At 35.6% G+C, this 288,358-nt stretch overlaps 2 protein-coding genes and 1 pseudogene across 11 annotated transcripts; 1 reads left to right on the top strand and 2 right to left on the bottom strand.

Moving 5' to 3' along the window:
- Window positions 1–50,485: 50,485 nt before the first annotated feature.
- Window positions 50,486–258,878, bottom strand: PHF14 (PHD finger protein 14). 10 transcript variants are annotated; one of them, XR_009352854.1, is made up of 20 exons: window positions 258,371–258,874; window positions 257,755–257,865; window positions 248,053–248,840; window positions 240,006–240,150; window positions 221,145–221,304; window positions 215,673–215,784; window positions 212,653–212,790; window positions 201,451–201,597; window positions 200,538–200,808; window positions 200,116–200,222; window positions 198,403–198,498; window positions 196,292–196,395; window positions 194,215–194,346; window positions 181,539–181,707; window positions 162,535–162,585; window positions 162,291–162,412; window positions 118,839–118,868; window positions 117,994–118,111; window positions 92,380–92,461; window positions 50,486–50,686 (listed from the first exon to the last, which is right to left on the bottom strand). XR_009352854.1 is itself a non-coding variant. In XM_059171238.1 (19 exons), coding segments are annotated over exons 1-19 (2,877 nt in total). In that variant the 5' UTR covers window positions 258,372–258,872; the 3' UTR covers window positions 50,486–50,611. The 10 variants fall into 10 exon arrangements, 8 of the variants coding, with proteins under 8 accessions (XP_059027221.1, XP_059027222.1, XP_059027218.1 ...); XR_009352855.1 differs by lacking the exon at window positions 118,839–118,868 and having other exon boundaries at window positions 258,371–258,871; XM_059171238.1 differs by lacking the exon at window positions 92,380–92,461 and having other exon boundaries at window positions 258,371–258,872.
- Window positions 258,879–261,063: 2,185 nt separating this feature from the next.
- On the bottom strand, window positions 261,064–261,859 carry LOC131830187 (small ribosomal subunit protein uS3-like; annotated as a pseudogene).
- Window positions 261,860–278,110: 16,251 nt separating this feature from the next.
- Window positions 278,111–285,122, top strand: NDUFA4 (NDUFA4 mitochondrial complex associated). Its single transcript, XM_059171234.1, has 4 exons — window positions 278,111–278,283; window positions 279,219–279,307; window positions 280,773–280,833; window positions 284,906–285,122. Exons 1-4 carry the CDS (start codon window positions 278,242–278,244, stop codon window positions 284,960–284,962), a joined length of 249 nt encoding a protein of 82 aa, XP_059027217.1. The 5' UTR covers window positions 278,111–278,241; the 3' UTR covers window positions 284,963–285,122.
- The last annotated feature ends 3,236 nt before the right edge of the window (window positions 285,123–288,358 follow it).

Here is a 288,358-nt window from a genome sequence, read left to right as displayed (position 1 = left end):
ATAAACCAGTACTATAAGCAACTGTGCAAACCACATAAAATAGCTGCAACATTTTTCTTTCTTTAAATCTACAGACTGTCTTCCTATAGCCACTGTCAACAATGTTGATAAACTTAGCTTTCCCTAGTTGTCCAGGCTCATTTGAGTCTACCTTCTTGTCCTTCATAAACAATGTTTTCTTCTATATTTTCTTTCTTTGCCCCTTTCTTCTAAACATCCCCAATGCTTAACATGCCAGTTTTTGAATTTGGTGTTTGGCTTGTTAGAAAGGTTATATCAAATAAACTTAGACTCTGGCCCCTTCCAATGATCCTCCAACACTCAATATCTAAAATATTTTTTCCACTTTTTTCTTATTAATTTCTCAGAAAGACACCCTGCAGGAAAATTTTAAGTCTGTAAAAAAAAAAGTAAGTGACATCAGCTGAGAACAATAGTACTGACTATCCTTGAAATGGGCTGTCAGTATCTGAGTTGCATTTACAATGGCAACAGCATATGTTGTATTAGTTTTTTTTTTTAAGATTTTATTTATTTATTTGTCAGAGAGAGAGTGAACGCAGGCAGACAGAGTGGCAGGCAGAGACAGAGAGAGAAGCAGGCTCCCTGCTGAGCAAGGAGCCCCATGTGAGACTTGATCCCAGGATGCTGGGATCATGACCTGAGCCGAAGGTGGGCGCTTAACCAACAGAGCCACCCAGGCGTCCCTGTTGTATTGGTTTTAATGGATAATACCAATCAGGGGAAAAGAATGTGGAGAAGTTAGATGTTAGTTCCATGCATAAAGAGATAAAAATTTTAGAAGGATATATGTAATACATAATGAGGAAGGGCTAGGCAGTACTATTAGGACATTTTACCATCTTAAAATCAGGGAGAAATTTAGAATGGACAATATGTTGTAAGAGATTCTGCTCTATAATAAAAGCAGAATGAATTACATCAACAGAATGACACAGATGTGATTCAGAAAGCAAAAGATGTCTTTGTCTCAGGGGCTCTATAGTTAAGGTATAGGGTTTTTTGTTTTGTTTTGTTTTGTTTTTTAATTTTGAAATCTGGTATGGTTTTACTGTTTTGTTTTGTTTTTTAATTTTATTTATTTTTTTTTCAGTGTTCCAAGATTCATTGTTTATGCACCGCACTCAGAGCTCCATGCAATATGTGCCCTCCTTAATACCCACCACCAGGCTCATCCAACCCCACCATTCTCCCCTCCAAACCCTCAGTTTGTTTCTCAGAGTCCACAGTCTCTCATACTTCGTCTCCCCCTCTGATTTCCCCCAATTCACTTTTCCTTCCCTTCTCCTAATGTCCTCTGTGTTATTCCTTATGCTCCAAGTAAGAGAAACCATACGATAATTGACTTTCTCTGCTTGACTTATTTCACTCAGCATAATCTCTTCCAGTCCCATCCATGTTGATACAAAAGTTGGGTATTCATCATTTCTGAGGGAGGCATGACACTCCATTGTATATATGGACCATATCTTCTTTATCCATTTATCTATTGAAGGGCATCTTGGCTCTTTCCACAGTTTGACGATTGTGGCCATTGTTGCTATGAATATTGGGATACAAATGGCCCCTCTTTTCACTACATCAGTATCTTTGGGGGTAAATACCCAGTAGTGCAATTGCAGCGTCATAGGGTAGCTCTATAAAACTTCTTAAGGAATCTCCACACTGTTCTCCAAAGTGGCTGCACCAACTTGCATTTCACAACAGTGTAAGAGGATTCCCCTTTCTCCACATCCTCGCTAACACTTATTGTTCACAGTCTTGTTAATTTTGGCCATTCTAACTGGTGGAAGGTGGTATCTCAAAGTGGTTTTGATTTGAATCTCCCTGATAGCTATAGTATAGTTTCTGATGAGAATAGTGACTGAAATACTATGGGAAGAAAAAGATTGTGTATATTAAAAGGAAACCTTTGAGCTCATGAGTTCAAGAGCATCTGCTTGGTCCTGCTTGTCAGTTCTCCCACAAACCTGATCTACCAGATTGGAAGTAAATCAAATATTCATAGCTCCATGATGCCTCCCAGACTGTCTTCTGCCATCAGTACATGAAGAAATCCTATAGGAGGAAGCATCAGAGCTTCTACATGTGATCATATTTTGTTCTTTTATAAGTAGATCAGCCATGTTACTTATTATCCAAATGAAGATTTTTTTTTTTTAAGATTTTATTTATTTGAGAGAGCATGCACTAGCAAGGGGAGGGGCAGAGGGAAACTCAAGTTCTACAGAAGTTTTCCACATGTATATCTGTTTCCTGCATTTTTCCATCTAGGCAGTATATTTCAGAAAATATTATCCTTAATGTGAAGAAAATGATTGCTCTTGTGCCTGCTAAGAGGTAATATGGGGCATAGGCCTGACCCTGTAGTAAACTGGCATTCAGCAGGCTTTCCCTGGCTCCGTGAGAGACTGGTGCTCTGTACCTCAGCTCTTCCTGGTATCCAGGTACTGCTAGAACACATTGTCTCCTACCCTGTAAGGCCAACTGACCTCTGATTCACCCACTGGCAGCCGCTCAGTCCTAGCTGCAGGCTGGTCGCACTGAATGGGGGGCTTCCTTGGCCTCCCAGGCCCCAGGGCTGAGAGACCAACCTAAAAGCAGAGTGGGAGCCAGCATCCAAAGGACAATGTGGAGGGAGGAGGGGGATTACTTGGGCTGGTGCCTCCAGGGTCCTCTCCACAGCTCTGCCCCAAGGTCTGAGTCGGTGCTCCTGCCTCTGGCTGCCTCCTGCCTGGCCATGCGGTCCTCTGGCCTGGTTCTCTGGCCTCGCAGAGGTTCTGGGAGCTACCTACAAGCCTTTAATGAGTCCCGTTCTGCAATTCTGTGATTCTGCAGAATTCTGCAATTCTGTGAGGGACAGTTTTGTGATCTGCCACTAAGGACCTTAATTAAATCAACTTTTATGTCTGAAATATATTTCAGTATATTTTATGTTTAAAATATATTTCTTCCCTTCTTGTCTTTGAGTAATTGATTCACTGGGTATGAAACGCTAGCTTCAAGTATTTTTTCCTTCAGACTTTTTTTAGGATTCCATTTTCTTCTTGTGACTTATATCCCTGCTTCTCATTCCCCGGTAAATCTGTTTCTTCTCTCTGGAAGTTTTACCAGTCTTTTCCTATCCTAAGTGTTCAGAAATGTGCCTTCCATTTACCTAGTGTCACTTGATGTTTTTCCTTTGCCCTACTTAGCACTCAGGGAGGCCATTCACTCTGACATTAAGTGCAGAGAAATTCTGCTCTGCTCTCCTTGGCAGGTTGCCTTCCATCTGTTCTCTCTGGTGTCTTCTGTCTCCTCCTTGACCGGTACCAGAACTTCCTCACCTATCCTACATCTTTTACAAAGTTCTTTCATACTCTTTATGACTTTATTTCATCGCTGCAGATCATGCCCTGTTGGTGTGTCGCCCAGACTTCCATGTGCGTACAAATCACCTGGGGGTCTTAGTGTCTGTGAAGATTCTGATTCCTCTCGGGTGGTGGTGCCCAAGCGTCCGCATTGCTGAAGAGCTGGCAGAGATGCCAGGACTGTTGGTCTGCAGCTCCTGCTTGTGTAGCAAGGTCCCAAGCAACCTGGGAGGCAGTGCAGGTACTGGAATGAATGGCACTGGGAGTGGGCCATCAGCCAGCCTGGGGAGCTCCCTCCCCCACTCACTATCCATATGACCTTGGGAAAACTGAGCTCATCTCTTTGAGAATCAGCTTTTCCCCCTACGAAATAAAGCTACTTGTCCCCACAATTCAGATTCCCTGCCATGACTAAGTGTGATATTTAGCCTGCACACACAGTGAGGGGCAGGAAGTAGACCAAGGACAACCCTGGGCTTCTGCTCTCAGGGGTAGACTTTCATCATACCAGACAGAAAGTGGCCTGGCAGCCAGGGCTGTGCCCAGTGGGGAGGGATCTATTCTCAGCTTGACCTCAGCCATGGAGTTGTTCTTTGAGTTGAAGGGATTGGAACAAAACCCCTACACCTGTTTCATCCCCACCCATAGGATAGGAACAAGCACACTCAATTTCAATAAAGGGTCAGCCACACAGATACAGTAAATCATTCTGTGATTAATGGAGTATATTGAAAGAACAGATTTCTGTTTAAAACATAAAGGCAATACTTCAAGTGGAAATTGTGAAAAGTCATGGACAGAACAGTGAAGATAAGGGCCTAGTGTTTGGAGGCAAATCTTGCCCTAAAACCGTTTGACAGTTATGGCTGTTCTGAGCAGAGGGAATGAAACAGGAAGAAAGGAAGTCGACATTAAGTAGATACTTCATGTCAGCCATTTTGCAGATATTATCCTGGGGTCCACTCTGATAATGTGGGGTCCACCAAGCTGACTTCAGCTCCCCAGTCTTAGTTACAGGGCCTCAAAAAGCAAACAAAGTAGCAAAACAAGCAAACAAGCAGCCTCAAAACAGCTAAATGAGAGGATAAATTGGCCCAGAAAGATGTTTTAAAATGTTTTCCAGTATTAATAATTGAATTACAGATTTATGTTTGGTTATAATCTTGCTATCGATAAGCAAACGTTTGGTTACAATTTTGCTGTTAGGAGGCCAATTTGTATTTGTTCAATCAAACACAGAAAGAACAGCAAAGCAAAATATCACTAGACTCTTGAAAGAATGGGTGACAGTTTTCCTAAGAATAAATTTTATCCTTATTAATTCTCCTTAAGTTTATCAGAAAATTGCTTAGTGGGGCACCTGACTGACTCAGTCAATTAACCATCTGACTCTTAATTTCGGCTCAGGTCAGGATCTTGGGATCCTGAGCTGGAACTGCAAGTGGCATGGAGCCTGCTTGGGGTTCTCTTTCTCCCTCTCCCCCTCTCCTGCAGTGTGTGTGTGTGTGTGTGTGTGTGTGTTCTCTCTCATGTGTGGTCTCTCTCAAAACAAACAAAAAAGAAGTAAAATTGCTTCGTATTTTATTAGCCATGTCAGTATTTTTCCAAAGGGAATCATGAATTGCATTGCATTAAAAAATTCTGTTCTGGGGGGGCTTGGGGAAATTTTTTTTTTTGGCTAAGGATTTTCACCAGTTTCCTTAATGTAGAAAAAGGAAGAAATCTGAAAGTGGACTCCACACAATGTAAGGCACAGTTTGCAGTAAAATAGTTAAAAGAACTTTTCCCCAAGAATTGCTTTAAGTCATTTTCTCTTGGTGGGAAGGGTTTAGGAGAGTACATCTATCAGTCAGGGTTCAACTTGTCAGAGAAAATTGTGATTTTATGATTTATAATAATAAATCTATAGTTGGTCTTATTCCGAGGTTCCTGGCTCATAGCTCCTCAAACCCTTGAAATTTCCTATCAGAGAATGATCAGAGATGTCTTTTGTTATGTTAATGAGGTAACTTATGGACCCCACCTGAGGACTTGGGCTTGTTGGTAGGAGAACCAACCTTTTGATTAAAGAGCTAGGACGTGCCAGGGCACCTGGGTGGCTCTGTCGATTAAGCGGCTACCTTCTACTCAGGTCACAATCCAGAGTGCTGGGATCAAGTCCTGCGACTGAGTCCTGCATCCAGCTTGATGCTCAGCAGAGAGTCTGTTTCTCCCTCTGCCCCTCCCCCAACTTGTGCATGTACCTGTGTGCTTTCTCTCTCTCTCTCTCAAATAAGTAAGTAAATAACATTTTTTAAAAGAGAAAAGGAGCTGGAACTTCCAGGCCCACCCAGAGATGAGAGAGGAGCTAGAGGCTGATTGAGTTCAATCCTCAGTGGTCAGTGGTTTAATCAATTATGTCTATGTAATGGAGCATCTGTAAAACTCCATAAGGATGGAGTTTAGAGAGTTTCTGGTTTGGTGAATGCAGGGAGGTACTGGAGAGGGCATGAACACTCTCTGCCCTTTCCCCATGCAACTCTTTCATCTGGCTGCTCCTGAGTTTTATCCTTCTGTAATAAACACAAATGATCTGGTAAGTAAAATGTTTCTGTGAGTTCTCTAGTGAGCTGCTCTAGTAAATTAATGGAACCCAAGGAGGGAGTCATGGGAACCTCTGATTTCTAGCCAGTTGGTCAGAAGCACAGGTAACAGCAGCCTGGGTTTGTGACTGGCATCTGAAGTGGGAAGGGCGGTGCATTCTTCTTGGATTGAACCCTGAAACTATAGAATCTGATGCTCTTCCAGGTGTCAGATAGAGTCAGAATTGAACTGAACTTTTCAGACATCCTGCTGGCATCCAAAAATGGCTTGGTATGTGTGAGAAGTCCCAGCCATACATTGGAATTTGGTCCAGGAACCCATAGGAAGGTGAAAGGAGTATGTGGCACCTCGTAACGTGTCTTCAGTAGGGCAGTTTCTATCCAGGTAGGCTACCAGCTCCATCAGAGCATATGTGAGATGTCCAGCACTTAAAGTGAACTCAGATCTACATTTTGTTCTTTATTTCCTGTATACTACTCTTCCAGCACTTAAAGTGAACTCAGATCTACATTTTGTTCTTTATTTCCTGTATACTACTCTCTACTCTTATTCCTTTCCTTCCTCCCCTTAAGAGCTAGGCTTATTTAGCATAGTATTTCAGGACTGAAGAGGTTCTCCCTAGTCCCAACAACCTTTGTAACCTACTAGCATTTACCTCAAAGATATTTAAAATAATACAAAGCACTATAAAACAAAACAAAAGACAAAGTCCTAAATTCCTCTTTTCAGGGGGGCACCTGGCTGGCTCAGCATAGGACTCTTGGTCTAAGTATTGTGAGTTCAAGCCCCATGTTGGGTATAAAGATTACTTAAAAATAAAATCTTTAAGAATAAATAAATAAATTCCTCATTTAGAAATCAGATTAGAATGCAAGTAACTAGGACCAAGACCACACCATGTTGATGACTTTTTTTCACCAAGCAAATATTTCAGATCTTTTTAATTTGAGAAGGGCTCAAACAAACAAACAAAGCAAAAACAAAAAACCACTACCAATAACAAAAGCAAAACACAACAACAACAAAACATGTACCTGAATTTATAGGGTTAAAGAGGAATGACTTATAATTGGTCCTGGTTATAAACTACACTTGCTTATAGAACTTCTCTAAACTCCAGTTTCCTGCAAAATGGAGCTAAGAATATCGTTCACTAGGCTGAAAAATGATTCAGAGCTTATCCTGGAGCCTTGGATACAATGTTGTATCAGTTAGCTATTGATATATAACAAAGATGTCCCAAATTCAGTGCAATGACAGAAGTGAGCTTCATTCTCATCCACATAAGTCTAGATCTGACTAAGGAGATAACTTCAGGCCGCCATTGTGCAGGGAAGCTGAGCACATGTCTCAGGCTTTGATGCACATGTCTTCCTTTTCTTGGCACCAGTGCCCCCCTGCCCAAGGTGTGTTCTGATGACAATGACAGAAGCACAGTCACTCAAGTAGGATTCAAGCATTTGCTTATGTAATCTTCACTAACATCCTATTGGCTAAAGTAAATCACATGGCCAAGCTCGGCACCAAGAAGCTGTGGGAGGCAAGGGAAAAGTGTTTTTCTTTCTTTCTTTCTTTCTTTTTTTTGTTTATAGTCAACTTTCTGTTTATATTAATTTATATCCTTCCCATATGAAAAGCACATTCATCCCTATCCCAAGACCCAGAAGTGTCCTCTAATCACAGCATCAGATTCAAAGTCCATAGACTTGTGACTTACATCAGATCTAAAAATAGCTTTTCATGTTCCAGAGGTCTTTTCATTAAATCCGCCCAGTGCACATCCAACATACAAACGCAGAACACAGAAGGGAGAAGTAATAACTCCCTTTAGAAAATTAACAGTTTTCCCACACTGATTCCTGCCTGAGGAAAGCAGGTCCCAAGAACTTTTTATCCCTCAACTGATTTCAGTCTTTTAGCTCAGGCCAGCAGTGCTTTTCAAAAACATTCTAAGTTCCAAACATTGTAGCACCAAAATATATGACACCCGTAATTCTTTTGGAGACATGCCTCGCTCTGTCTCTCGAGACCAATTACAGATAGTTTGGCATTTTTAGGCATCTATAGACCAAAATCTTAATCTCTGTAGGAACTCTTTTGTCCATGTAAGAGGATCTAGTACACACCTTAATCATTTCAGTCAGGAGTCTCAGCAAAGGGCCATACAACCACAGTCTTCAATTCATCTTTACCCTGAGGCAATAGCTTACTGGCAGTACCCTGAATTTGTTCTTTTCCTTGACACTATGTCATCATGGCTGTATGGTTTTGATGAGAAATGGTTTCATTTTCTACTTCCACTCCCACTGACATGTATTTTTTTTTAAATGTATTTATTAAACAGAACCTGATTTTTCTATGTGAGTAAGGGATGATCACCCATACCATCATTCTTCAAAAAGTATTTGGAAGTGCATGGAGCCCTTCAGATGCAGACTTTGGTTCTATAAATGAATTGTCAGATTATGATTCCCTCTGATAACACAGGGAGTTTGCAAAGAATCCAAGAGATTCAGCAACAGGAGCAAAATTAATGATCGCACTTCAAGCACATGATGAGTTCTTGGTGCCAGTCTTCGCAGTGCAATGAGAGACCTAATAAAGAGTTTCAGAAGATATTCATGGACTAATTCACTGTAATAGAGTGAGCATTATTGATGAATGAAAACAACCACCAGTTATTATACCTGGAACCTTGGTGTGAGGAGAGCAATTAGCAGCCACTCAATTAAAAAATCTGAAGGAAATGAATGTTCATAATGGATGCCATACAATTATGTGAAACTACATCTTCTCACAGTATCAGTAGGGACTAGAAAATTATTTGGCGTCATCAGCAGGCCTTTCTGGATTGACATATAGAACTGTGAATTAAAAAGTTAAATAGAACTACCTGGAATCATGCTTTTGAGCCCCTCTTTGCCATTCCTGGCCCACAAAAGTGGCTTCTGATTTCCTCTCGAGTGTGATGAAAAGTCTAATCATAGGTACTCCACACACTAGCCCCATACCACTACAGGCCATTCCCTGAATACATTTTTGATTCTTTCTCAATTCCCTGTGGACTCCTTTAGCCCTTCATTATCTCTGACCTGGATATGACTGTTGCACTATTCCATAGGCCTTAGTTCCTATTCCCTTGTCTTTCAAAGTCTTGTTTCAGTGCCATCTCCTCCCTAAGCCCTTTCCTAATTACATTGTTCACAATTATCACCATTACACAGTGCTCTATTTATCCCTCATTTGGGGATAATTACCATGTAATGCATTTTACTACAGTCTGATATATTGAAGTCTGTTGCCCATATTGGACAATAAGCTGCCTGAGGTAGCATATGGGCTTTCTTCCATTTTTTCCTTTACACATGATCTCATTGTTCTAAACTCTATTCTAGGCAAAACTACTAACATTTGAATCATTTTCAAAATGATCCTAACTTACGCATATACTCAGGCCCAAGTTAGACAAATATACCTATCAACCTGTTGACCTGAGGCCTTTATTTTCCTGATCCATAGTTCTACCATCAATCCTATTATCTTTAAGCCCTTCAGAACAATCTTCCTATATAATTTCAAGCCAAATACTCCAATTAGAATACTGCTAGCAACAGTAGTCAAATGGACTCTGAAGTATGCACTAGATTATTATGAAAATACATAACTATGGATATGCTCATATGTGTCTATGTAGGTAGAAGATTTTTCAAAAATTCTAAGGCTCGCTACAGATGGCTGACAAATATATCTGAGTAGAAAAAGCATAAAAACTTATTTATGAAACTAATTAAAGAAAAGCTATTCCTGAATGCTTATTTGACTGCTGTATGGCATCTTGTACATATTTTTTATGAAGCCAAAGATGGTAAGATGGGCTTGGAAACCACCAAATGTAGGTATTAACTGAGCATGCATTTTCTTTGTAAAGCTCAGGTAAGATGAACAAAACGTCTTCTAAAAAAAAAAAAATTGCATGTGAAAACTGAAGTTGGAGGCTCCAGTTTATTACTCCATATTTTCTATCTGACCACCCAAAAATGCAAGCACAACTTAATAGTTGAACAGAATTTTCAAGATGTTATTTGTGGTGATCTCAGCTGGGGAGGTGAGAAAAGGTGGGATCCGTCTAGTCATGGTGAAGAATCCTCTAAAGAATTGATGTAATTGTCTCCCCAAAGACAGAAAGCGAAAACCATATCAGACATATTTAGTTCTGGATATTGAGTTCATTTTTGTTTAAAATTTATGGTGAATTTGAGATATGTTTGAAATGATGAGCACAACCTAGCCATAAAAAATGATGGGTACAAGGGGCCTAAATCTTACTGCACTTGATCCTCCTGAGTAAGAGCAATCAGTTAAGCCCCTACTTGTGTAAGTAGTTCTTCAAGGTGCATGAATCTCTAAGGGAAGACCTCACATCTCCAATATTCTGAAGCTGGAAGGGGTAGCCTTTCAGGCCACGGAATGATTTCTTTTTTTTTTTTTTAAAGGTTTTATTTATTTATTTGACAGAGAGGAATCACAAGTAGATGGAGAGGCAGGCAGAGAGAGAGAGAGAGGGAAGCAGGCTCCCTGCTGAGCAGAAAGCCCGATGCGGGACTCGATCCCAGGACCCTGAGATCATGACCCCAGCTGAAGACAGCGGCTTAACCCACTGAGCCACCCAGGCGCCCCCCACGGAATGATTTCAATTGCATATAACAACTGACGTGCTATACGCCCATGCCTAGAAGTCCAGCTCTGCTGTTCTGTGCCCTTCTGTTTGCTTCATGAATAGAGTCCTGGGAAGGAGTACTACCATTACACAGTCTCGGTTATGGAGGTGCTGTTAAGCCTGCATCCTTCACCAGTCTCATGACCTTTAGTGAAAAATTTCCCAGATGTAACAGGAGTCAGGGTACTGGGTGAGGGTGGACAGTTGCTGCCAAAATTTCCACTTGGTCCCTTGCTGCTTAGCAAGTAAGTCTCTATGCCTTTTTCATTTTTTTGAGTGCCTGGAGTTGGATACCCAGTTCTAATGTTAGATCTGAGTTAGGGAAAAGCCACGGGAAACTTTCTGGCTAGCTTAAAGAAGATATTCCTAACAATAATGATCTTAATGAAGGTGGTATAGGTGTATGTTGTCAGTTGGTATAACTGCAAATTTTAAATCCATTTTCCCTTTTGTTGTTGTTCAAGTGTCTCTCCTTGCTTTTAAGTTAATAATCTGACATATTCCTTTATATCTCTGCTTTGTATTCATTTTATCATAAATTTCTCCCAGAGAAACCTACCCAGTGCCTGAATGATTCTAAATCCTGGTGCAATATCCCAAATTCCTTGATACATTAACAATTTGTTGTTGTTGCTTTTTATTCCTACTGTTTATTCCTCAGGACTGGGGACTGTCGTTTTCCCTTTCTTTGATCATTCTAAAGCACCTCCCTGTTCGGTAGTGTTCTCCATCCACCCCTCATCCAAAGGATAGAACTATCAAATGGGTTCCTTATGTGCATTCTGTCCACACCCATACTACCTCCAAACCCTACTGATTCTACTTCAGGAAAATATCAATTTCCCCTCCCTCATGGCCACCACTCCACACTTTTCCATATTCCCTGACTCCTCCGCCTAACTCTCCTCACTAATTCCAACAGAATTGTTTCAATCCATATGCCGCCCACCATTGGCATTGTTAAAATACAGACATAATTATGTTATTCTACAATTTTAAGGCTTTTGGTTTTCCCCTTTCTTCAAAACAAAATTGAGAATATTTTGTATAGTAGGAAAAGCTATTCATAACTTGACTCTATCTTTCCAGCATTTCTTTCCATTTTCCTGCATGTGCCTTTATCTCTAGTCACCTGTACTTGCTCCCAGTTTCCAAAAATAACTTGCTTTTGTTCAAGCTGTCCCGACTTCTGAAATACCCTATGGCTACTCAAAGCACCTCCAATCCCTAGATGTATGTATTGAATTAATATCCACCCTTCTAGACCCTCCTATCACAGGATAAATGTTTTCCCAGGAAGCATTCACAGTGTACTTTGCATTCTCTTTGTTGTGTGTTAGGGTCTTGCAATTAATTTGAGGTACAATGTATTCTAAATACAAACTTGTGTTAGTGCAATATAAAGTGACTATTGTTTAATCAAATTTTGGATTCCCTGTACTAGGTAAATAGCATAAGAATGGGACCAAAATATTTCTAAAGACCCCTTTATGGACAAATTTTTATTCAGTTAGTCTGTGTTTTAAGAACTTGATGTACCGGGGCATTAAGAACTTGATGTACCAGGGCACCTGGGTGGCTCAGTGGGTTAAGCCGCTGCCTTCAGCTCAGGTCATGATCTCGGGGTCCTGGGATGGAGCCCTGCTCAGCAGGGGGCCTGCTTTCCCCTCTCTCTCTCTCTGCCTGCCTCTCTGCCTACTTGTGATCTCTCTCTCTCTCTCTGTCAAATAAATGAGTAAAATCTTTAAAAAAAGAAAAATTTGATGTACCACGTGGTTTTGTTTTTGTTTTGTTTTAAACAAAGAGAGAGAGAGACAGAGAGCATATGGGTAGGAGGGGCAGAGGGAGAGGTAGAGAATCTCAAGCAGACTCCATGTTGAGCATGGAGCCTGATGCAGGGCTCAATTTCATGACCATGAGACCATGACCTGAGCCATAACCAAGACCCAGATGCTTTTTTTTTTCTTTTTTCTTTTTTCTTTTTTTTTTTTATGAGAGATAGAGAGAGTACAAGGAGGGGGAGTGGCAGAGGGAGAGCAAGAAGTGGGCTCCCTGCTGAGGAGCTCAATCCCATGACCCTGGGAAGTGAGGCTTGATTTCATGACCCTGGGCTCAGGACCTGGGCTGGAGGCAATCACTTAACTGACTGAGCCATCCAGGTGCCTCCATGAGCCAGACACTTAACAGACTGTTCCACCCCTGTGCTCTCAAGTGTTTTGTAGTAGGCCGAGAATACACATACACATACTCTATCCTTATGAGGTTAACATTCTGAGGAGGGGTTTTGAGGTGGAGGCAATTAAAAAAGTAATCACGATATCAGGTAATGAGAGAGATTTTTTAAAAGAATTGAACAGTGTAATAGGAGAGTGATAGAACATCCAGCAAAGGGTTTTTGAGTGCTAACATAGAAGAAGAGACATGAATCAAGTGAAAGCTCTCACCTAAGCTCCAGGGAAGCATAAGTGCAAAGGCCCTGTGGCAGGAATGGGCTTCCTGTGTTCAGGTACAAATCAGCAGACCTATGCATATGGAGTGAAGTGAGTGAGGGGGGAGTGAAGTTGGAAGTTGGAAAGTTTACCTTTCCAAAGGTAAACTGGAGTATCCATAGTGATTCCCAAGAAGAGCACCTTCCAGTGTTTAGTTCTTTTTCTGCGTCAGAGGCTCATGGACCAACTAGGCCTCTGGAATGAGGGGTGGGGGAAGTAAACAGAACCTCTGCCAGCCTTCCCATTTGACTGGAGCTTGCCAATAGCTACGCTGGATTATTTTGGAGCCTAAAACAGTGTTCTAAAATGCTATCATGTTGGGGTCACCTGGAAAGCTTGTTAAAAATATAAATTTCCATGTTCCTCAGCATTCACAAATACAAAATATATAGTTTATGAGAGCCTACTATGCGTATCTGGTGGAAGAAGGCAATATTTTCATTCTCATCTTCTGTTGGTACAAATAAGAAGCCCTCCAAGGTACCATGACTATACATTAGAAGTTGCCAATGGCAGCTGTTTTCTTAGTGATGACAGAATTTATTTCCTATGCTTTTAAGTATGTTAAGGGCTCTTATAATAATTACCTCTTAGAAGTGGCTTTGTTCAAAAGTTTCCAACCATATGTATTTGTGTACCTATTTTCTATTTTGCCCAAATCTCATGGAACTCTGTCTTTTCTGGGTCCAGCTGGCCCAGAGATAAGGAGGTGTTTGGAAGACTGGTGTGATGGGACCCAGTGCTGAGGTCAAGTGAAAAGGGCAGTGTTTCCCTGAGATGCAAGACTCTTTTTTGTTACAGTTGCCTTCCTCTTGTCATCTGCATCTGTTAGAGTGGTCAACCCCAGTGACAGACAAGAAGTAAATCTGAGAGTAACAGATCTGTTCTTGAGCAACTGATCTTGCATAACAGGACTGCCGCAAGCTGTCAGTTCTGTATGTCCCCAGGCTCCAGACCTTTGCACACTCTCCCACGCTGCAAGCCTGCTGACCTGTTAGCCTATACATAAAAGAATAATGCTAGCTTGCTATCTGGCTCAGGGTTTTCCATGAAATGCCACAATTTGAGACAGGGAATTGATGTTTCAAATGCATTTCTTTTCCTAACTTCTTGAGGTGAATCTGGTTGGCTAAGTGGGAAATACTAGTTTTTTAAGCTTGAAAGTGTAGTTAGAAATATAGGTGCCACCCTGCCACAAGTGCCATGATGACATGAAATGGCAAATTTTGATTAAGAACAAAAATGATGGAAAATCTTTACCACAGAAGGAGTGGTCACATTTGTTTCCCATGTGAATGGTCCAGCAATTTCAAAATCTGAGATACTCCAACTCGTTAACCCATGACCAGTAAGATCTCACATGTTCATCTAATCAGAAAATGGCCTTTGGGCTTTTTCCTGTGGCTTTGCTTATTTGCTTTTGTTTATATGTAATGATGAAATAATTTTTGATTCATTCCACTCTGGGACAGTTTCATAAGGTGTTAAGACAATGATTTGCTTTCAAAGTCAGTGTAGTTATCCGAGAACAATGAAGAAATTATCTGTCACAATTTCAAGCATTGATATTCCATAAACCTAATTTTAAATATTTGTTTTTTTTTATCAATTCCTTTCTCTTTATTAAAACATATTTATTTGTCGGAATAAAACTAATAAGGATACTTTTATTTACAAGACATATGACAAAATAGAAAAAAAAAACAACTCTTTAGTAGATCAGTTTATCCAATGACATTTTTTGTCCCTTTCCTTGAGGCTATAACCACCCAGATAAACATATGAGGGAGAGGTTTGGGTCTAGGCATTCACTCACTCTTCCCTTAAAACCCATTTGTTTGCAGAGACTATATTTTAACACATCTGTCTTTTTAAAAATGGAGGCTTTTTTTCTGTTTGTTTGGGTTTTTTTAAGATTTTATTCATTTATTTGTGAGAGAGAGAGAGAGAGGTGGGGGGGGCAGGCAGAAGGAGAAACAGGCTTCTCATTGAGCAAGGAGGCCAACACGGATCGTGACTCAGGCTGAAGGCAGACTCTTAACCAACTGAGCCACCCAGCTATCCCGGAATTTTATTAATTTGGTTGAGCTTTATGGCACCAAAGACAGAAGGAAGATAAAACATCTATACAGGATGCTGTAAAAAAAGAAACAAAATGAAAATACTTAAGGGGAAGGGTACTCTGCCATGGCCAGTAGCACCAGAGACATTAAAGTGTAAATTTGAATGTCTTTCTTGATTTCATGCTAGTGCATATGCAAAACTTACGTGGGGAAAACGGGAACACCTTCTAGAAATTAAGAAAGAGTTCACATTCTAAAGGGCCCTAAATATCAAAAATATCAGAAAAAAAAATTGTTAAGTAGCTCCCCGGCCCCACCTTAATTTATTCAGGATACATCTATTCCAAGAGCCCCAGTGATGCCTAAAACCATAGATATTTAAAAAACCTTATATAGGCCATGTGATTTTCCTGAATATACATACCTATGTATACTTTACCTATGGTAAAGTTGCATTGACAAATTAGGCATGGCAAGAAATTAACAAGAATAACTAATAACAAAATAGAAGTTATAACAATACACTCTGATAAAAGTTATGTGACAGTTCTCTCTCAAAATATTATACTGTGTTCACCCTCCTTTTTGTGATGATGTGAGGTGATAAAATGCCGATGTGGTGACACAAAGTGAGATGAATCATGTAGGCATTGTGACATAGCATTGGGCTACTGCTAACCTTCTATGTCAGAAGGAGGGTCATCTGCTTCCAGAACATGGTTGACCAAGGGTACCTGAAGCCACGTAAAGGAGGGACCACTGTGCTACTGTCTACAATTTTGGGGCTCTTTATTTTTAATTCCATTATTTTAGTTGAACATAATCCTAGATTTACCTGCCATATTCCTTTTGCTCTCCCTTTGTACTATTGCTAAAGTAAATCTGGGTAGTGTTCATTAAAACAGGCAGACAAACAAAAATAACTAAAGAATATATCCATATTTACTCTGTTCAGTTTAATCTGCAGGATCTATGTATCTTTCAGTATGTAAGCAACATACATAGGTCTGTTGCTTTTCCATGTGGCTTACTCACTGTGGTATATTTAAAAGTAAATGGAATTGACAAGTGTGCAAGAGGTTAGAAGGAAAAATCTAATTGTCTTTAAGAATGTCAAGAGCTGGGAAAATTGGACAGCCACATGCAGAAAAATGAAATTGGACCATTTCCTTACACCACACACAAAAATAGACTCAAAATGGATGAAGGATCTCAATGTACGAAAGGAATCCATCAAAATCCTTGAGGAGAACACGGGCAGCAACCTCTTCGACCTCTGCCGCAGCAACATCTTCCTAGGAACAACGCAAAAGGCAAGGGAAGCAAGGGAAAAAATGAACTACTGGGATTTCATCAAGATCAAAAGCTTTTGCACAGCAAAGGAAACAGTTAATAAAATCAAAAGACAACTGACAGAATGGGAGAAGATATTTGCAAACGACATATCAGATAAAGGACTAGTGTCCAGAATCTATAAAGAACTTAGCAAACGCAACACCCAAAGAACAAATAATCCAATCAAGAAATGGGCAGAAGACATGAACAGACATTTCTGCAAAGAAGATATCCAGATGGCGAACAGACACATGAAAAAGTGCTCCATATCACTCGGCATCAGGGAAATACAAATCAAAACCACAATGAGATATCACCTCACACCAGTCAGAATGGCTAAAATCAACAAGTCAGGAAATGACAGATGCTGGCGAGGATGCGGAGAAAGGGGAACCCTCCTACACTGTTGGTGGGAATGCAAGCTGGTGCAGCCACTCTGGAAAACAGCATGGAGGTTCCTCAAAATGTTGAAAATAGAACTGCCCTATGACCCAGCAATTGCACTATTGGGTATTTACCCTAAAGATACAAATGTAGTGATCCAAAGGGACACATGCACCCGAATGTTTATAGCAGCAATGTCCACAATAGCCAAACTATGGAAAGAACCTAGATGTCCATCAACAGATGAATGGATCAAGAAGATGTGGTATATATACACAATGGAATACTATGCAGCCATCAAAAGAAATGAAATCTTGCCATTTGCAACAACATGGATGGAACTAGAGCGTATCATGCTTAGCGAAATAAGTCAAGCAGAGAAAGACAACTATCATATGATCTCCCTGATTAGAGGAAGTGGTGATGCAACATGGAGGCTTAAGTGGGTAGAAGAAGAATAAATGAAACAAGATGGGATTGGGAGGGAGACAAACCATAAGTGACTCTTAATCTCACAAAACAAACTGAGGGTTGCCGGGGGGGAGGGGGTTTGGGAGAAGGGGGTGGGATTATGGACATTGGGGAGGGTATGTGATTTGGTGAGTGCTATGAAGTGTGTAAACCTGGTGATTCACAGACCTGTACCCCTGGGGATAAAAATATATGTTTATAAAAAATAAAAAATAAAAAATAAAAAAAAAAAAAAAGAATGTCAAGAGCTGCCTTGCTTATTTGATAGCTGCTACCTCTTTCTTCAAAATTTCCCCAGTTTTTATAAGCAATTCAAATCTGTTTCTTGTACAACATTCAGAAGGAACATTTTTTCTCAAAGAACACATTCAGAAGAAATACTTGAGGACCCTGATTTTTATTGCGATGTTAATTGGAGAAACAGAGAGCCTCTCAAGAATGAAAGGATGAATTTCATAAATGGACAGTCACAAAATTCTGTCATGTTTTATGTTCCCCCAAGACTGTTGTTCTCACTGTTCGCTTGTTATTTTACAACATTGTACAGTTTGTCCTCAGAAAAGCTCAGGATGATGTGTAAATCTAAAGGACAGATTCCCTCAGCTGCTCAGAAGCTGAAGCGGGCAAGTGTTTTCCAGTTACAAACATCTGTGTGTGGGTGTTTCCTGTGGTGAGTCTACTTTGGATCCACTCCATTGCAGTTAACTTGCTCTATTATAATTTGTGTGTCCTATATTTACTTCTTTAACTAGATTATGAACTCTAAGAATATGCATTTTCATCTTTAGAGCCCCAGTGTCTAGCAGGACCTGATACGTAGAAAGTGCTTGACGATGGAGCAGAACGTGGTCAGCGTCGTAAAATGGACATTCAAGCAGGAAAGTTCAGTTTAGCCAGTTATGAATAGGCTTCATACACAGATTTTCTTTACAAGTAATAACAAACCGTGGGTGACGTCTCAGGGTGTGGTGGCCTCTCAGGTCAAATTCCTACTGAGAATTGAAGACCCTCTTCCCTTCAAACAAACTGGCTCCCCTCACTTGCAAGCTTTACAAGGGAAAGAAAATTAAGGACCCCAACCCCCAACTTCTTGGGAGTCCACTGTTGCTGAAATAGCTATGAGTTTGTTCCAGCCGGCATTGTCAGTAGCCTCACACCTAAACAGAGTCACAGAGAGTAATAGAAAGTAAATAGTGCATTCGTCTTCGTCGATGACTGTCGTCAGTGATTTTTTTCCTACCATTTCTAGATGATTTTTTGTAATTTTGCACAATCATTTTTATTCAATTTCTCTTTCCCCCATTTCTTGACATACTTTGCAGTTGCTAGAAGTCATACTGAAAGAAGAAGAGGAAAAACTCCATTGGGGAGGGATGTGTAAACACAAGATCACGCAACGAGGATGCACCTGGATTAGTCATTTGGGTCCCCCACCTATCTTGAGGCAGGCTATGTTCACAAAAATCCTGAAAGCCAATTATACTCCCCCCTCCCTTTTTTTTAAGTATATTTTAAGTTTTCATTAGTACAAGATCCTAGTGATTGAGATACATCTATATCTAGATAGATAGATATATCTATATATTTTTTTAAACCTTGTACAACAGTACCTAACTTTGACCCCTCAGGCACATTTTCCAGAAGAATGATTTTTCAGAGTTTTCATTCCTTTGCAGAAATGTTCTAGGCATTTACATATGCATACTTGTTCTTCAGGTGGAATCATGCTCCACACACTGGTCTACAGCTGGCTTTTTCAAGGCACACTACTCATTTGATGCTGAGTAATATTTCATCGTGAAGTTGCACTATGATTTGTTTAATCAAATCCCTTATTGACCAACATTTAGATCACTTCCAATGTTTTACCTCTGAAGGGTGCTTCTGTGATTATCCTTCCATCTATCTTGGAATATTTGTATGGATATATGTCTAGGGAAATTTCCTTAGTAGTGAAATTACAGGATCAAAGGAAATTTCATATTTTAAATTTTGCTAGGTATCTAAACTGCCTCCCAAAAGTGTCCCGAGTGACTTTGCCACCAACAAGCTACGTGAACATACCTACCACCCTGTCTCATCAAGCTTCCTTCCTTTGTTTATTCACTTACGGTAAAATTGACCTATAATGTTATATTAGTTTCAGGATTACAATAAATGATTTGGTATTTGTATCGCTGCAAAATGATCACCACAGTAAGTCTAGTTAACATCTCCCGCCTACAGAGTTACAATTCTTTTTCTTGTGGTGAGAACTTTTAGGATCTGTCTTAATAACTTTCAAATATACAATACAGTATTAACTATAGTTATTATGCTGTACATCATATGCCCAGGATTTATTTATAATTGGAAGTTTATACTTTTTGACCCCCTTCACCCATTTTGCCCTCCCCCTTCCTCGGCCTTTGGCAACTTCTCTGTATTTGGTTTTGTTTGTTTTTGGAGTCCACATATACATGATCATGAGTACATCTATTTGTCTTTTTCCATCTGAGGTATTTTATTTAGTACCCATCCATGTCATAAGTAGTTCCTCAAAAAAGAAATCCCAGGTGCATTTTATCATTAGCTCCAAATCATTTAAAATATTATAATGACAGATAATTTGTAAAACTATAGTAATAGCAGGAGAGACAGAAGATAAAGCTTAGTCTTCACACATGCTATATGACTGTAGTTTGTGTTACTTTTATTAACATTAGTTTTGTAACAACAAAAGTCAAACACATGCTATAGCACAATGTAGAAGGATAGGAACATAATCAATGTATGTATAAATTCCAATTTGCTCTGTCTCTGGGTCTCCTGCTTGCTGAGATAAAGGAGGCAGGTTGTTGGCTTCAGCCAGAAAAAAAAACAAAGCCTATTACCCACAATTCCTTGCAACTTCTCTGCTCGATGATGTACCAATGACAATACAATAAATCTGCTTGTTCATGAGAGCCTGATGTAGCCCAGTTAGGAAGGTAGCACTCAGCAGCCTGTATCATCATATATCACCTGGAGGTGCTGCTGGCCATGCTCTCAAGAGTGACACTCTTTGATTTTTCTCCTTTTTGTCACTGACTCCTCCAGACATCACTGTCTCATTGAATGTAGCTGATTCCTAGCCATATTTCCCCTCTTCTTGCCGCCTCTTATTATTTCTACTGAGATAAATCTTCACACTTCGGTAGAAAGGGTTGAATATACAGCCTCTTCCCCTTGCAGTTATCAATACTTGCACGAAGATAAGCCAACCAACAAAGGGTGAATGAGAGCAAAGGGACTGGCTCTTACCATGATTATATTTCATAGTTGAGGGGTATCTACACTTGATGTTGTAATCCATAAAAATAGCACAGATTTAGGAAGATCTGATCACAAGATGGGCACCATCACAACACAACACATGTAACGGGCTAAGGGTACTGAACCACAAGACCCAACGAGGTATACTCCAGAATCCAGCATTGCTTATTTGCAACCCAAATCTCACAGATCTTGCCCATGTGAGGGAACAAATGGGACTCATGCTATCTACGTTAACGCTAACTTCAGTGGCACTAACTCTGTCTTCTTAGGCAGTCCGCTATAAAGTCTGGCCTAATTTCCATGGAATCACTCTGCATACACAACTACATACTTTCCCATCCCAGTCGAGTTATGCTGCAGCATCTGTCATGAGTACTCTGGTCTGCTCTAGCCTCTTCCTTTTTAACTCCTACCTGCAAAGGCACTCACAGATGCTGTCCTTATTAGCCATGCTTGCTATGAGAACTTGAACGTGCCTGTCAAGGGAGCAGTCTCCTGATCTCTCCTAACTTCAGAGAGCTAGTGTGGTCGCGTGTTCCTGAGGAAGTAGAAGAATGGTCTTCTCCCCAAGACTGTCCTGCCCTTCAGCACCTGACTACCAGAGCAGCTCTGCCCCTTGCCTCCCGTCCCCTCACAGAAACAGCTCCATGAATGTTAGCCTCTAGCCCCTCTTCACAGGGCTCAACAGAAATCTCTAGACCTGGGCCACCAGGAGCAGTAGCCCTGGCTTGGACGCCTGTATTCCTGTTTTTAACTTCTCTGAAGTGTGCTTCCACTCCTGCCTATCAGCTCCTGCACGCCGTCTGTGCAGAGAGGCAACACAAAAATGACAGTTTACATAACGCCTGGGGCACACGGGAGACACATCTGTTCTGATCTAAGAGACTGTTCGGGACTTTGAAAAGGACTGAGGTGGTGTCCTCCCAACCCCCCCGCCCCCAGCATAAACACGGAGCCTCCGGTAGGGGGCAGGGTTGCACAGACGCTCGTGGCTTGGGCCGGGAGCTCAGGGCCGATTCCCTTAGAGCTGCAGGAGCCGCCCACCTAGCCCCTGGGCTCGGGGCTGCCCAGCTGCTCCTCGGCGCCCAGCCTGGCGCCCCCGCCCCACCTGGCGTGCCGCCCCCAATTGTCTCAGCGTTCGGCGGTTGGGCGGTAGGACCTGTGGCCAACCCAATTTTGCTAACACCACGGGTCCCCTCCCACGTCCCCTCAGAGCTGGCCTGTTGGGGTCCCACTAACACCGCAGGGAGCAAGCACAGCCCACAACAGGCAGAGTCGGTGCGGACAACTGTCCTGGACGAAACAGCGACTCAGACACAACAACAGGGCCTATGCGACACGCTCCGGACCGTGGGCTAAAGTGCCAGGGGCTGGTGAAGGGGGTGGCGGGTGGACCACTGCGCTGCACGGCGCCCCAGGACTTCTTCATAGTCCCTACCTTCCAGAGCAGGAGTCACAACCGACTTTCTTAGCCTCCAGAAACAGACACAGAGAAGCAGACAGAATGAGGAGACAGAGGAATGTATCCCAAATGAAAGGAGAGGACAAGACCCCAGCCAGAGATCTGGGCGAAATAGATAGCGTAACATGCCTGCTGGAGAATGTAAAACAATGACTGAATGATGTTCACTGGACTTGAAAGACAGTGGAAGACCTCAGTGAGACCCTTAGCACAGAGATGAGGACAAGCATAGCCGAGACAGAGGGCTCCGCTCCTGCACACAGAGGCCTAGGGGCCCCAATCCTTCTATTTCATCAGCCCTCCTCTTAAGTTGCTGGGTTTTTTCACACATTTTCTAATGCAATTCCATGTCCCCCAAAGAAGTTACATGCATAGCTGCATTTTATAAACCACGTGAAAGGCACATTTATATAATTAAAGTCATCACTAACTGTACCGCCGGATTTGCCTTCTAGAAAAGGTCCTTGGTTTTTTTAAAGTCACAAAGGTGTATATTCCCAATGTCACAATTTTTAACACATTTGAGCGTTCCACGTTCCTGCCAGGAATGTTCCACATCAGCTCAGTAGGGAGGACAGTTACTATCTAGTCTGACGTACAAAGTCTCCATGATCTGTCCCTTCCTCTTTTTCCAACTCTGGCTTCACACCCTTTATAGCCACTCACCAGTCATACCGAACGACTTTCAATTTCCCAATCAAGTTTTATTTTCATGCCTATAACCTTTGCTCCCAGTATGATTCAACCTCAAATACGTTCCTCTCCACCTACTTGTCTCAAAACCCAGGTCAGACATCAGTGCATTAATGAAGATTTTTCTCTCTCCTCTATCTCCTCCCTCACTACCCTGAAAGAGTTGATTGCTTTCTCCACTGACCCAACACCATACTCCATATAAAATTCTTCCATATCACCACAATATTTTATTTTACAAAACTTGCTAAACATAAGGGCAGAGTTGTTTCATCAGCACTTTCCTCAGTGTCTGGCACTCAGTAAGTTTGATGAACTCATCTCTTAAAATCAAAAGGTGTTGGCACATCTTTGCAGGCATGTGGAAATCCTAGTAATCAACCATTCTTTCCCCCCAAATGCTTAATTTAACTCTGTTTAGCTTAAGATAACTTTTTGTTTATAGGAAATGTTCCAATTGAATGACAAAATGAATAATACTACACTGAGGAAAAAATGAGGAAGAAAAGACAGGCAGAGCCATAACATGGGCTATAGCTCCTGGTGCCCACATCACATCCTCTTAGCCCACCTTTCGTTGCAGCTGGACTGGACAGATGTTCAGTGAGCCTCTCTGCATTCTTGCCCAGGACCTTCTCTGAGAGGCATAAGAACAGCTAGAAGCAGAGAGGAGTTAATGCCCTCAGTCCCAAGATGAGTTGGCAGATGAATGCTTCAGATGCCTGTCTCTCAGGTGGGCAATCCCTGAAGCGTCTTAGGTGCTTCTCAGTAGTCCTGCCTGAATCGAACCCCATTCCTGACAGTCACAATGTCAGTAACTCATGTGCCCCTTAGCCTTCCCTTCTACCTTTTTGTCTTCCTGCTCCCTCACTTCTTCTTCCAGAAACTACTTACACAAAAGTCTTGATCTCTGGCTCTGCTTTCAAGGAACCTAAACCAAGCCATGGAACCTTGTCCTGGACAATTCACGTCCTTTCTCAAACATTATGCATGAGAAGATGTACCAGCCTAGATTGGAAAAAACGTAGGACACATAACAATTAAAGACACCGTTGTTTCTGGGTTAGATGCTAGTTCGGACAAGCTACGTATAAAAGACATTTTTGAGACAGTTATAGACTGTGAATATAGTTTAGGACTTGAGATAAAAATACACTGAAGTAGAAAAATTAGACGTTGTTAACTAGAGGAGCGGATTTCAAAACAAAATTTTGTGTATCCTTAAGATACACAAAAGTTGAAAAATGATCCAGAAAGATATATACTAAGGCACTGACTGCTTGTTCAGTCTCTAGGTATTTGCAATATAATCATTTTGTTCGTTTAGTTTTGCTTGTATTTTTTAAAATATTCTACCATACACAGCCTGCTTCTGTATTTAAAAGACCGTTTTTAAAACGCTAATGCTACGTCCAACTTTGAACCCGTTATTTTGTTATTCTAGGGCAGTTTCTATACAGTTCAGTGATGAATGAGTGTGAGAAACAAAGAAAAATGTAAATGGACCAAGGAGGGTCCCATAATGCACTGCGGCAGGATAAGGCTCTACAAGCCGTGACCCCCGGCTCCCGTGCAGACAGGATCCCATAAATATCAGAGTCCTATTCTGTGTGAATTATAGTCACTCCTCCCTGTAAACTCATTCACGTGTACTCATTAAAATACTCAGAAAACACAGACACATTCCTCAGCCCAGATGGAGGAAGATGCTTGTTTTAAACTGTACTTTATAATTTATGATTGTGGGGATTAGGAGCCAGCCTTCCTGCTTACTAACTGCACCTGATGTGACTCGGCAGGAAACCTCCAACGCAGCACGCACAAGCCCCGTAAGCTGGTGATCCTCCTATATACTTAATCTTTTCCCAACCAATCCCCCTCAAAGAAAATAAATATTTGTAGATTAAAGGAGAACTGCCTTCTCATCCTTTACAGCTGCTGGCATGCAAGCTGTTAAGCACCGAGTGTTTAATTAATGGATAGATACCATTAGAGAGACAGCTGGACCTGCATTCAGATGAGCTGGGATTCAAGGTGCCAGGAGATAAAGATCTGAAAGTGGAAAGCCGAGCTGCAGTTGGGTTCATTTATAAAAGAGGCTGTTAAAGGTCAACTGTGTTTCCTTGTGCTAGAGATAAAGAGATGCTATTAAAAACAATTGGAAAGTAATTCATAAGGGAGCAGTAAGTCACTCATGTTAAATTAATTTGTCTTTCTGATAGCATGGCACTCATGATGGGAAAGTAAATTTACCTAAAATCAAGATCTTTCGAAAACAGTCATTGATCATGCCTTCCACGCAAAGCCATTGGCATACACGCCGGGTGCCGGGCCCACTGGTCCTGCCTGATCACAATGTCCCCTTCATTCACTGCAGCCCTACCTGGTGAGAGACTTTACCATTTTCCCTTAAAAGGGTAGCAAGTGCAGCAGCATTTCTGTGGACACCCACTGAGGTGCCTGAGCCTGCTGACATCTTTCTATCTCCTCTCATGAACTAACAGCCAAGCACCAGGACAACCCAACATGCACACGATCCCAGTGTCCTGACGTTCAGCAACATGTCAGAACATTCTAGCCTACTGTGCTCCACTTACGACCTCTCCTCCTCTCTGTCCTCACTCCAACATACTGCATGTTCAAAGGTATACGTGCCAGGATGAAAATTGCTAATTTATCCAGAGACTGTATCTGTAATCATGACTGGCAGTTTATTTAACTGCACATAGAAACCAGATATGTTTTCTTTGTGTTCTTCTCAGGGTAAATCCTTTCGTTCAAGTGCTACACTCTATTCCTCTTCTCCCCAGCTCTCCCTCCCACCCCACCCCCCAACCAAGCACATCCCTAACATCAGCTTGTGGTGTGACAAAGGGTAGATGTTTTCAGCGTGGAAAGGCCAGCTTGCTGAAGCACACCTTCATCTTTCTCTGGGCAAGGTGGGAGGTGTGCCTTCCTGCCTCCAGGCATGGGGATAAGAAGGAACAAATGCCCACCATCAGACTGGGATCATGGGTGGACAACCGGGTCTCCTCAGCTTCTCCCCTTCTTGTTGCCAGTGGAAAACTGCCAGTTGTTCTCTTGGTTTTGGAAACTGATTGGGGTCTTTGTTCATTTCCTGAAATGATGGGAATGATGAGCAATTGCCTGCAAAGGTCTGTTGGTGAGCATGCATTTTGAGGCACACACTCATTACAGCCCAGCTCGGCGGGCGGCTCACCAGTGCCCAGTGTCAGTCAGGAGTGTCAGCCAAGGAGAGATGAAGAGGGTCAGAGGCAGTTAATATCACACTTTTACTGCTGCTGATCACCTGCAGTTTTTAATAACAACTTTGCAATTCAGATTTTGCACTAAAAAGGGTTTCCAGATCAGTTATCACAAGTTTTTTTTTTTTTTTCCCTAAGCCTGTCACCTTTGAAAAATGAGAGACACATACGTGTTCAGCATTAACCACACCACGATGATTGCACCTTTCTCGTGTTCAGACTTGACACACATGATCTTCATAGGATGTATTTTAGGCCACAGCCAGTGGGCACAACTCCAGAAACGGAAGAGGCCGAGTCAGGAAGACTCTTCTCCTCCTAGCAACAGAAGCTAAGAAGAAACAGCGCATCACAGAACGAGCCGGGAATAACAGCAGCAGCCCAGAACCAACACTTAGAGAGTAGCTGCTGTGTGTCCTGTACCCTAGCATACATGATCTCACTTAATTTCTGAAACCATGCTGGGAGAGGGGAATTTATGTTTTCATTCTCCAGTATGCAAAGAATTTCAGTAAAGCTAACTGAATAATCCGGAAGATTGAATGCCTGGTGACTCGAAGAGATAGCCTGCGCGCATGCTGCCTGCTCTGTGCTAGGTACGTGAAACCATCTCTCATGACTCAGAGTTGAACAATGAAACCAATTCAGGAAAGAAAGGTCTTGGGCACATTCTCATTTGCTCTGCCCAGCCTGCTCCCATCATAATGTGGAGTCAGCAGCTACAGCCTCCAGGGAAGGCTTCTTTCACTGTATCTAACCATCTCATTAAATGAGAACCGCTTTCTCCTTACAGACCCTCAAGCCCTTTGTCCACAGGCCAGTCTCTAGGACACTTTCTACCTTCCTGACTGTAATTGTTTGCGGCTGGACATGTGAAACAGTAGTAATAATTTTTAAAAGTTTGTAAATTTTTGTGTGTGTGTGCCAGACACTTTACATTTTAACTTGTCTCTCCTAACAATTCGGCAATATGGGTATGATTACTATCTCCATTTTGCAGAGGTGGAGAGTGAAATCCAGATGGTTAGGCATCTTGCCTAGATATCTGGAAAGTTGCAAAATTGAGATTTGGTTTTATTTCAATTAGCTATTGCCACCAAAAAAAAAAAAAAAAAAAAAAAAAAAAAAAAAAAAAAAGCAGTCATGGATTGTCCTGGATCTGAGAGTCACTTACATGTTGGCTGGCCAAGGCCAGGCTCAGCTGGGTAGCTCTGATCTTGGCTGAGATCACTCATGTAGTTGGGTCAGCTCAGCACATACAGCCTAGACTGGCTGGGTGGCTATGCCCCGTGTGTCTCTGGGGACCTCAGGGACTGGCTTGGGCATGTCCTTCTCATGGAACAACTAAAGAGCAAGGCACAGATGGAAATTAAAGAGGCCTCCTAAGGCTTGGGCTCAGAATCCACATACTGCTGTCTTCACCTCATCCAAACATTGCCAAGGAATGAAAAATGTAGTCTGTCTTTCATGAGAACTTCACAGTGGAAGACAAAAATGAAGATTCTGGAAGAAGTGAAGAATAGGAGCAATGCCACAATGTCCCCCATGATCCCATCTCCTTCTTTAGGATGTTACATCCATGCTGGGGAATTTCAGGTCCTGGTGGTAGCTGACATGATGAGAAATTAAGCTCTGAGATTGTCAGCGCCCACATTCCCCAGAGAGAGGAAGCAGTTGGTCTGCATTGGTATGTGGAGTCATGAGACAGAAAGTCCCAGGGATGCTCATAACCCGAAGACCAGGTCTCTTCAAGCCTCAGCTGTGTTCCTGCCTTTCCTGTCATTTGGTGGCTCAAGCCTGCTTCTGAGGTTCTCACCCCAAGGACGTCTAATTTAGGTTTATTTTCTGCCAAATGTTCCTGAAAATGTTCTAAGCAATATAACATCCTGTGAGTAAAACTCAGTCAAGCAATCTGCAGTAATTCATGCTGAGACATTGAGCATTCAACATATTTTATGCATCTACTATTTTCAGTGGATTATGTTAAAAACTGAGGATCAAAAAGAACGGTTAGGATTGAATTCCTGTCCTCAAAGAACACATCACTTAGAGGAGGACACAGCACATACATAGCTTGTGGTGCTAGGAGACGAGAGCAGTTTGCTCCTAAAGGAAAACACAGGGGAAGAGGGGATTAAACTGTGATTTAGGCAAAAAATGGGAATGCCTCAGAGGGACCCATGTGTTCCATCAAGTCCTGGGAGATTTGGAGTATTTCTGCAATCCGAGAAGAGAAAAGAGGTGGCAGTGAGGGGCGTGCTTGGGGTAGGGAGATAGGAAGCAAGGACAATGAGCAAAGTCATTGAGGTTTAAAACTACATGATATCAGATAAAGGGATCAGAATCGCCTGGTGAGTGATAAGAAATCTTTTAAGTGTAACGTTGCAAAGAAGAATTTGTCGGAGTGCCTCTAAGGGTTATGCAAGAGATTGCAGCATGTTTGGCTGGCTAACGTGTTCTGCCCTACTTAACAGGCATTATGTCCCCAAAGTGCCATGAGGTATAGAAAGGGGCCCTTGAGACTCTCCTACTCCTTTCATCCTGATACTGTTCTTGGGAAGCAACCTTTTCATCGTGATTTGGTTTCCCACATAAGCTGTCCTCTAGGGAGGAGAATGAGCTCACCCACAGTATTATCCTAATCCACTTGACAGTTACATTTCTTAGCATAGATGTTTAAACTGACAGCCTAGTTTATAAAACAAACTCAAGGGAGTTGAGTGTTTAGTCAGGACTCTTTAGACTCTTTATTTTACAGAAACCCAACATAAGCTAAACAAAAAGAGCTTCCTGGAGGATTGTCTGTCAGTTCTGCTCGCAGGGGTGGGGGGACCTGCAGGTACCAGAGCTGCCGCCAGAGGGCCTTCAGAACATGGCAGCTGGAAGCCCGCGTTCTGCTGTCATCCTTGTTTGGAGATTTACTCCACCTAGAAAGACGCTGGCCGCTCTGACACTGGCTTGCTCAGCAGCAAGGAGAAGAAAGGAATTATTTTGCTCGTTCCAGCAGAGATGTGGTTATATGTTCACTGGTGAGGGATGCCAAAGGAGTGAGATGGAATGGTGGGTCCAGTTCTGGATCATGTGGTTAGAGGCAGATGAGAATACTGTTCCAGAATTTAAGGAGTGGAGGGGTGAGTGTTTTCCCGAACAGCAAAATCATTATTTCTACCTTTGCTTATCATGAACCAATTAGGCCGTATGCCCGGTGGTCGCCAGGCTAATAGATGAAACTGAGTCTGAACCTGAAAAGCACAAGATGAGACAGGGACTGTTCCCCTTTCCGAAGGACGGAGCAGCCTAACAACGTTTAGTCTGGTCTTGCTTTTCTTGAGTCATGATTTGAAATGATACGGGTTGAGTAAGCTTTCAGACAGGTCATAAATTAAGTCTGCAAAGGTCAACCCTGTGGGTAGGATGCTAAATTTATACTGAGGTGGAAAGATCCGGATAAGCATCAGATGGCAAAAGAGAGTGGGTGTGATTTTATCTCCTTTGCTCCCTTGGGGAGGCACTCATGTGTCTTATGATACTGACACAGAAGATTTGGAATCAGCAGCCTTCCAGAGGCCCAGGGAAAGGTGGAAAGGGGAAGAACGTGGCCAGATCCCAGCCCAGGCAGCTTCCCTTAGACCCACCCCTACCTGAGAAACTCAGCATTGCTTTCAAAACAGCACAGGAACCTTTGGTACTCACAGATACAAAGGGTCAGCACTTTTTTTGTGTGATTTCTTTCAGCCTTATTGAAACCAAGGACAGCTCTCGCAGGTCAAAAACAGCCCATTAATACACTTGATAAGTTGAGAATAGTTAAAAGCATGGCTAATAATACAGAGTTTTGAAAGGGGGGCACGAAATACAAAGAGAAAAGCAGTGGACATCGGGAGACCAAATCCCTGATGCTCATTCTTTGTGTCTTGGGCAAGACGCGTCCTCTTTGATGCTGTTTCTTCATCTTTGAAAAGCACCAGTTGGACCAATTAATCTCTGAGAATCTTTACACATTGGAAAATGTGCCATTTCACTGGAATTCCCAATTCCTAACCTTTTCTGGGATTGATGTGTTCTCAGTGTTCTTTGTTATTAGTGAGGATGATAGGAACATTGGTGGGGGAGCAGTGTCTATATAATGAACCATCCTTAGTAATTAATTTATACAACACAGAAGAGCATTTAGAACCTGGCATTTGGAATGCACAGATCTATGTTCAAATCATGCCTCTTCCCCACTGCCTGGTATGAGGGACATTGTGAACAAAGAATCACTAAAACTTGGCTCCTACCTTTCTGGTATAGGACATTCAGTAATGGCTCCTTGACTTTGAGTTTGGGAGAGGTAGGAAGGTGGGCTTGAAGAGTCTGGTTTTAGATATTAAGAGAAAGTGTGCAGGAAGTGGAGAGAGAAGTGAGAATGGAGGCCAACAGCTACAGATTTTTTTTTTTTTAAAGATTTTATTTATTTATTTGACAGAGAGAGATTACAAGTAGGCAGAGAGGCAGGGAGAGAGAGAGAGGAGGAAGCAGGCTCCCCGCTGAGCAGAGAGGCCGATGCGGGACTTGATCCCAGGATCCTGAGATCATGACCCGAGCCGAAGGCAGCGGCTTAACCCACTGAGCCACCCAGGCGCCCCAACAGCTACAGATTTTTAAATTGGAAAACAGTTGGTATCTTTTTTCCTTTCAACAATGAGGGCTACAAGCCAAAAAAAAAAAAAAAAAAAAAAAAAATTCTGGCTCAGACATGTAGATTAACAATGACCTTACAAATGGTGTTTTATAAGGGATAAGTGAAGGCGGACATTGGGGGACAAATACAGCTCGAATGGTCTGTATTTTGACCATTTCAAATGGTTGACACAGAGCATACGAGGCGGACAGCTGGATGAGGCTGCCATGTCTTCCTTTCTCTTGTCACCTGGTGTGATGAGAGAAATTCCATTCAACTCCAACCTGACTTTATTTTAGTTACCTGACACTCCTTATGTTGGTTATATTGTTGTCTTTTGTGAATGAAAGAAAAAGTTCTTTTCAGGTACCTGTCTTCCTATAGAAGGTAGGGCAGAGCCTGTGGCCTGCGGGCAACTAAAACTGGGCTTGAATCCTAACAGACGGTGATTCATTCCAATTGTATCTGCGACCTTCACGGAGGTGGATTGACAAGTGCCCATCAGTAGATGCCCATCATTGATCTCTAGTAGCCAACCCAGTGAAATACTATGCAGGTATAAAAAACGAATGAGTAGGCTCTTGTATAGTAGAATAGAAAGGTCATCAAGGTATCTTGTTATGTGAAAGGGGTAAGATGTAAAACATTTTTTTTTTCAAGATTTTATTTGTTCAAGAGAGAGATAGCAAGAAAGAGCATGAGCAGTGGGGAGACGAAGAAGCAGGCTCCCCACCGAGCAGGGAGTCTGACGTGGGGCTCGATCCCAGGATCCTGGAATCAGGACCTGAGCCAAAGGCAGATGCTTAACCAAACGAGCAACCCAGGTGCTTCAAAACAGTTTAAATAGTATGCTACCTCTGGGCTAGGAAGGAAAGAAAAGAGTATGTTTACATATATCATTGTTACATACTTTTGTGTAGTATGTATAAAGAAACACTGGGAAGATAGCCAAGAAAATATTAAAATAGGTCACTATAAGACAGAAGGGAGAGGGCATGGAGCATTGTGTACAGAAATGACATGGGAATGAGACTGTCAATGTGCATCTTTTATATTCATATTTATATTTACATTTACATTATTTTGATTGCTAAACAATAGGAATACATTGCCTATTGTAAAAGCTTCAAATTCAAATGAAATTTCAAATGTATATTTTTTAGTTAAGGTAATACTAGTTGTACTTGAAAATAAATCACAAAATTCAAAAGCTTAATACAATGTATGTTTATTTCTCACTCACATGAAGTCCAGAAGCAAATAGTCAGTCATTCAGGACCCCCACTGCTTTCAAAATAGGTCTCCTTCCTTCAGTATATCTCCGAGTTCTCAGCCTCCAGCTGACAGAGCTGGCGGTGCAAGGGCGGCATGGCCCTAAAAGTGAGTCACTTCTACCCACATCGCTTGGCCAGAATGCAACCATAAGGCTACGCCTAACTGTGAAGGACGCTGGAACACATTCTAGCTGTGCCCGGAGAAGGAGATGAATTTGATGAACTGGTAGTGTCTCTGCCACCAGCAGAAAGACCCAACAAAAGAGAATTCTGGTGAATTTTATTTCTCTGTTGAGTATATAAAATTAAAGTTATTTCTATAGCATTATTTTGAAATTGTGCATTAGGGTAACTGTTCTTGCTAGACAGCTTTGTCGACGTTGATGAAATAGGAACATTCACTAATCTGATCCGTTTATCAAATGCCTTACTCTCAGACTGAAGGCAGCCATTGGCAGATCTGTCATTAGAGCAAATCTGACGGTCCACCGAACAGTAGGACTCTGTTCAGAACCCTCTCTTTTTTTTACTTCAAGCACGATGAAGACCCCTGCTCTGTTTATGAACCCCAGGAGATAAGGAGATCATATACTTTGAAATCCCTCCAAAGTGGGTGCTGCTAGTTCCAACAGGTTGTCCAGGAGGGAGGTCATGTTCACTTACCAGGGTAAGGAAATTCAGACAGAGCAAACAAGATGACAGTGTTTCCCGTGGTGCACTCTGCATTGTTTAGAAACATCTTTCCAGGGTTGTCTGCTGATAGCCTCTCATTGCCTCTGAGCTATTTTACAATTGATGGCAAGGCAAATCCTACATGTCTGCAGACATGCAAATGAATTGTTTGGCGGAAGGACCGCTCTCTTTGTGGAAAAGACACGTATGGATCCACTTACAAATTCAGTTCAGTATTCCTGCCTGGTAAATGTGTCTGTTCTTTGGCTTCTCCTTTAAACCGGTTTTAACATCTGCCTGGTTCCTTTGTTAACAGTTCAGTTAAATAAAATCTTTAATGTGTGTTCTTTTTAACTGCATGAGAGTTACAATTTTATCCTCTTTTGAAACGAATCCTTTAACAGCCGTAATTGTTCAGAACTAAGGAACTGTACTTCTGGCTCTTGTCAAGCTTTGCTTGCTTTCTTTGGTTTATTTACTTGTTTTGTTTTTTGTTACACCTATCAGCATTGCCAGAAAAACTGTTATGTTGTATGGCATAAAAATTAGGCAGGGAAATGATTTTACTCTCTTGCACTTCCTCCCCGCCCCAACCCCAACTGTTAGGCTGCTAATGCCAGCATAATATCATCAGAAAGCCTCTTCTGATGACATTTCAAACTCCCACAGAAAACGCTGTGGATTTTCTGAGAAAGCCTTATTTGCAAGATTTGTTCAACAAAGAGGTTGGGTAAGCACTTTGGATTAAACCTTCAAAGCAGCAGGCCTTTGGTTACTTTTCCCGATTAACCTGGGAATACTTTGAAACTCTCTTCTTTATTATACTCTGTTTTTTGAAACCATCCATTTTCATAACGAGAAAATTTTTGTAAATACACTTTTTGGCATTTCCTTTTAATTAGTGAAACCTTTATTTTTGCACAAAGATTTCCATATATCACCTTCATCTGCAAAGAATACTTAGTGTGAAGTATTAAAGAATTAGAAGGTTAATGGAAATTACATTTTTTCTACTGATAACATATCAAAATCTGTTGGTCTATCCATTAATATCTAGCTGCTTAGCCTCCAGGAAGCTCAGGGCCAAATTTGGGACTCAACTTTAATAACTCTCAGTAGGGCTTACCTGTCTGCATTTTGCCTTTTCCAGTCTTGACTTTGGTTCCTTATTTATTTTTTACTTGTTACTGATTTTACTTATTTTATTTTATACGGGTGCATTATAAATGCCTCTATATTCAATCTTATAAGAGTAATTCCTGGAGAAATTAGTTTTGCTTGTCATTGTTCTTTCCTAGTGTATTTCATTCAGAGATGAGGAGGCACTTGGATATTTTACTTCTCTACTCCACATGCTATGTAACGATTGTATACAATTCAGGAACAGACAAAGTTATAGTAAGGTCAGTTAGTATGTTTCAGTTCCTAGAATGATTCACATCGTTTAAATGATGTTGTATTTTCAATCTCTAGAATATTTCTTAGCTATATCATTATTTATTAGAAAAGTACTTGCTGACCATCAGAATCTCATCCAACTTTATATAAACAGTTCATGAACTAGAAAATGGCTTGCCATTATGCCTAGAGTTTAAGAATTCAACTTGAACAGGCTTACAAGGGATTTAAGCTACATCTCAATCATGCTGGGAGGAGCACCTGGATGGCTCAGTGGGTTAAGCCTCTGCCTTTGCTTCAGGTCATGATCCCAGAGTCCTGGGATCAAGCCCCGAATCTGGTTCTCTGCTCAGCAGGGAGTCTGCCTCTCCTCTCTCTCTCTACCTGCCTCTCTGCCTACTTGTGATCTGTCAAATAAATAAATAAAATCTTTAAAAATAAATAAATAAAGTCTTATTATAGGTCCCCTATTTCCTTTTTGGTAAAGCATTTACTTTGGAAAACTTGAGATTGTGAATCCATTCTCTGCCTCTTTGAGATGTGTCTTCTGCAACCCAGAATATCTTTCTTGAGGACCTGAGAGCCACCTCTCTGAAATGTAACCATTGAGGTAGGGACTTGTCTCCATTTTCCTTGGGAAGTAATGAGCCCGACTTCAATAAGCACCAGTTAGCAGGCACAGATCTCTAATGGCATTGGCCAGCCTCCCCCCACAGTGTCCTTCAGTGCTTTTCCTTTAGCACACCCAGCATTTAAAAGGCATCCTTTTTGTGTCAGTGGAATGTAATCAGTTTATACTGGGCTCTCTGTCCCCTACTGCCATAGCCTGAATAAAATGTGTCTTGCCACCTTTGACAAATGTCTGACTCTTTTCTTTGACAGGGGCAACTTTCAAGTTTATCTTCCACTATCACCCAGAGGCATTGGAATCATTTCACTTTCCATTCTAACACATCTAGTCTAGCAAAAGCTGAGCTTCAATCCGCATTTTTGCATTACACGTTTGTAGAATAGCTTGGGTGTTTCTCCTTTTACATAATAGACATGTTCCTAAAGAAAGGTAATTGTTTCAAAATAAATTAATAAAACTTAAACTATGAGGGGACTTTGATATTGAAAAGAAGCACAGGCAGAGAAGTACATCTGGCTTATAGGTCTGGCTCTAACATAGACTAGTCCAATGGTTAGTAGGCAGAAATGAACGCTCTTGGTGATGAAGTATGATTACCGTTAGACAATTTTGGAAAATTGGAAAATTTCAATTTCAATAAAATTCAAACAAATTTGGGGAAAAAAACAAAAAAACACCACAAGTCTCAGCCTTGCTGAACCAAAGAAACTAATCTGGGCTAAGTAACACACCATTACTCCCCACTCTCAGCCCTTCAGTGGGAGTTCACTCTTTTCCCTTGAGGGAGTCAGGCAAATTCTGAGTAGAGAAATAATCCACTCATCCAGTTCGGGCCCAGGCTAGAAGAATTGATTCACAATGAAAAAGACCTGATGCTATATCGTGTTTGCCAAGCAAAGGTTTTAGGATATTTATTTGAGCCCTTTAGTTAAAGAATCTCTTTGAAGTCGTGTTGGATCTAGAAGTGGTGACAGCATGTGTTCCCTCTGGCCTCCTCCACAGATGCCCACAATCAACCAAAGAGCAGGGGCTACCTCTTGTAGTTTCTTGCAAGGAGTGGATCACTTTCTCGCACACAGCTCTTTTCTGACCCTATTGAGCCAGCTCCTCCTATGCATGGAGCCTGCACCTCCTCCCAGCTTGTCAAAGGGTGAATGAGCTTCATGGATCATGATGCACTAAGCCAGGAGGAAGAAGACATTGCACAGGTGTTGAATGAATACAGAGCAAGAGGGTTTGCAGGTTCTGGTGTTTTGTTTTGTTTCTTAAGGGAAGCTCACAGCTTCTTTTATGTTTTATATGATAAACTACGGACAAGAAGAGCTGAGATTTCCCTTTGACATTTTGTCCGTTCAATGAACTACAGAAAATGCAAACCTTTCCAAGCCAGAGAATTATATCTTCCTTGTGTGTGCTTAGAATATTTAAAGACCAATCTTTATCTAACATTTTTGTCCTCAAAGTTTTGGAAATAATATTCCTCTTAATTTCATTCTTTTAAAAATTAATTGTTTCCAATTTTGTAAGTGTTTTATATCAAAAATTATTTCCCTATTTTTATATTCACTTTAGTATTCCAAAGTAATCATTTCTCTCATTGCAATATCATTATATAGTATCCTTCAAAATATGATTCTTGGGAAAAATAATATTCCAAAGCTACAAGTTCTAAAATGAAATTAAATTCTACATAGATTTTTGCTTCTCTTTTATATTTTGTTATTTTCCCTTGAGATTTAAACCTACTTTTCAATAAAATGGTTTCTTCTCATATGGACAACTTCACTTATATTTTTAAGCCATTAGTGGTTTGTTTCTAGATTCTTCACCTTAACATTGTTCTTACTACATTAAGAAGTTTCAGGTCTTGCTCTTGAGTGTTGGTCATTGAGTTGTAGATTTTGGGCTAGAATCTTGCACCTCAACGACCTTCTCATTCAAGGTCTCTGTAGACGGTCATACTCATCATGCTTTGAGATTCCATCACCATGGGTAGTTTCTCTGAGCCACTTGGCTAACCTTACTAGCTTTCATTTTCATTTCTTACTAGATGATATTATCTTATAAGCTTATTTAGGAGTGAAAGATTTTCATGAAATTATAAAAGATGAAGAGACTCCATAAATTTGGAACTATTTGAGAAAAAGTTTAGTATCTACTTCATACTAGAACACTCTAATGTCCACTACTTATTTAATCATTATGTGGTAGTTAAAACCTAGCGCTCTTGGTCCAGGAGAAATGCCTCCTTCCAATGGCCCTAGGTGTTACTCTCTTTGTAGCCTATCACTCCCTGCCCTCAGCTGTTTAGACACAGGAAAACATGTGCCTCAAGAAGTAGGCCAATTGGATTACCTCATTTGAGACTTTAGAGTTAGTTCATGGACACTGCTAGAGTTGGAACATCAGGAGCCTGTGTTGTGGCTCATTTAGACCCAATGCTGATGAGGAATCAAAAAGAGAGTTTTTACAGGGAGGAAGGATGGGAGGGGAAAGAGAGAAAAGGGAAGGGAACTGATTTTAGGTAAGAATAGAGGGGAAACTCTGGAAAGGTATGTTGCCAATCAGCTCCCCTGATTCTTGAAGATTTTCTAGTTCCCCATTCCAGCCTAAGATTTTCAGGTATTTGGATTCTGTGAGACATCCCTGTGCTCACACATGACATCTCCCTTTACGTAAATAGGCTTGAGTGGACTGTCAGTACTTACAAACAAGCTATATATGACTAAGTAATTTCCGAACAATTGTGTGAAAATTATATTTAAAAATTAGGACAGAATTTTGTTTAAAAAGTAGTGGATTGAACTCGTGTTTCTCTCTGCTGCCTCTCTGAGACCCAGTAAAACTGAAATAAAAAGATTAAAAGGACTTGAAATCCCAGGGACAAGGAGAAGAATAAAGTCATATTTTAGAACAGTGGAAGGAGTATGATGAATGGTCCCCCTCTTAGCTCAGCAGAGAAGGTGAGAGCCAGGTGCCTCAGAATCAGACTAGTATGTGTCTCCAACCCCCCACCCCAACCCCAAGAAATTGAACCAGCAGACATGGTGGGAGACTGAAGTGAAGAATAAAGCTGAAAAAGAACACAAATGAGAAACAGATATCTAGGTCCACTTCCCTAGTCTACACAAGTGAGTGTCCTTCCAGCTAAAGAAGGGACAGCCATCCCCTACTGAAAGACCAGAGGGTCTCCAGACAGACAGCAAGTCCTGCTACAAACAGAGGAGGGAGGCTCCCTACTGATCACAAGGAGATTGAGTGAGTTTACAAACGGGGCCATGAGACTCTCTAGTCCCACTAGAGCCCTGGCTCTCTCACTCTTTACTCACCCTTGGCATACTGTCCTGAGACGCATAGTTTCAAGAAGGAGGCTGTGGCATTCTTCCTGGAAGAAATGGTCAGACATATACACACACAGGCACACACAATCAGAGGTGTGCTGGCCTTTGGCAGATTTTCTTGTCAATGTATCAGTGCTTCCTGGGGTGAAGCTCACCAGCTTAGGACCTGCCCCATGTACGAGGCACACACAGTGCCCATTTTTTAAGGGTGAGTGGCCTGTCAAGAATTTCCAGACAGTTGAGGAAAGGCTTCAACATGAAAAGGGAGGAAAAGAGGGAAAGGGATATTTGGGTGAACAAAGGGGAAAAAGAGGCAATGCAGGATAGCTTTAGCTAAATGCAGGTCTAGAGGTATGGCTATCTGTAAGGAAGTGAGAATTGCCCAGAGCAGGACATAGGAGAACAGAGACAAAAGCCTCATTACATAAAGAGGTGAATTTGGGAGCTCCTGGATGATTCAGTCAGCTGGGCAGTCAGCTCTTGATTTCGGCTTAGGTCCTGATCTCAGAATCCTAGGATTGAGCCTGGTGTCCAGCTCCACACTCAGCATGGAATCTGCTGGAGGATTCTCTCTCTCTCTTCTCCCTCTGCCCCTCCCCCAACTCATGCGTGTGTGTGTGTGTGTGTGTGTGTGTGTGTGCACTCTCTCTAAAATAAATAAATCTTTAAAAAAAGTGAATTTAAAGACATCAGTTTTGTGATGTGGCCTCAGATAAGGGAAGATAGGGGGCTATATATAACAAAAGGAGGCTAGTGATCCAGAAAGCAGGATGTAGAAGGATATTTAATGATAGAAAAAGAAAGTTTGGTTATTGTAATAGAAGAAAAGCAATGAGGGACATTAAAAAAAAAATAGTTGTAAACAACCCACCCAATGGAAAGATGGGGAAAAGATCTGAACAAGAACTTCAGTAGAGATTATATACAGGTGAAAACAGGCACAAGAAAAAGTATTCAACATCATTAGCCATTAGGGAAGCACAAAGTAAAGCCACAGTGAGATGCCCATTTGAATGGCTAAATAATCAAAACAAAACAAAACACACACCAAGTGCTGGTGAGAATGGGGGCAACTTACATTGCTGGTGGGAATGTAAAATGTTGCAGTCACTTTGGCAAACATTTTGGTAGCATAGAACACACTTAAATAAATATACGCCTACCACACGACCCAGCAACGTCACTTCAAGGCATCTACTCAAGAGAAATAAAAGTCATATTTTTCACAAAGACACAGATTTTTTTTTTAAAAGATTTTATTTATTTATTTGACAGAGAGAAATCACAAGTAGATGGAGAGGCAGGCAGAGAGAGAGAGAGGGAAGCAGGCTCTCCGCTGAGCAGAGAGCCCGATGCGGGACTCGATCCTAGGACTCTGAGATCATGACCTGAGCCGAAGGCAGCGGCTTAACCCACTGAGCCACCCAGGCGCCCCAAGACACAGATGTTTACAGAAACTTTATTCATAATTGCCCAAACCTGGAAAGTACTCAGATTTCTCTCAAATGGTGAGTGGATTATATAAACTGTGGTACGTCCATACAATGAACACTCCTCAACAATAAAAAGGAATTAACTCCTGATACATGAAACAACATGAATGAACTGTTTTAAGTGAAAGAAACCCCACCCCCAAAACTGCATGCCGTAGCATTCCATTTTTATGATATTCTGGAAAAGGCAAAACTATATGGACAGGAAATAGATTAGTGGTTGCCAGAGGTTGGTGTTGGGGAGCAGACATTGGCAGTGGCTATAAAGGGGCATAAGGTAATTCAGGGATATGCCAGAACTGTTTTCTACCTTAATTATGATGCTGCTTACAAGACTCTATGGTATGTCAAAACACCAAGAAGTGCACATTAAAAGTGTGAATTTTACTGTATGTAAATCATAACTTTTAAAAAAATGGAGGAAAAACGAATGAGGTTTCTGGCTTGAGTGACAATTGGAGAAGGCATTGCTAAGTTCAATAGGAAATCCTGGCTGGGCAGCAGACAAGCCCGAAAGGATATAAAGGCAGATTCTGCCCTGGCAAATAGAGCTTGAGGCAGCAGAAATCCTGACAGATATTATGATCAAGGTGGTGGGGCGTTTTATTGCTGGTCAGTATTCCATTGTGTGAATATATGAGTTTATTTTCACGTTTATCAGCTAAAGGACATTGGAGTTGTTTCCAGATTCAGGCTATTGTGATCTCTACACACATTTGCACGGCTACTGAAGGATCTGAGCAGAAGAGTCAGGGATCTACGTTCCTAAACTGCAAATCTGATCATGTTATTCCCCTGATTAAAATTCTTCACTGGTTCCTTATTGCCTACAGCAGTGATTCTGCGCTGTGACCGCACATCTGTATCACCTGGAGTGCTTCAAGATGCTGAATGTTTGGCCTACCCCCACAGACTCTGGCTTAATTGAGCATTGGATGAGGCTCAAGTGTCAGTTTTTTAAAAAAGATCTTTATGTGATTTTATGTATCGAGGCTTAAATCTTTTTCAATTGAACTAATTGAGATATAATGCATGTAACCTACAAATTATCCATTTAAAGTTTACAATTAGGTCATTTTTAGCATATCCCATCATTGATTTTTTAAAAATAGGTTTATATCTATCACACAGTTTGCCATTTTATTTACTTATTTATAAAAAGATTTTATTTATTTCAGAGTGAGTGAGAGAGAGAGCGAGCATGCGTGAGCGGGAAGGAGAGAGGGAGAGGGAGGAGCAGACTCCCTGCTGAGCAGGGACCCCCATGTGGGACCTTATCCTAGGACCCTGGAATCACGACCTGAGCTGAAGGCAGACACTTAACCGACTGAGCCATCCAGGCACCCGCCATTTTAAAAAATATATATTTTTAAAAGATTTTATTTTTATGTAATCTCTACATCCAAAATGGGGCTCAAACTCATAACCCTGAGATCAAGAGTCACATGGTCTACTAACAGGGCCATCCAGGAGCCCCTAAAATTTGCTATTTTCATGTGTATAATTCAGTGGCATTAATTACATTCACAATATTATACAGCCATCACCACTGTTTCCTCTTCCTATTTGATTTTAATACCTGTCCTGTTCTGAGGAACTAAATCCAGGTGCCTTAGGAAACTCCCAAAACCTTTCATAAGAATACCTCATCCTTTCTTCCTGGATGCAGTCCCTATCACTTCCTGCCCTGTTTTTGCTTGGATCCAGACATGCTGATTCATCTTCAACATTTGAAAACTCATTATCTTTACATATTCCTATTTCATCTCTCTGAAACATTATTCCCACTATGGCTTGTGATAAAATCCATGCCTTCAAAGCCAGACTCGGGAATTATTTTTGTGAAGTGTTTTTTTTTCCTACCTCTGGGATTTTTAGCTGGTCCCCTCTGTTATCTATAGCACTTTTCATGACCCTCTGTTGAAACACTTACTCATGGCAATTTTCTGTGTCTGCTTTTGTCTTTCCCACTAGAGTGTCTCCTTCTCTTCCTCTTTCTCTCAAGTGGTGAGCACTCTAATGGTGGAGCTACAATGTGAACACAGAAATCCATGAGGCAGTTCTTGAAGAACTGGCAAGAAGAGCCACAGAGGGGCACCTGAGTGGCTCAGCGGGTTAAAGCCTCTGCCTTTGGCTCAGGTCTTGATCCTAGGGTCCTGGGATCGAGCCCTGCATTGGGCTCTCTGCTCAGCAGGGAGCCTGCTTCCTCCACTCTCTCTCTCTGCCTGCCTCTCTGCCTACTTGTGATCTTGGTCTGTCAAATAAATAAATAAAGTCTTAAAAAAAAAAAAAAAAGAAGAGCCACAGAGCGTGATACAAGTGAGAAGTAAAGTTTTGTTGGCTTTAAGGCACTGAGATTTCAGAGACTGTTTGTTTCCACAGCATAGCATAGCCTAGCCTGACTAATACATTCAGGAATAATTAAATCATCATAGTCACTAGCTGTTCTCTTGTGGTGTAAGTAAATGGAGAATGTGGAACTCCATGGGAAAGAGATCTTGGGTTTGAGGCAGGTAGGAGAGCTTGATTTTAGAGAATCTAGGAAAAATACAGGTATAAGGAAAGGTCTTGAGCAAAAATGGTTCCCCAGGGAAGATTGATCTGGGCTGCTGGGATGAGGGAAGAAGGAGCTAACATATTGGTTGTATCTAACAGCACTGAAAGCAAACGGGCTATTAAAACATTTTACATCGACTGTTCCAGACTTTCAGAATTAGACATAACCAAATGTAAAATTTCAAATCCCAAATCAATACTTGCCAAAAAGATACAGTGCAAAAAAAGAGAGAGAGAATCGTAACCCTGAACAGATGTTCCATTTGTTAATTTGATTTTTACTAACAAGATAAATTTTTGAAGGCATTGCTGAATGTACCAGTTTTGTCCCTTGTTAGTATAGTCAGAAGGATGTCTCGGTTCAACAGTGCTCTGGAGGTTGAAATGTGTTCTCCTTTATGATTTGCATCTCTGATTAGTTCTATTTTTCTGCCTAAGGGGCAAAAATGCAAATGTGAATTGAGATTCTGTGTAATTTCTGCTTCTTACATCATCACCATTTTAAAAAGAATTCAGACCAATTATTTTCTTTTGAGAATGTGTGGCCTGAGGTGCACAAGGCAGAATTTACTGTTCTCCAATCTTCCATAATCATATTAACCTACAGTCTCACATGATTAAAAAACAAAACAAAATGTACATCTGTCATAGAAAAACATGTGTAAATTAAACATATCCAGAAGTAAATTGTTGAAAGGAGAATAGATGTTCAAAGGCATAATAGTCTGGGATCTGCTTTAAAATAATTAGGCAAAAGAGAAAGAAGAAAAAATTTATCAAGCGAGCATGGGAAAATCCCAAGAACTGTTGAATCTCAGTTAGGAGTAGATGGAGATTCATTGCAATCCTCTCCCTACTTTTGCGTATGTTGGATATTGTGGATGATAATAAATAATAGAGGGGTAGAAAACCTACAGATAAAACGCCTTCAAATATTTGCATAAATTTAAGGGCACAATTTACACAATTAGGTTCCTTAATCAGAATTACATTGTGTTATATCAAAAAATAATGATATTTTGCAAACAATAGTTTTGATTATTTCTTCAGTCCTCTTTCACTATGTTGCTCACCATGGAGCGTAGAATGACAGATTCCTGCAATGATTATTACCTCTTCCTGATGCTATGTAATAAGCTGCTTTTCTCACTGCCCTGAAATCTGAATATTCTGAAAGTGTTCACCTGTCTTTAGAAGTAACGATGATCTTGTGTCACCTTTAGAATTAGACACAATGTTAAAAATGACAATTGGAACTGGCATGCAGGAAGGTCCACATTACCATCTTCAAACTTACACATACAACATCTGATTCAATTACTGTTTTGTAAAACCCTATCTATTGTCTGTGGCTTGAATCATGGATTTGAAAATAGGGATTTTTATTTTACTCCCATGACAGTATCAATAAAGGTAGAGTAGATCTTATTGTCTAGAGAGATATTTAACATGCTGTAGGTATAAATGAAAGATAAACCAAGAGACGAAAGTGAACCTTTCAGACATTAATGTGATGTTGGCTGTGTTATTATGAGCCTAATGATATCAAGTGCACACAAGAACACATAGGTGTCCTGCTGGGAAACCAATGATCTAGCTTTCATCTTGACTGCAGGCAAAGAATATCTCATTAAAGCTATAAATTTCAGGAGTCTGTTCCCAAATTTAAAACCCTTAAGGAAAATGGTTTTTCATGGTTCAGCAGTTTTAAAGGGTTGTACTTACTTGGCTTTGTAACAAGGAAATTAATAGTTTTTCTTAAACAAATCAGAATTATGCCGTAGTTGCATGTGTTTTCACGCCGTAACCATTAGCACTTAACTTGCTCTCTAGATAACAAACCAGGGGCTCCACATTGAATTCACCATGGGGAAACATTTATTACCTGCTATGTTTATTCAGGATAGTCTGGGATGGGGAAGAAATTTGCTCAATCATGGCTAGGTAAAAATTGTTTTCTTAAGGTGATGTGAAATGGAGTAGGTTTCTAATCAACCTTCACTATTCAGAGTGAATCTTATTTAGCCTACTATGAGGAGGAGTAAGTCGCTCTAGCCCCACGCAGTGTCTGCAACCAACCGACTGAAATGCGGCCAGGCCTCGGGGACCCAAGGGATTAGGAAATAAATGTCAGCGCAATGAACTGAACTGACTTCTTTATCTCAGTGGACTTCGTAATAAATCTTCTATAGCCATGTAAGAGGTGCACTTGTAAGAAACATTCCCCTGTTTTTGTTTTATATGCATTTAACTTAAAGAGCAACCATTTGTTGTATCTGGGGGAAACAAGACAAATAACAACAGAGCTAAGAGAGTACAGAAATGTCAAATGCCTCTAATGGTTTAAGCTCAAAGGAAAGTCATTAGTGATTTACAGAAAGAGTATACAAAACAAGAGAAGCAATCAGAATGAAGTTATAATTTTCTTTAAAAAAAAAAAGTTAGAGAAGCAAAACTACCTAGACTCACCTTATTTCATCAGGATGATCAGAAAGTTACAAATAAAAAACTCTTACACCCTGGAAAGAGCCTGTCCTGCGAGGCATGTGTCGAAGTGAAACTCGGAGATGTTCGTGGACACTTGAAACTCAAAACATATAAAGTTGGAGCGACTGGGTGCACATCTTGCTTCCCCCCTCACTCAAGCTTTCTAATCCCAAGTGAAAAGGATAGAGATTAGCCAGAAGATACCATTGTGATTTAAGAATTTTAGGTTGTGTGTACATGTACTTTCAACTGCAAAGGTTATTCAAAACAAATAATTAAACCAGAACATGGAGTCATTAAAAAGCTTTTACTACATTAAGTGTTTTCGAATAAGGCATTATACTGTTTATTGGATGTTGAATTTCTTGAATTTTTTTGGTATGTTTAATTTCTTTTTAAATTTTCATCAGCATCTTTGGTACATAGTGATTATTCCCACCCCTTACACTGTTACAAATATATTGCACAATATATCCAATTTCCCTGAAAGAAAATCAAGGGGGTTTGTGAACCATATACCCTACAGCTTAGTGTGACAAATGGTTTCTGAAAAGAGTAACCATCATGAAATACAACTTTTACTTAAAAAGAAAAAAAATACCTCCAGTTTTTGGCTAATTATGAATAAAGTTGTTTAAAATATTCATGTAACAAATGTGAACCATGTATGTAACTATATGCAATTCATGTAATTTATATGTAATTCATGAAAACAAATATTTGTGTGGGCATATATTTTTATTTCTCTTCTGTGAAAATCTATAGTGGCGGTACGGGGTTACATGTTAAGGGTATGTTTAACCTCATACAAAACTTCCAAACTCCTTTTCAAGGTGTACTGTTTTACACTCACCCTGATAATCAGGTGGACTTCAGCTGTCAGTCAACTTCTTTCCATGGCTACATCATTACTTTCTCAATAGGCTCATCCTGAAGGGATGGAGCTATGTATGGATTCCATAACATTACCGTTTATTCCTGAAAGGAGATTTGGTTACCATTGCTGAATGCGGACTTGCCAACAGTTGCAGCCTACCCTCAACTTCTCATGCAGTATCTCATTAGTTTTCTACTGCATAACAATGACCACAAAATTAGCAGCTTATGACAACACACATTTATTATTTCACCATTTCTACTGCGCATGAGCCTGAACATGGGTTAGTTGAGTCCTCTGTGTAAGTTCCAGTTGCTTCATGACCTCACCAGCATTTCATCATCAGACTTGAAAAGAGCCCAGGATTATCCAGTAGAAATACAAAGGAAACCACATAGACAACAACATTAAAACAGTGGAAATAGTTGAACTTTATTTAAAAAATTTTTTTTAAAGATTTCGTGTATTTGTCAAAGAGAGAGCAAGTGCTCAAACTGGGGGAGTGGCAGGCAGAGGGAAAAAGAGGCATCCTGCTGAGCAAGGAGCTGTTTGTGGATTCGATCCCAGAACCTATAAGCAGGTGACTGAGTCACCCAGGCATCCCTTAAGTTTATTTTAATAGTAGACTTTAGTTAGCCAAATCTACTTAAATTTATTGTCATTTCAGCATTTAGTCAGAATAAAATTAATGAGATACTTTATCCTTCTTTCATACTAAGTTACCAAAATCTCGCTTGTATTCTTACAGCACAGCTTCATTCAGACTAGTCATATTTCAAGTGCTTAATAGCCACATGTGGTTAGTAGTTGCTGTATTGGGTAACATTAATCATACATATTTTAGTGGGTATACAGTGGTAATTGTGGTTTTAATGTACATTTTCCTGGCAACTAAATGATGTTGAGTATGTTTTCATGTGCTTCTTGGTCATTTGTATATCTTCTTTTGTACAATATCTGTTCTGATATCCAGCAGTACATGGGATATGCAAATTGTGGCATATTCACACAATGAAAAAGTGCTCAGCAATAACAACGGAAAAAAAATAACCACTGATTCGTGCAATAACCTGGATGACTCTCTAATATTATGCTGAGTGAACACCGCCAGACACGGAAGAATACGCCTGCAGTGATACTGTTCACACGGAACTTTAGAAACAATCAAGAAAGCAAGCAGATTGGTGGTTATGATGGGGTGCGTGAGAGATTGCAGAACTGCGTGAGAAAACTTTGTAGAGTGATGGGAATGCTTTGTTTCTTGGAGTGGTGATTACATAGATATGTATATTTGCCAAAATTTTTGAACTGTACATCTAAAATGGGTACTGGATACTGTAGGTAAACTATACTCCAATACAGTTGATTTTTAAGGAGTAAAAGCAATACGTGTTAGTCATACCTGCTATGTACTTTGCAGGTGCAGTGCAAAGTAAAACTGTGGGGTCCCTTATTTAAAAAGTATTAAGAATTTCAAGACAGGGACAGCAGAGGGAGTTTGTCTGTTAATTGAATTCCTGGTACTAGACGGTGCACAGCAAATAGAAGCTTCCAGTAAAGTTCTGTTGAATGAATTTAAGATCTCATGCTCAGCAATTTCTATTTGAGAACAGCCTAACACCTTTTCCTACTTCTGCTGTTTATTTCATAGACCTGAGGAAAGAGTAGAATTCTGCATACAATTTTTTAAAAAAAATGCTGGTCATAAGTATGCTAGAGAAAAATACTGAGCAAAGTTGGTTTATTTTTAAAATTTCTAAAGATGTGAAGAAATATAGTGCAATCACTAACTTGAAGAGAGAACAATTTGGCTGAGTGGGTGAGACCACACAGGCTCATAAAGTACAAAGGAATCTTGTCCTTTCAGTATTCTGTGTTGTTAGTCCCAGGCTGATTTATAGTGGCCGTGTTATACCTAATCTGGGTCAAGAAACAAGCAATGGGTATATATAGAGATAAAACAGGCACATATAATTGTGCAGTGGTTTGTCTTCTTTAGAAATCAGTTTTAGATCATGTTTCAATTATTACCGTTTCTAGTATTTTGTTCCATCATAACTCAGTGTACAAAAGATAAAGCAGAGATTTCATGCTTCAGAGCAGGTAGAATAGTGGTTATAAGTACATATAATCCATACTCTCATAGACATTTCATTGGGAGTTTGCTCTAGTGCTTTTTAACTGCTACAATAGTTAGTAACAGAGGCACTTGGACTTAAATCACATGTTATGGATTGAATGTGTCCGCTCCAACCCCGCATGTTCATATGCTGGAGCTCTAGCCCCTCAGTATGGCTGGATTGGGAGTATGGAAGTAATTAAATGAGGTTAAATGAGATCGTAAATTGGAATCCTGATGATTAGTGGCTTTATAAGAGACCAGAAAGCCTGCCTGTTCTCTTGCCTCATGCATGTACCAAGAAAAGTCCGTGTGAGGATGCAGTGAGGCCACCATCTGCAAGCCAGGAAGAGTCCTCATCAGAAACTAAAACCTGGGACTTGCAGACTCCAGAACTATGAAGAGAAAGATTTCTCTTAAGCCACCCAGCTTGGGGTATTTTGTTATGGCAGCCTGAGCTAATACAATATGTAATATTCTATAAAATAATGAAAAATGTAAAATATGCACAATCTGATTCAAATAAAGTGACCAATTTAATCAGTTACATGTGGGCAGCCCTGTAGGGTGATGAAAGGATTTATATGTATGTATACATATATGTATACATACATATATGTATGGGTGGCATGAATTTATGGACCCTAAAAATTTGAGAAATTCATATGGCAAATTATCCCTAAAGGAAATTTTTTTTTTTTTTAAAGATTTTATTTATCAGAGAGAGAGAGAGAGAGAGAGAGCAAGCACAGGCAGACAGAATGGCAGGCAGAGGCAGAGGGAGAAGCAGGCTCCCTGCGGAGCAAGGAGCCCGATGTGGGACTCGATCCCAAGACGCTGGGATCATGACCTGAGCCGAAGGCAGCTGCTTAACCAACTGAGCCACCCAGGCGTCCCCCTAAAGGAAATTTTTATAGTGATTCTACTTTATCACTTGCTGTCCTAAACCAAGGGGTATTTAAAAAAATGTTTTAAAAAGGAAAACTAGGGTTCTAGATGATTAAAGCAAACCCCTAAGTACAAATATCTAAAATGCCTGTCCGGTGGCTGTCACTGTGCCTCTCGTACTATTCAACAACTTATTTTAGGAATGAAAGTATTAAGAGATGAGACGGTAGTGCACTAACAATTCAATGAACAGTTCACTGAAAAAAATGGCCCCCCAAAGTGATGTTGTTATACTTGTTTCATTGTAACTCCGTGTAAAAAGATAAAGCAGGACTCTCCAGTTTTGGAGCAGGTGGAATGGTAGTTAAACCTGTTTCACTTATTTTACTTAAGCTGAAGTCTTCAAAATAAATTAAGCATGGCTGAGTAGTTGGGGAAGAGAAGTCACTAAAGGAGAAGGACCAAGTGATGATGAGGGGCTAACAAGCAAGACAGTACATTTTGGGGAAAGACGGTGGATTGAAAGAAGTATGGTGGTAATAGGTATTTCCATAGTAATTAAACACGATATTCTGAGGTGAAACCACTTGGGTTTGAAGTCTTTATGCCAGTTACAGGCTACATAACCTTAATTAGCTTACTTCCCATCTAAACCTCAGAATGATTGTTGGAACATGGGAAAAGTAATAGTCACCATCTTCTATGCCAACAGGGATGATTAGTGGCATAATGTAGAGTAAGCATTTAGCACATACCTGCAACATAATAAACATAATAAATGCTACCTGTGGTATGAATCATGTAGAAAAAAATGGGGAAAATGTCATTTTTTATGTTGGCTTATTGCCAACACTCTCTTTAGACTCTAACCTGCCTTTCTCAGGCATTTGCCTTGAACTCTTTGTTCCAAAATTTATCCAAGGTGTCCAATATGTGTGATATAGCTATTTTCCTGATATCCACAGTTAAACCTTATCTGAGGCGATGTATCAATGAATTTTCTATTTTGTCTACTTGTCGTTTTTTCCATTTTGGTTTACTGTATCCTAACTGTCAGCATGTCCCACTATCACATTTATTGAGCTTGTCAGATCCATGTGATAAAACTATGGCTTCAGGGCAAGTACAAATTTCATTCTCACAGGGAAGAAGTTGTATGCTGACATTCTCTTATAAGCCCTCCAAAGTTCTGCTTCTCATTTTAAGAAACTCTGCCTTAAACAATCCAACAAAGACATGTGCCAAAAACATTTGGCTCTGCAGAGAGCAAGTCGTTTTGTTGCTCCTGCTGCAGTTGGCAAATAATAGCTAAAGAATTAGAATCAGCAAAAGTAAAACGTTGTGTTATGAGAACTCTCTCTCGGATAGAGATAGGTGTCAGAGGAATTTTAGAAAATTCCTAAGCCAAAGAAATATAGCTGAAAACTGTTCTTAAAATGTCCAGAAAAGGTGTGTAGGGCACAGTAAATAGCAGGCCCTTAGTTGGTATTTTATGAATTAAAAATCATGGTACTACTATGCTGCAGAGAATGTTAAATTATTTCTTTTTAGCATTTTCCTGCAATCCTAGGGTAGTATGTCATACACATGTTGATGAGATCACAAAATGGTATGTCATCTTGTAGCACCATCTGATTTTAAGTGTTTCGCATACAAGTGTTCCCTGTTCATTTTTGAACAGTGTTGGTTTTTCTTGCTATTAATAGTTGGAATTCTATTTAAGGCCCCTGAAGAAGACAATAGAGACTATTAAGGGGAAAAATGATTGTCAGAGACTTGTTGCTTAGGTCATCCAGATGTATACTTACAGATTACATGTTACAGATAAGAGAAAATTCTGTTTCTTCTCAGATTTTAGTTCTGAATTAAAAAATATATATATATATTTTAAAGGTCTTTTATGTAAAAGTTTACATTGCTTTAGAAAACATACAAATTCCAAATACAAGGTCCTATTTCATTTTCAACGACTTTATTGAGAACATTTTGCAAATTAGATTTTACAATTAGCATTTTACAATTAGAAATTTTATCTGCTACTACATAAGTTGCAAACTTTTCAAAACACTACAGAAAATCCTTTATTTCTTTGGATTTTTCTGTTCCATGCTGAGCTCCTGAGATATATTTTTTCTTTCAGCTTCATTTTCATCTTCCTGTGAAATAAATTTTAAAAACCATTAAAACATAAACTTTCGGGCATTTTATCAGCTATACTTAATACATTTTAATTCTGTTCCCTGAAGAATTAACTATTGTGATTCTGGTAATCCAGAAAAAAGGCTAGAAACAAAATGATAAAATTATAACATTTAAATATTTACAGTGGGTGTTCTTTTACACTACACACTGACTAAAATTTTCTGTATGTTTTTAAAAGCAACTTAATGACCTAAAAATTACTTTTGAAAACATCTGTCCATAAAAAGTGTCCCTTTTCGGAGGTGAATCGGGTATTTTTACTTCACTGCTTGATAAAAATAAATTTAACTTCTGAGACACTTCATGTGCTCCAGCATGGCATTTTTGTCTCATCTAGCATACTTTCTTGACAGGTCTGCCAATTTTCCAATTACTTGTACCACCATATGTTATCTGAAGATCAGTCAGCTCTAAAATAGGAAACATGGTCATGTCAGGCTATCGAATGCTTACAATCTTCTACAGTTTCGATTCTAAGTGGTGGTTTCATAATTCACAGAAGGTTTCTGTGGAACAAGGTGAATAAATGAAGTGACTTCATAATGTCGGTCTCCACAGGAATGAAGTGCATCTTGTGTTCAATATTAAATGGTGACCTCCAAAGTATAAATAATGAAGAGTCTGGAAAAATATTTCATCTTACACTTTGTAACCCATTTCATCATCTATGTTCCTTCAACAATACCAAGTCTAAAGCAGTCTTGCTTTCCTAATATTTCTAGTATTTGTTAAGATCTTTTGTTTTTATTAAATGAAGTTAAAAGCATTGTCTCTTCTATTGAATTAAAGCATGAGTAGCAATTTTTAAAAAATTTTATTTTTTAAGATTTTATTTATTTATTTGACAGAGAGAGATCACAAGTAGAGAGGCAGGCAGAGAGAGAGAGGGAAGCAGGCTCCCTGCTGAGCAGAGAGCATGATACAGGACTTGATCCCAGGACCCTGAGATCATGACCTGAGCTGAAGGCAGCAGCTTAACCCACTGAGCCACCCAGGCACCCCTGAGTCACAATTTCTTAAGTATCTCTAGACAACAGTAATATCAGTATCACCAAATATATCACCTATTTCTGAATCATATAAAACCCAATTCAACTCAATTAGGTAGTTGTTGAGCTCTATTTAGTAAATTAACATTAATAAGTAAATGCAAATCGAGACATAAATGTTTGTTTCCCATGAAAAACCACATCCTTGCCTCTGAACATTAGGGTGGAGAAAGCTTCCTTTATATATTTTCTCTCTCTCAAAACTCACCAGCATCTGTGATTTAGTCTGTCAACACCAGAAAAGGGGAGAAATCACCAATATTTTATCATCCAACATGGACCATTTATAGATATATGGCAAAGAAGAGATGGGGTTTTGAATATCATTTTAGCAATGTGGTTTTAATATATTTTTAAACTGTAATAGCCACTGTATGTTGTTTAGCTTTTTTTCCAATTTACCTCTATTGAACAGAGATGCTATGTTCGATTGACTCTTGAACAAGTAGTTTTCACTTTTGACAAGAGTTTCCAAAGATTATATTTTGATTAGATCCTAATAAAAAGCAAATCTTGCTCTATACTTTTCACTGTCTTCTTCGGGTGAGACACTGACAGGAAGTGTTAAATCACCAGGTAAGGGTGGCAAGAAATTTTTTGATAGATAGCACTGAATTTAGCTGTATGTTCCTCAAGGCAGGGCTTTCCTTTTTTTTTTAGATTATAATCTTATTGTCAACAATGCACATTTAGTATACAGTTGGGAGTACAATAAATGTTTTCTGAATTATGTGAAACAGTGGAATAAAAAATAAGAGAAGTCTGCTAAGCTAATGTAACTTGGAAAAGCATAATATTCTTCCTTATCCAACAGTCACACTTCTAAAAATCTTAAACTTACCAGGGCAATACCAAAAACAAAAATAAGCAAAAACGTTTGAAGCAACATTAGCCAAAACAGCCATTATCAAGCTCATATCCTTTTTTTTTTTTTAAGCTCATATCCTTTAATTTGAAGGACAGGATTGGAACCTTTATTTTTTGGACAGTCTTAAGTTCACACACTGATATGACATACTGGTTTAATGAGCTTGGTTATCTCAACTTCCCTAGTAGCCTTCAGTAGTGCTCTAAGTCAAAATGGTAATGTAAAGGCTTAATAATAACCCCGAGGACTAGGAAGTATCTATAAACTTTCTTTCATATTTGATTAAAATTCTTGTAATGCTAGTCTTCTTGCTGAATTTTTCTTAGTAATAAAGTATATACAGTTGACTCTTGAAAAACACAGGTTTGAACTATGCAGGTCCACTTACACAAAGATTTTTTTTTCAATAAATACAGTATGGTACTATAAATGTATTTTCTCAACATCTCTTCTCTAGCTTATTTTATTGTAAGAATATAGTATATTATACATGTAACAAAATAGATATTAATCAACTCTTTATGTTATCACTAAGGGTTCTGGTCAATGGTAGGTCATGTTAGTTAAATTTTGGGGGAGTCAGAAGTCACATGCAGGTAGATTGTTACCACCCTGAACCCCACTCTGCATTATTCAAGGGTCAACTGTAGTTTATAAATGTGTATCTAACATTGCCTCCTGTTCGGGACAGGTGAAGAACTGTTCCACATTTTTCTTTATGCTGAGGATGTCTTACAATATCTTGCCTTTCTCTGCTTTTAAACCATTTCCATAGGTAACAAGATCCAATCTCTTTTTTCCATTGCACAAGAGTAACTGTGATTTAAATGAAGAAAAGGATTATGAAGGGGAAGAAAAGGCATTTAGCCCTAGCTGCTGGAGTATAACACACTGTAATTGCCATAGTAGAGTATCTTCAGAATAATTAAAATAACAGTAACAACTTTTATCATTATAAATAAAAACATTAGAATTAGCCATAGTAAAGGTCCAGAAAGGATTTTAGAGGTTGCTTTGCTGTTTTTTGGATTTTGTTGTTGTTTTTGTTGTGTTTTGGAATTGCTCGTGTTTCTAACATTACAGGTCAATTTGCATAAGAACTTTATAAGCAATTAAGATTAATAAAATCATTAAAATAGCTCAGGCAGCAAATGAAATATCATTGACAAATGACTGCATAATGAATGAAACTGCAAAGAAAGGAAGATTTTATCCAAGTATTTCTTCACTAATAGATATTAAGGGCAGGCGAAATTTTCTTTTAAGTGGCAGGTTTTTGTTACTCTTTGCTGAGATAAGACATCTGTTTGTTTCCCAGTGAAAGAAACCCTTGCTACACGGATCATTTTCTTAGTGACAGTCCTGACAATTTTGACATTTGTTTCAAGAAGTGTTCTGAAGCAGCCAGCAAGAAAATATACCCTTTGGGGCCACTGAAAAGTGTAGTCAGGTTTACCTCTTTAACTTTGAAGCTTGTTAAATCATACTCCAGAAAACATGTTTGTAACAATCTTGCAGACCTGCTAGTTACATGTGGAATTTCAAGAATACCCATTCACATAACAACAACTACTCATAATGCCAAATAATTAAGGTGGTTCTTTTCTTTAGCCTTCATGCTCTTTTGACACTGACTACATTGTTGTAGTAAGGAGACTGACCATTTCTAGGCATATATAAACTGTATTTATATATAGACATATATTATTTATATAGAGACATATTATGGTCTAATGCTCCCGGTGGCAACGTAAGGCTGAAAGAGTTATTCTAACAGAGAAATCAGTAAAATGATTGCCATTCTTATTTGAACTAAATCCCTCTTATCACTGAATAAAACTTGCAGGATTTTGTTTAAATGCTATTCAAGCTTCCACCTTCAATTGAAACAGAGGTGCCCCTGACTTTCCTTATTTACAAAATTGCCTTGGTTTTCATAATAGTTCAAAGAATTGATGCCAGTTAATCAAACCTATCCAAGCTGCTTTCCCTTTCTCTTAGGAGATAACTAACTCCAAATAAATGGCAATTATTTTAGCAGCTGGAATTTCTACTGCTTAGATGATATGTGGACTCAAATTAGTCAGAGTACAGATGACTCTGTCTTCAATCCTAGAGAGAGCCGAACTGTAAATTCTCTTAAAGTAGTGTTATACAAGGGGACAAAACTTTCCCCATTGATTCTTTACCTTTAGAGATGACTGTATGAGTACCTTTATAGTGCAGAGACCTGTCAGCCAGCACCATACCCCAAGTGATCAAGGTTAACATCACCAGTGAAACATATTAACACTAAACTTTTGCTATGATATACTAAAAAGGACACAACTCTGGTCTATGGTGTCTTTCCTAAAAATGCATAACTTCAGTCTAATCATGAAAAAATATCAGATAAGCACTATAAAATAATCGAACAGTAGTTTTCAAAACTGGCAAGTTCATGAAAGAAAATACAAAGATTTTACAATCGCAGATGGGAGTAGACTAAGGAAACATGATGACTAAAGACAGTGCACCATAAAAAGGATATTAGTGGGAAAACTGGCAAAATTAAATACGGTCTATGCAGTAGTAAATAGTACTGTCTTGATGTTAATTTCCTGGGTATAACAGTTGCTAACACTATAGCAAGCTGGATGCAGGGCAAATGGCACTTATCTGTGTGATTTCTGCAACTTTTCTCTAAGTCTAAAGTTATTTCAAAATAAGATTTAAAAACTGCAACTTAATGAAGGTTTTCTAAATCAAAAACAAGTATCATGTCTGTGCAAAGGTTTTATGTGGAAAAAAAATTCAAGGCACTTACAGCTGCCTACACTGAAAATACACAGCTCAAGTTTGCTTTTCATTATTCTACTCAAGATTCCTTTTGTAAGTATCTCTAATGTTCAAAATGGTGATGTTCTTAATTTTTATTCCCTTGTTTGTGCTTTCATGTGTTTTCCTTTTCCACTCTGAGCATGGATTACTTTTATAAACAGAGAACATAAGCTTTCTTTTAATAAATCCCTTTATAACTTGGCCATTTGAACTATTTCCAGAAAAAAAGTAAGCATAATGGAGGTCAACGTTTACAAAGAGAATGGTTTCAGTTGTTTTTACTTAACTGAATTTCATAGCAGACAGATATGCGGTAGCACAACAGTAAAATGAAGCGAGAAGGTGCAACTAAGCACCAACTTAACGTATTTCTAATTTCATATGTAATCTTTAGATTTTAAATATTCCTTTGGCCAACCAAAGAATTATTGTAATTAGATTCAAATTAATGACCAAAATTATCTGTATGCTTGAACAATGGTCCTTTTAAAATGTTTGTGTGTGTGCATGTGCATGCGCGCATGCGTATGTGTGTGGATAGATACATGTACCTCTGGCAAAAAAATACATACACCTAACCTGTTGTTAGTTATAGAGCAAGTGTCAAAAGCAATAAATACTGTTCCAATCTGTGGTCAAAAACTGCTTTCTTTTATTCACTTAAAGCGTATTCCAGATAGAATTCTCAACAGCACTTACGATTGTGCTTTTAATACAGAAAATATGCCAGTGCTGCATAATGAGGAAAAAATTCATCTTAATAACTGGAAAATACTGATGCTAATGAAAATGTTTTAGGCAAAATGGGTACGCTGCATGCTTCAGACTAAAATTAATTAGAGTTTTTAATGTTTTACAATTCTACCATAATTCTTTAAATGGTGCATTTACTTCATAGCAATAAACACTTGGATCATTAAGTAAAGTGCAAGATGTGTGTGATGTGCTACATTTAACAACCTTTGGCTTTTTTTTCGGTACTTCTGCATTCAGTTTTCCAATGCATTGAATAAGCAACTGAACGCCACAATTAAATTTCCTGACTTTGCATATTTGAGATTCTTATTTCATTTAATACAAAAGCAATTAATCTACCATTTTACAACTGAATTCCAACTTTAGTGGGCCATGATAGATACTGAAATGAACTTACAAGAAATGCTTAATTAAATATACTGTAAAAAGCATACGACAGGTTTTTTCTTATGACAGAAGTTGCATATTTAATTAGAAATTCTAGGCTATGTTATAGAATTGACTTGGGAGATTCTTAGTAAACCTAGCTCAAACACTTAAGTTATTACACAGAATAGAGTTATTTTGTAAATTTCTGCTTTTTCTCTGTACTTAGTGATTCAAACAAGAAATCATAAAGGAAATTTCCCTTTATTTAATATTATAAAATCATATCCTTTATTTTAATAGCAAGTAAGAGAGATAAAAGGGCAGTCATGAATATCCAATTTCATGTAAAAGAATATATGCACAGTTCTATTTCATTTGTTGGGCCCTTATCTCCAATTCATGATTTTGGAGATTTAGAGGGTAGGTTTGCTTTCCTAAGTTTTTAGTTCCTCTTGTCACTTTTTACTTGGTGGTTGCTTTTGGCAGCATGGAAATGGGAAAGTTAAAAAAATAAAACATAGGATTTTCCATTGTAATCTGGGACTCTTTCTGGGAAGAAAGGCCCTATGGTCTGGTACTACCATCTAGAGAAGGGTATATTCATTGTAAAGGAAATGAAGATGAGTGAGTGGAAGTTGAGAGTCAGGCAAAATAAGTAGGACAAAGGAAAGGAAATGAAATGAGTGATGAAGGGTAGACTCTTAATTCTGTAAGCTTGTATCCTTGTATCTTCCCATAAACATTAGAAAAAAGTACAACTTCCATAAATTGAATTTTTGGGTATTTCGGGTATGTTTAAGATATGAACCTTCTAGAGCTAAGAATACCACTAGTTTCTACATGTGGAACTTACGGTCTTGAAGATTTAAAAAACAAAAACAAAAACAAAAAACTCCTTCTCTAGTAGAAGTCTAATATTTGGAAAATTAATGCTCAATTCTACATTAGAAGCCCCTAACCTTGATAACTCACTGTCATTTATAACATTTTGATTGATTGATTGACTGATAGACTTCTTTATTTTGAAAGAGAAAGAGAAAGAGAGACTGTGCGCACATGTGTGAACAGGGGGAGGGGTAGAAGGAGAAAGAGATTCTGAAGCAGACTCCCTGCTGAGCATGGAGCCTGACATGAGACTTGATCTCAGGACCCTGAGATCATGACCCAGGCAGAAATCAATCAACTGAGTCACCAGGTGTTGCATTTTTGCTTTAAAAGATACTACTTGGTTAGAAGAATTCAGGTTGATAAATTGGTATGTAGTCAGCAGTGATTATAGAAGAAGATAAAAACAAAACAAAAACACCTCAAATTCTATAATAGGCCAACATAAATACATTTTAAGTGAGGACAGCACAAGTCTTCTATATGTATTTTTCCATGTAGTACGTTGTTTGCTTGTGTTTACTATTTTAACTGAAACACAGTTGACATAGTAGTTTCAGGTGTACAACAGTGTTTGATAATTATATACATTACCCAGTACTCACCACAGTTAGTTACCATCTGTCACCATACAAAGTTATTAAAATATTGACTATATTCCCTATTTTGTAGTTTTCATCCCCATGACTTATTTTATAACTGAAACTTCGTACCTCTTTGTCCCGTTCACCTATTTTGTCATTCCCCTCCCTCTGGCAGTTACCAGTTTGTTCTGTTTAGGAGTCTGTTTCTGATTTTTTGTGTGTATTAATCTGTTATTTTTTAGTTTCCACACAGAAGTAAAATCATATGGCATTTTTATTCCATTTTTATTTTATATCTTTTCAGTGTTCCAAAATTCACTGCACCACACCCAGGGGTCCATGCAATATGTGCCCTCCATAATACCTACCACCAGGCTCACCCATCCCCCCAACCCCTCCCCTCCAAAACCCTCAGTTTGTTTCTTGGAGTCCGCAGTCTCTTTCATTGTCTGACTTAACTCAGCATAATACCTTCTAGGTCTATCCATGTTATTATAAGAGACAAAACTTCATTTCTTTGTTATGGGTGGGTAATATTCCACTGTGTATATATACCGCAATTTATCTGTCCATTCAGCTATCCAGGGACACTAAGGATGCTTCCATATCTTGGCTATTGTAAATAATGCTGCAATAAACATAGGGGTACATGTGTCCTTCTGAATGACTGTTGTTCTTTTCTTTGGGTAAATGCCCGGAAGTAGAATTATTGTGTTGTATAGTTTTTCTATTTTTAACTTTCACAGGAAACCCCATGTTCTTTTCCATAGTGGCTGCCCTAATTTACATTTCCACCTGTAGTGTACAGGATTCCCCCCCCCCCATCTTGCCAACTCTTGTTATTTCTTGTCTTTTTGATAGTAAATGCTATCTCTTTATGGTTTTGACTGGCATTTCCCTGATGATCAGTGATGTTGAGTATCTCTTGGCCATCTGTATATCTTTGGTAAAATGGCTACTCAGGTCCATTTCTTAATTGGATTTTTTGTTTTTAGTAGTGAATATATATATATATATATATATATATATATATATGGCCCCTTATCATTTGCAAAGATCTTCTCCCATTCAGTAGGAGGTTGTCTTTGTTGATTATTTCCTTTGCTGTGCTAAATATTTTTATTTTGATGCAGTCCCAGTAGTTTTTCCTTTTGTAGCTATGGCTTATGTCTGAGAAATTACTGCCTGTGCTCTCTTCCAGAATTTTTATGTTTTCAGATTTCACATTTAGATCTTTAATCCATTTTGAGTTTATTCTTTTATATGATATAAGGAAGTGGCCCAGTTTCATTCTTTTTCCATGTAGCTGTTCAGTCTTCTAATACCATTCATTGAAGAGATTGTTTTTCTCATTGCATATACTTGCTTCCTTTGTTGAAGACTGACCATATAATCATGGGTTTATTTCTGGGTTCCCTATTCTATTCCATTGATCTAGGTATCTATTTCTGTGCTAGTAACATACTGTTTTGATTATTATAGCTTTGTAGTGTAGTTTGAAATGTGGGATTGTGATACCTCCACCATTGTTCTTTCTTAAGATTGCTTTGGCTATTTTTTTTTTTTTTTTAAAGATTTTGTTTTTGAGGGAGAGAGAGAGAGAGAGAGAGTGAGCAGGAATGGAGGGGGAGGGGCAGAGAGAGAAGCAGGATCCCTGCTCAGTGGGGGGCCCAGTGTGGGATTCGTTCTCAGGACCACAGGATCATGATCTGAGCTGAAGGCAGATGCTTAACTGACTAAGCCACCAGGCATCCCTGCTTTGGCTACTTGAAACCTTTTGTGGTCTCATGCAGATATTTAGGATTATTTGTTCTACTTCTGTGAAAAATACTATTGGTATTTTGAGACAGATTGAATCCGTAGATTGCTTTGGGTAGGATGAATATTTTAACATTATTAATTCTTCCAACTGATGACCATGGTATATCTTTCCACTTATTGTGTCATCTTCAGTTTCTTTCATCAATATGTTATAGTTTTCAAAGTGCAGGTCTTTTACCTTTTTGGGGTTTTTTGGGGTTGAATTTATTCCTAGGTATTTTATTGTCTGATTGCAATTATAAATGGGATTTTTTAAAAACTCTGATAATTTGTTACTAGTTTATGAAAATACAACAGATTTCAGTCTATTGGTTTTATATTCTGCAGATTTACTCAATTCATTTATTAGTTATAACACTTTTTTTTGGTGGAGTCTTTAGGGTTTTCTATATATAGTATCAGGTCATCTGCAAATGTGAGCGCCTTTAACTGGATGGCTTTTCTTTCTTTTTCTCATCATATAGCTACAGCTAGGATTTCCAGTACTATGCTGAATAAAAGTGCTAAGAGTAGATATCCTTGTCTTGTTCCTGATGTTAGAGGAAAAGCTTTCAGCTTTTCACCATTGAGTATGATAGTGTATGATAGTGTATGATAGTATGATAGTGTATGATAGTATGATAGTGGCTGTGGATCGGCCTTTACTATGTTGAGATATGTTCCCATTATCCCTACTTTGTTGAGGTTTTACCATGAATGGATGTTGAATTTTGTCAAATACATTTTCGTGCATCTATTGAGATAATCATATTATTTTTATCCTTAATTTTGTTAACATGGGATATAATGTTGATTGACTGAACCATCCCTGCATCCCTGAAGTAAATCCCATTTGATAGTGGTAAATGATCATTTTAGTGTATTTTTGTATCTACGTACATGAGGGATATTGGTATGTAATTTTCTTTTTTGTAGTGTCTTTGTCTGGTTTTAATCAATGTAATGCTGGGATCATAGAATGAATCTGGATACATTCCTTCCTCTTCTGATTTTTTTGAACAGTTTCAGAATAGGTATTAATTCTTCTTTAAATATTGGGTAGAATTCATGTGTAAAGCCATTTGGTCCTGCACTTTTGTTTGTTAGTTTTTGATTACAGATTCAATTCTCTTACTAGTAATCAGTCTGTGCAGATTTTCTCTTTTTTTCTGCTCTACTCTTGAAAGACTATGTTTGCAGGGATTTACCCATTTCTTCTAGTTTGTCCAATTCACTGGCATATAATTTTTCACGGTAGTCTTTTGTAAGCCTTTGTATTTCTATGGAATTGGTTGCAACTTCTCTTTCATTTCTGATTTGAGTCTTCACTTTTCTTGATGAGTCTGGCTAAAGGTTTATCAATTTTTGTTATCTTTTCAAAGAATTAGCCCTTAGCTTCACTAATTTTTTTTTCAATTGTTTTTAGTCTCTCATTTATTTCTGCTCTAATCTCTAGTTCCTTCCTTCTACTAAGTTTGGGTTTACTTATTCTTTTTCTAGTTCTTTATGGTGTGAAGTTTGGTTTATTTAAGATTCTTCTCATTTTTTGAGGTAGGCCTGTAACACTCAGCTTCCCACTCAGAACTGCTTTCACTGCATCCCAAAGATTTTAACCCACATGTTTCCTTTTTCATTTGTCTCCATGTTATTTTTAATTTCTTCTTTGATTTCTTCATTGATCCATTAACTGTTTAGTGTTATTCTAGAGATCACTTAACCTATCCTCATTTTTAAAAATTCTTTTTTTTCTTTTTGCTGTTCAAGCTTGGTTGCTTTCTGCTACACTGTCTTCCAGATTGCTGATCTATTCTGTATCCTCTAATCAGTTGTTGTTTCCCTCTAGTATATTTTTCATTTCAGTATTGTATTCTTCAGCTCTGTTGTTTAAAAACTATATATACATTTTCTTTCTCTGTGTTGACATTCTCACTGTGTTCATCCACTTTTCTCTCAAGTGTGGTGAGTGTCTTTATGACCATTACTTTAAACTATTTATCAGGCAGTTTACTTATCTCCATTTCTTTTAGCTCTTTTCTGGGTTTTTTGTCTGTTCTTTCATATTTCTCTGTCTCCTCATTTTGTCAGACTCTCTGAGTTTATTTCTGCTTTTTTAGGTAGGTCAGCTACATCTCCTGGTCTTGAACATAGTTGCCTTATATAGAAGGCATCCTCAGATGCCCTGTAGCACAGCTCCTTCTGGTCACTGAAGCCAGGTGCTTCTAGGGGTGTCCCCTATGTGGGCTGCACATGTCCTCCTGTCGTGGTTGGGGTGGGAATGGGTGTGCTGGTACGTGGAACGTGCTTGCAGCCCAGCTGTCAGCAATGACCAGCTACAACTACTATGGGTACACTGGTAAGGAGGGCTTGCCCTGAGTATGGCTGGATGAGAAACCTGACTGAAGCCCTAGGCGTACACTAGTGAGCAGGGCTTGCCCTCAGCCTGCCTTTCTGCAGTGACCAGCTCTGACTATGTGGGTGCACTGGTGGGCTTGGCTTCACCATGCAGCTGGCTGAGAGAACCAGTTAAGCAACTGTAAGTGTGTTGCTCAGTGGGGATATCTTCCCCTGTCCCGAGGACAGAAGTTGCTCTGGACGAGTGCTGACCCAGGACAGGGCTGCCTGCCAGTGTGGCAGGACAGTAGCTGCTCTGGGGGGGGGGGGGGGAATGCCAGTCCTATTAGGCTGCCTACTGGGTATGGTGAGGTGCAAGACATTGTGGAGGATTACCTGCCTGGGTGGGTAGAAGAGGTCCACGGAAGGAATGTTGGGGTGGGATAAGTGGTGCTAGCAAGGTAGAAGTTGTCAGAACTGGCTCCCATAAGCCTCTGGCCAGCTAGCCTGCTGGGAAGTAAGCAGATCGTGCTCACCAACCATTTTGTTCCTGGAGAAAACTCCTGCAGATCCCTGCCTATTTTGGTACCCATCCTAAAATCAGTCAATAAATCTTCATATATAACCCAGGTGCTTTTCAAACTGCTACTTCTGTGCTGGGTCTTGAACTCAGTGATATGGCATGCTAACCTTTTAAGAACTGAGACTCAAGTTTCTTAATAGTTCTCTGGCTCTGCTAGAGTTAAGTATTGCTGATTTTCGAAGAAGACTTTATGAGAGCTTATCTTCCCAGTGCAGGTCCCCAGGATTGGGGGTGCATGATGAAGGGCTTGATCCCCTCAGTCTTCTGTGCCTATGATATTTCTATCACTTCTGGGTTGCCACACTGGTGGTTTTTAGATTCTGACCATGTCTCTGTCTCTCCAGCACTCCTTAATGTGGCCTTCTCTTTATATCTTTAGCTGTGGAAGACCTATTCTGCCAGTCTTCAGGTCGATTTCAGGGTATGTTGCATTACATGTAGTTATTTCCTTGGTGTATCCATAGGAAGCGGAGGAACCTCCTATTTTGCCATCTTTCTACCCTCCAGATAGTACATTCACAAATTCAATATATATTAAAGTTTACAGTATACCAAGATATATTTAAATAGATTCTCTAGAAAGTATTTTTTTATAAACCATCTACTATTCACTAAATGTAACATCTCAAAAATCCCAAATGTGCTAATATTTAAAGACTTTACATAGAAATTTCTACTTTCTCCATAGTTACTCAAAGAGAAGAGACATTATAAATTTATGTTATTTTATTTTTTACCCTAAATCTACATATACAGGTTTAAATTCCCAGGGTTTTAAAAAATTCTACCAAATTAAAATGAGATAAATAGTGTCTCAAGTGTTTGAAATATGCAAAATATGAGATACAGTGATCACCAAAGTCAAGAGAGTTCCAAGTTGGATTAAGAAAATAAAAATCAGTGATTGGCTATTTAAAATTTTCAGAGATACATACATTGTTTACTGTGACCAGAAATGATTGAGCAAATAATAGAGTATTTTATAAGAACTGGAAAATACTGATATGCAGCATATTTATTTATTCATTAACATAAGCAATAACCATGATATTGGAATTGGCCACTTGAAGAGTACCTTCTTTAACAGGGTTTGACAGCATTTTCTTTATCCTTCACAATACAACAAGGAGTTCAATGCAACACAGATTTAAAAAGATACCTTACATTTGAAAATAAATTTTTGTTTGCTTAGTAAGGACCTAAGGTTATTTTTTTACCAAAACTAACTTCTATAACTGCCATTAGAAACATCTCTGGCCATTTTAATTGAAACCATAATAAAAAGAGAGGGGGAAGGAAAGAGAGAAAATACATTTTATATTTCTTTTGCTGAATTCTGGTATTTTAAAGAAAGGATAGTTCATATGTATCAAATCACTGTCAAAGAAACAAACAGAATTTACATAAATTGTAATGTTACAACCTTAATAATTACTTTTGAGCTATGTAGAAGACATTTAGAAAGTAAAAGGTAGCCAAAACTCCCTTAATGGAAATTCTATTATTTACATAATTTGCTGTTATTTACAACACTTGATTTCACTGAATGGAATTTATCAAAGTGAAAACTACAGTTTGTAAGCTAACAGAGTATTTCACTAATTAAAATTCTTTTAATGTTACTGTTTTTGAGGCTAGACAATGTAAATGTTTTAAATTGACAATTTTTAGAATAAGAAATAATTTCATACCTAAGTAATAAAATATCTAGATAGTAGACCTTTGTTAGGATGATTTAGATATAAGTGTACTTTGGTTTAAATAGTGTAGTTTCTCACCAACTATCTCAATTTAAATTGTTTTCAGTATATAATGCCCTAGTTAAGCAGGAAGTTGTTAAAATACTTATTTCAAAAGCCACATCAAATTCAGATGGACTTGAGGCATTTGTAAACAACTATGATATGTATAAGACATCTCTTAACTCACTTCCAGGTCTCCTCAGGGTAACTGAGTCCCAGAATGTTAAAGATGAAAAATTATCAGATCTTATCTAATCCCCTACTATAAATATAGGAGAATACTGAGCACTAGAAAGACAAATACAGGATACCAATTTCTTCAGTAGGTTTTCTAGTGGTTTTAAACAACTTCCCAAATTGTTTCCCAAACTCAAATGATTTAAAACTACATTGTTAAAGAAAAACAGTAATTTACAGTGGAGAAACATGATAAACACTAACTTAATTTGAGTGAGCAAGGTTAACCTAACCTCACTAGTAATACATATTGACATTCTATTTTCTGTCAAAGGATGCACTGAGAAGGAACGTCATCTCTGGTCTGTGGTAGCTTCAATCTAATCATGAGAAAAGACCAGTCAAACCCAAATTGAAGGATATTCTACAAAATAAATAATACTCTTCAAAAGTGTCAAGATTTTGAAAGGTAAGGAAAGAGTAATTTCCACAGAATGAAGGATCCATGACAAAATGAAATAGGGGATTCTGGACCAGGAAAAGGGTCATTAATGGCAAACCTGGTAAAATCCAAATAAATTATAATAGTTTTAAGTAAACTATTATAAAGGTTTGATAATTTTCCTATGCTCATTCAAGATGTTAACATAAGGAGAAGTTGAATATTGCATACTCTCCATACAATTTTTATAATTCAAAATCTAAAGTTATCTCAACACAAAAAGTAAAAACAGATAAGCAAATAAACAAAATCTTTGTTAGGATGATTTAGAAATAAGTGTACTTTGGTTTAAATAGTGTAGAGTTTCTCACCAAAGTAGTATGCAAAGGTAATCAGAATTATATAAAAAGAGGCTTTGGAGATTTCTGTGATAGGAACAGCTCATTATAGACTCTATACTATGAAGTAGTGCTTTTAGTAAAAAAGTGCTAGGAAAATCATACATTGATCCAGAATAGTGTTTTGCACATGAAGTTCACTGTCATGTTTTCCTGTTTAAAAATCCAGTTTAAAAATCATTAGAACAATACTCAACTGTAATATGGTAAAATGTGACTTGTTTTTATTACTTCATTTGATAGGTTTTTGGATAGCAGATATTCTTACTAATATTGAAATGTTCTTTCAATAACCTTTAATCTGGGTCTTCAAAAATTGTCTATTATCTAGAGAAAAAGAGGTACTCTTGCTTAACACAAGAAATTTCTCTAGAGAAACATCGTTTGACCTGAGACTGACTTCATAGAGTACAAATGTCAAAACAAAGTAAAAATATTAGTAAATCAAAACCTAGAGATTGAACAATCGATCTATTTATTCATTTTTGGTAACCCAATGAATTACTTGATTGTATTGACTAAATAATCTTTAAATTTTAGAAGAGTCTGGAATGTATTTTGTCCATTGACTCATATTAAAATTATTTTTTTAAGATGATCTTAACTAGAAGTAAATTCTATTCCTAGAATCCTTCCTTTTATTCTCTCACAAAAATTTAATGAACAATGACTATGTGTTAGATACTAGGCAAGGTGTTGGAAATAACAAAGCTGAATAAAAGGTCTTGCTGTCTAGAGGAGTCCATGTTCCATTTTGGTAGAAAGGAGGCATATAATTATAATATAATGAAAAAAGTACATCAGACATATAAATGTGAAGAGAAGAAAACTGAACCATGATAATACATAAGAGAGTATTTTTAAAAATGAATTATATCCTACAGAGCTGGGCTATGTCATCAAAATAATAAACCTTCCCTCGTGCCCAAAGATTAGTATTGTGAATTGTTAAAACAAATACTTCTAAATGTAACTTACACTGTTTTTGTATTAAGATAAATTCAACTTCAAGGACATCTTTCAGAAATAGACTTATGTTTAGGAAGTGAATTTTAAAAACTTTACTCCCAAGTGAACAGATTAAGTTGCCTTAAATATCTCTATTTCAAGTTGAATACTATTTTCCCCAGAGTGAACCCATTAATCTTCACAGTTTTATTGGAAATTAATACCTCATTAGATGTCCAAGTAACACATCTATGGCACATTAATTTTTCATGGATTAAAACACTGATTTTGCTTCAAGAAAAATTTAAAATGCTATTTTAGAAAATTCCACACAAAAAATCATCTAATGTTGGTATTTCATAATCAGTGTCAAAAATAACAGCCACATTTCCACAACTTGAATTTTCAGATTACTCCATAGCCACTATTTTGCCTTTTTAAGAAAAAGACTAAATGTTTTAAACTGTTACCATAATGAAAACCATGCAATGATACATTCAAAAAAAGCAGGCCTCTTGGCAAGCAACAAATCATTTAGAAACCTTGCCTAAAAATGCACTCACTTATTTAATATTTTTCTATGACCAATTAATTATTCTGTAAGTTTAAAGTATTTCTCAGTATTCCATTATTTATTTAGGCAATAGGATGTTAGAAAAAATAATTCATACAATGACATTTTCAAATATTCTATTTGAAAAAAAGATACCTGGAGAGATATATAAGCCATCTATGTATCCCTCTCTGATTATTAACTATGTATCAAGTATTGTGCTAGATGCTCACAAAATATGATCTATTAGAAAGACACAGTCCCTGCTTTATGGAGCTTGTAATCTGTGACTAAAACAATTGATCACTGGAGTAACTATATAATTGCAATTACGATATGTTCAATGGAAGAAAAGTATAGTGCCACGAAACTTTTAATAGAAGGATCTGAAAGTTTCTGGGAAGCTCCTCACCCTCCTGAAAATGACAAATATATTGAGATCTGAAGGATAAGAAGGAGCTGAATTAAGGAATCTGAAGGGATAAGCATTCCAGGTAAGGAAAAGAGTAAGAAGGTAAAATCAGCTGAAGTCCAGTAGGAGAGAGGATAAGAGTAGGAAATGACATGGAAAGGTACACAATAGTGGTTCTAGCATTTTCTGGTTTTAGCATTACACACTTTGCACAGATGGTTACTTTAGATGTACTTTTATTTTTGCCCTGTTTCTTCTATGCAATTGGGTAATAGTGGATGTATAACTTGGGCTTTGTGGTCAGTAACTCGCAAACCTGGTTCAAGTCCTACCTTGGACATGCGCACCATCCAAAGCTATGCAGTTTCTGAGCAACATACAATTCTGCATTATCCTGGAATGACTGCTCTTAGCTCTTAAAATAATTTATCTTTATTTATTATCGAGATCCGTGACTTTCTCAATTCTTTAATAGCTACTAACCCAAAGGCTTACTTTCTAAGAAAATAAAAATAGCCTCTATTTGTAAGAAGAATCATAAGCCTCTAAAGGTAGGTCAATGATGGACTCCTCTGGGCCCTTGGGAATGTTGAGATTTCAAACTCAAGAGTCTGAAAAGAATATCCTATTAAACTGAATATAAAATTCTGATATAACTCAATAGTTAATGAAAAATAAAGTTATAAATTCAAAAATATAAAAATGACAAAATTAAAGCTGATGATCTCATAGCCACATCATGTGGCAGAAATACTGTTCCATCAAAAATGCATTAAACATTTAGGAAGTGCTAATTTTTAAATACAGATGTTCAGCAAATACCCAGGAAATTTAAATTCATAATTCTCCATTGCATTATGAGAGGGTTTTTAAAAATGATTTTATTTTACTTATCTTTAAAATTACTGGTATATATTTATCACAGAAAATACATAAATACAATCTGGCTTTTTTCCAGTTTTCTTTTAAAATAGAAAATAAAGAATAAACTCTCTACTTCACCACAGATTGAAATGTCTTATTGATATATTCAATTTCAAAAGAATAATAAAGCAGTATAATAACTGAACAATAGCAGGTGTTTGAGACTGTAATGCTATTTTACCCCCTCTGAATGTAGGTAGCCTGAATCAGTTAGGACTTTATTTCACTGATACACAGGTGGTAAACCCCATAATTAATTTCCAAGAAGAACAAATCAATATATAAGCAGTTCACATTCAAGAGATAAATTAGCTATCAAGATGTTACAACAGATTTCTATGGTCTTTTCCAGACCACTCTTCTCTACCAAGAGCTGTAAGATTTTAGAGATAGGAGGTACCTTACTTAGGGGTTGGATCATTTGATCTATTCTTTTCATGCTGCTGACATAATAGCCTCTTATAGTACATAATTAACTTCCCCAGGGTCCCACAGCTAATTAATAGTAGAGCTGGGATCAAAATTCAGGTCTCCTAAGTTGCTGTCTGGAACTCTTTCACGAAGAGAATTGACTGCAGTGAAGCGATATGATTTTATTTTTTTTTTTTTTTTTTTTTTTTCCCAGCATTTTATTTTATTTTATTTTATTTTTTTTTTTTTATATACATATATTTTTTATATACATATATTTTTATCCCCAGGTCTGTGAATCACCAGGTTTACACACTTCACAGCACTCACCAAATCACATACCCTCCCCAATGTCCATAATCCCACCCCCTTCTCCCCAACCCCCTCCCCCCGGCAACCCTCAGTTTGTTTTGTGAGATTAAGAGTCACTTATGGTTTGTCTCCCTCCCAATCCCATCTTGTTTCATTTATTCTTCTACCCACTTAAGCCTCCATGTTGCATCACCACTTCCTCATATCAGGGAGATCATATGATAGTTGTCTTTCTCTGCTTGACTTATTTCGCTAAGCATGATACGCTCTAGTTCCATCCATGTTGTTGCAAATGGCAAGATTTCATTTCTTTTGATGGCTGCATAGTATTCCATTGTGTATATATACCACATCTTCTTGATCCATTCATCTGTTGATGGACATCTAGGTTCTTTCCATAGTTTGGCTATTGTGGACATTGCTGCTATAAACATTCGGGTGCATGTGTCCCTTTGGATCACTACATTTGTATCTTTAGGGTAAATACCCAATAGTGCAATTGCTGGGTCATAGGGCAGTTCTATTTTCAACATTTTGAGGAACCTCCATGCTGTTTTCCAGAGTGGCTGCACCAGCTTGCATTCCCACCAACAGTGTAGGAGGGTTCCCCTTTCTCCGCATCCTCGCCAGCATCTGTCATTTCCTGACTTGTTGATTTTAGCCATTCTGACTGGTGTGAGGTGATATCTCATTGTGGTTTTGATTTGTATTTCCCTGATGCCAAGTGATATGGAGCACTTTTTCATGTGTCTGTTGGCCATCTGGATGTCTTCTTTGCAGAAATGTCTGTTCATGTCTTCTGCCCATTTCTTGATTGGATTATTTGTTCTTTGGGTGTTGAGTTTGCTAAGTTCTTTATAGATTCTGGACACTAGTCCTTTATCTGATATGTCGTTTGCAAATATCTTCTCCCATTCTGTCAGTTGTCTTTTGATTTTGTTAACTGTTTCCTTTGCTGTGCAAAAGCTTTTGATCTTGATGAAATCCCAGTAGTTCATTTTTTCCCTTGCTTCCCTTGCCTTTTGCGTTGTTCCTAGGAAGATGTTGCTGCGGCAGAGGTCGAAGAGGTTGCTGCCCGTGTTCTCCTCAAGGATTTTGATGGATTCCTTTCGTACATTGAGGTCCTTCATCCATTTTGAGTCTATTTTTGTGTGTGGTGTAAGGAAATGGTCCAATTTCATTTTTCTGCATGTGGCTGTCCAATTTTCCCAGCACCATTTATTGAAAAGGCTGTCTTTTTTCCATTGGACATTCTTTCCTGCTTTGTCGAAGATTAGTTGACCATAGAGTTGAGGGTCTATTTCTGGGCTCTCTATTCTGTTCCATTGATCTATGTGTCTGTTTTTGTGCCAGTACCATGCTGTCTTGATGATGACAGCTTTGTAATAGAGCTTGAAGTCCGGAATTGTGATGCCACCAACGTTGGCTTTCTTTTTCAATATCCCTTTGGCTATTCGAGGTCTTTTCTGGTTCCATATAAATTTTAGAATTATTTGTTCCATTTCTTTGAAAAAGATGGATGGTACTTTGATAGGAATTGCATTAAATGTGTAGATTGCTTTAGGTAGCATAGACATTTTCACAATATTTATTCTTCCAATCCAGGAGCATGGAACATTTTTCCATTTCTTTGTGTCTTCCTCAATTTCTTTCATGAGTACTTTATAGTTTTCTGAGTATAGATTCTGTGTCTCTTTGGTTAGGTTTATTCCTAGGTATCTTATGGTTTTGGATGCAATTGTAAATGGGATTGACTCCTTAATATCTCTTTCTTCTGTCTTGCTGTTGGTGTAGAGAAATGCAACTGATTTCTGTGCATTGATTTTATATCCTGACACTTTACTGAATTCCTGTATAAGTTCTAGCAGTTTTGGAGTGGAGTCTTTTGGGTTTTCCACATATAGTATCATATCATCTGCGAAGATGATTTTAAATCAAATGTTGGCAACACTGTGTGTACACATTATCGGTAAACTGAATGGTTTTATACTGAAAAACAGCTGTGTATTGTTCTTACCCAAGACATCTACCTGAGCACAGTGGGCAGTGTCTAGGCTTTGGTGTAACCCTGCTTTGGCACTTACTATTGATGTGCTTTTGGGAAAGGCACATGATGTCTTAGTCTTGGTTTCTTTACCTGTAAAATGGTAAAATAAAAACCTAACCAGAATAAAAATGATCATTTGGCTTCCCTTTCTAAGTACAATTTTAGCATTTCAATATAAATGATAATTGTTACATTAAGAATTACTTAAACTTACAATATATTACTGTTTCCTATTTGTTGATTAATCTACAAGTATGTGTCTACTATGTGCCAGGTTCTGTTCTAGGAAATGGAGAAACAGCACAGCTATCCTCTTGGATCTTAAATTCCAACAGAGAAAGACAGATAATAAGCTATTAACAGGTAATATCAAATTCTGATGTAGCAGAAAAAAGGAAAAAGGAAGGGGATACCAAGTGCAACAGCATACTTTCTTAGACAAAGTAGTCAGGAAAGTACCTCTACTAACATGGCGACATTTAAGCTGAGACCTGAATGATATGAAGGAGCCACTCATGTACTCATCTGTGAGAAGAGAGTATCTAGGCATGGAGAATGAGAGCAAGGACCTTCCAGTAAAAATGAGTGCAGCATGCATGTGCACCAGAAGGGTCAGCATATTTGGTATGAGATTACATGTTCCATATTACTATATATGCAATCTTGGGTATTCTATATGTAATGGGAAGCCACTGAAGGGCTTAAAAATTTAAGTAATCTGATTTGATTTTGAATTTTATGCTTGTTTTAGGTGCAACATAAAGTAGAAGATAGGTAAGAATGAAAATAGGAAATAAGGCAAAAGGCTATTACAACCGTCCATATCAGGAATAAGGGTGTCCTGGAGTCCTGTAGAAGTAGAGTGAATAGAAAGTATGATATGCTTCAGAGTATGGTATAGTCTAGAGCGAGGGCAGGCTGATAGGCAAATATGGGAATAAACAAAAGAAGAGTAATTAGACATGATTTCCTGTTTTGGGCACCAAAAATGGTTAAGTTGGTAAAAATTATAGAAGTACTTGTGGTGGAGTGATGAAGGATCAGGAAACAAGAATTATATTTTGGCACTATTAAGCATAAGACAATCTTTAGATATTCAATGGGAATATCTGAAACATGTTTGGATATATGAATTTATATCTCGGCAGAAGAATTAAGGGCAGGCATTTTAAGTTTTGGTCCTCAACATATAGCTAAGACTATTTGTAATTATCTAGGAAACAGTATGTAAATTGAGGAGAAAAAGGCCTTAAGGACTAAGCCATGGTAATACTACTTGGGCAGAGGTGGAGAATTTAGCTAAGAAGACTGAGGAGTTGCCAGTTTGTGTAGGAAGAAAATGGGGGTCACAGAAGCCAAGGTAAGAAAATTTTTTAAGAAAGAGGGAATGGTCAATAGATTGACAAATGATACTGAGAGGTCAGATAAGATTCAAACAAAAGGCAAGACTATTAAATTTGACAAGAAAGAGACTGTAAGTGACCTTAACAAAAACCATTTCAGTGGATTGGTAGGTATCAAAACCTAGCTGAAATAGCTTAAAGAGGGAATGGAAAATGTCATTTTACACTTCATCCTTCTTTTTTAATTTCAAACATAGAAGTAATGACAAGAGTTATAAAAGCAATCTTTAAACCATGGTAGAAAGACTAAAAAAAATCATAATAAAATTACTCCTGATCGCCTGGGCTCCTGACAATACTATTTCTGGGCTTTTTGTTAAGCATTATATTTTATATCTTCTATATTAATCAAACCTTGCCTGTAGCATAAAAATATTCCTCTAAAAACAATATGTGGTATATTCTCCATCCTAGTCTCTAAGACTTTTAGTTTGAATAAAAAACAAAATATAACTGCAGCACTGATTTGCACAAAGTTCTCTGCATTTACTGTAAATAAGAACACCTTTCAGCATCTCCTTTTAAGTCTGGTATGTTCTAGTTATCCTCGAAATGACCATATGAAGCTGAATGTATGTATGAAAGGGAAAAACTTTCAGACAAAGCGGAGACCTATAGTTGCTTTTATATTCTTAATGTGCCTACATGTCACATTTATACAGCCAACCATAAACAGTTAAATCAGAGTGATCATCCCAACTTCAATTTAGTGTTCTGAGAATTATCACTACATGACTATAGTCAGGAGGTATATAATATTTATACTGTTTCACTTATTTTTTATAAACATTTCTAATTTTGGAGGAAAAGGAAAATGAAAATATTGAGTACGGACAACTACTCAGAAGTTTTGTTGCAGTAGTTTGGAAATGGGCAATAGTTGGAGAAAGGATGAGGCCAAAGTTAGAGGCTCTGAAAGACTGGGAGATATTAAAACATGTTTGCCAAAGAAAATTTAAATAAATGAAATTCTTCTTGAAAGAACTAAAATATTTCTATCTGATATTCTTTGGGTATTAGTTTCTAAGATGCAGTCTTAGACCATAACAAAATCATTTGCTTTCAAAATTAATAATATTTAAATATTCAATTATAGGAATTTTCATGTTTTGGCTATAATGCACTGGAAACTATGTCATGAAACATACTGTTATTAAGTCTAGATTTTCCAACGAAACATTTTAAGATAATAGAATTAATTTAATATAGTTCATTCGTGATGAAGAGTTTAGGCTCAACAAATTCAAGAGCTTGCCATAATTAAAATTTTTTAATATGAAATATGCTTTCAGATTTTCCTGTTTATTTGTAATATAAGAAGTTTAAAATATGATTATGTATAACATACAGAATAGAATGAAAATATAAATAAAAAGATCAAAAGGCTTAGCATTCTATGACATTAATTTACTGTTTTTAATGAAACAATTATGGTACTATTTGTGTATCTAATACATGTTACTTTTCAAATTAGCGTATTTCACAATGGTAAGAACAAAGCATATAATTATTTTATTAGAAAAACTGGTTTTTAGATAGTTTGATTAAGTATATTACTATAAAATATTATTGCAAAATTGATATGAAACTGTGCTAACTGCTTTAGGACAATAGCAATGTTAAAGCTGGATAAAATAAAATACTTCCATAAATTTTAACAAGTGAATCAGCAACTTTATATTATCATTAAAATAATTTGAAAATGCTAAATTCTTCTCAGCCTGTAATGAAGAAATTGCCTAAGAGACATTTTTGGAGATTTGCTCATTTTCAGTCCATTTAAGTTTATAGCAGTGATAATGACACCATAGTGTTTTTATAAAATAATGTGAATTTCTCACATATGAAAGTTTATGCACACAGAATGTTACTTTCTTCTAGATCCTCGGTGAAATGGCCAATGAAATTTTTAAAATAAGAGAAAGAAAAAAGAACAAGTGAGAACATATGCCTTTAACATTACTGGCATCACAGAACACTCCTACTACATTCTAAAAATAACAAGAATATTTTCTGGGACACAATCAACCAGATTAGTTCCCTTGCTACAGGTTTGAACAGTACCTGGGGCCTTTTCCCATAGCTTCCATCCCATTTGTCTATATTCTCTGACAGACTCTAAGCAGGCCTCATGAGGGTTATATCCGGCCATAGATGCCATGTACTCAGCAATGATTACTGGCCCTTACACTTAAAAATGCTCAGTAAATGTTTGTTAAATGAAAAGCTAAAAAAAGATATACCATTATGCTAGCAGTGGTAATCTCTGAAAGGTAGGTTATGAATTTTGTTTTCTTTGTCAATTTTTCTGCATTTTCTGAATGATGTTAGTGAATAGACATTACTTGTAATAATAATTAGAGCAAGATAATACATTTTAAAAACGCAGCTATTAAAATAATCTGCCACTAAATTCCTTACAAAACACCTTAGGTAAGCAGCAATATGAAAAAAGGTAATGATAAAAATAATGATGCAGGGGCACCTGGGTGGCTCAGTCTTTTAAGCATCTGCCTTTGCCTCAGATCATGATCCCAGGAGACTGGGATCAAGCCCCGAATCGGGCTCCCTGCTCAGTGGGAAGCCTGCTTCTCCATCTCCCTCTTCTGTTCCCCCTGCTTGTGTTCCTGCCCTCCCTATGTTTCTCTGTCAAATAAATAAATAAAATCTTAAAAAAATGTTACGGACATTGAGGAGGGTATGTACTATGGTGAGGGCCGTGAAGTATGTAAACCTGGCGATTCACAGACCTGTACCCCTGGGGCTAATAATACATTATACGTTAATAAAGAAATAAATTAAACAAAAATCTTAAAAAATAAAATAACAATGCATTATTTATATTAAAAGTATGCTAAATGAAGCTTAGGAATTTTATTTACATTACATTACTATAGCATACCATCTTTTTGAGGAAAAAAATTTGTAATAAAGGACCTATTTTAGTATACAGACCATTGTTCAATAAAATTTTATTTTTCATTGTTGGAAAAAGCAATGTCAAAGTCAAAAAATGTAGATCTAGGGGTGTCTGGGTAGCTCAGTGGGTTAACTCTGCTTTTGGCTCAGGTCATGATCCCCCTGGGCCCTCTGCTCAACGGGAAGCCTCCCCCTACCCCCCACCTGCCTCTCTCTGCCTACTTGTGATATCAGGCAAATATATAATAAAAATCTTTTAAAAATAAATAAATAAATAAATAAAAAAGAAATGTAAATCTGGATTCCCAAAGCCTGTCATGTATTTCTGGCATACCTAAAAAACCTTTTATACTAATTTTTGTAAGTAATACAGATCAAGCAGTATATAGATTATTCCCATCCCAAGCAAATACTTAACTGTAAAAACACTGAAGCAGTAAATTACACAGCTACACTTTGTGTGAGCAGAATATACTAGATTTTTCAAACTGATAACTTTTATGACATTAGTCAACTAATCATTAGGTCCTTAATGACATTTTATCACTGTATTTTTAGAGAGGATAATGTTTTTGTGAACTTAAAGCATTACATTATTAAGAACTATTTTACATTCCTTTTTTTTTTTTTTTTGCATTTTACTGGAGTTTTTTGGTGATTTGGTATAGTAAACATGTGACTACAACAAAAATCTTACTATTTTCCCCCCAATCAAGAAAAAAAGGATCTTCTATAAGGTAGGTTTGTGATAATGATAGGTTAAGCTTGTCATACTATTTTTAATAAAATAGTGCATCCTTACTTTAATATATGGAAGATACATTTTCAAGAAGGAAAATGCTGATGTTATCTTGGTTATAAGCTTGCTGCTAAAATGATTTAGATAGTTTTCTCTTCCATACAGTATCAGTGTAAGGTCTGTCTTTTCAAGCAATGAATTATAGTGGATACTTCAAACCTGTTTTATGTGTATCTCTTAGTTCAGAAAAATGAGAAAACATAAATATTCTATATAAACAGAACACAAGATGTAGATAAAAAATGATCCATTATACACCAGTGAGTAATTCCAATGTGTATCACTGTAAGAATGGAAAAGGGCATCAAATATTTCTATCAGCTTTAAATTTCAGGATACCTAAGGTTACTGAGAAAATTTAAATCTGCAATTACATGTGTTTGGGATATACATTTATGGCTCATGAATTTACATCGATAATAAATTTAACATTGCCTATAGCACATTTTGTTAAATACAGTAAAACTACTAGCTTTGCTTCAAAAGCATCTGTAAACAAACAAAAAAAGTCTAAAAAATCCTAACATGTAAAAATAAAAATAACCAGTGAAGTTTTTTAAGTAAATTCTTCCTTTTACTTTGCCATTTCTGATACCCAGATATTTAAAAGGTAGCCACTGAGGGTTTTGTAAGCAAAAAATTCTCATAGTCTGATAATTTGAGGAGAACATGCTAGTATTTTTTTTTTTTCTTTCATGAAGCAGTATTTTTAAATTTTGGGAGACTACATGCTAAGGAGAAGGAAGTATCAATTAGGAACAGCAATATCACTAATAAGGTGTTAAGTATAAAAACATACATGCTAGAAACAATTTCAAACTAGGTTAAAAATATAACACAAAAATACCTATAATCAGAGATTCACATAATACACTGATGCAAGGGGCCCCTGGGTGGCTCAGTGGGTTAAAGCCTCTGCCTTCGGCTCAGGTCCTGATCCCAGGACCTGGGATGGAGCCCTGAGTTGGGCTCTCTGCTCAGCAGGGAGCCTGCTTCCCTTCCTCTCTCTCTCTGCCTACTTGTGATCTCTGCCTGTCAGATAAATGGATGGAATCTTTAAAAAAACAAAAACAAAAAACACTGATGCAAAATGAAGCTAATAATTTCAAAGAATAAAATATGTACACAGATTGAACTTCTCTATTGGAACCATGTATCAAATTATGCTCTTGATGAAACTCTAACTATTATACAGGACAATGCAAGAAAAAATTTTGAATAACTTATTTTATATCAAAATGATAAGAAAATATTTTAATTCGATCTATAAATGCCAAACAACAAGCCCAATTAGATAGTCACAGAACTTTGACAATATTTGGGAAATGTATAGGCACTGTAAGAGATTTAACCACAAATATCCATAAAGGACCATTGAACAGCAGTACTATATAGGGCAAAGACTGATGGACTTGGAGACAGAAAGTCAAAGTCCTTACTGGGCCCTGCTAAACATTATAGGTCTTGGACAATTCACAAATCTTTTGGAACCCTAGATTTCTTAAATACAGAGATAAACTTGAGGAAAATGAGGTATAAGAGCATTTGACCAGGTGACTGTAAAGTCAATTCTAGATTTAAATTCAATGATTCTGACAGGAGAGAAGCAAGATAGCAGAGGAGTAGCAGACTGAAATGACATCAGGCCCCAGGAGTTCAGCTAGATAGTTGTCAAACCATTCCAAACACCTACAAACTCAACAGGAGATTGAAGAGAAGAAGAGAACCAATTCTAGGAACAGGAAATTGACCACTTTCTGCAAGATAGGAGATGCTGAGAAGTGAATTCAAAGCAACGGGGAGAGAGACCACGGCAGGAGGGCCCACTCCCGGCAAGCGGCAGAGCAGTGGAGCACAAAATCACAACTTTTGGAAGTCTGCTCCACTGAGGCATATTCCTCCAGAGGCTAAGTTGGGGTGGAGCCCTCAAAGGAACACTGCATCTCAGGGCCTGTGAGTCACTGAAAGACTGGGGGTGTTTGAGTGTGACAGAGCTCCCAGGTATCGGAGCAGGAGTAGGGAAGCAAACTATAGAGACAGAGCCAAAGAGTGAGCTCTCAGCTCACGGTTACCTTAAACCATGATCCAAGGCACCGTCAGGCCACTGCTCCTTGAGCAGGAACCACACAAGTGGGAGATCGGAGAGACTCCCTCCTTCATCCTCCAGAGAAGCAGTGCAGGAGTGCACAGCAGGATTCTACTGGGTTTGGAGACTCCAAACAGGGCCAAGCACCAGAGACAGAAGTGCTTGGTCACAGGCCAGGTGAGCTTGGAGCACAGCCAGAGACCAGGGAGACCAGAGGGATTGACTGCTTTTCTCTGAGTACGCACTGAGGAGTAGGGACCCAAGTTCTCAGCTCCTCTGGGCCAGAGATTGGGAGACCGCCATTTTCATTCCTGTCCTCCAGGGCTCTAGGAAGAGCGTTGAGGGAACAAAAGCTTGCAAGAGCGAACCCGAGCAGATTACTTAGCCTAGCCCCTGGCAAGGGCAGTACAATTCAGACTGGGCAAAGACATCTGATACTCAATGCAACAGGCCCCTCCTCCAGAAAATCAACAATAACATCCAGTCAGGAAAAGCTCACCTAGCAAGGAGGACAGCGGAATTCCAAAGCTTGGGGTAAGTAATGCATAGAATGCATGGCTTTTTGCCCATGATCCTATAGTCTTGCAAAGTTAAATTTTTAAACCTTTTTCTTATTCTATATTTTTAAAAATTTTTCCTCTTTCCCCTTTTAATGATTTTTAACTAGTTTCTCTTAACAATACCTATCTAAAAAAAAATCTTTTAAAACCTTCATTGTTACAGTCTTATTTTATCCCTCCATTGTATTTAAACCTATTTTTTGTATACATATACATTATTTTTTTTCTTTAAAATTTTGGGATACAAAAAAATTTGGGGGGGAATACAATTTTTTCTAACAGATCAAAATATACCCTAAATCTAGCACATAGCTTTGTTCTAGGCTCCAGTCTGAGCACATTCTCTTTTTTTTCTTTCTTATTCCAACCAACTTAATTCCTTTAGAATTTTTTTTAACCTTCATCTTTACAGTCATATTCCATCCCTTCATTGTGTTTACCCTTATTTTTATATGTATATGTTTTTCTTTCTTTAAAATTTTGGTAGGTAGGGACACCTGGGTGGCTCAGTGAGTTAAAGCCTCTGTGTTCGGCTCAGGTCATGATCCCAGGGTTCTGGGATCGAGCCCCGCATCGGGCTCTCTGCTCAGCAGGGAGCCTGCTTCCTCCTCTGTCTCTGCATGCCTCTCTGCCTACTTATGAGCTCTGTCTGTTAAATAAATAAATAAATAAAAATCTTAAAAAAAAAATTTTGGTAGGTAGTTACTTCTAATAAACCAAAATACACCCAAAATCAAGTGGTTGGTGGCTCTGTTCACCAGTCATACACACACACACATATACACAAACACACATATGTATGTGTATATATACATATATATGCATATGCTTTTTTTTTTTTTTTTAAAGTTCGTTTTTCCCTGTTTCTTCCCCCACCGGTTTTGGGTCTCTTCTGATTTGGTTAGCAGACATTTTTCTGGGGTCTTTGCCACCCTTTTAGTATTTTATTCTCTCATTTATATATTCTTATCTGGATAAAATGACAAGGCGGAAAAACTCACCACAAAAAAAAGAACAAGAGGCAGTACTGATGGCTAGAGACCTAACCAATACGGACACTGGTAATATGTCAGAACTACAGTTCAGAAAGACGATTCTCAAGGTGTTAGCTGGGCTCGAAAAAGGAATGGAGGATATTAGAGAAATTCTTTCTGGAGAAATAAAATCTCTTTCTGGAGAAAAAAAAAGAACTAAAATCTAACCAAGATGAAATTAAAAAACCTATTAATGAGGTGCAATCAAGAATGGAGGCTCTTACTGCTAGGATAAATGAGGCAGAAGAGAGAATTAGTGATATAAAAGACCAAATGATGGAGAATAAAGAAGCTGAGCAAAAGAGAGACGAACAACTACTGGACCATGAGGGGTGAATTCGAGAGATAAGTGATACCATAAGACAAAACAGTATTAGAATAATTGGGATCCCAGAAGAAAAAGAAAAAGAAGAGTGGGGCAGAAGGTATATTGGAGCAAATTACAGCAGAGAATTTCCCTAATTTGCCGAAGGGAAGAATCAAAATCCAGGAAACACAGAGAACCCCCCTCAAAATCAATTAAAAAAGGTCCACATCCCATCATCAAATAGGAAAACATTACAATCCTCAGTGACAAAGAGAAAATCCTGAAAGCAGCATGGGACAAGAGGTCTGTAACACACAACAGTGGAAAATCAGACTGTCAGCAAACTAAAGAGACTTGGCAGGCCAAAAAGAACTGGCATGATATATTCAGAGCACTAAATGAGAAAAATATGCAGCCAAGAATACTATATCCAGCTAGGCTGTCACTGAAAATAGGAAGAGAGATAAAAAGGTTCCAGGACAAACAAAAACTAAAAGAATTTGCAAACACCAAACCAGCCCTACAGGAAATATTGAAAGAGGTCCTCTAGGAAGACAGAGTTGCAGATCAGAAAGGAATGGAGACAATATACAGTAACAGTCACCTTATAGGCAATATAACAGCACTAACTTCTTATCTTTCAATAGTTAACCTGAACAAAAATGGGCTAAATGCCCCAATCAAAAGACACGGGTAGCAGAATGGATAAAAAACAAGACCCATTAATATGTTGTCTACAAGAAACTCATTTTAGACCCCCAAACAGCTCCAAATTTAAAGTGAGAGGGTGGAAAAAAATATACCATGCTAATGGACATCAAAAGAAAGCTGGGGTGGCAATCTTATATCAGAGAAATTAGATTTTAAGCCAAAGACTATAATAAGAGATGAGGAAGGACACTATATCATATTTAAAGGGTTTGTCCAGCAAGAAGATCTAACAGTTTTAAAGATTTTATTTATTTATTTGACAGACAGAGATAATAAGCAGGCAGAGAGGCAGGCAGAGAGAGGAGGAAGCAGGTTCCCCACCGAGCAGAGAGCCCGATGCGGGGCTCGATCCCAGGACCCTGAGATCATGACCTGAGCCGAAGGCAGAGGCTTAACCCACTGAGCCACCCAGGTGACCCATTTTTGTCCCTAACACAGAACCAGCCAATTACATAAACCAATTAATAACAAAATCAAAGAAACACATCAACAATAATACCATAATAGTAGGGGAATTTAACATATTTTCGGACCACAATGCTCTGAAGCTACAACTCAATCGCAAGTGGAAAGTTGGAAAGAACTCAAATATATGGCAGTTAAAGAGCATCCTACTAAAGAATGAATGGGTCAACCAGGAAATTAAAGAAGAACTGAAAAAATTCATGGAGCAAATGATAATGAAAACACAACGGTTCAAAATCTGTGGGACATAGCAAAGGTGATCCTGAGAGGAAAGTATATAGCCATACAAGCCTTTCACTAGAAACAAGAAAGGTTTTAAGCACACAACCTAACCCTATACCTAAAGGATCTGGAGAAAGAACAGCAAAGAAAGCCTAAACCCAGCAGGAAAAGAGAAATAAATCATAAAGATCAGAGTGGAAATCAATGAAATAGAAATCAAAAGAACAGTAGAACAAATCAACGAAACTGGGAGCTGGTTTTTTCAGAAAGAATTAATAAGATTGATAAACCCCTGGCCAGACATATCAAAAAGAAGAGAAAGTACCCAAATAAATAAAATCATGAATGACAGAGGAGAGATCACAACCAACACCAAAGAAATACAAACAATTACAAGAACATATTATAAGCAATGCTACTCCGATGGATGCATTTCTAGAGACATATAAACTACCAAAACTGAACCAGGAAGAAATAGAAAACCTGAACAGACCCCAAACCAGTAAGGACATTGAAGCAGTCATCAAAAATCTCCCAACAAATAAGAGCCCAGGACCAGACATAATTCTGGAATTCTACCAAACATTTCAAGAAGATTAACACCTATTCTCCTGAAACTGTTCCAAAAAATAGAAATGTAAGGAAAACTGCCAAACTCATTTTATGAGGCCAGCATTACCTTGATCCCAAAACCAGACAAAGACCCCATCAAAAAAGAGAATTACAGACCAACATCCTTGATGCTAAAATTCTCACCAAAATACTAGCCAATAGGATGCAACAGTACATTAAAAGGATTATTCACCATGACCAAGTGGGATTTATACCTGAGCTGCAAGGCTGGTTCAACATCTGCAAAAAATTCAGTGTGATACAATGCATTAATAAAAGAAGGAACAAGAACCACATGATACTCTCAATAGATGCTGAAAAAGTATTTGACAAAGTACAGCGTCTTTTCTTGATCAAAACTCTTCAAAGTGTAGGGAGAGAGGGCATATACCTCAATATCATCAAAGCCATCTATGAAAAACCCAGAGTGAATATCATTCTCAACGGGGAAAAACTGAGAGCTTTTTTCCCATAAGGTCAGGAACATGGCAGGGCTGTCCACTATCACCACTGCTATTCAGCATTGTACTAGAAGTCCTAGCCTCAGCATCAGGCAACAAAAAGAAATAAAAGGCATCTGAATCGGCAAAGAAGTCAAACTCTCACTCTTTGCAGATGACATGATACTTTAGGTGGAAAACCCAAAAGACTCCGCTCCAGAACTGCTAGAACTCATACAGTAATTCAGTAAAGTGTCAGGATATAAAACGAATGCAGAGAAATCAGTTGTATTTCTATACACCAACAACAAGACAGAGAAATTAAGGAGTAAATGCCATTTACAACTGCACCCAATCCTAAGATACTTAGGGATAAACCTAACCAAAGAGGCAAAGAATCTGTACTCGAAATCTATAAAATACTCATGAAAGAAACTGAGTTAGACACAAAGAAACGGAAGAACATTCCATGCTCATGGATTGGAAGAACAACTATTGTGTAAATGTCTATGCTACCTAAAGCAATCTACACATTTAATGCAATCCCTATCAAAATACCATCATTTTTTTTCAAAGAAATGGAACAAATAATCCTAAAATTTATATGGAACCAGAAAAGACCCTGAGTAGCCAAAGGGTCTTGAAAAAGAAAGCCAAAGTTGGTGGCATCACAATCCAGATTTCAAGCTGTATTACAAAGCTGTAATTATCAAGACAGTATGGTACTGGCACAAAAACAGACACATAGATCAATGTAACAGAATAGAGAGCCCAGAAATAGACCTTCAAGTCCACTGTCAACAAATATTTGACAAAACAGAACAGAATGTCCAATGGAAAAAAGACTGTCTCTTCAACAAATGGTGTTGGGAACACTGGACAGCCATATGCAGAAGACTGAAACTGGACCATTTCCTTATACCACACACAAAAAAAGACTCAAAATGGATAAAAGTCTTCTGTGGGAGACAGAATCCATCAAAATCCTTGAGGAGAACACAGGCAGCAAGCTCTTCCTAGAAACATCACCAAAGGCAAGGAAAGCAAGGGCAAAAATGAACTATTGGGACTTCAACAAAATCAAAAGCTTCTGCACAGCAAAGGAAACAGTCATCAAAACTGAAAGACAACCAACAGAATGGGAGAAGATATTCACAAAGGACCTATCAGATAAAGGGCTAGTATCCAAAATGTATAAAGAAGTTATCAAACTCAACACCCAAAGAACAAATAATCCAATCAAGAAATGGGCGGAGAACATGAACAGACATTTCTGCGAAGAAGACATCCAGATGGCCAACAGACACATGAAAAAGTGCTCCATATCACTCGGCATCCGGGAAATACAAATCAAAACCACAGTGATATACTACCTCACACCAGTCAGAATGGCTAAAATTAACAAGTGAGGAAATGACAGATGCTGGCAAGGATGTGGAGAAAGGGAAACCCTCCTACACTGTTGGCGGGAATGCAAGCTGGTGCGACCACTCTGGAAAACAGCATGGAGGTTCCCCAAAAAGTTGAAAATAGAGCTACCCTATGACCCAGAAATTGCACTACTGGGTATTTACCTTAAAGATACAAGGGTAGTGATCCGGAGGGGCATGTGCACCCAAATGTTTACAGCAGCAATGTCCACAATAGCCAAACTACGGAAAGAACCTAGATGGCCATCAACAGATAAATGGATAAAGAATAATTGGTATATATATACAATGTAATACTATGCAGCCATCAAAAGAAATGAAATCTTGCCATTTGCAATGGCATGAATAAAACTAGAGGGTATTATTCTGAGTGAAATAAGTCAAACAGAGAAAGACAATTATCATATGATCTCCCTGATATGTGGAATTTGAGAGACAGGGTGGGGGCTTGGGGGATAAGGAAGGAAAAAATGAAACAAGATGGGATCGGGAGGGAGACAAACCATAAGAGACTCTTAATGTCACAAAACAACCTGAGGGTTGCTAGGGGGTTGGGGGTGGGGAGAGGGTGGTTAGGTTATGGACATTGGGAAGGGTATGTGGTATGGTAAGTGCTGTGAAGTGTGTAAGCCTGATGATTCACAGGCCTGTAGCCCTGGGGCAAATAATACATTATATGTTAATAAAAATAATAAAAAATAAATTCAAAGATTCCAACTACTTATATGAATAAGAAATATATTATGACTAGAACTCGAGGTGAAGCTGGTATTTTCCTCTAACAACCTTGGGGAACCAATTCTCTTCCTGGGCTTTATAATTCTAACCAACTGAATTTTTAAGGCTGACATTTACTTATTGAGGATATTACTTATTCTGAGCATATTTGCAGTATCTATTGACCTGTTATCAGCAATAATTTAATACCATGTGAAAAATAACACTAATAGCTTGAATTAAAATTTGGAATGTCCAGTAAATACAATATTCATATAATCCTTTGTTGAAAAAAACATGAAATAGTACTGTGCCATAATTTCATATTAACCCAGAAAAAAAGAGTATACAACCAGATTTACACATGATACTATTTTCCTCAAGGAATCTTTTTCTTTCCCCCCCTTCAAGGCATGTTTTTGACAGTAACAACTATATAAAAGAACTACTGTAAAGTTTTTTTGGCATTCCTATCTTTCAGTTATGAAAAATCAAACATGGATGTAACAAAATAGCTTGGCTTTGCTCACAGATCAGGATAAACGAAAGATTATTACTGTAGTAGTACAGTATTCTATGGAAATAGGAAATTCATATCCAATGGAAAATTTTATTCAACTCTCATCCATTCTAGAAGCATTTGCTATATCTTTTGTATACCTACCATAACTTTTGGTATATAATAATAATCAGAATCATATATATTACCATTTACGGAGGATTTAATGAGCCAGGATTGTGTGAGGCATTTTATATAAGCTATTCTTTGGTCCTCAGAACATGCCTATAAGTATTATCTTAAGTTTAGTGATGATGACATTGAAACTCAGAGGGTTAAGGAATTTGCCCAGAGTGTTGCAACTAGTAAGTGGAGGAGTAGATATTCAAATCCCGGTCTGACTGACCATACACCCTACATTTCTCAGGCATGTTTCAATTAACTTCAATTTTGTAGAAACAGATATATAAAGAAAGCAGTTACCTCACAGATAATAAATATAACAGAAAACATATTGACTTCCTGACATTTTCAAGTCTGATGATACATCAAAGATGTTTCCCAGATATTAAACATTTCTCAATGTCTGTAAATAGCTGAGAATAATTTCAGATAATGCCAAACTTTGCAATCTAATGCTGTTCTACTGTTATGAAGGCTATCATTTAATCATAAAATATAGGAATTTCAATTGTATGACAGAAAGCTCTTTTAAATCTAACTTTTGAACCTTTTTGCTTGAACTTCTAGTTTCTTTATATATCTTTACATAAGATATTCTTGTAGTTTGTATATCATACGGTGAGAAAATAATTATAAATCCATAGCTCATCACTGCTAAACAATCATAGATCACAACATGAAAGCTTAACAAAACTGTCTAAAAAATCTGGAATGTAAGCAAAATATTACTTCCTCCTAGGTTTTATTTGCTTCTGCATCTGTATTCACATGTCTAGACACATAGCAAAAATATACTGACCAATATAACAATTTGGATGTACTAGAACAGCAAGTATATTCTAGTCTAAACAAGATGTTGGCTTAGTGACTTTTCAACAATTTGGTTTTAATAGTAAAATTTAAAAGAAAAGGATAAGAGTACATCACATTTACTGAGGACAGGAAGGGTAAGTTTTGTTTTAGTTTTGAGTTTATATGTGTATATATAGGGTGTGTGCATTAAGGGTCTTGTAAAGGGCTCTGCAGGGGATCAGTGTATAGGGATACATGTATTGTATGAAGGAATGTCTATAGGGAGATATATATATACATATATATAGGAATGAAAAAATTGGTGTACAGAGGTACGTGTAGAATCATGTATAAAAATGTGTGTAAGGCCATATATAGCAGTATGTGTAGAATGGTATGTAGAAAAGGGTAGAGAATTGTGGGTCTTCAAAAAACTGACCTCAGGTCACCCCCATCCCCAGACGGGGATCCAGAAGTCAATGCCATTATTATATGAACTTGCTGATCATAATGTTGCATTAGTACATTATTTGTACTAGTACATTACTTGGTATCCTATGGGAAATTTTACTCAACTCTCATTTCTAGAAACATTTACTATACCTTTTATATACCTACTATAACTTTTGGTATCTTTTAAATTTTCTTTTTTGTAATTTTATTTCTTTCAGAAACAAAGCTAAGTGCTTGCTATACTCCATACATTTGCCTTTTAACATTTTACACTACCTGTACTTCAGGGTTAATGTAAAATATATACATTCTTTATTTAAATATACTACAACTGCAAAATCCTTTAAATTTGATTTCAAACTAAAGGCTGATGATTTCTATTTGTCTTTTTTTAAAAAAAAATTGTGTATGTATTTATTTGAAATTGAGAGAGAGAGCACATGTGCACACAAGTAAGCTGGAGGGAGAAGGAAAGAGAATCTGAAACAGACACTGCACTGAGTCCACCACCAGGCCTGATATCACGACCTTAAGACCGTGACCTGAGCTGAAACCTAGAGCTGGCCACTCAATCTACTGAGCCACCCAAGCATCTTTTTATTTGTCTTTAATTTCCTCCCAGTATCAAGTTCATGAGAATGTGACAATTAGTTAACCTGATTATGCTCTCTCACCTCAGTCAATATGTAAGGCTACTTAAATAGAGAAGAGAGCTTCTAAGATGAATATTCCTATATGCAAATGGAACTAAGTCATATTATATATCCTCCAAATATTAGAAGAAACAAGTATATATTCAAATAAACACAAAGATTCTAAATGGTTAAATACAGATAAATGCCTTATATTTGATAATAGAAAGAACACATTATTTAGACGTTTTCTCTTAATAGGTCACTTGTTAATAAATCTGTAAATGTTTAAATAAATCAATTCTGTGCTAGGGACAAATTGTGTTTCAAATTATTTTGAAGCCAACTCCTTTCTATTGTTAATAAAAGCTGTCCTTTTGTAAAACAAATTCTTTTCTTATGTAAATGTGAATACGAAAACATTTTTTTTTTGCAGACAGTCCTACTCCCTGAAACTTCTATAATAAGAGTATCTCCAAGGACTTTGTTTTTATTAGATTTTTAAAACTCATACTGGAAAAAAATAAAATATTTGCTCTTAAAACAATATCCTCCCAAAGCTATAAAAACAAGAAAAATATAACCACCATATGTTTGCATTTGGTTACAGTACTTGGGTTCCAAAATCACTTCTTACAATGGATTCAAATTCACTTAAAGGCAGTGCAGATTTTAAAAATAAAGTTTTTTTTTATATTAGAGGCCATAAAAATAATACAAATATAAAAATACTATTCTCAGTCTTAGAGTGCTTGTCTCTCAGAATCTTTTTTCTCAAGATAGTTAACGGAAATACCGATGTGAGGTAAGTTTTAGAAATTAAATGACTGTTACAGTATTGAGTGTAATATATATATGGTTTATATGGTAAAACATTTGTTATTGTCACACTTCATTCTGCCAAATATTTGTTTGCTTGGCTCCATAAAACAATGGTTTCTATATTTCTACAGTATCAAATACCTGGTACTGTTAGTTGTTTTTTTAAAGATTTATTTATTTAAGTCATCTCTCTACCCAACGTGGGGTAGAACTCAACCCTGACATCCTGTACGTTTTACTGACTGAGCCAGGCATGTGCTCCTATTTAGACATCCAAAGCACTAATAAGTCCTTAGTTCCTCAGTTTACATGCCTATCTGCCCAATGAGATAGAGTTACTCAGAGGAAGAATTATAGTCTTGCTCTCATTTTTAACTAAGACAAAATGTCTTATTAATTTTTTAATCTTCATAGCAAAGTAATGGCCATCACAAAGGCATTCATATTTGTAAATGATAGTCATAAATCATACCTTAGAATTATGTAAGAGAATAATATGCATACAAACTAGAAGGGCTATAGTAAATATAAAGATCAGATAATTTGAAAGACTTCTAACAATAACACATAAAAAATGTTATAAAGGAATCCCACTGAAACTTAGATTTTTTAAGACTGATGTTTCACTCTCTAAGTAGATATTTCCAATTCTGTCTCCAACAATCATAAAATGATGTAGTGCTTTGTGGATATCTGTGGATTACTAGAATTTATAGATTATCATCTCAAATGAAATTTCAGATAAAACTGACTATAATGACTGATGTCACAAGGGAATCTACTTTTCCTTAATTTATTATATCCATTGTGTGCATGAAACTGGCTTTGCATAAAAATAATTTGAATAGTTACTATGTAATATTAAGGGAAAGAGCAGGATAACAGTTGATAATGCTAGTGTTTCTCAACACTACGGACAACAGTACGGAGGTTCCTCAAAAAACTAAAAATAGACTTTTTTAATTTACCCAAAGAAAACAAAAACACTGATTCAAAAAGATGTATGTACCCCTATGTTTACTGCATTATTGTTTATAGTAGCAAAAATATGAAAGCAACCTAGGTGTCCATGAACAGATGAATGGATAAGGAAGATGTGATACAAATACACAATAGGATATTATTAGAAAAAGTGTGAGATCTTGGGGCGCCTGGGTGGCTCAGTGGGTGAAAGCCTCTGCCTTCACCTCGGGTCATGATCTCAAGTTCCTGGGATTGAGCCCCGTGTCAGGTTCTCTGCTCAGTAAGGAGCCTGCTTCCATACCCCTCTCTCTGCCTGCCTCTCTGCCTACTTGTGATCTCGGTCTGTCAAATAAATGAATAAATAAATCTTTAAAAATAAATAAATAAATAAATAAATAAATAAAAGATTAAAAAGAAAAGTATGAGATCTTGTCATTTGTGACAACACAGAGAGACCTAGAGAATATTACGCTAAGTGAAACAAGTCAAACCTAGAAAGACAAATGCCATAAATTTCACTTACATGTGGAATTTCAAAAAATACAAATGAATAAACAAACAGAACCAGACCTATAAATACAGAGAATAAACAATGGTTGCCAGAAGGAAGGGGTGTGGAGACTGTGCAAAATGGATGAAGGGGATTAGGAGATAATAGGCTTTTAGTTATGGGATGAGTAAGTCATAGGGATAAAAGGCACAACATAAGGAATAGTCAATGATACTGTAATAGCATTGTATGCTGCCTGATGCAGCTACACTTGTAATGAGGAAAACATATGCATACTCTTGTCAAATCATGATGCTGTAACCTGAAAATAATGTAACACTATGTCAACTATACTTAAAAAAATTATAAAGCATTACAAGATTTAAAAATTAAAGTATGTCAAGTTACATATAACAAACTAACAATGTAAAATCAAGTCTTAAATCTTTCAAACTATTATATTTCCAGCAAAAGTAACCAAAAAATTAAATAGGTCTTAAAATTTTAGTGAACTTTAGGTTTTGCTTGATAAGAGAAAATAATGAAATGCTAAATAATCATTCATATATTGTCAGTATGTTCCCATTTCAGCAACTGATATAATTAATGATGGGTTAAATGATTTTTGTAATATTAATCTATTTTTATTCATTCTCAAAGCCTAAGTTATACACAGAAGTACTGAAGATCAAGCATAAATATCTACAACACAGCCAACAGAAGCCAGCAGGCACGTGTAGCCACCTTGTGTGAAATAACTTCAAGATCAAGCAACTGATGGTATGTCATATGATCATAACCATCTGTTTTTCATTGTTTTGTCAATGATTACTGATCATTATGCATTTTGTATATTTTTCATGAATCTTATTGATTGTACTACTTGTGTGATACCCAAGGAATCCTGAAAGAAATTAAATATTAAGAATAAGATTTTAGGGGCGCCTGTGGGCTCAGTGGGTTAAAGCCTCTGCCTTCAGCTCAGGTCATGATCTCAGGGTCCTGGGATCGAGCCATGCATCGGGCTCTTTGCTTAGCGGGGAGCCTGCTTCCCCCTCTCTCTCTCTGCCTGCCTCTCTGCCTACTTGTGATCTCTATCTGATAAATAAATAAAATGTTAAAAAAAATAAGATTTTGTCAGAAAAAGTTTAAGAGTGGATGGTCACAATCCTTATTTTGTTCTTATTCCTGTGAGAACCAGTTTTTGCCCCCTTGGAGCAACAGTGCCCCTACTGAGAATGCATGGCATATGTCACATTACATTAAGATCTTTAAAAATACAAGTAGAAAAAATAACAAAATGCTAGCACTGGTTATTCCTTAAATGATTTTTATTTTCGTCTTTATATATTATTCTATAATAAGCATGTACTGCTTTATAATTTTTAAGAGTAATTAAAATAATTATGGCCATGTTAATTATGAGAATTAGATTAACCACAATCATTTTGTCTTAATACCTCACCAGTTATCTAGACAAGCTTCACTGAAGAAACTACAAAATATGAGAGTATAGTTTCATATATCTAAATCTATGTTTATATACACTTATTGACATTTTTAGCTTAGATAGTCGAAACATATGCAGTGTGTTAAGTCTGATACATATGGCTAAGGATGGTTAAGTGCTCTTCTCAAAGTTTCATCATTTTGGGGCACTGGGGTGGCTCCATCAGTTAAAGGGTCTGCCTTCCACTCAGGTCATGATCCCAAAGTCCCAGGATTGAGCCCAGCATTGGTCTCCCTGCTCTGCAGGGATTTTGCTTCTCCCTCTCCCTCTGCTCATGCTCTCTCTCTCTCTCTTTCTTGTTCATTCTCTCTTGCAAATAAATAAATCTTAAAAAAAAAGTTTCATCATTTTCTAGGATCCTATAATAGCATATGACCGAAGACATGCTCATCCTCCACTGTCTCTTTTTTTTTTTTAAAGGGAAAAAGTTATATTTAAATATAGAAAGGAAAATGTAATCCATTTTTACTCATGAATGCTGACATGAAATTTCTGAAAATCTGGCTTCATTCATAGCTCAAAATACTTTACGATGGTAGTTATATTATTTATGGGTCAAAAAATGTTCAAATAAAGAGAGAAAGCCCACAAAAACCAAAGCCTATGGATTTTTTTTTTCAGCCCAAATAAAACTGAAGAGTTCTAACTTCTTTCAGCTTGCATCTTGAAAAAGATTAAGTTAAATGCTGACGGAACTATTTAGCAGCAGCGTTGTCACTGTGGCATGCAGTACATTTGTCACTGTGGAAGTCACAGCAGCTGTTAACTACCCAGTTTCTCATGAACCTTACTACATATGTGATGAAAAAAGAGGGACTTTAAAATACAAGAAATTCAAACAGAGCTGATTTTAAGAAGACAGGACAAAAAGTTTGGTCTGAAATGAGATGATGAAAAATCTTAACAATTATCAACAATGCTACTTATGTGAAGCAAAGCTCACTAATTATTAGTCCTGCCACTCTGCTCCCACCTATTTTTTAATACCAGTTGACTTTAACAAAACAAGTCTGAATGTATCATAAGTTAATTCTTTATCAGTTTTCATGTATCATCCTTTACCTTGGTCGACTGGCTAAAAATTATACAAGCTATAAATTAGCTTTAAAAAAGCTCTGAAGCAGGTTAGAACTGGTTTTCGAATTAAAGAGCCTTCAGTATATTACAAGTTGCTGTCATTTTATTACCTCAATCAATTCTGTGTGGCCTGAGGTGGAAGAAAATGAATGCAGTCTTCATTTGCAATGGGTTTATCTCTTACAGCAGGCTCTGGAAATCACAACCACAGCAATGAATTGAAAGCTAAAGTTATATTTAACATTACCAATGCAGGAAATTGTGCTCCTTAACAAAGTTGAATTTGCAATGGAAAAAAAGACAATTCTTTACCGTGAAAAATATACAAAAAATTAACACTTGCCTAAACTTAAATTTTTATGAAGTATTTAAAGAATTATACTTAAAGCCAACATTCTATTAAAATAATTTTAGATGGTCCTCAAATGAAGAAAAATGTAAAAACAAGGAATGTACTGTTCTCAGTGTTTGGAAATAGTAGACAGAAAATACATATATTTCATCTTTATCTTAATGAAAACCAATTCTTTTCTTTTTCTTGTGGACATGCATGTAAATGGAAGAGTGAATCAGGTACTGGTAGGCTCATCAACATTGTTATCAGACTCTAAAACACGGATAAAATAGCCCCCAAAAGCCCTCATGAGTAAGTATTATTATTGTCTCCATTTTAAAATGAGGAAATGAGGCAGAGAGATTAAGTCACTTACCCAAATTTATATAGTTACCTATACAATATGATTGTGAGTCTGTTCTTGAAGCAGACTATTTGACTATGATTACAGTAAAACTGAGAACATCTAAGGGACTAATTTCTTCTTGCACCACAAGAAGTAATGAGGGACACTGATGACAGAATAAAAACAAGTTTATAGGCCTTAGAAGGCTATATCAAGTGAAGAAAGAGTTCTAGTGCCAGTAGACAAAGAAATCAGGATATTTCTGTGCAAGTGCCCATATAATGTAAGAATTATTAGTCTTTCGATGAAGCTTACTTTTATTAAAAAGGACTTGTGTTTCTCTCCCTAATCACTCATTGTATATTGTTATATAGTTTGAGTTGACTTATATTTTTTGCAAAATGCTTTTAAGTACATATATTTTAGCACTAAGCTTATTTTTTTTAAAGATTTTATTTATTTGACAGAGATCACAAGTAGGCAGAAAAGCAGGCAGAAAGAGAGGAGGAAGCAGGCTCCCTGACACGCAGAGAGCCCAATGCAGGGCTCGATACCAGAACCCTGGGATCATGACCTGAGCCGAAGGCAGAGGCTTTAACCCCTGAGCCACCCAGGCACCATAAGCTTATTTTTAATCACTGAGCAGATTTAATGACAATGTATAATAATTTCTTAAGTGCTTAGTGATAGATTAATGAATGACTATAGGAGTACTAACTAGCACTAACCTGGTCATAGGTCTGCCATTAATTAGCTATGTAATCCTAATGTGAATCTGAGGTTACTTCTCTGAGTTTTACCTTCCTTATCTGTAAAACAAAGCACTTTTACTGGAACTTTTTTTTAAAAAAGATTTTATTTATTCATTTGAGAGAGAGACAGAGACCGAGGGAGCATAAGCAGGAGGAGCTGCAGAGGGAGAGAAGTAGGCTCCCCACTGAGCAGGGAGCCTGATGTGGGGCTTGATCCCAGGACCCTAGAATCATGACCTAAGCCAAATGCAAATGCTTACCAGACTGAGCCACCCAGGCACCCCTAAACTATGGACTTTAAATAGTGCCTCATTAATTTTAACAGATGTACCACACTGGGCACCTGGGTGGCTCAGTGGGTTCAGCCGCTGCCTTCGGCTCGGGTCATGATCTCAGGGTCCTGGGATCGAGTCCCACATCGGGCTCTCTGCTCGGCAGGGAGCCTGCTTCTCTCTCTCTCTCTCTCTCTGCCTGCCTCTCCATCTACTTGTGATTTCTCTCTGTCAAATAAAATAAATAAATAAATAAATAAAATAAAAAAATAACAAATGTACCACACTAATGCAACATATTAATAAAAGGGCAGGAATGAGGGGGCATATGGGAACTCTCTATAGTTGTCACTGAGTTTTTCTGTAAACCTAAAACTGCTCTGAAAAAAATTTTTTTTAAAACAAAAAAAATTTAAAAACCTATTAGTAAGTGTTATATGTTTATATGTTACAAGTTTAACAGTTTCCTCCTTAGAAATTATACACAGTTTTCAACTTCCAAGGATTCCCCCACACTACTTCAAATACCAGAAAGGCCTTTGGAGTGTGGTAACACATGGTAGCATTATATTTCCCTGGCTTCTTAAAGGTAGGTTTAACTATGTAATTTGTGGAATGTAAACTGAAGTGATGTGTCAATTTCCAAATATGATTTTAAAAGCCATTCTGCAATTTGCTGTATTTTCTGCTACAGTACCAAGGACTATATACATATATTTATATAAATAAAAAACTGTGATCAGCTTGGGTCCTCAAATTACTGTGATATGCGGAGTTGCTCTGCCAATCTCTAATGGCATGTTACTTGCATGAGAATTCAACCTGTGTTAATCTGCTAAAAATCTGGGATTTGGGGGTGTTTGTTACATAACTTAGCTTATCCTCACTTACATTCTAGTCAAATCCTACCTAGTTTTCATAATTCCATTCAAATATGTATTATTCACCAATTTGTTTTTGATTCTTGGAGTTGAAAGTAAAGTTCCTAATCTCTAAATTTCCAGAGTACCTTCTCTAGACCTTCAAATGGCATTTAACGCTTTAAATCTTGTATTATGACTATATGCATAGACGTCTTATCTATCCTACTAGAACATTAAGTTTTTTAAGGGCCAGATTCATGTCTGATTTTTTATTCAAAGATTTTATTTAGTTGATAGAGAGAGAGAATGAGTAAGAATGAGCAGGGGGAGGGAGGAGAAGGGCAGAGGGAGGGAGAGAAGCAGACTCCAAAGGAGTCTGACATGAGGCTCCGTCCCAGTACCCTCAGATCACGATCTGAGCGAAAGGCAGACCAAGCCACTCAGGCAGCCCAATGTCTGATTATCTTAGTGTATCTCAAGCATCTAGTACAGTGTGTCACATATCTTTTAAATATGATACAGATTTTCATTCAATGAAATCAGGTTCCTATTACAGACAAACTGATAGAGCCAACAAGATAAAGAAAACACTGGTATAAGTATTTCTTCTCAATTTATGTACAAAAAATATAAAATAGACATTTTCTTTTAGATTAGTTTTACCCTCTTAGACAACGCTGGTGTTCTTCATTCTGGAGGAAACAATTTCTTTTTAATATAAAACTGTATCTCTTTTCCAAAGAAATATACTATAATCAACAGGTACTCATAAATGTTAACAGAAATGCTGAGTGAACTAGAGAGGAATAGAAACTATTCTAAGAAAAGATACTTTAAAATGTGCTGAACAGATATTATATTTCTTACTCTTCTTTCATGCATATTTGGGTCATAGCTGGCAGAAATTTATGTTTCAGACATCATTTGTTGTTTCAACAAATAGCCTTGGGCATCTAAGGCAAAAAGTAGAACTATGCTACTTCTACTGCCATTCAGCAAAATAAAACTAAAAAATAATTTTAATAACAACTAATAGGAAATGAGCTAGCAGTAAAGAATAGTAGAAGCAATTTTAAATCTATCTTAGAAAAAATTTTATGTAACACAGAGACTCCTTGTCTTCAAGAAAGTATGGAAGAAATACTCTCTGCCATGCACATTTGTAATCTAGCTGGTAAAAAGAACCCAGACATAAAAAGATAAGTAAGAATCCAAAGAAACATCTACTAAATGCTAAATGAACAATCTAGCAAAAAATGAAAAAGAAATTTAGTCTAGTCCTAAAGATTATAAATGGAAACTTAAGCTGAACAATTAATTTAAAAATACCCTCATCTTTATAATAGAGAGAGGAGAGTGAAGCAAGAGGGAAGAGGGAGAGAACGGGAGACAGAGCTATTTGCAGTATTAGTATGGAGGCAGATTTCAGATGGCCTTGGAAGTCACGGATAAAACCCTGATGTCTGTCCTCTAGTATGGACAATGGAGAACTCCTTTCTGGAGTTTTCTAACCTGGAAGGACATGTGAAAAATGGTCTTTCAAAAATAATGATTTGGAAAAGTTTGTAGATTGGCTTAATGAGAATAGAAACCTAGATTATGAAGAGAAAGGTGATTTTGGGAATAAGGAAAAAAAGTAAACAACATTGCCACCCCACCCTACCCCAGCTTTGGAGAGAGGAAATAAGGGACTGAGGTAGGGAAAGTAACAAAGGTTTAGTAGGAGAAGTATGAAGGACTGTTTCTAAGGCTGAGAGGAGATACGATGGGGATATGGGCCCTTTTCCTCAATGATCTTAAGAGACAAAGTCATCTTGAAAAAATGAGGGTGTTGGAAATAAAACTGAGACTTGAAATATGTGGCAAAGATTTGATACAGTTGTTACAGGAAATTTGATAAGGAGCTCACAAGTGAACATAAATTTCTCCAGTTATTTCTGGCCAGAAAACAAAAACAAAACCACAAAAAAAAAAACCAGTTAAGATTAAATAGTACAATGGATCCAGAGAAAGCTGGGGAATTATAATAGAGGGCTCTAATGCTTTTTTAGAAGTGTAATATTAAATGCCAAAAAAATACTTTAATAAGGGGAGAGTGATAAAATCAGAAGGAAGATGAGGGCCTAGGGGTCTGGAAGAGTTGAGGAACTAGAAGAATGTATTTGAAGTAGAAAAACTAAGAAAAATCATAATTTGAGTTATGGAGATTGGGTATTTGGTATACATTAAAGGATTCATGGTGTGGGTGAAATTTTCTCTATCATAAATGGTTTGAGATTTCATTTTTGTAAAGATATGCACTGATAAAATATTTCAAAAAATATTTACGTCAAAGTCTCACACACATAAAAGAGAAAACTGAAGACAGCAAAGGTGAGACAAGAGAAAAGGATTTCTTTAGAAGAGGAAGTTTAAAGGGAGTAGTCCCCCTATGAGAAGGATTTTCTGAAAGGTACTCAGAGAGTTTGCCCCACAGGAGTTTGAGAGTCACAGAGACTGAATGGTGATGCCACTAGCCGCAGTGGTAGAGCAGCAGAGAAAAAAAATCAGGACCACAGATGGAATGCCTGCTTTTCTGAGCTTGCAGGGCAGGGGTGTGTGTGTATGTGCTTATTTTAGGAATGATAATGAGATGTGAAAGACAGCAAGATTCTAGTTATCCAGAAAGGGATTTAGCCAAAGAGGACAGAGAGACTAGCGGGAATGAGGTGATGCCAAGCAAAGAGGAAACAAAAAGAACTTAAATTCTAAAAATGTGTCGTAAGTAATGAACAGGAGAAGGCATCCAACTCTCACTCACACCAAAGGAACTGCAGGTAGGCAAGCCTTAACAATATGAGATCACCAAAAACCCACAAAAGAAAGCAAGAAAAAGACTCAAAGTCCAGTATGGCCTCCATCAAACTAAAGCTTTTCCAGTTTGAAGCAGGCCTCAGCTCGGGAGAGAAGTTTTGAACTTCTTGAGAGAATGAAGCCTTGACATTATACCAGACAAGTGTCTAAATTATACAGTACTTCACCTTCTCGTAAAAGAAGAGAATGTTTTCTGAAAATACCCATTTCCTTCATAATCCTAAGTGACTTGAAGTACAGAAAACCTAGTAAGTGAGAAGTAAACTTAATGACTGGATATTCGAATACATTTTAAACTGAATTATTAAGTAATTATTTTTGTTGTGGTGGTTCATATGTTGAAACTGCTGCATTAAAACAAGGAAAGAATGCTAAAATACCTTATATTCATGACTTGCTTTAAACTACCTTGATGCACTTTGGAAACTGATTCACAAATATCTGGTAATCTAAATCTAGAAATCTGATCTAGAAACAGAATTTACACTATACAATAATGTAATGTCTTTGAAAGTTGAGAAAATAGTATAATCCCTTAGGAACACAACAATGAACTGATAAAAATGCATTCATGCAGTCTGAACTTTTCAAAGTGATTTTTAAAAACTGTAACCTCTATATGCATACTTTAAAGAGTTTTCAAGCCAGCGAACCAGATAATCATTTGTAGCCATTATTGAAGGTACATTTAACAAAAAACCAACTTAATTCCAATGAAGATATAACACTACAACATAAACCTTTAAGAAACCTTCAGAGAAAACATTAAAGTAAATTGTATCTTAGTTGACCAGAGTTTAAATTTAGCATATGAATATAGTTCAGAGGGAAAAGGGAACAATATATTAAAGCTAAAAAAAAAAAACTTGTAGAAGTCTGAAATCACAAAAGAACATAGATGGCTGAGCTAGGTCACAGGTGGAAATACGGCAGAACACCACAGTTACACATGTGGATCTGTAGCTGCCAAGAATTGGTGGGGGGAGACGTTTTTTAACATAAATTAAAAGTTAGGTAATAAGTTCATACTCTCTGGCTGACAAAAAAAATTAACAAAAGAATTAATCCAAATGAATCTAAATTGCATTATAATTAGTATTTGGTCCATGTATGAGGTATTGGTTTTGAATAAGAAGGAATTTTTTTCTGTAAAAGAATGCGGATATTAAAAAATATATATTAAACCTTCCAGTTTGTACACAAAGTGGCAGACACTGCACAAATCATAACATTCTTAAACTATCTTTGCAAAGAAACTAAATATGGCTGCTTTTAGTTTCTTTTCACAGTACAGATTTTGAAACTTCACAGTTAATGACAAACATTAGATGCAATATTTGATTCAGCAAAAATATAGTACTTAGTGCCAAATGAAAAAGAAAAATCACTTTTAGATCCCTTTCCCTCACCTCCCTCCAAGTACAATAGATTAGATACTGCTGGGTCTACATAAATCATCTATACTGTGAAGTGGTAACTCCCTTTACAAAAATAATCATTTCATTCAATTTTATGAAGAAAGGAACTTGAGACGTTATGGTCTATCTTCTACACCTTACAGTAGGACATCTTTAATTAATTCATCTGTTTAAGAATTACCTCTAGGCTTTATTGATTTCCCTATTCACTAAAAACACCAAAACAGATCCCACTTAACAATAAAGGTATTCCCTTGTCTTGTTATAGTGCTGTTTATTTATAATACAAAATTATCTGAGTTTCTACATTACCAAAATTTACAGTGACTTCAGGACAAAATCTAATTTGAGAATCTCATGCAAGAAAGAATAGAAAATACCTATTTCAATATGGGAAAGTGGGGCACCTGGGTGGCTCAGTGGGTCAATACGGGAAAGCAAGTTTCTAAAACAGACTCCAGAATCGGGAAGGTCTGGGTTTGAATCACTGTTACACACTTATATGTGTAATCCTCCTCTGTACCTCACTTTTTTCCCTACACAAAGGAGATCAAAACAGTAACTACCTTGAAGACTGTGGTGAGGAGTAAATGAGATGGCATGTTTTAAGTGCTTAATTAATGCCAGGCACATAGGGGTACTCAATAAACGTTAGCTGCTATTATTATTCCTAAAATTATATTTTATTTTAAATACGTTCAGTTTTTTGACCCAGAAATTATACCAAGAGTATATCTGTGCAAAGAAATGTACAGTACTAAAAAATCTGGTCAAAAAGAAAATGTGGTTAGAAAAAAAGTATCTAACATCACGGAAAATGGTCCCATACAGTTACAATTTAAAAAATTATGTAACAGAATACATATGATTGAAATTTTTAAAGAGTAGGTTGTAGTAGGATATACTATTGAAACATGAGCAGAAATGTGATGCATACAGGTACTATAATTGCAGGTAATTTAAAGGATTTTATTTATTTATTTGAGAGAGCACGAGTTGGGGGTGGGGGAGAGGGAGAAGCAGATTCCCCGCTGCGCCAGGAGGCCGATGTGGGCGCTCAATACTAGGACCCTGGGATCATGACCTGAGTTGAAGGCAGCTGTTTAACAGACTGAGCCACTCAGGTGCCCCCTGCAGGTAATTTGATTTTTTTTTTTTTAATGTTTTTAAAATGTTTCCAAATATTCTCTAATGACCATGTATTGTGTTTGTAATAAATTTAAAAAAACACAATGTATGTAATTTCTTTTCTGATTCCAATTCTCTCCAGAAAAGCTGAGTCACAGAAAAGAAAAAAATAAAGATAAAAAGACAAGCATACATTTTTTTTAAAGCAAGATTTTATATAAAGGATGTTAATTATATTAAAAACTGCTATTTTGAATTGTTACTCTCTAGCTTTAAAGAAAAAAACTTAAAAGAAGAAAACTCAAAGTCTGACTGCAATTACAGTATGTTTAATCACATGTCCAGAACAATATTTCATTTGGAGATCAAGTTGATAAGTATTCTCCTACTTAGATAAATTGCTATTTAAACTTTGTAGTAATTTTGTTTTTCCCCAACTTTATTGAAATATAATTGACATATAACACTGTGTAAGTTTTAAGGTATGTAATGTGTTGATCTGACACACGTATATTGCAAAATGATTACCACCATTGTGTTAATTAACATATCCATCACATCACAATTACCATCTCCTTTTTTTGTGATGAGAACACTTAAGATCTACTTTCTTAGCAACTTTCAAGTATATAATACAGTATTGTTAACTATGATTAATATGCTTTTCATTAGACTACCAGAACTAATTCTGCATTTCAAGTGATTACACCATTTTACATCTTCACCCAAAACTCACTTGCTCCTCTTTCCTGTTAGAAGTTGATACTGTAAAATTTTTTAGTTTTTCCTCAGTCTACTAGATGGTAGAAATGGACAACTAAAATTTGGTGAATTTGTCACTAAATTACGTCTTAATTATTGGGCAAAAAAATTTATTTAAAAATAAATATTTAGTTATAAATATTTAATTATTTTTCAAAGGATAAGATTTTAAAAGGCAGAAAGTCTCTCTTTCTAAGAAAATTAACTAAGAAAAAAATAGGTGGGTTAGGGCACCTGGGTGGCTCAGTCAGTTAAGCATCTGTCTCTGCCTCAGGTCATGAGCTGAGGATCCTGGGATCGAGCCCTGGGCTCCCTGCTTCTCCCTCTCCCTCTGCCTGCTGCTCTCCCTGCTTGTGCATTCTCTCTTTGTGTAAAAAAAAATAATAATACATCTTTAAAATAGAAAGAGAGAGGGCATCTGGGTGGCTCAGTAGGTTAAGCCTTCCACTCAGGTCATGATCTCAGGGTTATGGGATCAAGCCCCACATTGGGCTCTCAGCTCAGCAGGGAGCCTGCTTCCCTCTCTCTCTGTCTGCCTGCCTCTCTGCCTACTTGTGATCTCTGTCAAATAAATAAATAAAATATTATTTTTTAAGTAAAAAAAATAAAAATAAAAATAAAATAGAAAGAGAAAGAAAAGGAGGAAGGAAGGGAGGGAGGGAAATTGGATCATTAAACCTAAATCTCAAGTTTTCTTGTAGCTTTGGGTATGGATGCTGTCACCTGCAAAGTAAGAAAAGAAGCCTATCAAAAAGACCAAAGATATATATGGTCTCCTAAGAGAGAAAACCAGGAGAAAATAAGTTCACTGAAGGGGCAGGAAGGCCGTTTGTAAAAAGGAGGAAGTTACAAGTGATACTGGAAGTTACCAGTATCAGCTGCTGCAAAGAAGAAAAAAGATGAAGCGGAGCAACTGGGGAAGATTCTGCAAATCTTGGGGGAAAACTGAATTTACAGCTCAGAGAAGATCCTGAAGATGTTGCTGAGCAATTCTAGAACTCGAAAAGAAGCAAGGGAATATGGTATATTAGTAATCCAGGAATGCTACTGTACTGAATCTGAATTAGGTATCACCAGTCTACCTTGAATCTGCCCGAGGAGGTTTGAAAGACAGTCTGTAGGTACAGTAAGTGGATATCTGGAGTAGAGACAAAACTATTTGTCTCTCTCCCTCTCCCTCTGTCCCTCCCCCGACTTGCACATTCTCATGCACATTCTCTCAAATAAAAATCTTTAAAAAAAAAGATATATCATGGGTGCCTGGGTGGCTCAGTGGGTTAAGTATCTGCCTTCGGCTCAGGTCATGATCTCAGAGTCCTGGGATCAAGTCCTACATCGGGCTCTCTGTTCCGCAGGGAGCCTGCTTCGTCCTCTCTCTCTGCCTGCCTCTCTGCCTACTTGTGATCTCTGTCAAATAAATAAATAAAATATTTTTTAAAAAAAGACATATCGTTGTCATATAAGACTGATGAATCACAGACCTGTGCCCCTGAAATAAATAATACATTGTATGTTAAAAAAAAAAGACATACTGAAGGCACATAATCATGTTATGATATTCTAATTAAGTTTACGCAGTATGCCCTAAAAGTTAATAACCTTAATATCCAGGCTTCACAAGGAATGTGAAAGACTAGTCCAGAACCTCCCATATTTCCTTCCTTAGGAGTTTTCAAACATTTATATGATAAAAGGATGTGTTGCTGATATATGCTTGTTCTCTATAATCATTCATTAGGCTTGATGCAATCTTTTATTATCAAAAACTGTATATACGTTGACAAGTAGACTCAAATTATCTTACATCTGTCTTCAATGGTTTGTTAATTTTAAATTTCATTTTATTTACTTCCTATTTTCATTTCAGTTTCAGGTTTATAGTTTTCATGACCTTCCTTGACCAGGAAATAATATCCCTCTCGACAGTCTATGGAAATTTCTTCTTGTATTTCTTTACCTATTAAGAAAATCTATCTTTAGTTAAAAACAAGTTTCCTTTTATCCCCATGCCAGTTATTTTTTTTTTTTTCAATGCATGGCAGAACCAGTGGTTTAAATATGACAGTAAACCTTTATTTTCTAAATAATATGCCTTCTTCTTATAAAATAAACACATTAGTGTATGATCTGTGTGATTCATAGAGGACCATAATTCTATATTCAACATGAAACAGCCATTACATCAATATTTTTAAAAAATGATGTGCTAATGATCCACAATAGACTTAGAAAAAATACACTATAAAATAAAATAATATGCATTTTCAAAGTTTAGAGAGCCATAGGTACCTTAGTTTAAAAATCAGATGAATTATAAAGACAGCTTTCATGACCTCTTAACTCTAGCAAGAAATTTAAACAAATGGACTTTTTTGTGAATGGAAATGTTAGACATGACCTTACTCTATTTAGTGTGGAACTCTGAAAGAGGCAAGAAATGATTTTTACTTGGTACGTGAAGACAAAAAAATAAAACAGAAAATTGCTGAAGAGCAATTATTTTTTAAAAACATTTCTTACATTAAAAAATCAGAACATTAGGACTAGTTTCGAACTTTTCTCTTTGTAACTAAAATGATTGTTTATTTTTAAGAGTAAGAAGAGATATCATTTACTGAGTATCTCTATTGTTCCAAGTATTGCCATTAAACCTTTCACAAATAAGCAACCTGAAGCTCACTGAAATGAAGCAACCTGCTAAAGGTCACAAGCATCGTCAACAGTTAATATCTGAACCCAGTCTGTTTCTTTTCAAAGCTCATAAAGCTATTTATTCTACACTGTACTGCATACTTAGACTTTCCCTATATTTTAAGTTACTGTTCTGTTATTTAACAATGCTTCAGATTTTAAGAAACTCCATAAATTTAATAAATAAATAAATAATAAATAATAAATAAATAAAATCTTAAAAAAAAAAAGAACATCAGGATTAGAACACTTAAATATATTTAACTTAAGAGCTCAATTCCATTAACTTTCAGAGTCATTCTTTGAATTTTCTTAGCTTAGATTTGAAGAAGTGTTACCCGTAGATAAACGGTACTTCTGTAACCACAATACATAGGATAGAAAGAAAATTTTTAACAGACAAGTAATTCCACACAATGATGAAAATAGTTAAATGTTTAATAAATTAGAAGGGATAAACTATCTGTAGCAGGAATCCATAAAATCTCACTGTTTTTTGAAGCTAGGAGTTAAACCTTTCCTATTATTTACGTTAGTTCCATAGCTCTGAAAATGGGCTAGCTTATTCCAACTAGGACCATCTCTTTGTAGCAAACAAGGTCTCTCACTCTCATTGTATATATAAATACTGGAATAAAAACTTCACATAATTAATATATTCTACCTTCCTTCTAAATTCTTACATTAATATATCATATAATCCAAATTTAATAATGCTGGGTTAATAGGTGAAAATATTCTTACTAACTTTTTAAAATCTGTAATGAAAATCCTTCAGCCTAACTACCAGATTTTTAGTAGATGGCTTTTTCCTCCTACATAATATATATATATATATGTATATATATACATATATACATATATATATATATATATTTAAAAAGTGATTTAAAAACTAAAGGATAGAAAAAAGGAAAAACAGAAGAAGAAAAAAACTAAAGGATAGTATAAAGTTAGTGAGTTTTGAAAGGCATTCCCTTGTATGGCACCCTACTGTACTTTGATTAATTATCTCTTAGTTATGAGTTAGTTTCTTATCACATATGGTATTCCACAGCATGCTATGCAAATGCATCAGCCCCACATGCCATCTAAATTAGAATACAGTTTTGTTTTTCCAGTTTGTAGTAAGTATAATATAAAAAGTGATTTAGTTTTTCAATTCTGTAAATTATTAACATAAATTAGACAAAATTATGTTAATATTTTTGTCTAATTTCAGTGATTTCAGTAATTTTTTTTCTGTGAACATGATGTTGAAATATATACAAATGTATGTCATGAACACTGACAAACTCTTCCTGGAGGATAGAAATCATATTTTCAGAAAGATTTGTAAGGAATATCTACCCATGACATATCAAAGCATACAAATATGCTTAACATTAACTACACAGTCCCTATGAAAATTACCTTATGTTACGGAACTACACAGATCAGTAGAGATTCCAATTCTACTATAAAGAATAACCACAAACAATCTTTCTTTAGCTCAAACTATTACTTGATAAAAGTACTACCTGAAATAGGTTTCAGAAAATGTCTAGGACCATCAAGTAAAGAACCTCTGAGCAAGCAATAATGACAACCAGTTCAGTATACAAATGTTCAGTTTCTAAAAATACATTCTACTTAAAAAAACAACACAGTAGCCAACTATTATCAGTGGAACGGTTAATGATTATACTTACTGAATTCAAAAATCATTGTTACCAGTCTCAAATTACAACATCCAAAAACTAAGGGCTTAAATAAGACATTTATACAAAAAATTCTGCCTGTCACAGAAAATGTTGAAGTAACGGCCAATTGTCTGAACTTAATCTAGATATAAGGTAGAAGATCCACTGGAAGACTGTGGGCTTTATCTCACGTACTAGTGAAGAGGAAATCTAAAGTTTAAATATGTAACTATAACTATCATCAAGGATAACTACACCAGTTTTAATTCTCAGATTTTTAGTAAGTCTACAAACTACCACAGATTTATTCTATGGTATTCTACTGTAAGATACTGTATAAACAACTTGTCTCTAGATTTTTACATACCTATCAGTAAGCAGGCAAATCAAAACTCAGTAATGCTAAAGCACTGTTGTAAGCTTTAATGCTTGTCATACAAATGCTAGAAGAATACTAGGTAAATGGTACAATTTTTACAAATATCTCAGTCAACCATGCTAAATCCATAAACTTAAAATTTAAACTAATATTAAATAAAATCCCAGACCTCAAATCAATAGTTAAAATACTCTTAAAAAATCCCAGACGTCAAATCGATAGTTAAAATATTCTAAAAAAATCTTTCTTTAACAGGTAAGTTATATAGTTCAAATTTAAAAGCACTTTAAATAATAATTTAAATTAAAAAAAATTTTTAATAAGAATTTAAAGTAATCTCTACCCTCAACATGGGGCTCGAACTCACAACCCTGAGAACAAAAGTCCCATGCTCCAACAACTGAGCGAGCCAGGTGCCCCTTAATTTTATATTTTTCATAATTTTCATCATAAAAAAATTCAGACATCCAATTCTACCAGGTTCAATTAAATGTGCTTGTTTAATTTATTGTGGCAAGATACTCTTTGGAGAAATTGTTTTGTTTCATTCTTAAAGGGGCAAAATTCACAATGAATATTTTATTTGAAAATAAGCACTTATATACGTACTTTTTACTCGGGTATATCAGTTATAGAATTCTAGTTGCTAATGCAGAAAACTAGAAAATAAAGATGAAAGAAAGTCATCACTTTCCCTACTCAGGGATTTCTAATACAAATAATTGGTTATCAACTAGCACCACTTGCCTGAGGAGGCATGTATTGTATTTGTTGTTCCAGAAAATCTTACATAGGGATGTAGACGACATTTCTGTGCGTTATCAGTTCAACTTAGCACTGCTCAAAAGTAGTATACTATATAGATCAAATACAAAGAAGCAGAGGTCTCCATGCTAAGACAATTCATCTTCTAGTAGTCATACAATGATCTGCCAGGTATATACTCTATAGCTTTGCACCAAACAGAACTTAAATAAGGATAAAAGCTAAAATCATAACTGGCACAGGTACTGTAAAGTACATAATACACAGTTAAATTCGCAGTGGCATTTGTGAATATATATGACTTGGATGAAGCTCTTTAAAAAATATTTATGCATATTCATTTTACCATGTCAAAATAAATTACCTTCATTTTGGGTGTTTTAGGAGACAGAAGTTGTTGAGATCTCTATCAAGTATACTCTAGAAAAAGACTGAATAGTGAACTGTGCCCTATATTTAAAAAATACTATTTAGTCTACCTTGTGAATTATATGTAAGTATACAACATAATTTTAAACTGGTTAGTTGATGTTTCACTTGGGTTATAGGCATTGTGTATACTTGTTTTAAAGTTCTAAAAATTAATTTTTAGATTAAAAATGTTCTGAATAACTGAAGAATTCATAATATACATAAAACAGATTCTTATTCTTGACTGCTCATTAAAATTATTTAGGAAGCTGTAAAAGATATAAATATCCACCCTCTTTCCCTCTCTTACCTCCTCCCAAACAATTCAGTCTAAAAACCATCAGGCTATAGTAGGCAAAATAGGTGTCGATATAGGGTGGGATTAGAGAGTGACAAGAGATTAGTTTACCATCAGGGGACTGATCATATAAAAATATTTAAGAATAATGTGGGGCACCTTGGTTAAGCATCCGACTCTTGGTTTCAGTTCAGGTCATGAACTCAGGGTCATGAGACTAAGCCCTGCATCAGATCCCTCTGCTCGAGTGCTCTTTCTCTCTCTCTCCCTCATTCTCACAAACATACAAATAAATAAATAAAATCTTTTTAAAAAATATATATTTAAGAATAATGGGAGCCAGTTTTCTGTTAGGGAGTTACAAATATAGAAAGGAAGAGAACTGCAATGGTTTCCAATATCTACAAAGGCAGAAATATAGATGCAAATGTGTATGTACACATACATCTAATCCTTGGCTCTGTGGCTCTGTCTACTGAGAAGACCTAGAAGGAATAATGAGCACATCTAGTACCCACAGTTTGATTTCTAAATACCATTCTCCACTGAAAGGAAATGGAGCTCCTTGGAGAAATGGCTTGGTTCCAAGAATAGGGAAAGGGAAAGTATAGTTGAGCCTGGAACATCTTTAGTAAGGAAGTATTTGAAGATTACTGGGGTCATGTCACATGGACATAGAAGCCGGGCTTAAGTGTCAGAAGCCAGCCTGAAGTGGCTTCTATTAGCCAAATCTGGGACAAAATGAACATCCAAATAAATGGTAAACCTAGTGAATAAAAGAGAAAATGAAAGTTTGATGAGGAATAGGATATTTGCATAGTCTCAAGTTTCTTCCCCACAAATTAATTAGAAAGGTGAAGAGAATGGAGAAGACTTGCAGAAAACTTATCAAGTGATTAAAGTTATACTTTATGAAAGACAACTTTAGTACCAGCATAGAACTATGGTATCCAAACATTATAGCTGATGTACCTCCATACTAAAAATATTTTAAATATGCATCTTTATATATACACACACACACACATATGTATGTATATATATGAAGTTACATATACTACAGTATTTACATTATTTACATTATAAGATGGGTAAGAAATTGAAGTGGGAAGCTATATAGAATTAAGTTGATTTTATTACTTATCTTGTCTATTTCTTAGGGTGCAAACACTTCATTTTGGAGGCCTCTAGTAAAAAGAATGGGTAAAATAGATGAGTATGGCAGATTTACTAAGATAGTTTTCAAAATAGGAGAAACTGATAGAATGAGGAAAAAGTGAGACACTGAATCAAGGCAGAAGCAATGGAGGAAAGGAACAAAGAGCACACTGGAGACACAATTAAGGAAGAAAATTTGAAGGACTCAGGAAGTGACTTTCTCTATGAGACAAGGATTAGGAAGGCTTGAAGATAATTCCAGCTATTTGGCTTGGATGGATAGATGGGATAGAGAGAGGAGAAAAAATAAGAGATAGGTGAAGAGGAGGATTAAGAATAAAATGTATTGCTTTTCCAGGCACATAGCACTCATTAATGATGCTATTATCACAACAGAGTAAAGAGCAGAAAGAAAAATACTAATGTATAGTGATAGGTAGCAATGAACTAGCTTCACTGAACATAAACCCAATACACTGACCAGATAGCTGATGCATTAGTCAAATATCTTTGAAGCACAGCTTATAGGAGAAGGTATGTTTTGTGCATATCTGTTTCCGTGTGTTTCTATGTGTGTGAATTTGCTTCCATGTAAGCATGTGTATAGGTATGTATCTGTGTCCATGTAGTCCTTTTTCATGAAAACAAAAGTGAACTAACTAGGTTTATAATGGGTTGATAAGGGAGAGAAAGTCTTATCATGCATACTTCATGGGTTTGGATAGAATAAAAACTCATTCTATATAGAAATATTGAATGATAATGTTATCATACCCCAAACTAATATGTTATATATAATCAACTATTTCTCAACTAGAAAAACATTATCATACTTTTAGGTAAATTGTTATTAAGTCAATATTAAAACTAACTATAAGTAGGTATATTTTATCATGTACTAAAACATTAAATTATGGGTTATGATATGATGAATATTCTTAAGACTTCAGTGGAATTTCCATAAAAGTAATAAGCAGGATTTCTGACAGAAGGTTTTTGCCCTCATCAAACCCATAGCAATAAATCTGTTACTTGAAAGACAAAGACATGAGAATATACACAGCAATATTTTAGAGTTTCCCCTGCTACATAAAATTTGGAAACAATATTAACAGATAAATTAATATTTAAAGTGCAATGCATTTTCAAGCACATATTCAGCTATATACCCTCACCTTGTAGTTTATCTAAAATTCTAAGCAAAATAAGTAATTTCTTATATGGGAGTTGAATTTTCATAATAAAGTTGAGACTTCTTAGACTTAATCCTGATTATGACAGAGAAAGGAAGTTGGATATGTGATTTTATGGTCATCACAATTTTACACATTCACTTCCTCCCACCTAAATTTACTAGCAACTGATTCACTTCCCTTCTCCAGGCAATAACTATTTCTATCTTACTTTTCATATCATTAAAATATATGATCATGGCAAACATACACTGTATTATCTAACAAACAATACTCCACCAAATCCAACAGAAGAAAATGAAGGACAAGCAACATATATTAACTTCCACTGTGGGTTTCTTTTAGGTCCTAAGATGATCCTAATTTTGGCTCAGATGTTAATAATATTTTAATATTAATATTGTAACTGATTCCTTAATTTAAAATGGTTTCTGAAGCAATTCACTGAGTTATAAAGCATGACATTATATCCATCAATGCTTTCTTCTTAGGACCCAAACTGGCAAACATCTTTCAAAGGAAAATTTAAACAGAAATCTACTACATGCTGCTCAAGAATGGAAGTCTTCAAAAGTGAACAAAACAAAATGGATGCAACACAAATATTCAAGGAAACAGAGTAAGTTTCCAGCTTAACTACTACACTAAATTTAATTTTTTTATTGGAAAAAAATATAAGCATACAATAGTCATGTTGGTATGATAAAAATACAAATCCACTTCACTGCTGTAAACCTTACAGTAAAATGCTGTGACAGTCCAGAGATTAGATACCATAATTAGATGAAATTTTGACCAAGTTGGGTGTTTATATCTGGTATTCAATCAGAGGCCAGAATACAGAAAATACAATTAAAGTTTTCTAACAATGAGCCTCCATAATGGATTTCCATCAGAGTACAAAGACCTATTGTCTTGTAAAGAGGGAAAAAACAAAAACAAAAATAAAAATACCTTATCCTTCTCAATGGCTACTGGCATTCTAGTGCATTACATAATGTATGATATACTCTTAACATATGTGAAATAGGACCCCTTTACTATATAACTTAAAGCCATTCTTTAAAAATTGAATAAATGGGGCTGATTGGAGAGGCAAGATGGTGGAGGAGTAGCAGACTGAAATGACATCAGGTCCCAGGAGTTCAGCTAGTTAGTTATCAAACCATTCCAAACACCTACAAACTCAGGAGATATCAGAGAGAAGAAGAGCAGCAATTCTAGGAACAGAAAATTGACCACTTTCTGAAAGACAGGATGTGCTGAGAAGTGAATCCGAAGGATGGGAAGAGAGATTGTGGGGGAGGGGCCAGCTCCCGGCAAGCAGAAGAGCAGTGGAGAACAAAATCTGAACTTTTAAAAGTCTGCTCCACTGAGGGACATCGCTCCATAGCCTAAGTGAGGTGGAGCCCTTGCAGGGACACTGTGGTCTCAGGACCCAGGGGTCACTGAAAGATCGGGGGTATCTGATTGTGAGAGCTCCCAGGTATCACAGCAGGGAAGCAGACTACAGAGACAGAGCCGGAGAGTGAGCTTTCAGCTCGGTGTTACCTTAAACCATGATCCAAGGCACAGACGGATCACTGCTCTTTGAGCAAGGATCCCACAAGTGGCAGATCCAGGGAAACTCACCTTCCTCCTCTGCAGGCAGGAATCTACTGGATTTGGAGACTGCCAATGGGGCTGTGTGCCAGAGACAGAAACGCTTGGTCACTGGCCAGGTGAGCCCAGAGCGTGGCCGGAAATCAGAGAGATAGGAGTGATTGACTGCTTTTCTCCGAGGGCGCACTGAGGAGTGAGGCCCCGAGCTTTTGGCTCCTCTGGGCCAGAGACTGGGAGGCCACCATTTTCATTCCAGAGCTCTACAGAAAGTGTTTAGGGAACAAAAACTCCTGAGTGTGAACTCAAGCAGATTTATTAGCCTGGCCCCTGGCAAAGGCAGTACAATTCTGCCCTGGGTAAAGACACTTGAGAATCACTACAACAGGCCTCTGGCAGAAGATCAGCAAGAATATCCAGCCAAGACAAAGCTCACCAATGAAGGAGAACAGTTGAACTCCAGAGCTAGAGGAAAGCAATGCCTGGAATTCATGGCTTTCACTCCATGATCCTTTAATCTTGCGAAATTAAATTAAAATTTAATTTTTTTTCCTTACTCTAATTTTCTTTTCCTCTTCCCTCTCTTAACATTTTTTAACTAGTTCATCTTAACAATACCTTTCTAAAAAAAATCTTTTTAAACCTTCATTATTATAGTCCTATTTTATCCTTCATTGTACTTAACCTTGTTTTTTGTATACATATAAGATTTTTTGTTTTCCTAAAAAATTTTGGGATACCATTTCTTCTAATAGATCAAAATATACCCTAAATCAAGCACAGGGTTTTAGTCTAGAATCCAGCCTGAACACATTCTCTCCCTTTTTTTTTTTTCTTCTTCTTTCTAGTTCCAACCAACCTATCAATTCCTTTTTTAGAATGTTTTTTAATTTTCATCTTTATACTCATATTCTATCCCTTCATCATATTTACCCTTATTTTTGTATATAAATAAGTTTTTAGTTCTTTAATCTTTTGGGAGGCAGTTTCTTCTAAGAGACCAAAATACACCCAAAATCAAGTGGGTGTCTATGTTCTATTCACCAGTCTAATATATATAGATATATATTTTTTAAAAATTACATATATATATGTATATATATATATATATATATATATATATATATATATTTACACACACATACACACACACACACATATATGTATGTATTTTTTAAAAATTTCTCCCCCCAGTTTGGGGTCTCTTCTGATTGGGTCACTATACATTTTTCTGGGGTCTCTGCCACCCTTTTAGTATTTTATTCTCTGGTTCATATATTCTTATCTGGATAAAATGACAAGGTGGAGAAACTCACCACAAAAAAAACAAAAAAAAAAACTAGAGGCAGTACTGACAGCTAGGGACCTAATCAATATAGACATTGGTAACATGTCAGATCTATAGTTCAGAATGATGATTCTCAAGGGGCTAACTGGGGTCAAAAGAGGCATGGAGGATATTAGAGAAACACTATCTGGAGAAATAAAATCCCTTTATGGGTAAATAAAAGAACTAAAATCTAACCAACCTGAAGTCAAAAAAGGTATTAATGAGGTGCAATCAAGAATGGAAGTTCTTACTGCTAGGATAAATGAGGCAGAAGATAATTAGTGATAGAGAAGACCAAATGATAGGGAATAAAGAAGCTGAGCAAAAGAGAGACAAACTACTAGGTCACCAGGGCAGAATTCAAGAGATAAGTGATACCATAAGACGAAACAACATTAGAATAATTGAGATTCCAGAAGAAGAAGAGAGAGAGAGAGGGGCAGAAGATACACTGGAGCAAATTACAATAGAGAATTTCCCTAATATGGCGAAGGAAACAAGCACAGAGAATGCCCCTCAAAATCAATAAAAATAGGTCCACACCCTGTCACCTAATAGTAAAACTTACTAGTCTTAGTGACAAAGGGAAAATCCTGAAAGCAGCTTGGGTCAAGAAGTCTATAACATACCATCGTAGAAATATTAGATTGGCAGCAGACTTATCCACAGAAACCTGGCAGGCCAGAAAAAAATTGGCATGATATATTCAGAGGACTACATGAGAAAAGTATGCAGCCAAGAATACTATATCCAGCTAAGTTATCATTGAAAATAGAAGGAAAGATAAAAAGCTTCCAGAACAAACAAGAGTTAAAAGAATTTGTAAACACTAAACCAGCCCTACAAGAAATATTGAAAGGCATCCTCTAAGCAAACAGAGAGCCTAAAAGTAGTAGACCAGAAAGGAACAGAGAAATATACAGTAATAGTCACCTTACAGGCAATACAATGGCACTAAATTCATATCTTTCTATAGTTACCCTGAATGTAAATGGGCTAAATACCCCAATCAAAAGACACAGGGTATCAGAATGGATAAAAAAACAAAAGCCATCAATATACTATCTACAAGAAATTCACTTTAGACCTAAAGACACCTCCAGATTTTAAGGTGGGGGGACAATTTATCATGCTAATGGACATCAAAGAAAGCTGGGGTGGCAATGCTTGTATCAGATAAATTAGATTTTAAGACAAAGACTATAATAAGAGATGAGGAAGGACATTATATCATACTCAAAGGGTCTGTCCAACAAGAAGATCTAACAATGGGGCACCTGGGTGGCTCAGTGGGTTAAGCCTCTGCCTTCGGCTCAGATCATGATCCCAGGGTCCTGGAATCAAGCCCTGCATTGGGCTCTCTGCTAAGCCTGCTTCCCTTCCTCTCTCTGTCTGCCTCTCTGCCTACTAGTGATCTCTGTCTGTGAAATAATTAAATAAAATCTTAGAAAAAAAAAAAAAAAAAAAGATCTAACCATTTTAAATATCTATGCCCCTCACATGGGAGCAGGCAACTACATGAACCAATTGATAAAATCAAAGAAACACATCGACAATAATTCAGTAATAGTAGGAGAAAGATCAACAAGGAAATAAAGGATTTAAATGACACAGTGGACCAGATGGACATCACAGATATATTCAGAACATTCCATCCCAAAGCCAACAGAATACACATTCTTCTCTAGTGCACATGAAACATTCTCCAGGATAGATCACATCCTGGGTCACAAATCAGGTCTCAAGGGGCGCCTGGGTGGCTCAGTGGGTTAAAGCCTCTGCCTTCGGCTCAAGTCGTGATCTCAGGGTCCTGGGATTGAGCCCCGCATCGGGCTCCCTGCTCATTGGGGAGCCTGCTTCCTCCTTTCTCTCTGCCTGCCTCTCTGCCTCCTTGTGATCTCTGTCAAATAAATAAATAAAATCTTAAAAAAAACAAAACAAAACAAAACAAAACAAAAAAACAAATCAGGTCTCAACCAGTACCAAAAGATAGGGATCATTCCCTGCATATTTTCAGGCCACAACGCTCTGAAGCTAGAACTCAATCACAAGAGGAAATTTGGAAAGAACCCAATACATGGAGACTAAACAGCATCCTACAAAAAAACTGAAGGGGTCAACCAGGAAATTAAAGAAAATTTGAAAAAATCATGGAAACAAATGATAATGAAAACACAATTGTTCAAAATCTGTGGGACACAGCAAAGGCAGTCCTGAGAAGAAAGTATATAGCCATACAAGCCTTTCTCAAGAAATAAGAAAGGTTTTAGGCACACAACCTAACCCTAACACCTAAAGGAGCTGGAGAAAGAACAGCAAAGAAAGCCTAAACCCAGCAGGAGAAGAGAAATCATAAAGATCAGAGCGGAAATCAATGAAATAGAAACCAAAAGAACAGTAGAACAAATCAACAAAACTAGAAGCTGGTTCTTTGAAAGAATTAATAAGACTTATAGACCCCTGGCCAGACTTATCAAAAAGAAAAGAGAAAGGACCCAAATAAATAAAATTATGAATGACAGAGGAGAGATCAGAACGAACACCATAGAAATATAAACAATTAAAACATATATTGATCAACTCTACTCCAGCAAATCTGATAATCTGGAAGAAATGAATGTATTCCTAGAGATATATAAACTACCAAAACTGAACCACGAAGAAACAGAAAACCTGAACAGACCTATAACCAGTAAGGAGATTGAAGCAGTCATCAAATATCTCCCAACAAACAAGAGCCCAGAGCAAGATGGTTTCCCAGGTAATTCTGCCAAACATTTAAAGAAGAATTAATACCTGTTCTCCTGAAACTGTTCCAAAAAAATAGAAATGTAAGGAAAACTGCCAAACTCATTTTATGAGTCCAGCATTACCTTGACCCCAAAACCAAAGACCCCATCAAAAAAGAAAATTACAGGCCAATATCCTTGATGGACACAGACACAAAAATTCTCACTAAAATACTAGCCAATAGGATCCAACAGTATATTAAAAGGATTATTCACCACGACCAATGGCTGCAAGGTTGGTTCAACAACCACAAATCAATCGTGATCTGAAACATGCATCCGAATGTTTATAGCAGCAATGTCCACAATAGCCAAACTATGGAAAGAACTTGGGTGTCCATCAGCAGATAAATGGATAAAGAAGATGTGGCATATATATATATACAATGGAATACTATGCAGCCATCAAAAGAAATGAAATCTTGCCAGTTGCAACGATATGGATGGAACTAGCGGGTATTATGCTAAGCAAAGTAAGTCAATCAGAGAAAGACATTTATCATATGATCTCCCTGATATGAGGAATTTAATTAAGAGGCAAAGTGAGGGGCTTGAGGGGTAGGGAAGGAAAAAATGAAACACGTTGGGATCAGGAGGGAGACAAACCATAAGAGACTCTTAATCTCACAAAATAAACTGAGGGTTGCTGTAGGGAGGGGGGTATGGAGAGGGTGGTTGGTTATGGACATTGGGGAGGGTATGTGATATGGTGAGTGCTGTGAAGTGTGTAAGCCTGACAATTGACAGAACTGTACCCCAGGGGCAAATAATACATTATATGTTAATAAAATAATTAAATAAAAAAAAGAAAAGAAAATTGAATAAACGATACACATTTATAGTAGTACAGAACCTTTTCATAAGAATGTATGCAAAAAAGTATATTCATAAAGGGCAATAAATCCTTTAAAAGATGCTTTCCTAATTTGCCTGTTGAGGGTAGGAAGAAACTCCACACAAGAAATGTGTTAGAAAAATCGTATTATACCACAAGGAGTCCAATAAGACAACTCTGTAAGATCTATAGTACAACCACTATTTTTAAAATTTTTAAATACAATTTATGTAAAGCATTTTTTTAATCATGCAATAGCTTTTATTATTAAAATCTGGGTCTTAGTAAAATGCCTGGAAAATAATTTTTGATATTGTATATTTAAAATCTTGGGCAAAAATGTTTGGTCAGTAAATAAAATGCACATTATTTTCTATTTTAATAATCATTATACAAGTCTGTAAAATTTTTTAATAAAGTTGATTAAAGAATGCTTTAAATGGTTTTTTTTTTTTTATAACCAAATGTTTTTCTGCAGTTTTTCATAAGTAAATTTTTACAGATGGCCTCTGTGGTAACCTAGGTAATCATTTTAACTTAAAAAATATGTATTTGGAGTTTTTGTTTTTCTTGCAAAAACTTATATTTTATTAAAAGGTAAAACTGCAAACATTTATACACACTCCCATTATGCCTTTGGGGTTACTCATGATTCGGTATGTTCTGAAATTCACTGAAAAGTGAATTTCTATCCTTTGGAGGATCTCAAATTAAAAATGGATCATTCATTAATGAATTACTAGACTCAATCCACAAACCATTCTCCTTGGCCATTATCAAGGTTCTTGAATATTCAAAATTAGACTTAAAATCTAAAGGCAACAATTTGGCCAAAAAAACAAAGACACATACACATATACACACATTTGATTCCACCATCTGAAAGGAATTCAATATCAATTTTAACTAACTCTAGGACTGACAAATGTATTTAAATGGCATTTGAGAAAGACAGTTTCATGTCCCTGGATAGATAGCTGATTTCCATTGTCTACTTAAGGAAGAACAATGTGATTAACCTATAGCTGACCAGAATATCTTAGTTCAAATACATTCAATATTTTTGTCAAATGAGTTAAAGTACCAAGAGTCTAACTATTCACAGACTTTAAAGAAATAATAATCTTAAACTGTATATTACTACAATTTGTGATTAGAGTGTTGATATTCAAAAAATATAACTTCAGTAATTTTTGGAGATAAAATATTAAACAACCTTATTCTTTTCACTTAGCTAAATAAATATAAAAAACAAGTTTTAGGTTATAAAAACTAGCTTTCTCAAAAATAGATGTCTCTTTTATTTCCCCCATATTCATGTCTTGCTTTTTTAATTCCACATAAGTGAAATCATATAGTATTTGTCTTTTTCTGACTTATTTCGTATCAATCTCAAATAACAGATTTTATCAAACGTTTACAATACACTTAATGAGTCATCTACAAAATAAAATTGGATTTTATTGGTTATTCTGTTGACTCATATTTATATATATTAATATATATTTGTCAAAACAAATTTCTTATTACTCAAGGCAGAATTTCCTTGCCATTCCCTAGGTGTGGTAAATTAGCACAGGGTGACTTTCTTTGGTGACTAGAACACTACTTAGTATGTTACATTAACTGGAAAGTATACAAAACAGCTAAAATATTTCAGAAGAAACTACTATAATTTAGTAAAGCTGTTTATTCCTTATTTTAAGCACTATAAAATCACCATCAGAAAATATTAGTGAAGTGCATTAGATTAAAATGTTGGTCATTCACAATTATAATTCTCTTTAAAGTTAGGAAGCAGATGGTATGATATGGCTATCAAAATGAAGTAAAACACTTCTTCTTATGGACATTTTTTCTCCTTACCTTAGAAGATGAAGAATCACACTCCTGACATATCCATCCATAGCCTGTTTGTTTAGGAGACTTTTTCAAAGGGGGATCCAAACAGCCAAAATGGTAGCACAGTCTGCATTCATCACACCTGCAGGGTAAACAGATTTATGGTATATCTAAATAGTATTAAAAAAAACTATCTTTTTCAAAGACAAATGGCAAATTATTATACATTTCAACATTGGTTAATTCTATGCTTAGTTCACAAAATTATTAAATGAATGTCTATGAAAAAGACAATCTAAACCTGAAATAAATGTTTTAGGAAAAAGCAAAATACAGGAATAAACTTAACAAAGTAAATATAATTTAGAACACTTTGATAGTAAAAATGTTAAGAACATGTGAATGAATGTACATGTATAGCCAAATGTGTTCAAAACTAACGTAATTTCACTTTGAAATTCAAAAATTAATCATATACCCATTAGCTTAAAAACATTTAATATAAGATACATATAATTCTAGATTATGAATTCAATCTAATACATTGTAATTACAAAATACTTAAGGTGTAATCAATCCTATGCAATTTATACCTTATTATACCTTATCACTCTTCCTCCAAGTTAAGGTAGATTGTAAATGTATGGTCTAATGTTTACAGCATGCTAACACAACCTAGCAAAAAAACCATCCTAGGAATGTGGTATCATTTTTCTCAAATATAAATATTCTCAAAATTTACCTGTCACTTTCTCTCAATGCATTTGGGTTTTCAAAGTACTTCCTAGTACACCTTAAAGCTTATGAACAAATATTTTGATAGTGTCTTTGCCACCTATGATGTACAAAATCTAAGAAAACTATCATACCTATTCTTCGTTTCAGACAATCTCATCCTGCTGACAATGAAGAAAGATCTGCATTATTTCATTGTTTTGTAAAAAAAAAAAAATTGCATCAGTTGGAAAAACAAGACCAAAATTTGACAGCAAATAACAAATATGTATACATGTTATAGAAAGGATTATATCCTTTTTTTTGTGCTCTTTTAACTTAAGATACTTTTCTTCAATCTATCAGATTCTCTTTGTATACGGTTTCTCTTACTGATTTAAACATTGAGAAATCCACAACTACGAAACCAAGAAAAAAATTTTATAATACATGTTATTACTTGAATAAGATATCAAATTACTATCAATAACCTTTATTAGCAAAAAGGGGGAAGGAACTAGTGCTATAAACCACACATAAAGAAAAACAATTGTTTTTCACAATAAAGGGGACTATAAACCTCCATTTATATAAAAATTTCAAACATGCTACCAAATCCAATTGTCCAAAGACCCATTTTAGAAATCAAGAGTTTCAGAAAGTTAGCCGATTAGCCAAGTTATTCAGTTATAAAGAAATTTAAAACACAATACATCACAAGTTTATGCATTTCTTCCTCTAGAACTTTCTCTTTATGAATGAAATAAACTTACGTACTTTTCCAAAAACCTTTTTTTAGACTCAAGACACAGCCTTAGAAAAAACTGTCTACCATAATTCTAGCTACATGAAAAATAAAATCAAACAGGAATAACAGCATTTTATTTACTATGCCATTATAAATAAACCAAAGGATATTTAAAAGTCAAATTATTCAAATACCTGTTGTTCTAGCATTAAGAAAAATTACAGATAACATATAGCTAACATCAAATGTAACATAAAGAGACTAAATAGCAAGCCCACACAATTTTATGTTCTTTCTTGTCAATTCAACTTATTTACCTTTCAATAGTTAGAACTTCAATTACTTGACATATAGTTACAGGAACCTTCAGAATATGAGTACTTCTGAATTTATGAGGAGGTTGAGACTTCTAGACAGCTGAGTGCATATTCCTTCAAGCATAAAACTAGTATTTCAATCATCTTTGATGGGAAATTTAAAAAGAATCACATTCTTTGCTTCATCAAGAAAATACATTAAATATAATTTACTTTGTCATCTCAGGGTCATGAATACAAGTAACACCTGTCGCTATGTCTAGCAGAATGCCGGCCTTTTATGTTTGGAGTACTATCCAACTGCTGTTCTGTTTGAATTCTCATATTCAACTTCTTATAGGTTTTCAGGGTCCTCACTTGCTTGAAAAGTATCAGCTACTGCTTTCTGATATTGTGACCCTATTTGTCTAAGCATTTCCCGAGCAATAATTTGTTGTGGATTTAGAAAACAAATCTTAAAACCTCAGTAAAACTATGCAAACAGACAATTAAAAGACATGAAAATGAGAACTTCTACTGAGTTAAGTATACAGACTCAATTTAGGATAATAATAATCCTTTATGCTTCACTTCAGGTTTTTGCGCAATGTTCCTAAGAGTTCAGATTGCCAATCTGGGCTCTTGATAGGTGAAGAGTTATGGCATTAATGTTTTCCTAGTTCATATCAAATGACAACCTAATTATTGCATATTTACCTTAAAGCTGTGTAAGCTAACTTGAAATTATGATTTATAGTGTATAACTCACATCAAACACCATAATCAATATAAAGGTAAATTTTAATTTATTTTTCACATTCATCAGTGCAGGTGATTCTTCTTGTTATATCTATGTATTTCCAGCTAATGAACTTAAAACCAAGTATGCTACACTGATAGAGTTCCAGTTTGTACCAGATTCCAATTTATTGTAAGATCAAGTTACCAGCTCAAGAATAAATGCACAGAGAAAAGAAAGGTTTTATATGCTAAATTTGTTACATGATAATGAAGTATATGCCATTTGGAAATAACATAATCCTTACTGAGTACTTCATTAGTAATACCTTTTAGAATGACTTAATCTCCATATGGAACTCTAATGTATTTGTAATGGGTCTCAGAGGAAAGGCAAAATTTGCTTGTCAGAATTAGGGGGATGTTATAAGAGTTCTCTAAAGTTATAGCTCACTCACCAGGAAATAAAAACTGCAATTGCAAGACTAAATAACAAAAAAAGAATAGTTAATATACTTAGGAACTGTCAAAATCCAGGAAAGAAAAACACAAAGAGAAATAAATCAATCTTGAAATCAACATTCTGTTAATAAATATGCAAATTAAAGCTCTTTCTATAAATGGCTAAAATTATTTCCATGTGGAAAAAGTACTATTATTTCTACATTAGAATACTGAGGACATCCATAGTTTTACGTGCTGGTAACAAAAATATCCTTGATGATACAAAGTAAACTCCAACAGGATTTCTAAGAATTAATACATCATAGACAAATGCAAGGATACCATTAAGAACTTAAGAAACCGAGGAACAATGTAGATGGTAAAAATACTGGATTAATGATTTCATTCACACACACTCCACTTTGAAACTTAAGCAACTTCTGTCAGCCAATAAATTCTGGCCATGTTACAAATTTAGATCTCTTTTAAAAATTGAAAAGCAGAAACTCCTAAGGGTCTGCAATCATTCTGCTATCTAAAAGGTGAATCAAAGTTGAAGTAGTTATTGATCAAGTTATTATTTATGGTCTCTACTATTTTTCACATATACCTGGAAACACATAACTACAGCACATAATATATATATCTAATTAATCAAAAATAGTGAATACAATGTTTTAAAATCTTTTCCAAGAGCAGTCATTGACCCACAAATGATATAACACAATATACTTTATTAAAGAACACAAATGTCTTTGTAAAAAATAAAAAAACAGATTATAATACCAATAGCACATATACTAGGTAGAAAGGCAGTATCTTAAAATATTTAAAAGAGAATATTAAATTAACCTATAAATAAATACTATGGATTTTTTAAATAAAGTACAAATTGAATGCTTAAAGAAGTATCCTTTAAACACCTAATAAATATTGTACACGTTAACACTATAGCGCATTCTAAAATCACAGTTTTAATAGATAAAATGAATCCCACTTATTAAGATGAAAGGAAACCTGATTTTTAAATTAGATTATTACTAAATATAACTTCCTAGGTATCAGATTCATAAAGGATACAATATAAATAATAAAGCAGATATAAACACAATTCTATATGTATTTAAAATACTTACTTAGTATATGGTTAAGTATAGCACCCTAGACAAAGAAGAGGAAGAAAATGACTTATGTTCATGTCTAAGATCCATACAACATGTAGTCCTTGGTTTACCTGATTACTGAGGACATGAATACAAGTAAAAAGAAACAACTGATTTATTTCTGCCTATACCAAGAAAGAGGCTAAAAACCAATATTCCAAAGGATTTCTTTAACCCTTTTAATTTCCAATTGATAATTTCATTAGAATACACTAAATAACTATTTTTAAACTAACTGAAACAATTGAGTGCACCTCCTATGCATGTAACTTATAGCCAACTTACAAGCTAAATTTCAGAAGAAGAAAAATCCATACATGGGACTTGAAAAGGAATGTACATTTTTTTTATCAAGTTGATTCATAATCACAACTATTTTTTATGTCAAGGAACATTTTATTTAGGTCCATGTCTATATACGGTAAAATACTGATTGAAAATATATACTATTACATCTCTTCACTCAAAAGGAAACAGACTAAATATTGAGAGAACTGATGGGTTGGGGTTCCTTACTTTTTCATGATCTCTGTGCAAAACTTCTATATAAGAAAGATCAAAAGAATTAATATTAACATTACTTAAATAAAATTCACTAGCAGCTTAAAACACCTACACAAATCTATTAATGGTAGTGATAGATTCTTTCATTGAATAGTAGCCAATTATTTCAATTACTCATATTAACGGATGGAGAAAATGCTGCACTGTGGCCCATGAGTTAAATAACTTTTAAAATAATACAAGCTTAAACAAAATTTTGTATTCTACCAATCATAATAACATTTCATATCAGTAAAGACATTTTACTCCTTGTATTTTACAATTTCAGTGCAAACTATCTATACGACCATTTAGTAAATGAAATAATTCGAAAACGTACTTTAGATCATATCTCACAAATATAAGACTAATGTGGAGATCTTCAACATTTTTCCTTAGTGCCACTATAGACCTCTATTTTTATCACAGGCAATAATGAATGAATGAGTGGTAAGAAAGACAAAAATATTCTTTACCCATGAAAGTATATTAACTGAAAAAAGTATCTGGATAATTACTGAAATCCAAATTCATATTTAATGATAACTAAAATAATAACATCAATTCAGTTAGCTACATCTGTAACAGCCAGATTACAAGAGCCAAAGGGAAACAAAAAAATAAAACATGAAACAAAAAGAATTCATATAAAAATACATAATTAAGGTCAAGTACCGCCTCATAGCATGAGAGAATGATGAGACATTTCCATACCTGAAACACGTCTGCTCTGTTTTTTAATAAACTGATCTCCATCTGCTCATGCCCTTGGAAATTTTTCAGCAGTACAACCTGCTGTGCTCAAGCCCCACATAACTTTGTATCTCCCTGCTCATAATTAACTAATTATGCTCTAATCAATAGTGTAAATCCTGATTTTACAATGTAAATCAGATAAATGAGATGATAGCTGGGGGTCAATCTCATTTTATTTACAAAACCCAGCATGAACATCCAATTTCATTATATCTTATGTACCTGAACAGCAGTGAATCTTATCAGCAGGTCTGCAGAAAGTCTTAAGAGTGAGCACTGGGAGAAAGAGGCCTATGTTCTTACAGAGAAAGTATTTGCAAACCATGTCCATCTCAGAAATACTTTTAATCACAATCCTTAATAGTATGTAATTTTACATAGTGCTGACTCAGACAGGTAGGAAAAAAATCTATCTTCATATACATGCAACCCTAAAGCTGAGTCTCTCAAACAAGTTTCAATTGTCAAAAATAGTTTCAGAAGTTAAAAAAAAAAAAATTTTTTAAACATTACATTCCACTCTGCCGTAGAAAGTCCTTCTACAACTCCTTGAATAGATTTTGCTGAAATATTCATAAAATAATTCCATATTGTGAATCAAGTAAAAGAGTGGTAAGTTTTGTAAAATAAGGAACACTGTTTAAAAAAGAGTGGTCTCATTAAGTGATAGGAAGTATAAACAATGAAATAGGATAATGACAATAACTATTATTTATTGGTCACTAATCTATTTTTAATATCATAGTGTAAAGTCAGATAAACATCAAGCAATACATGAATAATGATGGTATGTAAGTGATACATAAATATCCTTTCTAAACTAAAGATGGATAAAGGTTAAAGCTAACCCTTGCATATTCAAACATAACCCAAATTTCCAACCTTTTTTTAAATAAACGAAGTAGTGAATTATGTACAAAGGCTATGTTCTTTGACTAATTTCATAAATTAGTTACATAAAATAGTGTTGCCCCTATAATAATTAAAATTAAAAACTTAAAAAGTAAAAAAAAATTGCTTAAATGAATTTGTAAAAAGAAAGACAGTGTATGTTATAGATACAGCTCCTATAAACTTATCTAGAAACAAATATATTTGGAAAACTTAAGGGCTCTTTTAAAGACATTAATGCCATCTTCTATCAATTATGTAACCACAACACAATGATTCTTTTAAAAACTATGATATACAAATGGTTCTCAAAGTGGTGGTCCCTGGCCATCAGTATCACTCAGGAACTTGTTAAAAATGCAAATTTTCAAGCCTCATCCCAGACCTACTGAATCAGAAACTGGAGGGAGACAGGAGGAGTAAGGTAGGGAAGAGGATAATAAAAAGATGGAATGGACAGCAATCTGTGTTTTAACAAATCCTTCCTGTGACTCTGATGCACTATAAAGTTTGAGAATCACCACTAGATATACTACTATGTCATTCTTCCTGTACTTCTGAATCACTTAATTTCCTTCCTGATAGAATTAGTATATTTTTCCTCTCTCTACTTTATGAGAAATAGCCATCATTTACCTAACCTACCAATTTCACACATCTGTGAAATACATATCATTTTGTACCTATTTTTTTAAGGGCACATTAATATCTCCTTTGAATAGGAATTGGACCAATCATGGAAACGAGTTAATTATATACTGTGGAAATATGAGAGCACTCGGGAGATTATGAGGAGAAAATGTTTAATTCTACTCCCTTTAAAAGTTCTCTTACATGTTTGCAGTACCAATGATCTTATAAATTATGAGATTTGTATTTGTGATGTGTGACAAAGATTTTAGGGTTAGCAACAAATATGGAATAGCATATCTACCACTGAAGATTTTAAGATAGAGAATGATGATTATGTAGTATTCTAATTAAAACCAGGTGGAAAGGATTTTGAATAGTGACACCAAAACCACAAGGCTTAATGGTTTCTCAAAAAATCTAAAATAAAATGACCCACTAGTAATTTCTTACCATATATCAAAGGAGGGTGAGGAACATTAGCATATTCTTTTAAGGAAATGGCAATCTGTCATTTTACTTATTATCTATTACAATTAAGCAACAGTAATAATTATCAACTTTCTCTTCAGCTCACATAGAGATAATGAGTCCTTATTCCAGAAAAAAAAAATGCCTACTGGTTTTGCTACATGCTATTTATTAATAATTTTCCTCCAATGTTAAAAGATCTTTTGAGAAGTTAATAATCTCAGTTTATACATATTGTATATACATATTTCTTTTATTAAACATCTTATCCAATAAGGTTCCTTACTGTAACTACAGATTACTGGCATACAGCAATTTCATACTTGCACTTGCTTTTGCTTATCTAAACATCGCCTATTCTATTCCTAACGTTTAAACTATTTTCAATTGCCACTATACCTGAAAAGAAGTCCAAACCACATTTATAAATCAGGAAATTTCAAGAAACAAGTTAACAATTACATGTATATGTACATTTTAATTTCAGCCAAGAGTCTCTTCTAAATCAGTTCAAGATGGAGTGATGGAATATTCAACATATTTCTGTCGTTGATTTAAAACTGGATCATTAAAACTTGAAGATCAAATTTTAATTCTGTAAACCTCTGGAAAAATATAGATGTTGATGAAGAACTTTCAGTTGGCAGGTTGTATAGTCATTAAGCTTTGAATCTCCCTCCTTATTTCATAACCTCAAATTTAAGGTCACGAAAAATAAAATTATATCGAACACAGAAAGTTCGTATTAAATCAATGAAGACTGAATAAAATTGGGTATTACTAAAAAATATCTAGAGATCAACACAGATATATTTTACTAATGAGCTTAAAATTTGAAGTTGTAAAAGTTTCATGCTAATAATATTAGTGCTTTCACACTAGGACTAATGAGCCAAAACTAGAATGGCATATGCTTCACAAGTTTTTCACGTTTGCTGAATATTATAAATAGGAATAACCATTAAATAAGAGTCTATAGTTGTTTCCCAATGTAATATTTCACATATGAATATATGTTTTAAATTGGATGAAATAGAGTAGCAGACTAGTGGAATGCATTGTCTTTCTTGTTTGTTACTGGTATTGTTCAACAACAATGAGTAGCACATTGCATTTAAGTCCCACAGGCTTCCAAAACTCTTCAGTAAGTCCAAACACTGCATATCATCATTTGCCAAAGAAGCAAGAGGGAAAGACATTACTTAATAGGACAATTCTGACAAGACATTATCTACCATTATTCAACAATGCACATATCAAATGTTTCTGATTAGTGCAAGGAAAAAAAAAAAAGAAGAAGAAGAAGAAAAATATAGAAAAAAATCCACACAGGCAAATTAACTGCCTTGTCAGTCCAAGCAACAAACCAATCAATTACATTCTATCCAAACCTGACAAGCAAAGGCAACTTTTTGCAGTGATAAGCTTATGGGAAGGACAAGATAGCTGTTCTCCTTTACTTTATGTACTCTATTGAGAGTGTTATCCACATTTTTAAAATCACACTTATAAAAGAGGTTTCCAGGATTGCCTCCGAGGATGAGCTGTGGCAGAGTTGGGTCTCATGAAGGGTATCTACACAGTAAAGTGATAAGAAAAGAACATTAACATTTAAAGATCATAGCAGCTCTGTACTATGTCTTATGAAACATACTAACAATACCACAGTAGATTCAAATAACATGATTTGGTCCAAAGAGATAGATACCCTAAACCTAAATGCCATGATCTTGTACAGGTTCTTACTGTTTAAAATGGAATCATATTATCCTTTGAAACACTGAGTTGCCTCCTCTTATATTATTAGTATTGTTATTATTAGCTAAAGTTGCAAATTAAATCTATCTTACTAAAACAAAAAAGAAAACATAAAAATGTTGGAGAGTTTATATTTACACAAGCAAATACGTATTTGATCAATAAATGTTTCAAGAAATAGCAGTTTGCTCTTTTTTCTTCAACTATGGCAATTTAGCAAATGCTTGTGAAACTGTGGAAGGCATATTGAATGCAACTGTGCTGAAAACAATTACACCTAATTGCCATGTTACAGTAGGGCTGGTTCTGCTCGACTATAGTCTCAGGGAGGACGTTTTCAAATGATATCTGTCCCCTGGGCCTACACTGCCTTCCTTTGTTAAGGAATATAATAGAAATGCTTGGCTACAAGTATAAAATGTATATCCTGAACTAGCTATTTTAGTGGACTGTGCAACAAAAATGGCAGAGAAAATACCTCACTGTGAAGACCAGGAAGATTATGAATGTACTAATTTTAGCCAGATTTTCAACACTCATTCACCTGCATTTATTTCTCAAAACTTTTTCTATTGTTTCTTGATTATTTCACTAGCAACATGTATTCATTTGCTACCTTTGTGCCTTTATTTTCAGAGGAGAAATGTTAGGTGCTTAGTGATTAGAAGAGCTTTTTTTTTTTTTTTTTTTTTTTTCTACTGTGGTAAACACAGAAATTTATTTCCTTCAGATATCTGTCTGTACCTATATAGATGAGGTGAAACTGTCAAAGTAGTCACACATCATAGAGAAACTTCATTTTAGTATTTAATTCTGCTAGAAAGATGTGTTTAATGCTTCTAAGTTCCATTGAGAAAAAGAAAGTGAAAAGTGGCACATCACAGACAAATATAGCACTACTGAGAAGAGCTACAACACCAAGCTGAATAATTTCCAAAGAAAGCAAAAACAAAACTGTACAAGAAAAAAAAGAATATAATGTGAAACATAGTTTTCAGAGAAATGTACTTATCACCATATGAGAAATAAACAGAAAGAGCTAAAGTCCTTTGTCAAATAACAAGGACATAGGAAGAGCTGAATTCCCTTGCTGAAAAGTCATAGCGCTAACTTTTCTCAGTGCTTCAGTCTCTCAGAGCTTTAAGCATATTCTGAATGTGATATTCTGAGAAGTGCTTCGTCTGCAACTTAAGAACTACTACATAAACATAATGTAAGTGAAGAAACCACACCATTTACCAAAGAAGTATAATTAAATCTTAATTACATGTACAAATGATGGAGATTAGCAGATAATCCAAAAGATGTATCTGTACTTAACTTTGAAAGGAATTTGAACATAAAAACATTAGATATCATGGAAATCTGTTTTAAACCCCAGTGAAATCTAACTTGAATTTTAACTTTGAAAAACACTAAAAAGCTATTGCTAATATTCTATCCTACAGTTTCACTTAATATTCTAAATTTCCCTTGAAGCCAGAATAAGCAGTGTGACTTGTCTGGGCTACTATCTTCCTAGGACAAAAGCCTGTGGTCTTTTACATCAGAGATCAAGTTGTGGCTTTGTATTTGTTCCATATGTATCTAGTAAGCTTACTTAAAAATTACTGTAGAAAAAAGTAATTATTTTCAAAGGGCTTCCCTGATGCATGTACCAGTAGTCTGTATCTTGTATAGTTAGAATTGCCTGCCAAGAAGCATTTACTTCTTTTGACCCAATAAAGTCAAATATGCTAACACAGTGTAGTCTAGAGAGGCAGTATACCTAATGATTATGTAGAACATAAGCTACATAGTCAAGACTATTTAGACTCAAACCCTAATTCTACCACTTTCCAGCTGTGTGATCTTGGACAAGTAATTCTTCTTGGTTCCCTCTCCCATAAAATAAAGATAAAATCTGTATCTCTTTCCTGGGATTACATGAGATAAAATATGAGAAACACTAGCACACAGAGTGCCCCATAAAAAACACTCAGTAGGGGCACCTGGGTGGCTCGGTGGGTTAAGCCTCTGCCTTCAGCTCGGGTCATGATCTCGGGGTCCCGGGATCGAGCCCCACATCGGGCTCTCTCCTCAGCAGGGAGCCTGTTTCTCCCTCTCTCTCTGCCTGCCTCTCTGCCTGATTGTGATTTCTCTCTGTCAAATAAATAAATAAAATCTTTTAAAAAAAAAAAGCACTCAGTACATCTCAGGAACTAAAAGAAGAGCAGCAGATTTATCAAGTAGTGTAAGTATTTATTGGAAGGGAAAAATTTATGTTTTAATACATAATTTATATAGTTTCAATATAGAATTGGAATAATTTCTATTTCATGATGCTTAGTATTTCCGTACCTCAGTTACCTAACTTCCAAAATGGAGATGTGCCTACCTCATAGGACTGTTGTAAATACTGAATGAGATCATACATTTAGAGAGCAAAGAATAGTGTCTGGGACATAGGAAATATCTAACATTAGGATTATTTAAATTCCCAGCCCATAAAGACTTTAAAATAACATTTTTAGGGTTCAATTACAAATGTTAAAAATGTAAGATTCTTATACATTATTATCTAGTTACATCTATCAACTAAAAAATTCATAACCAATGTTATTTTCAAATTTATTTCACCTCTAATTTCATTAATATTGTTTATTTCCTAAAACTATGAAAAACCAATACAAATCGAAACCTTGTTATACAAGGAACAGATGAAACAGGATGTTTGATTAAAAAAAGAAAGAAAAACCAGAAAAGATAGTTGGTTTCTAATACTAGGAATTGGATTATGCTTATTTTGTATGACTCCAAGGACTGAAATTATTAAGGAGAGACATGTCAATCACTTAAGAGAAACTGCCAACCAACAGACCTGCCTTAAGAGGAAATGGATTTCTTATACACTTCTATCCCCCACAGCAACTCATTCCCTGTCTCTTAGTAGTGATACTGGGCAGATGATTCAATTATCAGGTGAATGGTGGATTACATGCTTTGAGATTCTTTTCAGGACTGTACAGTGTTTATTCTGGAGCTTCTTCAAGTTACAAAAGTTACAAAATTTGAGAAAAAATGAGATTGATGCCTTTATTTCACAAATGAGAAAAATACTTTAGAGATAACTTAATTCAAGGTTATTTATCTAGCCAAAAGCAGAACTGTGACTTGGGTTCCAGTGTTCCCACACAATTTAAAATTTAATACATAATCCCATCCATATAACTTAAAATATTAACACATTGTCATGGAAAATAAGTAAAAGATTTCAAAAATAAATTTTACTGAAAAATAGATGAATGAATGAGAAATATTTCACTGCTATATATGCTTATGCTTACTACTCTAAAATTACTCCAGAAATACCACACTTCACTATGTAATTAATATATACCATGTTCAGGCTTTTGTTTTCTTTAAATGCAAATTACTTGTTTATAATGTATTTAATTTAAAAAGAAAAATAAAATCTAAAAATTCAAACACCGATAACATGAAACATACAAATATTTATGGAATCATGCAAAGTCAGTTACAGGTTAAAAGTTTCAATTAATATAGATCTAAAAGTCAAAGAACGTCATATTAAATACTGACTGTGTAAGGCAAATTAGCCAACCTACACATCTAACAAAATTCACTAAATCAACTTAGTTATAAAAGAAAAAATATAATGAGTAAAACACCTTCTTTTTAATGTAATTTTATCAGAATATCACCTTAATAAGAAAAATTACCTTCATTATCTAAGTATTATGAAAATTAAACATCTCTTTCCAAATTTTTGCTAGTAGAAAAACTTTCTTAAAAAATAACCAAAGTTTTCTTCACCAGACCCAGTTTGTTTTCTAATTTCTTCTTTAGGATCTATTTTTTTATAATGTACAATACAGCATCATTTTATGTTCAAAGACATTAACTTAAATCACTGATCATTGTTTTTTATAAACCCAGGTCTAAAGCAAAAAGGCAACATTCTTGGTGGTAGGAATGGCCAAGTAGCTTCTACAAGTGGTGATATAAAGCATTGAATTTTAAATTTTAGACTGTCATGCCCATAAGATTTAACTCTGTTATCCTAAGTCTGTTCAGTAAATGTTCATAAGAGCCTAGGAAAATTGCATTTGGAGAAGAACATAAAGCACAGCCGGGTCAAGTGGAGAATAAAGAAGCAGGAGAACAGTTGGCCTACTCTGTGAGCTTTCTACATTGACTGGAGTTGAGGTTTAAGCCATTTTACCAGGCAAGAGAAAGATCCAAAGGTTTGGAGGATCTGAAATATATTACAGCTACAGAATGCAGTTACATACTAACAGTAAAAATGGATAGAGCCAAACCAAACAATGGAATCCATGGAGAGCTAATCAGAAGTAAGAAACACAGAAAGAAGGCAAGAGAAAACACTGAAGCAGCCAAATAGAACAGTGAAACAAAGTAACATAGTAGAGAACAGCGAAACAGATATTGAGAAAGATCTCAAGGAAGCCACAAGAATGAAAAGGGGAGGGAATGGATATCAAGAAATGTTATGATGGAAAATTGTTTCCAAATTATTCTGATATTTCTAGTTTTCAAATAATACACAACAGCTATATTTAAAAAATTTTTGGAACAAAATCATAATTATGAATAAAAGTAAATATATTAATATGCTATAAGATTGGGACGCCTGGGTGGCTCAGTTGGTTAAGCAGCTGCCTTTGGCTCAGGTCATGATCCCAGTGTCCTGGGATCGAGTCCCACATCAGGCTCCTTGCTCGGCGGGGAGCCTGCTTCTCCCTCTGCCTCTGCCTGCCATTCTGTCTGCCTGTGCTCCCTCTCTCCCCCTCTCTCTCTCTGATAAATAAATAAAATCTTTAAAAAAAAAAAAAAAGATGCTATAAGATTAAAGGAATTTAAACTCTTAGAATTTTTTGTATTTTTATAATGAAAAAAATTTAAAATGTTTCCATGTACATGCCTTTAATTTTTAAAAAAGATTTATTCATTTATTTATTTGAGAGAGTGAGAGAGTGCACAAGTAGGGAGGAGGATCAGAAAGTGAGGGAGAGGCAGAACCCTGACTGAGCAAGGAGCCTGATGCAGGGCTCAATCCCAGGACCCTGGGATCATGACCGGAGCCAAAGGCAGAGGCTTAACTGACTGAGCAGTCCAGGCACCCCTGCCTTTAACTTTTTTTTTTAATTAACAGATTTTATTTTTCAAAGTTTTAGGAAAATTGAGTAGATATACAGAGATTCACATATACTTCTCTCACACACACTCCCTTTAAATTTAAAGTTTTTATATAATGGGCACTTTTGATACCTCAAGGAAGAAAAAATGAAAAAAGTATGTCAGGTAGAAATAGAGGAAGAAACAAACATGCTGAGATTTGGGAATGTACACACTTCATTGATTCTTATTTAGTGTAATGATACTGGACAAGTCTCTGAGTTACAACAATGAAGATAACAATGAACTTTTGAATATTTAAAGGGAAGGGAGATTTTCATAGGAAACTGAACTAGCCTTAACCTCACCTCTGGCATCAGTGTGTGTTTCAAGATTCTTACATTAATTGTGAAGAAGTAAAATAATATTTGAAGAGTGTCAGTGATACAATAAGGATACATACTGTAAACCCTAGGGCAAATATTAATTCTTAAAACAGAGTCTAATTAATAAGACAACAGTGGAGATAAGATAGAATCATAAAAAAAATACTCTAGGCAAAAGCAGGCAGAAAAAGAATAAAAAATAACAAAGAACTGATAAAATAAATAGAAAACAATACCAAGATGGTAGATATAAATCCAACCATATCAATAATGACATTAACTCTAAATGGTGTTACCTCATGAAAAGACTGAGATTGTGAAATTGGATAAAACAGCAAGTTCCATTGGATAAAACTTCCAAGTTCCAAGTATATGCTGTTTACGTGAAATACAATCCATTTTAAATATAGTCTGTATACCTGAGTATTCATATATGTATGGAGGTATATATATATATATCATAATTATAAATATATAGCTATTTTAAGCATAAAGATATAGTTAAAAGTAAAAAAGGGTAAAAGATATACCATGCAAACAGCAATCAAAAGCTTATTGGAGTGCCTATAGTACCATCAGACCAAGTAAGCCTCAGAACAAGAATATTACCAGATATTAAAAGGGACATTATATTGATAATTCACTAAGAATAAATAAGTATAAATAATAATGTATAAAGCAAATGCTAATAAAGCTGAAAGGTGATATAAACAAATCTACAATTATAGTCAGACTAATACTCTTCTCTTAGTAATTAATAGTATAAGTAGATAGAAAGTAAAGTATAAAAGTAAAATATGTATAAAAACACTTGAACAATATATCAACCTATTTTTATAGGACATTCCATTCAACAAGTGATGAATACACATTCTTTTCAACTTTACATGAAATAAACCTCAATGAATCTGAAAGAATTGAAATCATATAAAATATGTTTATGATACTATTTTGGCCAAGAGAACTGTGTTTCCTCACTAATGATCAGTTTCAACTAGGAATGAACGGGACTCCATCTTAAAAAGACTTTAAGAAACCCAACTCATTTGGGTTGGATCAGTCAATGTGTGAGCTGATGCAAAAAAAGGCAGGGGATGTTTTAACTCTGAGGTACCATATCGATGTTGTTCACTTCTGATTTGCGTGTGTGTGTGTGTGTGTGTGTGTGTGTGTGAAAGAGATGCAGTTGGGGGTGGGGCAGAGAGAAAGAATCTCAAGCAGGCTCCATACGCACTATAGAGCCTAAGGCAGGGCTCACTCTCACACTCCTGAGATCATGATCAGAGCTGAAATTAAGAGTCGGATGCTCACGGACTGAGCCACCCAGGTGCTTCTATTCACCTCTGAATTTCTGGAACTAAGTCTAGCATCTGGTACAAAGGTACATGGAATAATTATTTGCTGAATGAATGTTTTTCTAAAATGTTCTACCAAACAGGGGCGCCTGGGTGGCTCAGTGGGTTAAGCCGCTGCCTTCGGCTCAGGTCATGCCTGGGATCGAGCCCTGCATCGGGCTCTCTGCTCAGCGGGGGGCCTGCTTCCTCCTCTCTCTCTGCCTGCCTCTCTGCCTGCTTGTGATCTCTGTCAAATAAATAAATAAAATCTTAAAAAAAAAAATGTTCTACCAAACAGTTTGAACTTAGTACATTAAAAGGGTGAATCTAAGGGCCAGAGTGAGAACTGGCATTGGTACTATCAGGTATCTAGTACCTGTGAAGCTTTGTAAAACCACAGATACCCAAATTCCACTCCACAGATTGAGAATCTACCAATTCAGAATCTCCAAGACTGTGATATTCATTTTTATTTTTTTTGTTTTGTTTTTGGTTATCCTTTCTAAAGGTGATTTGCATCCTTAGCAAGCTTAAAACCATTATCTTAGGGCTTCAGCTAAAAGGATTTCTGGAATAAAACAGTGGTTCTCAAAGTATGCCCAAACTTTCAAAATCAGCATTAACTGAGAACTTGTTATAAATATAAATTTTGAGGTACCACCCTAGGAAACTCAAAACAAAATTCTGGGGCTTAATAATCCTCTTAGGTGGTTTGAATGTACCCTGAAGATTAAGAACTTCCACTTAAAGTAGAGCAAATAGAGCTGGTATGAAGAAAAAACAAAGTGGCATGGAAAGAAAGTTAAATTACTACTTCTGCTGCTACTACTACTACTACTCTTAGTAGTAAGAGACAAATTACAAGTATTTCATAACTTTACTTAAGGTTGACCAAGCTGACATTCAACTACTCAAAGACGAGTTTTATTTACATGGAGATATTTTGGTCATGAAAACAAATCTTAAAAGAACAAGCAAACAAATAAACAATAGAATACCGTACTATCTCATCTTGAGGATTTCCTACTTGGCAGTTAAATTACTTTGGACTTAGTGTGTGACCCAAGGACACCTTAGTGTATAAACCAAGGACACCTACAGCCAATTCTTTCAGTTCCACCATTCCTTCCCCACCTCCCCCCAAATTTTTTCAGTTCCTCCATTTTTATAGAACATGATTTCCTGCTAGCCCTTCAGTATCAATTCAGAGACACAGTCATTTACTTAAAAGTAAAGGTAGTAAAGTTAGGATTGGATAATTCAGTTATACAGAACAAATCTTTAACAGTTACCAAATCTATAACAGTTATCAAATATATTTCCAGAGTTTGATTCCTCTCTATTATTTATAATCCCATAACTTTAAATGCATTCTGGAGATTTCTAGTTAACACTCCTAAAAAGGAATCTCACAATTCCCTATAATACCATTCATTATTTTGTTTCCAAAAATTAAACATGGCTGCTCATCTTTCTGTTACTAGTATTATGATTCTTTCCAATTAGTTATCTTGAAGTCAGTTAGCTGGGTTAGTCAGTCATCCTTTTAGGAATATTTCCATGATCTTCTAAGTTCTTATGTCTCTTATATAACCTCCATAATAACAATTTCATGGATGAATAAATGAATGGGTTTTAATATCCTTAATAAATAGGAGGCAGATTAGAAAATAAATCTGAGACTAAACATAGGAATCTTATTTAAAAAATAAAGAACAAAGAGATTTCATAATTTATTTATAAATGAAAGCTTCAAAAGAATAGTCAAAGAAATCTTTGGGCCATGTGCTCAATGCTGTAAATGACACTCAGCTTTCCTTTTAAAAAACCATTTATATTGGGGCACCTGGATGGCTCAGTGGTTTAAATCTCTGCCTTCGGCTTAGGTCGTGGTCTCAGGGTCATGGGATCGAGCCCCACATCCGGCTCTCTGCTCAGCGGGGAGCCTGCTTCCCCCTCTCTCTCTGCCTGCCTCTCTGCCTACTTGTGATGGCTCTCTCTGTCAAGTAAATGGATAAAATCTTAAGGAATAAAAAATTATATTTACAGGCCATGTCACAAGAAGATCCTTGATATAACCAGGCAATTTTTCTTTTTCTTTTTTTTTTTTTAAAGACTTTATTTATTTATTTGACAGAGAGAGACACAGTGAGAGAGGGAACACAAGCAGGGGAGTGGGAGAGGCAGAGGCAGGCTTCCCGCCAAGCAGGAAGCCCGATGCAGGGCTCTATCCCAGGACCTTGAGATCAGAACCTGAGCCGAAGGTAGACACTTAAGGACTGAGCCACCCAGGCACCCCATAACTAGGCAATTTTTCAGTTCCTTAATAAATGACATAAATGAGTACCTGACAAGAGAAATTTAGGACTGGAAGACTTTAGTCACTTAAAAGGAAAGTTACTGACTGATGTAATTTCACTTGGATGTGCCTAAATCCCATTGATTTAGTTTTTCCGAGGCAGAGAATATGTGGAATAAAATTTGAGACACAAGGAAAGTACAGAGGAATTTTTAAAAAGAACATGTCAGAAAAGCCACATTGACATGACTGGAGTAAAGGGCACTTGTGGATAAGTGACAGGGATCTAGACAGTTTCCTGGAGATCCTCTGAAAGTACTTAAATCAATAACGTAAGTATATGATACAGAAAGAGAGATGTGGATACATTAACTGGAGGAGAATGAAAGTATAAGGAGGGAGAATTTTAGAAAGTTATCAGCAAAAGTTCACACATGAGAAGATAAAGATCAAAACTAAAGCAATAGAAGTGAAGACCAAAAATGAAGGCATAGATATAGAAGGTACAGACTGCTATGGAGATGTGTATGACTGGCCATACCAGTCAGAAACTAAGTAGACAGAGTCTGGCCAGCATTAAAAATTCTGAGTATTCCAAATTAAAAAGAAAATACCAGATAATCCAGTAATCCCACTACTGGGCATTTACCCAAAGAAAATGAAAACACTAATTCAAAAAGATATATGGACCCCTGTGTCTACTGAAGCAGCCTTTACAACAGCCAAGATATAGAAGCAATCCAAGTGTCCAGTGATGGATGAATGGATGGATACACACACACACACACACTCACACACAATGGAGTATTACTCAGACATAAAAAAGGATGAGATCCCACCATTTTCAATAACATGGATGAACCTAGAGGGTATTCTGCTTAAGTGAAATAAGTCAGAGAAAAGACAATTATGATTTCATTATTTACATGTGGAATCTAAAAAATAAAACAAATAAACAAAAAGCAGAAACTACCTCTTAAATATGGAGAACAAACTGATGGTTGCCAAAAAGTTTGGGTGGTAGGGGTATGGGCAAAATGTGTGAAGAGGGGTGGGAGATATAGGCTTCCAGATATGGAATAAATCAGTCATGGGGATAAAGGTACAGATAAGGAATATAATCAATGACACTAAAATCAAATGACACTGTTATATGGTAACAGATGGTAGCTACATCTGTGGTGAGCATAATATAATGTATAGACTTGTCTAATCACTATGATGTATACCTAATACTAATGTAACATTGTGTGTCAACTATAATTCAACTAAAAAAAAATACAAAAAATTTTCAGAGAATTCTGCATTAATGGGAAAATTAAAGATATGTCAAAGGTGAGATTACCAAGAACTCTGTAGAATGAAAAAAATACTGGACTGAGTGTAAAACAAACAAACAAAACACTAACATGAGCAGGGAAAGCAGAGGAGAGAAGTCTATAAAAGGACTATTCAGAGACAGAATACCTAGAATGCCATGTGTTGAAAGCCAAGGAAAGTAATCAATGGAAAAGACTAAGTTGAAGATAGAGGAATAGGAAATAATCTCAGTCAAGGAGAATGGGATCCAGGGCACTGGTAGAAATATTACCTTCAAAAGGAAAAAGGACCACCTTTTCTAGGTGTACTGCTAGCAGAGATACAGATGATAGAAGATGCCTATGTATACCAATACATTTATAGGTAAGTTATAGGATACATATTAGAAAGTTCGTGCATTTCTGTCTGATCGTTTCTGTTTTCTATGAGAAGCAGGAGATGAGGTCATTGTTTAAAAATGAAGAAAGAAAAGAAGAGGTGTTAAGATGAGGTTCATAAGGAGAATGGATATAGGTGCTGTCAGCAATGAATGTTCAAGTTGACTAGGGAAACATGGAAGGACTGCTAGACAACAACGGGGGCCCAATTTATAAAGATTAGGTATGTCAAAAAATATAAAACTTACAGATGAATCAATAAATTGTTTATACCTCAGTAAACATCCTTTCAGTCTATTTAGTATTTTATTTCTTAACTGAAATTATGTGTAAAAAAATTTATTTAGTCTGCCTTTAGTGCCTTTTTTGAGGAAGAATTTGATGTTTATTTCATTTGAATATATTTTCCCTAGGAAATGGTAATTTCTGAGCAAAGGTCAGAAATGGTCAACTGATCATAGCCATGTTTTTTTATATTTAGTTAGCCTTTTTTGTATGTGTGTCATATAGGGCTCTATTTAAACATTATATTCATGTAATTAACTTACTTAAAACTTTATAAAAATATTTTACTGTTTTACTCATAATCCTACCATACTAAAAAATGCCATGCTCACTTTTTATTCTCTTCCAATCTCTAGCTACCTATACGTTAACAATTTAGTGGCATATACTTACTCTCAAAAATGGGTTTCTTTACTCCTATGTAATTACATTGTAATCTATAAAAGATACATAATATGTTTGTTATCCTGATTTGCAGTTTATCATCCACCTCCTAAATACCATGTTTAAGCTGTTTTTATTTGGGGATTTGTGTGTTTTGGGGGGCTGAGAATTTTCCTACTATAAAAATGTTTTTATGTAGCTTATTTTCTTTGAATATTTCTTTGTGATAAATTCTGAGGAGGAAGATTATTACGATGAAATGTAAGAATATTTATGTAATTAGCACAGCCAAAGCAGTAAAAGAATTGATTTTTCCCCTTAAAATTAAACAGTGGAATATATGAAATACACTTAATTTACAAAAGATAGTTTTAAATGCCAGAAATTAAAAAATATTGTGTTACTTGCATCAGTTGTTGTGCTTGGCATTCAGCAATTTGTAAACTATACATGTTAGGAAATAGGCTATTATGTGTATACATGTGCATGTATGTGTATGGCCAATAAAAAATTTCCTTCTAAAGTTGATAATAATGACAATCTTGTAATGTTAAATTTAATACTGAAGGAAGTAAGCAGTATTCTACATAAGTTAAAACTTATAAAACTATGTCCTACAAATAATTCTGGGTGATTTATAATCTTTATGATAGTTTAAAAATGTATTTTTAATTTTATTTTATCTTTTCTTTTCTTTTCGCCACCATTCAGCTTCTGGAAATCTTCACGATTTTCCTAAACTATTCATAGTTGATTTTCATCTTACATATTTAAAATGCTTACCTAATACCAGAAAAGAGTAATAGAGTCTTATACATACACAGATAAACTAATGAAGCTACAAAAATAAAGGGTACTAGAAGGTAAAGTAATAGTTGGTAGATGTAATTCATGTCAGCAAGAACCACTGAAAGAAATAACTGCACAGGTAAATAAATACTCCTTAGGAGCCAATCACTACATTGAAGTAAAAGAAAATGGTACTATATCAAAGTACCTATTATCAAGAAAACAAACAAACCTGAAATAAAGGGAAAAAAAGGACAAATAGAAACACAGTGCTTTCTACTGCCATAGACTTACTCCAGGAAGTGAAATTAGAAGTTTTCAAGCTGTTAACAAATTTCTTTAAGATTAAAGTAAATTGGAGACCCAATTACACATTACAAAACAAATCATATAGCTTTATTTCCTCTATTCTGACCAAACTAGATTGATATAGTCAGACCTAACTTACCTGACTCTATTATTGCCCAAGCAGTTAAAATCAGCAAAAACTAATGGTAACATATATTTTCAGATTAGATATTTCAGATTTTAATGAAATAGGTACTATCTTTAGAAACAACAGGAATATTAAGGGTAGTAAAATTCATCTAAGAATTTTGAGAGAATAATATAGAATAAGAATATAGAATAATAATATAGCCATGAAAAAAATTAACTGAATTACTATACAAATTATATTAAAATAGATGATTACAAAATACTACCATCCAGTGTAAACAAGGCTTCAGTGTTTTGTATATAAAAATAATTAAGTTCCCACTAGTTATCTGACGACTGTTGCTCTTAAAAATATTAAATAAAAGCTACTTTAATTAAAATCTATAGATTCTTATTCTCTTCAGATGTGTAAAGGGCATGCTATATGATTAGCACTGAGCTTGTGATTGGGACTATTAAAATGAATTTGCTTTAATTTTTTAGAAATAGTACTTACACACTAAGAATCATGAACTGACAAAGACATACAGACTAAATATAAACAAGTGAGAAACCTTCATTCCAGAAAAAAAGGGGAGGTCATATTAGATAAAAGGATACAACATAAAGTAAAAGGAAGATGGCATGAAGGTAACAGGAAAGTTTTATTAAAGAGAGATAGTCTGCAGTAGTTTGAATGAATGAAGTGAAATGAAGATAAAAATTAAACTAAGGTCAGGTTTGGAGAACCTTAAAAGCCACAGTATAAACTTGATTTACCTTGCAAGAAACAGAAAGTTGCTGGACAAATTCAAGTACAGCATGAACAAATTCATTCAGACAATTGGATAAAGACTATAGACATTCAAACTAAGGAAGGTGCTAGTTACTGCAACAGACTAGAAGAGATTTGATGAAGGTATATGATCACTATATATTTACAGTCATTTAATCCTCATAGCAATTCTATGAGATAGAGATAGAAATGGCTATTATTCACAATTTAAAAATGAGGAAACTAAAGCACAGAGACTATAAAATCAAATCAAAGTCACAACTCGTAAGTGTTTGGCGGGGGGAGAAGGGGAAGATATGAACCCAAATTACTTGGTTCCAAAATTCAAGCATTTTAACCACTATTTTGCTACTGAGAAATAAAACAAAAACAATACCACTGCATAATAAAAACCAAAAGTTTCAAAAAGTAAGGTTGGTCACTAAAATTATATATTGAAATGGACCAAATGCAGCAAGTACTTAAAAATTTAAGAGGCCATTAAATTTAGAATTTTAAGGTCAACATTCTTCACCATAAATGACAATTTTTGCCTTAGGAATCAATCACCTGACATATATTCAACTTAAGATACCAAACACTATACAAAAGGTTAGAATATGAACAAGTAGCTTCAACATGCTTTAAAATTTAATTTTAATGAATAAAGTCTAATAAATGAAATTTATTAAATTTATCTTTATTTAGAATAGAGTCTGAAAGCTAACAAATTATGTTTTTAAATCAAAAGAAGAATAACATTTTTATAATAGTCTAATGCCAAAATGTAAAGTAAAAAATTATTCTTAAATAGCACGGTATTTCAGCAGATCTTTAAAAATATTAGAAGCAAAACAAGTCATCAAACAGGTCATCTAGAACACAAAGACAAATAATATGTGGTGCCTGCCTAAATAATGTATGATATGTTATGTCTATTTCGTAATGATATATCAGATTAGTTTTTTTCAGACATAAATATTACAACATAAAAAATTAAAATTTTGATTTGGCAAAAAGTACTATTAACAAACAAAACACATACATACAAAAAAAAAAACAAACAAAACTGAAACAAAGTATTTGCAACTTAAACAAAGACATGTGATAAACTCATTTATAAAAGGGAAAACAGCCATGTTGTCGCAAATGGCAAGATTTCATTTCTTTTGATGGCTGCATAGTATTCCATTGTGTATATATACCACATCTTCTTGATCTATTCATCTGTTGATATATGTTTATAAAATATAAAAAATTAAAAAAAAAAGGGGGGAAACAGCTAATAGATAAACAGGCACAGGAAACAGAAAGACAACACATGGGTGATAAAATCCAGAAGGTTAATGCTAATCACTACTTGATAAATTCTCAGTCTCACAGGTAGTCACAATATGCAATCAAATACCAATTTCTATCCACTGGATTGTTAAAAATATATGTGATGATATTCTCACACATTCGTGTCTATTGGGTGATGAAATAATTGTATCTATTAAAATGTAAAGTAGACACACACTTTATGTATATATATATTTAATAAACATATTCTTTGGTCAAGCAAACTCACTTTTAATAGAAATCAAAAAGAAAAAAATTCCATAAATAGAGAAATATTACAATAAATCATGGTACATCCACATTACATTTTGTAGCTATTTAAAAACTGGTTTAGTTCTATTTTTATTGAAAAAAAGTCTTTTATGTGTTCTCAAGTTAAAAAAAAAAAAGCAGGTGTTAGAGTAAAGCCTATTACAACTGTAAAAGGGAGAGAGGTTGGAGGGAGGAGGTCAGCCAATGGGATGGGCCCTGACATTTTGTTTGTACTTAAAAGAAAGAAGTATGGATGATTATACATGAAACTTAACATGTTCCATCAAAGGACTGGGGTTTACAGTAAGTAAGGAGAAAAATAATATTCCTCTATACATTTGTTATTTACATGGTTACAAACAACATATATTGCTTTAGTACTTAAAAAAAATCAAAATAAAAAAAAAAAAAAAAAAAAAAAAAAAAAATCAATCCGTAAGTTAATAAATGCGTTCTAATACAGTATGCCATTATTTACTCTTAAAATAAAAAGCCATATATAGATGGTTATAGATGTATATATATATATGCATATATGTATGTGTGTGTGTGTGTGTGTGTGTGTGTATATATATATATATATATATCAGGAAAAAAACTATATCTTATATATGTATCTTATTTATATACCATATATATAAATGTATTTTTTCTTCATGAACATTTTGCATTTTGTAGTTTTATAATTGTTATTTTAACTGAATTTTTAGCAAACAGTAATAGTTTGAAAATAGCATCATATAAAATGTCCTTGCATATCTTACTTATATAATGTTACAGTCCAAAAGAAAAACTGCACATTGTGCTATATCAGGTCAAATAATTCAACATGGATCTCTGCTTGAATCTACCTACTGCCATAAAAGAACTTCCCATCTTCTGGCTATGGTCACAGAACCTCTCTTATGGAATGCCTTGCTCCTTTCTTCCCTACATGTTTAAACTACCGAACCTTTTACAGCCCCATTGCTTTTATTGGATACCACTCATTTTTTACAATCATCATACTGGGTAATCCTATACTAAGAGTTCCCATTATGTAAAATTCTTGGAAAACAGATTCTTCCTCTGTAACAAATTTCTGTGGCTTTTAGATCCCAACGATGTAGGGGGTGAAGTGGAGAGAGGAAGAGACATAGGGGGAGAAGGAGAAGAGGAGGGAAGGAAAGGGAAGGAAAAGAAGAAACTTGTTCAGTAGGACATACCTGAATTATATCACTAACAAAGGCCTTCAGTCACTTTTAGTTGAAAGCATGGGGATATATACACATACTGCATACTGTCTTGACTAGTTCTTTTGAGCTAGGTAACTGCTATTAGCAAAAAATCAAACAAGATAAAGTGAAGATAAACAATTGTTGAACTCAATGTAAACTCTAGTATTTTGAGAAATTTGGAAGAAAAGCAACAGAGTTAATGTTTGTTAGGAAACTAAATCTAATCTACACTTACAGAGTTCAAGGAGAACAATGAATATTGCTCAAAGAGTTATTCAGTTGGGTAAAAGGGAACAAGAGACAGCATACTGGCAGAGAAATTTCCCATTAAATTTACATTCCTTTAACTGATAACTGAACCTTTTATAAATAGTTCTATATTCCTGGGGGTAGGGAGAATCAAAGTAATATTTAGACACTACTTGATACATTTTTTAAAAACATGAGCTATTAAGAAACGTTCATGTACCAAATAAATTCTCAAGTCTTTTGTTTTTTAAATAATTGTGTGATTGGGCCCATACCCAAGCACTCCGTATCAACACTAAAACTGAAAGTCCAATGCCCCAGAAGTCTTACAAACTATATTTTGGTAAATTACTTTCTCTTTCTTGGCAATGTTTTCATAGATGCAAATAAGCTTTGTATTTATGTAGGACAACTTTATAACTTAAGTCCCACTAGAAATATATCCTCTCAAAGTTAAAAAATGTTTATTTTTCTTCTTATTATTTAATTTTAGAGCAAAAGTGTGAGCTGGGGGAGGGGCAGAAGGAAAGGGAAAGAGAAACTCAAGCAAACTCCACACTAGTGCAGAGCCGAGGTGGGGCTGGACTGACCCTGAGATCATGACCCCAGCAGAGACCAAGAGTCAGATGCTTATCCAGCTGAACCACCCAGGCTCCTAGGCAGGCACTGATGTTTTAGACCTTTGAATCTATTCATGTTTTATTTCCTTGTATAAGCAGCTCAAGTAATATACATGCAAAATGATAATAAAAAGGATACTTTTCTGGGTTACATGTATAAATGAGACATATGCATTTCCTAAACAAAGATTTCCTGATTTATTAACAGGTCATTTAAAATCAAGGGTTACTAAGATGAAAAAAGAACAGGAAGTGCATAATGGAGAAAGGGATTAACTTTAAGGAATAAACAAGCTGTCCCTTGCAGATACGACAAACTAAATAATTTGTGTATCACAGTTTATATATAACGTAAAGGGGGAAAAGCCATGCTCCTAAAATATTTTTTTTATTTATTTTGAAAAGAGACTTCTATAATAGAATTCAGTGCTTGGTCACCCTTCCCCTACATTTCTATCCCAACTTCAGTTTCTTTTTTAATGAAAAAAAGGAGTCAGCAAAACAAAATGCCACCATTAAATCATTTTGCAAAGTTTTGTGTCAAAAATGTAATGGGAAATGCACACATCAAGGGAAAGGTTACTGTTCTTCCAGAACATCTTTTCACTTGGTTCATGGCTCATCCTTCTACATAACTGTGCAGGCACTACTGATGGTTTTCTTTCTCAGTTTAATGTGGCATTTGAAGGATTATGGCATTTTCAGGAAAGCACACTGCAGTGATTTTAGTGGTTATCTGGCTGAAAGTGATACGGAGATTTAGAATAACTGTGCTGTTTATGTGCAATGGTGAAATTCAGCTACCAAGTCATCTCACAATGTCAACTTAATTCTTGATTGTGTATTTTCTTAATTATACATAAGGCAGTCTAGAAAGAGAGACCAGAATTAGAGGAAACTCCTAGATGGGAGGTTGCTGTATATATAAAGGTATACTAAAAGGTATACTATATACAGCTTTAAATACTATATACAGCTTTAACTCCTAAGTGCACTGTAGTAGGAAGAGCTAATTCAGAAATTGATCATCTTAAATCATTGCAGTTGAGGAGAGCATAATTGCCCCTTGAATCTGTTTCACAAAAAGGATTAAAAAGAATTAAGAATTTTAAAAAATCTTAATTAAAATAAAAAGAAACTATATATCATACATGTGAAATAATCAAGAGATATAAAGAGTAAATAAGAAATCTGTTATAAGTACTTACTTAGGTAACACATCATTTTTATGTACAATATACTTCAGCCTACTTAAAAGTTCAACCTATCTTTTGTTTTAGAGAATTAAGGAGAGAACAAAAATGTTTCAGATTTCATGTTTCCTACTAAAAACTATTCCTCACAAACCTACATCTCAATTAGTAAAAAATGTGCAGTGGCTACCTTATAATTAACTCACATTTTGGTAGGCTATGATCTATAAGATGTAATAACCCAATTTAAAATTAGAAAAATATTATGGGCTAATAATACATTAAAAATAATACTGCAGGTGAAAGTTTTATGCTGCAAATTTTTCAGAATTCTATGCACCTAAATAATTTCTGAACTTCTTCTTCATTGCTATACTATTATAAAATCATAGAATGAAAATTGAAGGGGATTTTCAAATCGATCTAATATGCTGCTCATTTAATGAATGAGATAACTAATTCCCAAAGAAGTTATCTTCATTCCTCATGGTAACGCAGCTTCTTGCTGGCAAAGTCTTACCTAAAATTTCAACTTCTCAATTTTAGCTCTGTGCCTTCCCTACCATTTTTCTTGGCTGGTTATTAAATTAAGTTTTCAAGTAAGACTCACTTTTTGAGTCTATAAAATATTAAATGCACTACCATTGGGGGAAAAAAAAATTTCTTCCTTTTGTAAACAGAAAAATTATCATCCTCATTTTCCTTATTAACAGTCTTTCCATATATGTCAACAATATTAATTGGAATATTAAAGTTATACTAATGAAGCATACTGTATCTAGAGAATGTGTGAATAAGACGAAATGAGGAAAAATGAGGTTTGACAGCTTCTTTTCTCTACCCTTAATCATAAAACAAGCATAAAATCATGTCTGTTCAGATACCAGACTGTTAACTAAAATACACATGCATGGCATACACACACACACTCACACACACTTTAATACCTGAGCAAGATTTTCCTAGGGTTATGTAATTCTGAGGTTATGTATTTCTGAGATTTTAAATCTGACTTTCATATATGCTGGTATAAGAATTAAATTCTCAATTAATGAACAAATTAATATTTGTTTTATAAAGATTCTAAAATCACAATGTCTTATTTGCTAAGCTTACTAAATTTCAAAGGACTGCAATCTCTATTATCTTGTATTGTTCTATTCATTTACATGATCCCTCCTCTCCAAACAACCCACCCAACCTCAGATTATAATCAAGAGGCTGACTTATATATATCTGTTCTACAAATATAATTCACAAAATACAAATATACTATGCTTATTATTTTTCTTTTTTCTTTTTTTCTTATGCATAACTCATGATTAATACAGATATACCTCCCTAAAATTTTACATCATTGTGCTGACATATCCAGAAATTGCTTTAATCTACAATTAGTATAGTGATATATGTTATTCTTATGACAAGACAGAGGGACTTCAAAAGCATTTAGGAAATAGCATAGTAGAAGAATAAAGATGATAGCACCGAAGTCTCAGACAATATCATGAAAACTATAAAATAAACACATCGGATCGTCTTGAAAGGGCTGTTACCATTTAACCTGCAACAAACACATTTATCAAAGGCACATTTTATCCAATCAGGGAGCAAAAATGTAAATTATACTGAGACTATATAAGATTCACAGCACAGACTCTAGAGCCAGACTGCCTGAATCTGAATATCAACTCTACTACTTCCAAAGCTATGCAACTTTTGGGAACTTACTCAGGTTCTCTATGGCTTAGTTTCCTCATCAATTCAATGGAGATAATACTTCTTAGCTTACAGGATAAGAATTAAGTGATTAAAAATATATGGTACACATTATTTGATCTATTACAATTGTTGTTTGCAAGTATAGAGCATTTACAATTCCCTAACAACTGAGCCAACCCTTATATTGGATTTCATCTCACTTAATCCTCCAACAACCTAGGGGGTAGATACTAGTGATTACTGCTATTTTACAGATAAGGAAACTAAGCCACAGAAACAATACTGGGCAGAGTTAATAATAAGAGAAATATGTGTCAAATCCAGCTGAGTGGATACAAATCCTCAAACTAATCATCTGTTACATAGTACTATCCCCCAAAATGTAGAAAAATACTGAAATTTAATAAAATTTAGGCTCTTCACATAAATCTAGCAGGCTACTTTTTAAAATATCCAATGTTAATAAAATACCAAGGTTAAAGAAGGACTAAAATGGAATGATTTTTTTTTCATATCTCAAGACTCATTTTAGTATATATTTGATTAGAAGTTCCTTTGTTAAAAAAAAATTCAATCACACTTGTTAAAGATGATAAAGTATACTTCATTTAGGACTGTCACAATAGATATTAGGACCATAGCAACTGGATTTTATAGTGGAAGAGAAAGATGCAGCACAACTCTGAATAAGCATGGGCAAGTGGGAATTTATGGCCAAGGAAAAGGGTGGAAATCAGTGGATGAAAAATTATTAAGAGGATACATCAAAAATAAGGGGAGATTCTAGCTAAAACCAACCAAACAGGATTGTTGCAGAAGCTCGCCCTGGTGATCAGACATCCCCTTCAGAGAGGTGGAGGATGAAGCACCTGACCAGATATCTAGGATGGTAAGATATCAAGGGTGGGGGGATTCTGATTGAACTGACTCAGCAGGATAAACGATTTAACCTTACACCTAAAGGAGCTAGCTTAAAAAAAAAGAACAAAGCCCAAAACCAGTAGAAGGAAGAGAATTAGAAAGATCAAAGCAGAAACAAATGAAATAGAGGTCCTCCCCTCACAAAAAGTATAATAGATCAATGAAACCAGAAGCTGGTTCTTTGAAAAGATATCAAAATTATAAATCTTTAGCCAGACTCATTAAAAAAGGGAAGACTCATTAAAAAGAGGGAAGACTCAAATCTCAAATAAATAAAGTCAGAAATGAAGGAAAAGTAACAACCAACACCACAGAAATACAGGGGGATTATAAGGGAATATTAAAAAATATATGCCTACAGATTCAATAACCTAAATGGATAAATTCCAAAACTGAATAAGGAAGAAATAGAAAATTTGAATAGACTGATTACTAGCAATGAAACTGAAATAGGTAATTAAAAAAAAAAACAAGAACAAAAACAAAAAAACTCCCATCAGCCAAAATTCCAGGACCAGACAGCTTCAAAGGTGAATTCTAGCAAACATTTAAGGAAGAGGTAATACCTATTCTTCTCAAACTATTCCAAAAATATAGAAGAGGAAGGAAAGCTTCCAAATTTATTCTATGAGGTCAGCAATACCCTGATAACAAACCAGATAAAGACAACAACAACAAAAAGAAAACCACTGGCCAATTATCTCTGATAAACATAGATATAAAAATCCTCAACAAAATATTACCAAACTTTACATTAAAAAAATCAATTACCAGGAAAAAAGTGGGATTTATCTCAGGGATAAAAGGGTGGTTCAATATTCACAAATCAGTGTGATACATCACATTAACAAGAGAAATGATAAAAAACATATGATCATCTCAACAGATGAGAAAAGACATTTCACAAAGTACAACATCCATTCTTGATAAAAGCTCTCAACAAAGTAGGTTTAGAGGGAACACACCTCAGCATAATAAAGGCCATAATATGAAAAGGCCAAAGCTAATATCATATTCAATGATGAAAAAGTGAGCACTTTTTCTCTAAGTGCAGGAACACTGAATGTCCACTCTTGCCATCTCTTCAGCTTAGTACTGGAAGTCCTAGCCACAGCCATCAAGTAAGTAAAAGAAATAAAAGGCATCAAACTGGTAAAGAAAAAGTAAAACTGTCACTATTTGCAGATGATCTTATACTATACATATAGAAAACCCTAAAGACTCATAAATGATTTCAGGAAAGTCACAGGATACACAATTAAATATCAGTTGCATTTCTTAACAATAATTAATACTAATTATCAGTTGCATTTATTTAGACTAATAATCAAATAAAAGAGAAATTAAGAAAACAATCGCATTTAAAAAATGACAAAAAATAAAATACGGATGAATAAAGCAAGGAGGTATATTCTGAAAACTACAAAACACTGATGAAAGAAATTGAAGACAACACAAACAAATGAAAAGATATCCCATGCCCATGAATTAGAAGAAGCAATACAGTTTAAAATGTCCATAAGCAATCTACAGATTTAATGCAATCACTATCAAAACACCAACATTTTTTAGAGAACGAGAACAAACAATCCTAAAATTTGTACAGAACCACAAAAGACCCCAAAGAGCCAAAGCAATCCTGAGAAAGAAAAACAAAGCTTGAGTATCACAATTCCAGAGTATAAGTTATATTACAAAGGTATATTAATCAAAACATATGGTACTGGCACAAAAGCAGACATATAGATCAATGGAACAAAATAGAGCCTAGATATAAACTAAAGCATAAATGGTCAATTAAACTACAACAAGAGTTAAGGGTATACAACGGAGAAAAGATAGCTTTTTCGACAAATGGTGCTGAGAAAATGGGACAACTACATGCAAAAAGAAAACCCAAAACTGAAAAAACAAAAACAATGTACCATTTCCTTACACTATGCACAAAAATAAACTCAAAGTGGATTAAACACCTAAATATGACACCTGAAACCATAAAACTCCTAAAAGAAGACATAGGCAGTAATTTCTTTTACATCAGCCTTAGCAACACTTTTCTAAATATGTCTCTTCAGGCAAGAGAAACAAAAGCAAAATTAAACTACTGACACTATAACCAAATAAAAAGCTTTTGTATAGAGAGGGAAACCATTAACAAAACCATAAGGCAAACTATGGGATAAGAGAAGATATCTGCAACTAATATATCTGAGAAGGGGTCAATATCTAAAATATACAAAGAACTTATACAACTTAACACCAAAGAACTAAATAATCCCACTAAAAAATAGGAAGAGGACCATTTTTCCAAAGAAGATATTCTAATGGCCAAAAGACACATGAAAAGATGCTCAACATCACACATCAAGGAAATGTAGATCAAAACAATGAAATATCATCTCACACCAGTCAAAACAGCTAAAATAAAAAGGACAAGAAATAGTAAGTGCTGGCAAGCACTTGTGGAAGAAAAGGAACCCTCATGCACTGTTGGTGGGCAAGCAAATTGGTGCAGATGCTGCTGAAAACAGTATGGAAGTTCCACAAAATGTTAAAAACTGTACGATCCAGTAATTCCACTATTGGTACTCACCCAAAGAAAACAAAAGCACCAACTAGAAAAGCTATGTACACCCCTATATTTACTGCAGCACTATTAACAATAGGCAAGATATGGAAGCAAGCCAAGTATATAAATGTCTATCCACAGATGAAGGGATAACGATGTAGTGTGTGTGGGTGTATCTGAATATGAATTAATGAATATGAATATTACTCAGTAATGAAAAGGAATGAGATCTTGCCATTTTCAACAACATGGATGGAACTACCATGGATATAGTGCTAAGTGAAATAAGTCAGAGAAAGACAAAAACCATATGATTTCACTCAAACTTGGAATTTAAAAGATAAAACAAATGATAAGACAAAGAAAAAAAAAGAGAAAACAAAAAAGCGAACTCTTAAATACAGAGAACAAAATGGTGGTTGCCAGAGGGGAAGTAGATGGGGAGATAAATGAAATAGATAAAAAGGATTAACAGTACACTTACCATGATGAGCACTGAGTAATTTATAAAATTGTTAAATCATTAGACTGCACACCTGAAGCTAATAACATACATCTTTAATTCAGAGAATAAATAAATTTTTTAAAAAGTGGGGTGTGTAGGTGGCTCTCAGTCACTTGGGTGTCTGACTCTTGGTTTTGGCTCAGGTCATGATTTAGGAATCATGAGACTGACCCCCACCTCAGTTTCCATGCTCAGTGGGGAGTCTACCTGGGGTTCTCTCCCTCTCCTATGTGCTTGCCCTTGCTCACACTCTCCCTCTCAAATAAATAAGTAAATCTTTACAAAAAAAAAAAAAAAAGAAGTATTTGCTATTTAACAATGGAAGCAGGTAGTGAATAAACTTATTTTCCTCTCCTCTTTAGCTGAAGGAGAGAGACACAGCAACACAACAGCTTCCACTCTAAGAGATTTTTTTTTTCTTGAGACTTAATCAAGAGATATAATCACATCCTACATAGTTACAGGGTAGACTCGAAAGAGACCCTACTGACAATATGTATTTCCAGGAGAGCTTGTGAGGGAATGTAAACAAACAGCGTGGGCTTGGCAATTTGGGAGTATCGCATAATCTGTGAATATCAGAGCTACTATGTTAGACTTCAGAGATGATACAGCCTAAGTTCTTCTAAAATAAGAAAACAGAGATCCATAGAGATGAACTAACTTGCCTAAAATGACAGAATTGGCAAGTGACAAGTATGAAGTAGCTGAGATCTCTCAGTGAAGTATCTCAATCAAAAAACTATTATACAGGGCACCTGGGTGGCTCAGTGGGTTAAGCCTCTGCCCTTGGCTCAGGTCATGATCCCAGGGTTCTAGGATCAAGCCCTACATGGGGCTCTCTGCTCAGCGGGGAGCCTGCTTCCTCCACTCTCTCTCTGCCTGCATCTCTGCCTGCTTGTGATCTGTCTGTCAAATAAACAAAATCTTAAAAAAAAAAAAAAGAAAAGGTTTAAAAAGAAAAACTATTATTCAACTACTTTTTCCTTACAATATGTATATACTATTTTTAAGTTTGTTTTTAATAATTAAAAATGCTTATAAATTTTAAAAATAAAACAAAAACTATTTAAAGAACTGTCTCTTCCCTCAAAGAAATTACAAAATATTTCAATTGTATAAAGCTACAAAGGTGTACAGATCTAGCAATGTATCAGCAAATAATTTAGTAAGTATTTATTCTGAATTAATTACCTGTGGCATACTATATTAGATTATAAAAACCTTCACAAAACAATGGAAGGTCAAGACCTTACCCTTAACTAATAGAAAAAGTAAAAATAATTCATAGACAATTTTTAAACAAGAGGATGACAGCATGATGTAGGACTGTATATGAGTCCCAAGGGCAACTGAAGCAAGAAAAAGATCACTGTGGAATCATCTAAGTCAGGAAAGGTACATGGAAGAAGTAAACACTGACCTTGTCTTAAAAAGAAGAGAATGTGATCCAAAATATTACAAGTAGTAAAGTAAGCAAATAGTTGCAGTGCATATTCAAAAGAAAGTACAACTAAAGAAAAGAAGCAACTGACAACTGAGATGAAATTTAAAAATTCCCTGGAAAACCCATCTTATCAAAACAGACACAAAACAAAATTAAAAATATTTCAATAGCTCTCTATTTATTTTAAAAAATGAATTATCAAAAACTGCCCAAGAACTAAAACTATAATGCAAATGGTTTCATAAAAAATTTAGTGAAAAAGTATCAATTATAAAGATAAATGAGAGAGGAACACTTTCATGTGCTTGTAGAGGGTCAGTATACTCTAAAAACAAAACCTGATAAAGACTTTATAAGAAATTAACAAAAACAATACTTTCATGAATAGAGACACAAAGCCTTTATCAAAATATTAAAAAATGAAATCCAAAAACATATAAACACACACATATATATATATATATATGTTTATATATATGACCTCTAGGTCATGAGGTATTGCTATAATATATATATATTATATATTATATAAATTACATATTTATATATTATATATAATATAAATATATTAATTATATTAATATATTAATATAATATAATATTAATAATATAATATATTAGTTACATTAATTATAAATATATTATTATATATTTATATATTATATAAATTATATATATTATATAAATATTTATATTTTATATTAAATATTAAATATTTATATTTATATATTATATATTATAATATATATTTTATATATAATATAATATAGATTATAATATATAATATTATAATCTATATAATATATATATAGCAATACCTCATGACCTAGAGGGGCTTATCCCAGGATTGCAAGGTTGGTATAATTTTTTAAGCCTCCTTATGTGGAAGAAGGAGCTAGACTGAAACACTGAAGAAGGAGCTCGTGCATTTCTGCCAAAATCTCCTTATTGAGGGGTCTTACAGACACTCTACTGACTCAGTCCTTTCTACTTCCTAGCCCTTGCACCCATCCTTCCCCTAGTGCCCAGAAACCAGCAAAACCTTTTGTTCAGGACTCCCTTGGCAGTGACAATAATGCCCCACTCCCCTCCACGTCTGCATTGATTGATTGATTTGAACTTCACCCAATGCTATTCAGCGGAGAAAACATGGAATATCTGGGGAGCCAGCAATCTTTCCCGTTTGGCCTCTTGTTTATACACTACAATAAATAAATAAATTTAACTATCCTAACTGACCACCTCAACACCTGGCAGCTCTCCATTTTTGCATTAACAGCTTCAAAAAATTGAATTTAAAAATTATACAGTAACATCAAAAAAACACTAAATACATGGAAATACATTTAATAAAAGATATACAAGACTTTTATACTGAAAACTACAAAATACAGATGAGAAAAAATAAAAGATATCTGAAAATCTGAATAATGTAGAGCTATATCAAGTTCAAGGATCAGAGCACAATCCTGCTGAACACCCAAAAAAACAAATAATCCAATTAAAAATGAGCAGAAGACATGAACAGACATTTCTCTAAGAAGACATACAGATGGCCAAGACACAAAAAGATGTTCAACATCCCTTATGATAAGAGAAATGCAAATCAAAACTGTAATATCACCTCACATATGTCAGAAGGGTTTTAAAAAAAAAATACAAGAAACAAGCATTGGCAAGAGTGTAGAGAGAAAGGAACCTTCATGAACTGCTGGTGGGAACGTAAGTTATTGCAGCTTACTGTAGAACAGTATGGAGGGTCATCAAAAATTTAAAAATAGAACTACCCTATGACCCAGTAATTGTACTAGAGTATTTATCCAAAAAATACAAAAACACTACTTCAAAGGGATACATGCATCTTGATGTTTATTGCAGTATTATTTATAATAGCTAAATTATGGAAGCAGTAATTTACATTACATATATATATCTCATATATGAGATACATAGGGATCCAATATCACCACATCATCACCAACACTTGCTATTTTGTTTTTAAATAGCCATTCTAATGGTTTGAAGTGGGATCTTGTGGTTTTCATTCTAATTTCTCTATTGAGTGATGTTAGGATCTTCTCGTGTCTTTGTTGGCTGATGTGTATCTTTGTTGGAGAAATGTCTATTCCAGTCTTTTGCTAGTTTTAATCATGTTTTTTGTTTTGTCTTGTCTTAATGAGATGCAGTTCTTGATTATCAATCCCTTATCAGATATTTGATTTATAAATATTTTCTCCCATTTTGGGGGGCTGCTTTTCACTCTGTTGATATTGTCCTTTTGATACACAAAAGTTTAATTTAGAATAAAATCCAACTTATCTATTTTTGTGGTTGTTGTTGCTGCCTGTGCCTCTTATGGTATTATATCCAGGTTTCTTTTTTTGTTTTTTCAATGAAAATGGACAAGCATTTCTGACATGTATATGAAAATGCAAAGGAACTAGAAGCACAAAATAACTTACTATATAGTAACTTGATTACTATAGTAATCAAGACAATTGGTACTGGCTAGGAATAAATACTTAGCTTAATGAAATACAATACAGTTTCAAAAGGACCCACTTTTTTTTTTTTTTAAGATTTTATTTATTTGAGAGAGAAAGTGAATGAGCAATGGGGAGGGGCAGAGGGAGAAAGAGAAAAAGAGAAGCAAAACCCCTGCTGAGCAGGAAGTCTGATGTGGGGCTTGATCCCAGGACCCAGGGATCATGACCTGAATTGGAGGCAGACTCTTAAGGACTGAGCCACCTATGCGCTCCAAAAGGACCCACATTTAAAAAGCCAAGTGATTTTTAACAGTGACACCAAAGCAACTTCATGTAGAAAGGCAAGCATTCTCAACAGATGGTGCTGGAAAACTGGAAACCCACATGAAACAATAAACCTTCCTTAATTCTGCCTGAGATCATAAAAAGTAATTTCAAACGGATCACATATCTCAATATTGAAGCTAAAGTTACAAAGCTTCTAGAAGAAAATTTATGTGATAATCTTTGTAACCTGGACATAGGCAAAGGATTCTTAGATAGGAAACAAAAGCAATACTCATAAAAGAAAAAGGTACTTAATTGGACTTCAATTAAATTAGTAACTTCTGCTCTTTAAATGATACCATTAAGGAAATGAAGAGGCAAGCCATAAATAAGGAGAACATGTGAAAAACATTTATTTATGAAAGGACTTACATCCAAAATATATTTAAAAACTCCTACAACTCAATACTAAACATGTAACCCAATCTTAAAAAAAAAAATGGGCAAAAGAATTAGTTCTCAAAGAAAGACACGCAAATAGCCAGAGAGTACATGAAAATGTGCTCAACATCCCTATATCTATATCTACATATGTATCTTTATCTATATATCTATAACTATATCTAATTTACATTACTCTGATCAGAGTAAACTAAAACCACAGTGGGATTCCCTCACATACTTATTAAAGCAGCAGACGTCAAATAAAAACTAAACATATTCTTTATATGAAATTCTACAAGAGGGAAAACTAACGCAAGGTAGAAAAGAATAGCAAAATGGGTGCCTTTGAAAAGAATGACTAATTGGGAAAGGGCAAAGCTTCTTGGAATTAACGAAAATTTTCCAGATATTATTAGAAATGGGGGTTATATGAGTACATATTTTTCAGGAAAGTCATCAATTTATTCACTTAATACTTTTGCATTTCACTGTATATAACTTACTACCACCCTCCCAACACACACTAGTGAACAGAGCAGATTTACTTTTTGTAGTTGTTTGGGTTGGCAATTCTGAAACTACTTCCTGTATATTCTAAACTCAAGCAGGGAACTATTGAACATGATACTTTTAAATAAAGTTTAATAAATGGAAACAATATGAAACTGTTTAAGTTTGTTTCATTATTTCATTATTACTTTAGAATTTATAATTTAGGGACACTGAATTTTTGTTTGTCTATGTAGTTCACACAGTCTAGATTTTAAAACACTGAAACAAAACATGTATGATTTAGTTTCTATTTAGGGATAGCCATTTTTTTACTTTTGATTTTCTGTTATCTACATCCAAATAACTAAGATTGAAATACAGTTGTATTTCATCAAAATATCTACTTTTAAAAATATATCAGCAAGGATAGTATCTTTTAAAGGTTTTTGCCCTACTTATCTTTAGTAATAAGGGAAATAAAAATATCTTTGTAAACCAATAATCAGACTGATTTCTTAATGCAGCTTCCTATAAAGTGTGAAAGCCACTAACCACCATGATTGATGGGGGTTGGGGGGAGTAGTTCTAGTAACTTGGAGGGAGAAGCTTTACAAGGTTAAGCTTAACAGAGACTATGGCCTTCAAGATGGTTATACTTTCGAGAGAGAAAAGTCAAGTTAAACATATACCAAAAAGAATAGCAGCCAAACTTGAAGAAGAAAAAGGTACATCACAAAGCTGCAGGGTGACATGAGAGGATACATTTTTGCCACACATATCTGAAAGAAATAATTAAAATTCAAGCTTTAGAAGTAGTCCTTCAGAATAAAGTAATTTTATAGTACGAACTAACCACTGACTCAGGAATACAAGACAAAACAAAGTAAAACAAAAATGTAAAGCCTATCCTTGAAACTGCTGGTAGAGACAAGGAATAAAAACAAGCTTGTCCAGAAATGTCTTTGTACAGAGAAATGTCTGTTTTTCGGACATTTGAAAGTTATTAGAAGACATAAATCATTTTAAAACTTGTAGTTATTTCTAGGTTTTAATTTACAATTATCCAAATAATCCAAACACCACCACTTACAATCATGATATTCCTACATAAATATGCAAATTTTATCATTAAGAATGATTATTATGTTATAAACTGCACAAGAAACAGTAAACTAACAAGTGCGTAATCAAAACAAAAAACTCATTCTATTTGTTTTAAGAAATCTACCAACTGCAATTTTGGCTGTTTTTAAAAAATAATATTAGGTTTCATTTTTTAAAGATTTATTTATTTATTTTAGAGAGAGTGCATTGCGGGGGCTGGGGGCAAGGAGCAGAGGAAGAGGGAGAAAAAACTCAACATGCATGACACAGGGCTCAATCTCATGAACCGTGAGATCAGGACCTAAACCGAAACCAAAAGTCAGATAACCAACCATTGGGGCACCCCTCATTTTTTAAAGTAATTTAAAACAATCCATTTTTAGTGATCTGATGTACTATGAGCATAGTTAACAAGTTATAACTAATCTTAGCTTTACTCTCTAGTCTAATAAAACCTTTGCAAGAAAACAACCATTCAACTATGACACAGGTAATCTAGTAAGACTCCAATACATGTTAGAACAAAATGGGTAATTTAAGAAAAAAAAAACAAAACCTGAGCAATCAGAAACTAATCCTTGAAATAAAAATCTGATAAATATGAATTTTTGCAGATGCTCCTAACAGGTTATAATACAATCAAATCTAGTTAGGAGGGAAGCACTCAGGAGCCAAATATTTAAAATGTGAAATAAGTAAAAGTAATAATGATATTGTTGAGAGACCAAACATTCTAATCTTAGGGTTCAATATCTATATAATTTGCCATATTCTCAAATAAGGAGGAGAATATAGTAAGCATTTAGTAGTGTGGACTCAGCTATAAAAGTAAAACAGCTTCATAGATCATTTCCTACACTCAAAGCTTTTGAGTAATGGCCACAATACAAAATAAAATTAAAGATACTATTCAAGGAAACAAATAGATTCCAGGGTTTTTAGTTTTAGGAAACCTTTTTTCTCTCTCCTATCTCCCATTAAATATTAAGATGTACACAGGTAAGCTAAAATTTAAGGTCTAAAAGTTGGTCTTATTCGAAATCTGATAGCTCGATAAAGATTTAGAAGAAAGGCGTACCAACATTTAAAAATCTATCTTTTGCAAATCAAATATGATTCCCTAAGGAGAGGGATCACTTCAGTTCTGTTTGTTACACTGATGTATCAACTAACTAATCTCAGATCTGTAGTGCCTATTTCCTTACCTAATACACAGAAAAAATTCATCCCCTTGTTTTTGGTGACACAAAAGCAATTTTCCTTTATTAAGCCTTCTAAACATCTTCATCAAATACTTATATTTAATGACCAATTTGTTCTAGGAATAAATTATAACAGTAAAAGTTTTCTTTATTAATTCAGCAAAGAATGATCAGTCATTATTTATATGAGGTAGTCATTCATTTACCAAGCACTTACTGAGTATTAATTATTCCAGGAACTGTGGAAACAAAAACCAATAAATAATATATCACTACATGGCCATAACTATCTCAAAAAAAGAACATCCATCACAGAGAGATAAATACCTAAAAAGACTTCACAATTCCAAAACAGAGTTTCATTCTGGCCTTTAGCATTAAGAAATACACATTTTTAATCGGAAATTTCCCACACAATTTTGATTTAAATTTTAAAAGCAGATGGCAAAATGGAAGCACTGTTTTTAAAAAATGTGTTAAGATACTGTAAACCATCTTCTTCTTTAGGACCTTGATCATTGTCAGATTTCCCATGTCTAGTAAAAATAGTGGGGTCTAATCATTTTAAGGAGCATGTTTCAACAAACTCAACAAAAACAAGGCATGCACATTCTCTGAAAGGCAAAAATAAGCATGTATTATTACTAAAACATATTTACCAATTGGAGCCCTTATTTCAGAACCCTCATATATGTGTCCTTTGTATTACTAAACAATACCACTACCCCTACCCTACTATTTTATATGGAAAAATACTTATTGCTCATTTAAGTCCCTAATGGAACAGAGTATAATTTTGATCATGTACAATAAAGGGAAAAACTGAGACACAGAAATGCTAAATTACTTGCAAAAGACCTGAGAAAAACTTAGAGGCAAACCAAAAATAATAGTTGGAACCTAGTATCACAGTTAACGGATTAAGTGAACTCAATTTCCCAATGATATTAAAAAATTACACATGTAAAATAACATATACACATATACAAATAAAGGAAGAAGCCAGGAAAATAATTAAGAAGGAATTTTTTATATAGCCTGAATTACATAGAGAAGTGTGGTTTCAAAATCAAAGCTGCTAAACCTGAGTCACATATATATCAGTTCAAAGGAACTTAAGAAAATAAATACAGTATATTCAGTAAAATAGTAATTAAATTACCACCCAGGAAGTTTAATTTTATAATAGAGCCTAACAGATATACATAATAAGTATAACGTGTCTCTGACTAAGCACTGAAATATATCTTTAGGAAAAATAAAGTCTAATTTAAAATGTCTTAAAATGAAAAGTTAAAAAATAGCATGTGTACGTAATACTTAAGATGCAATCATAAAAGTGCAGAATTTTGTGGGGTGGGGCGATTTGGAAACAATAATGGTGCCAATTATAAAATAAAAGAGATGTTAGGGGAAATGGCTGATATTAACTTATAAGATTACTTTTTAAACACATAAAATTCTACATTAAAAAAAATTCTTCTTTAATCTAAGAGCAATCGTGCTTATATTGAATATGTAGTTTGTTTTTAACAGAAGAGTCACATTATAACCATAAAACATTTTATGGCACTGCTTTATATCCAGATTATTTTATCCTCAAAAACATTAACATATAATATTTATAAAAATATTTAATTCCCTCTTTATTACCTCTTTAAAACCTTTGCAGAAAATCTGTGATGTTATCTTCTTAACAAGGCAAAACCAAGGAAAACTTTGTATATTCATCATTTCTAGAGTAACAAAAGTATCTTTACCTTCTAGATGACTATCCATAAAATCCCAGACACTGGCATGTTATAATAATGCAATTAGGAATGGAAATTTTATGACAGAAATTAATTAAATGATAGGAAAGGCCAATATTATTTTTAAAATCTCACCAAGAATCGAAGAAAGATTATATCTACTTTTTTTAAATGACAACTAAAATATGATGTGTTGGAGATGCTCTTGTTATAGAGTGGTTTTTAAAATTAAAATTGAACTTATGTCTGAGGTTCTTTCAAATATATGACCAAGCAAATAAAATAAATAGAAACCTGGTAAAAATGTATAGGTCCGTGGCAAAAATGTCACGAATCAGCTTCCTATCTTGAAAAAATAAATAAGAGGATTGATATTTACAGTTTCAAATAACTAAAGAGAGAATAACCACCTAAGTTTTTAACTAGTTTCAAATTGATCATGTCCCACAATGCAACCCTCAACCCCAAGGGGATTTCCTTTAGATTGAATTTTTTTCATTATATAAGACTGCTTTAATGAGTTTTTTTCTTTTATTGAGTTTTATTGTTTTACGCATTCTATCATGTTATGCTTATGGTTGGGATTTCTTTTTTTTACATAAAGAAAATTATAGTATGGTCAGAATTATTCACATGTATCTTTGGATACAGGAACTACTCTATCCTAAATTTAAATGAGTTTCATTTCCAGGATAGCCCTCATGACATTCTATATGTACTACTTCAGAGAATACTGACCCAACATGATAGACCTTCTTAACTTTAAGGAAGCACTTTTAATTTCTTTACTGGAATATTTATTTTCTCCTCATTTTCTTTAATGATAGTATTAAAAAAAACTCTAAAATTTAAATTTAAAACTGCATGCCTTTATTTAAGGAATTAAAACAAATAGAAATTAGATTTTTAGTGATAAATAAATGACATCATTTTGGAAGCAAATATTTAACATCATGTAACAGTACTAATATATGTTTTAAAAATTCACTTTTGAAACATTTAATTTCCGTGCCCTCAGTTAATTTCAGAGGGCTTCATCAAAAGACAATTTTTTAAAGAAATCAGAAATTGTTTCCTTAAGACACAAAAAGACTCTTTGTGTCACTGTCCTTTGAAAGAATGATACTACTTTTAAATTAGATCTCTTTTTGCTCACCCACTTTACCCACTCCTTCATCTCACCCAAGGCTTTGAGTAATTTCTTCATCTCAGCAAAAGAGGCAAAGGCTAAAATTAGCAGTCTCTGGACCCTCAGGAACAGCCACTGTGCAACATCAGCTGAGATTCCTGATTAGCATTATGTCTGATTTAAAAAAAAAAAAAAAAAAAAAAAAAGGTACCAAAGCAAAACAAAGAAACAAAGAAGAAAACAAAACAAAAAAGCAAAGCAAAATCTATCTAGGCCATCTTTTCACCTTTCTTTATTTCATGAGAGAAGCATTTAACACATTCGTTTTGGTAAGTGGTAAGGAAGTGCTAATGAAGCTCTTGTCATTGAAAAAGAATCTGTCTTATCATTATCACTAATAAACTTCAACTTTTATAATATGTAACTTAGTAATTTCATTGTTTTATGAAATAATCTTCATACAAGGTGTTTAAATCAAATTATTTTTTTGCCCTCTATACAGAGCATTACCAATTGCTCTTATCAAGAGAAAATTGTTTCTTGTGCTCAAAATCCAGATTATCATTCTTAATTACACCTAAAGCCAGAAAATAGCCATGCACATGAAATATGTTTCTGAACTACTATTTCCACTAAATAAGATTTTAAGAAAGGTCCTATATTGTGATTTTTTTCCCCCATTATATCTGTGATGAGAAAATATGAAGATGGAATTTTAATCCCCTAAAGACAAAGTCTCAGCATCCAATTTACCTGACAAGATTTTCATTGTCTCCAGTTCCCTTGCAAGTTGCACATTCAGTTCTTAAATCTTCAGCCTTAGGCTTCTTTTGTAACACAGACTGCCTCTGCCTTCTCTCTCTAGGAATTCTTTCCTGCCATACAAGGGAAAACAAAACAAAACATAAAAATCAGGATATGGGGAAAAAAGAAATAATTTAAGCAAGAAAGTTTCTCAAAGTTTAGATTGTGTAAAAAATGCTTAACTTATTCCAACCTCATGTTTTTCTTCTTCAGGAATGAAGCTTCGCTTTCGTCCTCTGGTTCTCTAAGAAAAAAAAAAAATTCCACAAAAATATCTAATGTTTAATTTAATAAAAATAAATATTCTCTGTTAAATGTTACTGCTTAAGTTAAGCACTTGGAAAATTAGTATTTCTAATTAATACTGTACTGCTCTAGTGCACTGTTACAATTTATGTCACAAGAGATAAAAACATGACAAATTAAATGCACTTTATAAGCACTTTACTTTTAAATTACACAACTATCTGATAAGAAAAATAAATTCTTCAAAATCAACTGGAATGACTTCTCAATACCTCACACGTCATACAACTATGATTCATCCAGAGCATTTAAACCTTCAGAACTTACATGACTTTTATAGCCGAAATGTTAAACCTAGGCTCATACTACTTCTAATACTCCTGTGTGTGTGCAGAGTACATACATGTTTATATAACATAACCAATTAATTTTTAACTGCCATCAAAAAGTGGGAGTAAAAGATCTCAGATGTCCCCAAATCCTAGATGAAATAAAACTAACTAAAACTCAGGTTCCATGCCAAGAATGGAGCTTACTTAAAAAATTTTTTTAAATTTTAAAAAAGGAAAAAGAAAAAAACTACTAAAACATGGTATAAATGACTTATTTTATTTAATTTTTTTAAGATTTTTATTTATTTATTTGACAGACATTATCACAAGTAGGCAGAGAGGCAGGCAGAGAGAGAGGAGGAAGCAGGCTCCACCCTGAGCAGAGAGCCAGACTGGAATCTGATCCCAGGACCCTGGGATCATGACCTGGGCCGAAGGCAGAGGCTTTAATCCACTGAGCCACCCAGGCGCCCCTAAATACTTATTTTAAACTTAATTAGTTGAAATTTTATATCCTATATTTCAGAACACACTTACCATTAGAATGATGACATCTAAATGTTAAAAGTAATTACAATAATAGTATTGTATCCAATATGTTCAAAATCTCTACCCACATTGAACAGCCTCTTGTAGATTTATAAGCCCCATGTGCAGAGCATAGTTCTTTAGAGACTGAAAGATAAAGAAGGCACCATTCCCACAAATTCTTTTGTCTGACTGCTAATATCAAGGAACATTCCCAAATTAGAATAGGTACCAAATAATCCTAAACAGAACTGATATCCAGTATAAGAACCCTGATGTTTTCTTAAATTACTGCCATCTCAGTTCTTCAAAATACTGACTCCTTTGTTATTTAATATCATGGCTATTTGCATACTGTTTAGCCTGGCCAAAGATAACCAACAGTTAACTACATGAGTCATTCAAAAGAAGTAATTTTATAAACAACATATTCATTTACATTTGTATTGCTACTCAGTATATTTTAATTATATTATGGAAAAGTTAGAAAAAGTAAGACTATACCGTGAAAAGGCTTTAAATGCAGGCCCTATATTTGTCTATTCTTACTTCTAAAAAACAGCACTGAGCCTTGCTCCTCAGAATACCAACATAGCTCCTAAGCACTGGCATGCCCTGGGAGCTTGTCAGAAATGTCGAAGCTCATGCTTTCACCATACTGAATCAGAATCTGCCTTTTAACAAGATCTGCAAGTGATTAAACATACATGAAAGTCTAAGAACATCAGTGTAGAACAGCCCTTAATATTGACAACACTTACCCAAGTTCTGCCTAAAACCTTGAAGCTAGCTCTTTACATATTCATCCTCCCCTTCAGTAACATTCCTGTCCTTTATAGTCTTTTATACTTCAACTTCTGTCCTCCAAAACAATTCACTGTAAAACTGGTAAGAACCATGTCATACTCATCTTTCTAGACCCAATTAATCTTAAAACAATATGTATTAGATAAAAGCTCAATAAATTTGTTTTAATAAAATAAGTGGTTAGATCAAAACTCATAAATAATTATACTAGATAATGTAAATGATAAAACAGCTGACAAAATGGATAAATTATTATTCCCTTCTTCAGTAATCTATTTTTAAATTTGCATAGTTTATGCACACGGGCATTTCAATGAGCTGATCCAAATAAACACTACCAAGGGGAAAATATTGGGGGCACCCAGCTGGCTCAGTTGGAAGAGGCTGTGACTCTTGTTGATTTCACAGTCATTAGTTCGAGCCCCATGCTGGATGCAGAGGTTACTTAAATAAACAAAACTTTATGGAAAAAAAAAAAAGGGAAAATATTGAAATGACTCCTTTCAGTTCTACAAACATCTAAGAATGCTCATGAAGCCTCACACATTTCCCTATTTCTCTTCATTCACCCCATCTTTAGGTATTGAAATAGCAAATCAGTTTACTACTTTAGTAATAAACTACTTGTAGTTGGGTTGTTGTTTTTTTTTCATAGTAGTCAACTATTGCTAGTTTTTTAAAATTATAGAATCATTGAATTAATTTTTGAATGACATATATATTTATTTTTTAACTACTTTATCTAGTAGCAAACTATTACTAATTTTTGAATCACCTAATCATTGAATTGATTTTTGAAATATATGTGAATCCTCTAAGTTCATGTTTTCAATCCTTTTGTAATGAAATAATTTACTGTTTATTTTGGGGGAGGGAAGGGAGAAAGAGAAAGACAGGAGAAAGGAGGGGCAGAGAGAGAGAGAAAATCTTTTTTTTTTTTTTTTAAATATTTTATTTATTTATTTGACAGAGAGAGAAAGATCACAAGTAGGCAGAAAGAAGGCAGAGAGAAAAGGGGAAGCAGGCTCCCTGCCCAGCAGAGAGCCTGATGCGGGGCTTGAAACCCAGCGCCCTAAGATCATGACCTGAGCCCAAGGCAGAGGCTTAACCCACTGAGCCACCCAGGTGCCCAGAGAGAAAATCTTAATCTTAAGAAAGCTCTATGCCCAGCAAGTAGCTTGACATGGGGCTCAATCTCACAACCCTGAGATCATGACCTGAGCTGAAATCACAACCCTGAGCTTAACTGACTGAGCCACTCAGGTGCCCCCAATAATTTACCATTTCTTTAAATTTTTTTTAAAGATTTTATTTATTTATCTAACAGAGAGAGAGATCACAAGTAGGCGAGGGGGCGAGAGCAGGCTCCCCACTGAGCATTTCTTATTAATACTTTAAACCTTTAAACCTCTGGTGTGATGATGGTATGGCTACTATCCAGACTGTTATTAGTATCATAGAGCATAATGCCAATAAGTGATACTATCACACAATGATGTAGTCATATTTCTCTATAAATTTCTTCTATCTGTCTTATTAAAGTGCTATTTTTTAAAAGATTTTATTTATTTATTTGTCAAAGAGAGAGAGAGAGAGGCAGACAGAGCAGCAGGAAGAGGCAGAGGGAGAAGCAGGCTCCCTGCCGAGCAAGGATCCTGATGTGGAACTGGATCCCAGGATGCTGGGATCATACCTGAGCCGAAGGCAGCTGCTTAACCAACTGAGCCACCCAAGTGTCCCTAAAGTGCTATTTTTTAAAGTGAATATATTTATAACATATAAAATAGTAACTTTAAATTAAGTACACTTATTATCAAATGTAATCACTGATGTATTCCTGTGGTAATTTTAAAGAACTAAACAACTTCCAGCCAGAAAAACAGAGGTGTTACAAGCAATATGAAATTATAGCATCTCAGAGCTCTGAAAAAGCAGCCCAAGGAAGTGACCTGATTATCACACAGCTGGTAACTGCCAGAAGTAAACTGCAAACCCAGGTATCTCGACTCTGATTTCAGTGACTTTTCTTGCCTGCCAAATCCAAGGTTAATAGGATAATCCAAGCAGAAATTAGCAAAATTATTATGAGAAGGCAAATCTCTTATTCTGATTTGAATACTTAAATGAACTGTAACACTGTGATGTCTAAAGGAAGAATTCATCTATTTTGAAACATGCAGAGACTTCACCCATGAAGAGGAGTCCTCAATACCTTAAATTGACACTATATTCCAACCAATTTGGTACTCTATATAGTACAATGATTAACATGATCCATTACCAAAGTAAATTACAGAAAGCTTCTTCTTTAGCACGTATCACACCAGTAATATTAAAGGAAAGGAAAGGAAGAAAGAGAAAGAAGGGAGGGAGGGAGCAAAGGAGGGAGGGAGGGAGAAGGAGGGAAGGAAGAAGAGAAGAGAAGAGAAAAGAAAAGAAAAAGAAAAGAGAAAACGGGTTTTAATCCAAACACAACTTCCCATAAATACCAAGTCCTCCAACCAGGAAAATACTGACAGTTCTGGGCTCTTTCTTTCTTTTTCCCTACCTTTAATAAAATGGCAGCAGCTTTAAGTATAAGAATTCATGACCACTGGGGCAGCTGGGTGGCTCAGTGGGTCAAGCCTCTGCCTTCGGCTCAGGTCATGATCTCAGGGTTCTGGGACCGAGCCCCTCATCGGGCTCTCTGCTCAGCAGGGAGCCTGCTTCCTCCTCTATCTCTGCCTGCCTCTCTGCCTACTTGTGATCTCTACCTGTCAAATAAATGAATAAATAAAATCTTAAATAAATAAATAAATAAAAAGAATTCGTGACTGCCTACAATCACAAGAGACAAGATATCTTAAACACGGTGTCCCTGAAAGAATCAGAAAATGTTAAGAGGAATTAAAGGAAAGAGAAATGATGCAAAAAGGAATAACAAAAACATATTTGGCTATTTCAACAAACTTCAAGTATCCAAAAGCCTGCCTCATCTTAGATATATAGAATTATTCATAAGTGGGTGGTCATTTCATGATATACATTGAGGCTGACACTATTTTAGAAGCAAAAAAATAAAGAAAGAAAAAGCAAGTAAGCAAGCAAGGAGCCGGGTAAAAATAGCATGTGGAAAAAGGAAGAATTGTATTTATCAAGAATATGCTTTAGAACTTAACACAGATGTATTACCTCAAAGTTCCAAATGACTGAGGGTTCAATTGCAAGTTGTGCTTTCTTTTGTAATTATCAAGGTACTAAGAGTAAATAAAAGTTTGAAACTCACTCCAAAACTTGATGTATTTCTATTTTTTTTCTGTGTTGTTATTTTGTAAGAATTTTATTTGCCTAAGGAATAAGGACATTCTGAGTTGCAGAGATCACCTGGCTCTTTATCTGCCTATGGTAGATTTTCTTGAAAACAGAAGGTCATAAAATATCCATAAAGAGAGTAGCATGGTATTACAGACAATATATATAACTTAAAAAGGAATAAATATTTTTAGCTACTAAGCATCATTTCAATAGTTTATTCAACTGAAACAAATAATTAAATGTTTCAATAACTTCACTCATTTGGACTAGAAAACCTGTAAAAAATTTTAATTAATTCTTTAGTGCTGGGGTTATTTTAATGTTAGATGCATAATGATTTTCCCAAGGTTAGAATGATTCATTTGACAAATGAACTAAATTTAAAACTAAAAAACAGTGTCTCAACATCTTTGATATCACTAAGATGGGTTTCCCATATTCACTGTGTATTGTTTTCTTTAAATTTAAAATGGATCTTTTTTATGACAGTTAATAAATAAACTATATGTGGTTAGCAGAAACATAGAATGCCTCCCTGTATAATTTCTATACAAAAAAAGACAAAATGCTCATGAACAGAATTCCAAATTCAATGTTAATTAGGACAATTAGGTCAAACCTTGAAAACCTGTGAAGCTAAAATTCAGATTTATGCCGAGGAATAAATGCCAACAGCTGTGTGGCAGTTACACAGAAATCCTACAGTATAACTTATTTTTAATTTTTCAATGTTATATAACATAAAATTCCTAAAAAAAAAATAACAAGTATATGTTTCCCAATTATAAAAAAATTGAACACCCTCATATATTAAAGCTCATAAAATATTTAAAATAAAATATTATACATATAAACAAGGTGTGAATAAAGCACCATCTGTTTCTATTGGCTACTGGCATATAACAGATGGAATGGTGATCACCAAAAGAGAGTGTTTTCCTTTCTTGTCAACTGGCTGTAGAGTTTATTTTTTATCTAATTTAATTTATAGCAACAGGGTTAGGAAAATACGCTGAAGAATAAAATCATGACCAACTTTTCTTAACACTCTAAATTAAAATAACCACAAGTCTAAAAGTAAAAAACAAATTACACATTTTACATATTAATAAACATTCCTATAAAACCCTTCTCACAAATAATGGTATATTTGGAATAAATAAAATCCTGAAGCTCTGCCTATTCTGTTTTCCTTATTCCACACTCCAGGAAGTAAATAAAGTGATAGATTCCCAAGAGGCAAAGGCACAGCAGGAGCCTTTAGGCTCTGAATAGGATTATCTAAACTAAGGATACCCATAGTACATCTCTTCTAAGTGAGCCAAAGTGAGTTAAATATAGTCAAGTTCACCACAAAAATTTTTGCCAGGGTTTCTTTCAAGGATCTATAACAAACAGAGGTTACATAATCTGTTTAGTACCTCAGAGGTCACCTTGAGTCTAATAACAGACTCTATAACTCTGATATTTAAAGCCTCCATGTATAACTTTCTTCCTAGAACTGCAATAATTTAATTTAAAAAGTAAAAAGATAACAAGTAAGTTAAGAAACAATGCACAGTAGAGAGACTAAGAGAACCATAATCATTGCCTGCTGAACCCAGCCTGGGCCTGGACACTCTGTGAATATATTATCTCGCAATGTTGGGTTATTCCAGCCAAAGACATTTCAAGTGCCTGTAACTGATTTGTATATATTTATAAAATCTGTTCAGAAATTGGTCCGATGATGTACGTGCTTTGTACTGGGTGCAGCTGAAAGCCTTCAGACCCATGGGGACTTGGTGGGATGAGCCTGCGCCGCTGGGAGACGGTGGGGGCGGGGGTGGAGCTGCTCACTGCGACCATCTTCCCTGCGGTCACAGGCATTTCATTGCTGGCAGGGTTGAGGTCATTTCCATGGGGCTTTAGTCATTTCAGTAGAGCTGAGTCCAAACACTTCTATGTTTTCACTAAACTAGAACCAAAAATTATACATACACACAGACATACACACACAAAACATACTCAGGTTTCCCAAAGTCTCAGAGGACTTGGGTTCTGACTTTGTTAAACAGGCCTCTATTTTGCATGTGTAAAATTAGTTTACAAACAAATGTAATGGAAGTAAACTCTTAGGATATTTGATTATCTCTCAAATTAAGAATGCCACTTGGAACAGGCTATTGACTTAATACTGTTAAGTTAGGTGGAAAACAGTTTAACCACGTGTTTAAGCCTTTTTTCCAAGTGATAATCTATAACAACAGGTGCATCCTGAAAAGACAATATGGTTTTAGTCAAAGTTGCTAAAAGGTATTTTGACTTTTTTGTGCATTTATTTTCCAAAAAAGGAGATCTGTAACACAAAATAAAATGTATGAGATAGGAAAAAAGATGTACAACTTCAAAGAGAGTAGATGATGCATGTGTATAAAAGACTACGAGAAGATAGGTTCCAATAAGTCCTTTGGCACTTGTATAAAAGATGAAAAGTCACTAGATAGCAAAGTGTAAAGAAAACGAAAAGAAAATCTGAAAGCTTTCAAGTTACATTAAAGTCATTAGAAAATATGCCAAAAAGTACAAACATCAATTTTAAAGTAACTTCAAAAGGGACACAGGTAAGCTAATTTATATTTCCTTCAAAAGTAATTACTTGCATAAAAGCAAGTGAAAAGTTTCCAAAGAAAAAATAATGCAGAGAAAATGCCTAAATAACAAGATATTTACACAAAAGTATCCTGGGCTGCCTTTAAGTAATTCTATAGTTTTGCCAATGAAATATGATGAATATATAAAGTGAAAAGGACCAATTCCCTTCCTAACAATAAGGAGCTAGAAAAAAGACTCTTCCAAAGTATACTAGCTTCAGATGTATAGCCACAATGAAAGATGGAAAGAACTGTGAAATACTAAGTACCTGCTGTGAACCAAACCTGGTGAAAGGTAACAGACATATAGTAGTAAACAGGACAGTTCCTATCCACCTGGGAGTTCATGTCCATGAGTCCCAGTGATATCAAACAAATAATTATATTAATAAATATTTATAAATATGTTAAGTGCAAACCAAGGTAAAGCATAAAAATAATATCATGTAATACTCAGATCTTTCAAAATCTCAACTACGGTCAAAAGTGTTCTTAAATTTCAGCCTAAGTCATTTTTAATACCATTAATAAGGCTATAAAACTCAACATTCACCTTAAAGATGGGTATAGAGAAAATGCTTGAAGGCAACAAAAATTCTCAAAAAACACATTTAACTGGCTACTCTCAGGTAGGAATGGGGAAAAAAAAGGAATTCAGAATGGCAAGAGGATGAGAGAATCAAGGATGATAGCAAAAGCATTACTAAAATGACTAAATACAGGATACAAGTAAGATACTGGAATTTTAAATGAAGGCAAGAGGTATGCGAGTAACTATGCTGCTCGATAATAGTGACAAAAAGATGGCTATTAGACTAGGAATATAAAGAAGGATCCATGATATACTGAGGTCAAAGGAATTGTGGTTAAATCATGATTATTTCACATACATCTTAAAATTAAGTATTGGTTCATATAGTCCCTTCTCTTTACCCAATTTGGAAAACTCTTCATAAAATATCCCTGATGACTTCAACTATTCCACAGAATGAGGCAGCATGTTTCATAGTAAGACAATTCTAATTGTTGGTCCAGTTTTACTGTCTGAACTCTACCTAGCATTCATGTAACAGAAGTTTAAGTGTTTAAAAATAAATAGCCAGGTCTCTATTATGTTCATTTATTAAAAAAATAACATACAAAAAATTTAATTCCAATTGTGATAAGGACAGTGAAAGAAAATAGTGCTATGGCAATGTTTTTTTTTTTTTTTTAAGATTTTCTTTGAGAGGGAGGGAAGGAGAGAGAGGAAGAGAGAGATAGAGCACATACATGAGGAAGGGGAGGGAGAAGGAGATTCCCCACTGAGCAAGAAGCCCTATGTGGGCTCCCTTCCAGGGCCCTGGGATCATGACTTGAGCCAAAGGCAGGTGCTTAATGACTGAGCCACCCAGGCACCCCAGCAATAATCTTTCAATTATTTCTTCGAGTACCTTTCTGGAATTTCATCATATTATCACATTAGGTTTTTCTTGCTTAGCTCATACAAACTAAAATTAAGGATGTGGGCAATAATAATAGAGGACTACTTAAAGCTTTACCAACAGATGTGTAATCTCAGTCATTTTTCATTTGTTTAACAGTCCAACTAGAAACATCATTTTAGCACTGTTACATGGTACACATAAAAGAGTGGGAAAAGGAGCTGCATCATTTTTTTTTCTTTTTAAAATATATAATCAGTGTCATTAGTCAGTGAAGAAATACAAATCAATCAAAATGAGATACTACTTTACACCCACTAGGATTACTGTATCAGAAGGACAGGTAATAAGAAATAAATAAATAAATGTTGGTGAGTATTTGGAAAAACTTGGGTCCTCACACACTGCTGGTGAGAACAGAAAATTATATGGCCAGTTTAAAAAAACAGTCTAGCAATTTCTCAAATGCTAAAATTAGAGTTATCACAAGACCCAGCAATTCCACTCCTAGGTATACAACCAAGATAAGTGAAAAACTCACATTCACACAAAAGCTTGTACATGAATATTCATGGCAGCATGATTTGTAACAGCCATAAGGTGAAAAATAAAAACAAAAACAAGCCCATAAATGTCTCATGTGACAGATGAATGGATGAATTTTAAAATCAGGTACAGCCATAAAATGGAGTATTATACAAATAACAGAAGAAATTAAGTACTGATAAATGCCATAATATGAATAAATCCTGAAAATATTATGCTAGGTAAAAAAATTCCAGTCAGAAAACATCATGTATTATTCCATTTTTAAAAATATTTTATTTATTTATTTGAGAGAGAAAGAGTGTGCACACACAGAGGGAGAGGGAGAAGTGGACTTCCCGCTGAGTGGAGAGCCGGATGTGGGGCTGGATCCCAGAACCCTGAGATCATGACCTGACCTGAAGGAAGATGCTTAACCAACTGAACTACCCAGGCACCACCATATTATTCCATTATGGTATGTCCAAATCATAGAAAGTAAATTAGTAGTTGTCATGGCCTGAGGCTGGGAGCGGGGAGAATGTAGTCACTGCTGATGGGTATAGGGATTTTGTTGGGAATTTGGGGCAGGGCACTGCAATAAAAATGTTCTAAAAGTAGCTGTGGTAATGGCTATACTACTCTATGAATTTACTAAAAACCACTATATTATACAACTTTAAATGAGTGAATTACATGGTATGTGAATTATATCTCAATAAAACTATTATTAAAAAATCATCGGCCTGGGGCGCCTGGGTGGCTCAGAGGGTTAAACCTCTGCCTTCCGCTCAGGTCATGGTCTCAGGGTCCTGGGATCGAATCCCACATCGGGCTCTCTGCTCGGCGGGGAGCCTGCTTCCTCCTCTCTCTTTCTCTGCCTGCCTCTCTGCCTGCTTGTGATCTCTGTCTGTCAAATAAATAAATAAAATCTTAAAAAAAAAAAATCATCGGCCATTAAGCTGATCAAGTTAATTTTAACTGTAGCAAACTTTAAAGAAAAATGAAACAATTTTCCATTACCACATAAATGATAAGTTTCTATATTTAACTTACACTTAAATAAAACTAAAATGCCTTTCAAAATTATTTCAACATCCATCAGTGTTTAAAAAAAACTATTAATCAATATAAAACTCACCCACTGAGTTTTTTACATAATTTAATGATATAAAACATTTGCGTATGAATAAAATACTGTACCACTGGAACTTTCCAAAAATATGAAGGAATGTGCCATTCATTTCCAACATGCGTGGCTTCAAGTAAAAAAATATAGTATTATAAATCATTGTCTCATTTTTATTTTAAATGTGAAAATAAATGTACAAATTACTCTATATTAGTTTCTATCACTGCTGTTAACAAATTATCATAAACTCAGTGGCTTACAAGAAAACAAATCACTATCTTACAGTTCTGACATGGGTGTCACTGGGTTAAAATTAAGGTGCTGGCAGGGCTGCATTTCTTTCAGGGTGCTCTAAAGGGAGAATCGGTTTACTTGCCTTTTCTATCTTCTAGAGGGTGCCAACACTGCTAGTCCCCTTCTTTCCATCTTCCAAGGAAGCCAATGCTGCATCTTTCTAACATTGTCTGTAGTCACATGTCCCTTTTATTTACAACCAGGAAAGGTTCTCTTCTTTTAAGTACTTATGTGATTAGACTGGGCCCACATGGATAACTCTGGTTAACATTCCACCTCAAGGTCTGTAACTTTAGTCATACCTGCAAAATTCCTTTTGCTATGTAAGAGAACATATTTACAGGTTCTGAGGGTTAGTACATGGACATCTTTGTGGAGGGCCATTATTCCACTTAACACACTGTGAAAATCACCACATAGTAGGAAATAAAATGCTATTTTGGGTTAAAATTCACTAACATAAAGGTATAAGGGATTCCACTCCTTCCTTATACTGTCAAGAGATTACTCCTCTCCCACCAGACACAGGAGGCCTATCCTCTGGAGAAAAATAACCTAACGCTGACAATGGATAATCAGGCACAGAGAAGGGAGCAGTGATGTAGCAAAGAGAAACCAGAAAGTTTACATGGAATTCTGCTTTCTGAACTATGAGATCTTTAGCCCCTTTCTCCTCACCTGTCCAGGAGTCTGACAGTCAAATTATACCTACCACTTAACAGATGAGAGAATACTTCTAATGAACTGATGTGGGGAAAAACCTGTAGATACTGACATTTAAGATGTTCTCAAAGAGAAAATCCCCAATCATAAAACTACCTCTATGGAAAAAAACAGCCCCACATAAACTTAATTACTATTAAATATATATGTGAGTGGACATCTAAGGATCCCTAGTCATCTAAAAGCGTCAACATGAAAGGGACAAACATGAACAGAATTAGGAAACCCAAGGAAACAAAGACAATGAAGGATTAAAAAGAATAACTGAGAAGTGATTATTACTGAAGAGGTAAAAGAAGTTTCTTGCCATCATGAAAAAAAAAAAATCTGTTACTAAAAGAAAAAAAGAACAATGAAAATACACATGCATCCCCAAATCAGAAATTCAGTAAGAGTTGGAATATAAGGTTGAGAAAAACCTCACAGAAATAAAAATAAAAAAAAGAAAGAGGGGAGGAAGGAAGGAAGGAAGGATGAAAAATAATGAAAATATTAGAAGGGCGCCTACGTGGCTCAATAGGTTAAGTGTCTGCCTTCAGCTCAGGTCATGATTCTGGGGTCTTGGGATCAAGTTCCATATTGGGCTCCTTGCTGAGCAGAGTGCTTGTTTCTCCTTCTGCCTGCTCTGCCCGCTGCTCCCTCTGCTTGTGCTCTATCTGACATAAATAAATAAAATCTTAAAAAAAAGGAAAAAAATATTAGAGAACTAATCTAGCAGCACCAAAATACAATTAGCAGAAGTTCCAGAAAAAGAGAACAGAAAAGAGAATAAAAATTATCAAAGAAATAACAAATATTAATTTCTCAGAACTACAATACATAAGTTTCTAGATAGAAAGGACTAACTAAGCTCCCAGAAATGAATAAAAATGTACCACAGCAAGCAAGGTACTGAATCATACCACTGAATACACTCAGAAAAGAGAAAATACTAGGAATTTCAAGACAGAGGACAGGGGCACCTGGGTCACTCAGTGGATTAAGCCTCTGCCTTTGGCTCAGGTCATGATCCAAGGGTCCTGGGATCGAGGCCCATTGATTCTCTGCAGCGGGAGGCCTCCGCCCACCCCCCACAGACTCTTTTAAAAAAATTAATTTTTAGACATGTAAGATCTGAAAAATTTACCTCTCACTAACCTTTACTAAATAAATCATTGAAGGAGTTGTCCCATCAAGGTAAGAGACTAAATGAAAAAAAAATTAAATGCAAGCAAAAAAAAAATTCCACCTGTGAAACTTTAAAAGGAAATCCCATGATGATGATGAAGAAAAGTCCAAGGATGACAAAGAAAAACCAGTTCAAGATTAGAGCTGGAGGAGAAAGGGCTCCAGAAGAAATACTTAAGAAATTATTTGACATGGCTGACCATATCAAAAATTGTGTATATTTTAAATTTTTTTTAAGAGTTTGTTTATTTATTTGAGAGGCAGAGATCACAAGTAGGCAGAAAGGCAGGCAGAGAGAGAGAGGAGGAAGCAGGCTCCCCACTGAGTAGAGAGCCCACTGTGGGGCTCAATGCAGGGCTCAATCCCAGGACCCTGAGACCATGACCTGAGCCGAAGGCAGAGGCTTTAACCCACTGAGCCACCCAGGTGCCTCCCAAATTGTGTATATTTTAGAAAGAAGGAAGGAAGGAAGGAAGGAAGGAAAGAAGGAAGGAAGGAAGAAAGGAAAGAAGGAAGGAAGGAAGGAAAAGGAAGAAAGAAAGAAAAGAAAAAAGCTAAAAAAGAAAAGAAGGAAAGAGAGGTTGATTTACAAAGAAGTTGAATGTTCTATGAAGAGTTGCTTTTAGATTCAAGGAGACTAAAAAAGTTGAAAAACAACATTAAGCAAAGGAAGTCATTTTTAAAACTCTATCCATGCCTTCCTTTAAAAATAAACTGAATCGGGGGATGCCTGGGTGGCTCAGTTGGTTAAGCAGCTGCCTTCAGCTCAGGTCATGATCCCAGTGTCCTGGGATTGATTCCCACATCAGGCTCCTTTGCTTAGCAAGGAACCTGCTTCTCCCGCTGCCTCTGCCTACCACTCTGCCTGCCACTCTGTCTGCCTGTGCTCACTCTCTGACAAATAAATAAATAAAATCTTTTTAAAAAATAAATAAATAGTGCTCGCTTCGGCAGCACATATACTAAAAAATAAATAAATAAAATAAACTGAATCAGGATGCCTGGGGTGGCTCAGTGGGTTAAGCCTCTGCCTTCAATTCAGGTCATGGTCTCAGGGTCCTGGGATTGAGCCCCGCATTGAGCCCTGCATTAGGCTCTCTGCTCAGCAGGGAGCCTGCTTTCCCCTCTCTGCCTGCCTCTCTGCCTACTTGTGATCTCTCTCTCTATGTCAAATAATAAATAAAATTTAAATAAATAAAAATAAACTGAATCAATGAGAATCCTTTAAATTTAATTAGTGGGATATAGTCTCAGTGTATGGTTTCTTTCGGCATCTGCCTCACCCCTGCCTACTCAGCCTTACAACAATAATACAGTAAAAAGTGTTCTTAAACTGAGAAAGCATGTTTCTATTATTGCTAATCAATATTTTGTCTCTGGAAAGTCATTATCATAAAAAAGTCAGTATGAAATTGGCTAAGTAAAACAATCAAATGTCACTTTGAAAAGTAAGTAAAAGGACAATTTCAAAAAAATAAAATCGTGGAAACAAGACAATATACAATATACACATCTGGTAGTTGAAAAATGCTGAAAAAATGTCTCCTGGAAGCATTCATAAAATTTTTTTTAGAAGAACCCTAATTATAATAAAGATAATGGCCAGAAAGGGAAAACATAAGATTACCAACAAATATGGTCTTTAAGAATAGAGTAATTTTTATTACTCGTCATGAAGCCTAATTACAAAGTATTACTATTGCTAGATTCTTTTAATAACAATGTGTGTACTTTAACCTCTAATCAATAGTGGATTTTAGTTTTTAAGATTTTATTTATTTATTTGAGAGAGAGAGCACAAGAGAGAGAATCCGAGTGAGGCAGGGGTGGAGGGTAGAGGTGGAAGGAGAGAGAGGGAGAAGCCGATTCCCTGCTGAGCAGGGAGCCTGATGAAGGGCTCAATTCCAGGACCCTGAGATGGTGACCTGAGCCAAAGGCAGAGGCTTAACCACTGCATGGTCCCCACAGGCTTTCAAACTTCCCACAAATTCTCATTTTCTACCCACTCAACAGTATTCTCTGGGCTGATCATCACTGTCAAATTCTTTGATCTGGAGTCAGTTCCTACCACCTACTCAGTGCTTCAAGATAGATATATAATTTATGGTTTTTCTAATGTTTGGCAGAACCTCTCTGACATATGGTAAAAGTTTTCTTGACATCCACACCCTCATCTATGCCAACAGTAGTATAAGTCCTTAATTCCCCACAGAGTGAATCCCATTTTCCTGACCACACCTTTAGCCACTAAGTTGCTGAAAGCACAGGAGCCTGTGATTCTGGCCCAAGGACAAGTGCTGGGAACAATCACTGTAATCCTGCATGGAAAAGCAGCATAATGATGTACTTAAAAGTTTGGCCTTAGAAGCTACCTTAGTTTGATTCCTGGCTATGTATAACATTTAGAAGCTGTATATCCTTGGGCATGTTATTGAAACACTTTGCCTCAGTTTCTCAACTATAAAATGGCAATGACATTTGTAACTACTTCATAGCATAGCAATGACAATTAATATAAAATACAAAGTAAGTAACAGATAATGGTTAAATAAAAATATGCTTTTCAATCCTTTTCTTTCCTTAGACTCAGTCCTTCTATTTGTGTCCAATAATAAAATAGAGAATATGGTTCCTGGGAGACTGAAATACTGAGGATGGGATATTTGTGAGCCAATTTAAGATGATGTTACAAAGTTACATTCCTGGAGCAGGAAATAATATGTGAAGAATTTTCTAAAACCAGATCATTCCTCTTTTACTTATTAATAATATTTCATTATTTCCATGTTTCTTGAACTATGCCCATATTACTTTTCCATATGATTCACGGATCACTTTTTTTTCTTATTTTTTGTTTGACAGATACACCAAAAGAAATTTCAAAGTACAAAATATATACCCTTATGATAAACATAGATTCATGGGCTGAGGAAGGGTAATGTTGGGAGGAAAGCCAAAGGAGACTATACTTTTGAATTTCTTATAACAAAAAAATATTCACTTTCATAGTTAATATTTTCAAAGTGTTACTTTCATAGTTAAAATTTAATTTAAAAATAATTCTTTCAGAATCAATTTTTAAAAATAATAACCTAACAGTTAAATATGAGACAATTAAATATGAGATGACATGAAAAAATGAAAATATGGATCAGAGAGAATCTCCATCTTTGCACAAGAAAAATATTTTCTAGAAATATAGTATTTTCATTCTTACAACTCAAAAATAGCTCTTTTAACCCATTATTTTTAAATACCGTTAACTCTCTAAAGCTATCATTTATTTCAAGTAACTTTTCTGGCTAATCTTTTATCATCTTTGGGTAGAAAAAAATTAGGAAGAAAAAGTAATACTGGGACTACTTACTTTGAAAAGCATCTATCTTATCGGATCTACTGTCTCAAAATGTGCTATCATCATTCAGAGTTCTATAAATCCTTCTTAAGGAAATCAGAGTAGAATAAAATGAAAAATGAATTTCCTCAGCATCTAAATAATAAAAATATAGTAAGGTTTGCCAAAGTGTTCTATTCCCCATTGCACTCTCCAGCTACGATAAATGGAAACTGCCTATCAGCAGAAAAAAGTGGATGCCATTCTTCTAATAGCAGCCTTATTTGGCACAAAGCAGGCACTCAAGCACAAAAATTGAGTCCACGGGCCCATCTCTTAACACTGATCAAATCAAATGAACAAATCAAAAAGATATTTGTTGCTTAATAAGAAAAGCTGAGATACAATAAGCCAAGTGTTTCACGTAGATTTGGAGTAACTAGTTAGGAAACAAAAACCACTATATACTTCTCCATCTTCACTGCCAATTCCAAAGCATGCACTCTTTTTTTCTACAGCAAGTTTCACAGTATTCACAATTTAGAGGGAAAAAAGAAAACCAACATAGAATAGCAAAATAAATATATGCTGGTGGCTAATATATACACACATGCTGTCAGTATGCTTACAGATTTGATGCTTCTATTTTTTTAATACCAATTTCCTCAAGGTAGAATAACCTTCAAACATTTTATTAATTAACTTCTACACTACTGCACTGTGACTTTTGAAAGCAGTGACACCAATGCCCTTGTACAAGCTTGGGGGGGGAACATTTCACACTTAACAGAAAGTGCAAAGAAAAAGAGTGTTGGATCTTGTATTGAATGTGAACAAATTCAGGTACACAAGTTAGTAAGTGGATATGTAACTGTCTTACGATAGATAACACTATGCTAAAGAAAGACACATGAACATTCTGGTATCACATTCCCAGCTATGCTACCTAAAAACCAAATGTTTTATAACTTCATTTGAACCTCACTTAAATTTCTTCTACAGACCTTAAAAAAAGAAACAAAACCACAGGGTATTAATTCAGGCTGAGGTTAAGTCCTATTCTGCCTACTATTTGTAAGATCATGGTAGGTTACTCAAGCTTTCTGTGTCTCAGTTTCATTTTGAGTGAAATAGGTGTTATAATAGTCATATACTAACTAATTTTTTTAAAAGGGGGAGTGAGTCAGAGGATCAGTACAGTGTCTGGCATGTGATGAGTCCTCAATAAACGTTGGGTATTATTATTATTATTATTAAACAATTTTAGGTAAAGGTAGGCTAATCCCTCATGTCCTCTTCTGACCTACTAGCCTTGGAAGAAAGTAATGAAGTGAAATAGCCAATGATCGAATAGTAGGAAGAAGGAGAAAATAATACAATGGCTGGATTTATTAGTAGCATGGATAAACAGAAGTTAAATTAATAGTAGTAACATACCAGGATTTACAAAAATACTCCAACTTGTAAATCCCTTCCATCCCTCTTTTGCTTCTTTACTACCACCACGATGTTACTTTTAATCATAAAGATATAAAGTATAAAAGAAAAAGTATAAAAGAAAGTAATAGCGGGGGAAGAAAGTATGTTCAATAAAAATGTGACTTCAATCTGGCAGCCATGAAAATTTTATATTTTTGATGGTTCTCAGAGATAACTCTATAGAGACAGTCCTTCAAAAGAAAATTAAAGTGCTATATATACTTAATCATACTATAAAGTCTGAATTTAAAAATAAAATTATTTAATAGAATACCGATTTACATATCCCACAAAAAAGATTCTTGAAATAAGAGAAAAATCATTTTTACTAGCATGACATAGCCCAAACTTTTCTAAAAACTGTGCTAGTACTATAACCCAAAGGAACTTAAACTTAACAGAAATGGATAGAAAGTTGTAGAACAAATGATCATTTTTAACAGTTTTATTTAGTGATATATTATTTTGAATGAGAAATTAAAGCTTAGGATATATGTCATGAATTCCCTACAACACAAAGCTAAATTTTATTTAAAATTTTGATAGAGTAATAGGGCTATTGTGAAATGAAGTACACTTTGATCAGTAATGGCAGGAAAAATAAAAATTAATAAAAGAATTATTATAAGAAATTTAAGGACAGAATATCAAAAAATGTAATATATGTACTAAAATAAAAAGTATAAAAAGATACTAGGAACAATTAAAAAATTAAACAAAAGGAGAGATAAATCACTTATTTATTATGAAAGATACTTGGTTTTATAAATACTGAGATATTTATGAATCAATTCAATGGATTAAAGTACCAAATAATAAAAGGAAGAAGTAACTCCATTCATACAAAATTCAAAACTTGCAAAGCTACGTATTACTTATGAATACACACATTTGGAGATTCATTATTAAAAAAAGAAAAGAATGAGAAATATAAAGTTGAGAACAGAGGTAACCCCTGTGCTAGATAGATGAGAATGTAATTACCAAGGATTCACAGGGGACATCAAAGCCTTTCGTAATGTCTGATTTTTGAAGCAGGCTGGTGAATACAGTAGGCATTCATTATTATTATGCTTTAAGTTGAATTCATAAACCATAAATTCTCACATATGTATGGTGTATTTCATGATTAAAACAATAAATTCTTAAGAATAACCAACAGCAATATGATGGTTTCTTTCTTTGACTCCTGAGTATATGTTCACCCTTTGTCTTTCTCACCTCTTAAACTCTGACCTCAGATTTCTGTGATGATTATGACAAACAGGTAAAAAATTACCGTGTTTCTTATTGGAATCTTCTTGGGTTCTGGAGGCATATCCTGTGGAACAAATTTCACTGGTTCCTTAATCTGCCTCCTTGACCGTTTGGTCCCATCTGGTAAGGTTTCCATGGCCATGTCTGCTTCCATGTCACTGCTCCCTGCCTGGTCACATTCTGAACACTGCCTACATAAAGAAAAAAATGTAAGTTCATATATTTATTTTTATTTTCTAGTATTAGCTATGGTTTCTATTAATAAAAATTCAGGTACATGTGAAGAATATATAAAAATACACACTCCTGTAAGAATGACAATAGTAAATATATAAAGCAATTCCTGTATCCCTGTAAGTATCATAAACACATACAATAATGCTACATGTTTAAGTGAACCAACGTTAAGAGATTCAGCACTGATGGTGAAGTCCAAAGTAACAGAAATCTGTCTCTCTACCTAGAAAACAACTGCATGGGCAAATTGTTTGATGTAATTATTTTCAAACTCTGGACTCTAGTAAAGGCTTGCAACTTCCAAGGAAAAACTTACACAGGTAAACTGCCATTAATTTCAGTCAATTTCAGCTCTAGGCAAAGTCACAGCTACCCATTCTCCAACCAAGCCACACAGCAGGCAGAACACTGCACATGTTCCTGCAGTAGCTTACAAACAGCTATTAGGAGCCAGAATGGCCAAAATAAACCATGTCCTCCAAATATTGACATCTGTGCTCTGATCACAGAAGTACAAAGAGCTGGGTAAGGTCCCCTTGGACTGAAATGTCTTCTAGAACTTAAAATTATTCCCCACCTTCATTTTTCTCCTTGCACCCTTTTGGGAGCCAGACACTAAAGACATGGGCACTCAAAAATAAGTGCATATAGGGGCGCCTGGGTGGCTCAGTGGGTTAAAGCCTCTGCCTTCAGCTCGGGTCATGATCCCAAGGTCCTGGGATCGAGCGCCGTGTCGGGCTCTCTGCTCCGCAGGGAGCCTGCTTCCTCCCCCTCTCTCTCTCTGCCTGCCTCTCTACCTACTTGTGATTTCTCTCTCTCTGTCAAATAAATAAAATCTTAAAAAAAAAAAAGTGCATATACATGAAAAATTAGCAAATGTCCAGACTTGCCCAGGGAAAGGCTCAGAAAAGACATAAAAACTGTAAGTTTACACCTTAGACTGATCCTCAGCATAGACAGCACACTATGATAAGAAACAAAAACAAACAGAAACATTAAGAAAACAAAGCAAATGTTGGGAATGGTTGAAAATCTCATTTCCAAAGTTATCACATTATTAAATACAAATGTCCAGTTTCTGAGAAAAACCTCACAAGTTAATCAAAGAAAAAGGAAAGTATGGCCCATTAAAATGGGGGAAAAATTAACAGAAACTGTCCCAGAAAAAGACCTTAAGGAAGATCTGCAAGACAAAGAATTATTTTTTAAATGTTCAATGAACTAACAGAAATTGTGACAAAGACAGGAAAATAATTTCTGAACAAAGCGGAAATATCAATAGAGAGATAGCCTAAATATAAACCAAAAGGAAATTCTGGAGATGAAAAGTACAATAATGGAATAGAAAATTTACTAGAGGGATTAAAAGGACAGATCTGTGCAGCAAACCTGAAAGAAAGAACAATGGAAACTACAAAGTCTGAGGAACAAACAGAAAAAAAAAGCTTGGAAAAAAGTGAATAGATCCTAAGCGGCAAGTGAGGGCATTGACAAATACACCAACATTTGCACCATGGAAGACCCAGAAGAAGAAAAAGGGGTAAGAGATAAAATGTTTAAAGGAATAATGACTGAAAACTTCCTAATTTGATAAAGGAGATAATATGAAATCCAAGAAGCTCAACAAGTACCAAACAAAATAGACTTAAAAAGTCCCACACCAAGATGCATTATAATCAAACTTTCCAAATAAAAAGACACAAAGAGAGACTTGAAAATAGAGAGAAATTCAGAATCAGCACATACAAGGGATTTTCAATAAGATTACAGGCAGAGCTCTCATCAGAAATTCTGGAAGCCAGAAGGCAGTGTTATCAATATATTAAAAGCGTTAAAATGACCAGAAAAACAAACAGCAACCAAAAAAGCCTATCAACTAAGAATACTATGTTCATTAAAAATGTCCTTCAAAAGTGTGGGAGAACTTAAGACAATGCTAGACAAACAATAGCAGGGGGTGTTTGATACCACCAGACTTGTCCTACAAGAAATGCTCAGTGGAGTCCTATAGGGTGAGGGGAGGGGGGAAGGACACAAGACAGTAACTCAGAGTCCATTATGGAGAAATAAAAATCTCAATAAAGGTTAATACACGATCAATTCTAAAAGCTAATATTATTATCACAATGGGTTGTAACTCTACTCTTGTTTTTTTTTACATGAGGTAAGAGATTAATACATTAAAAAAAATTAATACCATAACAGCTTATACTATTATAATCGTTTCTTAAGTCCACATGCATGTAGAAAAAGGATTTAAATAAGATATAGAGGGGTACCTCGGTGGCTGTGTCAGTTAAGGGACTGACTCTTCATTTCAGCTCAGGGCTCTGCACTGTCCATTGAGTCTGCTTAAGATTCTCTCTCCGTCACCACCCCCCAAACCTCCCTCCCCATAGGCACTCTCTCAAAAATATAAATAAATTAAAAAATAAGATATACAAATGGCTAATAAGCACAAGAAAAGATGCTAAACATTACTAAGCATTAAGGAAATGAAAATCAAAACCACAATGAGATAGCACTTCACCTCCAACAGGATGGCTATTTTCAAAACAAAAAACAGAAAATAGTAACTGTTTGCAAGGATGTAGAGAAACTGGAATCCTGCACAGCTGCTTTAAAAAGCAGTACGGTGGGCGCCTGGGTGGCTCAGTGGGTTAAGCCTCTGCCTTCGGCTCAGGTCATGATCCCAGGATCCTGGGATCGAGTCCCACATCGGGCTCTCTGCTCGGCAGGGAGCCTGCTTCTTCCTCTTTCTCTTTCAGCCTGCCTCTCTGCCTACTTGTGATCTCTGTCTGTCAAATAAATAAATAAAATCTTAAAAAAAAAAAAAAAGGCAGTATGGTGGTTCCTTAAAAAATTAAAAATACAATTACCATATAATCCATTCTTAAAGAGGTATCTCTACACCTATATTCATAGCAGCACTGTTCACAACAGCTAACTGTGGGAGCAACCCCAGTAACTACTGACCTATAAATGGATAAGTAAAATGTGGTACAAATGTGGACTATTATTCAGCTTTAAAAAAGAATATTCACAATATGCTATGACATGGATGAACCTGAAGACATTAGTCTAAGCAAAATAGACCAATCACTTAAAAGACCAATACTATATGATTCCACTTACATGAGGTACTTAAGAGTAGTTAAAATCATAGGGAGAGAAAGTGGAGTAGTGATTTCCAGGAGCTGGAGGGAAGGGAGGAATGGGGAGTTATTATTCAATATGTATAGAGTTTCAATTTTTACAAGCTGAAAAATGTCATAGAGATAGATTATTATAGTATTTAATATGACAATATAATAATTACTAATGTACTTAATACCACTGGACTATACCACTTAAAAATGATTAAGATGGTAAATTTTATGTTATGTGTATTTTGCCACAGTAAAATGTTTGAACAAACAAGAGTAACATTAAAAGATAATTAAACACTGAAATTTCAGTCTAATCAGTACAGCCCAGTAGAACTCTGTTAGAATTATCTATAACTGCACTATTTAGTACAATAGCCACTAGCCATATATAGCTATTGAACACTTGTAATGTGTGACTAAGAAACTGATTTTTAAAATTTAATTTTAATCAATTTAAATCCAAGGAGTCACATGTGGCTAGTGGCTAACACTTGGACAACAAAAGTCTATAAAATGATTACTGATAATCTTAATATTGCCAATTATAAAGGCCCACTTAAAAATTCATTAGAAACTGTTAGAAGTAAGTTTTTTCATGTATTTTCTTTAAATTTAAAGAAATTAAATTTAAATTAAATTTAAATTTAAAGAAATTTTTTTAAATTTAAAAGAATGATCAGGTTCTTTAGAAGTCTAACTTACAGTGTTATCTCTATAAAAATAGTTATAATACAGAAAATAATGTTTCATATTTAGTTTACTTATCAGTACCTTAGTTTCTTAAGTAATCTTAGTTTACATCAGTACCCTTGAATGAATCTTAGAATTCCCTCACCGAGTATTTTCAAAGATTTCTTACTATTTGAGGTCATACTGCATCAAAATTCACATATCTTGCTCACTAATACAGTAAACATTATCAAACTAATATCTATTTCTTAAGAGTAATAACTTTAAATTCAAATTCCAGTAACAGAGTTAAATGCAATATGACATTTGTGTTAATAAGACATATACATTAATTGTTAAAATGCAAACTAATATTCAACACTGTTGCTGTTTTTTTAAAAGATTTTATTTATTTGTTTGACAGAGATCACAAGTAGGAAGAGAGGCAGGCAGGGGAGTGGGAAGCAGGCTCGCTGTAGAGCAGAGAGCCCGATGCAGGCTCAATCCCAGGACCCTGGGATCATGACCTGAACTGAAGGCAGAGGCTTTAACCCACTGAGCTACCCACATGCCCCTAATATTTAAGGCTTTTATCTTAATATCTAAAAATTCTCATTCATTTAACCAAAATTATTGAGGAAAAATTTTAACACTAAAAAAATGACCAATAAGAAAAAAAAAAGTAGGTAATTTATCATGTGTTACTCAAAAAGTTTTATATATCTATTGGTAGAACATCCAACCACTTCATTCCTTGGATTCACAGAATGCCACGGATATTAACATACAGAGCTCCTGGGTGGCTCAGTTGGTTTTGGCTCAGGTTGTGATCTCATGGGTAATGAGATCAAGCCCATGTTGGGCCCTGCTCTCAGTGGGGAGTCTGCTAAAAGATTTTCTACCTCTGCCCCTTCCCACTCATACCCTCTCTTCTCGCTCTCTCAAATAAATATATCTTTTTAAAAAAATTAAAATACAAATAAAGTGTAAGTTATCTATTTGCTCCTGTTTGTCCCATATGAAAAGATTAAAGATTAGTATGAGCAATAAAAACCTAACAATATTCGTAATTTAAATAATGAATATATTTTCAAACAATCTATTGGCAATCCTAAACTGTGAAAACCCCACAAATGTTAGATACTATTAGTAAATAATAACAAATACAACAAACATCAAAACAGAAATGGCCATAGAAAGAGATTTAATTATGTCACAGAAAAGGACTATTTCCTTAAGTGATCATTTCTACCAGCTGAAGTGAAATGTAATCAAAGTTTCTTAGTTCCAATTCATTTCTAACATACATGAATTGCTGGGATATAGAAACAAGTACCTTTTTAGGATGAATCAGTATATTGTTTTCTTTTAATTGAATTTTTTTTCTTTAGTTTCTCATTTTGTAACAATAATCCTTGTCAGGACATTCTCTAACTTCTTATGCTCATTATTATCCTCACCAAAAGTAAGACACTCAGGTCACAAGGAAACTTGCTTTAGAGCCCTCTGACAGAACTGTTACTCCCTAAACTCCACGACAAAACACTGAACAACACAGAAAGTCAAAATAAAATTTAACAACCAATACAGAAATTTATCTGTTTGTTTCAAAACAACTGCCAAGTGATAGTTACAGTACAAATTCTACACAGATGGAGACACTACTTGAAACTTTTTCAACAACCTTATTAAATACTATCGTCTCTATCTTTTATGTATCATTTAAGATATGAAAAAGCATCTCTACTACATTAATCAGTACACAAGATCCTAAGAATAATAATCTAGGATATAGCTATGGCCTGTCCAATTCAATGGGATTAATGGGATAATATTTGGGGGTAAAAGTCATAATTATCCTTGATAATGTCAAAACACATACCTGGCTTCTTCTAATAGCCCACTAAGCTGCTATTTTATACATTTAATCCTGTGTATTTTTACTTAATATATTCTACTAAGGGAAGAGAATCCTATGTTTTATAATTCCCATGCAAAATATTAAAAATACTCTTAAGTAATCAAAATATTCAAATAATTAAAAAGGAATTTTTAAAGTACAAGTAATAAAAATTCATGTCATGATTTATGCAAAAGGGCAACCTTCTGACTGAAATGAAATATCAAGAGATTTTTCTCATTTGCTATACAATCTCCAACTCCTGAACCATATATTACAACTTGTTTTTTTGTTCAGAAGGGGGTTTAGAATTTTTCAATTACTAAAGAAAAATGATTTCATTGTATAATAATCCTAAGACAAGTACATGAATTCAGTTTATAAAAAATTTACTGTGTATGTTAGAGAAAAAACAGATTTTATGAATTCTTAACTAATAAATTGTGACACTTTCTCAAATATTATATATAATTCATGTTTTGCTTTTTTTCCCTTTACAAATTACTTCTTTCAGTCTTCAAAGATTGCATAGCATAGTCTGTTTTTTCCCTTATCTCTAAGATTTTTCCATGTTTTCCCCATTTTTAAAGGAAAATCTTCACGGGTGCCTACATAAAACTTCATTAGTGCAATATAAATCAAAACCACAATGAGATATCACTTCAAATCTGTTAGAATGGCTGTCATCAAAAAGATAAGAAATAACAAGTGCTGGAGAAGATATGGAAAAAAGGGAATGCTCATATTCTGTTGGCAGGAATGTAAACTAGTGTAGCCCCTATGAAAACAAGCATGGAGGTTCTTCATAAAATTAAAAATAAGGCACTCCTGGGTGGCTCAGCTGGCTGGGCATGACTCTTGATTTTGGCTTGGGTCATGATCTCTGGGTCATGGGATTAGCTCTGAGTCAGGCTCCACACTCAGCAAAGAGTCTGCTTGGGATTCTCTCTATTCCTCTGCCCCTCGCCCTACCAGTCTGCTCTCTTGCTCTAAAATAAATCAATCTTTGAAAACAAAATAACTAAAAATGCAACTACTGTATGATCCAGCAATTCCACTTCTGCATGTATATCCAAAGGAAACAAAATCTCTATCTTGAAAAGATACCTACACTCTTATGTTCATGCACCATTATTTATAAGAGGAAAAACATGGAAATACCCTGTGTCCACTGATGAATGAATGGGTAAAGAAAATGTGGTAGAAATATATAATAGGATATTATTCAGCCATGAAAAAGAAGGAAACCCTAGCTATTTGCAACAGCATAGATGGACCTTGAGGGAATTATGCTAAGTAAGTCAAAAGCAAATATTGTATGATCTCGATTATATGTGGACTATTTTTTTAAGATTTTATTTATTTATTAAATAGAGAGAGAGAGATCACAAGTAGGCAAAGCAGCAGGCAGAGAGAGAGGGGGAAACAGGCTCCCCACTAAGCAGAGAGCCTGATGTGGGACTCAATCCCAGGACCCTAAGTTCATGACCTGAGCTGAAGGTAGAGGTTTAATCCACTGAGCCACCCAGGCGCCCCTTATGTGGACTATTTTTTTTTTTAAACCCACAAATTCATAAATAAAGAGTACCAACTGGTGGTTGCCAGAGGCTGGGGTCAGGGAGGTGGAGTTGGGGAGGAGATGCAAAGGGGTAAGGGTGGTCAAAAGGTAAAAACTTCCAGTTAAAACAAAAATATATACAAATAAAATAAATAAATAAATAATTCTTAAAAGGGGGCTGGTGCCTGGGTGCCTCAGTCTGTTAAGCATCTAACTTTCAATTTTAGTTTGGGTTACAATCTCAGGGTCATGAGATGGAGCCTCAAGATGGAGCCTGCTTAAGATTCTCTCTCTCTCCCCCGTGCCTCTCACCACACTCTCTCTCTAAATAAATAAATCAATAAATAAGTCCTGGGGATGTAATATACAACATGGTGAATATAGTTATTAATACTATATTGTATATTTGGAGAAATATTGTTTTTTTTTTGGAGAAATATTGTTTTTTTTAAGATTCTATTTCTTTAACTGAGAGAGCACACACAAGCACATGCACATGAGTTGTGTTAGGAGAGGTAAGGGAGAGGCACAAGAAAGCAGACTCTACACCAAGTGTGGAGTCCTACACGAGGCTCCATCCTAGAACCCGGAGATCAGGATCTGAACTGAAATCAAGAGTTGGCCAGCCACTTAACTGTTTAACCAACTGAGCCACCCGGGTGCCCCTAAGAGAATACATCTTAAGAGTCCTTATCATTAGGGGGAAAAAAAACAACAAACATTTAACTGTGTATTACAATGGATGTTAACTAAGCTTACTGTGGTAATCATTTCACAATATATACATCAAATCATTATGCTGTACACCTAAAATTAAAGCAAGGTTATATGTCAATTATCTCTTGATAAAAAGAAAGAGTTAATGGAAGAAGGGAAGGATAAATTATTAAGAAAAATGGGGGAGAAACCTATAAATTATTAACTGAAGGGTCTGTGCTATAGATTTTCTTTTCTCTTAAAAGAATAAACAAAGGTATACCCAAAGAATAAAAGGATATAATAAATATTACTCAATTATCTGTCAAATAATACTCTCCAGAATATTCAGGGTTTGGTTTTTTGGTTTTTTTTTTTTTTCCAGAATATTCTTTAATTAGAAAAGGCAAGAAAACTTCTGATCAGACGGTGATAGAAACATAAGATTACTCTAAAAGAAGTATCTATGGGGCACTCAGTGGGTTAAGCCTCTGCCTTTGGCTCAGGTCATGATCTCAGGATCCTGCATTTGAGCCCTGCATTGGGCTCTCTGCTCAGCAGGGAGGCCAGTTTCCCTCCCCTCCCCCACCTGCTTTTGCCTACTTATGATCTCTGTCTGTCAAATAAATAAAATCTTTAAAAAAAAAAGAAATATTTATTATTTGAGCTACTCTAATAAATCAAACCCTTACTACTTCATTTATAGAGCTATCAGGCTTATCTGGGAAGAATATAAGGCAGTGTGCAACAATATATATTTAAAAAGGAACAAACCAAAATAATATAAACTAAGAGTAAGACAAAATAAATTTCAAACAATGGGAGTAAGTAAAAACAAAATGGAGCCTAGATCATACCTTCATTAGCCTCTTTATCCCTTGCCAAATTCCTCACCCAACTAGCATTCTCATCTGATTTGCCCATTCCTAACCCAACATAAAAAGTCCCTGGGTTTTTCCCTCTCCTGATCCTGGACAGCTAAGCATTATTGGAGAAAGATCAATTAATCACACTTATTAAACCAATTCACAAACATTCTTTAGTATATAACCTCAGCAAGTCATCTGTGATTTTTTTTCCAACAAAACTATCGGAAACTATCTCCTATCTTCTTAAGCCACCATCATCATCCCAATTAATTGCTTTCCCTTTCCACAGACTGCTTCTATTTCACTGAAAAGTCAGAGCCTGTCTAATGTGAGCTTATTCAACTTTCCTACTTTTCATCAATAATTACCTCTGTATCTTTATTCTTTCCTGTCACATGTCTTAAATTAGTCCAAGATAAGCAGTGAACTGAACTATTGTGGTATGGACCAAACAGAAAGCATCCAGATCTCAAACAATTAACTCCCAAAAGTAGTACAGGAGGTGCTTAGAACAGTTTGCCAAGCAGAATACGCTATTTGAGAAGGGAAGATTGCATAGTAATTTTGGCTAGCAGTGAACATAAGGGGTATATAGTAGAAAGGGTGTTACCAAATACACATAGCATAAAGACAAGAAAAGGAGTAATTGGTGACGTTCAAAAATGTGTTCCAGTAGGATCTGTATAAATCTAAGCCAATAATGAGCCCAGTCATGAGATAAGGGTATAGGAACCCTTTCCGTAAGACCAAAGGACCTTTCCAGGACCTTTCTTCCTAAGAAAAAAACTAAGAACTAAATGAACCTAGGCAGAGGTTAGGCAGTAGTGTGCTAGTAAATTTCTAATGCCTAATTCTCTATGGGAAAAAGTCTTTATTTATAGCATTTGCTAATTTCTGTATCATGCATACTACTAAGCATGGTCAATTTCAAAATACCAATATGGCATCAGAGAATGCAGAATGGGTAAAAAATGTATAGTAGCATACCATTAGACAGTTTTTCTACCATACATATATAATAGACTTAGGCAAAGAGTAAAGGTAATAAAAAAATACTTGGGAAGTGAAATTGCTTTAATACTTATTATCTTTAATATAACTTCAAAATTAAACTGAAAATGTTAAAAAGCAAAAAGTACCTCTCACAACTGAGATACACTAAAGAAAAATATAATTCCATGAAACTTACTCTAAAACTAAAACACTCAATTAAGTGTTAAGCAAAACTAAGTTGACTTCAGAGGACAAAAGAAATTTGATTATTAAAAACTAGAAGAGGGGGCACCTGGTTGGCTCAGTGGGTTAAGCCGCTGCCTTCGGCTCAGGTCATGATCTCAGGGTCCTGGGATCGAGTCCCATACTGGGCTCTCTGCTTAGCAGGGAGACTGCTTCCCTCTCTCTCTCTCTGCCTGCCTCTCTACCTACTTGTGATCTCACTCTGTCAAATAATAAATAAAATCTTTAAAATAAAACAACAACAACAAAAAAAAAAACTAGAAGATATAGAAGACTTCACTTTGCCATGGTATTAGCTTCTTCTATTTTAAAACACTGTAACCAATGCATAGGACCCTAAGTAGCTTTAGGTCTTTGGGGGAGACCTTTCCCTAAAACATTCCAGGCAAGGCAGTTTATGTGAAGTTCTTCCAGAAACTTACTGGAAACCAGAGCTCTGCAGGCAGAGCAGTATTAGAAAAGTTCATAACTGCACATCTCCAGGTCAAAGATCATGACTAGCACACTAGCCCTGGAGACTATCAAACAGGCTTTCAATTTATAAACATCCACTTATAGGGCATCTGGTTGGCACAGTTTTTTGGGAGTCTGACTCTTGGTTTTGGCTCAGGTTGTGATCTCAGGGTCATGGGATCAAGCCCCGCATCAGGCTCCATGCTCAGTGGAGTCTGCTTAAAGACTTTCTCTCCCTCTCCCTCTACCCTTTTCCCCTGCCATGTGCACAAGCGTGCTTGCTCGCTCGCTCTCTCTCTCAAATAGATAAATAAATCTTTTTTAAAAAGGCAAAAAAACACCACCCACTTAGGACAGTTATTAACACTGCTGGCATTCTAATAAGCCACAGCATTTTTTAATAAATTCTGGTTTCAAAAGCACAGATATAACATATATATATTTATGCCCTCCATTATACTTGAAAAGGGAGGACTAGTAGGACTCTCTCAAGACAAACTGATAAAGAACACTATGAGGGATGCCTGAGTGGCTCAGTCAGTTAAGCATCTGCCTTCAGCTCAGATCATGATCCCAGGGTCCTGGGACCAAGTCCTGCATCCAGCTCCTTGCTTAGTGGGGAGCATGCTTTTCTTTTTGCTTGCCACTCCCCCTGCTTGTGCACTCTCTCTCTGACAAATAAATAAATAAAATCTTAAAAAAAAAAAAGAACACTATGAAAAAGCATTCCTGTGAAAATGGTGAAAGAATGTAAGCTTCCCAGTAAAATAAACAGAGATGCTTTACAACATAAAACAATAAGGTTAAAAAACATGCTTACTGTGTTTGACAAACACACAACTTTTCATATAGATTAGCATTTAAGAACCTGGGGTCTACTCTTTTCTAAAAGTAAAAAGATCGGCACTTGGGTGGCTCAGTTGGTTAAGCATCTGCCTTCAGCTCAGGTCCTGATCCCAGGGTCCAGGGATTGGCAGGAAGCCTGCTTCTTCCTCCCCTCCCTGGTCATCCTCTCTCTTACTATCTTTGTCACTATCTCTGTCTCTCTCTCCAATAAATAGAAAATAAAAATAAAAGTAAATGTAGAAAGGCAATTTGCCTAAGAAGAATACTGAGATTTATTCCAAAACTTTCCGTGTTCTACATTCTTCCTATACAGAATCATCATATTAAAACCGATTTGTCTCTCCCTTGGACTAAAATTAAGGAAAGGATAAAATTCATCATACATAAGCTTTTATCAAATATCTGCAGTAATGTAATATACCTAAGTTAATGAAAAAAATTAAAAACATATGTCAAATGTTTCTAGATTGGTTGAACCTAAATATAACTAGCACAAATGAAAAATACTAAAAGTAAAGCCTTGAGTGAAACTATTTAAAAATATTAAACCACAATAAAAGGATGAGTAAGGAGGCAAATTCCTGATAAATTCATTCAATTTCAAAATAAAAATAAAGCATTTCAGAAATTCGTATAATAAAGTAAAATACAACTAATACAGGAGAAAGAATTCATGCTTTAACCATTGCTAAGATACCATGATAGCTTCAATTAACTCAATATTCATTTGTCAAACAAACAGATACAGATTTATTTATATATTATAATAAATATTTATGACCAAAGTGTTCTTACCACAAAAAAAGACAATGGAAACTAAGTGAAGTGATGGATATGTCAGTTAGTTTCATTATGGTGATTACTTCACAATGCATACGTATATCAAATCATTAAGTTGTATATCTTAAATATATATAGTTTTTAATTGTCAATTATACTTAAAGTTGGAAACACATTTATAAAAAAATCAGTTAAAAAATTTGCTGAAAACTTTATTGTGAAGTAATACGATGTAACATCATCTTACACTGTTGAAACACAGAGCAAACCATTTCTAATATTAAAATCTCTTTCATTTTACTTACCAGTAACTGTTCTTGGTCTTTCTTGGCATCCTCGTAAGAGGAGGGTCCAGACATCCAAGGTGGTAATGAAGTTTACAGGTATCACACAATAAAAGAAGATGCTGATCGTGGTTCTTCTTACAAATTCCACAACTTTGAATAAAGGCAGCAAATAAAGGATTAGAATAGTAGTAATCTTAGTGAACAGCTATTCATAGCATATTTTTTTAATTTCAAAATTTCACCTTGATTAACTTAAAATTTCTTCTGTTAAAATCAAATGTCTTCTCATAACATACTTTTTTATAATGTCACTACTTATTACTTCAAAATATGTTTGAGACTATAGAAAAATAGCTGGATCTAATATAAATATTCCTCTAGAGTCAAACCTTTCAGAGAAAGGCATATATAAGATAGTATTCTCAACATCATCACCATCTCAATTTTAATTATCACTTAAACTCATTTAATATTAGCTTAGTTTTTCTCTAGAAAGGTAGCTATTAAACAAAAAACTTCCCAATTTTTTACTTCTCTAAAACTACCAAAGAAGTTAACTTACAAACAAACTTCAGTTTATTTCCTATCATTAATTACAAACTTTTCAAAGAGTCTTAAACATAAAAATAAGCTAAATTTATAAGTAAGACTCTTTCCAAAATCTGACTCTGAGTCTTAAAAATATACCAATTGATATTTATTGCAAAGAATGGGGTGTTTTACTATTGGTGTTAACTGTTACTTCGATTTTTGTTTGTTTTCAAGGAATTCAACTTCTCTTGTGCAAAACAGCAACATAACCACTCCTAGAGCACAAGCCCTTGACCTGAAAATCTAGGTCTTTTTTATACTGGGAACATAAAGAGTGAAGTTGAAAAGTTGAGAATCTATAAGAGCCATCCATCAACATACAGAAACAATGATATTTGAATTTTTAAATTATCCTAGAAAAAAAATCATATAAATGTAACAACAACAACTAATATTTTATCTCAATGTTGCTCAGAGTCAAAAAGGAAAATCATGTAAAATACATTCTGGAACAAAAATGAATGCAGTGATAAGTCAGAAGCACTGTGTTATGTTTGATGGTTCCAAATGAACCAACTTTGTTTAGAAAAGCTGGGCTGAGAATGTGCTAGTCTGCATACTGTACACTAAAACACTAGTCGGCTTTTCCCACATTTCAAGGAAGTCAACTGCTATTACCTACGGAGGAAGCCTCCAATCAAGAATGAAAAATAATTATGGAGATTGATGTTATTACTCCTGCTATTCTCAGAAGGGAAGAAGTTGTGGGGAGAATATTTATGTACTTATATAAGTATATATAGGAGTATATATAGGTATATATGTGAATATATACATTTGTATGTATATATACATACATGCACACATAAATACACTAGCATCTTCTAACTTTCCCCAGTTAATATGCTCAGTTACATTAAAAAAGTAAGATCCCAACCTATTCATATACGGAAGGAAGTCCAGGCTATGTAAAATTACTATAAATGGTGAACACTATAAACTACTGAGACAAGTAAAAAAAAAACACACTTATGTAAATAAAATTATTACAACTGAGCACAGAAAAAAATATAGACAGATTCAAATCCAGAAGTTTTCTTCATCATCCACCACTGTACAAAGGCAGGAATTGAGACTGTATATGATAACTATCACCACTTAAAAACACATGCAAAGCTCTAGAACTCATTTAAGTAAAATAAAATATAAATGTATATTTATATATCCTTTTAATTATTTAAGAAAATTATTATCTACATTATTTAAAGTCACTTTCCAATTCTCCAAAGAGGACTGACTATTCACTTCCACGGAACTTTTGGAGATACATCTCCACCTATTTAAAGGATATAAGTTACTTATCATTAAAAGAGAGCAAAAATCTCTTCTGTCATTCAACCTAAAAAGCATCTTTGATGAAAATATTCACAAAATGGACTTCAAATGCATTTAACATAAATTCTAGTATGGACATAATTCATTCAGAAATATCTGAAGCACCTTGTTATTAAAAGCACGAGTTTAAAAAAAAAACACAATATTAACTTGTCATGTTATTACTTGCCTATAAAGTACTGCAGGAAGGATAGATGTCTTTTGTGCGCCTCCTTCTTTTTTACTTGGCTTTCTCTCCTTGGGTGCTCGCAAAATTGCCGGTATGTTCAACTTCTATTGATTTGAACAAATGCAGTTTATTTTGTTTTAAACAAAAAATATAAAGCAACATTCTCCTCTATTTGCCACTCAAGTCAACTAAATATGCTAGAATTGTGAGGGAGAAATGTTTGACCAGCTATTACACCAGCAAAAAAAATTTAAAATGAGTTTCTTTGGTTACTTCCATTAGAAACCTATAATTAGGGGCACCTGGGTGGCTCAGTCATTAAGCGTCTGCCTTTGGCTCAGGTCATGGTCCCAGGGTCCTGGGATCCAGCCCCACATCGGGCTCCCTGCTCTGCAGGAAGCCTGCTTCTCCCTCTCTCACTGTGTCTCTCACTGTCAAATAAATAAAATCTTTAAAAAAAAAGAAAAAGAAACCTATAATTACATACTTTGAATTTTCGCTGAAACACTAAAATACTATGAGAATTAAACTTCTACTTCAGCTTTGAAAAGTGAAAGACAAGGACAATCATTTAAGAGCTTTAAAAAAAAAGCCTCACACAATATACTTGACAAGAAGAATATTGAAGCCGTTTATTTTCCTCAGCATCTCAGCTACATTGGTGCTCCATAGGTTAATTAGAAAAATTATCTTATTGGACCAAACTCTCCACAAAGTGAATGAGATTCTTTTTGGTCTTCTACTAATCTGTAGTATGCTGGCTTCTGAGACAGCAACCATCTATCAAAGTCATTTCGCAGTGGCCCGGTTGGGCCGGCATTTGTTCAACCAACTGTAAAAAAGTGTCATGCAAATGGTACAAATGAATTCTACTTCTGTGTATTTTATATTTACACAAGGAAATGTGTGAACTTCTGTTAAGAGTCATTTAATAAATGAAAATACCCTTTTATGGTAGATAATTTTTTACACTAAGTAAGAGATTCTTAAGAGACAGTCTTGCAAATCAAACCAAAAGATAATGCTAGCTTGGTAAATAAACTAATAATAGTCTTGTACTCAACATTAACTTCTCTAAATATCAAACACCAGAATCTCTCAAAAATCCATCAACAACCTATCAATAGAAATTTCAATTCACCAAAGGTGACTACTCATTCTCACCTCTTAAATTATGTTATTCATTTTAATATAAGCCACATACATCCTGTTCACAAAAGAAGCATCTTTATAGCTATCATAGCACAATACATATCAGTATTTATTATCTTCTAAAATATTAAGTCTACATGAACTGTATGATAAATTTGACCCTTCTTAAATCTCTGAAACAAGTACAATGAAAAATATCTCTTCGTTGATAAGCCTCCTTCACAAATAAGATTACTTTCATTGAAAAAGGACCACAATGAATCTAAAACATCTCTTTTAAAATAGAATTGAAATTACTTGAATGAATTTTTAATTTATGTGTTATACACACAGTACTAAAAAAAAAAACATTCAAAGAAACTACTATTTGGCAATGATTCTTCTTTTCAACACCAAGAATTTTAACAGGCTAAAAATGCTCAAGGATAAAATAATTTTTGTCATTATCCCAGTGATATTTACTGCAGGTAAAAAACTATCCTTTAACATTAAAGTTTCAAAACCCATCTCTTAGGCAGCTCAAAACTACATCAATATAAAAACGAATTTCTCTAGTTTGCCTTTTAAATTTTACACTTAAAAAGAAGGAACTAAATATAACAGAAGAACAGGATAGAAAAAAAAATGTGGCAAGGAGTCTAACTGTTAAATCAGAGATAAGAATTTGATAGGAGTAACTTATGCTTCTAATCTTAGCTTCATCTCAAACGACAGGTCAATTAGTTAGAGCCAATGAAAAAATTTCGTAAACAAGATAGCTGTTAAAACAACCAAATTAGGGTACAGGTTCTCAGTAGGAAGCTTTCAATGCTCTAGATGTATTTCAGGCATTATCTTAGCACAGAGGATTAGTTGCCCCCAATCAAACAGAATTTTTTAGTTAGGAAAGTTGTATCAGAAATCTGATCTTTGAAAATAACAGAGTAAGAATGGGAGACAGCAATTGGAAAGAAACTAACCTGCCCTGTGATTCTGCCTAGTAAGGCCCATATTCCTTGCCCTTCGCTTCGAAGTTTTCCATTCAGATTCTGCAGTTCTTCTAAAGATTCACATAGCTACAATGTAAATAATCCAAATCAGTAAATGAATACAATATAATACAATACAATACAAAACATGGGGAAATTTAAATAATTTATCAACAAATGTCCAAGAGTATCTGTATTGCTAGTCTGTATTTTTAAACATATTTAAGTCACAATACCCTGAAGAGCAGGCTATCCAATTATTGAATAAGCAGTACCAATAAGATGTAAGCATTTTGTTTCATGTTAGCATTTTTTTTTATAATTTTTTATTTTTTATAAACATATTTTTATCCCCAGGGGTACAGGTCTGTGAATCACCAGGTTTACACATGTCACAGCACTCACCAAAGCACATACCCTCCCCAATGTCCATAATCCCACCCCCTTCTCCCAAACCCCCTCCCCCCAGCAACCCTCAGTTTGTTTTGTGAGATTAAGAGTCACTTATCAAGAAGATGTGGTATATATACACAATGGAATACTATGCAGCCATCATGTTAGCATTTTTACTGATAATAATACCTATATTTATCAAACCATTATAGTTTACTAAATAATTTCAAACACATTCTTCTAATTAATCCTTGAGTCTATGAAGATGCATTTCCACCATTTTTTCAATGGGAAAACTAAGGATCATAGGGTTTCTGTGACTTGACCAAGATAAAGAACTAGCAAGAATCCCCAGGTCTTCTGAATATAATCCCAGTACTCTTTTCTTTCACTACAGTGTGGCTGATATTGGAAACGTATCTCTTACTAATTTTTTATTGCTTAAAATGTTATCTAACAATAAGTCAACATCAGCTTTATATGCTTATGTTACTAATTATCTAATATTTTAGCTACAACTTTCTTTTATAGGATATTTCTTTTGATCTCCCTCATCATTACAATGAAGATGTAGAATGGAAATTTAAATTGGGAGGTATTTTTCTTTTTTCTTTTTTTTTTTTTTTAGATTTTATTTATTTATTTGACAGACAGAGATCACAAGTAGGCAGAGAGGCAGGCTGAAAGAGAGAGAGGAAGAAGCAGGCTCCCTGGCGAGCAGAGAGCCCGATGTGGGACTCGATCCCAGGATCCTGGGATCATGACCTGACCCAAAGGTAGAGGCTTAACCCACTGAGCCACCCAGGCACCCTGGGAGGTATTTTTCTTAAATCAAAAGTAACATTACAAAACAATTCAAGATAAAACTAGTGATTTAAAGGGAGTTTCTAAAAACTCTACAAACTTAGAAAAAGAAGTTCTATAGTACACTAGTTAGGAACAAGGGACGGAGACTGTTTGGCCTCAAATCCCAACTCTATGACTTGATTAGCTACATGAGTCTAGGCAAATAACTTCACCTCCCTAGGATTCAGTTTTCTTCTCTAAAAATGGGAGCCATAATTACAGCTCACATAAAACTGAGGTGAAAATTATATCAGTTAATGTATGTAACGTGCCCGAATTGTACATAGCACATAGGAAGTACTTAGTATTATGGATGATAATGAAGCCAGTAAGAGTAGGAAGTGTGGAGAAGGGCCTAAACACTTCATAATAATTTCAAAATAAGACATAAATAGAAATTCTCTAAAATCACAAATGACATCATCAACAGGTCTATGATATTATGTTGTTTTGTAGCCAACTTACCTTATTATATTCCACATGAAGTTTTTCCTGTTCATTCTCTAATTTATCCTTTATATTCTTTTGTTCAGCCATATTTTCCTGAATTTGAATCATGCGCATATTTCTCTCTATTTAAATTAAATATCCAATTTTACTTTAGTAGAAAATAAAAACTGATATACAAAACACACACAACGGAAGAAGCTAGCCATAAAGATGATCACATGGATAATTTTACATTGTTTACAATACTTTAACCCTATTCACAAACACAGGGACTCAGCATTTTACAACAACCTACAACTTATTAGGAAAATAAATATGCTTTTTATTTAATATATGTAGCATGGCTAATGAATTTCTAAAAATTGACAGTATAACAAATATTTCTAATAGCAAATTGTTCTCATTGACAATGTGCATATATCAGTGTCTATACTGACCAAAGTAATAATTCACAAAATCAGCAGTGAGAGCAGGTTGCTTATGCTTTCTCCTTCCGTCCACACTAGAACTAGTATCTGAATTGTCCACTGGAAAGATATCAGTACTGATCCCCATTAGCTCTGCTTTCCGCATCAGCTTACGAATGGCTGAAGCACTGCTAGTGAGTGGTCTGGGCAATTTTTCCCTTGGAACCCAGGCCTGAGGTCTGGTAGATCGAGCTAGTTCTGCTTTGGCACGATACTGCTGAAGCCGGGCATTGATTCTTGCCTATAAAAGAAATGCATACAAATTTTAAAAGATACTAAAATGTAACATATTCCCTCTGATTTCTACTTGCATGCTTAGAGAAAGTACAGAATTTCTCATATCAAGGCAAGTTATACCTATCCACAGTTATTAAGATACACTGTATTATTCTTGGGTTACAATAAAGTAGGTCTACTCCTAGTAATTATTCTAGGACCTAATCTATGATCAGATTTGTCAGAACTAATTTGATTAAACAGAAATTTCTCTTTTCAGTAACTGCAAGTCTCTATAAATTCATCTTAATTTACCTAGAAATACATTTTAAAAGATAGGCAAACCGATCAGATCCTTTACATAAATAACAACGGATCAGACTGAAAAAAGATATGGTCAACATACTGCACTGATAGAATAATTTCCTCTAAGTCACATTTTTCAAAGTATTTGGAAATGCGCTTCATAAAAGGCTGCTCTGTTGACTAGATGAGGAGTACTCATCAGCTACAAACTACACTCACCATATACCTTAATTACAATCCACTTCCTAGGTAACTAACCACATTTCATAAATATATTTCACATGTCGCCAGCACACACATATGAGAGCTTGAAATCCATAACCTTGAAAGAAAAAACATGATTTTGGCATGAATCCCATACCTGTGCTTCTGGTGACAGTTGCTTCTCCCTCTCTTGCAAAGACATTTTACAATAGGATTGTAGAGCCAAATAGTTTTTTCTCTTCCATTTTCTGTCTAACCTATCTGCATGCTGCTTACAATAAGCAAAAAATGGATCTGCTATATCCTATACAAAAAAAAACAGAAGGGCGGAGGGAACATTTTTACTACAAAGGATCATAAACAACCTAACATAAGAGTGAATATATCTTTTTTGAAGAACTTCCTACAGTGTTGATATTTCTAAGACAAATTATAAAAGTAATTTTTGCCCATAATGATAAAAATTGCTACTTTTGAAACTTAATCTTATATATAACTTCAAATTAACAACCACTTTTTTCTTTTAAGGGCCTTGTAGATTTAAAAAATACTGTAATCAAATCTTATGTATTATATTTAGTTAAACTTGTATACCTAAAAAATAAACACTGTTTAAAACAAGTAGGATTTTAATAATCTTAGGCATTATTAAATATTAAATTTATGCATACACAGATTAATATTACAAGACAATATAACCAAAAAATACAGGGCTAGCCAACACACATAAGTGGAGCATTTTTAACTGGCCAGCAATGAATGCATGGACATATTCTACCCAGGACAAAAATGATTAAGAAAGCCAGGCCCTGTCAAATGAACACATTAAGTATCACCTTTAACTCTTTATATAACTCTAAAACCTCAAATGGAAAACAGAGCTCTCTCACAACCATCCTTCATGATACTAACCTAACGCATTACTCTTTACAAAGAGTAGGGAAGGAAGGAAGGAAGCAGGGGGAGGAGAGGGAAGGGAAGGAATTTACTCCGTAAAAAACAAAAATAATTTGTAAATAACCAAAACATGTAAACTGCATTGTAACTGCCAACAAAATAACAGCGAGTTCATTCTTTAGATCTGGACTAAGGAGGAGAAATAAAGATATGTTCTCCATATAGTTTTTATAGAAGCTATGTTAAAAGGGTGTCTTACTAAGGTGGGGTTTTACAATCCAAAGAGAAATCATGACACTAAAAAAGAAGCAAAGGAATAAGAACAGAATGGGACATAACAACAACAACAAATTTAAGATATCCTTAAAAATTAAAAAAGCACATGATACAATTCTGTAGTGAGATATCCACAGATGCCACAATATAGCACTGGGTAACATCACAGAATTTGGAAATACAAAAGCCTGGACACAGGCTTGGGTCAGCTCTGTAATATACAGGTTTTACAACTTTAAAAAAGTTTCTACACATCTCTGGGTCTCTTAACTCATTTGTAAAATGGATTTAATTATAACTACTTCATATAGTAATAAAGTAAAGTAACAAAAATGTAGGTAGGAGATTGTATTAACATACACACACATACACAGCTGCTGTCTCATGATGTTCTAAACCTTGGTGACAGATGATGATAAATGGAAACAAAGATTGTATCAAACCTCAGACAAAATGGCCAGATCTAGAGTATTTTATTGTTTTAAAGTAGGTAAGATTGAAACTGAGTCATCAGAAGTAGGATTCATGCTTGCATAGATGAATTAACATTTGGACCAAGACACTGAATTAAAAAAAAGACCAGTCATCTCTAGTCTAAGAGACCTGAAAAGGAACAAGTAACCCATATAACTTTTTAAAATTAATTAATTTGGGATTACAGGACAATAAACCTAATTCCAAGGCTAGAATGACCATGGGATTAATGCTGCTCAGAGAATGAAAAGATATACCAAGCAAATATTAACTGTGACAGAAACCACTGTCTTCCAATATCTATTCTCCCCATCTTCCCCTTGGTAGAACCCTCTGAGTTTTTACCGGGTAAATGGTTACCCTGCTAGAAACGCTCTGCATTTAGATATGGCCATGTAGTAAGTTCTAGAAAATGAGATGGGTGAAAATTCCAGACTATGCCCTTGAAAGGAAACTGTCTACTCTTAAACTTCTCTTTCCTTCTTCTAATGGGTGAAGCCCAGTCAAAGTAGAGATAAATCCTCTCGGACGTGTAAGAAAGTACAACTGACTAAGGAAAGATAAAACAACAATAAAAGCACCTAATCCCTAGAATCAAACTCCCCTGAATATCAAACCAGTCTAGAATCTCATATTAGAGCTAGTTCAACTTCTTCCTTCTTTAAACCACTAGTTATTTGATTTTGTTAAACCAGTTAGTGTCCTAATTAATGTATTGTTTGACTTGGAATATCCTTTAAAACTGCTTAGAGAAATGAAACTTTTAAGAAAGGTTCCCAATGGAAAATTGAAAACATTTATCTGAATGTCTACTATATGCCAGGCACAGGTGACTTTTATATACTGCCTCACTTATTCTATATCACTAAACTTCAGATGAGTTATTATTTTAATATCAATTTTATGGACAGAAAACTGAAAATGAGAGAGATTAAGGTGCTGACCCAAGATCTATGACTCATAAGTAAGATTTCTCTTTTCCAGCCACTACCTGACTGATCAGATTCACTTAAGGAGGTCTCTAAAGAGAGATGAGTAAAGCCCAACTCTGGGAGATTTGGATTCAGTAAGTCTAAGGCAAAGGTTTTAAATGAGAATGCTTTGAGAAACAATACCAATAAATATAAATGAGTAAAGGAGGCTTCAAAGAAGCTAAAAAATTATAAAACAAAAGTAAATGATGTTGGTAGAAGGGGGAAAATAAATGAAGATAGAAGAACTTCAGGGCCTGTGACAAACTAGAATGTTCCACCTACAAAGGCATTCAAAAGCATACAAAACATACTGCTACCATTAAAAAAAAAAAAAAATCCAAAGTCCTTCCCATGTTCTTCCAAGTCCTACCTGGTATTCTATGCAACTTCCTCCCCTCTTACCAATCCTAGTCCCTAACTCTGTACGAGCCATACTAGTCTCCAAACCAAGCATGTTCCTATCTCAGGCTTTGTGTATTCTGTTCCCTCAGGCTGTCATGCACTCCTCTCAAATAAATATATGCCCACTACCACCTTCCTTACATATTGTCATAAAATGTCATGTTAAGGGGTGCCTGGGTGGCTCAGTGGTTTGAGCCTCCGGTTTCGGCTCAGGTCATGATCTCAGGGTCCTGGGATCAAGCCCCAAACTGGGCCCTCTGTTCAGCAGGGAGCCTGCTTCCCCCTCTCTCTCTGCCTACTTGTGATTTCTCTCTCTGTCAAATAAATAAATAAAATCTTAAAAAAAAATAAGTAAAATAAAATAAAGTAAAATAAAATGTCATCTAGCATTACCCTACCTCCTTTATTCTCTGAATGTTTCACCTTACTTGGAAGGTGAAAGTTTCACAGTACTTATCACAATGTTGCATTTTGTTTTCTTTCTTTCTTTCTTTTTTTTTTTTTTTTTGCTTACTTTTTTACTTTCTGTCCTCTCCCCACCTGCCACTCAAATGTAAGCTTCCTTAAAGAATATACATTTTGTCTGTTTTCCTCACTGCCATCTCCATAGGGTCTGTAACAATGCCTAATACCAATAGATAAGTATATCTGTTGAACAAATACATTGAATAAATGAGGAAAAACCACACTAATGCTTATAGATAAGGTGAAATATATATAAGGTAAAAATAATTAAATAAATAATAGTAAGTCCAGCTGAAGTTTCCAATTCTTCCATGGAAATTTCTATCCCTATTTATATCACTTCCTGTCCATACTAGACACTTGTGACATCTTTTAATGTCATACTATTTATCCCCACACAGGTGAATACTGTGCCTTAAAGCTATTTTTATGCTCCTTGACAATGACTTCTCCACCCCAGTATCTACCTTAGTGCCTTGCACATATGCATAGTCCCTAAATCATGACTGAATGACTTCACTGAGTGCTACGAAGTCACTTTTGAATATAAATTTCACTGCTAAATAAAATATAGATCACCTCTTAACATAACTGGGTTTAGAAACATGAATTCAATAAGGACTATATATTCATATTCTATAAATGCTTGCTGAGTTCTATTTCTGTCATCTGTTTTAACATAAGATAAAGGAAAAATCTACCGGAGTGAAAATATGAGAAAATTTTTCATTTCCAATTAGAAGAGAACTCTTGTTCTCTTCTTTTGAATTCTAAAATGAAGTGCTTAGGATCATTCCAACAATACTGAATGCTTTGTATCATTCCAACAATATTGACACCAACAAGCTTAACAAGAACAAAAAAGGAAACCATGAAGATGCTGATGGGATAGAAGGATAAAATAGAAGGGTTGTTAAAAACCCCAGAACTACGTATGTTTATACCTCCTGTCATATGAGATAGTTAATACATTACTGTTGGGTCATTGTAAATGTTCTATTACTTGCTGCTGAAAAACTAAGTAAGATGCAACATCAAGAAGATAAACAGCCAACACATATCTTAAAGACCCCATGCATATTGGCATTAGACTCCAAATGAGGCTCTGAAATTTTTAGAAAATTAAAGGAGTTAATAAACTCAGTTACATAATTCATTGTATCTATAAGATAAAAACCAAACCAGTTAATAAGCTAGCACAAAGCTAGAGGCATCATGCACCCTGATTTTAAGCTGTATTACAAAGCTACAATAATTAAAACCAGTAATAGACTGACATAAAAACAGACCTATAGATCAATGAAACAAAATAAAGAGCCCAGAAATAAAGTCATGCATGTATGGTCAATTAATTTACAACAAAGGAGTCAAAAATATACAATGGGAAAGGATACAGCCACATACAAAGGAATAAAACCTGACCACTATCTTACACGATGGATTAAAGATGTGCACATTAGACCTGAAACCATAAAACTAGAAAGAAAAAAAAAAGGCAGAAAACTACTTGATAAAGGTTTTGGCAATGACTTTTTAAAATCTGACATGAAGAGCAAATGCAACGAATGCAAATAAATAGTAGGACTACATTATATTAAAAAGGACTGCACAACAAAGGAAATCATAAACAAAATGAAAAGGAAATCTACTAAATGGGAGAAGATATTTGCAAGTAATGTATCTGGGTAAGGGGCTAATATCCAAAATACATAAAGGGTCATATAATCAACAGCAAAACAAAACAAAACAAAATCCAAACAATCTGATTAAAAAATGGGTAGAATATATGAATATATGAATATTTTTTCCAAAGAAGACATACAGATGGCCAACCAGTATATGGAAGACACACAGCATCATCAATTATCAGGAAAATGCAAATCAAAATTACATGACATATCACTTTTCATCTGTTGGAATGGCTACTATCAAAAAGATAAAAAATAACAAGTGCTGTTGAGGATGTGGAAAAAAGGGAATCTTAGTGCACTGTTGGGAATGTAAATTGGTGCAGCCACTATAGCAAACAGTATGGAGGTTCCTCAAAAATTTAAACGTAGAACTACCATGTAGCCAGCAATTCTACGTCCAGGTATTTATGCAAAGCAAATAAAACACTAACTCAAAAAGATATATGCACCCTCATGTTCACTGCAGCATTATTTACAACAGACAAGATATGGAACCTAAGTGTCCATCAATGGATGAACACATAAAGAAATTGTGATATAGATTATACAATGGACTATTATTCGGCCATAAAAAATGAAATTTGCCATTTATGACAACACGGATAGACTCAAAGGCATCATGGTAAGTCAAATAAGTCCAAACGGAGAAAGACAAATATTATATGATCCCTCTTATATGCAGAATCTTAAAACACACACAAACAAAAAAAATACATACACAGAAAACAAGCTCATAGAAAGAACAGACCAGCAGTTGCCAGAGGAAGAGATGGAAGGAGAGAAATGGGTGAAGGTGGTCAAAAGATGAAAACAAACAAAATCACAACAAAACCAAATACATTCATAAGCAAATTCACAGCAACACCTAATATTAAGAACTAAGAGAAAGTATATTATGTACTGAAAAACTGGCTTATCAGTATTCTCAGGTCAATTCAAAAGAAAAAAATCAGTAAGGCAAAATGCAACAATAAAAAATGTAACAACATCAGAATGTAAACTCATATTAGCAAAAAGAATAATCATAAGAATCAAAATAATTCTGTCCAAGTATGTGTCTAATAATAGAGCTTATATAGACTATTTTAAAAAATTGATATACTCTGCATATACCCCAAATACATCATACTTGTTACAGTTAAACTTTAAATAAAGGTTAATAAATAAGGTTACCTTAGAAAAGTACCAAAGTGAAAGTCACCTATTTGCTAACACATGTTTTAATAGTTCCCTGAGCTGGGATGGCAGGAAACATCATCTCATGTAAACCAAAGAGATAAAGAGACACATGTATGAATAAACAGTTATTCCAATACCCCAAAAAAGTATAACAAAGATATACCCTCAGGCAATGCCTTTATATAAATAGAAAATTAAATAACTGGGAAAGGATATATACAAAATACTACAACACAAAATGATGATTTGAAAACTAACTATACCCTAGAATTATTTTTTTTAAATAAAATCTTACCCCAAAAGCCAATAATGCTAAAGAGCTAATCAAAGAAAACCTGACTGATAAAAGGGACCACTCCCTCACAACTTGTATTCTAATGACTAAGATGCAGTGAAAAGCAAGAGAAAACAAACAAACAAAAAAACCCTCTCCTCATAAATCAATGTTTATACCTCCTGTCATGAGAGGTGAGAGACAATAATAAAGGTGAGAGACAATAAACAAGATAAATAAGAATCAATATACTGGACAGTGGTTAGGTACTAAAAAGACGCAAAAAAATAGCAGGAAAGGGGATTAGAAAGTATCATGGAGGGAGAGTGTTACAATGTTAGACACGGTCACCAGGAAAGTCCACAATGAGAAGCAGACATGGAATGAAGATCTAAAACAAAAAGTGAGAGCGTGGGTTGAAGCCTCTGCCTTCAGCTTAGGTCATAATCCCAGGGTCCTGGGATCAAACCCCGCATCAGGCTCTCTGCTCATCGGGGAGCCTGCTTCCCCCTCTCTCTCTGCCTGCCTCTCTGCCTACTTGTGATCTCTCTCTCTGTCAAATAAATAAATAAAATATTAAAAAAAAAAAAAAAAAGTGAGAGCGTAGCCTGGGCAGCTCAGTCATTAAGCATCTGCCTTCAGCTCAGGTCATGATCCCAGAGTCTGGGATCAGGGAGCCTGCTTCTCCCATTTCCCCTGCTTGTGTTTCCTCTCTCGCTGTGACCCTCTCTGCCAAATAAATAAATAAAACCATTAATTAATTAATTAATTTGTAAAGAGTGAGGGAATAAGCCATGAGGACATATGTGAGGGAAGGGCAGCCCATGCAAGGAAACAAGTACAGAGGCCCAGAGCAGGAGCTTACCCAACACACTCATTACAGGAGCAGGGAAAAGGCCAGGGAGATTGAATGAGGGGAAGTGATGAGGTCTGAAAGGTACTATGAACCCAGATCACACAGAACTTTATAATCACTGTAAACAAACAAACAAACGAACGAACAGACAAAAAACTGGCCTCTAGTGTGAATCAGATGGGAAGCCACTGAAGGGTTTTGATCAGGTAAGTGAGCAGATCTGACTTAGATCTTAAAGGAACAGCATTAGTTGTTACTGAAAAGGTCCTCTATTCGCTAGTAAAGGATTGGTGGACCATGACTTAAGAGCCAAATCTGGGCCTAGCTTGTTTTGAAAACAGTTGATTTCAACACAACCATAGTTACTCATTTACATATTCTCTAAGACAGTTTTCACAATCAATGGCAAAAAGTTAAATAGTTGTGACACAAATGATAGGGCCAAAAAGCCTAAAATATTTACTATCTGGCTCTTCAGAGAAAAAAATTGCCATCCTCTGTCCTAAAAAGAAAAGTAGGGAAAGAGTTAGGATGTTATTAACTCAGGTAACAAAGGACTATTGGAACTAGGATAGCAGCAATGTATTTATTAAGAAGACATATTCTAGACATACTCTAAAGATACAGTTGAATACAGTTGATACAGATACACCAAAGGTATATATTTTATATATATTTATATTTATTTTAAATGAAAGACTTCTTAAAATAAAAATGTAAGTTACCAAATGCCTAATAGCCAAATAAAGGTATTACTGAAGATCTCATATAAAATGTCAAGTTTTAAGCAATGTAACTTCTTGATGAATTCATGTAAAATTACTGGATCCACCAAGAGCCCATTCCTACCAAATGGGGTTTTCCCAGCAATATTATGGCATCAGTTCAATAACTAAAGATCTAACTTAAGCCCTTGACATTTAATCCATGAATGATTCCAGTCCATTAAGTCAAAGGTTATGCAAAAAAAGGAATCAATAAAATCTGTAATCTTATATTGTTTCAAAGAGAATTTTCTACATGGTAACAGAGTGTGACAAATCATACTTTATCACAGAAGAAACTACCATATGTTTTACATGAAATATAAGTAACTTTAAGGTTAACTAAATGGTGTGAAATGTAATCACATAAACTTCAGTCAGCATAACTGAATATGTGGTATTGCTGTTTTAGTAATAAATATGTTGTATCATAACATGGTTTGAATATTCTAAATAACCTGGAATTGTCACAAAGTGGATCAGAAAGAATAGAAAGTTCAAACGGATCCTCACCAATGAGAGAAAGTACTATGTCAGAAGGCTATAAAAAATCATTAAAATATGGTAAGGTATGTGAAGTCACTGGATGAAACTGAGGTACTAATTCTTTTTTTTTTTTTAAAGATTTTATTTATTTATTTGACAGAGAGAGATCACAAGTAGGCAGAGAGGCAGGCAGAGAGAGAGAGAGGAGGAAACAGGCTCCCTGCTGAGCAGAGAGCCCGATGCGGGACTCGATCCCAGGACCCTGAGATCATGACCTGAGCCGAAGGCAGCGGCTTAACCCACTGAGCCACCCAGGCGCCCCACTGAGGTACTAATTCTTTTTCAACCTTTCTTTTACTATCTATATAAAACAGCCATTAAGAAGAAATCCTGCTTAACAAACAAGTCTTTAATAAAGGGGAAAGAAGATTTCTAGAATGTCATAGAAAATTAAAACAGAAGATATGCTCACAAACAATAGATCTGTTTTAATTTAAAATGTCTTAATTAAATATACTATTATATTACATGAATCTTAGTCTATAGAACCACAACCATAAGAAGTAGCCAAGAACTTCTTTTAACAGAATGATTACTGCCAGGATCAAACCTCACTGATACAGATTCATAGAAAGTCTTGGGTTTTAAAACATTGTTCTGAAATCTTTATAATTTTCCAATTCTATTTTATAACAAGATACCAGAAATATATGCAAATGTTTTAAATCATTCCCCCCCCCCAAAAAAATATACATAACAAGGCAGCAGTACATGGCTCCTTCATGCATTTTCTTTTTATTTTTTTAAAGATTTTATTTATTTTAGAGCACATATATGGGCACATGTGTAAGCATGCAAGGGAAAGGGCAGAGGGAGAGAAAACTTTAGCAGACTCTGCATTGAGTAAAGCCATGGCCTCTTGATCGCATGATCCTGAGATCACAACATGAGCTGAAACCAAGAGTCAGACCCTTAAATGACTGCGCCACCAAGGCACCTCAACTTCACACATTTTCCTTAGCTACTGTCTACCCACCCCCCAAAAAATGGTGAATAATGCTATACAAAGGAACCCAAACTACCATAGTATGAAAGGTAAAGTTCTCAATAAGTTCTAAAAGAAACAGCTACAAAGGAGTTTCCAGACTGCAAAGCTCAGAGTTTGCCACAGTACAGTAATAACCTAACAGATTCTGTGATCTTAAGTATTCACCTGGGATTACCTGGTCTTCTAAATCTTACTTGTATTGCCCCTCTGCACTTCTGTTTACCATCCTGAGTTGTAGTCATAACTAATCCACACAACCCTATTATATATTTCATTATACCTCTGTGTCTGCCTAAGAGCTGTGAAAATGTTCAATGTTTACCCAGTACCCTTCATCAGTCAATCAAAGTACAATTCATAAGAATCAGAGGCTGGTATAAAACTATGTACCAACATATAACCGCTATAGAATTTACTTATTCAAAAAATATATTACTGTAAATCTACATAACAAATTTTCATCAGATTATCTTTTTCACTTGATTCCTGTCTACAGATAAAAATAAGTAAGATAAAGACCCTATATAATAAGCATGTATGACACAAAATTTAGCCAGTAAAAGTAACTCAACGAGAGACTTGGATATACCACAGATCTACCATGAATACACAGCAAGAATTATCAAGCAAACACTCAAATACCTGCCTACGTAAGAAAGTTAAAGAAGCAACAAAACTTAGTCTCAGGACTCCTTAAGTCTTAAAAATTATCAGAGCCCCAAAGAGTGTATGTGAGTTATAGACAGTCTCCATATCAGAAGTTAAAATAATAAATAAAATTTGAATATAGTTATTCATTTTAAATAATCCTATCATATGTTAAGATAAATAACATTTTTATTAAAAAATACTATAATTTACATACACAAATTCAGTGAGAGGACTGGCACTGTTTTACACTTGGGCAAATCTCTTTAACATATAAATAGCCCACATAAAAGAAGATGGCTGGATTCTCAAAACTATTTCCACATTATGTTATACTGTTACGTGTTATATAATCTCTGGAAATATCCACTACTGCTCATAAGAGAATTAAGAGTAAAAAAAATGTATATGCCATTCTCATAATTGTTACAAAGATAGTTTTAACTTCATAGACCCTTTGAAAGATATTAAGGAGTCCCCAAAACATACTCTGAAAACAACTGACTACTTAATCTAAAACTAATAAACCTGGAAGGAAAATTATAAAATCAAAAACAATTGTAAAGAAAGAAATACAGATACTGATGATGGGGTAATGATTTTATTTACAGAAAGAGTAAGGTTATCCAAGATGCTGACATTTTAATGCTTTTAAACAACCTGATTATGTTTCATTTTATCTATCAGATATATCTGTCACTATAAGAATTTTAGTTAACATATTTTCCAAATGCTTAACTAGCTTTCACACTGAAAAAAAAAAAACTCATGTACTGTTTATTTTTGGAATTTTAGATCAGTGATCTGGGCAAAGACTTTTAAAATAAGCTTAATTTATTTTATGATGCATACCTGTTGTGGGACATTTATAATCATGAGATATCTTATGAACATATTCAACAACAATGAGTTTAAATAAACCCACCTCTTCTGCTGCTGCCTCTGAAAGCAGACCTTCCTTCTGGGCACAGGTCACATGGAAATAGGCTCTGCACATCCCTGCATCGCAGCTAATACAAACTCCAGTTCTAGCAAAACGAGGGTCTTCACAGAAGCTACACTCCTACAACGGAATAATAGGAAAACTCTCAGAATAAAAATATCTCTAGAACAAGACTGCATTCTCATACAAAGCATCCGTAAGATACAAATAGTGAATCAATAGCATATTAATAGAAACAGTAATTAAAGACAAGAAAAGAGTTTATATGGAAAAATTCTCTCTATAGGTTCAATAAACCAAATTCCACTGATATAAAAATGATGACAGTAATAATAATAAGTTGAAGGTTTATTTTGTGCTAGGCACTATTCTAAGCACTTTATATATATTAATGTACGTAACTATACTGTGGAACCTTACACTCTAATATGTGGAATAGGTATTATCTCCATTTTACATATGAGAATACGAAGCTGAAAACAGGTTAAGAAATCTCAAAATAACACAAAAAATAACTGCCAAGTCAATATTCAAACCAAAGTAATCTCACTTTAAAGGCCATGCTCTTAACTATTAACTTATATGGATTTGAACAATATAATATTGCTTGGAAAATGAAAGAAAATAAGTAAAAAGCCAGAGAAAAATTCACCAAAAAATCTAGACAACATAGTCCAAGAAATTATGTATTTTTAAAATACATTTAAGAGAATTAAATACTATTAAATTAAAGAGAAATACTTTTAAAAGAATTAAAAGTAATCTTAAGTAAACAATTTAATTTGTTGTGATAGATATTACAGCCAATTACATCCTTCCTGAATACAAAGGAAAAAACTATAAAACTAAAAGTTAGTTTAAACCTGAGATTGCTCCCAATTCCCCCAAATTGACTTTATCCTTTACACTATCTAAAGCACAAGGAAAAAAAAAAATATGGTCTAAAATATAAATTACTCTAGTGATCATAATCTTCATAAAAGAAAAACCTGCTAAATTCTGAAAGATTGCCAAATGACAATTAAAGAACTATTTCTAGTAAATACATTCTAAGTAAATTAAATAAAAGGGAAACATTAAAAAATTTAGAAGTTTCAAAAGATACTAAAAATGTCATTTTAACAGTGTACATATTGACTACCTTCTAGGAAGACAGCACCAAATTGATACATCAGCAATGAATGAAAATAGCAAGAACAGGACTCTGGGCACAGATGTGAAAACACACCCAAATCCAGACACTCTACTGCTTGGTTATATGTCTTTTTTCAATAATAGTAGAAGGTTTATGGTATAAAATCCTAGCAAATAGCAATCTAAACATGAAACCAAAAAAGGAGAGAAAGAATGAGACAAGAGAGAGGAAGGAAGAAAAATGAAGAAATTATTTCAAGAATATCAATAGCACAAACAGAACCAAACTGTTCAGGATAGTTCCCAAACTAATTCAATGTAATATGATGACGTTGAGCAAGGGATTTCAGAGTGAATACAAGGGAAAATTTCCTGACCATAAAGTCTTAAGAAGACTGTACAACAATCTAGTAAAGAAAAGGGAATTTTCTTAATTGCTTGAATCATTTAAAATGCTAGGGAACTAAACAACTGAGAACTCAAGAAAGCAACCAACCAGGATTAGGACATGGAAGAGCTCATTTTACAAATGAGCTAGAGAATACATTATTTTTTACTCCACTTCCTGGTCATCAAAACAAAAGGTGATAATGAAAAATCAGGTCACAAATGCATATTTAATGATTCTCTTTTTTGGTTCAGAGGTCACTGCAGGCTTCAGATAATATTAAGTAATATCTGGTCCCTGTGTTTTTCAGTGCTTATAGATTTGTATTTATGATACTAAAGTCTGTCTACTGAAAATTACTTAAGTTAGTCCCTTCTAGGCTCTGTGTGAATTATGAAACTTATCAAAAAGCAGTACCTTTCACTTCCAATAATGGTACACTAGGTAATTCGTACTAATCCTGCTAGAAACTAGAAAATATGGACAATCTTTTTTAAAACTATAACTTAAAGGCATCAGAGAAATAACAAGATAGTATAAAATTACCTGAGGACCAGGAAAGTAAGTTCAGTGCTTGGGCCTGTTTTTCTCCCTGGGGACTTTAGCTAATTTTGGAGAGGGATACTGTAGATAGTTCAATAGAAATTACCCAAACTAAAGCACAAGAGCTTTGGAGTGAGGTCGGAGGGTGAGGGATGCAGGTGGTGGTTAGAACCAAAGGAGGATATTCTGGATATAACAGCAGAAACTGTCAAATTCTTGAATTTTCAGTATCAGAATTTTCCAACAACCTGTAAGCTTCCCGTCCCACTTTAATGTGTTACTAATGCTTTTCAAGAGTCTTCCTCCCCAATATCCCAAAAGACAGCAATGGAAGAGAATGTTATCAGTGCCTAATTTACTCTAATATTACAGGCATGTCTGTGGTAATTTTATACCTAAATTTAAATTAGTAAGTGTATTTTTATCACTTAAAATCCTAAAGCTCAAGCAATAAAAACCAATTAATAAACTTGAGGCTGACAGGTTGCTGAGCAGGTTATATAGTCTTTAAAAAAACAAAAACAAAAACACAACACTCCTTCAATTCTAAGTAAAACATCAGGTGCCTTTTGTACTCTTTTCATAATTTTGGTAAATTCCACTTCAAAAGTAAAGTCAGAAATAGGTTTGTATTTGTTCTGACTGGTCTGAAAATTCTTATGTGCTAAGGAGTGTGCTAAATGCCACAGAAACGGAAGTAGAATCAATTATCATTTTACCCTACAAGTTACTTTAAATTAAGAATATATGAAAGAATTTATAAATTATGGGCTTTCTGGGAAAATTACTATCAATAATAGATGGTTAAGTGCTAACTGCTCTACAAATAAGAATAAGCATTTCTATACTCAACAATGATACTGACATTAGTAAAAAACCATATGAACTAGTAAATAAAATTTTTCTCTTTTAAACAATCAAGAAAACTTTGTCTCACCTTGGCACCATATTTGGAATAGTTCATTTCTGTTAGTGTTACTGGTCGTAATTTGTCAATATCTCCAAAGGCTACTCCAGGAACATATAGGGCACATACAATGTGAACCCATCTATGAGGAGAGAAAATATGATTTTGCTATCAAACCCTTTCATAAAATGCCCAAGAGGAAAATAAACATAAAATATGTGCCATCTCAAATAACTACTGAAAGAATTCTATGGTCAGATCTCAGAATCTCACATAACTGAAGAATATGGAATAAGCACAACTGCAATAATAAGCAGTTTTCTAGCACTTAGCCAAAGTGAAGAGTGAACAACTATAAATGCCTGTCACTTCAATTCACTGCTCTTTGCACTCACCTGTTATTCTCAAATATTTGCACAAAACCACTATTCAAATGAAACAAAACATCATTTTCTTATGCATGGAAAGATATTCACATTCATTATTTTAAGGACTGAGAAGTAATGATCTAATTTAAGAACTGTGCAGTAATTCTGCAGTACTTAGATAAAATTGTTCTTCCTTGTTACTTTTTTCTAAAAGCTGTTGGAATAGTCCTTCAGAACACTTTAAAACAATTTTTGGTCTTCATCCTGACTTTCTCTCCAGGTTAAAACTGATTCCTGAAGACTGTCCAGAACAAGTTGTAATAATAAAAGGAAGTCCTATTTCACTCATCTGTTCACCATACAAACTATGTACTAAACTTACATGCCCCATGTATTTTTTTTTTTTAAAGTCTGAATGATGCACAACACTAAACAAAGAATGCTCAAAACTAAAAGGGGAGTTGATTCTAATTCCTTTTTTTTTTTTTTGAAAGTTGCGCTGAAACTTTTGAAATGCATTCAGAACCCTTTCCGTTCATATACAACCACACAATATACGGATCACCAGATTTTGAAATTTAAACAGATTTACATTACTTCTCTAAGAAGGTAAAAATGAGAAAGCAAACCTCTCTTAAACTTGTGACTATATTAACAACAAATTCTGCTTTATCACAGCTTGAGAGGCTATGACAGCTACATGGTTATGTTTTGTGACACACTGTAAATTTTAAAAGATTAAGACTAAGAATCATTTTATAGAGGCACTGAGAAAAACAGTTACAAATCTTTAGAAATTATCTTTTTTATTGAGAAGAAAATCCAAGATTTTAAGATTTTCTTGATAAAATGTTTTAATCCAACTTCCCAAATGCATCCCGTGGAGTTCAATATAGATACACATCTTCAACAAGCAGCTGCTTTCTCAATTTAATTTGCGCAGGGTTTTCATGCTCCACTGGTGTATTAAATGCCACTGTACTCTGTAGGAGTTTATCTTTGATAAACCCAACAGCTGGCTGCTTGCTTCATACTGACCTTCTGAAAATGTTTTAGTACAAGTCATGCAAGTACTACAGATTTAAACTGCCATTTCAGTGTGACTGGCACACAAGTGTATCATTTCCCCAACCACTGATGTGAGGATGTCAACTTGAGTCTTTATTAAAATGCATATCAAGCAGCTGAGACAATTCTGTTCCTTTTTAATACCTGTTGTGAATAATTTTTTGTTCATTTGTTTAATTGTACATACTTTAGAACTCTGTAATTAAGACAAATGAAGAAATCAAAAAGGAATAATCTTTGCTACTTTTAACATTCATTCTGGAGCTATAAGGACAGATGTTGACTGGGGAAAGGAAAAAGAAAACAAACACCACATAAAACCACCGAAAAATTAAGAGTCAAAATTGCCATTCTAGCATGGAAACTAGTAATATATCCTTTAAAACACATTATTTTAAAAAAGCAAACTAACTAGATTTATCTAGGATTCACTTAGAATGGGAACTACTTTACAATCAATCAAATTCGATTTTGAAATGCGTTGTATTTGTAATGCCTTTACAACATGTAAAATAAATCCACTTCCACTATGTTATTTTCATTTTTCTTTTATTCATTCAGTAATCAATTACTAAGTGACTCTGAGGAATGGAGCACCACAAAGGCCATTGGAAAGTTATTACTTAACATGAAATATTTGCAGCACAGTGTTAGGCATGAAATCTTAAGGATTAGAGCCTATCTAATACTTCCCATAATCAGGTAGATAGAAGCCACTTGGGACAGGCTAAAATACTTTTCCTAAGGAATGGAATAAAAATTGAAAGACAAAAAAAAAAAAAAAATTGAATGATGGGGCGCCTGGGTGGCTCAGTCGTTAAGCATCTGCCTTCAGCTCAGGTCATGATCCCAGGGTCCTGGGATTGAGCCCGGCATCAGGGTTCCTGCTTAGTGGGAAACCTGCTTCTCCCTCTCCAACTCCCCCTGCTTCTCCTCTCTCACTGTGCCTCTGCCAAATAAATAAATGAAATTTAAAAAAAAAAATTTAATGACAAAAAGTACTGATGGTTTCCACACACATTAAAGCACATCATTTTCAATGTAGAACTTATGGCTCCCATCAGAATCAGAGTGGGAAAAGTCTAATTAGCCTATGTGATACACAGTTTCAATACCTTTTTCATTCTTTTCCATACTGAAGCTAGAATACTAAATGACTTGTCAAATTTTCTTGTTTTTTTTTTTCCTTGCCTTGAATCAAAGTATTATCAAGCTTTAACCATACCCTTCAAACTATATCAAGACATATAATTTCCACCATAGCCTATAGATGAGTATGTGTCTCAATGCAAATAAAATGTTCAAATACTATAAAAAGAACTTCTGCCAGGCTGTACCATCAAGGGAAGTATCTACAGGTAAGATCCACAAGAGTCAGTACAAATATTTCTCAGTGAATCTAATTAAAGGGGCCTCTCTTTTCTCCATTCAGAAACAATTTTACAAGTTATTTTGTGGATTATAATAGCATGAAAAGACAGATACTTTACAGTTTTTCAACAGAACTTTCAAATTATGAACAAGAAAAGAGGTAAAACAAATTATTTTCCCTAAAAGGAAGCTCTGTGTTTTCCAAAGTTGTCTTACTTATTCACCACAATTTATCACCAAAAATTTCAACTGTCAGGACGAAGTAGTTACCAGAAGGAATTTATGCAGCTGGTACTCTATGATCCCCTTAAGGAAATGGAATACTAGTAATAAGAAAAGCAATAGAAGCAGCATTAGAAATAAGGAGACATTTATTAACTACTTATTATGCTCCAGAAACTGTATTGTTCTATAGGAATCAACTCTTTCCTCTCAAAAGTACTAAGAAAATGGAGGTTTTGAAAGGTTAAATCACATGCCTATAATCCCAGTTATTTAAAAAAAAAAAAAAAAAAAAACAGAACTCAAATATATGCACTCCAACTTAAAAACCTATACTTTTCGTGCTGTACTAAACTCCCTAATTCTGGGCCCAAACCAGTCCAAATGTGAAATAATGCTCAGGTCTATAATGGAGACTAAAGATTCAAGTCAATACATCAAGTCATTTGTTATGCCTCATATTTTATTTCATCTTTTTGGATGTGCAATGAGGAAGAAGAACTAAGATTTTCAGCCATTTATCCTACACATCAACACACAGGATTCTCCCAAGATTCCATGGTAGATTCTATGCTATCCCAACAATTTGTATGGCAACATTTCTCAGGGGCCTTTCACCAACTTAAAATAGGGAAATATAAGAAAAATATTTTTGACTTTACTAATGTAGCATGTATCAAATTTTAAAGACTATCTTTATTTTGGGATAAAATATATCCTATCCTTTTCAATATTAAAATATGGAAAATAATGCTGAAAATTTATATATTTTATCATTCATGTATATTAAATATTTTTTAAAATACTGAAATAGTTCATCACAAAATTAAAAAATCACAAAATAAAAAACAACAACACAAAATAAAAAACTTATTTTAGTACTTCTCTTATATGGGAGGGGATGGGGTACAGGATGGGGAGGTCAGGTAGGTAATGATCCATAAAATATAAGAGGGCAGGAACTACTCTTAAACTCCCCAGACGGAAGTCTCTTGGTCAAAAGCATGAAAAATGTCAACATAATTGTGATGACAATTGCTCAAATGTAGTAATAAAGATGAGTATGAGTGTAGCAAAAAAAAAAAAAAAAAAGAAACATAGGTCTTTGTGTCAGTTATTAATTTATTGCCTCTCAGCTCCAGATCCACCTTAAATACCTCCTATGCAATAATGGACAAAATCCCTTCAGCATTTCTCCTTTATAGTGAGCATGATATTAAGTTGTCTTAGTAGAAGTGGTAGAGAGCACAGGAGGAAAGAAAGCACTTCTCAGTAGGGATGATGAAGAGCATCTGCTGGGGTTCTGCCCCAGCCACATATGGCAACTATTGACTCTGTGACCTCACAAACCTAGCCTAAAGATCACTTTCCGGGGCACCTGGGTGGCTCAGTGGGTTAAAGCCTCTGCCTTCGACTGAGGTCCTAATCCCCAGGGACCTGGGATCGAGCCCACATCGGGCTCTCTGCTCCAGAGGGAGCCTGCTTCCTCCTCTCTCTCTGCCTACTTGTGATCTCTGTCTGTCTGTCAAATAAAAAAATAAAATCTTTAAAAAAAAAAAAAAAAATAGATCACTTTTCTACGGCCCTCTTAACAAAGACCCACATACTGCAGACACCACACTGGTGCCCCAGTTTCCTCTCCAACTTGTGCCTAGACACCCACTTGCCAAGAACTAAAGACCCAGTTCTAACCCAGGCAAACACCCAGGTAAGCATCTCTGCCATCTAAAAGGTTGCAACTACACCTTCTCCATTACCGTCTGAACTCCAGCCTTGGCCAGGAAACTCGGGGGGCTGGTGTCTTCCAAGTTTGTCATTCCCTGGATACTCTCCCTCAGCTTTAGGGTATCCTTTAGAGTTCTTTTATATTGCAGTAACTTTTTTTTTCCCTTTTCTTTATTTATTTAAATTCAATTAGCCAACAGGTAGTACATCATTACTTTTTTTAAGATTATTTTTTAATTAACATGTAATAATATTACTTGTTTCAGGGGTACAGGCTGTGGTATCACAGTTACTCTTATCATAGCATAATAATTCTGTAAATTTCCCCTTTAAAACCACTGCAAGGGTTCTGTCTTCTGGTATACTTTTGAAATCAGACAGATCTGGGCTCAAATCTAACTGTTTACCTGCTTATGGCCTTGATCAAATTAAAATTACTTAATGATCTGAGCCTCAGGTACTATATCTATAAAATGGAAAACTTTAACACCTGTCTCATTAGAGTCGTTAGTGGGATTTAATGGGACTATGGTTATAAAGGCAAATGCAGGTAACCAATAGTCTTTCCTCCCTCTTCCCCTGACCTGTAGCCTACTGTTCATTTACCCTATGCCAAAAAAAAAAAAAAAAAAAAAAAAAAAACAAAGAAACAATCAAGCAAAAGTTTGTAACTGAAAAATATTAGAATAGTCAGAAGCAGACACATTATAAAGCAGGCATATTAACCCATCAGAATTATGACATCAACCTTCCAGCATCTGTCTCCTTGAAAATTCCATCCTGATTAGGACACAGTTCACAGCTAGGGGAAACACCACATTTACAGGCATCACAAAACCAAGGTTCCGTGGAGTTTTCAGAAGCTGAACTCATAATAGAGTCACTCTCTCCATCAACTCCATAGCAACCTAAAAAAAAAAAAAGATATGATTAAATAGGTTACTGTTTAACTCATTTATAAAATTACAAAAGAAAAAGGGAATTAGAGAACAAATCTGAAAAATTAATGGTTTATAAGAATGATATTAAAGTCAAAACAGTGAAATAATTTTATAAAAATATTTTTTCACCTACCATAGTATGCACAATGAAACAAAAATGACCTTTTAAAATAATTTTAATCTACTGGAACAGCATTACAGAAATAGAAAAATGTACAGTTCTTTAAAAGATTACATAAAAATAGGGCGCCTGGGTGGTTCAGTTCATTGAGGGACTGCCTTTGGCTCAGGTCATGATCCCGGAGTCCTAGGACTGAGTTCCACATCAGGCTCCCAGCTCCATGGGGAGTCTGCTTCTCCCCTTTCATGCTCTCTCTCAAATGAATAAGGTATTAAATAAATAAATAAATAAAAGATTACATAAAAATAGAAATTTTCATTAAGGAGAAATGAGATTGCAGCCAGGAACTACTGATTAGTATTTATGGAGCTCCTTTTGTAATGGACACTTAAATTTATTTAAGACCATGCTCACACAAAACAAATATACAATCAAAAAAGTCTTTAACTTTGAAGATGACAGGTAAAACACAAACTCCTATAACCATAAACACAAGTATTAGTAAAAGAAAAATACATAAAGAAACCCACACAGACATAAATAAAGGTTATAGAACAATTTGAAGTGTTCAGACTAGAGTTAGACAAACTGAGTTCCATTTACAATGGAGCCAACTTCAAGTTCTAGAAGATATTTTATCTTTTTAAACATTTATAAGTCTACTGTAAAAATTTATCCATAACTGAAATTAATGAAAACAGGAGATTATTCTCTTTCTGTTTAACTCAATATTCTGAGAGAAGTTAAATTATTTAATTAGAAAATGTGATAAAAATTTTTAAAGATCCTCATTGCAAACAAAGAAGATTAGTTAGTATAGGTCTTTACATTTTAGAATAGGTCATGTTACACTTAACTACCTTTCAATTATTAAGAGCAAAATGTTTCTTTATCAATATAAATATACATATCTACAATTACAAATTATATTTAAAGTTACTATTTGCACTTCCAGATTTAAAGTTTTTATAAAATCAAAAATATTTTCCTTGATTTTGAGCTTAAAAAGAGTGTATTAGATACCAAACATATAGGCCAATAGGAAATTCAAGCAAAACATCACTGTGAACATTTTGGTAAGATCAGGTTCTCATTAAAATTCCTGAAACTCAATTTTTTCAATGAACTCAGTGTTGATGAGGCTCTTAGTGTGCGACAAACCAAACTCACTAGAAAGTGATGTCATATCCATTACCATGAGTAATTTCTTTTTTCAGTATAAAAATACCAAGAAGAATGTATTGGCACTACATAGTACTGATAAATATGGAACCCAATAAAGGGCAACTGAAAAGTCCAGAAATCATTTTACCCACACTATAAAAAACCATGACAAACCCTTGATGACTTATACTATGGACTATAAAAATCACGAGTCCTAAATAGTTTTCTTTTCCCTACATGATGCTTGACACAAAACTTCACATTACCTAATTTCTCTTTTTCTAGAAAGAAGGACACTATCCTCATGATAAAAATATCCTGAAGAGAAAAAAAAATTAATGCATAAATAGAAGTAAATACAATTCTAGGCCTTCATCACCTTTAGGCGTGGGCACTTCTCTGATCTCCTAAGACACATTTATTACTTCTCCAAAATAGGTTGCTTCTACAGATAGCCAAATCAACCAACCACCCAAGGATCTTCTGACCAGGTTTATTCTAAGAGTCTAAGTGTCAAATTCTAAGGGGCATCCAAAGTGACCTCTATAAACTGAAGACATTAAAAACAAACAAAAGGGGTTCCTGGGTGGCTCAGTGAGCTCAGGTCATGATCCCAGGGTTCTGAGATCGAGCCCTGCATCGGGCTCTCTGCTCAGCAGGGAGACTGCTTCCTCCTCTCTTTCTGCCTGCCTCTCTGCCTACTTGTGATCTCTGTCAAATAAATAAATAAAATCTTAAAAAAAAATAAAAATAAAAAATAAATAAAAAATAAAAACAAACAAACCAAAAAACACTGTAAGAAATATATGTAAGCAACAATCATCTCTCAAAAGGCTTTACCACACAGGTAGGTTTATGTGCATCCAGTGTAAGATATGATTATTTGAACTGTTACACACTAAACAATTGAAGCCTAAACTGGACAGTATCTTCTCACAAACACCAAAGATACTCAAATTAAAATAAATGAATAAATATATAAATACTGAGTTAAATCACCCAGAAAGAAAAGAACCATACACAACGAGTAAGTAATTTTAAAGTACCAACATTAATTTACTAAATGTCACTAACGGGTTAATAGTTGTGTGTAACTATTTAAGTCACACAATGCTATCACTGCCTATAGGTTATAATTAAAATAGCCTGGTAGCAGAAAACTAAAAAGTTGGTATGCAACTATCACTTACATAAGCTGCCTCAAACAGATGCCATAATTGTCATCTTCATGCTATTCAAAGGCTTTCTAACAGTGAGCCTTAACGTAATCTGACAATCATACAAAAACTTGCCAAAGATTTCAAAGTAGCTATACTATAGTACACAAGATGAGCAAAGAAACCAAAACTTATTAAATTCTTTAATATCATTAAATTGTAGTTGATAGTCATTATCTTCACTTCTGTTTAGGTATATATTTTTTAGATGACAAATCCCAAAATGAAAAGGAAATACAATTTTCTCCTTGGGAGCAGTTATTATTATCACCAATAAAAGAGAATTTTTCAGTAAACACAATAGTAAGCAAAATACCATATTCAAAGAAAAATCACAAAACAAAACAATAAAAATTAATCTGCTATCTCAAAGGTTTATACAATACTACAAGGAAAAAAATCTATTTTCTTTACAAAATAATGTTCCTTTGAAGTAAATTCTTTCATCTGTATTCACACAAAGTAGGCAATTGCCAAAATAATAAAGACCCTGTGGGGTTATTGTATTCACTTCATTTGCCAAAATCAAGGTAAATCACAGCAGTTTTTTACAATAAAGCAAAATTTCTGTTCTACTTTTTAAAGAATATTCTACACACTGGCAAAAATCTGCATAGAGATTAAACCTAAAAACAACCTGAAGAATGATTTTTTTTAGCAGTTCTTCTAGGAAATCCCTACTTTGTAACCTAGAAGATAAGTATCACATAAGTTCAAAGAGCAGCCAGCAGGTGCCTAAGTATTTCTTCTTCAGCTTCAATGCCCCTGAAAGATGATTCACAGTGTGTTATGACCTCTATAGAGTTCTTCACTTGCCGTTTTTCCAATACTTCTCCACCATACCTATTTAGTCTTCTGACCTCTAGACCAAAGTTCTAACATGGTATAACCACTCTGATACCTTTTAATTAATGACTAAATACATTTTAAGATCTTTTTCTTTCCTCCATGCAAAACAGAATTTAAAGTACTATAAAACAATGTTTAGGGGGAAAAAAGTACTATAAAACAATGTTTAGGGGCACCTGGGTGGCTCAGTGGGTTAAGCCTCTGCCTTCGGCTCAGGTCATGATCCCAGGGTCTTGGGATGGAGCCCCACATCAGACTCCCTGCTGGGCAGGGACCCTGCTTCTCCCTCTCCTTCCCCCCACTTGTTTTCTCTCTCTCTGTCAAACAAATAAGTAAAATCTTTGAAAAAAAAAGAAAGAAAGAAACCAGCAAGACTAGCTTCCAATTGTGCTTTAGAAAATTTCCCTTTCTCTGGATTAATTTTATATAAAAATTCATTTTGGAACTTAAAAACTTCCAAAAAAGAGCTAAAGATCCACTGCTGTAATTTTATTTAAAAGGAACATTCTATAAACAATGAAAAATAACACAAAGTTACATGAAAGGGTGGAAAAAATATTTGCAAGAATGGAAAATTTCCATTACACATATAGCAGTGAAAGGATTAAAGAATTCCAGTAAATCAATGAGAAAAAGACAAGCAAACTTATTAAGAAATGACAAAGGAAATGCAAGGCAAGTAACAACATAAAATGCAAGTGGCCACAAGATACCAAACTTCACTCATAATAGCATGAACGCATATTTTAATCAAGTGATAATTTCCAAAAGAGTGAAAGAAAATTTACTAATATGCAGTTATCAAGTATTTTGTATGGTAAGAATATCAACAAGTACAGTCTTTTTGAAGATCTCAGAATTCTGGCAATTCTGTCTCTTTAAAACTTAAAATGTACTTATCGTTAGATTCAGCAATTTCACTTCTAGGAATCTATCCCACAGAAATTATTACATGATTATATATGACACATACCTGTTAGTACTATATACAAGTGAAAAACTTGAAGAAAAATAAAGACATCACGGTTGAACCATTCTATAGCTAACTACATAACATTAAAAAGAATAATATATACCATTTGTACTCACATGAAAAGAATCTCAATATTAACAGATTAACATATGAGTGAAATGAAGCAAGTACAGGCTGGAAAGTCCCATGGTATTTATCGCATTTATTTAGGGACAGAGACAGAGAGCAAGAGCATATGCATATGTGATATGTGTTCATGTATGTACAAGGAAGCCTGCACAAAAGATCCCCTGGCAAAGGGGCTCTCACTGGTCAAATTTGGACAATTTAGGTATTAGAGTAATCAGATAATAAGTGATAATATCTGAGAGCACAATAACAACTGAAAAGAAACAAAAGAGAAAAGTTCTCTATAAAATAAATGCTGCCTATTAATGTAGAGGAATGACAGAATTAAAAATCCCCATCTTGCAACTACATATATAACGGATTCTGACAGAAACCCTAATACCACTATGCAAAAGGCTATTAGGAAACAGGATATTAACAATGTCTCAAAGTTACTACCTCAGAGATTACTTGTTACTTATCAAAAGAAAAATAAATGGCTTTAAAATGGAGAGTTCTAGGTTGTCGGAGGCAGGCCCCTGGCCAGGGCAGCCTCCGCCATTAAAAGATGGCGCCTGGCTAGTTGCCAGGTTAGGATTGCCTCGAGAGACTAAGCGGAACGCCCAAAGAGGAAGTAAACAGCATTGGTTGTTAGCAAAGTTGTTCGGTTAGGTGCACAGCCTGATTCGCTCCCTCATGTACCCTGCTCGCTGATTGGTCATGTAGGCGTATATATGTGGGTAGACTTGCGGAAATAAAGAGAGAGAAGATACACCTGAACTGGGGCTTCTTGTCCTCCTTGCGGGTCGAGGGCAATACTAGGTGACACTATCTTAACTACCACGAAAAATTAAATAAACTGGCATCTTACTTTTTTTGATGTAGTATAATGAGAGGTAAACATTGACATAGTACTTTTGCCAAAAAATATTTAAACTGAGTCTAGTTATGAGGAAAAAAAAAAAGACAAATCTAGATTGAGGGAAATTCTACAAGTTATTCTAAAACCTGGCTTACATTCTTCTACACATGGTCATGAATGACACAAAAAAGGCAGAAAATTTGTTTTAGGTTCAAGGAGACTAAGACACAAAAAGCAACGCATAATATGTGAGTGGATCCTGGACTGGGATCAGGGCAATACCACTGTGATAACAGAGGTATAGAGGTCATAAGAACAATTTGCACAAGGGCACCTGTGTGGCTCAGTCAGTTAAGTGAACAAGTCTTGATTTTGACTGAGGTCATGATTGCAGGGTTGTGAGAAAAAGCCCCACCCCGCTCAGCAGCTGCTTGAGAGTCTCTCTCCTCTCCCTCTCCTTCTACCCCTCCCCCCATGCACCTGCACTCTCCCCCCCCATAAAATCTTTAAAAAAAAAATGAAGTTTTCATATTACCAGACATTAATTTTTTTTAAATGTGTTTGTGTATCTGTATGCACACGAGAAAGCAAGACAAGTCTGGAAGAATATACACAAAGTTTAAAGTATGTGTATCTCTAGGTGATACGATCATGGAAGATGTTTTCCCTAGCTCATTTATACTGATACGTTCTACTATGAAAATGTATTCAAGAAATATGATAAAGTTAAATGAAAAGCACCTGTATGGAGGTTAAGAGAGTTGCAGAGAGGGACAGATGTGAATATAGACCAAACATGAACAGTAATTTCCTAAGCTACAAAGTAAAAAAAAAAAAAAAAAGAAAGAAAGAAAGAAAGAAAGAAAGAAGGAAAGAAGCAGAATTCAGATGAAGGCCAGTAATTCATTGTTCTACTTTATGTACTTTCATATTTGCAACTTCTGTCTTTATATGCTACTTATATTTAATAGGAAATATTTTAATAAAAATGATTTTTCAAATACCCTAATAAGACAAGGCAATGGTAAACACTAATTTAACACCTATACATTTAAGTTATATTTGTGGAACATAAGGAATATGAGAAGAGGGAGCAGTGTAAGTGAAAGCCCTCTAATACTGGAAAAGCAAGTCATTCAAATTGGCAGACTATAAAATCTAAAAGAATCCTGCTGTGAGTGTGAACTTTATTCTAAAAGGACAAAATGATTTTAAATAGGGGAATAATATGAACAGATGTGCATTTCAGAAAAATCAGCCCTGAAGACAGTAGGAGAACGGGAGCAAGAAGAGGTGCATCTGTTTAGAAGTTTACACCCTAGCTCCCATCTGCCTCAAGTCTCAACCTTCTATCAGCTTGAACCATTATTTTTTGTGTTCAGAGTTTCATTTTATCTCTTCTTGCCATGTTCCCAACCACTTCTCTAAGAAATAAAAAAGTCTAAACATTTAAAAATTTTATTGTGAGTCTTACCTGCCTTATACCAGAAGGTATACTTTATTCTTCATTGCCCTGGCTCCTTGCCATGACCTGTATCTGTAGCTCCCTTAAGCTCTAGGATGACAGCCACCTACCCATTCCTTTTCCCTCTCAAATTTTACTTCCTTCTAAACACAATGTCTCCCAAAGGATGATCTCTAACCCCATCCCCCGCAAAAAATCCCAATGTATCCTTTTAAACTGTAGATACTAGATCCCCACCCCAGACCTACTGAATCAGAATCTCTAGGAGTAGTACCCAAGAATCTGTTTTAAACAAGCACCTCAGGGGGTTCTTGTGTGGCGAGTCAGTTAAGCAACTGACTCTTGATTTCAGCTCAGGTCATGATCTGAGGGTCTTAAGATCAAGCCCAGCACTAGGCTCCTCACTCACCAAGGAGTCTGCCTGAGATTCTCTCTCTCCCCTCCCTCTGTCCCCCACCTCACACATGCACACATATGTGTGCTCTCTCTCTCAAATAAATAAATCTTAAAAAAAAAAAAAAAATCAAGTACCCGGGTAATGCTTTTCCACTATAAAATCTGAGACCACTGGAAGAAACATCAGACAATTAAAGAAATTATCTCTATTCTAAAAACCATTAATATTTATTTTGTATACCACCCAAATATCAGCCACAAACATGGCAGAAATAGAAACATTCAGGAGATTTAGACTCTGAATACATAAAAAACACAGGAATTTGCTAACAAGATATTCACAAATTCCAATCTTGCATAGGTACAGTGGCTTCAATCATTCAAGACTATACCTCTAAACAACTTATTATCCCTAATTCACATAGTTGGCAAAAAATGAGCTAAAGAAAACATCTCCCATGATCATACCACCTAGAGATAAACATACTTTAAACTTTGGTGTGTATTCTTTCAGACTTGTATTGCTTTCTCATGTACATACAAACATACAACAAAACTATTTGCTACTGATTATTTACCACAGAATAAAAAATCCATAAATTCATCAAGGTTTTACTTCACATTCTCTTTAAAAAAATAAATAAGATTATACCCATACAAAATATCTCTAAATTGTCTTATACCCAGGGATGCCTAGGTGGCTCAGCAGGTTAAAACCTCTGCTTTAGGCTCAGGTCATGATCCCAAGGTCCTGGAATCGAGCCCCACAGCAGGCTCTCTCCTCGGCAGGGAGCCTGCTTCCTCCTCCCTCTCTGCCTGCTTCTCTGACTACTTATGATCTCTGTCTGTCAAATAAATAAATAATCTTTTAAAAAATTGTCTTACACCCATTTTCTTTTTTTTTCAAAAGATTTTATTTATTTATTTGACAGAGAGAAACACAGCGAGAGGGAATACAGAAGGGAGAGTGGGAGAGGGAGAAGCAGGCTCCTGAGGAGCAGGGAGGTTGATGTGGGGCTCGATCCTATAATCCTGGGATCATGACCTGAGTTGAAGGCAGACACTTAACAACTGACCTACCCAGGAGCCCATGTCTTGCACCCATTTCTTAAAAAAAAAAAAAGTTTACGATTCTGTGCTGAAAAAATTTTTTTTTTAATTTTACTTATTTATTTGACAGAGAGAGAGAGAGATCACAAGTAGGTAGAGAGGCAGGCAGAGAGAGAGGGGGAAGCAGGCTCCCTGCTGAGCAGAGAGCCCAATGCAGGGCTTAATCCCAGGACCCTGAGATCATGACCTGAGCCGAAGACAGAGGCTTTAGCCCACTGAGCCACCCAGGTGCCCCTGAAAATACTTTTTACAAGAGTTATATTTTGTTTCCACAAATACAAAGTAATCTCTGCTTCAATAAGCTCATTTAATTTTTTTGTTTCAATTCAATTAGTCATCATTAGTTTCAGATGAAAAGTTAAATAATTCATCAGTTGCATATAACACCCAATGCTCATCACATCACATGCCATCACCCAGGGCACCTGGGTGGTTCAGTGGGTTAATTAAGCAGGCAGAGAGGCAAGCAGAGAGGCTTCCCTGTCTCTACCTGCCTGCCACTCTTCCTACTTGTGATCTCTGTCAAATAAATAAATAAATCTTAAAATAAATAAATAAATAAATGCCAATCACCCAATTACCCCATCTCCCTATCTCCCTTCCAGCAACCCTGTTTGTTTCCTAGAGTTAAGAGTCTCTCATGGTTTGTCTCCCTCTCTGATTACTTTCAATTTAGTTTTCCCTCCCTTCCCCTATGATCCTCTTCACTGCTTATTTTGCACACAAGTGAAACCATATAACTGTCTTTCTCTGACTAGCTTAAAGGTTTATTTCACTCAGCATAATATCCTCCAGTTGCTCAATAACCTTATTTTAATGAACAGTAAAATAACACCAAAAATTAAAGACATAAAAGGAGCCTTGAAAAAGTGATTTCTAAATGCAAAGAAAAGGTTGCATAACAGACCACAAATGAATTTAATAGTATAAAATGTAGTACAAATCATAAACACCTTAAAATTTCTCAGAACTAAAAACCAGTAAGCTAAATACAATGTATTCAGAAATATATATTTTAGTGCAAGGATTAGCAACCTACTGTTTGCATATCAAAATGTTAGCTAGGATGCAACAGAAAGTTACTCAAATGAAAGGGCTGAACACTACCAGCAGAAAAGGAGGAGGAGAAGGGACAAAGGCAGGGAAGGAGTGTGTTTATTTTGCAGAATGGACAGTTCCAGCCAAGGAGACACCCAACTAGGTGTTTCCCTGATAGGAGTGTCTTGTCAGGTGTGTCTCACCTGACAGCTTCCTAGGAGAGCCAGTTTGAGCTAGGTTGGAGCTGAGGACCTGCACAAAAGCCCCCTGAATTATAAAGTTATCCTTAGCTCATTAGAATACTAAAATCTTCTCCAACGGGTAGAGAGGCTTCTGCCATTTTTTGAACATATGATGTATCCATGAGCATCTTGACATATTAAGCATAAATAACTGAACCAGAAGTACCTATATGAGTTCCCTGACCCCACCCCCAATACACCGAATAAAAGTTTCCTGTACTAACCCCATGGGAGATAGTACTATAAGAGCTATCTCCCTTTCCCTTACTTGTAACAAGAAAAAAATTCTGTTTTCAAACCCTCCTTGGGTTGTGCTCAGTTTGATATATCAATGAATGCCTTGAAATCAGTTACAAAAACGGAACATGCAACTGACTCACAAACCACCTAGATTTACCAATAAGGTATGATGCATTCAATACACCCACAGCACAGAATCTATAACTCACTTATAAAACATTATTCTTTGTTTTTATTTTACATGATTTCTTCCCCTATTATATAAAAACAGCAGACACTGTATCTGGTATATCCTTCACTTTCCTAGCACCAAATCTTACATTTAAATGTTTACAGAATCAAGGTAACAAAAGAAATTCATTTAAATAGCAGTTAATGTTTACATCAACACCATAGAGAACTTGTGCATCTCTCTTCAATCCTCTCTAGGTGGTAAAAAGAGCAACACTAGAGAGACAGAAATGCTGATGGGATCTATGACTCAAAGAAAGTAATAGGCAAGTCCCATGTGTGGGGGTGGGGCATTTAACACAAAAAAAGAACTTTCAATTATTTAGGTGGTTTATGCACATAATAGTAATTGCTATGGTCAACAGAAAGCAACTCTAAGAGGGACTCATGCATTAGAGCCCTTTGTCTCTTAGTCCTCAATTTAGAGAACTGTGGGATTCCCCAGTGATTCCATTAACACTTTCTCCAGCTTCATTAGACTCTGACTTTTAAGTTTCTACCTTTGTATCTCTGGGAACCTGATAAAGAATATCAATTGTGTTACTTGGACATACTGCTTATGGTAAAAAAAAGACCCCACTAGCAGACTGCATCTGAACTGAGAGTAACAATAAATGGGGATAGGTGGGGGAGAATGACACAGCCCAAAGATGGCTCCCAAATGACTGTGAGCTGCTTGCTGTAGGGACTACTACAAAGATTCACAAAAAGGAAGGCATGCTTTGATGAGGCTGCTTTGGTGGCAAACTGTGATTTTGTTCTTCTATCCTTCTGAATGAACTGGTGCTAAATGTGCCCAATGATAATCCTGAAAATCTTTTAAGTTCAGCTACCCTGGTAAGCATTGCAGGGCTACCTCTTTGTATTATCAATGGAGCTAATGTTTTAATATGTGTATGAAACATCTTGGATCTTCTCAAAACATAGATTCAGATTCAGAAGGACATGGTCTGTGATTCAGTATTTCTGACAAGCTCCCAGGTTATATAGATGCTACTACTTAATGCTGTGGATCCATGGACCCTACTCTGAGTAGTAACACTTAAAAAAAAAAAAATTACTGAAATAGGTAAGAGTGACATTTTAATTTAAATACTATGTGCTCTGGGGGCACCTGGGTAGTGCAGTCAGCTGAGCCTCCAACTCTTGGTTTTGGCTTGGGTCTTGTGATCTGAGTCCTGAGATGGAGCATCTGGTGCCTTACATCAGGCTCCGCACTCAGTCCAGAGTTAGCTTGGGACCCTCTCTCCCTCTCCCACACCCCCTTCTGCTCATGTGCATGCATGCTCACTCTCCCAAAACAGATGGATAAATCCTTTAAAAATAAGTAAATACTATGAGTTGTGGAACATTTTTTAAAACTTATTTATCTACTTACCACTTAAGATGCAGCAAGAGTTCAGTTATATAGGGATAAAGACGTTAAAAATTATAATAATTAAGCAGTCATGAAAGCTCTGATTGGGACAGTGAAGAACTGACACTTCTAAAAAGCTACTGACCCCATTTTAGAGGGAAAAAAAAAGAAAACTAAAAATTAAAGAGGACTAAGAAAATGGTACACCTCGAAAAAGACAGAAGAACAAAAAATCTAAATTATTTGGACCAAGTCACATGTCACTGCTTATTTTTTCAAACCAAGCTTTAATTAACATGGGCTTGCAACTATGTGATAACCCACAAAGGGACCAAAAAATATATATACTGATCAGTCTGCACATTGCTATGCTAAGAATTACCATCATTACTCTTCCCCAGAGGAGAAAATTAACCATCTAACCAATGAATATTAAGCAGGGTTTTTTTGTTTTGTTTTTACTTTTGTTTTTCTATTAGTAGACTCAACTGATCTAAAGCTAATGGAAGATGAAAAATTCTTCACAGATCTATTAATCAATATAATTTCTTGCTGCTACTACCCAAGTATTGTCCAAAAAAACTTAAATAGAGAGTCAGGAGTATTTCCATACCAAAACTACCCCTTCTCAAACATATTACTCAGTGATATCTGGTAAAGGAATCTTTTTAGAATAGCCAGATAAAAATAACCTACAGGAAATTAAGTTAAAAAGGAAAAATGTATTTATGTAATGCATTTATGAAAAATACATTAATGTTTATTAACACTTCAGGTGCCTGGGGTGGCTCAGTCTGTTAAGTGTCTGCCTTCAGCTTAGGTCATGATCTCTGGGTCCTGGGATGGAGCCAGAGTCAGGCTCCCTGATCAGCAGGGAGTCTGCTTCTCCCTCTCCCTTTGCCCCTCCTCCCCACTAGTACACAGAAGCACACAGTGGCTTGAGGTCTCAAATAAGTAAAATCTTAAAAAAAAAAAATAACACTTCTCCCCAAAACACAACAGATATTAAAACTCACCAAAACTAGGAATTTTTCAAGCTACTAGTTCTAACTCTACTAAGAAACCAAGAAAAAAGAGAATTATATAATCACAATTACACAACAGAAACTCCAAGATTAACAAAAGAAATGGGATATTATGCTAGAGGGGAAAAGCTGTAACATAATTTTTTTAAAAACTCTCAAGATTTATGTTTTACTTTTGATTTATACTTCTGCACTTTAAATTTATCTGAAGTTCACAGAATTCACAATACTACCAACAAAGCAATTATACCACAACATAAAGATTTATCTAAAGATGTAGAAAACTGTTCTATTTCACCACCTAGTTTTCCTTATTTATTCATTCCACATATTAGCTGCCTCTCAAAAACCTTACAAAGCTTCACACTCAAGAACATTAATTTTCCTTTCCTGTCTTCCCTTTTTCCTTCTCCCATAACAGAAATTCTAATGAGTCAGTCTTCGAAGAAAAACGAGCAATCATTAGCAAATGCTCAAAAACATTCGGAACTTAAACTGCCATCAGAGCCAGTTAAATGAATTATACAAGAAAATATGATACACGACTTTACAGACACAACTTGGTTCTGACTTAAGTGGAATTACCACTCAGCTTGATCATCTTATTTGTCTACCTTGACTCAGAAAGACTTTCTGGCTGTTTCTAAAAAATCAGAGCTACCTTAGAAATAAGGTAGATTTGCCATTACTGAGGATATTCACCTGAAGCATAGGTCCCATGTGAACAATGAATCTTCTGGGAGAGAACTCGTACTAAGAATCCAAGGTGCATAAGCCTGAATCAAAGACAACAGAACCCAAGAAGAAGGTTCACTCTGAATTGTACATGGCACTTGTTCCTGGAGGACTCAGGGCTGAGTTTTAAAGGCAGGCATTTAGAAAAGTAATTCCTTTACTACTAAAGCTGTGAGACCACAACGCCTCAGCAGCCTGAGCACCAACACCAAAAGACGACATCCTCAAAATAGATAGGGAATTCTACATTCAAGTACCTTCAGAGAAAATGTAACTGACAAAAATGAGTAAGTGGTTTGGGAAAGGACAGTGGTAAAAAAGAAACTGTAGGCTTTACCAGCAGGGGGAAGCCCTATTCAACTCTAGCAGAAGCCCTCAGGAAAAACTACTGTTGCCAGCACTTCAAGAGAAGTTTCAAATCCAAAATGTATAAAATAAAATCTCCCCGTTTTTAAATATTAGGAACCAATTCAGTTCCTTAAAACCACTGTGTTGGCCTTCAAAAACACATGCATGGTCAAAGCAATGACCTATGAAGTAGAGATAATGCTTTCAGCATGACAAGTCAACATTAATAGTTCTGCTCATGCCTGCAACACACACCAGCAATGACATTTATGGATATAAGCAGTGGTAACATATTTGTGACCAAGAGTGGTGATGAATACAACACACACATCAGCAGCACAGCAGCTGCTTTTCATGTTTACCTCTTCTGCACCTGCTCTGAGGAATCTGAACCATGCCTAGAAAAAACAAAACAAAACAAAACAAAAATAAAACCACCCCAAACATATACACAACCATTTTGACTTGTCTGTTTAATTCATTATCACTAATCACAAGTGGTCCTTTATAGCTGTCAGTAAAACATATGTATGTTTTATACACACACACACACACACACATGCATACAGTGTTATGCCAATTATTTCCCTAATCCACTTCATTCTCCCAAATAACTATTTTATACCAACCTCTGTTCCCAAACCTCCCAACATCTATCTCCCCCATCTCCACTCTGCTAATGACTTTCCTTCCCATTTCACCAGGAAAACAAGAAGCATTCAAAAATAAGTTGCATATGCTCTGACCACTATATCTAACAACCTACCTACATCTGTATCCATATATCCTTTCCCCTCTGCTTACTACGGCTACTCATATTTACTCAATCTCTTCACTTTATGCTGGATCCCATCCCCTCTAGTCTTGTATTCAAAGCCCTAGCTCCAGCAACTGCTTCCTTTTCTCTCCTTACATCAATTGTCCACTCTCTTTCCACTGATCACCCCCCATGTTATTAAGCATGTTATTAACATGCTATGTAATCTCTGTATCTGTGATAGGCAGCCTCTAAGATGGTCCCCAATGATCAGTGCTCCTTGTATTAATCATCTTAGAATGTGCCCTCCTACATTTAAGTAGGATTGTTCTGTGTGAAGAATGTGCAGAAATTATAGTATATATTTCCAAATTAAATTGTAAAACACACTAGCTCTCTCATATGACTGCTTCTAACCCTTTCTCTCTCTGATCACTCATTCTGAAGCCAACTGTCCTGTCATGAGAACACCGAGGCCCACATGGTGAGGAACTCAGATCTCCAGCCAAGAGCCACCAAGTAACAGAAGCCTACCTTTAACTACATAAACAAGCTGGGAAGCAGATCCTCTAGCTCCAGTGAAGTCTTGCAATGACTCTAGTTCAGGCTAACAGCTTTGACTGGAGCTTCATGAGAGACCCTAAGACAGAATCACCCAACTAACAGTTCCAGCAGATGCCTGACCATTAGAAACTGTGTGAAGTAAAAATGTTTGTTGTTTTAAACTGATACATTGTGGGATAGTTTGTTATACAGTAAAAGATAACTAAAAGCATCTAAAATAAGAAAAAAACCCTTCCTCAACTCCACATCCCTGTAGCTAAGGCCCCATCTTGCTGCCTCCGTTTATATAAAAATTCATTGTAGGGATTGCATTTAGTCACTATCTTCACTTTCCTTCTTCTATTCCTACCTGAACTCTCTTGAAATAAGAAATGACATTCATGTTACTAAGTTCAATGGTAAACTCTCCATTGTAATGGTGTTTTGTTCTGCTTGAGAATATTCATTTCGTTACAGAAAAACAAAATGAGACAGGTGAAACGTACATGTACAGATAAAAAGCAGGTATGTATTAAACATGGACAGAAAAAAAGACAAAGACCAAGAAACATTTAACATTCTTGAAGCACCTAGTTACTACATATACAGAAGACACAGAAGAATCAGAATATACTAAATGTACATGAGACATGAAGAACACAATATTCATGAGGTCTCAGTATGGCCACCCATCAGTTATACCTATTCTGGCTCCATGTGTCCACAGCCCAAGAAACATAAAATCCATAACTATTCTGTAGGTTAACTGGAGAACTAAAGCATACTTGTCTCTGGATCTGTCCAAGAGTGTGTGTGCTTGGCCCAGGGTGGTGCCCATGTGGGCTCTGGTCCTCAGAACCATATTCCCAGCTGTGAAGGCTGAAAAGGCAGAGAGAGGTAGGACATACAATACAAACTCTGTGTACCCCAGGATTCAGGTGATCCTTCCACCAACTTGTACTCTATCATAAGTATGTTAACTAATTTCGTATTTTTCCCCTTGCTTTTTTCCATGTATTTTACATTTATTTAATAAACCATGTAATTAAAGCATCTTGTCCATGAACCTCTTTCCCTATAACTTTTGGGATGGCTTGCCTGGTAGTGTACTTGGGAGTCTACCGCTGCATTAGGATAAGTGGCCACATGACATAGGTCTTTATCTGACTCAAGAAACAAAATTTGACAATTACTCACTTTCTCTGTTTGAAACATTTTCCTTACTTAGCCTCTGGGTCATTACTCCTGGTTCTCCTCCTGTCCCACTGGCAATGTGATTCCCATCTCCTCTGAAGTGCTAGAACCACTTTACTACTCCCTAGATAGTATATCCAATTTCACAGCTTTATATAACATCTACAGGCTGATGAGTCCCAATTTTTATCTCTAGTCCCAACATTTTACCTAAACTCCAGGCAATTTAAAAAAACCAAAAGTTTACTATCTCAAAACGTTTTCCTCTCTTGCGTCATTGCAATGGTCTCTCTGAAATGATTTCCCTGATTCCCAACTTGGACCCACTTCAGTCTACTTCCAACCCAGAAATCAGAGTGATCCTTCCCAAACATAAATCCAATCATATTAATCTGCTGCCCCAAACTCATAGGTCTTACCACATCCGTCAGAATCAAATCTAAAATCTATGACCTGCAAGGCCTACCTGGCTTGCTCTCATCTTTACCCCCACCACTCACTAGCTTGCTCACTTAATTCCTGCCATGACATAAACACTCAAACTGTGTTCCCACTTCAAGATCTTTACACTTCCTACTCCTTCTTCTTAGGGTGCTCTTTCCCCAAAGAGTTGCATGACTTGCTTCCTAACATCCTTCAGGTCACTGCTCAATATCACTTTATTAGAGGGGATTTTCCTCTTCACCTCGCATAAATACAAACTTCTACCTGTCCACTCCTCCCTGCAAATCCATAGCATTTCCAATACTCTTTGTCCTGCTTTATTTTTCTTCATAGTTCAGACTATCACCTGATATGTATGTATGTATATATATGTAAACATACATATATAAAATTATTCATAATTTATTTTATATAAATTATTTATTGTCTTATTTTTTTCATTGTCTGTCTTACTAGATATGAACCTCCATGAGGTCACCAATTACTATATTGTTTATTTTACTTTATTTTACTTTACTTGTCTAAAATCTACAGAATGCCTAGCATATAGAAGGTACTCAACAAATATTACTGAAAAGACTAAGTGAATGAGTAACAACAATAGGAGACATTTCCATTGTGAGCCTTAGCAGCAAGGAATGGCAGCTTTATATGAAGGCAAGAAGGTACTGGCTAAAGAATCATAGGCCCTGCAAGTCCCATAAGCCCAGCAGACTCCAAGAATTATTGAGAGAAGGGCTGTAATACCAAAAGAGCAGGTAAGGACAAGGCCATAGAAAAATTCTTCTGTGGTAATCACGGCCCTGCAGGAAAAAATTAACTGACAGGAAGAAATAATTTTACCACAAAGAAACCTGGAAGATACCCTCTCAACCAAGTGATAAAAGTAACATCACCAACGATGGGAAAAGTAAGTACTATATGCTTCTTAATATGACAAACTGAAAACACAACATAACTTCTACGGCATTGCTGCCAAAAGCATGTCACCTGGGTGGCTCAGTGGGTTAAAGCCTCTGCCTTCGGCTCAGGTCATGATCCCGGGGTCCTGGGATTGAGCCCTGTGGCGGGTTCTCTGTTCAGCAGGGAGCCTGCTTCCCTTCCTCTCTCTCTCTGCCTGCCCCTCTGCCTACTTGTGATCTCTGTTGTCAAATAAATAAATAAACTCTTAAAAAAAAAAAAGCGCATATCACCTGAATCTAACAATGAGGAAAAAACAAAAGATAAAATTAGTATTAAGGACATTCTGCAAATGAACTGGCCTGTATTCTTCAAAAATGTCAATGGCATGAAACACAAGGTCTCAAGAAACGTTCCAGATTAAAGGTAACCAAATAAGACATAATGACTGAATGTAATGCTGGATTTTATTTTGCTAGAACAGACATTACAGGGATGATTAGTAAAACTGAACACAGTCAGTAAGTTAGATAGAACTCAATCAATGCTAAGTTCCTGACTTTGATAATTATATGATTATGTAAGAAAAAGCCCTTGTTAATACACACTGAGGTATTTAGTAGTAGAGGGGGATGCTATGTCTACAGTTTATTCTCATAGAGTTGAAAACAAAATTGTTCTATCAGAGAATATAAAACAGCAAAATGTTACCATACGGGAAATCTGAGTGAAGAGTATACAGAAATTCTTGGTAATACTCTTAAACGTTTTCTGTAAGTCAGAAATTATGTCAAAATGAAAAAAAAATTAAGTGAAAAAACAAGCAAAAAAAATAACAAAAAAGATTCAAAAATAGCTGGAAAAATATTTTCCATATATTATAGTAGCTTCTATTTCAGATTTTAAAAGATAATCTCTCCACACAAGTTTAAAATTAAAAATTATAACCGTGAAACAAAAACTATATATTAGATTCAGAATATAATTTTTTAAAGAACATTTTCTACCATACTAACATACTACATTTTTTCCTATATCTAAATTTCATTTAAAAACTAGAAACAAATGCCAGGAAGAAAACTATCATAACACCTTCAAAGAAATACTGTGATTTCCATGTAATAGTATTTCTATTTCAGTTATTTAAAAAACACATGTTAAATTAACATAATCCAAAAAATAATACCCATGATACTTTGAGGATTCAATATGTCCTACTTCAACTGAAAAGCCACGAAGTACTACACAAAAACCTTAGAACAGTACAAATGCAAAAGAGCTGATTTTACTTATTTTAATGCAGTTTCAATTAGCTGTTTCAAAAAGGAGACAAAACAAAGCAAAATTACCTTCATGGACTGTAATGCCACAATTGTCACACTGAATTATTTCATCAGCATCCTCGCTATTATCTCCAAGACAAACACAGCAAATCAGAATGTGGTCCATTTTTTGAGAACTCCAGTTTTGACTCTTCTCAAGAATCAGCGAGTCCTAATATTAAAACATATCAGAAATCACATGATTAAATTAAAAAGACAATTTTAATAACTATAATTCTCAAAGTTATTTTATGCATTTCTAAAATTATGCTGCATTCTCCATTGTTTTAGTAATTTAGTTTGAAATTTAATAATTCCAAAACATTTGAAAAGTCTGTCTATTTATCAAATGGCCCTCTAAGCACCCTTTAATTTTTTATTTTCCCTGCAAGTCCCACATTCCCCTCTTTAAAAAATGAAAGAGCAAGCTTGCAACTAACAACTCTTCATCTGCTTTACCATTCTGGATTAAAGTAAGATAAAGTTCCTACACTTTGGAAGCTTATAATCCTGCCTTAAGGGAGACAAGACACACACATATCAAACAGGAAAAAATCAATCCAAGATAACATATAAGCAAATATGTATGGGATGGTATATTTACATACTGGCATAATTACAGACTCTATACTCTTTAACTGCTGAGGAATTCAGAAGTTTTAGAGTCATCAAACTACTGGATGATCGATTCAAGAGAGCCTAGATAGGCATATCTGTATATACAGGCACAGAAAGCCATCTAAAAAAGGATCCAGGTTGTCTAGTTGATAAAGCGTAATGTACTCTATTAAGTTTGTGTCATGAAATAACTAGTATAGGGACGCCTGGGTGGCTCAGTTGGTTAAGCAGCTGCCTTCAGCTCAGGTCATGATCCCAGCGTCCTGGGATCGAGTCCCACATCAGGCTCCTTGATTGGCAGGGATCCTGCTTCTCCCTCTGCCTCTGCCTGCCACTCTGTCTGCCTGTGCTCGCTCTAGCTCCAAATCTTAAAAAAAAAAAAAAAAAAGAAAAGAAAAAAGAAATATCTAGTATAGGGTGCCTGGGTGACTCAGTAGGTTGAGCGTCTGCCTTCAGCTCAGGCCATGATTCCAGGGAGAGCCTCTTTCTCCCTGTGCCTCGCCCTCTCATGAATAAATAAAATCTTAAAAAAAAAATAGTATAAACTGATAATAAGATACTGACTAATAATATAAAAGGAGAAACGAAGATATAATATATAAAGATAAAATTTCAAGAAGGGAAAGAGGTTTGTTTTTTTAATTTAAACTGCATTACAGATTTAAACTTTATATGGTTAACAATGATACTTATCAGCTTGGACACTATACAAGATAGCACTTGAGTCTGTATTTTCATTTAAGAACCTAACCACTTTTTCTTATATTTTTGTATTCTTTTAAACAGACTAGTATCTCTAGGTAACATTTAGAGTCATCATTTCATAGCAATCTATAAATGACATTTGAATGACCCCTGAACATCCCATCAATAACATTTTTTTCAATTCTGTGTTATGCACCTAAACTTGCAGCTGATCTATAAAACAAACAGAAAAAATGCAAATCAGAAAAAAAAGCAAAGTCAAATAGGAGACAGCATCCATGCTCTAGAGAATCCTAATACTTTAAAATTGTATATTTCGGGTTTGTTTTGTTTTGTTTTTGTTTTTTTGCTCCTCTTTGTTATGAAACCATAGTGGTTTGGGGCTTTGGACATGAGTACCAAGAAAGGTAAAAACTTCCTAAGAAGAAAACTCATGTTTTATAGTACTTTGGTACATTGAACAAAACAAAAATCTACCCAAATGTTCACCCTACTGGCTATGCTTCAAATTTAAGAGCATTTGACTTAAAGTCTAATGTTCTGCATTTCATTCTCAGTTCTCATTTAATAACTCCTGAACCTCGAAGCTACAGTTTTCTCATCTGTAAAATGGGATGGCAAAAGTAATACCTACCTGCTGAGATTGTTGTGAAGATTAAGATAATTGTATGGTAAAAATGTTCCTGAGATATACTAGGTACTCAATAATTATGTTCATTTCCATTCCCCTTTCCTAATTCTTGTAGGTGGTTCAAGAAGAATATGAACTGACCATTTATTATACTGAGGAATCTTCCTTGGAATCCCTCCAAAAGTTGTAACCCTCAGTGAGTACTGCTATTTTAAATATCTTCCCATGGCAAGTCCAAAAAGACTTTTTTCCCAAAATACCATATCTAGGTTAAAAATCACAAACTAGAAAATAATCTAGCCAACAACCTGAGATTGATGATTGACAGGCTACTCGTGTAAAATGGGTTCTATCAATGCTTTTCTGGTGGAATTACAACTAATGAGCATTTGAAAAAAGGTTTATCCATGTGGGGAACAAGTAAATTTCTATGGATCAGAAAAACAAGCATTAATAGGTAGCTGTAATTCCATTATTTTCCTGTTCTTCCATTTTCTTCAGAAAAAAATGTCTAGATTGTATATTTATACCAATTTCACTCTACACATACTATCATTTAGAGGCAGAGAAAACAAAATCAATTGGTATTTCTGGGAGACACATCATTTGAGATTCTTACCAGAAATGTAATGCAGAGAGAGAGAAATCAGGGGGAACTAGAGCCCTACCAAATGACTGACAGATAATGCTTCTAGTGGGAAAATCTTGGTAACACATTTTCTTTTTACCAAAGTTTTTACCAAAAAAAATATATATATTATTTGAAAATTTGGTTTTCACATAAAAATAGATATTGGGAAAGTAGGTTTTGGATGGCACAAGAGTATCACTTATGAAAGGACTTTGATATTATATCATAATTTAATGGAATCCATGGCAATTAGAGGAATAAATGGGGCACTATAGTTGTAAGTCAATGACGACTTTCAATGAACTTACTCATTTTTTTTCCCTTGGGATTTAAAATTTACACCTAAAATGATAATATTGTCTAATGCACTCCATGGGTTTAGTGCACATTTATTTACGTATTCTACAAGGATGATTATAAATATTATATAAAACAGGATAAATTCTAAGTTTTATGTATGTTTAATTAAAGGGAACTCCTGAACACTTCGTGCAAAATTAGAATTAAAAGAATCCTTATTGGGGTGCCTGGGTGGCTCAGTGGGTTGAGCCGCTGCCTTCGGCTCAGGTCATGATCTCAGGGTCCTGGGATCGAGCCCTGCATCGAGCTCTCTGCTCAGTAGGGAGCCTGCTTCCTCCTCTCTCTCTGCCTGCTTGTCATCTCTCTCTGTCAAATAAATAAATAAAATCTTTTAAAAAAAATAAAAAAAAATTAAAAGAATCCTTATTGCTCCGAATATGAGAAAAAATTAGTACACCAAAGAGTTTGAGCAACAGGTCTTCCTCTAAGTTTTTTGTTTTTGTTTTTTCCTGTTTTTTTTTTTTAAAGATTTTTACTTATTTATTTGACAGAGATTACAAGTAGGCAGAGAGAGAGGGAGGGGGAAGCAGGCTCCCCACTGAGCAGAGAGCCCGACGTGGGGCTTGGTCCCAGGACCCCGGGATCATGACCCGAGCCGAAGGCAGAGGCATCGGAAGTAATCTTTGCACAGTATTTTGAACTCTTTTTATATATTAAAGCAATTGTTTTAAGGGCACCTGGGTGGCTTAAGCTGGTTAAGCATCTGCCTTCGGCTCAGGTCAATGATGCCAGGATCCTGGGATCAAGTCTCACAATGGGGATCCTACTTGGCAGGAAGTCTGCTTCTCCCTCTACCCCTCCCTGCTGCTTGTGCGCTCGCTCTCTCTCTCTCTCTCTCTCCCCCAATAAATAAATAAAATCTTAAAAAAAAAAAAAAAAACAGTGCAGTTCTGGGGTGCCTAGATGGCTCAGTTGGTTAAGTATCTGCCTTCAGCTCAGGTCAATGATGCCAGGGTCCTGGGATCAAGTCCCACATCGGGGTCCCTGCTTGGCAAGAAATCTGCTCCTCCCTCTATTCCTCTCCGCTGCCTGTGCACGCTCTCTCTCTCTCTCTCTGTCTCTCTCCAATAAATAAATAAAATCTTAAAAAAAAAATGCAGTTCTGGGGTACCTGGGAAGCTTAGTCAGTTAAGCATCTGCCCTTGTCTCAGGTCATGATCCCAGAGTCTTGGGATCTAGCCCTGAATCAGGCTTCCTGCTCAGCAGGGAGTTTGCTTCTCTTTCTCTCTCTCTCTTTCCCTCTGCCCCTCCCCACTGCTCATTCTGTCTCTCTCTAGTAAATAAACAAAATCTTAAAAAAAAAAAAGGTTGTTTTATTTTGAAATGTGTAAAAAGCAAGTGATATTTAATAAGTCAGAAACCACAAACAGAAGTAGCTATTTATAAACTTTGGCAAAAATTTAAATTACCAAAAATTGGATGACAATTGCCATTTCTTCACATCCATTTAACATCTTATAATCCATTTAACACAAAGGAGTCTTTTATGAAAAGAAACCAAAAAACTTCCACCTGAAAATTTCTATTGATATACTCTTCTGTCAAATATTAATCCTCAATCAAAACTCTAGTTTCAAGGTCCTGAAAATGCAAACCATTCTCTGAAAATGCTACACCACCCATCCCCAAAAGATTTACTTCAGAAAACCAAAAAACAATATAACATCAATTAATCTCAAAAGCATCAAGATAAAAGTTTGAAAATGGCATGTAACCATACTTCAAGGTGATTGTTCAGACCTCACTAAATTCAAAAAATGTCATAATTCTATAGGCCAAGGGAAGTCCCCATATGTAGAAAATGTAGGTTTATCAAATGTTCAATTATAGAACAGAAGTTCTCAAGGTGTGGTCTGTGGGACTCTGCTTCATAGGGGAACTGAATTTTTGTGACAACAAATACACTAACAGAAATGACAAGTTAAGGCTATTTTCATAATAATAGTAAGGTTGTTTTTGCCTTTTTCACTCTCTCTCATAGGTGTATGATGTAGTCTTCCAGAACTAGACAACAGGGAATAGGGTCATCAATCTGACCACTGTGTGCTTCTGTATGTTTTAATCTTTAAAATTCCTGAGTTTTAATTTGAAAGTAACAAAAGCTATACCTACATATATACAATTAGGGTTCTCAGTAATTTTTTTTTTTTGAGTGTAAAGTATCCCAAGACAAAAACGTTTAAAAACTACTGCTCTACAGTATTTTCAAGCCCTATAGCATAGGCATGTTAAGTCCATTAAGAATCAATAAAAGGCCCCCAACTCAAAAAAAAAAAATCAAATTCCCTAAAAAACTCTAAAATTATTGAAGTTTCTGTCCAACATCATTTCTCTACAAGAGCACCTGACGTAACAGCCAAGAAAATCTGCTGTTTATAAACTAAATACAATTCAATTACGTATTTCTAAAACCACACTTTCAGCTAGTTCTACTACAAAGCAGTATTTGAAAACATAAAGTAGAGAAAAATAAAATTTCAAATATAATCAAATATATTTGTATTAACTAACAGATAATTGACACTTTGATGCCAAAATATCATTACCTAAAATAACCAGAAAGATTAAGATACAAACAATGGCCATAAGGAACAAGAATTACCTTTAGTTGTCTTTAGAAAATCAAGAGCATATAAAGAGGAAATTTAGAAATATAAGAAAAAATAATAATCTTGATTAATTTTTATTAAAATTTGTTAGCTGATTTGAGTGATAAACAGAAGAACCATCAAAAATTACTAGTGTTGGGACCCTGGGTGGCTCAGTTGGTTAAGCAGCTGCCTTCGGCTCAGGTCATGATCCCAGTGTCCTGGGATCGAGTCCCACATCGGGCTCCTTGCTCGGCAGGGAGCCTGCTTCTCCCTCTGCCTTTGCCTGCCATTCTGTCTGCCTGTGCTCGCTCTCTCCCCCTCTCTCTCTCTGATAAATAAATAAATCTTTAAAAAAAAAAAAATTACTAGTGTTGGGGCGCCTGGGTGGCTCAGTGGGTTAAAGCCTCTGCCTTCGGCTCAGGTCATGATCCCAAGGTCCTGGGATCAAGCCCCACTTCGGGCTCTCTGCTCAGCAGGGAGCCTGCTTCCCCTTCTCTCTGCCTGCCTCTCTGCCTCTGTCTGTCAAATAAATTAAAAAAAAAAAATTACTAGTGTTGGGGAAAAACAGTTACCAAGATTTCAAATAGACTATTATTGAGTTAAATTAACTTCTATCAGTTCTTCTGTATTTCGGCATAGGGTAAAACAAAAGGAAAATTAACAGAAATTAACACAACAGAAATTAGTTTAGCTACTATAAGAATAAAGTTCTTGACAACTTCATCAAGGCACATTTCCAATAAATGCTCTGCAATCACATTCCTTTAGGACTTCTTAATCTAAATATATGAAGTTCCATTGTTTACTAAAGTCTCTCCTGGTAGAAAAAAAAAAAAAACCTAGACAGCACATGTGGCCTTCTAATGCATCATAAAGGACAGTCTATAACCTCCTAAGCAACACTACATATTACAGATTATTAATAAATGGATAAGGTATACATTTTACCTGTCAAATTTCTAAACATCTGCAGGTATTCCCCACACCATCACATAAAATCTAACTCTATCTTTATCATTAGCCAGCCTACTTTTGTGAATGTCAGGCTAATAAAAATAAAAGTAATGCTACTGAAGGTAAACTTATTCAGTAGATATAGACTATTAAATACTATAAAATGAACTGGATACAAGCCTACATCAAACACGAACAACTGAATTTTCCATATTTCTAGTTCCCTAAATTGGCACTGGGAATATGGAAATGTTTGTGCTACAGCATTATAAATACTATATTATATTTCAAATGACAACTTCCCATTACTTAAAGATAAGAATTAGGATAGATAGCACTGGAAGCAGACAACATTCTTCATATTAAAGCGGATAACCTAGAAGTTAACCAATGTTTATAATTAAAATATAACATGTTTCATCACTACTGACATATACGCCCCTCATAGCCTGTTACTTACTATTTTGGCAAGAAAAAAATCACCCAGTTTTTAAATAAAACTTACTTAAAACAGGTAATCACTGCTAGGTAAAACTTGTAAAGTAGAAAAAATGTAAAAGAATAAAGAATAGAAGGAAAATCTTTCTACTAGTTTAACCTTTTTCAATGATATGAGAAAACAAAAAATAAGTGCTTGCTAAAGAACTGAATTTTTGTGACAACAAATACACTAACAGAAATGACAAACTTAATTATTATAGTTCTACATGTTGATGTAACAGGTACATCTACATGTAAGATGACAACTCAATCTTGCTTTTGAAGAAAAACATACACATAAACACACAGACAAAGAGACACAAATGTGTTTGACTGAAGAATCTTGAATGTTGCATCTTGGGCCCAAAGGATAAACCTAACTTTCGGTAGTAGAACTTCAAGTGGAAGAACTGAATCATTACTGTAGTTTTAAGACAGAAATGTTTGCTTTATGATACGAGTGTTTGGTTTTTTTCTTTTTCATTTCTTTGTAGAGAGAACTTATTCACTAAATATATGCAAACATATAGTTCTTATTTACTCCCATACATCTAAAGCAAAGACTTGGTAACTATTCAGATGATGAGTGCTATGACTGGTAAAGGAATTAACCTTAAAATGAATCACTAAAAGTCTGAGGCAATCATTAAGCTGTTTGTTGTCCTGTTCTAAAATATTCTAGGAGTCTAAATTTTCATGTGGATAGGACATAGCTAAGTTGAAATAAAGGTGACCTTTGTTTTCATACTCCAGTCAGCACCATTCAGCAGTCCTATGAAGAATGGAGTCAGAGGACAGGAAAGGGAAAGGAAAACTACCATATCCCTAGTTTATGGATATAAAAATATTTCTCTAACTATAAAGACTGTGAGCTCCTTGAGGCCGGTGATTGTGAGCTCCTTGAGGACGGTGACAAACAGTAGATACTCAATAAAGGCTGGTTGACCAAATGAATAAATGTTACAGTTAGGGTGCTCATTCACTCCCACAGCTGTCTATCAATAGGATTTCAAGGAAGCTACTTAATGTAACGAGTAGAATGGTTTAGAGAAGAATTCCCTTTTCCCCAGACAGACAGAGATCATAAAAATTGGGTTGATCTACCTCATTACTCTTGCTTTGAGATAGTGTCAGGCTATCATTGGTCAGTTCCTCATCATCGGCACTGTTTCTGCTAAGAACTTTACTCTTCTTCTTCTTGCAACCCCCTTCACTGGCAGGGCTGCTATGATCTTCATCATTGCCTTCATCATTCTCATCCTCGTCACTCACACTTCCCTCATCTTCATCATCTTCATTGTCTCCATCACTTCCTTCTTTCTGAGATGCAGATCTCCCCTTTCTCTTTACTACAGTAGGTCGCCAATCATTGTCATCTTCGCTGTCATAGTCATCCATATCATTCAGCTCTTCCATGGAAACAAAATCCAAAAGTGGTCGATTTCGACGAAGGTTCCACTTTTTTGGCTCACTGACTTGCTCCTCTGTAGTGGTTGCTGCAGTGGGGACTGAAGGAGATGTGTTAACAGCAGGACTTGTGGCTGGTGCGGTGGCAGCAGCAGAAGCAGCCACATTATCAGATACTGTTGCTTTTTCTTTATCCTCTCTCTCCTTCTCTTTCTCCTTTTCTTTCTCCTTCTCTTTTTCCTTCTCTTTCTCCTTTTTCTTTCTAGGTCTTTCTCCATTTTCTTCTTCCTCCTTCTTTTCCATTTTAATTAACTGTTTTTCTGATGACAGTATTTCTTCCTCTGCAGAATTTTTAAGTTGTTCCTCTTTTACTTTAATATCTTCATTCAGTTCTTCTTCTAAAATATTTTCTTCAGAATCACTACAGGAACCTTCTCCACTGTCCTTTGAAGGATCTTCACTTCCATTACCACTTCCTTCAGAATCTGTTGAAAATATGAGAAAAAAAAACCACACATATGTATATACATACACACACACACACACAACGCTGACACAAATGAAACCACCAAAATTTGTGAGTAACTTGCAAAACAATATAAACAAATTTAAGTCAAAGAATGATAGACATTCCCAACCTGATTAAATAATAAATCAATGAAGTTGGTATAATGGTTCTAATTCAATATAGCACTAATGAAGATGAATATATGTAACTCTAAATTAAAATGTTTTTTAAAAAGGAACACTATTTTGTGTTATATAGCTCATGCTATACGTGGTACCCTAGAAGCATTTTTTTTTCCTACAGGTAAAGGTGCTTCTTTTTAAACTGGGCACTTGATTTTAACTTAATGATATAATACAGACCAAATTCTTCTTCTCTTCCATCTTCATCTCATAAACTGTAAGAACTTACAAGCGTTGAGTCACATTGAGAACAAGAAAAACCTGGCCCAAAAAACTTGGGTCTCATTTATTTTATTCCTTACCCAGCAAAAATGAACACAGCTATTTATGACAGGCAACACCCCTAACATACTAATCAATTTTAGGAGTATCAAGTACACAGGTGAAAGGAGACAATAGCATGGCATAGTAAATGGAAGTTCCAACAGCAGTTATCAATTTTCCTGCTGATTAGTATACTATTCATACCAATAAGAGCCACTTAAACTTTAAAAAAGCCCCCTAGAATGAAAGAAATGAGTAATTTTTTAAAAAAACAAATCCATCTTGAAAGAAGCAACCATGGTAGTCATTAAAAAGATTGGCTTAGACTATTAAAGAGTTCATTCAGGACTACAAGCTTTCTAGCAAGTTTCTTCCATCCCTGCCTAGGGCAGCCCAGGCCATCTTGGCCTAACACTACTCAATAAATAACCTCCTGATTCTCTTTATACCTAATTGAATAAATAAAAATCTAAAATTTGAAATAACGAGAAGAAAAAAAAAGGAAGGGAAGCTGAAAGAAGTAAGAAACAAGTGGTCATTTTCAGGTCATGGCCAACAACTATAGTAAAATCTTTAAGGTGATACATTCTTTGAGCCTATAACTAAGAAAAGGATAATAATAAAATGGTGAAAAAAAGTCTATGCTTCCACACCATTTTAAGTTCTGTTAACTCAACCAGGCTTAGCTATTATAATTAAATGGACATTAAAAGTAAAGAAAGTTAAAAAAAAAAAAAGTGAAGAAAATTGTAATTAGGTATCTAAAATATCCTAGAAATCCTTTACAAAAGGCTTAAAAAAAAAATCCTGCAAGTTAAATCAATTAAAAATATAGTAATGTACAATAGATACTGACTGGCCCTACAAAATATTTGTCAATCTCAAGATTAACACACAGGGATCCACAGCTTATTATAACTGTTGTGAAAAAACACTCATCCTAAACAATCTTACATAGGACACAGGAGCAATATCATTTAGGTCAACAATCCCTTATTTGGAACTTATGGAGTCAGATAGCTTTCAGAATTTTGATTTTTTTTTTTTTTTCCCAGATTTTGGAAGGGTAGCATGGTGTATACACAACACCTTACACTAAAATCTCCAATGAGTCTATGGCACTATCCTATAATCAAATACATTTCCGCAGTGAAAAGTATAAATATTTACAAATGTGATAAGGAAACATTACAAATAAACTATCATTTCTAGTTAGGTTTTACCAAAAACAAGTTTGTATCAAATTTAGGAAACACCTTTAGATTTGAGCTTCCTGATTTTCAAAGAGTGTAAATCCAGTATCACCCACAACTAGGTAACTTCTTTTCAGTCCAACAGTTATATAAATCATTAAGAAAATTATGATTTTTTTAATATCACTCATAATTAAACCCAACCTACCAAAAAAAAACAACACCTACTTCTGGAAAAAATAAAAATAATAATGATTTCTAGATTTTTTTTAGATAAGAATCTAATAAATAATAAGCAGAGTTGACCAAATACTTCTAAGGCAAAAAGAGTCTCTGTGCATAGTGACTAAAGAAAACTGGAACATCTTGCAAATGATGCCATAATTAAGAGAGATGGCCATAATTAAGAGAGATACTCCTTAAAGTACCTTAAAAAGGGCGCCTGGGTGGCTCAGTTGGTTAAGTATCTGCCTTCAGTCCAGGTCATGATCCCTGGGTCCTGGGATAGAGCCCCACATCAGGCTCTCCCCTCAGCAGGGAGTCTGTTTCTCCTTCTGCCTCTCACTCTGTTCATGCTCTCTCCTTCTCTCTCTCTCAAATAAATAAATAAAATCTTTTAAAAAATTAAAATAAATAATAAATTAAAATAAATAAAATCTTAAAAAAATTAAAAGTACCTAAAAATTACTAATAAAAACTTAGTAGATATAAAAGTTAGATTAACTGGGGCACAAATGTAGGTACCTAATCAAAACTGAGACAAATCCAACTTTGTGATTACTTGGTAAAGTTTGCAAAATGTTAAGAATTTTTATGATTTTTGTCTTGGTGGTTGTTGCCAATGCCAATCATTTCTAAATGCATGGGGGTGGGGGCGACTGGGTGGCTCAGTCAGTTAAGCAACTGACTGGTGGTTTAGGCTCAGGTCCTGATATCATGGGTCATGGGGTTAAGACCCATGTGGGGCTCTGCACTCAGTGGGGAACCTGCTCAAGATTCTCTCTCACTCTCCCCCGCCCCTGACTCACACGCAAGTGTTCTCACACTCCCTCAAAGAAAATAAACAAATCTTTTAAAAAAAAAAAAAAAAAAAAAAGTATGGCAAAATTGGTACTCCTTGATTGTTTTTGTTTTGTAATCACCTCAATAGAAATAAATTTGAAAAGAAAAAAGATTTAAATGTTTTACATCTATTAACATATTATTAGATAAATCTGAAATCTTCCCACAAATCCAAATCCTAATAGCTTACCAAACCCTTCATTCTCCAAATATAACATATTATCCATACTCCAACTGCAGGCATCAGAAATATATCAAATTTTATGGCTTTGATTTCTGAAAAATAACTTCCTCATCTGATTAGTCATCACTTCTTTTTGATACATATGCACTTGAGGGATGGAGATAAACAATATTTAGTTACAAGCATAGCTTGACAAAAACGACGATGAAAAAAATCAGTCTTTGGCTGTCTATAATTCTATTCTTATAGGCTGCAAATAAAAATGTCTTATTATTACAAATTCAAACAATGACTCTGTGTCAAGTTCCAAATCCATCACTCTTATATCTTTTTTTTTTTTTTCAAGTTAATAGACTAGAGAAATAAGTCAGATACTTCAAATAAGTCAGTTGCTTCTTAGCATTAGAAGAGAAGTAATTCTGGGATGACTGGGTGGCTCAGCGGGTTAAGCAACTACCTTTGGCTCACCTCATGATCTCGGCGTCCTGAGATTGAGTCCAGCATCAGGCTCCCTGCTCACCAAGGAGTCTGCTTCTCCCTCTCCCTTCTTCCCCTTCCCCCTGCTTGTGTTTGCAAGCTCTCGATCGCTCTCTAATAAATAAAATCTTAAAAAAAAAAAAAAAAAAGTAAGGCCACCTGGGTGGCTCTGTCATTGGTCATCTGCCTTTGGCTCAGTTCATGATCCCAGCATCCTGGAATGAAGCCCCACATCAGGCTCCCTGCTTGGTGGGAAGCCTGCTTCTCCATCCCCCATTTCTCCTGCTTGTATTCGCTCTCTCGCTGTCTTTCTCTCTGTCAAATAAATAAATAAAATCTTAAAAAAAAAAAAAAAAAAAAGTAATTCTAACTCTACAATAAAAATCGTTCCTTAAAAAAAAAAATCTTTAAGGGACGCCTGGGTGGCTCAGTTGGTTAAGCAGCTGCCTTCGGCTCAGGTCATGATCCCAGCGTCCTGGGATCGAGTCCCACATCGGGCTCCTTGCTCCGCAGGGAGCCTGCTTCTCCCTCTGCCTCTGCCTTCCACTCTGTCTGCCTGTGCTCGCTCTCACTCTCTCTCTCTGACAAATAAATAAATAAAATCTTTAAAAAAAAAAATCTTTAAAATTGAAATAGTTAAATAAAAGGTACCTTTCTCAAATATAAATATATAAAAATCTCTCTAAGTAATAGCTATTTCAACTAATAGAAGTTAAAAAATTTTTTACAGATACACAATTAAAAGAACAATCTTCAAGAATTCCTTTACAATATTCAATGCTTAAGTTCTCCCCATGATAAATATTAAACAACAAAATTATATTTAATTCAGTTTTATTTTAGCTTTGCAACATAAAGAATGACCTTTGTTCATTAACCTTAATTAACTATTTTGTTCCCTAATCTACTGTAATAGTAATTAGTGTTTATAAATATACAGAATATGTAATAGACAGATTACCAGTCTACTGGTCATTCAGTTATCACCTTGGGGCTATTTTTTACTAATCCTGTATTTTCTCTTTTTAAAAAAGCCAATCAGGGGTGCCTGGATGGCTCAGCAGGTTAAAGCCTCTGCCTTCGGCCCAGGTCATGATCCCAGGGTCCTGGGATTGAGCCCCGCATCGGGCCCTCTGCTCAGTGCAGAGCCTGCTTCTCTCTCTCTCTCTCTGCCTGCCTCGCTGCCTACTTGAGTTCTCTGTCAAATAAATAAATAAAATCTTTAAAAATAAAAATAAAAATAAAAAAGCCAATCAATCAACACAACTCATCCTCTACTCATTATCTCTAGTTCCAGCTGTGTCATTTATCATTTTCTGAATAAATCTGGACCAGTGGTTCTCAAGTAAGAACAATTTGGAATACTGTCTCAAAGAGAACATTGGCAATGTTTAGACAATGAATGATTGCCATGAAGGTGGGGGTGGGGGCAGGAAGGGACGATGCTACTGGCAGTTAGTAAGTAGAAAACAGATGCTGCTAAACATTCTACAGTAAACAGGAAAAGCCTCTTACAAAGAATTATACAACAACAAATGCCAACACTGCCGAGATTGGGAAACCCTGGTCTAGCAATTAAAGGCCTTAATTTGACCTTATTATACTTGCCCAGGTGCATCTCTTATTCTTTTACTCAATCCTGATTCCCAAATATAAATGATATTTTCCAGCCTCCACACTTCTAACACTTAATAGTTTCCCTCATCTATACTGCCTCTCTCTCAGTTCCTAGTTCAACTCTTATCTCCTCAGTGAATTGTTCTAGAAAAATCTAGTCTACAGTAGTCCTATCTCCTTGACTTGAACGACAAAAAAGAATCAATCATGCTTTGTGTTATCTGTTATTTTACTTACTTAGTTATTCTAATATTATCACATTTCTTTGTGAATTCACCATAATATTCAGCAAAATGCTCCTAAACAAAACTACACATCATTAATGATCATTATCTTGATCCACTTAGCCAAAATTAGATTAAGTACAAAATGCCACCAAAGCAAAGTCTCAGCCAGACTCTTCCAGCTAATTTTCTGGCAATTTGGCCTAATTAAATTAACTACGGATCAAGATCTAAAGTTAATCACCTTACTCCAGCAAGCAGGTTAGAGGGGACACAACACTGCTATTTTGTCTTAGTTAACAAAAGTTATATATGCACTCATCTTCAAAGACATTCCACTTATATATCTACCTTTTATATCTGTGTGTGTGTATGTGTGTGTGTATTCCACTTATATATATCAGATAACTAGATAATTTATCTTAACCCCAATTACAGGACCAAGTCTCAAATATAACCACTTTAACTAGCCTGAATGATGAAACTGCCAATAATCTGAAATTTGTAATTTCATATGGTCCAACATTTCCATATATTGTTCTTCTGGTGACTATCACCATAATTCTAATATGATTATACTCTGCCCTCAATCAGAACTGAGAAATTGAGGGGCACCTGGGTGGCTTAGTTGGTTAAGTCTCTGTCCTCAGCTCAGGTCATGATCCCATGATCCTGGGATTAAGCCCCACCAGCTCCATGCTCAGCAAGGAGCTTGCTTCTCTTTCTCCCTCTGCCCCTCTCCCTGCTTGTTCTCACTCTCTCAAATGAATAAATAAAAATCTTAAAAAAAAAAAAGAGGGGCACCTGGGTGGGTCAGTGGGTTAAGCCTCTGCCTTTAGCTCAGATCATGATCCTGGGGTCCTGGGATCAAGCCCCACATCAAGCTCTTTGCTCAGCGGGGAGCCTGCTTCTCCACCTCCCTCTGCCTGCCTCTCTGCCTACTTGTGATCTCTGTCCGTCAAATAAATAAATAATTAAAAAAAAGAAAAATCTAACTAATTTCACATTAAAGATGAAATGAGAGATGATCTATTTTCAGTCTGTACTCTTCTAAAGTCAGAGGCTTATACTTATTAACCATCAATAATCAATCACTTGACAATCTTATCGGCAGGTCATTTTTTGAGCAATATTTACGTTTTCCTATTTTATTATCCAAGAAACACATGAATAATATTATGTTTATCTGCAAGGTGCTGAATATAATATTTCAGAATTGTCTATATTCTTAATGCCGAACAGAAATAGGAAATTTTATAGTCAGAATTTCTGATTTCAAAAAGGAAAAGAAATTGATGCACAGAATCCTGTTAACAAAAATTAAGGCCAATCAATCTAATCATTTTAACGTTAAGCTCTAAGGGAGTCAGTAGTTCATTCAACAAGTCATTTCTACACATTGTTTTGGAAAGAAGCTTTGGACAGATAGATGATTGGCTACTAATTCTCCACCTCCAGTTTAATCTATTCCTATGTAAGGGCTGGGATTCCACAATTCTTACATGACTGAAAACCAGTGATAAGTCTAATATTTTATTTCCTCTAAGAGTCCAACTACCTCAGGCTAAAGAACGGATTCAAACAAGAAACACTGGTAATCTATAGTAAGCCACCATGTTAGTTATGCGGGACACCGATGCACCTTAACCTAGAATGGAAAATAGGATTCAATTTCTACTATTAACTATTTTAAACAAAATAATTTACTACTATAATCTCCTTTGCAGTAACATAATGAGAACTACACAGTAACCAAGGAAGTAAATTACAAATAGAGCAGACTAGATATGATAACAAGAGGGAATAGAAAGTACTTTTTTAGCACTATAAAAAGATATTTTAAAAAATTATCAGCCTAACAAAACTCATCCTCCCACTTTTCACACATAATTGATAATTCCCATCAACTCTGATTAAGATTTAACAAGGTCAGGAATCTTCACTTAGCTTGAAACCAAAAGTTATCTTGAAAAACAGTTTGTATCATTAGATTGTTTTAACCTTTGTAAGGAAACAGGATACCTGTGCATAACTATAATTCAATAAACAAAAAGAAAAAAATCTACAAAGTCACGATTTATTGTCACAGAAACAATTATGGAATACCTAAAGATTAAGCTTTGGAGTTTTTTCATAATGGTATTCAAGTAAGTCATAACCTCTGAAACCCAATAACTATTGTCACAGTTAACAAGCTCTACCGAAACTACATTCTAACCAAAAATATCATCTACCAAGATTCTCAACAAGAGAACTTAAAGAATTTTGGCTCCTCTCCCTTCCCTTTCTTTCCTTCTTTGGAAGTACCAAACATCAGTGAATTGACTAAGCCGGAGAGAAATTGGCTAAGAAGCAAAGGTTAAAAACCAATTAATCAAGATAAACTTAACTTTTGATTGTTGGGAGTGACCTCAATTAGCCACAATATCCAAGTAGTTTCAGTTTAAGATTACATCTAATTATTTTTAGGATCTAAGGAGCAAAAAGACTTAAATTTTGGCATCAAAGACATGGATTACATCCATTATGGCGTAAGTGACCTCAAGCAAGTTCTTTAAACTCAAGTCCCCTGTTATCTGTAAAATAATATCTCCTTCACTACGCTATTATAAAAGTTAAATGAGATTACAATAATAAAAAGTTCTCAGTAAATCAACATGCAAATTCTACTTGTTGGTGCTATTTAGAGTAATAATGGAAACATAACACAACCTAATTTCATCTCTTACCATCCCCAGCAGAAGAAAGGAAGGAAGGAAGAAATAAAGAAAGAAAGAAAGAGCGAGCAACGGAAAGGAGAGAGAGATGACTAAGCACAGAAACTCTCTGGGAGAATACTTTAAAATTATTAAAGGGATGAAACTGAAAAGTCTTTAATTTCTTACTTTACTTAAACTTCCATCAGAAGGGGCAAAATTATAAGTAATTTTTATTGTGCATGTATGTATTAGTATTTCTCACATAAAATATTTAAACAATTTATATGCATTTCTCAGATTCTCACGATTAAAACTCTACACATATATCTATACATGTGAAGTACAATAAACAGAAGATACCATGGAAAACCGTATTTTTCTATGTTTTCCAATCTCGTACAATGTGAACATAGGGCCTTTTTTAAAAAGTTTGTTTTTAAAATCACAAAACATAATGAGTAAGCACATATCTTTGTACTTAGGAGATTTTTGAAGAGCCCAATCCACAAGGTCCAACACCTACCACAAAGCACAACTTTTTACTCTGGTCAACTTTATTCTGATAAGGGAGCGAATAGACAAAAAGCAAAACTCCCCTCAGAGGGTGCCAAGTGATCTGAATAGAGAAGAACCCTGCTTATGGGCTGTTCATGGCTCACATTACTCTCAGGATATTATCTGACTTCCGGATACTTCTATATTTTTTTCCTCTATCCATAAAATAAGCATAAATTATTTTTGAGTAAAGAACAGAGAAAATTCCGCTATCTATAAGTTCTTTTCTATCTGTTAGTATCTGAGTATCAATATAAACAGAAGCAATGATAGGGATCTAGTGAAAGGATCTTAGGGAAATGTGAGAAAATAAATGAAGTTTATGTGCTTTAACTTTAAATTGGCATTTTAATCAAAACCGATTTTTTAAGAGGGTCTGAAAATAAGCCCAACTTTCAGAAAGCTGGGAAAAGGGAAGAAAATGAAACATTTACCTGAGGCATCTCCAACTTTAAAATCACTGTCATCTGAACTATCATAATCGAGAGCTTCTAGCAGAGAAGCTGCCAAAGGCTTCACCTGCCTCCTCTTGGAGCTGCGATCCACTGTTAAGAGAAAAACATTACATCGTCATTAATAATCACGCCAAGCACAGAAGACAGCGGTGATGCTAAGGGAAGATACAGATGACCTCGAGCAGGGAATCTTTGTCTACTTCAGTTCTCAGCAAAAAAAGTGTCGGAAGCTTGCTTGGGGTGGGCACACGGTCTGGGGAGGGCGGGCCAGCAGCACAGGCTCCAGGCTGGGGAGAAGCCAAGGGGAACCCCGGCCAGCCAAAATCAAAGCTGACCCCCGTAACAACATCCTCTTATTTTTCAGCGACTCGCTCAAAATCCCTCACTTAGACACGGAGACAGTCAGCAGAAAGAAAACGCGAAGCCCAGGTAGTGAAAAAAGCCTTGTTCATTCCCGCAGATGTGGAAGGGAAGCGCCCACGAAAGGTCCAGCTTCCAGCGGAAACCTGCCGCCCCCACCCTGCGCCCACCGGCCCTGACTTCTAGAAGGGCTGAAATGCACCTTTCTCCCGGCAGAGGCCTCTGACACACTTACTAAGGAATCCGTGAGGTGGTCGTTTGGAGGAGACCTAGGGAGAGGCTGCGAGAGCCTAGGCAGCGCTGAGGTCTGGACTGATACCGCGGGAACAAATCCGAAAGATGCTACTTAAAATCGGCGGCAGCGCCGCCGACCGGACCCGGGCGCCTCAAGAACAGCCCCTCCCGCCCCCCACCCCGCCCCCTAGTCCTCGCCGAACCGGCCCCGGCTGCTCGCGCCCCTTCCCACGGCGCTCCCCTGCCGGAGGCTCCCTTAGGCCCCGGCAGCTCTGGGGGAGTTAATTTCCTCCGTTAAAACTGTTAGAAAAAAATAAAAGAAAGAAAAACTTTATTAGCCTGCACCAGAAGAAACAAAAGACCCAGAAATGAATTTGCACAGTCCGAGGTCGATTGCCTGAGACAATAGAGAAAGCAACGACCCGGATACAGCTCGGAAGAGAAGGAAGTGAAAACCCAAGGCAAAGCGCAGCCCTAAGAGCAGCAAGAGGCTTGAGCGCGTGCGCCGGACTTGCAGCGGCTCTCCGTCTCTCCTGTTGGAGGAGCCGAACAGATCCGAGTGAGAACCGATTGGGAGCCGAGCGGAGCCGAGTAGTGACGAGCAGGAGCAGAGGGCCCTCCAGGACCCGGAGCGACTCTTCCCACAAATCACTGAGGCTCCACCCCCGCCCCCCCCCCCCCCGCCCAAATCTGTGGGACGCCAACGTTTGTTACTGGTGTTGGTTTCTTAAGGAGTTGCTCAGAGTACATTTTACAGAAAGAGCCGTTTCTAGCTTAAGTTACTAGCACAAACATTAGTAATACCAACAGCAACATTCTACCTGCTGCCTCTATAAATTGCAACCCTTTAAATATTTTGGAACGTCGAATATTTTATTTCCTGAAAGAGGGAAAGATGAGAATCGCATTAGACTTCGCTAATTTGAAAATAAAACTGCGACGAGAGGGGGGAAAACCATTAATTTAGTTATATTAATTAACTGTTATTACAACGAGTGTATTGCGGACAGTCATTTTCACATTAAAAAAAAGTATTTAATTTTACTGAAAATACATCTAGGGGGAAAAAATCCATTTCACAAGTATATCGTGTGTTACGTCAGGATGTGTGTGCACGTAGATGTGAAATAATGCCTTACATTCACTTAGGGAATTTTTTTTTCATGATGGAATTTTATTTTCCCTTCAAAAGTTGGCAGATTAAGTGATCTATTGTCAATGACCTTTATAAATGAAAAATATTAGAACAACTTTGGAATCTTTTAATCCAGAAAAATGGCAAACAGACCTTATGACAACTGAGGCATTCAAAAGGGAATTTATTTTTTAAGGTGAATTTTTAAATCCGTAAAAATTCGGGTCAATATATACAACTGGATATGGCAGCCCTTCAACAGTTTCAAACGCCACATTTATTTATATACAGGATAAATGCTTTTTAAACAATATTAAAATGTTAGAATCTGACTAGCATTAGTACTTGACAAAAGTTTACATATAGATAGAGAAAGGATTTGGATGAAGTTTACTCAGTTCACTAGTTTATTACACATAAAAGCATGGAGTGGTAGTGTTTGTAACGTGGGAAAATAAATTTGTGGGAATCAAATCATATAATGCAATAGTGGAGCTTACTCTTTAAAGAAACATGTTGAATTATTTTGTGAACTGGAATTGAATTTTATAATATTAAATTTGACAAAAAATAGCAAATATTTACACAAAGTAGTATAATTTATGGAATAATTTATACAGAGGGTGGAAGGACTGTAAGATAGTTGTCTTTTCCATTCCAGAACTTAAGTTACAGGTAAGGATAAAAATGGGTCAGACAATTGCTGTATATTGTGAGACAGGCTACCAGAGTTAAGAACACACATGCTAAGAAGAGAGAAGGCATTCAGGGAAGGCTTCCTGGAGAAAGTGATAGAACCAGACATAGTCTGAACTTACCTGAAAAAAGGAGAAAGGAGAAAAAGAGACAGAAGTGTTCCGGACCAAGAAAGGGTCATGTACAAATGCTCAGGGCTAGGGTTACCTAGTTAGATTCCCCAAAAGCTGGACTACTTCTAATGTCCCAGGACATTCGACCATAACAGTAGTTGTATAAATTATATCGCAACCTCATCTTTCTGTTTCCCTTATCCCTGCCAAAAATGCAAACTCCTCCAATCTCTAAGAATCTCTAGTCCCTCATCCACTGCTGTGTGCCCCTCAAACCTTTCCACAGTGCTATAGAAACTTACATTCCTGAAATTTAAAACTTACTTAGTAAACCCTCTTCCTTTCTGTGTCCTTGTCTAAAATGGAAAGTTACCCTGCAGCCCTCTCAATTGGAGGTCACTCAGCCTCCCACACCTCATTTTCTCAAGATCCAGAGGTGGCATCTAATCCTTAATACTCCCCACTGGCCTTCAGACTTGTTATTCCTCCAGTTAAAAGCCTAGAAAATTAATTATTTGGCCAGCTTCACTTTGGGAACTTAATTTCCATTCTTTTTCAAACATTAACCATACTAAGGATTGTTTTACATCTGAGGTTAGAGAACCAAACATTCCACTCTCCTCCTAGATTCATTGGGAGGAATTATGCTGAATTATCTAAAAGGAAAAAGTCACTCCAAAAGCTAGCATTTAAGTTTCTATAAGAAAAATTTCTAGGAATAGATTATCTTTTTTTTCCCCAGAGATTTTATTAAAGGTCTTTACAGAGCAAAATCCAGACTCCAGATCCAGCTGCCAAGGATACCCTGTTATCCTGTGGGTACTGGGAGCAGCGCAGCATAGCAGGACGCTCTAGATTCCCATCCTTCTGTTCCAAGATGGGGGTGGTAGGCAATATCTCATCTTTGGGTTCCACAACTCTCACATGATCAAGCATGGGCTTCTTAGAGCCAATCTTACTACTTGGGTCCCTGGGAAGCATGATCTTCACTTTGATGCCTAGCACATCCCATCTGAGGAGCACATGGTACACAACAGTGTCAACACAGTAGTTAGGGTTCCCACTGTGAATCATCAGGCTATCTAAAAACATCATAAATTTAGCCCTCTGTCCTTGCACTTTCTCAGACACCAAGATCTCACAGCTTTTGGCCCCACACTTCATGATGAACTGCCGTACATCATAACAGGCCCTCTGCACAGCAGGTCCTCTTAGGAGTTTGTATCAGAGAGACTCTGCCCTAGTAATAGCACACAAACCTCTTGTGGTCACCTTTTCAATTTAAAGTTCTACCCTGTACCCCGCAAATCAAGCCTCTTCTGAACCCAGTGGTCAATTCCCAGATCTGCTAGCCCTTCTCACCGAGAACATTCTGTGTCCTGATGGCCAAGACATCGATTTCTCTCCTAGTTGGTGTAATTCAGACCTCAACCCCAGAGTAGCCATCTTCAGCCATTACTCACTTCGTAAGTGAGAAATTCATTCAGTTCAGCTTTAAAGATGCCATTGGAAACAAACTTCTCTTCTTGGAAATTTGCACCACCATCTTGCTGTCACGGGCCACTGCTAGAAATAAACTTTCTGAATAAAAAAATGTAAACAGGGGCGCCTGGGCTCAGTGGGTTAAAGCCTCTGCCTTTGGCTCAGGTCATGGTCTCAGGGTCCTGGGATCGAGCCCAGCATCGGGCTCTCTGCTCAGTGGGGATCCTGCTTCCTCCTCTCTCTCTGTCTGCCTCCTGCCTACTTGTGATCTCTGTCTGTCAAATAAATGAATAAAATCTTAAAAAAAATGTAAACATATTTATATTCAACAAACATTGTCTAATTGCTCTCTGAAAATAGGCTGTACTAATATATATTATCACCAAGAGTACAGGAGGATTCTTTCCAAACCCCTGGTCATTGAGTATTCATAATCATTTTTTTAACTTTTAATTTTTAAGTAGTTTTGGATTTATGAAAAAATGAACAATAATACTGAGCTTGTATATACTCCTCACTGTGCTTCCACTAATGTCAACATCTTGCATAACCACGTTACATTTACAATTCTAAGAAATGATCGTTAGTACAGTATTATTAAACCACAAACTTTATTTGGATATTGCTAGTTTTCTCACTAATGTCCTCTTTTGCTCCAAGATCCAACCCAGAGGACCATGTTGCATTTAAATTAGCAATCTTTTTAACCTTTGCAATACATGTGTTAAAAGAAAAAAAAAAGACAATAAGGAAAAAAAGAAGGAAGGAAAGAAACAGAGAAAAAGAAAAGAAATTCAAATTGGGAATTGCTTTTTGATTTGTATTTAATGTGGAAGAAACTGCTAGATGTTTCCCAATACCTATTATCCTTGCCTAGAAAAATAAAAGTCCCAAATTTTAACTAGACATAAGTTTTTCCTTTTTCCTTTTCTTTCTTTCTTTTTTTTTTTTTTGAAAAGATTTTACTTATTTATTTACCTGAGAGAGAGAGAGACCAGTGGGGAGGAGCCCAGAGCCCAGCACAGGGCTCAAGCTCAGGACCCTGAGATCATGACCTGACCCCAAATTAAGAGTCTGATGCTTAACTGACTGAGCGCTCAGGTGCCCCATTAGACGTGTTTTTCAAGAATAGAGACTACATTTCCTAATCTTCTCAAAGTTATATGTGGTTACATAATTAAGTTCTGGCCAATGGGTTGCTAGCTGAAAAGGTATGTACAACAGGAAATTACATGAAATGAATTATTTCTTTTTTTTTTTCTTTTCTGGAAGTCCACCCCCCACCCCCAATCATTGTGACTAGAATTTCCAGTACACTGCTGAATAAAAGTAGTGAGGACATACTTCCTTGTCTTGTTCTTGATCTTAGAAAGAAAGCTTTCAACCTTTCACTGTTTTAGTCTGATGTTAGCTGTGGGTTTTCATAGATGCTTTCATTTCATAAAAGAATAACTTCTTTTCTGTTTCTAGTTTGCTGATTTTTTTCATTTTGAAAGAATTTTGAGTTTTATCAAATGCTTTTTCTGTATCTATTGGAACAATCATGTGGATTTTATACTTTTGTAAGTTTGTCAGTATAGTGTAGTACATTGATTTTCATATGTTGAGCCAACCTTGCATTACTGGTACAAATTCCATTTAGTCACGGTGTATATGTTGGATTCAGTTTTGCTAGTATTTTATTGAGTATTTTTGCTTCTATGTTCATAAGGACTATTGCTTTGCTTTTATTTTAGTCATATAAAGAATCTTTATTGTTTATGAACTGCCATTTTAGCATCTCCTATAATATTTTTCTATATGTCTTGAAGGCACACATTGTAAATTACTATTGGCATTCTTAACTCAGAAAAATTTGAATCTCTTAGTGATATGCCACCTTCTCGTTAAAATACTTGTGTTATAGAATCCATCATGCTTTTCTTTTTGTTCTACATTCAATTCAAGGTATTCATGCATTAGTACACATATTGGGAAAATAACTATTTCCTAATTGTTGCAACCACAGACTACCTCAATGTGGTATTTTGCCAAAGAATACTCTTAATGTTCACAAATCAAACTGAACATGATTGTACAAGCATCATCAACAAGTATTAAAAGCAGGATTATATGTAGAAATGTTCCTTCAAACTACTCCTACAAAAGTTGGTGAAGTAAGGAGCATAGTGTTGAATGGACACTTGCTATATGAAAACAATAACAACAACAGAAAAACAAAAGACAGTGAACAGAGAGTCTGCAAACCTGAATTTGAATCCAAGCTTTGCCACTGAATTTGAATCCAAGCTTTGCCACTGAATTTTTGCTTGATCTTTAAAAAGGCAACTTGAACTCTTTAAGCCTCTGATTCCTCATTTAGAATCTGGACATGATAATAATAACTTCTCTCATTAATTGAAAATTTTGAGAAGCAGATGACAAAGGACTCTCTCCAAAATTACTCCAGAAAATGGGAAGGGAAAAAAAAAACAAGAACTAGGAGGACATGTAATGCACATAATAATGTAAAAAGAAGAGAAAAAAGTTATAATGAAATATAAATAATTATTGATAATGAAATTTTGAAATTTAATACAGTTATTAAGCAAGAATAGGTAACCAAAAGAACCATAATTTTTAAAGATTATAACCAAATCCAAGAGATTTGGAGGTAAAGAGATGGGAACCCTGGGAAAAGTAAATAAGAGAAATGAAAACAAAAATTGAATTGTCATATATGGTTCAAGGGAGAAGCTGAAGATCCTGATTAATTTTTCTAATCCAGGAAAACACAAATCAGTTTGTTATAAATCTAAGGATAACAACAATCCCATTTTCAGCTTCTTCTCTGGAATAAAAGTTCAAATTCAGTTCTAATAAGTGGGAAGTCTGACTCCAGAAATTTTCAGAACAGGCACTAGCTTTATAAGAGAAAGAATGATAGTGAGCCCAGTGACTCTCAACTGCCACAGGAAATAGAAAAATCTAGCATTACAAATACTCATAAACCATAAAGGACAGGCTACTCATTCCCATGCACCCTCCCATACCACCGACCTTCTTCCCACCCACTATAACCACTGGAGCAGGGACGTCTGTAAACAGCTTGCATTCATTACCTACCCAGTGAAGAGGGCTTCTTATTTAGGCAAGGTATATAAATTCTAGCTACGAATACCATGCATTCTATGTATACAGATATATAGGTAAGTAAGCAAGCTTCAATTATTAAAGTAAAACTAACAACATGAGAGGAACTAAAGTTTTAAAAACCTTTAAAACAATTATATAATTCAGATATATCAGGCTTCTATGTCCACCATGAGATTTAGAAGGTGAAAGGAAGGCAGAGGCCATCTACTTTTAGCAGCAGCAGCAACAAAACAAGTTTCATTATCTATGAAGATAGAATCCACATTCTGACATCTGCTCAGCCAGCTTCACAGGTATAAGGTTATGGTGAAGGAACAGTTCTGGAAAAGGTTAGCAACGATAGCTGCACTCATTTTCTGACTTCTAGATCACAGCTACAAGTGTATGATCTTCACACTAAAGTCTGATTGGATCCCTAACTTTCCCTCCAGCCTTTCAAATGACTTTATATGCACTATATTTCTTTTCTGCCTAATATACCTAGAGTGGTTTCTGTTTCCTCTACTGAAACCTTGTCTGATGCTGTGTTTAGTACAGAAAGATATTCAGAAAATATACAAGTAAAACCTCAAAATGGGAATTTAAAATTTATTATTTAACTTGGTGTAGGTCAAAACACAGTGGTGATTTTATTACCAGTGGAAAATAAGATTTGGGCAATCCAAGGCATGCACGATGAAAGAGTTGTTTACATTATTACATATGATAACCTGGAATAAGGTACCTGTTTAAGGTCAGCTTTTTATAATAAGTATTTGTTATGACAGGATGCTAAATTGAAAAAAAAATATTGAAGTAGGTTGGTACTCACACAAGCCAGCAGCTAGAGGTCATTTATGATACTTTAAGGATATCCCCTGCAGAGAGCCCATAGCTCATATTATCTTGCCATAATTAATATTTTCAGAGATATTCGAGAGAAAGCAATACGAATGAAGAAAAGAGTGTGCTCAAATTTCTGAACTTCAAGAGAATTCTAAATTTTCCTTTAGAGAAAAGACAGAATACCTACCAAGAAATAGGAATTAGGTTCAAATCAGAATTCTTAACTACAACTTTGGACGTCGGGGAACTTAAAATCCTTTCAATGTTTTGTAACAAAGTGTTCACTGATAGTCATCCTTTTCAAATTATGTAAAATATACTGACTACAGAATCTTCTTGAAGGATTTAGGCAGCAAAGATCTACTCTAGTATTACATGAATAAAAACTTTCTACATATTTAACAAATGAATAATATTGAAAAGATTTTAAGTTAGTTTTTCATAGCTAGTATGTCTGTACAGTAAAAAAAAATAAATGCACAGAAGACTATCATGAAAATAAATTATCTTATCTTTGTACCTTAAGCAGTCAATCATCTCTCTAGATATATCTAAACAAGACTACTTTTTTAAAAAAGTGCTTGAGTTGTGTAGTTGTGTAGTTGTAGTTGTGTAGGCCCACTCCCTTAAGCATCTGTTGGTTTTGGCTCAGGTCATGATCTGCCATCAGAGATTGACCCCAGCAGGGAGTCTGTTTCCCCTTTCCCTTTTGCCCTTCTCCCTGGTCTGCACTCTCTCTCTCTCTCTCTAAAATAAATAAATAAACCTTTTAAAAAAATAAAAAATAAAAAAGGTGCTTAGCGTCAGTGCTGAGTTTTTATAACAGCTTTATTGAGATATAATTCACATACCATAAAACTTACCCCTTCGCGGTATAAAATTCAGCAGTTTTTAGCATATTTAAAAGTTGTACAACAATTACCACTATCTAATTCTAGAACATTTACTTACTCCAGAAAGAAACATCATACCCATTAGCAGTTACTTCACATTTCCCCTATTCCTAGTCCCTGGTAATCAATAATTTACTTTCTGTCTCTGTGGATTTGCCTATTCTAGATATTTCATATAAATGGAATAAAAAAATGTGCGGTTTCATGTGTCTATATTCTTTTTTTTTTTAAAGATTTTATTTATTTATTTGACAGAGACACAGTGAGAGAAGGAACACAAGCAGGAGAGTGGGAGAGGGAGAAGCAGGCTTCCTGCTAGGCAGGAAGCCTGACATGGGGCTTGATTCCAAGGTCCTATGATCCTAGGATCCTAGCATCATGACCTGAGCCAAGAGCAGATGCTTAATGACAGAGCTACCCAGGCACCCCATGTCTGGAGCTTTAATCAAGCACAGGGTTTTCATGAATCATTCACATAGTAACATAGTAACATAACTCTTTTAAAAACTAACATGAAACTGTGAAATGTTATCAGTATTTGTTCTGTCTGAACAAAAAATAAAAGAGAGAGGTAAGTACTTCAGTATTTGCTATAACAGGGGCGCCTGGGTGGCTCAGTGGGTTAAGACTCTGCCCTGGGCTCAGGTCATGATCTCAGGATTGAGCCCCGCACAGGGCTCTCTGCTCACCAGGGAGCCTGCTTCCCCCTCTCTCTCTGCCTGCAGCTCTGCCTACTTGTGATCTCTTTCTATCAAACAAATAAATAAAATCTTTTTAAAACTTTTGCTATAATAGCTGTGTATTAGACAGATCTCTTAGACAAGCTAAGGTTTTTAATTATTTTTCAGTGCATATGAATGGCAGTCTTAGGAGCTGTGTTTCACAAGGGGCAAGTCCCAAGAAAGCAAAGCAGATGGGCAAAGACAGCATCCGTGAAGCAACATCATAAAATGAACAATATTGGATGTTAGAGAGACAAATAAGGTTAGTTAGAGACAGGTTTCATGTCATCAACACAAAAGCTTCAGAGAAGCTTTCAAACAAACAAAAATGCATAAATGATACCTTCTGTTATTTTTTAATCCAACAGATCTTTAAGTGACAATTATAAGTAAACTCCCTAACATTGCTCTAAATCTATACAACTCAGCTTGAAGAAATTATTGGGAAACATAACAGAGAAAAGTGAAAAATAAATAAGTGTACAAATCAAAGGATTATCAAGAAGCAAACATCTTTCTAAACATCATACCAAGGGGCACCTGGGTGGCTCAGCCGGTTAAGGATTTCCCTTCTACTCAGGTCTCAGGGTGTTGGGATTGAGCCCCCTGTCAGGCTCTCTGCTCATCAGGGAGCCTGCTTCTCCCTCTCACTCACTCTCTGTTTTTCTCTCTCTCAAATAAATAAATAAATCTTAAAAAAAAAAAAAACCCAACCCTACCATGCCAAGACCAAAGAAGCTTCTCTTGAGCCTCCTCAATTAATATTCCTTACTGCTTATAAAGTTAGTCATTATCCCTAGTCTAATACTATTTTAAAATTTTATATAAATGGACTCACACAATGTTATTTTGTTTATTTGTTTCTTTGACTAATTTTTTTTTGTGAGAATCATTTATGTTATTGAGTGTACTTGTAGTTCATTTGCAATGTGGAATCACATACTTGAATGTATTACATTTATTTGCTCATTTGCCTATGATTAACATTTTTGCTCCTTCTAGCTCAAGGCTATTATAAATGATTCTATATGCATTCTAGTTTGTGTCTCTTGGTGCACATAAGCACACATTACTGTTGGGTTTATATCTCAGAATGAAATTACTGGATCCTATAGTATTCAAATATTCAATTTTGGTGCAAAAAATCAAGCAGACTTTCAAACTGTACTACCAATTTATACTCTCATTAGCAATATATTTAGATGCGTTTTTTTTCTCTTCTATAGGATACTTAACGAGAGCCTTGAGTCTTTAATTTGATATCCTACATCAGATTTGAAACAATCTTTGTTATTATATCTCCAATTTTTTTTTGTCTTAAAAATCTTAATCTTCTTCAGGACTTCAGTTTCATGTATTTTGGATGCTCTCTATTACTTGTGTCTCTTGCACTATCTCCATTTTGCTTAATAGTTACTTTAGTCTTTTCCACTTGCATTTTACTATAAGTTGCAAGGAGAAAGAAGGCTGTACATTTAACACTTTACTTGGAACTCTCCTCAGCTAAATATCCAAATTCATCAGTAATAATTCTACTTTCTACCCCCAGAAGGACACAAATTAGCCAAGTTGTCTGGCACTTATAACAAAGATCATCTTTCTTCCAATGGCCAATTATATTGGCCTCATTTCTTTCTGTCACCAGAAGCACCTTTAATTTTTATAATTCTACCACTATTCTGTTAATGACAATATGTGTATTCTCTAAGATGATAGAAGCTTTCTCTACTGTATTCTTCATTTCCAATGGAACCATCATCAGAATTACCTTTGATGTCTCTATTTTTACCAATTGTCTCTTCAAGACAATCTAAGATTTTTCTATCATGCACTTCAAAATTCTTCCAACCTCCCCCATTACTCAATTCCAAAGGCACGTCCTCTTTTTTAGGTATTTGTTACAGGAGTAACTGACTTCTGGTACCAAAATCTGCTTTAGTTTTAAAGTTTACCATAAAAATTATTACAACTGGGTGGCTTAAAACAGTAGGGATTTATTTTCTCATGGTTCTGGGGATCAGAAATCTGAAATCAAGGTGTTGACAGGGTGACACTTCTCCAAAAAGCTAGGGGAGAATCTTTCCCTGTCTCTTCCAGTTCCTAGTGGATCCTGGTGTTCCTGGGCTTGTGGTAGCACAACTTCAATCTCTGTCTTTGTCTTTATGTGGACTTCTCCATGCGTCTATGTCTTCCCTTCTTTTCTTGTAAGAAAATCAGCCATTGGATTTAGTGCCTATTCTAATTAAGTATAAGCTTAACTAATACTAATCAAGTGTGACCCTAACTAATTACATCTGCAATGACCCTAATTCCAAATAACTTCACATTCTGAGGTTCCAGGTGTTCACAAATAATGTCAGTGGACATTATTCAACACCCCCACACTCTTCAAGGTCTTTGAACAGAAAAAGTCTGCATTGCCTGAATAACATACGTAGTCTGACAACCCTGGAAGTGAAAGTCTATGAACAGTTTCTAAATCAAGTAATTTTAACTCATATTTCACTAGGGCTCCACATTTTGAGGGATCTGGTACTTCTTTGATAAAACTGTTATTAGACTGGTTGAGATTAAAGGAAACATGGGTGGACTATTCTTGTCAAGTTTTATTATGAGGTTAATGCTTATTTTATAACGTGAATTTGAAAGATTCATTTTTCAGAGATATGGGACAAATTTAATAGCATAAGAATTATCTATACCTTGAAGGTTTGGTAGCTATTACAGACTGAATGATTGTGTGCCCCCCCTTATATTTTTAAAGCCCTACCCATCAATTTGACAGTATTTGGAGATAGGGTCCATGAAAGGTAATTAGTTATAGATGAGATCATGAAGGTGGAACACCCATGAACGGATTAGTATCTTTACAAGAAAAAGAGCCACTGCTCACTCTTTCTGCCAAGTGAGGATGGCTTCCATCTGCAAGCCAGGAAGAGGGTTCTCACTAGGGATAAGATCTGCTGGCACCTTAATTTTGGACAAGTAAATGCTTTCACATCTATAGCTGTTATTAAAGACCAACAAAAGTAGTTTGCTTTTCACACTTTGACTATCTTACTTCATGGATACATCAGCTTTGCAGGCCTATTACAGAGTCGTGATCATCTCTTTATTCCACAGAAATTCATGTTGGTCAGTTACAGTGATGGTATCATGGTAATTGGACCTAGTAAGAAAAAAGTAACAACTACTTAGAACATTGGTAAGATAATTATAGGCTAGATGGAGAGAAGTAAATCTGACCAAAAATCAGGTTTCTGCCACCTCCGTGAAATTTCTAGGGTTCCAGTGGTCTGGGACATGTCAACATAGCTCTTCCAAAGGACAGATTATTGCATTTGGCTCTTCTTATCACACAGATGCTTTATTATTAGGTAGGCCTCTTTGAATTTTGGAGGCAACAATTACCTCATCTGCGTGTGCTACCCTGATCCATTTAGTGAGCAACCTGAAAAGCTGTTAGTTTTGGGCAGGGTCCTGCAACAGGTTTTGGGCTCCCACACAAATTATACTTCACCTGAGATGTATACCCTAGAAGATTTGTTGGTGTTGGAAGCAAATTACCATACTACCTCAGTTATCTGTCATGAACTGGGTCTTATCTGACCAACAAAGCTGTAAGATTGAGTATGTACTGCAGCATTTCATTACCAAACTGAAACAATCACCAGATAGATTTGGGCAGGTCCTGAAAGCACAAGTTGCATGCCATGTTCTGTACTCCCCTCTCAACCAGCACCTATGGTATGGATCATTGCCTATGACCCATTAACTAAGACAGACATATTTGAGCCTGTTTTACAGATTGTTCTGTATAAAATGCTATCAGTATTCCAAAGTGGGCAGCTGTAGCACTATAATTCCAGTCTGAATTGACTCTGAAGTACAGTAGTGAGAGACAATATGGAAGTGGTTCTTCTAACTTTCCCTAAAGATCCACTAGTAAAATTATGACTTACCATCCCTGCAACTGTGGCTTTGCTGGTCTAGAAGTCATAATTTCAAGGAAAGAGAACTCTTATTACTCTATTAGCTTGGGTGGTTCTTTTGATTAGCAAGAGAAACTGGGATACTACAGCTCAATAAAGGCAAGGAGAAATATGTCTGGAATGTGTGAGATTTTCTTAGGGCATCTCTTAGTTTTCTTTTTCTTGTCAAATTCCTTCTTTAGTTTCTATATTCCTGAACTAGGCTTATAGCTAATTCTGTGAGAAAGGGCTCTAGAAATAGGGTATCTCTGTCTTCATGGGTTCCAGCTATCCTCACAGGTTCTAATGTAGTTTTGCTTCTGACTTCTTGTTCCTCTTCCCTTATTGACTGCCTCCCCTGGTGACTTCAGACTGCAGTAAGATAACTGCTCCCACAATTGCATAATGTCAATTCCTTGTAATAAATTCCTTATTAAGTATGCATATTTCCTAGAATTTGTTTCTTTGGTTAAACCCTGACTGGTATAAAATATTTATCTGCCTCCATTTCTGACTTGATCTATCTTTGCTGTTCTGATTCCTCCCTCCTAGCCTGGTCCCAATTTTATTCATGTTCTCTTGGGTTTTAGCATTAACCCTCTTCTCTCATTACACTTTCCTTCACACATGTTCCTCATGAACAAGCTCATCAGTTCCCAATAACTGTAACCTATATCCTCTTTCCTTTTAAACTGTACCTCTAGACCAAACTTCTCTGTTGAGCTGAAGAGTGATGTTTCTGCCAGCCTTCAGAACATCTCTAATTGGATATATCAGAGGTATACCAGACTTAACATTTCCAAAGATAAATTTACATTCTTGATCTTGGCTAGGGCACTATGTATCCAGTAGTCTAAGTCATATATCAGTGTCTATTGTAGCACTTATCAGAAAGCTTTGTAATAATGATACTCCTAGCCCCACTAGACTTGAAGATGCTGAAGAAAGACAGCAATGTGTTATTCTTCTTATCCTAAGCACTCAGCATGGGGAGTAATATATAGTGGGCACTTACTATATGTTGAATGAATGAATGAACATATGAATTCATAGAGAAGACAGAAATTTAAGAGAGTTAATAAATAATAACAGAAGAATAGAATATAACTGTTCTAAAAAATTCTAATTTGATGATCTAGGTGTATGGTATGATTTTCCAAAAATTGTAAATATGCAGTTTTCCTAAAATATTGTTTAACCAGAAGATTTCAGTGAAAATGAGTGTCACTATTTCAAATTGTTAGTTTTGGGGTGCCTGGGTGGCTCAGTTGGTTAAATGTCAGACTCTTGATTTCGGCTCCAGTCATGATCCCAGGGCTGTGGGATCCAGCCAGGATCAGGCTCCACACTCAGCTGGGAGTCTGCTTGAGATCCTCTCCTTCTCCCTCTACCCCCTCACCTGCTTGTACTCTCTCTCTCTTTCAAATAAATAAATAAATAAATAAATTCACAAATTGTTAGAGTTTCTTTGCTTTTTACTATTCATTTTGTACATAAAGCTCTTCAGGTATTTGATTAAAATTAATGACAGTATGTGAAGCTTTGAGATTTATAACAGGGGGAGTAAACTTTCACAGACTAAAATATGTTCTTATTTTTCTAATAGAAATTTTATAATTAAATAGTTTATGCTAAATAACCATAATACTAGTGGAAGAACATATTTATTTTTAGATTAAGGATAGATAGCTACAGAATCTTCATTAACAAGTGGAGGTATAATTTGTATTTGCATTATCAGAAAAACAACAACAGTTGTCAATTTATCTGCTAGCAAAATAATTAAATGCCTAAATGCAAACTATAAGATTCTGCCTTCAATTTGTGTTATTATCATATTCCACGGCTCACTTATCAAATTATTCCTCTCTAAAGAACCCATTTCTAAAAAATAAAAAAGAAAACATTTCTTTACTGTCACACATTAATAACAACATATAATCAATATACCTCCCAGAATTTTCTAGGTTTAAAGTTTTAGAGAAACTCTGCAAAAAAAATCATTTTTGAGGGGTGCTATTAAAATACTGCTTAGACTTTTCTTAGAGCTATTCACAGTACAACTTACATTTAATTTAGACAACTATTATTTATATATTTTTATATTTAAATATTATTCACAAAACCAAATCAAACAATGGAACAAGAAATCTAGAGGGTACAAGTCTCAGAGTGAAGTTATAAAAAACAGCTCCAATTCATTTATGAATATTTTATTGTTGCAGAATTTTTTCTCCACCTTTTGCCTGTCGTTCTTGGTTTCACCTCTTCAAAGAACTAAGTGGTAGGCCAGAGTGGTGGGCAGCAAAGTAAGCTTTATTGAGCAACAGCAAAGTGATAGTACAAAGCTCCCAAGGAGGGAGGGAACCCGAAGGGGTTGCCATTGGAGTCTCTTTTCTTTTTTTTAAGATTTCATTTAGGGTCCCTGGGGGGCTCAGCCATTAAGTGTCTGCCATTGGCTCAGGTCATGATCCTAGGGTCCTAGAATGGAGCCCTGCATAAGGGTCCCTGCCCTGTGGGAAGCCTGCTTATTCCTCTCCCACTCTCTCTTCTTGTGTTCCCTCTTTCACTGTGTCTCTCTCTGTCAAATAAATAAAAAATTTTTAAAAATTATCATTTATTTATTTGAGAGACAGCACACTAGCATGAGAGAGAGAGAGATCAAGCAGAGGGGAGGGGTAGAGGGAGAAGCAGAACCCTCGCTGAGCCAGAAACCTGGCACAGGACTCAATTTCAGGACCCTGGGGTCATCACCTGGGCCTAAGGCAAACACTTAACCTAGTAAGCCCCTGAGATGCCTGCCACCAGAGTTTTTAAGTTTAGGGGTTTTTATGGGCTTGTTAGTGAGCTATTTAAATCTGATTAACCTCCCTTCACTTGTCATCCAATCAGATTTTTGTCACCTATCTATCATATAGGAAAAGGTGGAGGACTCCTTCCAGGTTTTGATCAGAGAGCTATACCCTTATCTCTTTGTCCAGACTTTGAAATTGTTCAGTTGAGAGTTTACTGAGACACTTTGATTTATTGAGATGTTTCAATAAAGATGTGATGACTATAGTCCTGATTGTGTGTCATTATCTTGAGATTTTTTAAAAAAAGATTTTATCTTTTTGATTAAACATCAATTTCAGTTTTATCTTATACAGCTGAAGATAAGTATCAGCCATATCTTCCAACTCTGCAAGTCTCTAAATATCAGCTGCTCCATTCTCTGTCATTGAAGCTTGCAAACCGTTCAATTATTTTCAGAGTCCATCTCTCTATTGTATTACCTTGTCAACTGTTGCCAATAGTAGTGGACACATGCAGCTAACATACCGGTTGCCTGCCATTTCACTGAAACCTATGAATTTATGCAGGACATTATCAACCTTCCAATTAACTGAGAACAATTTCATCAAATGTTCCAGCATTGTATGACATAATTGCTATCCTTCCAGCTTCTGGTAACAGTTACCCTGTGACCTGTTGCTGGGACCTGAATCCAATGGCAAATATTTTAATTTTATTATGGTAATATACCACACTTTCAGTGCCAAATTCTTTATTAGAGTAGGCTAAGTTAGGCGGCAGTAACGAACTCTTAAATCTGGTGATTACAGCAATAAAGGCTTATTTCTCATTCTCATTACATGTTCCTTGTAGGTCAGCAATGTCTCTGCTCCAAGTAGTTTTCCATCTGACATCCAAATCTCTATCTAGAACACTGGTGACCTTGTGGCAAAAAGAAAGAACATGGCATATATTGGCTCTGAAAGCTTCTGCTTGTGCATTTCACATCTCATTTGCTAATAAAGCAGTCATCTTATTAAGCCTGACATGGAGGCAAGTGAGTGATATACCCTTCAAGGGACAGGCAACAGGTACTTGTATACAATATAATGTACCACATATACCAAAACTACTTCTAAAGCTAAAATATATTTTTTATAATTATGCATCCTCTGCTATGGCTTCTTTTCCTTGAAGGTCTCTTCCATACTTCCAATTCCTGCTTAAAATATAAAAGTCATAGACTCTTTCCCCTAACTTTAATATATATAATTAAAACTTTTTAATTTGACATTCTGGTTAATATTTAACGACATTTGTATTTTGGAACCCTACTTTGTTAACATTTCCAAAGGCATCACTTGATTATGTATATATTATTATTACTGCTAGAAATTAGGCCAATGACCAAAAAGTTAGCCTTTGGATTTTACTTTCTTATCAACAGTGGTATTCCTGTATACCTATTTACTTATTTTATTATCACCTGTTATCATTAAAAATAAAATATTACAAGAAGAAATCTTCCTCCTTCTAATTTTTTTGCTAAAAGTCCGCCTGCATTTACTGCTGTCAGCTTTCTGTGTTCACTTTTAAGGAGTTTCCATTATTTTTATGCTGATTTTTGAAAATATAGCCACATTCCTCACCATCGTCTATAAAGTCAATGTCAGATTCCTTTACAATCTCCCCGATCTCTTTTTCTTCTCTTTTAATATGGCTCAGCCACACTGGCCTTGGGTTTTATTTTGTTTTTCAATCTCAAAACCATTTCTCTTGAGAACTGAACATTCTTCACCCATATTTTTACCAGGTTACCTCCTTATTTAAGTGTGGTAACCTTAATTTATTTAAATATTATGGCTAAATTTATTTACTTACCTCCTCAGAGGAAACTTCCTTGTCTACTCTCACTTAAGTAACCTTCTTTCCTCTACTCCCTCATGTCCTTTTCTCTTATTATCATATTTTATTGGTTTATCATAATCTAACACTATCTTAATTATTTATAGTTTGTCTTCCCAACTTCCATGTAATCTCAATTAGAATATTCCCATTCACTGCTTTCTCCGAAGTTAGAACAGGCTCTGGTGCTGAGCAGGTACTTAATGCAAGATTTACTGAATGAATTAAAAAGACACCATCTTCCTAAGCATCATGATACATCATCTTAATCACCATTTATTTATTTATTTATTGCTGACCTTATCTCCTCTCCCAAAAATTGCATCAGAATTCCTCACCTCCCTGTCCTTTGTCTCTCTTGTTACCTTCTACCTTCTCTCCCAAAGCAATCTCAATCAGTCATATGTCTTTATTTCCCATGAGTCCTAAATATATTTTCCCAGTTTAGAGCTCTCTTTTGCCTTACAGAGATCTACGTGTATCTTACATAAATATATATCCATTATTCTCTATAGTTTCTTATTTCAGTAACTGGCATCAACATCCAGCCAGTCGAAGCTGAACCTCGGTAATTATCCTGGGCTTCATCTCCTCACCTCCTCACATTTGACCAATGTCTGGAACCCTTTCTATGTCATCACATTGCTCACACTGGTCCAATCTCTCCTAAGGACTACTACAGTGGCCCCTGATCAGTCCCCTCCCCTTTCATGCTTATCTCCTCGAATCCATTATTCATGGACAAAGCAATCCTTTACAACTACAGTAACTTTTATTTTTTAATTTTATTTCATTTTTTGCATAACTTCCTAATGCTCTCAGCATAAAACTCTTGGTGTTTAAGCGGTCACTGGCCCAACAGATCTGATCCCCACTCTGCTCTCCCTCTTGAAGTTCAAAACACACCAGGCCTCCTTCAGCTCTTGAGAAGGTTATCTCATTTCAGCCTGTCACACTACCACTCTTGTACACCCGCCTCATTCGTTTTCATTTGGTTAATGTTTACGTCTCCTTTAGATCTAACGTTGCTTTCCGGAGGAGCCTTTTCCTAGTCTTCCCAATCACTGGTTTGATGATTCCATTAATGCTTTAAACTGCGTAAGAGACTGGAGAGGGTTCAGACTGTCCTGAGACCCCTGAAGTCTGCCTGTCCCAAGTGACAACTTTCAGATAAAAAAGATAAGAAGAACAACAACAGATAAATGAAAATTGTGTTAGAGTACTGGAAGGTATGTGTAGGAACAGGAGCACTCAAAACACATTTTAAGAACGCAATTTCAGGGGCATCTGGGTGGCTCAGTGGGTCAAGCCGCTGCCTTCGGCTCAGGTCATGATCTCAGGGTCCTGGGATGGAGCCCCACATCCGGCTCTCTGCTCAGCAGGGAGCCTGCTTCCCCCTCTCTCTCTGCCTGCCTGTGATCTCTCCCTGTCAAATAAATAAATAAATAAAAAAAAAAAAAAAAAAAAAGAACGCAATTTCGAATCCCGGGACAGAGTATAATGGTAAGGCACTGAACATAAATCCAGAGCCAGGACCTGAGGGAATTTAGAGATTACATTTGAGAGGGCTACTACCATCTTCAAGTCATTTACTAGTTTTTAACTTCTGCCCGTAAGCGACAGTCTAAGACAGGAAGCAGCTGCAATCTTCTTAAACCACAGTCGCTGACCTTAGCAGCAAGAGGCTCGACCTACTCTCCCGGCGCCGGACGCCGAGCAGCTGTAGGCGCCGCGTAGCTCCCTCAGCGCCTGTCAGGGCCGACAAGCGCGCGCCCAGCACGCGCGCCCTCTGCGCCTCAGCGCGCGCGGACGGGTTCGCAGGCACCTCCCAAGAAGACCCCACCCACCCCATTTCTCAGTGTGTGTCTTCCCGAGAAAGCGCCTGTCTAGTCAATCAAAGAATTCCAGTTTCACTGCAAAAATTTACCAGTCAGAAGCATATATATGACAGGAGTGAGAATGTTTCGCTTGGGACTGGAACGCTAAGGGTCTGGCCAGGTTAGAGCGGACGCATAAGTTACAGGACCAAGGCAGGCACTGTTACGGACAGCCGCATCCGGGCCCTCCTGCCGCAGACTGCCCTCCGAGCCAGGGGTCCTTCAGGTAGGAGGTTCTGGGTGACTTTGGACGTCCGCTCATCCTCGGTGTAGGTTTTACTTAGTCCCGGGCCTGCTGCGTTTGGTTTTTCCCTTTCCTGGTCAGGAGGCCTCTGCCGCAACCATGTTACGCCAGATCATCGGTCAGGCCAAGAAGCATCCGAGCGTAAGTTCGTGACCCTTTTAGCAATGTCTTCCTAGTCCATTCTGTATCCGGCTGCGGCTTCCTCAGCTCCCTGGAGGTTCCTCCTTCATAGTCGTTAACTGTTGCTCGGAGTTGGACCTTGCTTCACTTAAGCTGCCCTCCTAGTTGCCTCAAACCCTTGCGCTTTGATCACGGCTTGCACTGAGGGGTTTAGGCTGGCAGGCGGAAGGTGAGAGATACCTTCGAGGAAAATAAACTGGTGAAGGTTGGAGCAGTCTGGTGGTTGCACACTCTTGTAGGTTGGTCGGACCTAGGGTTAGTTGTGCGCCGTGTGGGTTGGAGACCAGCAGGTCAGGTTTCGTGTTTGTTAATGTCATCTCAGAGATCTAATTCTCACTGCATTGCACCACCAGGCCTTGTGGCAGTTAGAAAGGTTTATCATCTTGGAATCTTCAGTTTGTGTTTGTCTTGAGATTTTGGGAGACTTCGGTAGCGCAGAGGTGACTCGCAGTTAAGTTCTTTTGCTTGTCGGTTTTCTCCCCAGCACATCAACGTGTTGTCCTAAAACTCCATTACGGAGTCTTTAACTTAAACCCATTACGTAACTACGCATTAAGCATTGGTAGCAACGTGTTTTCAGAGATTGATACATGTAACGTATGTTTGTAATGGGCGTGCTTTTGTTTGCTCATTCAGACTCTTAATTTCACCGAATTTATGTTTTTCATGACACTTAAAAGACAGGGCAAGAAGTTGTTTTACAAGCCTCGAGAAAAAGGAAGCTGGGAAATTTTAATGAGAATCTGCATTTATTCAGATTTTTAAAACAAGACCGAAAAATAGCAGTTTGAGACTTCAGAATTAGCGTGTAGGAACTACTGTAGCCTTTCTTTTTTTCAGAACCTAGGTATTTGAAGGTGGCTGCTAATTCTTGTCTATTTTCTGTTTGATTCCAGTTGATCCCCCTCTTCGTATTTATTGGGGCAGGAGGTACAGGAGCAGCACTGTATGTCTTGCGCCTGGCATTGTTCAATCCAGATGTCAGGTAAGTACTTAAGAGTCTTTATAACTTTGATGGTCTAAAGCTGGTTTGGGAGCCACAGTCTTAAGGAAGGCAGCATCAAAAAGAAAGAGCCTAAGTTTTGTAGTCATATATAGGAAGTTCAGATCCTGGTTCTGCTGTTGTCACATACTTTTCTTGGTTCATAAAATTGTCTAGATTTCTGAGTCTTATTTTCCTCTTTGGTAGAGTAGAACTGCTAATATCTATTTAGAATCTTGTGAGAATTGAGATAACTTTTTATAAAATACTTAATCAGAGTTGCTGATACATGTAAATGGCTTTTGCCTGCTTTTCTTCAATAAGGAATGCCCTTTTTTTTTTAAAGGTTTTATTTACTTATTTGTCCGAGAGACAACGGCGTGTGTGAGTGCACAAGCATGGGGAGTGGCAGGCAGAGGAAGAATCAGGCTCCCTGCTGAGCAAGGCACCCTATGTGGGGACTCAGTCCCAGAACACTGGGCTCCTGACCTGAGCTGAAGGCACTTAACTGACTGAGTCACCCAGGTGTCACATGAATGCTTCTTTTTGAAGTTAGAGAACAACAGGCAACAAAAAACAATTTATTGTTATTCTGTACACTTTTCTGTATATCAGTTCTTCAGCAAAAGCCAAGTTCAAAGTCCATGTGACAGGGATAAGGACAAATACACTGTCCCAGAGGCCCTATGTTCATTCGTTCATTCTTTCATTTAAATTCAGTTAGTCAACACACACTACATCATTAGTTTTTTGGTGTAGTGTTCAGTGACTCGTTAGTTGCTTATAACACCGTGCTCATAACATCCTGTGCCCTTCCTTAATGTCCATCTTCCCGTTACCCCATCCCCCCACCCACCTCCCTTTCCACAACCCTCAGTTTGTTTCTTGGAGTCTGGAGTCTCTCTGTAGTTTGTCTCCCTCTCTGATTTCTTCCCATTCAGTTTTCCCTCCCTTCCCCTATGGTCCTCTGCTATTTCATACATTCCACATATGAATGAAACTGTAATGATTGTCTTTCTCTGATTGACTTATTTCACTTAGCATAAGTCCCTCCAGTTCCATCCATGTTGATGCAAATGGTAGATATTCATCCTTTGCATTGGATGAGTAATATTCCATTGTATTTATGAACCACATCTTTATTGATTCATCTGTTGGAGGACATCTCAGCTCCTCTCACAGTTTGGCTATTGTGGACATTGCTGCTATGAACATTGGAGTGCAGGTGCCCTTTTCTTTAACTGCATCTGTATCTTTGGGGTAAATAACCTAGTAATGCTCTACCCTTTTTTATAATGAATTACATGGAATTACTAGTTATAGAGCCTCTGCTTCAACTCTAATGAAAACACCACCATACTTAATCTCATAGACAATGAGATCTATTTAAATACTATCTTCTTAGGAAGTAGAAAACTATTTTAAATAGTTTTATTACTTTAACAGTTACAATGTTTGTTCTTTTTAGTTGGGATAGGAAGAATAACCCAGAACCCTGGAACAAACTGGGTCCCAATGATCAGTATAAGGTAAGCTACAAAATTGTTTTAGAATTGCTAAAAGCGTTGTTTTTGTTTGTTTGTTTGTTTGTTTGTTTTTTAAGCATATTTTAATACTCATGTAGTAGGGTTTCTTTTGAAATTAGATATGCATGTAAAATTCCATTATAATGAACTTTGGAGGAACAGCTACATTGTTCTGTGAAATTAAAATGGCATATTTCCCTAGCAAATATTTTTTTCTAAGAATTTTATTCACAGACTTTAGATCTGGATGTGAAGGTAAGATAATGTTTTCATGATTTGACTAAGTAAAAAAAAAGGAGAGGTGGTTTAATGGTATCATATACCATTTTCTTAGATCTTAAATAGTCTGGTGCAGTGGTTTTCAAACTTCAGTGTACATAGGCCTCACCTAGACAGGTGGTTAAAACACATTGTTTAGGTCCATTCCCAGAGATTCTAATTTAGTTGGTCTGTTGTGGAGACTAAGAATTTACATTTCTAACAAGGTTTTGGGTGATGCGGATGCTGCTGGTGCATGGACCACACTTTGAATAGTACGGTATCAGTGGATTGGTTGGCTCTTCTTGGTGTGGTTGAAATATTTCAGGTGAGGGTAATTAGGAAGAAATGAAATTCACTTAAATTTTACATTGAACCTTCTAATTAATTTTTTTAATTTAAATTTAAATTTTAACATTTATCTGTAAAGTGGTATATGGAACTACTCTTTAACAGAATGAGTTTATAGACTGAGACCACTTATTTTATTGAGGTACTGTTGGCATATAAAATTATGTTAAGTGGGAAGTATACAAAGTGTTGGTTTGATAAATTATGTATTGCAGTATGATTACTATAGTAATACTATAGCATTACCTAACACTTATGTGTCACGTATTTAGTATTCTTTTGTGTGTGTTGAGAACAGGTTAAGACCTAGAGTCCTAGCAGCTTTGAAGTTTATAACACAGTATTGTTGACTATAATTTCTGTGTTGTGTATTAGATCTCCAGGATTTATTTATTTACTAGTTGCAAGTTTGTACTCTTAGACATCTTCCTAAGTCCCCCACCCACCCCTGGTAACCACCATTCTGCTACTTTTACAAGTTCAGCTTTTTTAGATATAAGGGATATCATGCAGTATTTGTCTTCTCCATGTGATATATCTTACTTAGCATAATGTGTTTTTTTAAGATTTTTATTTATTTATCAGAGAGAGAGAGCACAAGTAGACAGCTTTAAAGCCCATCCATGTTATAAACCTGAGAGCAGTTGTTAATTCCCCAAACATAACCCTCCTTATGTGTAAAAATTTTGCATACAAAGAAACTCTAAAAATGTTAAAACCAGAGCAGCTTTATTAGGGTGTAATTTACATTATGTACAGTTTACCTGTTTAAAGTGTATAACTCACCATGTGCACTTTCCAGTCTACAAAGCTACTTCAACAAAAGAGAAATAGCTTAAGCACTCTCAAGAAGGTGTGCTCTAACCAATGTGTGTCCAGGACCCTTTAGCACATCTGCATTTCATGGAAGTGGCTTCTGTTATTATTAAGAGTAACTTTTAAGATAATTATTGCCTTTTGCTGATGCCAGGCTTTCCACTCAGTTGTCTGATCATAATGGAGCTCTCAGATCTCTAAATGGATCTCCCTGCAAGAAACAAATAGGAATGTGCTGGCAAATATGAAATGAACTACTTAACCTGTATATTACATTTTAACTTGAAAAAATGGTAAATGGACATCCTGATTTAGTTTTCCTCTTTTTTATAAGATTGTTTAAATAAGTACATTTTAGAGAAAAGGATTTCACACCCAGTAAACTTTAAAAAAGAAAAAGGAAAATAAAACAAACAAACCAGCCTTTGATCCTTCCACCAAATTGTGTATTGGAGTCTCTGGATAGGTGTAGTTCAAAAAGCTTCCTAGATGATTCTGATAATGAAGACAATTACCATTGCCCTGGCACTATGATAACACATGCCAGTATAAGGACATGTGATTTGGAAATGGAATGTTCCTGCAACAAAAATCTAATTTGTGTGGTATGAATGGGATGAGTAGCTATGACATGGATTTAGAGATTGGAAAGATGAATCATCTTATATATGATATAAAATATTTGATTAAATATCACCTGCTGCAACTTAGAAGGTGGACCATGTGCCTGAAGAGCTTTTTATAGGAAAAGATTTTGGAAAACAGTATGTTAGTGGACTATTATAGGCTGTATTTGCCAAGAGATGAATTTGCAGAAGAATTGGGTAATTTGTAAGCCTAAATAAAAGGGAACCATATCTGGAAACTTGGTATAACTTGAGAATGAAGCCTGCTACTACTTCTAAACCTGGATAGTGATGTGGACTAGATTATTTTTATCGTTCACTACCCTCACCTAAGATAATTGGCATTTAGGTTTTTGGCCACATCACTTACTCTGCAAAATCCTAAGTGAGGGGAAATGATATCTGCCACTTCTGAACCAGTGTATGCTTCCCCCATTGTTCTATTTCATCTGTCCTGAGAGCAAAATGGTCCATTCAGGGTTACTCATTCAACCCAGAATTTCACTGAAGAGGACATGGAGCAGTCAGCTTACAAATGGCATGTAATGTGAGTGAAAAACAAACCTTTGTTGATGTAAACCACTAAGTTTTTGGGATTATTTGTTGTCACTTTGCAAGTCTAGCCAAAGTTAAGAGCAATGAGAGGACTAAAATTAAGCATTATAGGCCCAGCAGTACTCAACTGAATAAAATGTCCCAAAGCCTCGAAAAAAATAGATGTGGCTTCCCAACTGTTGTTCCAGAGACCTTCCAGGTAGCCACCGTTAAATTGAGAAAAAGAATGGGAACATGGAAGCTGAAAAATAAAACAGATTGAAAATTACTTCATTACTTCAACAGAGAATTTTGATGCTGGTACTTGGAACCGAATAAAAGCAAATACATCAGAAGCCTGCTTAGTTTTGAGAAAATTGGCAAAAATACTATGATCTTTTCACTCTGCATGAGTGTAAGGTCTTGATCCTGCTTCTTGTTCAGTATTTGGGGAATCTTACAACTTGATCTTCAGTTGCCTCTTTTATAAAGTAAGAATGAGTAAGATAAACTTAAGCATTGTGCCCACAATGTCTGGCATCCATTAGAAGAATCCAGTCAGTGTTTATTTTCTTAATATGTAGCCTGTAGTTCTTTTACAAATGCACCTAATTTTGTTAACATGTTAAGGTAACACAATTTAGGTTCTTTTGAAAAAATCTCCTTATCTAGATTCAGTTGCTTCATAAGAACAATGTCAGACAAAGATACTTCTCTGTGCAATTTTATGTATACCTCAAGGCAAAGCTTTACAACCTGGGAATTTTTCTTTCTTTAAACTTAACTAAAATAAGAATTTTTCAGTTAGAGATAAAGAAGTTAGGGTATGTTTGGAAAAATAGAGAAAAGGATTTGAAGAAATAATAGATACAGATTTATGAGCCTCTTAAAAACCCTGAAGAAAATGGTGATTCTGCAGTTTTAGTTCTTTTGGAGTTAAAATAATATAGTCTTAAGTAACTGTATCACAACCTCTTCAGTGTTCCTTGGCTTAAGAATGTATAAACCCAAGATTATTGCCTTGGACTTAATATATAAATCCTAATTTACATATATATTTTTCCTAAAACAGTCCTAGATTTCTAAAATTAATTTTAGTTGGAAATTTTTAGAAATTACAGGTTTCCAAACATGAATTATGATTTAAATACAAAATTACTTAGAAGCAAAATTACGGTATTATTTAAAAACTTCCGTACCGGAGGTGGTCAGATGTCAGTTTGATATTGATGCAGTCTGGTTTAGGAAATTGAGGGAACATACTAACACTGTTCTTCTGAGGTAGATTGAATATTTTTACCTTACCAAAATCATTATTAAAGGACTAGAATTTTAGTGTCGTTTGGATGATTTTTATATTGTTAAATATAAGTGATAAAAATCTATGTCTAATTGTTACTATAGAAAGCTGAATAAAAATAATTTTAAAACTTCTGTATCATCTCTGTGTATTTGATAGATTATCTAAAATATCTTTTTTCTTTTCCAAGTTCTACTCCGTGAATGTAGATTACAGCAAACTGAAGAAAGAAGGTCCAGACTTTTAAATGAAATGTTTCACTATAAAGCTGCTTAAAATGAAGGTCTTCCAGAAGCCATCCGCACAATTTACCACTTATCCAGGAAATATTTCCCTTCTGAATGCACGAAATCATGTTGGTGTATTGTGTTGGGGTTTACACTGAATAATAAATACCTGAAACTTGATGTGTGTCACTATTTAATGTTGAAAATCTGCTCTGAACTTCCTAAGTAGGGTATAGGAATAAACTTAGAATTTAAGGAATTTCTTGAATTTCCATCTATTTGTATAATTTGAAAGTAAGACTTTAAGCTGCTCAAAACACTTCATTTTTTTATATAGGACATTGGTAACTTCACTACAGTGTATTTAATAGCTGAAGCTGAAGCTAAATTATGCAAAGATTGGGATGAGTATTCAGGTGTCTTTGGCATTGGCAAAGTGGAAACCTTTGGGTTTCTGCTACTGACTGATGTCCAAGTGTTCTGTTATTAATGATTTTTACTATGGCATACTCTGCTGAAGATTTTCAAGGTTATCAGGGATTGTAGTTGGATCTCGGTGCAGTTGAGATCATTGAGCTAGTAACCATTATGCTTTTACTGTGCTGATTTAATCACTTAACAGACTGTTTTGTCAGTTCCTTAATGAGGTCACCAAGCAAAGCTGCATTTAAATAATGATGTCTTGGGTTAACATTATACATACATATACACATACTACATATGGATATATCTATGGTCACTCAGTGTCTCCATGTAGATGTCCAATGGGCATCTTAAATTTAAAATGTCCAGTTGTGAATTTGTGAACCTCTCAGACTCCACGTCTACAATATTCAGTCCCACTGTCTTCAGTCATACCAGTTCATAGGAACACCATCATTAACAGTTAAGGTCAAAATCCTTGGAGTCTTCATTTACTTTTTTTTCAAATACCCTAATATATCAATAAGTCATGTTTGCTCTGCCTTCAAAATATACCCAGAATCTCACTGATTTCAATATACAATTTCCTCCCCTATCACTGTGGTCCTAAGTCATTGTCAGCTAACCTCAGTTATAAAAATAACCTCTTATTGTCTGTGATTCTCAACACAGCAACGTAAGTGATTTTTTTTTTTTTAAAGATTTTTTATTTATTTACTTGACAGAGATCACAAGTAGGCAGAGAGGCAGAGAGAGAGGAGGAAGCAGGCTCCCTGCTGAGCAGAGAGCCTGATGTGGGGCTCGATCCCAGGACCCTGGGATCATGACCTGAGCTGAAAGCAGAGGCTTTAACCCACTGAGCCACCCAGGCACCCCATGTAAGTGATTTTTAACATATGTCAGAATATGACATTCTTTTGCTAAAAGCCCACCACCTTCCCATTTTATCAAAAGCTAGATATTTCAACTTTCTGATTCCACTTTCTATTGTTTTGTACTTTGCTCACACCTCCAAGTGGGTTTCCTTGGTTTTCCACCTCAATGCTTGTTCCTACTTCAGGGATTTGATCTCTGGTTTAGAATTCTCTTCCCCAAAGACTGGCATGGCTTGCTTTCTCACTTTTCTAGTCTTTGTCCAGTGTTACATTTTCAATGAGACCTTCCCTGTCCAAAATTTTGCAGCCTGTTTCACCATCATCACTTCCACATATTTATTACTGTCCTGGTATGTAATTACCTTACTTTCTTTGAAATACCTCCCTTCACTAAAATTGAAGCTCCATGAGGACAAATACATTTGTTCGTTTGTTGTATCCATAACATGCACAGTAGTACCCAACAGATAGTTGGTGTTCAATAAATACTTGTTAAATGGATATTTAAATAAAGGGCCAGTTCATAAAGCATCTAGAACAGAGTAGTCTTAAATGGGTACAGGTGACTTAATGGAGGCAGGCAGACAGAATTGCAGATGGTGAAACACGTTTTACAAAAGCACTCTGAGCTATACTCCCTCGTCACTGCACCCCGTTGATTTTTCCCCCCAGTTGATAATTTTAATAGGTTTTTAAAAATTTCAACTAGAACATTATGTTTGTACTAAAGTAGTATCTACTGTTCTCGAGTTTGAAGGTTATTTTCTTTCACAAACTAGAATCAAGATGAATATAAATGAAGAAAAGTATAGGCACAAAACCAGATCCTCTTTTTATTAAAAAAATCCTTGAGTTTCCAGGACCATAGTCCTTGCCAAAACTACATTTTCTTGTTTCCCTTTTGTTTCTAGTTGTAAAAGCAGTGCATGCTGAGTGCAGTTAAAATAATTCACAGAAAATACATATCTAAGACTTGTTTTTTTGTGGTGTAGAGAATATGTTAGGTGTTATTTTGTAACTACTTTTTAAAAAATGCTCAAATACAGCATTCAGAAATGTCATTTTAACAACAGTTAAGCAAACAGACCATGTATTTTAATGAATATTTAAATGCAATAATGAAATAATATATATTATACATATTAATTATATGTAAATTTACTACACTAACATTTCCCATTGTACCAGTTTGTCCCTTTCCTCTGAGATGGTTGGTAGAATTCATTTTTGGAGGAAATCTCCACTTGGTTGTGTAGAAGGCAATGAAACTGAGAAAGGGTTATAAGAGGGCATCTTGTAACAGGATACATTTAATATAGATAACATTCAGGTAGGCACCACACTAGGCTCCTTACATTTGTTCATTTATTACTAATTACAACATTGTATGGCAGCCTTTACTCATCCCCCACCCTTTTTTTTGGACAAAGAGATCAAGGCATAAAAATATGCCTAAGGTCAAATATGATTAGGAAGTGGTGGAGCCAGAATTTAAATCCAAGGAATTTAACCTAAGAGTTTATTCTCTGAACCCTCTAGAGTTGTCTCATAGGGTTGTCTGTAGAATTAAATAAGATAATATATGTAAGAAGTTTAGTATATTTCCCGGCAGGATAAGCATTATTTAAGTTATAAGCTATTGTAATTATAAACCCCAGAATTTATTTCTTCCTCTCCTTCCATGAGAAACTTTAATGAGAAACTTCTAAAAGCCATATTATATAAAACTTAAAATCACTATTTAGTAAAAGCTTATCCAACTACCAACAATCTGATGAAGAGATCCTCTATTATAAATATAATTGATTTCAACATGTGGGCAAAGTGGACCACCTTTTTTACCACAGTTGATAGATTTAAGAAGTCATCTGATTTATGTTTCTCAACTAGGTTTGCTAAAGCATTGCCTACCCACATAGCATACCATAATAATGTTCTATCTTCTCTAGTTTGCATTATGACTCAGTGAATTAAAATCTTGATATGCAGGTCATTTCTTCTAGGTTGAAAATGATACTGAATTAATCAATGCCTGATACTGAAAGAATTCTTTGATGTTATATGAATGACAAATAGCATCTAAAAAAATCCTTAGGTCTCTTCCCTGTTACTGTTGTT

The sequence above is a fragment of the Mustela lutreola genome, chromosome 4, assembly GCF_030435805.1.
Source record: "Mustela lutreola isolate mMusLut2 chromosome 4, mMusLut2.pri, whole genome shotgun sequence".
Taxonomy (NCBI): Eukaryota; Metazoa; Chordata; class Mammalia; order Carnivora; family Mustelidae; genus Mustela; species Mustela lutreola.
The sequence above is the reverse complement of the archived record's forward strand: the minus strand, read 5'-3'. Positions and strand labels throughout refer to the sequence as shown.

What these genes read in the sequence shown, in the direction of transcription:
- PHF14 (XM_059171235.1), bottom strand. An exon ending in TTTTGTGAATTATTACTTTG is followed by an intron (nt 200,223 to 200,537) that starts GTCAGTATAGAC and finishes TAATTTAAATAG; the next exon opens with AGAGAAATATGCGCATGATT. An exon ending in TTGTCTGAAACGAAGAATAG is followed by an intron (nt 118,112 to 118,838) that starts GTATGATAGTTT and finishes TTTACCCTGCAG; the next exon opens with GTGTGATGAATGCAGACTGT.
- NDUFA4 (XM_059171234.1), top strand. Translation starts at nt 278,242, where the DNA reads ATGTTACGCCAGATCATCGGTCAGGCCAAGAAGCATCCGAGC. An exon ending in TTGTTCAATCCAGATGTCAG is followed by an intron (nt 279,308 to 280,772) that starts GTAAGTACTTAA and finishes TGTTCTTTTTAG; the next exon opens with TTGGGATAGGAAGAATAACC. An exon ending in GTCCCAATGATCAGTATAAG is followed by an intron (nt 280,834 to 284,905) that starts GTAAGCTACAAA and finishes TTCTTTTCCAAG; the next exon opens with TTCTACTCCGTGAATGTAGA.